At 37.1% G+C, this 230,960-nt stretch overlaps 16 protein-coding genes and 2 long non-coding RNA genes across 31 annotated transcripts; 11 read left to right on the top strand and 7 right to left on the bottom strand.

Annotated features, from left to right (window-relative positions):
* Window positions 1-2,623: 2,623 nt before the first annotated feature.
* rorc (RAR-related orphan receptor C) lies at window positions 2,624-24,901 on the bottom strand. Of its 4 annotated transcripts, XM_041986771.1 has the most exons (13): window positions 24,671-24,761; window positions 24,465-24,563; window positions 19,515-19,544; window positions 10,561-10,646; window positions 9,506-9,647; window positions 9,048-9,407; window positions 8,845-8,946; window positions 8,643-8,764; window positions 8,127-8,259; window positions 7,914-8,039; window positions 7,724-7,834; window positions 4,098-4,207; window positions 2,624-4,012 (listed from the first exon to the last, which is right to left on the bottom strand). In XM_041986771.1, the coding sequence occupies exons 2-13, from the start codon at window positions 24,514-24,516 to the stop codon at window positions 3,848-3,850; spliced, it is 1,539 nt and encodes a 512-aa protein (XP_041842705.1). In that variant the 5' UTR covers window positions 24,517-24,563; window positions 24,671-24,761; the 3' UTR covers window positions 2,624-3,847. The 4 variants fall into 4 exon arrangements, with proteins under 4 accessions (XP_041842705.1, XP_041842706.1, XP_041842707.1 ...); XM_041986772.1 differs by lacking the exon at window positions 24,465-24,563 and having other exon boundaries at window positions 24,671-24,901; XM_041986773.1 differs by having other exon boundaries at window positions 7,932-8,039; window positions 24,465-24,734.
* Window positions 24,902-26,351: 1,450 nt separating this feature from the next.
* On the bottom strand, window positions 26,352-32,705 carry them4 (thioesterase superfamily member 4). The gene is made up of 7 exons (XM_041988459.1): window positions 32,342-32,705; window positions 31,976-32,104; window positions 31,312-31,501; window positions 29,314-29,476; window positions 28,887-28,997; window positions 28,556-28,680; window positions 26,352-28,455 (listed from the first exon to the last, which is right to left on the bottom strand). Exons 2-7 carry the CDS (start codon window positions 32,102-32,104, stop codon window positions 28,412-28,414), a joined length of 762 nt encoding a protein of 253 aa, XP_041844393.1. The 5' UTR covers window positions 32,342-32,705; the 3' UTR covers window positions 26,352-28,411.
* Window positions 32,706-32,849: 144 nt separating this feature from the next.
* si:dkey-87o1.2 (uncharacterized protein LOC796684 homolog) lies at window positions 32,850-34,967 on the bottom strand. The gene is made up of 4 exons (XM_041988461.1): window positions 34,532-34,967; window positions 34,258-34,312; window positions 33,941-34,058; window positions 32,850-33,804 (listed from the first exon to the last, which is right to left on the bottom strand). The coding sequence occupies exons 1-4, from the start codon at window positions 34,826-34,828 to the stop codon at window positions 33,753-33,755; spliced, it is 522 nt and encodes a 173-aa protein (XP_041844395.1). The 5' UTR covers window positions 34,829-34,967; the 3' UTR covers window positions 32,850-33,752.
* Window positions 34,968-36,546: 1,579 nt separating this feature from the next.
* Window positions 36,547-39,183, top strand: LOC121642012. Its single transcript, XM_041988460.1, has 5 exons — window positions 36,547-36,616; window positions 36,783-37,214; window positions 37,555-37,609; window positions 37,776-37,890; window positions 37,991-39,183. Exons 2-5 carry the CDS (start codon window positions 36,921-36,923, stop codon window positions 38,268-38,270), a joined length of 744 nt encoding a protein of 247 aa, XP_041844394.1. The 5' UTR covers window positions 36,547-36,616; window positions 36,783-36,920; the 3' UTR covers window positions 38,271-39,183.
* Window positions 39,184-50,399: 11,216 nt separating this feature from the next.
* On the top strand, window positions 50,400-51,415 carry msmp2 (microseminoprotein, prostate associated 2). The gene is made up of 4 exons (XM_041987517.1): window positions 50,400-50,439; window positions 50,526-50,633; window positions 51,010-51,118; window positions 51,244-51,415. The coding sequence occupies exons 1-4, from the start codon at window positions 50,400-50,402 to the stop codon at window positions 51,413-51,415; spliced, it is 429 nt and encodes a 142-aa protein (XP_041843451.1).
* Window positions 51,416-52,249: 834 nt separating this feature from the next.
* nbn (nibrin) lies at window positions 52,250-64,561 on the top strand. 2 transcript variants are annotated; one of them, XM_041989090.1, is made up of 17 exons: window positions 52,250-52,387; window positions 53,448-53,569; window positions 54,591-54,712; window positions 54,833-54,992; window positions 55,078-55,181; window positions 55,267-55,384; window positions 56,870-57,060; window positions 57,174-57,268; window positions 57,364-57,496; window positions 57,569-57,777; window positions 58,840-59,008; window positions 59,895-60,552; window positions 60,701-60,790; window positions 61,159-61,299; window positions 61,628-61,741; window positions 61,818-61,867; window positions 62,547-64,561. In XM_041989090.1, exons 1-17 carry the CDS (start codon window positions 52,357-52,359, stop codon window positions 62,578-62,580), a joined length of 2,541 nt encoding a protein of 846 aa, XP_041845024.1. In that variant the 5' UTR covers window positions 52,250-52,356; the 3' UTR covers window positions 62,581-64,561. The 2 variants fall into 2 exon arrangements, with proteins under 2 accessions (XP_041845024.1, XP_041845023.1); XM_041989089.1 differs by having other exon boundaries at window positions 57,364-57,777.
* A 268-nt stretch (window positions 64,562-64,829) lies between these two features.
* Window positions 64,830-70,275, bottom strand: osgin2 (oxidative stress induced growth inhibitor family member 2). Of its 2 annotated transcripts, none has more exons than XM_041989092.1 (6): window positions 69,992-70,275; window positions 67,401-67,493; window positions 66,982-67,118; window positions 66,715-66,906; window positions 66,543-66,634; window positions 64,830-66,456 (listed from the first exon to the last, which is right to left on the bottom strand). In XM_041989092.1, exons 2-6 carry the CDS (start codon window positions 67,465-67,467, stop codon window positions 65,274-65,276), a joined length of 1,671 nt encoding a protein of 556 aa, XP_041845026.1. In that variant the 5' UTR covers window positions 67,468-67,493; window positions 69,992-70,275; the 3' UTR covers window positions 64,830-65,273. The 2 variants fall into 2 exon arrangements, with proteins under 2 accessions (XP_041845026.1, XP_041845025.1); XM_041989091.1 differs by having other exon boundaries at window positions 69,816-70,275.
* A 1,776-nt stretch (window positions 70,276-72,051) lies between these two features.
* Window positions 72,052-76,667, top strand: gtpbp10 (GTP-binding protein 10 (putative)). Its single transcript, XM_041989093.1, has 10 exons — window positions 72,052-72,180; window positions 72,974-73,167; window positions 73,252-73,343; window positions 73,455-73,599; window positions 73,687-73,760; window positions 73,842-73,894; window positions 73,989-74,096; window positions 74,219-74,296; window positions 74,447-74,570; window positions 75,999-76,667. Exons 1-10 carry the CDS (start codon window positions 72,148-72,150, stop codon window positions 76,208-76,210), a joined length of 1,113 nt encoding a protein of 370 aa, XP_041845027.1. The 5' UTR covers window positions 72,052-72,147; the 3' UTR covers window positions 76,211-76,667.
* A 1,856-nt stretch (window positions 76,668-78,523) lies between these two features.
* Window positions 78,524-142,580, bottom strand: adam22 (ADAM metallopeptidase domain 22). Of its 2 annotated transcripts, none has more exons than XM_041989088.1 (31): window positions 142,303-142,580; window positions 141,888-142,048; window positions 138,382-138,458; window positions 120,794-120,860; window positions 115,650-115,732; window positions 110,098-110,161; window positions 100,081-100,141; window positions 99,849-99,925; window positions 99,262-99,333; window positions 98,253-98,324; window positions 96,988-97,154; window positions 96,813-96,897; window positions 96,095-96,185; window positions 95,956-96,007; window positions 92,176-92,275; window positions 91,286-91,357; window positions 90,988-91,080; window positions 90,517-90,597; window positions 90,346-90,396; window positions 90,177-90,240; window positions 89,973-90,078; window positions 89,772-89,891; window positions 89,168-89,336; window positions 88,102-88,213; window positions 87,256-87,346; window positions 87,108-87,161; window positions 85,937-86,044; window positions 85,329-85,429; window positions 83,804-83,870; window positions 79,648-79,771; window positions 78,524-79,440 (listed from the first exon to the last, which is right to left on the bottom strand). In XM_041989088.1, exons 1-31 carry the CDS (start codon window positions 142,397-142,399, stop codon window positions 79,420-79,422), a joined length of 2,760 nt encoding a protein of 919 aa, XP_041845022.1. In that variant the 5' UTR covers window positions 142,400-142,580; the 3' UTR covers window positions 78,524-79,419. The 2 variants fall into 2 exon arrangements, with proteins under 2 accessions (XP_041845022.1, XP_041845021.1); XM_041989087.1 differs by having other exon boundaries at window positions 85,844-86,044.
* cldn12 (claudin 12) lies at window positions 100,615-104,612 on the top strand. The gene is made up of 3 exons (XM_041989094.1): window positions 100,615-100,814; window positions 102,334-102,601; window positions 102,687-104,612. Exons 2-3 carry the CDS (start codon window positions 102,383-102,385, stop codon window positions 103,551-103,553), a joined length of 1,086 nt encoding a protein of 361 aa, XP_041845028.1. The 5' UTR covers window positions 100,615-100,814; window positions 102,334-102,382; the 3' UTR covers window positions 103,554-104,612.
* A 1,992-nt stretch (window positions 142,581-144,572) lies between the features above and the next one.
* dbf4 (DBF4 zinc finger) lies at window positions 144,573-151,651 on the bottom strand. 3 transcript variants are annotated; one of them, XM_041987853.1, is made up of 14 exons: window positions 151,562-151,612; window positions 151,450-151,499; window positions 151,174-151,291; window positions 149,819-149,982; window positions 148,966-149,169; window positions 148,776-148,826; window positions 148,440-148,509; window positions 148,275-148,348; window positions 148,090-148,135; window positions 147,922-147,967; window positions 147,708-147,833; window positions 147,291-147,405; window positions 146,345-146,460; window positions 144,573-146,209 (listed from the first exon to the last, which is right to left on the bottom strand). In XM_041987853.1, exons 3-14 carry the CDS (start codon window positions 151,235-151,237, stop codon window positions 145,414-145,416), a joined length of 1,872 nt encoding a protein of 623 aa, XP_041843787.1. In that variant the 5' UTR covers window positions 151,238-151,291; window positions 151,450-151,499; window positions 151,562-151,612; the 3' UTR covers window positions 144,573-145,413. The 3 variants fall into 3 exon arrangements, with proteins under 3 accessions (XP_041843787.1, XP_041843788.1, XP_041843786.1); XM_041987854.1 differs by lacking the exon at window positions 151,450-151,499 and having other exon boundaries at window positions 151,562-151,651; XM_041987852.1 differs by having other exon boundaries at window positions 151,450-151,644.
* A 95-nt stretch (window positions 151,652-151,746) lies between these two features.
* Window positions 151,747-156,476, top strand: slc25a40 (solute carrier family 25 member 40). 5 transcript variants are annotated; one of them, XM_041987860.1, is made up of 10 exons: window positions 151,747-151,827; window positions 152,480-152,581; window positions 152,777-152,836; window positions 152,968-153,074; window positions 153,282-153,349; window positions 153,578-153,702; window positions 154,319-154,602; window positions 154,731-154,812; window positions 156,087-156,167; window positions 156,253-156,476. In XM_041987860.1, exons 2-10 carry the CDS (start codon window positions 152,485-152,487, stop codon window positions 156,384-156,386), a joined length of 1,038 nt encoding a protein of 345 aa, XP_041843794.1. In that variant the 5' UTR covers window positions 151,747-151,827; window positions 152,480-152,484; the 3' UTR covers window positions 156,387-156,476. The 5 variants fall into 5 exon arrangements, with proteins under 5 accessions (XP_041843794.1, XP_041843790.1, XP_041843792.1 ...); XM_041987856.1 differs by lacking the exon at window positions 151,747-151,827 and adding an exon at window positions 152,059-152,286 and having other exon boundaries at window positions 152,484-152,581; XM_041987858.1 differs by lacking the exon at window positions 151,747-151,827 and adding an exon at window positions 152,060-152,398.
* A 590-nt stretch (window positions 156,477-157,066) lies between these two features.
* Window positions 157,067-172,209, bottom strand: rundc3b (RUN domain containing 3b). Its single transcript, XM_041987855.1, has 11 exons — window positions 172,008-172,209; window positions 167,334-167,449; window positions 164,310-164,443; window positions 163,442-163,527; window positions 163,193-163,282; window positions 161,597-161,677; window positions 161,197-161,371; window positions 160,737-160,894; window positions 159,250-159,396; window positions 158,637-158,758; window positions 157,067-158,555 (listed from the first exon to the last, which is right to left on the bottom strand). Exons 1-11 carry the CDS (start codon window positions 172,100-172,102, stop codon window positions 158,410-158,412), a joined length of 1,350 nt encoding a protein of 449 aa, XP_041843789.1. The 5' UTR covers window positions 172,103-172,209; the 3' UTR covers window positions 157,067-158,409.
* A 3,341-nt stretch (window positions 172,210-175,550) lies between these two features.
* Window positions 175,551-176,750, top strand: LOC121641616. Of its 2 annotated transcripts, XR_006010740.1 has the most exons (4): window positions 175,551-175,613; window positions 175,878-175,941; window positions 176,391-176,481; window positions 176,592-176,750. It is a non-coding gene; the product is annotated as an uncharacterized LOC121641616 (long non-coding RNA). The 2 variants fall into 2 exon arrangements; XR_006010742.1 differs by lacking the exon at window positions 175,551-175,613 and having other exon boundaries at window positions 175,817-175,941.
* A 167-nt stretch (window positions 176,751-176,917) lies between these two features.
* Window positions 176,918-177,994, top strand: LOC121641412 (SUN domain-containing protein 3-like). Its single transcript, XM_041987522.1, has 5 exons — window positions 176,918-177,023; window positions 177,120-177,229; window positions 177,341-177,514; window positions 177,630-177,719; window positions 177,854-177,994. The coding sequence occupies exons 1-5, from the start codon at window positions 176,945-176,947 to the stop codon at window positions 177,992-177,994; spliced, it is 594 nt and encodes a 197-aa protein (XP_041843456.1). The 5' UTR covers window positions 176,918-176,944.
* Window positions 177,995-189,726: 11,732 nt separating this feature from the next.
* LOC121642295 lies at window positions 189,727-190,467 on the top strand. The gene is made up of 4 exons (XR_006010865.1): window positions 189,727-189,777; window positions 189,874-189,983; window positions 190,094-190,267; window positions 190,383-190,467. It is a non-coding gene; the product is annotated as an uncharacterized LOC121642295 (long non-coding RNA).
* Window positions 190,468-198,396: 7,929 nt separating this feature from the next.
* LOC121641413 (SUN domain-containing protein 3-like) lies at window positions 198,397-202,153 on the top strand. The gene is made up of 9 exons (XM_041987524.1): window positions 198,397-198,413; window positions 199,481-199,571; window positions 199,678-199,841; window positions 199,957-200,109; window positions 200,206-200,315; window positions 200,427-200,600; window positions 200,716-200,805; window positions 200,940-201,057; window positions 202,062-202,153. The coding sequence occupies exons 2-9, from the start codon at window positions 199,483-199,485 to the stop codon at window positions 202,151-202,153; spliced, it is 990 nt and encodes a 329-aa protein (XP_041843458.1). The 5' UTR covers window positions 198,397-198,413; window positions 199,481-199,482.
* Window positions 202,154-212,068: 9,915 nt separating this feature from the next.
* Window positions 212,069-213,856, top strand: LOC121641414 (SUN domain-containing protein 3-like). Its single transcript, XM_041987525.1, has 7 exons — window positions 212,069-212,344; window positions 212,455-212,618; window positions 212,734-212,886; window positions 212,983-213,092; window positions 213,203-213,376; window positions 213,492-213,581; window positions 213,716-213,856. The coding sequence occupies exons 1-7, from the start codon at window positions 212,256-212,258 to the stop codon at window positions 213,854-213,856; spliced, it is 921 nt and encodes a 306-aa protein (XP_041843459.1). The 5' UTR covers window positions 212,069-212,255.
* The last annotated feature ends 17,104 nt before the right edge of the window (window positions 213,857-230,960 follow it).

Consider the following 230,960-nt stretch of genomic DNA (forward strand, 5'->3'; position numbering starts at 1 on the left):
TGTGAGCATTACTAAAACATCCAGTAGAAATAACAGTCTAGAAACAATAACCCAAAATAGTACTACTACTTATGATTATGATTATACATCATGTAGTATTAATCAATACTAATTAAACTGTTTACTACATCTATAAAAATAAATATAAATTAATACAAACTTTATTTGACGGTTATACAGAAAATACAACATCTGCTAAGTTGAAGAACCCAGTGGACAATTCCTCGGACCCTCTACACAACACAGTGAGGAAAACAAAGGAGTGTATTCAGACAGAGGCTTCTTCAAGTACACTGCAAGATAGAAAGGTCATTCCTGCCAGCGTTCATCACTCTCTTGAACAAGACCTAACATAATATTTATTTAAAAAACAACAAAAACAGGATTAAAATGAAGTATTTTTCTTTTAATTTTATTTAGCTTCAGACTGCATTCAGCTGTGTTTTAGTACTTATATAAGTTTTGAGGTCTGAATGAGGGCAGTTTTTAAAAAGAGACCATTTCAAAGCAGCAGCTATTTGTTTCTTTTAACATCTCTCATTTTATGTAAAGAGTTTTTTCTGAAAATGTGTATTTTCCAAATTAATTTAAAATGTTCAAATCTTTATTTCAAAATCAAGAAAACAATCAAGGTTTCACTTGTTTAGTGGTAATGTTTCAGGAATGGGGCTGATTCCAGTGGTTGATTCTTGTGTATTGTGCTGAATTTCCTCCTGTTAAGTGGTGGCCCCTAACATTAAATGAAAGGTAAACTTCAGACTGTCTCCTCACTGGCATCTTCTGGAGTTGTGTTACTCCCTATTTCCCCTGGCCTGCCTTATGGATGTAACAGGTATCAAAGTACAAGCACAACAAAATAAAGAGCCTATAAACACAAATCGTATGATAAGTGACAAGGAAAAAAAAAGAAGAAGAAAAGAAAAAAAAGCTTAGTACAATGTTAAATAATATCATAAGTCAAGAACAGAGTAGTTTTCATGGATGAGATTTAATTGACCTAGCTGTATTGATGTGCAAAACGTAAGAGCTTTTTATTGATTCAAATAATGGCCAATTACTTTAACAGGTAGAATAACTATGATAGGACCAATTCAGTGTTCAGCATTCTGTTATAATTCTACAGTCTTGGCATTAAAAATGCCAAACCAACAGTTTATTAAAACAACAACGACCACAAATAGCTAAGGAGAAAAAGTCTTATTTCTGTTCAAATATCCTGTCTTGGGAAAAAAAGTTTACAAGTGTAAAGAAGTTAATGATCCAACCAGATTTCAAGATGTTTATGCCAACAGACTGCAAACTTCCTGCTACATACTGTCATCTGAGAGCAGTAAGATGAAACCCGTCGCCCAGTCTGAAATATCTCTAACATCATTACCAAACTGTCATGCTTATTTTCTCCCACTTTGAAAAGGATTCTTCAGATCCACAGGTGATAATAAACAGATCTCTATGCTTTTTCTTTGCTTTTTACTGCGGTTTATTTATTCATTTGTTTTTGCTTAGCTTTTTTGTTCATCTAGTATTTAGATTTAGCTGTTTTCTTTGACTCCACTCCCGAATGTTTATGCCACTCATCATTTTTGTAGGTAATTTTTCTTCAGCTTGTCAGAGATATTAAAAGCCTTAAATTCAGGGTTCGAATTACAGGGGAGCTAAGGGGAGCTCGACTCCCCTGAAAGGTAGAGGAGCAACAACAAAAAAAAAACAAACAAACAAAAAAAAAAACAGGTCAGACCAGAGGAAAAACTCCATTTTCAGTCACCAGCTGCAGCTGAATGAGTTTCCACTCTTTGCTCTCTGTAGGCCGCAGTTTTGCTGCCCTGCCCACAGCCTTTTCTCATCATGAAAGCATATCAACACCAAAAGTTTGGCTTGGTGCTGGTATGTGTTGGGGTCCAAAAGCTTTGCAAATGTGTTGACATTCCTCTGAGAGTTTAGGGAGTAAAAATGACAAAACAATTCTCAGGAAGTCTGATAAGCACTCTCCTTCTCATGCTCGAGTGGTCCAGATTTAAGAAAATTAAATTGAACATTTTCTTCCTCTCAGTCAGAATGTAACGCTGCTGAAAGCTGTTCCTCTGATCAAAGTTCAACACATGTAGTGAGGTCTCAATGAACTGTAAAAGTCCACAACAAAGATTAATTTAGATGATTGAAGACAGTTGTTTTTGTACTCTCTGCAGAAAAAGAAAAATCATATTGCAGAGTTAAAAAAAAAAAACAGCTTTGATTGAAAATGCAACCCCCCCCCCCCCATTTCTTTTTCACTCTTTGTGACTTCTTGTAAGAATATATTAATCTTGTCCAACTGACTTCCAGCCACTTCAGTTGCTTCTTATTTTTACTTGGATGACCACATTTTTGCCTGTGAAAACCTAATTACAACTTTCCACACAGTCGCTGTGACTAACATCTCTTATGTGTCAACTGCTGCAATTTTACCAAATTCACTTAAATATTTTAAATAAAATGATTAATCACCCCATCATAATTATACATTAACTGTTAAAGAAGACTATTTTATCTTAATATAACAGAGTACGTTTTCTAGCTTGTTTCAGTCTTGGAAAACTGTTATATTACCGCCTTTTTTTAACTTTTATTTTCTGTGAATAAAATAACACCCACATCTATTTGGTGTCACAGCCTCAGGAGTTTATTAAAAGAATTATATGGAATTAAGATCATTAAAATCATGTCTGTTCTAGGTAAACAGAGGACTACATCCAGACAGACAGTATTTAATGCTGAAACTTCTTAATGTTTCTTCAGTTTTACCCAGTTATAGTACATAAAGGGAAAACAAAAGTTAATTGAAAAAAAAAAACCAAAAAAAAATCAAAACAAAACAAAACAAAAAGTTAGCACACAAAGGAAGAGATTTCTAATGCATCACAAGGTGTTAACAGATTCTAATTTCTAAATTTAATGCAACATCCTTCCAAGGTTCAAACAATATATATAAGTGTGTGGGTTTATCTAAACTAAGAGGAAACAGGAACAGGAATTGCTTCCCTGTTGGATTTAATGGTCTATCTGTGACATCAGCCTGAGGAGAAACATTTCTCTAGAAATGCAGATAAAAAGAGGCAGGATGGCGGTAACTGACAGAGACTGTTTGTTGCCCAGGTGAGGAGGATGATGAAGACAAGGCTTTTTCAGCTTTGTGTTATGTGAATTAAAGCACTGCTGAAGCCAAAACCTTTTGAAGACAAACACAGCGTGGAAGCAGAAGGACGAAAAACAGCTTCAATGTGACGGTGCAGCGACATTGTACTAACTGAGTCATATTTTAAATATGGATTAATAACTAGGAGACAGCAGAGATTTGGATTATAAAATGTTTGCAAAGTAGGGTCAACACTATAACTATAATTTATATTGCTTATTTTGCCAGCATCATGCTTCTTTTAATAGGAGGGGATAATCTTGACAGATTATTTGGGCGGTATCACTTTAAATGTCCGTTGTCACTGAAGAGCATCCTGCCTCTTTGAATCTGTGGATAAACACACTGTGACACACAGTTGCTACAACTGGATAGAATAACAACAGTCTGAGAAAATAAAAATATTCCTGTACTCCGCTGAAAATAAACTCTCACAGAAAATTAACTGCATATTTTCCTGGAATAATCAAAATAATGTCAAACTATTCAAAATGATTTTAGAAATAATCTACAAAATGAGCTCTCTTGGAAGTCGTGTCATTTCCAATACTCGTGATTACTGTGCTTTTCGTATTTGTTTTAATTATTAGAAAAATAGATTCTGTCAGAAAGTAATGATGAAACTTTAAATAGTTTGTGTCTATGTGTGTGTTTGAGTTTGCAGCTGTCAGATCATCAGTGAGTGGTCCCAGGCAGCAGCTCTGCCTCAGATGCAAACAGCTCCTTGTAGAGTGGAGGAAACAGAGAGTGGGCAGTGAGTGGGTATCGCTGACTGAACCAGCGCAGCTTCTCCATGTGCAGGCTGCAAAGCGAACGCAACACCGCCATCCTCTGGTACAGCTGCGGGGAAAACAGAGACACATGTCTGTATTCTAGGACAAAGAGCTTGTGGATGAATTCATATTCCAGATCATTCCAAACCTACCTTATGCATCAGACTCTCCTGGTTGTGCTGGTGTAGAATGTGCGTAAGTCCAAGCTCCACACTTCTTTGCACTCGCTGAACTCTACCTCTGTCCTCTAGACATGGACGGTCTGCACAGAAAGATACGTTTTGAAAGTGGTTATTTTAAATTATATTTGTTATTATTATTTTAAATAAGTAGATGCCTTGGCTTGGTGCAGTGGTTTGCACTGTTGCCTCACAACTAAGAAGAAGCTGGATTTGAACCTGCTGTTCAGGTGTATGTTTATGGCCTTTTTAGCCCTGAGACTGACTGGTGACCTGTCTATGGTTTGCCATGCTTTTCACCCAAAGTCAGCAGGGATACATCATCCTCCTGAAACCTTCCACTGAAAAAACATAATGACTTCTGTGTTTCTTTCTTTTCACTGGCGTGTCTTTGAATTTTCATATTTTATTTATTTATTTATTTATAGACACGGTGAGAGGCAGATCTAAAGGAACATAAAATCCAGAGTTCACACCAAATAAAGTTTGTGTCTTCCACAGAATAACTAGTTCTACACTGACTGAACACCTGATCCGTACTCCAGGCTTATTGTCCCTCATTTTATCATTTTGACCAATCATTATTGTTACTGAGTTGCACATATAAGGCAACAAGAATTGAGAGTTTGACCTGGTCATTTAATCGGACCACTAGCCTGTCCCAATATATATGCACAGGCCGAAAAATGTCTGACACTTTAATACTTTAGACTGTGTGAAAACATATATATTAAAAAAATATTCTGTCACTCTTAACTTTATTTGTGAGAGATCATTATACATGTAAGTAAAGCTGAATTCACTGCACATGTGTTGTCTTTATGTTACTTGAATGCTGAGTTTGTCAAATTAAGTTTGTTATAAAATTATGGATTTTTTTTCTCAAGGATATTTTTATTAAAGTTTTGTCCCAAATAAATGAGAGTTATATAACGTTGATAGGGGGGTTTGTGAAATATACAGTCAACTAAAGTCGAGAACAATAAACCTGTCTGTGTACAGTAGGGAGGAAAACACACACACACACACACACACACACACACACACACACACACACACACACACACACACACACACACACACACACACACACACAAACACACACACACACAATAAAAAAAAAACGAGGAAAAAAAAAATGATCCAACCCACCCCGCCCACCCATTATCGAGCCAGACATGTACATGAAAGAATCAACAGAACAACTAGTCAAATGTACTTCATTCCTGGAGCAATATAAGCAACAGCTGGAAGTCGGGTTTTAATCTGGGAAGGTAAAAACGAAAGACAAACAATGCATACGCACACATATAAATCATGAACCCACACACCAGCCAAAAGGCACCAGAGAAAGGGCCGATTTATACACTTGGTATTGCTGATGTAAAGACAGAGTAAAATGTGGTTAAGGGATCTAGTCCCTAGCTAGTTTGAAGGTTATGGAGGTATTCCAGAAATGGTCCCCATACTTTTTGAACTTTTCTTTGGAACTGCAAATTGAGTAATGTATTTTTTCTAGGTCTAAACAATACATAACATTTCTCAGCCACTGAGTGTGGGTGGGCGGGGAAGTCCCCCCACCTCATCGGTATTTCACATCTGGCCAAGAAAGAGGCGAAAGATATAGTTCGGCATTTAGCTGAGGTCAGGCCCATATCAAGATCGGCTGTGGTGCTGAAAAGAGCAATCAGAGGGTTGGGTTCAATGTCTATGCCCACGATTAGGTATAAAGTTCAGAAGACTTCCCTCCAGTATTTCTCCAAGCTAGGACATGTCCAGAACATGTGAATAAGTGTAGCCTCCTCTCTCTTACATTTGTCACAAAGGGGATCAACGTCTGTGTAAAAACGAGCCAATTTTGATTTGGATATGTGGGCCCTGTGTATGACTTTGAATTGCAACAAGCAGTGTAGGGCTTCAGACTGGGTGAGATTCAAATTCTGCCCCCGTGCATTTTAAATGTTGTTAAGTGAGGTCTGCTTTATACCTAGCAGTATTTTGTAGGCAATGGAGATTAAATCCTTGTGTGATGGTTGTAGATTGAGAAGTGCATCAGCAATGCTCTTATCAGGCCTCTGAGGGAAGTTTGGCATCTGTCAGTGGAGGAAATGCCTTACCTGTAGATACCTGAAAAAGTGAGACTTTGGGAGACTAAACTTTTCAGACAGCTTTTCAAATGATGCAAGGCTAGTATCAGAAAAGAGATCACTGAAACGCTCAATACGCAGTCTCCCCATTCCTGAAATATTAAGTCCAGTAAGGAGGTTTAAAAAAAATGGTTGGCAGAAATGGGGCTAGAGAGGCAGAAGTCAAGGAGGCTAAAGTGTCTCCTGAACTGAACCCACACTCAACATGTGCCTGACAGCTGGATTGTCTATGAATTTATTTGGCAGGAGAGGGAGTGGAGATCCAAGAAATGCTGGAATGGAAAAGTTTTTAGCAAAACCCAACTCCATTGTCACCCAAAAAGGGCAGTGGGACCAAAGCAGTGGGGCTAGATTATAATAATTTGATCCAGGTGATAAAATTCGGACCACAGCCAAATTTTTCTAGAGTCACAAATAAATATGTCCATTTATTTGGTCTTCAGATGTGACGGACGGTAATATGTTCGACAATCTTCGGGCCAAAACTTGAGCCAAAATTTGTGTCAGCATTTAATAAAGAGATAGCCTATATGAAGAACACTCCAACGTATCCTTATCTTTTTTTGCAATGAGTGATACATGCTTCATAAAATGATGTTGGGAGCTTGCCCTGCTCGAATGAGTCAGATAGCACTGTGCTTAGCTGAGGCGAGAGTAGTGAGGAAAAAAATGCCTTAAAGAATTCCACGGGGAACCATGGATATAGAACAAACGTTGGCGCTCGATAGGATGAATTGAAGCCAACTCAAATTTGGTTTGAAGCTCCACTCGAGTTTTATACAAGTCAGGGTTTTTAACTTGAGCATATTGTTTATGTATTTCCTCAATTAAAATTATGGATTTTATGCGACCAGACCAAAAGTCTAGAACTGTTTAAGTCACAGCAAGTTGACACTAAGACTTAATAGGCTGCTTTTCTATTACAATTTCTAATGTGTTTAGTTGTTTGACATAAAAAATACAATACACTAATACTAATACATAAATAAAAGCAGTTTCACTGGAACCCCCCCCCCCCCCCAACATCAAAGCTGATTGACTCCTAAAGTTGAAACTAGACTATGAGCTCTTTATTGTCACTTAACCACCTCTAGGTGGCAGCAGAGCTAATTTTGCATGAATGAATCCAGTCTCTATAACACAAATTGTCAGGAAAATGTGATAAAGTTAACATTTCTACATGAAAATATTTCTTTCAGCTAAATCTGGGTATGATTGCGAGGAAACACTTAGCCAGATTTAGCCATAAATAAAAGAATATCAGCTTCTCTTAGGTAAAAATGTTAATTAAAATATAAGCCAACCCAGTACTGGGTGCAAACATAGATTTTTCCTATACTCCACATAACCAAGTATTGTGGCTTAATGTAAATGTCCTTCCACCTTTTGTTATTTTCCAAAACTGGAGAACAAATTGCAACATGAGTGAGGGTCATGTTAAGTTTATCTCACCTGCATTGATCAGCACTAAAGCACCGAAGAGAGCGATCTGCTGTTCAGTGAGCTTTAGAGCACACATACCATGAGCAAAGTCGAACACTGCTCCAATTAAATCACCACAGGCTGCAAAGAAAAGGTAGCACAGAGCACTGATAAGTCACCACAGGTACATACTCCGGTCATTCCCCAAACGGTTTCTGACCTTTTGTCTGCTTCTCACCCAAGGATTTGAAGACTTCTGGTCCAGCAAATTTCCCATCAAAGAACACAGTGTTGTTCTCTGTGTTAAAGAAGCGACTCATCCTAACCAGAACCACCTCCATTGAGCCTGCGAGAGAAGGATCAGAAGGGAGTAAGGGTAAATTTTTCAACATTTTGATGAGTAAAGATCTTGCTAGGAGTGAGTGGAATTCACCAGTCTTCAAGAGGGCAATCTGGTCGTTCTGGCTGAGCATACGAAAACCTGGGATGTGTTTCGCAAACTCTACTACATACTGCACAGCATCAGTCAGTTGGCTGGCACAGTGCTGCCACATCTCATCCACTGTCTGGAAAAGGAAGTGAGCAAATAATACAAGAATGCAAGTTTATTAGTTCCCTCATAAGTTCCTCTGCAACATAACACTTATAATAAACTGGAACATTACTCATCTTACACAAACAGATCTTCACTCTCCCAACAATTCAATCTAAAACTTAACTTTCTGTATTTTATCACTTAAATTTACCCAACACCTCCTCACCCTTTGATCACCACTGATCAAAGAAACAGGAGGAGGGGGAAAATGATGAAAGACATTTTCTCAGTTCTTTGTTTGATTCATCAAACGAAATAACTTCAAGCCATGTGAAATGGCATGTTTTGACACTGTCTGATTCATGCATGAGAAATAAAGAAGAGAGGAGGAAACAGAAATCTTGTTGGTAATACTTTGCTCTGGTAGGCTTGGATCTCCTCCCTGCTGAACAGTTTCCATCTGAGAGCTTGCAGCTCCTCTGGTCTGTACTGGCTGGTCTCCCTGTGGGAACGCACAATGCTGGCACACAGCTCATCTGAAACAAAAGCAAAGGAATTTGTGAATAGAATAAAATTGACCAAACATACATTTCAGCCAGTGGTGCTGATTGCTGACCCATGTTTCGCAGAGAATGAGGATAGAGACTGTAAGGATCTTCCAGAGGGTTTAAAGGATGGATCGTCATCAGATCATGAGATTGATGTCTGGGATCAAATCCTGATGGAACGAAAAAAGAAAAGAGCAGTAATAAAAGAACAAGGACAGCAGAATGTAGAAAAGTATGTATAGTGAAGTGTGCTCCAACATTAGTGCCTCACCTCTTACATCGGGGAATCTGCCATTGTCTCCTCTGCAATGGGATCTTGAAGAGGGAGAGACACCAGGACCACGGCAGATCATTCCTGACCCTTGTGAATCACTGGGAGAGCACAAAAGGTAAGGATGAACATCAGCTGCGTAGGAAAGCAGCTCAGTGTCTCCAGTGTAGGAGTAGGCTGTGGGCATGGGCTGGAGAAGTTGGGGGGAGCGGTCTTGACGGTTCTTGTTGGGACAGGACAACGCCACCTGAGTGTCTCCCTGAAGCTGCTGCTGTTGTTGCTGCTGCTGTCGTCTGTGCCTCTCCACCTCAGCAATCAGAGAGTCCCGCTGACGTTTAGACATCCGTCCAAACTTTACCGCTGAAGAGGGGAGGGAAAAAAAAAAAAAAACAGTAAAAAAATGCTTCAAATGAAGGATAAAGATGATTTGTCTGTGGCAAAGATGTGTTTTGTCTCACCATCTCTACTCATGCCCTGAGCCAGGCATTTCTGCAGACGACAGTGCTGGCAGCGGTTCCGGCTGGCCCGGTCTATCTGACAATTACTTTGCCTGGAGCAGGAATAGGACACGGTGGGAAGTTGGCTGCGCCGAAAAAATCCCTGATGTGTGGGTAAAAAGACCAAAACATAATTGAGATTTCTTTCTAATATGAATTACCAACTTTTTTTTTTTTTTTTTTACATAAAGACAAAATATACACAGAGCTTTTTTTTTTTATATTAATTAGAAAATGCATTTCAGCATACTGCATATCAGACATTTCTGTGCAGACTTTTCTTGTGATTTACCAACAATGCAGGTATAAAACAAACAGCTAATACTGACCTAGATAGCAGCCTGTCTCTCTGCAGATAAAAAGAGGATTTGAGTATTTTGGCTGAAAGTTAGATTGATAGTGATCATATCTGCTTGTTCAGCATGAAGCTGGAGCAACAGCCATCTATCTTATCTCATCATCTCAGCCTGACTCCCTAACAACCCTGTGTTAAACAACAATGACCATAAGATATAATATCATATTTACTGAACTTAAGAGGAGCTGGAACTCTTTTACTTTGTAAGTATCAATGCAAAGTCACCCTGAAATGTCTGTGTGTGTTCCTGAAGCCAAATGTTGTATGGACAAATACAGATAGGTTCAAGTATTTTATATCAACAACTAACAAATAGACATCAACCACTTGTAATCACCTCCAAATGGTTTATTTCCTAAATTTGCTGTGAAATAATTAAACAAACTATCTCGGATGTGTGAACTGCTTATTGGTAAGCTAGTACTTTTCAGCTTGTGAAAATCAAGGATATGATGCCAAGTATTTATTAAGCATCTCAAATTAATACTGAAAATCAGCACTTCAATCACATCTAGATTGCTTTGTTTCAAATCCACAACAGTAGTATGCAGACACAAGTACGTAAAAATGCCTTGCAGTCCCTATAATAGGGTCTGAACTGTTGGAAGGTGAAAAGAAGCTTGTATGTGTGTGAATGTGCAACAGATGTGCATCTCACCTTGCAACCCTCACATGTGATGACACCATAATGCACTCCAGAAGACTTATCACCACAAATCTTGCATGGGATAACTTCAATCTGGGCTAAACAGACAGAAATAAAAACAACAAGGAAGTAGTTATCTAGAAGTTTGACGGTTTGGTATTGCAATATGAGACAGACAAACAGACAGTTGAGATAGATAGATAGATAGATAGATAGATAGATAGATAGATAGATAGATAGATAGATAGATAGATAGATAGATAGATAGATAGATAGATAGATAGATAGATAGATAGATAGATAGATAGATAGATAGATAGATAGATAGATAGACAGATAGATAGATAGACAGACAGACAGACAGACAGACAGTTGAGATAGATAGATAGATAGATAGATAGATAGATAGATAGATAGATAGATAGATAGATAGACAGACAGACAGACAGACAGACAGACAGACAGACAGACAGACAGACAGACAGATAGATAGATAGATAGATAGATAGATAGATAGATAGATAGATAGATAGATAGATAGATAGATAGATAGATAGACAGACAGACAGACAGACATTTTGGAATGATTTCTTCATATCAGACAGGATATGCATGTCTGAATAAAATATGTCACTATGTATCTTAACACCCAGCATTTTCACCCAAAGTCGTAGACTTCAAAGCAATTCCCACAGTAAGAACTTCTTATTCTGTACTTCCCCTCACACATCTATCAGTTGTTGTGTGACCACCGTAAACCAAAGGTATTTTCCTCTGAAACACCTCTTGCTTTAATAATAAAGAAGAAAATAACATCAAATGCAATAATAGAAAAGTTGTCTGAGAATGTGGAATATTTGCAAATGGAGTTTGGGGGAGAATATGAAGGTGTCAACCTCAGAACCCTTTCAAGTGGTTGCCTGGCTTCTCTTTCATTCTGACTGTCCCTCTTTCATGTCATTTCTTTACTTTGAGATCCTTCTCTATCTCGCTCATAAAGGACACAACTGCCAGTAATGCACTCTCTTCCCTTCATCACTGCCAGTAATGGCCATCCCCCTCTCACCTCCCCCTGTACCCCTGATCGCTGTAAACTCTCACACCCCTCAGCCTTTTGCTTAGTGGCTACTTTTTGTCACAGATTCATGTTAGCAGCAATAATGTTGAGTAGCTGTCCTGGGGGAAGGTAGTTTACCAGTGTGTCTCAACTCATTTAACAAACAACGTAGAAGCATGCACCACTAAGACACAAATAACAGATAAATCTTTTATCAGGTCTAATCTTATGACTTCCTTCCACAACTGCACTGATGGTGTGATTGTCCCATGCAAGACAAGCTCTTATGAGTTGATGCTGTTTATATACAGTAATATTTGCATTTCCGTGCATAACTGTGTCAGATTTCTTTGCAAGTGTGTGTTAGTGTGTCAGTGTGTGCCCTCATTATCTAGTGCCACAGGGATCATGTGAAGGTTCCTGTAGAGGACAGCCAGTCTCAGATTAAGAAAAACCTAAGAACAAAGCAGAACTTGTACAGTGTGACAGAGGAAATAATTACCCCACAAATCAAAAGAATCCAGCTCAAACTAATAAAGATTACTGATTCACATAAAGTTAAGAGTTAGAATACTTCACCGACTACTACTGCAGTTAAATACAGTAACTGTGTTTCTGTCAGTGATGCAGGATACGTGGAGAAAACATCAGTGGTGGTCTCTCTTTTTTTTTCTTTACTATTTCAGTTTTGATTGTCAACCTCAAACAACAGGAAATCCACCATGACCCACAACCTTTCACTGCTCTTGCACGCAATCACAGACACAGAAAGATACAGAGTAATTACATAAACTGTTCCCCCACCAACTTTCCATGCTGGCTTAATTCGCTGCAGTTGAACATACTGCACGGATTAAAAAACTAAAACCTGCATTGCATGAAGAAGAATCCAGCTAAATCCTGATTTTTTTATAGGTGCCAAATAACAACAACAAAAACATAACCTGCAGTTCAAGTCCGGTGAGTGTAGGGATGTGAGTGGCTGTGAGGAGCAGTGATGAGTTTTTCAGTCTCACCTTGTTATCTCCAGCCACATGCTAAACCCAAAGCCCAGCATCTTCTGGTGTGTATGCACGCAAGCTTTTGAGAGATAGCACGAAAAAAACTCTACACCACCTTTATCGCTTCTATTTGTGTCTGTTTTTTGTAACCATAGAATGGATGATTGTGTCTCAGTATAGCATTTTACAAATATTATCTTATTTTGATTTAAAAAACTTAAACAATATAAAAGTGAAGCCTATGTTTCTTCGAGAAAAATAGCTCAAAAACAATATAGCAAATCTTTTTTTTTTTTTAATCCACAAGCACTTGTAAACTGAAGAGACTAACTACCTTTCCTTTGAAAGCCTCATGCATTCAAATATTTTCAGTATATATAGTTTTTTAGCTGCAGAACAGTCCATGTCCTCATTTGTTTAGTTTTTTATATCAGTATTTACAAATGGTGTGGATTGCAGACAGTGTTGCTTAACGTCTGCAAATGTGTGCAGAATGTGGTTAGTCAATAGCTATGTGTATGTTCAAAGCAGTATTCTAGCAATTTACCTTAACACAAAGAAGAAAATATTCCAATTATAGCATTTACATAAGCTGCATTAGCTTTCTTGGGTTTCCCTTAAACATGCATCTTTTTTTCTTTTCTAAATTTCCCTCAGCCTCCATGTTTCAGAACCCAACCCAGAGCCAATGTTGCCACATCTTGTGACAGAAACAAAGTGAAAAGAAGGAAAACAAGCCTAAAGCTGCTCATGACACGAAGACCTGGCAACATGGGAACATGCAGACTGCACTGTGAACTATCTATGTATATCGCACAATCCCATGAAAACTGTGGCAGGATGTTATGTAGCATGCATATAGTTTAATCTGATTATTTCTTACTCTAAATATTAATATCTGCAGGTGGTCTGAAAATGTTGCTTGCATTGCATATTTTTTTTTTCTAGGATTTCATAACCTTTCGCAAACTTTTGTCATCCCTGATAAAAACAATTTAAAACATTTTGCAACTAATCCAACATTAAGCTTATATTTTTAAAAAATTCAGCATTTGATATTTTTTAAAAAAAAAGTATTTCTTAAATAAAAAGAACAAAAACAATCCAATTTATTAAGTATGGTTTTGTAATTGGGAGAAAACAAGGCAGAGCCGAGAGGTCTGTATGCGGTGTTAGCTAAAGCTCGCCAGCAGCTCTGAAGCTTTCAACACAAAAGCAGCATCTAGCAACCAAACTTCCAACTCTAGTGGGAAAACCAGTGGAACATTTAACAAACAAATGAAGAAGCACTACAGATGCAGTCTATCATGCCTGGCAACTCATAAAAATATATATAAAAGTTTATTGGATAAAAAAAAATAACTTAAATAAATGTTTAGTTTTCAAATGTCTAAATATACTACAGATTTTATTTACTTTTATTTATTTAATTTGAACCTTTTATTATTTTGATTAATATATAAATATATTTATACATATATTTTCTATTATTTTATTACTGCATCATTTCATTTAATAAATTTCCATTTTTTCCTTTATGCTGTAAAATCTAATATTTAGTAATTTTGTATTTATAAGCCTGACTTTTCATTTTGTTCTTGTAGGAGCATAATTTTATTCCAAAAATGAATTTGCCTATTGGGCATCTTATTGTATGTGCAGTTACAACAAGATCACACGCAAATGATATTTATAGTATCAGTATATAGTATTTGTGGTTTCGTTTTTTAGATATTTTACATCATTTCATATTTACAATGTTTTAGCTGTTTAACGGGCAAGTGGGTTTGGTTTAGTTGTTGAATGCACATTAAACCAAAAGTGAGATCAATTAAACCAATAAAGTTTTTTTAGGCAAAACAAGTAGTTTGTATTTGATACACTGAAAAAAGCTGAAGTAGTTTAAAAATGAATGTTCTGTATTACATTAACAGGTGGTGTGAGTACAGTAGATGTTTAGTGATAAAAATGTCCTGATTTGTCAGTGAAAACAAAAGCGTTCCACCTCCCACACTTCCGCATGAAAAGTACCAAGACGCAGCTAATAGTCTTTCAGTCAGTTTATAGCAATATCAATAACTTATTTGCTCCAAATGACAAGTACTGCCATTCTTACAATAACAACAGAATGTTTGAGAGTAAATGCAACTGCTGAAATGTGTTTTACTGAAATCTGTACAATATTTTCTTTTCTTCTAATTCTAGTCAAGCGCGTACCGCTTTTCTTTCCATGATGTTTATAGATCTAGTAGTGCCACGGCATTATGGATGTGGTGTTGGTGTGCTGGTGATGGGACTCATTTTCAGAAATCTGGCACGTTTTTTAATTCAAATGATGGAGAATGAATCTATGAAAATCTTAAGGAATGTGCATTAAACAACAGGAACTGGTGCAAAAGAAAAAGTAAAGGTGCATAAAACCCATTTTTTTGTTTAAACATATTTACTTAAAACCCACAAGTTTTATTACCTTCAGGTCATGTTTATCAGGACAACGCAGATACTCCATAAATGTGTAGAAGGGTGCAGAGCGTGCACTTTATAACACTCTTGAACATGTTCAAAAGTTTAAAGGTGTCGATTCTCTGCTTGGACAGATAAAAATCAAACCAAATCTTGTCATAAAAGCTCTTATTTAACCTTATTCAGAAAAAGGCAAAACGCTGATGAAATCATTGAAAGTGTGTGTGTTTGTGAAGGAAACAATACAGTTACATACCAACCACCCTGAACTCAGTCTGTCTATAATCACCTTGTCAGCAGTCTGTTCTGTAAACTGACAGAAAACCTCAACTTTCCTTTGACGGAAGCTTACGTTTGTCACAAATGCAAGCAAGAGAGCAAAAAAAGTTTGTGTACACACACAATACCAATACACACAAACACACTCGCAAACAGAAGTTAATCTATCAACGCACAGACTGTGAAACATTACAAAATTTAATATTTTCATTAAAGATGGGATCATGCAATTCAAGATAATCGCATAACACTAAAGCAGATTAAATGAATATGTTTGTAATATTTGTTCTATTTTTTTGTAGTTCTTTAAATAATCTGTTAAATGCTTGATATTTTTTATTAAGGATATTGCTGATGGGACAATGCTTGAAATAATTAAAAAGTTTTTATGAACACTAATTTTTCTTATTTATCACAAGGTACGAAGGAAAGATGAGGATACTGCAAAAGTGATTTGTAAAAAATCTGCAACATGAACAATACAACATCTGTACTGCCATATCTGTACTTGCATTTTTCTAAAACTGTAAATAAAATATAAATATTTTACTAAACGTATTACCATATTTATCCTTACACTTATTTTTTACTTTGTCTGTTTTGTGCAAAACAGACCTTTGTTTTATTTATACTGCTGTTAGAATATTTGAAGATAGTTGAAAATTAATGTAACGTGTGCCTAAGAGGGAAAAATGCATTAATGTAAATAAAATAAATAAATAAAAAGGTAAAATCAGCATCATTACCAGACCAGTAATGGCATCAGGAGTTTCATATGAGGCGTCTTTTGAATAATTATTTGAGAGCTTAAGTATCATTATGTTTTGTATCAAACTGTGGTGGTCATTTATATAAATGTCAGAACTACAGTAACAATACAGAAAAAAAGACTTTGTCTCTAGAGACAAGGAAATTACAAAAGCTGATCTGAACACCTATTGGCGTCACATTTACTAAATTTGACTTTCAAGTGCTTTCTGAATTTTACGGTGCTTGAAAGAGGTAATGTTTTGACAGTAGCAGAGGGTATGAATCAGCTCAACTGCCGTATTTCATTTACCATATTTTGGGAGGGGAATGTGTCAGCTGCAAGTTTGATGTTGGCTTTGATCTAAAGCCAACCGCTTCTACTGCTTTGGAAGTGCTGTGCAAATTTCTGCACCCAAAGGAACAAGGAAATCCTTTCTGATAAAGAAACTGTATAAGATCTACGCAGGAATCCCCCGAATAAAGAAAAAAAAGTCATAGAAAATGTGTGTGGTTTTATGGTGGAACTTAATTTTTTCCACCTGTAGTAAAGAGACACAAAAATATTAGGTAGCATCTTCATCTGTTAGACCCTTCTCTCTTGTATCCACACCACAGCTGCACGGCAGACATGCAGCACATCTAGGCGCCATCTAAAAAGCAGCTGCAAAAATGTGTGTGTGTGTGTGTGTGTGTGTGTGTGTGTGTGTGTGTGCTTGCATGTTGTAACAGAAGTCCCTGTAAGCGGCATGCATATGTAAATTTATTATTTCCTCCAATTTGTCTGTTTTCTGTTTCTATCCAATCTATTCTCAATCTATTCTATTTAAACATGACATTTTCCTTCATTTTAATTGAACTGAGTAGCCCATGTCTTTTGCATCCTGTCTTTAATACGTACGTAGAGTCAGTCCATTCAAACTGATGCATTGTGGTGGTACAGCATCCTGTTTTCTGTTGGTTAGTATTAGATGGAAGCTTATGCAAAAAAGATTAGCAGCATGTCAAATGTCATGGTGTTCTCCACTCGCCTGGGTGCTGGGTTTATCATGGTTTTGTGATCATTTTGATAACAAGTATGAATAGACTGAATAGATTCATTGTAAAGCACTTCTGTTGTCTTGAAAAGCACCATATAAATCTAATCCCTTCTTATTAACTCAAATAAACAAAAGATACTGTGTTGTATTATGAACGAAATTTGTTCCCAATAGTGTATGTATTTTTACCCAACTCTCACTCTGTAAAATGAGCAGGTAACAGAAGCGTACTGTACATGTGGGAGTGACAAAGGGTAGAAATATCTGTGACAGATGTCTATGATTCAAATCTTAATTTCATCAAAGGGAAGTCAAAGTTAGTCATGTTACTGAAGTGTAAAAGTGAAACACATCAAACAATGTGAACATGGCCAACAGTCGGGCAATGCAGACCTCTGAAGAGACTTAGTTTCAAAACAAATAGGGGCATTTGTCTTCACACACTTGTATGTTTTGCAGGGGATCATTTGCAGAATGGCTAAAACATCTTTGCCTGCAATGCTTGGATTTAGCATAAAACATTTAAAAGAACTAAATTAGTGGTTGTGAATCGTAGCGCCGCTTAAACAAGGTTTCATCATTCAGCCCAGAGTGAAAAACTAAAGAAAAAGCTTAATCACACAGCGTGATCGAGTTGTTTGAAGCCACAGGTGTCTGAGTCCGCATGAAAGCAAAGTTATTTTAGGGATTTGATAAAAGCTCAAAAACATATAGTTCATTGCAATCAAATCATGTTAAGTTAGTGTCTTGATCGCAGCATCCTTACCTCCTCAGAGGCATCAGTTGCAATTGATTTAACTGATAAAATATCTGACTGCACTGCCCACACACTCACACACAAACCCAAAGAGCTTAATCCCTACCTCGCATCATCCTCTCTCCTCCACTTGTCTTAGATGTTTGTCCCACTTTCACAAACTCTCTTTTCCTCTCACTTTGTCTGAAAACAGTATAGCACTTCTATTTTTTTTTCTTTAAGACGGACTATCTTTTAATCTTGCTTCTTTTTTTCTTCGTCCTTTAGAGAGCTGTGTCAGGTGCTCACTGCAGTTTCAGCACTCATATTCAGACTTTTGAGTGACAGTCACCGCCTCACCTTCCTTGTTAGTGAGCGTGTGCGTATACGTGAGAAAAGAGAAAAAGCAGACAAAGAAAGGGGGGACTGTCCCCTGCCCTGACTTTTTTTTTCTCAAGGTACTTTTTCCTCAACTTTGTTGTTATTCCTCACCCCCTCACTCTATATTACACGTCAGAAAAAATTGCTTTATAGTGTCTGACACCTTTGAGACTCCATGAGAATTAAAATTGATTCAGTAAACAGGAACGACTGGGGATGTAGTAAAATCATGTAAGTTTCAGAAAGGTTTTGATCTTCCACTTGATGATTAATTGAATTTAGATATTTTTTTCTGTTTTTTTTTTTTTTTTTTCTATGGTCCTTATGAGATTATATACTTGGTTGTCAGTTCATTTTACTGTGTACTTTTTATCCTCTTTTTCAACAAGCATTTTATGAATCATTACCATGTAAAGGTAATACATTAATAAGCACCTTTTTAAAACTGGCAGCAGATGGATGCATTGTACTGTAAAAAATTACCTCCACTAATAAAATATATTTGATAGGCTCTATGGATCGCTGTTAGAATATCAAGTAGTGAAGAAAACACTGCAGAAAAAAAAAATATAAAAGAAAATAGACATTTTCAGCACTTGAATAAGTATATTTGGACGTAAACCACCACAGCGTCATTAATACCACCTTATGTTCCATCAAAGCTCCTGAACAACAACTACGCCACATAAGACAACCAAAATTACAAAATTCTACATTATCCATCCTCACTGTTTTTTTAACCTATATTTACCCGCATTCTAAAAAAAAGAATTATTACTGAGCCTCTGTGTTTATCATCACACCACCTAAAACGAAAATTGCGTTACATTCATTATCCCCACACATGATAACACAACCAGGTGAGCCAAAGTTGTGGCAGAAAGTGTTAAACCAAGAGTTAAAAAAAGACAAGATGTTATCGCTGTCATCTGCACTCAGATGCCAAAGAAGCTGTGTGTGTGTGTGCGTGTGTGTGAGACGGGGGGGCAGTGCAGGTGCAACACACAGAACCTAATGGCCCAACCCCTGCGACCCCACTGTACACCTGTGTTTGTGTGTGTGTGTTTGTGTTTGTGTTGCAGTACAGGTGCAATGTTGCATGTTCACAAACTATGAAGGTAACCGCAATGCATGCACAAATATCTAGCACAAACACAAGTAGAGTCAATACCACATCCAGATACATACATACACACGCAAACACGCATGAAGACAAACTTGCAGCTAGTGTGTATGTGTGTGTGTGTGTGCAGAAAACATACTCAAATGAGTCTTCTTGGACACGGTGCCTCCTGAAGGGAAAAGAAAACAAAAGGTAGTTAGTGCATTTAGCAAAACTTTACGCAACAAGCTGAATTAGCCACAATATTTATGAGCAGATAAAGAGAAAGAAATAAGAGTTGTAGTCAACAACTACTGGAGGTAAGCTGGCACGGCTGACTTTTAAATGCAAACGAAACATTTCACACTGGAACTCTTTTTTAATCTCATTATTTTGGTATCTCATAATACAATTCCTGCATATTAGCTACAACATGTACATTTAACGGTTCCAATTTTTATGTTATAACACCGTGAAAGCTTACAAGTTAAAAACACCCACAAACGTAAACCATTGATATTATATTGCATACATGGCCCAGATAGCAAACACATTTGAGCCTAACCTGTGCCACTTTTGACCCTTGTGGCTCAGATATGGCCTACATCTAGGCCAAACTTATTTTTCTTTTTTTGCAGTTTGCTGAGGGACTTAAATTAGAATTAAACTTAAGTGGTTAACTTTTTAATCAAAGCAGTCATAGGGAAAGGAAGTACACATCAGGACATAGTTTAAAAACCAATAATCTGGTCTTTACCAAGTCTTAAAATAAAGTAAATAAAACCACAGATTATTAATACCTGATATATTATTTCATGCCATTAACCTGAGCTGAAACTTGTAGTGTACAACAAAGTAAGCTCATATCTTGTAGAACCACCTTTAGCACTAACAACTTGAAGTAACTCTGCTTTTGTGTCCCTCTTGAATAAGCTATACTTGTCCAGCCTTTTCTAACAGTAACATTTAACGTGTTAACTGAGGCCCATAGAGTCTAAGAGCTGTAGCTCATGTTTTTTTTTTTTTTCTTTCTTTTGGTCTGAGCATTGAGGTGAACTTGTTGAAACATCCATTCCTGGAAAGATTATCAGCTGTTTTCAATCTTTTCCACTTGTGAATTACCTTTCTGGAAAATGATGGGCTGTAAATTGTTTGGAAATGGCCTCATAGCCTTATCAAATTGATGAGCATGTGTGTCTAAGATCATTGCTGATATCGGTGGTAATACACATCTGAATGCTCCATACAAGCAAACTGCCAAAATCTCACACTTAATAACTATAAACACTCAGAGAGCACAGACCTACCCCAAGCTTAAGTAGTAAGGGTCTACTTAGTTTTTTTACACAGTGTTTCTGTATTCTGGTTCAGTTTTTGTCAAATACATAAAAGTGTGCAAAGTGTGATATGCCATATGTTGTTGTTAATATGGTTGCGTTTATCTTATTTTGAGACCTGGTACAGGCCAAAAGTTTTTGTTTTTTTCATTCTTTGTATGTGTGTGTCTTCATTCATCACCCTTAGAATAAGATGTCTGTACTTTCTTTTTCAAATGACTGTAGTTTTAACAAAGAAATTTAATTGGAATGTGACAGAAAGTAATTCATTTATAAATATTTGCCTGTGATCATTTTGTATGTCCTAAATAGCAGGGGCTTTTTTGTGTTTTTTTTCCAGTGCACAAACTGAAGAGATAAGAAATCTTGGTGTTGGCTGCGAGGTTAGAGGATTCCTATTTACACCCGAGTGTGTGTGTGATATGTTTGTGTGTTTTATTCAGCAAATGTATACACTCAAGATAAATGTAGAGGAAGGTGGGTGTCTGTGAAGCAATAGGTCCTCTTTTTTTGTCTGCCTGTTTGACCACAATCACGAGAGAGTCTGAAGTGTAGTTGGTGTGAGAAATGATCGGTTCTGGGCCAACAGGTTTATTTCTGGAGTTGTTTGTATGTGTGTGTGTGTCTGAAAGAGAGAGAGAAAGAAAGATGTTTAAAGGCAAAGCAGATAAGTATCAATGGAAGGCGAAGTGCTAGCCGGTCTTTGTCTGGCGCCAGTTCAGGTCCTCTGTGGTTTCCTCTCTTTTCCATCCCTCATCAAATCAGTTTTGCTTCATAAGCAGAAAGTATGGAATGAAAGCAGAGCAGTGCACGGAAAATGTAACAAACAACTAACCAAGCAGGTGTTGTAAAGCGATTGCTTAATAATGGGTTAACAGCTCTAGTAAATAAGATTTAAGCAAACTTACAAGAATTCCACAACAGTCTCATTTTATCATTTAGATTGATGCATCTTTGAGTTTTTAATGTCTCAGTAGCCTTATTGAAGTATAGTATTTATGTTTAAGAACTACCCAGATATTGCTTGTAATATTTCAGTGAACACTGCCTCAAAGATAATAAAACCTTATGTCCAAATAAAGCTACCATGCTTAAAAATTCCTGTAATACTCTGAACAATTCATTAAATGTATTACTTATAATTTAAAGTCTTTTAAGTAATTAGCAGAATTAAATTATCAACTGTATTTGATGGCTGTGAGTTGGACACACAAACATCTGTGCCTCTACAAACTAAATATGACACAGCATGGACTCATTTATCAAGACACACCTTTCAAGTGGGGCTGTAAAGACACCACACACTCCTCAAAGAGGAGCCTGATTGCAGAGGCACAAACAACACAGCTCATCAGTCAAAATCTCACTAACATGTCTGCACTTTGACATCTAAGCGGGCTGCTGAAGTGACAGTTGCTGCGTTACATAACAGCACTGAAGACCTGCTGAGCCCAGAGAGTAGGAACAAAACTTTGTCTGAATATAAAAATATGTAGAACACATTAAATAATAGGAAATTCAAGATTGTTTATTACCACATCTTCATAGCATATTGTAGAGTAAATAATACCTTGAAGGCTGGAAATGTTATTAGGTTTAAATGAAAATTTATAAATATATGTGATTTATGATAATACAGTACAGTACAGAACAGCAATAAAATATGGAATAAATCCAGCTATATGCAAGTCCGATAAAAAAGATTTAGTTCAGATTAAAGTAGACTGTTGACCAACAAGTGGTATGAGCTTAAATCTTTAAAGCTAATTCAGCTTTCTGAGGTCAACAATGCAGCTCAGAAGTGATCTAAACACAAGCAAACTGCTAAGGAAAAAATAACAGTCTTTTTTCTTCAATGAGCAGCAAGTAGTTGGAATCACTGCACAACAGAATTCAAGGTTGGATATATTTTACTTGAAGGAAGCTGTTGGAACATGCTAGCCTATAAACATTACTTTGAAGTGAATTTGTGTATTTTAAAGTGATTTCGTTTATCCTGTGGAAAAAAAATATATTAACTGATAAATATTAACAGAGAAGAAACCAGATGCTTTGGCACTCATACAAATAGTGTCACTTTTACAACAAGCTCCATAATATAAAGTTTAACAGCAGCAGAATAATTGTAGAGTAAGATCAGATCTACATCCGATCCAGGAGAACGCCATACAGTTTTAATCAGTTTTTTTATCAGTTTCATGAAGTGAGCGGCACAAAAACGTGTGTGCTTGAGAAAAATGAGTTGACACCCACAACAGCCACTAAAACCAAAAAACTCAACACTCTAAGAAATGCCAGCTCATCATTAAGAAACTAAACATGAACAGAAACAACCACACTGAATCCCCATTTCAACCTGAACAAACCAGGCCCAGCACCTGATAAGTACGTTGTTTTTTCTAAATCCTTAAACCCCTTAACGTTCACTTTTAACATTTTGTTTCCCCTTAATTAGCTTTAATCTTGTTAAAATTGTCTTTTTCCACTTCTACTTGGGATCTGTCGTGCACACCGTATTAAGCTGTTCCAGTTTCATGTGTGCATCAAATTTCCAAAGAATTCTTGTGCCCTCCAACAACGTTAGAGGGCACAACAACAGCGCTGGACAGTAAGGTTTTGCCTCCAGTGCAAATGAGGATGCTGGAACTAAAGCCGAGTTGTCAGGCAAACATAATGCAGCAATAAAATTATCCATAGTTTTAAAGGCTTGAAATTACATTATATCTAAAGTGTATATGTGTAGAGAAACACTGTTTTCTTATATTCTTGTCTTTCTGCTCATGGTTACATAATAAAAAAATCACTAAATTAAATTAAATTTGTATACAAAGAACTGAAGAACCTCAGTGGTGACTTTAGAACTGAATATTCTGCATTTGTTTCTGATAAACTTTCCAGTGTAATTTATATAAAGTATTTCCAGATTGAATCTGTTGAGCAGCATTAAATGTTTTTAGGTGTTGCATGAATCTAAAAGGCTATAATGAAAAGCTTGCAAATAAACCAAAACTATTCCCTTTTCTTTGTGTTAGTGCAAATGTGAATAGTTTTTAAGTTCAAATAAAAATACAAAACTTTATATGGTGCTTTGTAACATTCCTCCTACTTCTATACAAGACAAATGTATATATTCTTGTTCCACCTTTCAAAGAAAAATAAAATGAGCCACTGTCTTTTCCCCACGGTGCACTTCACATGCATCGATGTGCTGTTCTACGTTGTTCAATCATTATCCAGTAAACAAGCTGTGACACTGTGCATCAAGAGAAGTAGGAAAGGTGTGCAGTTGGTTTCTGTGACAGAAGGACAAGCCATCTTATCTCTCGTGACAGCCAGTTTGATTTATAGCCAGGGAGACACTTTGAATAGAAAAGCAGTGGCTAGAAACAGAAGCAAAAATAAGAGCTAATCCCTGTGGATTATTCAGGCTTAGTGCCATTCTTACCCACTCACAGCACCTTACAACACTCCAAAGAAAGGGATGAGTAGGGTTACTGGGGTAAAGATGGATGAGAGGGGAGTGACTGATGGTGCAAGAAAGGCCAGCACAGTGAGATAATTGGGGAGTGGGTGGGAGTGGGTACCATGTGGTATGCTGGAAACTAAGAACATGGTTTTATTATTGTTATAAAAAAAAATTAAAAAAAGGACATAAAAACACTATTTATTACTACAAAGTCAGTGGTAAGCTCAACAAGGTGCATTTTTTCTAGCAGTGAACTTGCAACGGAACGGATCCAACACCTGCTACATGCTAGGATGGATCCTCTTACCTTTTTTGCTGGGAGCGTCAGCGGGGGTCAAGTCAGGCTCCACATATTCCATAACTCTCCTGTCAAAACACCGGATGGCCCTCCTACACTGTCTTCACTCTCACACAGACACACACACAAACCAAAAATGTCTGCCACCTAAGCTGGTATTGAACCCCACCTGCCTCTATTTGAACGATAAGGTGTTATGACAGAACTCATGCTACCTGTTGGCTCTTCTAGCGCCCGGGCCGGCGCAGGCATTTGAAAACGTGCACTGCCATCTCGCCTCCTTTGCAGTCTTACGGGTAGCAAAACTCAACCGTCATCATTTTTTTATCCTCTTTGTCAGCCTTACTTAGTCAACAGTATACCTCCTCTAGAGTGGATGTTGTGAAATAATTCACTTCCCCCCGTGGCAGCAGCGGCAGTGCAGAGTGCAGCTGGGCCGGCCGGTCGTAGCGAGACAACCCGCGCGCCCGCCGCTCTCACCCCGTCACCACCTCCCCCCTCCCTGCGCTCTCCGTGCGCCCTGACCGTCCAGGCTGGAGAGAGTTATGTCACCGGCTGTTACGTAATAACAGCGGATCGGGTTTTGCTTTGAAGTGCTCAGTTGAGAAATATAATCCCATGTTGCTGCTAAAAAATTTCCGCAACACTAATAGAGAAAATACAATGCAGACTAACTGACTTTCCAGTGGCTTCTTAACTGTAAATGAGAAATGAAACGTGCTCCATCAAAACCTCTTGCTGCTGTAGTTTTAGTGGTTTCCTAGAATAACTTGCAAGCACTCGTAGCTAGAGTGCAGGGATTCCTTTTTTATTGATATGCAATCCCTCATTCAAACCTAGAAAGGAAAATACAAAGAAAACGATGAATAATCGATGTCTTCTCAGTTTACATCATTGTGGTAAATGCTTCTCTAAGACATGGTGCCTACTGGATCCAGACACTAAGTAGCTCATACCAGTGTTGTAATAAATGAGCTTCCAATATTCATTCCTACTGTAGGTAAATTGTCAAGTGGTTCTTGTACCTGTATACAATGTTAAAACTATTCAATGTGTTTTCTTCTTTTAACTTCACCTGTTTATAACCACACCTTTACTACAAGATCGAACTCTTCTGTAGCACAGCATATTACAGTCTGTCAATACAATATAGTAGCTTAATACTTAATTAAACCCCAAAGGAAAATTATACTGGAACCACATGACTGATAATTTATTTTATATTAATTAATCAAGCAAAGATATGCAAATAGATACTATAAGATTAAAATACATCATAATGAGTCATTTTGTAAGGCTATTGCTACCTTATGTTATGGTACTTGTTAGAGTTGAGCTGAAGAAGCCTCTGTCTGAAGGCCCTCAGCTGTTTGATCTGCTGTTAGAGTTTGGAGCATCATTCTTTTAGTTCGGCAGCTTGTGCAACATTCTTTGAGCTATCAGCCAATTAAAGTCCCAGGATCTCATGTATGAGGGAAATAACAGACTTTTCTTTCATTCTAAGGAATAAAAAAAATTAAATACACTAATTAAAAAAAAAACTATTAGCTATATTAATGACTGCACAAGATCACAGTTGTGTCAAATTTTCAGAAAATTTTTACAAAAAAGAAGTAGATATTTAGCTGTATGTTGCTTTATAAACAAAATGTCCTTTCCTGGATTTAACTATACATCTAAGCTTTACCGTGTGTGGTGTCAGCTTTGGTGAGAATGCTAACCAATGGAAATAGTGTGACTATGTAAACTGAACTTGCAGAAATATAATAAATTCAATGGTGAACAGTAAATAAATTAGTCTGACACACAGATCAGTGAAAGGTTTTTATAAACAAAATGACTCTGCTGGAAGTAAATGTTTATTAATACTATCAGTGTCAGAAGACATTGTGAAATGTTACTCCCTTACATTAAATCATCACAGCCCTGAAATGCTGCAGTGGACAAAGCTTGCTGCAGGTGGTTTAACTGAAAGTGGAAGCCCCCACCCACTTCCTCAAATTTAACTTGACCACATGAGTCTTCCGGGGGGGGGGGGGATGTTGGTGTTCATTTGTCCTGCACTCTTCCACACACACCAAAGTTAAAAAAAAAAAAAAAAAAAACCTAGGTAGAATTTCTAACCGTATTTTACTGAGGTTAAAGATGTGAGGGGCCCTCAAAGGACCACCAGGCCTGTACTGTGTTAAACTCATATACTGAGAAACCACACAGACCAAAATGTGTGAGAACTGAAGTTAAAAGCAGTAAAATGGGTGTGGAGCTGATATGGCTGTGACCATTAATTGCTAAAGAAAAATTCACTCAGCAGCATCTGCTATTAAATAGAAGTTTGTCATCTTGACATAAAAACACAGAAATCAGTAATATTATACAATAGAGAGCTGAACATGACATAATTGAGTCAATTTAAATCACACATAGTTCATAGATGTAACAAACAAACAGCTGAAAAGAAGGAAATTTAATGTCAACACATACATTTTTATTTTTGTTCTTCAGTGTGGCAGAATAATCAGTTTCAATCAACATATGATTCTACCACATAAATTACAGTAAAGCTATTTCACATGTTTAGCATGAAGGTTTTGCTTTTAGTTGTTGGTGACTGAACAGTGTGTTTTTGCTAGATTAAAACAATTAAACACTTTTTTTTAATAGCAGACTTATAACAAACCACATTCTCTTTAATGAAACTTTAAAACAGTTTTAAATTTTGGTCTCTTTTTATAACTGTTCCACAGCCATTTTTTTCTTCTCTCTCTCTTTTTTCTTCTCTTTTGCTTGTTTAAGAGCATTGTACTAACATGTAGCTTTTAAAAAAGAATGGAAAGAAATCAGGTTTACATCGTGAGAATTCGTTTTAAGCATCGTGGTCTACAGCAGATGTCAGAGCAGCACAGATCTCTGTGACATGTTACTTATTACTGCACAATGTGGCGTGCTACAGTCATTTCTTATGAACAAATGTTCAAAGTGCTGAAGTGAACAAACAGCTGCTATCACAATTATTTAGGGTTTGAAGTTGTTTTTCCACTGCAAGTCATGATATACCCATGGCAATAAGAGCTACACTTCACATTAAAATGTAACCACATTCAACAAATGGTGGAGGAACAGTCAACAACCCACACCTGAAAATCAAAACTAAAATGCGTAATATGTGTAATACAGGAAGCACGACACTCGAGCTCATTAGCTGGCATGCAACAAAAATAAAATTTTGCCATCCAAAGTTTTTTTTTTTGTACTTATTACTGGCTCTTATAAAACAATATTACTATCTCTCAATTACACCTAACAATACTTAATCTGCTGTTGCATACTGATGGATTTAGACCATCATATTTATTTATCGAATAAATAATTAAATAGTTATTATTTTATTAATTAATAAACAATAAAAAAAAAAATTTATGATTGAAGATATTCATGTAATTCAAGATTTGATCTTTAAAACCACACACCTGATAAGTCTAACATTAAGTCTACAGTACAGTTTCTGTTGCGTTTATAGTCACATCCTTACATTTTGAATGTAATACCTTAATGTGAAGCTTAAGATGAAGAAATACAATATATAAACGTTCAGGATATATTGAGCAAAAGCTCCTGTCTTTAAGGCCCTGGTGTAATATAATACCATTAGTATTATGAAAGTTTTAATAAATAATCCTTGAGGATTTTGTTCAGTAAATAAAGTTTAGATAAGTACTGTTGTACTATGTGTTAGTAACAGTAAGCAGAGGTAGTCAAGTCAACCTTCTTAAAACTGTTAGTTATGATATACAAACATAAAATCAAAATGTTAGCGTTGTCAAAATTAGTCAACCTTCTTCAAGATAACTTGAAAAATATGTACACAATCCAGACTAATGAGACTCCCCCACACACGATCCTTATGGCCTCTGCATGTTGATGGCATTTATGGTAGAAGGCAGGCTGCCATGTCTGCGTCACCCTCGCAGTAGATGGCTGATATTTATCGATACAAACAGTGCTGCCGGAAATAAGCAGAAGAGAAGGTAGTTTGACACAGATGTGAATGACTGCAACTTTCTAAACTGACAAGCTAAAAAGAAAAAAGGAATGAAAGTTACCGGTTGCCTCTGTGTGCACTTTGGAACCATCAGTGCTGGTCACTTTACAGGACATAAACAACTTTCTGCCTTCCCTCTTGTCCAGAAAGGATTCAATCAACACAGTGCTTCCCAGTGGGATGGGGCTTGGGACAGGAACAAATGTTCATTAGGCCTAACTGACAAAAAGGATGCATTCAGACAGCAATGAATGTTGACTCAAGGTCCAAAGCAGATGTCTACTGGTCCTTAGTTAACCAAAATATATGTGCCAGAGCAAGTAGATAAAAATACAGTAGTTTTTAATACAACCTGAATACTGTTTCTTCATTTGAACATATCATTCTTGTACCTGCGGTAGTTGATGTTGAGATTGGCGGTCATAACCGGCGCACAAAGCAGAGAGCTGTGTGTTCCTGTCACAGTGTCAATCATGGTGGCTATTGCCCCCCCGTGGACATGTCTGGAAACACATTAGACAGTAATTACAAAGTTCAAACCAGAGTTGAAGACTTACAATGGCTTCATTGTGAGAGTTTTTTTTTTTTTTTCTAAATCTGTCAACTTATTTTTGGCACTTCAGCTTTTCTGATATATTTTCAGGGACTGAGGTAATCCGAACTGGGACACATCAGAGCAAGACATAGTTATACTTAATGTGGAAATACATTTAATATTATTGCATTATTTTAAATATGGATTACTGATGTTGTCAAGAAGAAAAACATCCAGCACTGACATTTGTACATAAGCATGAACAATAGAGAAATTTATCTCACCCTGGAGGCCCCTCCAGCAGATGTCCAGCTTGGAAAATGCACACACACTTTTGTTCGTCTTTGTTGATAAAAAGAACATACTCGAATGCTGCTCCAGCTTCCCTGATGTTCCGGGTGAAAAGACGAGCTTTTGCCTGGATTATTTTACTAAGATACACTCCACCTGATGGGAAAAATGCATAAAAGAGTGAATATTCGGTGGCTAATAATGCTACCAAGTACCCAAAACAAGCAGAGAGTTGATCCTGCAGGTGCTGATAGTAAATGCAGAATATTACTTTTTTTTGATTTTAGAATCTATGGGTCTTAATGAGTAGTAAATACTTTGAGCCACTCAGTTCTAGTAAAGATTCTTCAAGTACAAACCACAATTGGATTAAAAAACTAAGTCAGTTTTTCTCTTTGTAACGCCATCAAATGGGATAGCCTAAATAATCGTATACGAAAAATACATGTTTTTTTCATCTTGTTTTCATATAGGCCTACAGTTAATTCCATGTATTTATCCACATATATATTCATATACAGACAAATTTAGGTAATGTTAGCCATTTACAGAATCATATTCTAATAAATATTGAGTAATTATTTTGGGCATTAAGTGCAGAGGTTCAGTTTTAATTTAATGGCAAATTGGAATAAGAGTTTATGTATCCGCTTTTTTAAAGCCTTCTTTATCAAGTGCTCAAATGTAACCTGAAAATTAACATAACCAGAACTGAAATGTTTATTCTTATATGCATTGTTCAGAATCCTTTTTACATTCAACATTTACCTGAAGCTATAGCCCTTCCTAGAGAATAGTTTTCCTCCTTTGTTGCTTTGTTGGGCCTTTACTGGAGCAGCTTCTCTTTTCTGGCAACATCGTGAATAAACATTAAAGAACCAATGCCTCCACATTTTTATTTTTATTTATTTTTACAGATTACTTGTTTTCTTTCTGTGATTCTGGTACAGCATGCAGCTTGATCTCAGCTTCATTTGACCAAATGCTGCTACTCCAGAAGTGATCTGGCTTTTTAACACGTCTTGAATCAAAATTGAATTTGAACTCTCCTTTAAGCTGATGAATCTTGTGAATCATCAGTAATTTCCCTGATTAAGTCTTCTGTTCATAGCAGACTTGGATATGTATACCTTCTCCAGTGTCCTGCACTTGACTAGATGTTAAGAGGTTTTTGTTTACCATGGAAAGGATCCTGTGAACATCAGTTACTTTTGTCTTTAACAGACAATGCCTTTTTATGTTGCAGAGTTCATCTGTGTGTCTTTTTGTCTAAGATATTGTCTAATGAGATGTATTTTTGTTGTCTTCACATGTTCTGTTTCACCTGCTTTGAGAGCTTTTCTAACAATGCTGCTGGTTCATACAAATACCTTTCTAAAGCAAATGTCACACTGAAAATCAACTGGATAACTACCAGTTTAATTGATGACATGATAAAATATCAAAGGAAAAGCCTGCACCTGTCCAAGACACAGCTTCACAATCAGCATTCAAATAATTTTCTTAGTCAGTGAAATACACAGGTCCCACAGATTTAAGAACTGCCTTTCTTTGTATGTAAATACCTTCAAATTAAAGCCAAGACTCTGCACTATAAACACCAGATTCACAATTTAAGAGCAACTTGGTATCTTAAAGAAAATTGCGTATTTTTCCACATAGGCATAACTGTATTTTACTACTTTTCATGAACTGTGCATCTTCTTGCAACAAAAGTGGGCTAAATACAGAGAGCATGTAAGTTTGATCCATTCACCTTTAACTCTTAGCCGCTTGAACCTGATCCACAATACGTCTGTGTTATCCACTTGCAGGGCTAATATAGTAAGTTTACATGAGCTTTTTGGCAATCAAAAGTCCCCATGTAGCTATTTTGCATGAAGTAAAACAAGTGATAACGTCCAACTTATGCCCAGAACATTAAACATAAGACTGGCCCTATGATAACTGTGCCACAATCAAAAGACAAACATCATACTCTAACTCTGTACCAGTTGCATACTTGAGAGACCGATTATAGCTTGGGATTCTTCTCCACTGGTTTCCCTTGCCCTCTCCTCCCTCCGCCTCTGCTTTACATTGGCTGTTATAATACTCATACAACCGCATCATTTCTTCTCCCCATGAAGAGTTAGGCAGGCTGAAGTCCCGGGGCTTGGGGGAAAAAAATGATGGCAGTGCCTACCAAGCAGGGAAACACATGACAGCCATTAGTTTAGTGGTGAGATCATGTCTTACATGACACAGAACACAGTTATGTATGATGCAACATTAATTTTCTGAAACTTATACCAATAACTGGTTTCTGAGAGGAAGTGACTTTGAACATATGTACTTGCAAAGTGTGGATGTGTAATTTTCATGTATATATGTGTACTAAATCTTTTGTGCATTATCACACTTCTTGTGAATGAGAATTTCTTTCTTTCTTTTTCTCTCTTTTTAATCAGAGGCTAATAAAAACCATAATCATGATCCATTTGGCAAGTTTCTTTTCAAATCTTTTTAATTGCTTGTATTTTAGTCAGCTGCGAGTAAAGTACTGCTACATCAGAGAAACTCCTGGGACCAGTGAGTCAAACGACACAAAGCCATTTCAAAAGATGCCAGTCATTTCAAGCATTTTCGTCACAACAATGAATTATGGCCACCTACCACCATGGTCCTGTCAAACGTGGTCCTGAATGAAACGCTGGCACAGGGGTGACTTAGTTGTGTTTTCATCCGTGGGAGTGAGCAGAAGTTTTGAAGGCCCCTGAATATTCGACCAAGGCTCCTTGCCATCTGTAAACAGTTTAAAAGCTGGTTTTGAGAGAGATGCCTATGTCCTCTATGGTGTAAGTGCCGTTAAAAGGGATATGAAGTAGATGTAAAACGCTTGGTTAGCTAGCACCGTAACAAACTACTGTGCAAAAACTGAGCAGCTAGAAATATTCCTTTAACATGTTTCTTTAAAGGCGTCTCGGAAAAGAAAAACAAAAAACCGAAATACGCTTTAGCGTCTCACTGTGACTATTTTACCGGTGACTTTCATGTGTCATAATCTTCGGCAGTGATTCTCGGTTTCCGGCACGAGGGATTCAGTATTTCGTCACTCACATGTCACATGATTAACAACTTGCATCAGGATTGGCTAGGAAGGAGAAACATTTCCGGTAACAACCAAGTTCTCATAGCAACTGGTAAAATATTTTTTCTGCCGCCAAAAGTGTCGCCGAACTGGGAGTATGAGTGTAGTACAAGACTGTCCTCTTCCTAGCAATATTATACAATATATGTAAATTTAATGAGCAATAACAAATATTCATGTAAACAAACATTTTTTTTACTTTCAAATATTCACACAATTCATCAGCAACTATTACAAATTCAATTATTTTATTGATCCCTGCACAATTTTTGTAGCCTAGTTATAACGAGTGGATTTTCTTAAAATTCTTAACAACACAAAAGTTTTGGCAGACAATTTAGCAAATGGGCAGCACTATGGCTACAAAATAAATAAATTATTCCCAAAGAAGCTTGAACGTTTTAAATACTTTTAACATAGGACCTACTCATATACTGTGTATATAGATACATATGTATATGTTTTTTTTTTTCTCAGAATGTAAAAGTTTGAAGTACATAAAGTATTGCTAAGCACACCTGAAAGTAACAGGTTTTTGGCATTATGGACTACATTGGCAAACTTGATGCCACTCTGCACTAGGGGGAGTTAAAGGACCATTCAACTCAACTGTTATTTGATTCAAGCATAGGTGAATCAAACGAATGCAAGTATCAAAGATTCATACACATTACAAAAATGTAACTATATTGGTTATGTGCAGTCATATGATTAGTTCTTTTATTTCCTCTAAATCCTCTAAATTATAGAATATTTTCATAAAGCTTAAAAAAACAAAAACAAAACAACAACAACAAAAAAACATGTCTAATCAGTGTAATATTCCACACATAGGACCTCAGATATTAATCTGATGATGTGGTACTTTTAGGTGTCCTGGATTTACAGGTTTCATCAAGGGTCAAAGCACCCAAAATGCCTTCACTCATTCCTTTTCACAGGCACTTTTGTTCATGTAGTTTTACATTCTCTACATATATCCGTAATAATGCCCCTTAACAGCCATATTTATTTATCTGTGAGCACTATAAATAGAAATACTTGCCAAAGCTTTTACAGAGAAAAAAACCAGATTAGCTCCACCAACCCATACAACTGCAGAATATATGACACATGAAGCACATTTTTTCATTCTACATCAGTAACACTTGTCCCATGCATGCATGGTTCATAATGCATGCTTCATAATCAACTTGATTGTTACATACCATTAAAAAATAATAATAACACCAGAGCCATAACCTCATTAGATATGTCACAAAAACTATAATATAGTTGACGTGTGCCTCTCCTTGAAAAAGTTCACTCTTTGGCAGCTGGCTTCTCTACTTCCTCGGCCACTCCACACAACTTCCTGCAAAATTAAGCAAAGCAGATAAGGAATTTTTGGATTTACCAAGAAGATTCTTGGTGTAAAAATGCTTCTTTGGTTGTTATTATCTGACCATACACACTGTATATTTCATGTAAGTGTATGTTTCACATCTTACCGTGCTTCTTTATTGGTCATATCTGCATCAGCACAGAGAACTTTGTCTCTGTCCAAAATCTGTTTTTTCAAATTATCAATGTCCCCTTGAGCTTTAACTTTAGCCTCTTCGTGATCAGCTGAGAAAATAAAGAGAAACAAGAGTGAAAATGGAGCATTCATACATCTATTATAAATGGGTCACGTTTACATATTTTAAATTTGTTTATTAAAAAAAAACAGGGACATTGTTTGTCAGTCTCACTTTTGCACCAGGTGTGAATTGACCCATGTTACTGTATAAAGGCAAGCCACTGGAAATGTATCCATCTGACTTACCTTTGAGTTTAGTAATTGAGTCTTCCATTTCTATTTTCCTCTTGTCACTATTAACCTAACAGGGTAAAGGGTATTTTGCAACAAGTTAAATAAAAGCTTGAAGAAAAGAAAATGCAGATTCGATAATCCTTTGGATGTAACTGAACATTACATGAAAATATTGTTTATATTGTGACACATATTGATCTTAACCAGGTTAAAACACCCAATGCGTCTTGTCAAAAGTATAGCCATCATAGCAGGGTAGAAATTTGCGCTGGTGCGCGCGCCTTACCTTCTCAGCGTTACAGGAATCCAGACTTTTTTCCATACTTTCTTTTGACTTTTGAACCTCTGCCTTTTTCACTTTTAGCTCCTCCAATTTTGAGTTGGCGACATCCACCGATGTCTTCAGCTCATGGATTTTGGTTTTCACCTCCACGATGATGTCCTCTTTCCTCTTGACATCCGCTGAGTTCTCGACAATTCGGGTTCTCATCGTACGCAGGTGCAGCTCCTGACGCACGGCCTGGAAAGCCAACCCGGCCATGACCACCACGCTCAGTGAGACTAAAGCAATTGCTGCCTTCATTTTGGTTAACAGTGGATGAATGAGTTGGGGTGGCGAAGACCGCTGAGGATCACTTGATCATCCCGATGAATTTGCCCGATTTTGAGTTCCGTTGCCACTAGACTGCTAGCCCAACCTGTTTTACCTGTTTAACTAGATGGGCGGCACAAGCCACCTGCTTCCTGGTGACTCTTTCTTTGGCTCCGGTTTGACAGACACTTAAAAAAAAAAAAAAACCTGCATCACAATCATGTTGCTTCTTTTGGATTCTTTTAACTAGATTTCTTTAACTAGCTACTGTTACAATTTACCATTTATATTTTAAAAAAAGATTAAATACAATCTTGAATTGCTGAAACAATTCAGATTGAAGAATATCTAATTAAGCTTATAAAAACTACTCCATTTTGTAACTTGTTTGCATTTTTCAACATTAGAATAAATGACTTCCAGGACACCCTGATTTTTTTCCCCATTATCCATTTCTCCAATAAAGTTCAGAAGAGTTCATGAAAAGATTTGTTAGCTTTGGTGTGCTGTAAGATAAGGTAAATTAATGTATGTCTTTCATAACAACAACTCCTTGCCTAATGCAGTTGTGTTACTTTTGCTTTTGAGACATAAGTGTGAAATGCCAACTTCTTTCTAGCTTCTCTTTATAACGGCTGTGGTCGATTCCAGGCTTCTCCTGACTACAAAAATGACTACACTCCAAGACACTGAACCCCACGTTGCCTCCAGATGTGTCTATTGGGGTATGAGTATATATGATAGAGCAAAGCACACAACCATAGAAGTGGTTGTGACATGTGGTGTAAATTGCTTTGAGTGGTCAACATGACTAAAAAAAACACAATTTAAGTACTGTCTATATACCATTCATTTGCCATATTCGTATAACATACTGATTATTTGGGAATCTAGACCAGGATCATTTAGACCAGGTCCAGATCGAAAACTGCTAAAGACTTTTCAAATCTGGACTGAAATATTCTACACAGTATCTAGACTGTTTGACTGTCAGACAATAACAGCTGCAATAATCAGATTCTTAAAAACACACTGTCTGGTTCGTGAAACCTTTATTCTATTTGTGAAAATGCCTTTTATGACTTTTTGTTGGCAGCAGTTACCAACTCCGGTCCTCGAGATCAACCATCCTGCAGGTTTTTGTGTTTCCGTGCTGCAACACACCTGACTCAAATCAATGGCTCATTAACAGGCTGATGCAAATGTCGACAACAAGTTATTGAAGAACCTTTTCATTTGAATCAGGTATTTTGTACCAGGAAAACACTACATCTTCCAGGAGGAGGACCGCTATTGGTGACCACTGAGACCATATTAGACCAGGTCCTGAACAAAAGCTACAATAGACTCTTTAAATCTGTTCTGAAAAGAGAGACAACTTAAACACTTAAAACATATAGATTTTTGTTTTCTTTTAAACAGTTATCTGACCCATTAAAAATTAGCTATTTTTCTATTAAGCTATTTTTTTATGTCTTGTAAATACAACAATTAATAAATGTCCAGTAGATGGAACATAAAAGCAGTCTAGAAAACTCTTCATGATGAAACCAGCCTTGTGAAACTGCTTTGATCAAATGAAAAGGTTCTTCAATGACTTGTCAACATTTGCATCAGCCTGTTAATGAGCCACTGATTTGAGTCAGGTGTGTTGCAGCAGGGAAACACAAAAACCTGCAGGATGGTTGATCTCGAGGATCTTTAGTAGTTTTTGATCTGGACTTGGTCCAATGTGGTCTAGATTCCCAATCAGTTATATACACATATAGCAAATGAATGGTACATATGCAGTACTTATCCGTACAGTACGAATCGGAAGCTACTTTTTCCTCCATTGAAATATGCAGGAGATGGATGTTTGTTTGTTTGCTGACCCAGTATGAATTACAGAATGTGCCAAAACGCAAGTAAGTGGTGGATTTACCAGTTTTCCAACTTAACACAGGGAGGTGTAACCAAGGTGGCGCAGGGAGCAACATTCCAGGTAAGGAGGAACTGGTTGACTGCGCAGTGACACTGCAGGAAGCGCTGCTCCTCTCTGACACTTTACGCCGTAAAAGAAAGATCAACGCTACTTCACAGGATGAAGACTCATCTCATTATTCCTTTGGCATTACTTACTTCTCTTGCTTTGCTGGGGGTGATAAAAATACGAAAAAAGGAGAATGAGAAGGTGGAGAAGCATTACGTATTACAGAATATCAAACTGCGGGTGAACGACGATGCTCTGGACGAGTATCGTAATTCTATTGCTGAGGACCAAAACCTGCTGGAAAAGACTAAAAGTGAGCATAACACAATACAAGAGGAATTGGACAAACTCAAGCTCAATGAAGACAGAGTTAAAAATGAAGCGGACCTATGCCAGGAGAGCAAGGTGGGGAAACGGTGATGTCGTACGGTGGAGCAACTTTTAAAAGGCTCATTTAAACAATTTTAATAATTTCAAAAAACGAATCTAAACTAATTCATTTCATTAATATTTGTTCTATAACGAAAGACGATTGTGTCAATTTAGCTTTTACATATATTATCCATTCATTTAAGATTCTATACGATAAAGACCTATTCAAATAACCAATTAGGCCGAGGCTGATATTCACTTCTTTGCCTGAGTTTCATGTCCGGAGTTTCAAACAGCCTAAAAGAAGCTCCCACCCCCCCTTCCCCCATAAACTTAGATGTACATTGTTGAGATTCTCTCTTTTTGTGTGCAGAAATCTGAGGCAGATAAGCTGGCTGTAATAACAATGGACTTAAATAACCTTAAAGGTGAGTGATCCTTTATGGCAAAGTGGTGATGCATATAATAATTGATGAAAAACGCTTTTAGATACTTTTGTTAAGCTCGAGCTTATTTTCTAAATGCATTTTTACATTTCAATTTGATGAAAAATCTATTCTCTGCTCAGAATGAATTATGTTATAACACTTACAGCTGAAACTGAGAAAGAAATGACTCTCTGGAACACTGAAATAGCTGCACTGAAAGAACAAGCAGCAGGACGCAGTTCAGTGTGTGACTTTTTAAAAGGAGGAATGCCATTTGCAAGGTATGGTTACTTTTTCACCAAACATAAATTTGTGGGATAAATTGTCACATCTGCAATCTAACTAACTCATTGCATTCTCTTTTGCAAAACTTTGTCAAAGACATATTTGTGGCAATAAAGAGCCTAATAGGGCTAAAGAAGAAGGGGTAGAGGTCCCTAAAAAAGAGGAGGCAAAGGCAGACGCCCCTAAACAGGATCCACCAAAGGAAGACGCCCCTAAACAGGAACCGCCAAAGGCAGATGCCCCTAAACAGGATCCACCAAAGGCAGACGCCCCTAAACAGGAACCGCTAAAAAACAGAGGCCAAAAAGAAGAGGAGGTAAAGGTGGAGGTTCATGAAAATAAGAAGCCAAAGACAAAGGAAGAGGCCCAAAGATGAGATTATGCATGTTTTTAATCTCCAACACTTCCACACTTCCAGGAACAATAAAAGCAGACTCCAGTATGAATGTGACTATCCTAGTTTTTATATTATTTCATGAACACATGGAAAACAAGTAAATGGTTATGCATATCTAAGAGTATATGTTGAATAAGTGTAACATCTGCTTGCTATACACAGCCATCCTTATTATGTACAAACACAAAGTGGTGTCTTTAATCAGTCTAAAAACCTGTGTACTGATTGAGCACACAAGCTAATACACTGGTCAGTGTCTTCAGCTGACTAGTGTATTACCTTGTGTGTCACTATAGGTTAACATTTTCATCTGTTTACTTTTCAAATTACAGAGCATGATCAACTGTCATTGCCAGAGTCAAATTTCTGTTTCATTTTCACTGCCACCATAGTTCTTATTCAGTAATAGTATTTAACAGCTAATCAAGAGATCTTGTTAAACTGTACACGTAATGGTTTTGTAATTTTACTAAAACATTTCAGGTATTTTTAAAAAAAAATTTTTTATAACAGGGATATCTTCCAAGGACAGAAAATGGAAACTTAGCCATTTGTTTAACTCTGGTAATTTACAATAATGTGTATTAATGTACAATGTTCCTGTAAAACACACAAATATCCAGGCTTCTGCCATATTTGTAAACAACTATCAGGATTGTGATCCTCAGGTATATATCAACACTTACTGTGACATGTAGGGGTTTCTAGGAAAAGACTGTGTGATCACATATCTTTATTTGACTCAGTGGAAAAGAATGGAAATATCTCTTGGTCTAACTTTTTGTTTTGTGTGCATGCTCAGTCACTTATTAAGTAACAAACTGGCAAATAATTTTTTCTGCAAGCACGATTTAAGGTTACTCTGATTTGTTTGTGATGGCAGATTGGCAATGGGAAAAATGTAGGAACTAAATTAGTGAGGAACACTGGTCCTCGAGGGCTGCAGTACTGCAGTTTTCCCTTGTGTTTCTGCTCTAACACACCTGATTCAAATCAAATGGAACCAACAGCCTATCCAGTTCTGCACTACTTGCAAGAAGAAGGCCACGGTTCTCCACCACTGGACCAAATAGAGTTTTGTATAACCAGTGGGTAAACTCGGGGACATCATGTAGTCATTCATAAGAAATTAGCTGTCCAGATTCTCCTCTTCCATTTGCTCAGTCACTCCTTCAGCTGCAACAATGCTTGTTTGTTATAATCAGTTATATTTTTCAACAAACTAAAGCAGTTGCTGACACTTTTACTTCTCTGTACGTTTATACATTTTATATATTTCAGTCTGTTTCTCTGCTTTTGTGAAACAGCTGCATAAATGTGCCTTACCATGCACAGCTGGCTCTAAACTTGGGTAATATGTAAGTAATGTTGTGCTTGATTTTATGCAAATTAATGGATAAAAACCATTTAGCAAAACACATTTCTTACATTAACTGGCATTGTTGAAAATCTTGAAATAAAATTTTGTCTTGAAAGTGCAAAGTCGGTGCAACAATTTGCTTTATTGTGTATAAAAAGATTAACTTCAGAGCATTTAGAATACCTCAATGCAAAACAAAAAAAGAAATGGCCTATTAATGAAAAGCTATGAAGACACCCATATATTTTCTATACTTGCTCACCAATAAAGGGTTCAAGTTCACCCTGGACTTCAGTTTTCTTACATATGTTTAAACTGGCACATTTAAGAAACAAACTTTATTTTCTCGAGATAACGAATTTATTCAAATGCAGGGTTGCAAAGGAGCTCTAGCTGCTCCTGGTCCATCACAGAACTAACACATAGAGAAAAACATTCAGAGTCACAGTCACACCTATTGAGAATTTAGAGACTCAAATCAACTTAACATGCATGTCTTTTGACACTAATAAATTATATTGGCTTTTATTAGAAAAGTGTGTTTGTGGTCTACTGGGAGCAGTGCTGATGTCACACGAAATCTGTGACCCATCAGAATCTGTGGCCACAGTATACATTTCTCTGCATGTGCGTCTAGACGAGCGAAGTCTTGAAAACAAATGTATTGAAGTCTGAGTTCATTATAATGCAGATACAGTAAAGTCACACATTCTGATAGCTATCAGAAATGGTGACCTCTGTGATCCTGGCTATGAAAGGGTCAGAGCTGTTCTCTACTGGGTCGTCAAGCTGATGTCAGATTGAGGAACATCCATCACTGATCAATGCCTCAGATTTTACTTTTATCAAGTCTGACAAAGGCTGAAATAGCTATGTGTGTGACAATTAAGCTTTACCATCAATCATTAAGAATTACACATATACACCCTCCCCAGATTTCCCTCTCCAGCTGCCATGGGGTCAATTTTGAATAATAAAATCATGTAGCACAGTAACAACTAGGCCTACTTTTGAGCCCACCTTAATCATCTCATTATCTCAATAAAACAAAGTTTGTTTTTTTGATTCATTCTGGATTCATTCATTCTGACATGAGTTGCATCATGTTAGTGGTCGCCATGGCTATATAGATAGTAAACAGTGTGATTTATTTGTATTTCTGATGCAGAGCTCTCACATGTCAGCGTATTTGGGTATTTATATAATGAAAAGTGTGGTACAAGGTTAAAATTCACTACATAAGTGCAAACTATGGTTTACAATTATTTTTAAAACCAACAGATATTTCATGCAGCTCCATTGTGCCTTTTAAATAGCCTATATAGAACAAATACATTAAATTAAATTTACAATTAGGTGTTACAAATCTTTAACTTGACTTTGACTTGATAGATGTGACAAATGGGCAGGGCCGTAATTAGGTTTTTGAGGGGCCTAAGATTAAAATTATAATTACTCTGTTTTGGTGGATACATCTTTTATTTCAATGCTATTAGAAGCTTTTGGACATACAAGAGATGTTTTTTAAGTTTAATTTAAGGACATAAAGGTTGAGGGAGTTGGGGTTGGGGGGTTGGGGAGGGGGGTTCTTTTCACAAGCTCAATCTCTGTATCTCATTGAAAAACATCATGGAGTAAAGAAAAGATGTTAGAAAGGAATAACCTTAACTTAAAAAAGAATGAAAGAAGACTAGACTAAAAGTGAATGGCTTCAGGGAAAACCGATGTCTGCAGATAAATGGTTTCTGACTTGAAAGAGGTCTATCAGCTAAGTCAGGATTCCGACCACAAAATATCTTATTGCTGACAACACTCAGCTCTACATACCTGCCTCAGGGGACGCTGGTCCCATACAAAGCTTAGATGTTTGCCTTGGTCAAATCAAGGCTTGGATGTTCCAGATATTTCTTCAGATATACAAAGATAAATTGAAATAAGTATCTTTGGAAAATAAAGATGTATCTCCAAAGATTAGTGCTAATCTTCAGTCAGCAATGTTAAAAACAATGGATCAAGTTTTGTTTATTTCTTTTTATTATGTACCTCACTTTGGGCTGCCTTACGTATAAAATGTGCTATATAAATGAATTTCCCTTCCCTAGAGCACTGTAATGAAAATTACAGCAAGTGGTAGTGTGGATCTGAAAACTACAGTTGTTCAACAAATATTATACAAGAATAGTTTTAGATCTTTTGTCAAACACAAAGCTTCACTGCAATGGCTGTCTGTTCTTTTTAGAATTTATTTTGAAATTGTTTTATTTGTTTTTAAGACACTGAATGGTCTTGCCCCATCCTATCTGAGCTGTTGCATGTCTACTCCCCCCTGCCGATCACTCAGGTCAGCTAACCAGCTGCACTTGGATTTGCCAAAGATGCGGCATTGTGCTCAGAGTGGACAGAGCTTTTGCAGTGGCAGCTCCTTGGTTAAAGAACTTGCTACCACTGCCTGTCAGACAGGCCTCCTCCCTGTCCATTTTTAAATCTCTACTTAAAACCTATTTCTTCTCTTTGGCTTTAACCCTGCTTGAGTGGTGATTTTATTATATGAATATATGATATTATATATTTTTGTCTAATTTTTAGCATTTGATTTTTATTTATTTTTATATATTTAGTATTATTTTACATTGTTTTATTGTGTTCTTAAATGTGTTTTATGTCTTTTAAATGTTTTACTGTTCAGCACCTTGGTCAGTATTTACTGTTTTTAAAATGCTTCATATATACATACATAATCAGTATGGAAGGAATTATCTTCATTTATTCATGAAGATAATGAAATGTGACATACTAAAAAAATCATATGAAAGCCTTATAGCTTATCTCCTTATTATTCACATAGTTCAAACAGCTGTTATCATAGCTGCTACTCATATACTTTTAGGTCATTTCACCACTGGAGCCAAAAAAAAAAAAAAAGAAAAGAAAAGCAAGAAAAGCCTTTCTAAGAGTTAAACATGGGCAGGAAGTAAAGCTCAATATAAAGCACCAAGAAAAAAAAACATGTTTAAAATAAGACAGATGTATAAATAAAGCACAAAATATTAAAAAGAGTGACTATACATACATACATACGTACATTCATACATATATATATATATATATATATATATATATATATATATATATATATATATATATATATATATATATATATATATATATATATATTAAACAAAGAAATAGAGAACACAACATGTGATAACATCACTGAACATGTATCCTGGTTGCTAAGGTAATGATTAATGCCTGCAAACAGACAGATAGCTAAAGAAACAATGATTAACACATCGCCCAGAATAGCTACTCATCTTTTGCATGCTAACATTTTAATAAAGGGAGCGTTTGTGTTTATATTTGCCTGATATTAGACAGCATGGAAATTTGGTGTCTGTTGAGAGAAACAATTTTTTTATATTTTAAGAAGGAAAAAGGTAAAATGTCAAAAGATTCTCCATAATTGCTTTCCTGTTGCAGCTGCTCTTCTAATTTACGTCTTCTTCTGTAATACAAAATGCTTCTTGGCCTTTAGTTTCAGTCATTCTTTTATGGCTTCAGTTGTGTTTTTTTCTTCTGTTAGATAACGCCTCCACTTCTGAGGCAGAAAACATAGGTATTGAATAATCATTGTTAACCTTGTCTGCCTCTCTTTTTCTTAGTGACCCTGCCTCAGGGCTTATTCGTGTCTGTGTCTGTGTGCGTGTGCACGAACGAGGGAGTGAGTGAGTAAGAGAAACAGAGAGAAGAATCAGAGTACTGGCTAATCATACAGCTGAAAGCCTCTGTCTGTCACTCCCAGTTAACCTTGCTGGGTTTTACTGTTAAAGCTGCTTGTTAATTTCTGTTATGGCTCATTCAAAACATAATAATTTCTGCTTGAATTTAAGTTTTGAATCTAATTTTAGGTAAACTAAGTTACCCTTATATCTTTGTGTAGTTGCATTTCTAGTTTTGTTGTTGTTGTTGTGTTTTTTTTTAAGCTAGATCTTCTTTTGCAGTCACAAAATAGAAAAGGCTCAGTCTCTTTGTGAATTGTCTTCCTCATCTCCACCAGCATGTTATCCTGTGATAGATTACAGTTGAAAAAAAATTATCTGTGTGTACTTATAGACAGTATGTCAAAATATCTGTAATTAAAATGTCAACCACATAGTGATTCATTTTAAATACATTGTCTTGGCACCCGAAATTTATCTGTTCAGCTTAGCTTGAGCCAGTTTCCTCTTTGAGCCTTGAATGACAGTGTTAAGTGAAAGTATTTAGTAGCTGTGAAGCAGATTGAACCAGAGGAAAAGGACCAAGGTTTTACAAAAGGTTACAATATAAATATTGTTTGTCATTGAAAGGATCTGAGTTATTTTGTCAATTCCTGTCACCCTGTTATTTCTCGCTTTGACTCACACTGCCCTCCATCTGCTGCAGATTAAAACACTCCCCTCGGGCTCACAATTAGGCAATCAGGGGGCTATCATTCCGCCCCAATAGGCTTGCAAGGTCATAGCAGGGGAGGATACACGACAGAAACAGCCTGTGCTAATGTTCTTAAACTGTAAAGTGGAATTTGATGTTAATGCATAGTGTTGCATGTCTTCTCCCACTAATTATGTTGTTTAATGTTTGAAATTGCAAATGATTCCACATTAGTTATTATTTCTGTTGGTTTAAGTAAGTGAGTGATTGTGACTCAGATTATTATTAGCTGTATATTTGCAAGCTCCCATTATGAATCTTTTCAGCTGCATCAACTCTTCTACAACTGCACCAGCTCTGCTTCTGCTGCCTTCAAATAAAAAATAAAACAAACAAAAAATATGGCCAATCCATGTGTCAAAAGTGCAGTATTCTTTATTGATCACCATGTCCGGCAGATAATGTGGATTCAACACATGTGAGAGTCCCACATTACCACTAAACTCAATCTGACATCCTGTGAGCACACTGACAGCGAAGGTCACAGCCACTGCTCAGATGTCACAAAATCTAGACTGATGCATATAACAAATGAACAGAAATCTGGAGATTTAAAATTTAAAAATGCCATACTATGACCTTTTCTGTGATAGATGTTCAAAATGCTTTTTAACCACGTTCTTGCTTTGGCTCAATAGAACTGTGTACTTCAATTTAGAGGTACTTTAGGAACGAACAAACTAAAATGGTAGCTCTGAGTCAAGTATGGAAAAAAAATGCAGCACAAGTAATAGGACAAATAAAGCCCTTGATTAAAAATCTTACTCTTTAACCTTCATCTTTTGTAGGTACCCGGTCATGGTTGTAGCTAAATTTCCTCCTTTTTTATGGTACTTCCATAACGTTTCAATCAAATCGTGCAAGCTTGTTAAAGTTGTGGCTTTCTCTCTTCTTTCGTAGCTGGACAGCAAAGATGGTGGACTCATCTGGACTTGACCCACTTGTGAACAGTTTGATTGACATTTACGGACTTTATTAGGAGCACGTTCCCTGCTTTCTTCACAGACACAGACTATAAGCCAAATCTTAGAAAAGATTAAAAAAACAAGGAAAATTATGTCTAAATAATTTATATTTTTGTTTGGTTATACAGTCATTTGGTGCAAGCATTCCCATTAAACATTGTGTTTAGTAGGAATTACACATGCCTTTGGAAATTTATTGTTTTTATAAGCTTTATTTATGAAGTAGGTAAGGGACTATATGAAGTAAAGTGACTGCCATGTTTGATGTTTGTCCTCTCTACAGGCAGTAACTAAAGCTATTTGGCTCTTCATATGCAGTTGTGTGTGTATCAGTGTGTGTGTGTGTGAGGGTTCACAGTGGGATGAGCATCACATGTATTGATCAGACTAATGTGGGGAGGAAAGGCTGCAGGCCATACAGGCCTCAGCAGCTGATCAATATAACTCTAATTACATGCGTGTGAGTGTGTATGTTATTGAAAAAGTGAATACCACTATCAAAAGAAAAAAAAAAAAAAACTATAGGGTTGTGTATATAAATGTTGTTCCACTGAGTGAAAGCTCACAGGATCACACAGCCCTTAGTCACTGTTTCTTTTTATACTGCACACTGTCAACATAAATTCTTTTTTCTTTTCTTTTTTTAGCTAACCTTTTTAGTGACTGAACAAGATAATGCCATGCGTGGATAAAGGGAAAAAGTAAGTATCTTTTTTGTGTCTTTATACGTTATATTGGGGACATTGTCAGCTTTGTGAATTCTGAACAAACACACTCCGATGTTAAGCGTCAGCAGGATCTCTGAGTCTCTCTATCAGTAACTCACTGCTCAGAAGGCTGCTACCTTGTCATTTTGCATGATGAACAGGTTATTCAAGTCTTTAAAGTCAACCAACTTAACTGAGTGAAATGTTTTTATCACAACCCCTATCCTTTATGTTCTTAATGGATTGTGTCTCTCATTTGCCACAGGTCTTTCCAGTCTGCGTGGCTCTCTCTGATTTGCCAGAAGCTGTGTGATATGTTTGATATTCGGTTGTTCTTGTGTTTTATCATGTCAACTAAATATCAGACATATTCCTACAGAATCTGGTACTGACTTCTGATCGTTGCTCTAAAAAGAAGCTTTTGGTTTCAGGTGAATGATTGTGGATCATAAACCTTGCAATTGCACTTCACACAAGTATCTACATCATTGACAGATCAGCTCGTTACTGTTGGAAATAAATGCAAACATTATCAGTTAGAGGCTTTTGTTAATGTTTCAAATTCTCTTCCTGTTTTCATTGAAACACACACAAACGGACCTTGTATTTCAAGTTTCAGTGTTTACCTGTAATTCTGTCTCTCTCTCTCTCAAACACATACACGCCTATACAGTCATTTAACTAACAAATAAGACACAGGAGTCTTCTATTGACAGTGATCTAATTGCACGTTGACATCCTGCTTCATGGGCAAATAGGTGTGCTGCGTCTACAAGCATAAAAAAACCATAAAAGCTAAACCTGAAAGTTGCCTTCTACCCACTAAAGTAGGGACACATCAGACGTTTTAGGCTGCTGCTTTTTTCACATTTTACAGTTTAAAGTGTCAATTTTTGCTCTGAATATATATATATATATATATATATATATATATATATATATATATATGTATCTATGTTTGTGTGTGTGTCTGTGTGATTTGTATGTGATTTTTTTATCTGTGCATAACGTAAATAAAGTCTGATGGCTTATTAATATCCTCCAGAGTGATTCATTACTGTCTGTGCTTATTCCATCAGATACAGCAAGCGATTTGCTTTAGTTATTATTTATATGCTTTAATCAGTTGATTTTACATAGTGATGAGATGCTTGTTGACTTTTAGCTATAATAAAAGTTTTTCCCTCCCATTCAATAAATCCTTCAAAGGACATTCATTACATAATAACCCATTTTTAAAGGAAGTAACATCCTGATGTGCCTGTGGGAGAATCATTTGGGAAATTGTGATCTTTCGTGTGAGGAACAGCATGCTTTTTAATCAAATTAGTTGCTTTATTACCCACGTCAAGTTATGACATTTCTATTCGCTTTTGTTTACAGCATTTATATAGATTTCAGACAATCAATGATTTGAAACCAAATCATTGATCTTCCACGCTGCAAAAGTCTGAGACCATCTGAGGCTGCTTTTTTAAATAATTAAAAACAATATATTGAAGAATATGTGAGTTGGATGAGCTTGTGTGTGTGTGTATGTGTGTGTGTGTGTGCGTGCATTTATGTAGCTTATCTGTGGGCGGTTTTTCAAAGACTATGTGACACATTAAGCCAAGCTGTTGAATTTCAGAATTTACTAGCCAATTAAATACACTGTGTCATTGCAACATTTTTTCTGTATGACTAGCCCACTCTGGACTAGGCAAAGATCTTTTTTTTTCTTTTTAAGACTTCTTTGTGTGTGTGTGTGCTTTAGTGGGTTCATCAAGTTTAGAGCAAACAGGGAAGTACAGTAGGTAGAAGGAGGGGTATAATATGCAGCAAAGGACAACAGGTTAGGACTCAAACCAGGGCTGACTGATTCATTCATTCAGTCATTGTGCCTTCACTCATAGACCTGCCACAGTGAATAGCTTTGGACAAGGATCTGATCCAAAGATCAGATACCAAAATATTTATTACTTTAATTTTATCTTGTGTGTATATATATATATATATATATATATATATATATATATATATATATATATATATATATATATATTTTAGCCCATGTAGCCTTTATTTTTATTAGCCTGTATTAAAATACTACAGGTATCCACAAATATGTATGATTATATTTTGTTATGAAAGCTGTAGATATGGTCATTCAAATTTTAGTACATTACTGAAGATGGTGAGCTAATGGGAAATGATAATGATAATGCTTCAAAATAAATTTCACTGTTGTATATTATAAGCACTATATGTCCTATTGTAAACACATGAACACAGGCCTCTTCTAAAATCTAGCTGGCCGACCCTGTGCAACCACAAGAACAGACAATGACAATCTAACAAGTATTCAAACCTCAGATGCCCAGTGGACATGAATGCAGCATGAAATTAATTTCTATATGTCTACATCATCACAACCATGTTTTTTTTATCATAATGAGGCATTTATGGAATACTACCTCACCATCTGGTTATGTGGGTGATAATATTTGTCTGTCCAGACTGTTTTATTTTACAATTTCTGAAGAGGGAGTAAAAGTCACTGACTTACTCCTTTACAGTGCATTTATAAACTAAGTTTAGGGATTAAAAATGTACTGTTGTGATAATAATTATGTGCATGCAAAATCTATACAGAAGTCTCATCATAATGGTGAATATATTAACATTATTTATAAAAAGAAAATTAGTATTTATTAGTCAGCAAAATGCTTGTTTCAAAGTTTTCATTTGTATAGTCATGTTTAAATGATGAAATCCTAAGTTAGTAGGATTTCTCACAGAAAGACTAACAGAAATTAGAGTGTACAACTTCTCATATACAATATCTGCCAAGTATATGTATGCCACATTACAACTTCCCTGTGTAATTTTAAAATTTGCATCCTCATAAACTCCATTGGTTAATCTTCCTTAACCTGGCTCATCCAATGTGCAGTAAATAACTTCACGATACTCTGAATAATCAAATCTAGCCATTGTTCTTTTTCTGGATTTCTGGATTTTACTTTGATGAAAAAGTCCTGTCATCTATTGTTGCATTTGGAGACAAGGTCCAGGTTTAAAACAAATTATCTGGATTTATTGAACTTCAAATAAAACTCAAACCAATTCCTTGTTGTTACTGCAAATGCATTATTTCTGTGGTGAGCTAAAGTGTGTGTCTGAGGCCAGGTCAAGGTTCAAGTAAGGTTTCAAGCGATTAACAATGCTTGAAAGTGGCAAATAAATCTGTGTGTGGTTTCTGTGTATATCAAAATGCATATGGGCGTATGTTATTAGAAGACTTTGGATGATTTGTTCAAACAAATCCATGTGAATAAATAAATAAATAAATAGAAGAAATAAACCACAGGAGCACAAATAATATCACTTCAGCCAAGAGTCTGATGTCATGTCACATCCTCTCTCCCTTAAACAAACCGTGACACAAGAGATTTTCCTTTTATAAGAAAATTAAACTAAGGGCCACTGAATAATTTAAAACCACGCTTACACTCATATTGTTTGATGGGTGATTCATTAACTAAATGGTGTGAAACAGAAAGAAATGCATCAGTAAACTTGAGAATTAACTCACTGAGAAAAACTGTTATCAGATTCAAAGTGTTTGTTGTCATTTGCCCAGTGAGGAAACAAGTTTCTCTAAACAATAAAATTCTTACTTTGCCATCCACACTGAATGCCATAAAGGATTATAAAATAGAAGAAAACAACTTAAAAACTAGATAGCAAATAAAGATAAAAATAAGATAATAAAAACTCTGAGTAAATAATCTGCACAGTGTGCTACATAAACCGTTGTTCCACATTCAACAATGAATGATTAGCTGTGCAAAAAAACTGTCATAAGGTAGACTGTAAGATGCATGTGCAATAGCTATTATAAGTAATAAGACCCATAAAAAGTAGACAATATTGCAGTTACTGTGGCTGACAATATAAAGTCAGTGTGCAGGGTGCAGACCGTTGTTATGGAGATCTATCAGCTGTGAAGGAGTCTAATGGTTGAGGAAAAAAAAGAGTTTCTGACTCTGGTTGTCCTGCATTTCAGACTCCTGTATCTCCTGCCTGAGGGGAGGAGAGTGAACACTCATTGTTCATTGGGATCTTTTTGAGAACTATAGAGTGATTTCAGCAATAACGACACAAACCACACCTTTTTCTGATTTAATTTTGAGCAGGGCAGGCAATCAAAGTTAGTATTTATACATCTGTACAGACATGCATCTCCTGAGTTTAATGACAGAATAATGTCTGTTTTTTTTCTGTAGGAGGTGTCCCTGCGTGATCTACTGATAGGGTCAAATGGCATCCATTGAGAAAAATGTTATGTGAAAGAGTGCACTCTATACTCTGGGGCACTATCTGTGAGGCAGAGGGAATGACGAACATTGCAATAATAACGCTCGTGTATTTCTGTGCCTGTGTATTGCATGTTTGTGTGCAGATATTCAAAGGTAATTGATGACTCGGGGTTGATAAATCGTGCAGTATAAATATCTGAGACAACAGAGAGGGTACATCAGTTCAAGAGTCGCACCAAGGAAGAAGTGGAGAGAGCCAATAGGCACAAAAAAGGATTATAAAAACAACAAAAGGGTGAATGCAACGAAGAGGAGCTGACAGAGAACTCACAGAATTAGGTAAGACTGGCATCTTGACATTTGTAATCTGAATTTTCTGTGTTGTGTTTTTCTTTAATATTACCATTTGCCATGTTTTTCTTCAGAAATGGCAACCACAGCAGGACTACTTTTGGCTTCACTCTTGCTCTTGAGAACCAGCCTGCCATGTTTTTCTGTATATAACAGTGGTGAATGCTTCTTCAATACTAAAGGTACCAACTGTGTGTGTGTCTCTGAAGACACATTTATACATGTACTTTACAGAACACGATGTTTGCTGTGAGCTTATATTTAAAGGAATTAAGAGGTGTTACAAAATGGATGCATGATGTATTTTCTTTTAGATTTGTTTTTGTTGTTGTTCTGCAGATTCAGACTTTATTTTAATTATTCTGTGTTTTGCATGAATCAAAAGTGATGCAGATTTTGTGACATATTAAATAGAATGATATCACCAAATGAGGACTTTTTTCTGCATGATAAGAAACCACATTGTGATTATAGCATATGTTTTCTTTTAACCAATTTGTAAGATAAATTTCTGCACTTCTTATATAACAGAGCTGAGTACTTTATGGTCATTTTCAGGGAGTTGTGAACACCTGGGGCAGATCTATGGGATTGGAGAGAGCTGGATGACCAGTGACTGCTACCAGTGTGTCTGCATGGAGCCTTTTGGAGTGGGATGCTGTGATCAGTGAGCTTTTTTTCACATCCACTGGAAAAAAAAGGGGGGGGACAAACCCAACCAAAAAATGTATATAACTTTCTAAGGTTACATGTTTCATTCACAGTGTGATTTAACTCTTGTCTTCCTTTCAGTGGATATAAACCTGTGGACTACCCAGACTGGTGTGAGATCATTCGCAGACCTGACTCTTGCACTAGTGTTGCAGTGATGAGAATGAATCATAAACTGCCCTGCCTCTGGGGACAAGGCCGGCTCAGAACAGCAGGACAGCCATGGAAATCTGACAATGATCCTTTATTTTAAGTTCAACAGTTCTAATAAATGATAGCAGTAGACACAAAGTGAAACTAATTTTTATTTAACAAATAAAATGGAAATTGTAAAAGGCAAAATTTTACAACAGAGAACTACACATCAGTATCATCTACCAGGATATTACATTTTAACAGGTGTTGATGTTAGTTGTTTAACTGTAAGTCTAAATGCTGATATGCTTTTATTTCAAATAAAAAAATGTTATCATACTTAGTCATTATTGGCATTTAGCCATGTAACAAATATTTGTACTGTATTAACCTGTTACTGTTCTAAATAGTACTTTTCGTGCTCTGTGTAGAATGAATGTTAATCTTAGTTTGGGCATGTCTAATAATAAAAGTTCCTGTCTCTTTAATTGAAAATCTGAGCTTTTACACTGGAAGAAAACATAATCTATTTAATCTGTATAAACTCTGAGCAACTGGATCAAGTTAAATATAAAGTAAGTATCTATGTAATGATCATCAGATTTGTCAGATACCAGTGCGTTTGCATCACTATGTGTGAATGCAGATATACGTTTAGATTTATTTGTTCACATATTTTACAATAGCTTTGACTGAGTGTGAGAGCACTGGACGATCTGGAATTTTTTTTCCCACTTCTGCATTATTGTATCTAATCATATATATATATATATATATATAAACTTGACTCTTTGTGAATGGCACTACATTACACAAAAATAAACAGACAAAAAGTTTAAAAATAAATAAAAATATTTAAATAATAATAAACAAATAAAATATTTAAAATTATTTTTTATATCTTCTCTACGTTTTACGTTTATTTTTTAACAAAGCGGCGCATAGTTATGACGTCATTCATTGGCGCGCTGAGTGTCTACTGAGATGTGTTGTTTCGTGAAAAATATTCCTCTTTTCTGACTTGTCTATTTAAATTGCAAACCTACAAAGGGCGAAGTAATGTGGATATTGACACCACTGCAGTCTGGAGGTAACGTTCACAGTCATCACTGACGGTCTTAGTTAGTGTACTGCTAGCTTGTTAAAGTTTACTCCGTGTTGAAAGTTAGCTAAAACACAACAAAACACATTCTACACAAGTTAATGATGTGTTTCCTACAATGTCGTTTTACTGAAAAATTAATGAAATTCCGTTAAAGATATTGTTTGAGAAGAGGCTGTTTGGGTGTGGTTTAATATTAACTTACCACCAAAAGTAAGGGAACTTTTTCAGGCACGAGATGGAGCCAGTTGGGATCCCATATCTAGAATCTGCGACCTCCATCCTCCAGGACAACTTTCTCCCCCACAGAGCCTGGATACCTTTACAATTTGGGAGAGGATAAAATCCCTTGTCGTGATTTCAGTCCTTATCCCAACTGAAAACTTGTGGGATCAACTTGGTCATGCTATATAATGTTAGAGTGACCAACACAACCATGCTGGTTGACCATCAACCACTCCTGGTTGAGGAATGGGATGCCATCCCACAGTAAAATGTGACCAGGCTGGTAACCAGCATGAGGAGGAGGTGTAAAACTGTTGTGCCAGTGTTTTACTACTGAGGTCCCTGACAATGTAAAATGAATAAAGTGTACAAATGGTCAGTAAGTATGATTATTATTGTTATTATTAATATTCATTTCTGTGGGAAAGTGTAATTATCCAGTCCACAAAGGAACTCAAAACAAGAGAGAATACTAATGGGATAATATTGAATGGGATTTTGGGACATTTTGGGGGGGAACTATACACACATTTAGCTGTTGCTCATTCCAAAAAAGCAAAATACTTACAAGTTATAGGTTGTTATAAAGGTGACAAATCAGGCTTTCCAACTATGTGTAATACAACAACAACTGGTATTATGAAAGGGGTCAAATACTCAATCAACCAAGTTAATTTTATGTTAATTTTAGTTAATTATAGCGGTGCTATAATTAACTAAAGGAAACGGGTATATAGAAAAAAAGAAAAAAAAAACTAAAATTAGGTTTGCTGTTTTGGATATTGCATGAGGGACCTGAAATTCCTCACTCTGTCCCTCACAGGTGAGACCCACTACCTCCTCCCTGGAAGGGACTATGTGGTGGGGCGCAAGAACTGTGACATCCTTCTTCCCAATGACCAATCCATCAGTAGGGCTCATGCTAAGCTCACAGTTGCTGACCAGGTGAGAGAAAGAAGACAAAATAAGAAGAGTATAGCAAGAATAAACAGAGGATACAGTGCTTAATTAGTTTAGATGCTGTACTTTTCCATAGAGGTAAGAAATTTGTAGAAATCACTGTAAGTACAAAGACTACATGCTGATTAGCTAGAACTGGACTGAAGACTAAAAATAACTGAAGAGTCAATCACATTCAGTAAAGCTGCACATCCATATTCACTGCATATGTAAAACAGTGCATGCTAGTAGTCCTTAGATTTATGGAGAGAAAAACATTGCTACTTCATGTTTCAGTAACAAATATTCACCATTCTCAAAATTCTCTTTGATGCAAAATGATGCATCTTTGCATCAAAGAGAATGATATATCCTGCATCATTACAGTATCTGTAACTATAATGCAGTCAATAACTCACTATGAAAATCATGGCAACAAGCCAACTATTCACCCAAATTATTATCTAGAATAACAAACAGAAAATGCAAACAGTAACTTGAGCTTGACAATAATTTAACGTTACATTTTGTTTGCATGTAGAGAAATATATTTACTTGTGTGATGCCACTTTGACACAGAAGGTGGTGCTATTGCACCAATCTCAAACTGGTATTGTTACAAGGATTCCCAGAGTTCCAATATAAATGTGATTTATTTTTGTACAAAAAGGAGCATGCACTTACAAGAAATCTCAAGTGGAGCTTAGGGGGCAATTCCCTCAGCACAGCTATAATAATGTGAGTGTCATCTTAATATATCACATGATCATACGTCATGTTGGATACAGTCGCCGTCTTTTGTTTTGCAGTTGTTTTTATTGGATGTCACATGTTTGTCCTACAGGCAAAGCTCTAGTTCTCTCCGGTAGTCTTTCTTTTTTTTTTTTTTTTTCGCAAATACTACATCTCACTTTTTAAACAAAACCCTGTCATTTCTACTTTGCGTGGCTAAATTTAACAGAAATATTTAGGATGGTTTATTTAACTGATGGATTTCATTGTTTGCTCTCACATATTTTGCTTTTAGAACCTGACTCTTAACGACACCTCCAAGTACGGCACATTTGTCAACAACCAGCGTCTAACAGCACCTGTGAACCTGAAGTCAGGAGATGATGTTACATTTGGTGTTTTTCATAGCAAATTCAGGCACGTAACGAAAAGATTTGATTATTTACGCATGCTGAAAATGGAAATAAACATACAGTTTACTCTTTCATTTTGAAGTTATCTCATGAAGTAACATCTTTCTGTGTTTTTATACCACAGTGTGTTTCATCAGAAGCCCGTTGTGTGTTCATCATGTTTGGACAGCACGGGGAAGGGGGCACTCTCTCAGGCCCTGGTAGCTTTAGGTGGAAAGCTTGTTAATGCCTGGACTAAGGAATGCACCCACCTGGCCATGCCCAGTGTTAAAGTCACCGTAAAGGTTTGATTTCTGTCATATTACTGTTAGCATAGGTGATGTGTTTCTCCTTAATCACGAGCTGATAGGCCATCTCTCTTTCTTTCAGACAATTTCTGCTCTGCTGTGTTGTTGTCCCATCGTAAAGCCAGAGTTCTTCTCAGAACTCAACAACGCCTATCAGCAAAAGCTACCGCCTCCTAAAGCTGAGAGGTACAATGCAAGGCATCTTTGTTGATCCTTACACTGACTGGCTGCACAGAACTGAATATTATCTCCTCTATGCTTTGTGTTCAAGTTTTGTCCCTGAGATCGATGAGCCCAGCTTGAATAAAGATGAGGTTAACCTTGGAGCGATGCCAGTTCGCAAACAGCTTTTCACTGGAAAGACCTTCATTTTCCTCAGCACCAAACAGGTTTGCCACATCTTCTTTTGTAAAAAAACAATGCATTAATTTCATACCTTACCAAAAACTACAAACAACTACCTTTCTTTTTTATAAAAACAAAGATTATTCATTAAATATGCAGGTTGTGTTTATTCTCTCCAATCAAGTGCAGCAAATCATGAGAGACTTTGATATTAGCACTCCTCATAGCTGATGTCATTGTACCTTTGCCCTGCATCTATTTTGGAAAGTTTGAAAAAGTAATTCTCCTCATCTTTTGAGGTTCATGACTATCAGTTGCCAGGTAGTCAGTTGTCTGGGAGAGCTGTGCCACTGGGAGAGTCACTGCTGCTGCAGAGAGCTTTGTTTTTACAAGAACTGTAATCACTGATTACTGACTTTAAATAAAGCTTACAGCTGAAAGTGAGAACACACATGTAAAAAATCAACTTAAAGAGAAACTGTAGACTTTATCCTGCCAGCTCCATACCTCTAAACGTGATTGATTAGTTTGAATTCTTTTCTTAAAAACAGCAGGTAATTCTCTATAGACCGCATGGTGAGCGCGTGGGTGTGTTGGGGATGTTTACTACTTACCAGCATATTGCCTCTGTTTATAATGGATACTTACAAACACACGTTTTTGAAATGGACACAAAAACAGTCATCAATCATAAGTCTGGGGTTTTGTCCACCTTCCTTCTTATACTGTGAAATTTCTGTTGTGTCCTATTTTAATCTTATGCTGCCTCTTGTCTGCTTTCCCCAAATGCCACTGCAGAGTATTCTCAGTAATGAGAACGTGTCTCACATGAACAGTCTCCCAATATTTAGTACACATGTGAATGGACAACTGTGTCCAGACCTGATTCTGTGGACACGCATGTGTGAAAATGGCTTTACTTTATTGTGGAATAAACAGTAAACAGTGATGCCTAATTCCGTAACAACCAAGAAGACTTAAAATATCAACATAAAACATTATGCTAATGAACTAACATTATGCTACAGTTTCCGCCTCAAAGGAAAAAGTAAATGAATACAGTGAAGTCCATTTTCTAATAGAGCAAAGAACACACTTGATTTGACAAAAATTAACTCACAATTTCTCTTGTAGGCAATGAACATTTTCATAAATTTAAATATTTTTTCAATATTGTTAGTATCCGTCTGTACTTGGTTGAATCCCACAGCTGTGAGTCACATGAAAATGAAAAGCCTCATCCTCCAGAGGACTCACCCACTATGAAACCTCATCAGGCAAAACCCATCTTTTTTCTTTTTCAGCCTTAGTTTAAAAAGTGAATTTAGTTTGGAGACAATTGAAAACAAACGTGTTGTATACAAACTGATAAAAATTAAAACCCAAAATAATTGTTTTGCTGGAAAAGAGTCCTAAAACTCACCATTTTCTTTAGGAAAGCAAACCTGCTTGCTTCAGTGTTTTTTGGCTTAGTACTTGCAGGGATGTTACATGTGGAGTTATAAACAGCTCTCCTGTGTTGTTTGCAGTTAAAACGCCTGAGTGGAGCGGTGAGTTTTGGAGGTGGCAGGAGTCAGCTGCTGGAGGAGGGCTCCCTGCCCTGTGACCTACTGGAGTCTCCACACAGCTGTGTGGTCGATGTTCTAACAGGCAGTTCCCAAACTCTGCTTCCTCCCTCCTCTGTAGAGTGGGCAGACTCTGTGAAAAGCATCCTGCAAAGGTTCCAACTTGTTCTTCTGCTGAGAAGCACTTTTTTGTAGTTTACTTGTTGAATTGATCAAATGATCTGTCATCACTTAAAGACTGCCATTTCTCCTTTGACTTCTGATACAGAAAAGGCCTTCGAGTGATCACAGAGTCTGAAATTGGTTTGGCTGCCATCTATGCATCCTGTGACAAGTACTGCAATCCATCCTGTGTAAACTCAGGTGTGCAACCACACAAAAAAGCATTAATGGAATTATTTCTTTATTTCTCTGTTTTCATGTAATTTTGCTCTTGGGTTTTCATTTGTTTGTTTTAGATTCTGACCAAAAATTAAAACCCAGAATCCCAAGTGCTTCGCTGTCACAGAGCGTGGCTGTGGATGAGACTGTGTTACCTGCAGCTTCTCAGAACATTACAGCTTATGCAGTCAACACAGAGCCATCACAAAGGTATAGACAAGCACCCACTAACCCTCACCTCCCTGTGAATAAATTCAGGACTTTGCAATCTTCTGTTGTCAGGATGGAGGTTTGCGAGGCGAGTGGAGTGGTAGCAGTCGGGGAAACCCCTGAGAAGAAGCAAAACCACAACTACAGACAGTCTCATGGATCCAAACTTACAGATCAAAGTACGACCACCCCGAGCGTTGTGGCCGATACAATGAGCTCATCTTTCAATATTGCAGACAGCAAAGACTCACAGAGGAAGAAAACTGACTCCAAAGCAACAGGTAACTAAATAACTGAGTTAAGGGATCCATGCTGGTCTGACAGTGCTAAAACATTTTTCCAGTTTAAAATGAATGTGCATCTGACTGGATTATTTTCCAGCATAAGATCAAATCTAACTGTGAATACAGGATTTATACAGTTTCCTGACAGAAAAAACTTGCAGTTTGCTTTAAAGGTTATTTTCTGCATTCTTAATAGATTGTCTTGAAATTTGTTTAACGAGTTTGTAGGTTAATGTTGTCAGAATTTTATAATAATAATATACGTGTACCTGATCTTTAAAACTTCTAGCTTACAACCATCTCAGTCTAATATCAACTGAGTCAAACCTGAAAGTAAAACCACACAGCTTATAGAGCTTTCTCTTTCTTTAAAAATGCATACCAGTATGGACTGAGTGTATTCTTTAGTCTGTTTATTTTGTTGAGTACAACCATAACCTTATCTGGCATTATATAAAATAACTGGGTGCACTGTCGTACATGTACAGCCACAGACTGCACACAGCTGCAACAAAACACAAGTTCAGGAGCAGAGGCTGTATGCACCATTGTACTTATTAAAAAGTTATATTAAGGTTTAAATTATATATTTGAACTTAAGATGGAGTTAAATCCATCTTGACACTGTTCCTGTTTATCACTCTATTTCCATTTTAAAGTTGGATTGGGTTTCAGGAATTTTGGGACAGCTTAATGCATAAAGCAGCAAGATGCTCCACACCCATCTGTTAGATTAATTAACCCTAGCCATGTCTTCATCATTTGTTCAATTTTAGCTTTAAAGTCTGATAAAGTTGATGGAAATGACAGGAAAAAAAAAAGAAAACCAAACAACTTCAGCCTCTTTTTTTTCTTTTAAATGTTGTTTTTGATCTTTGCATAAGATTTAAAGTGCATGATGAGATGAAACAATCTGATCCACACAGGTTATTTTATAGCAATCATTGGTAACCAATATTCTGTAGAACATGTATGAGATGTTTTCTATCCTGCTGCATGCAATACTTTTTCTTGAATTGTTACAAATATCCTTTAAAATTAATATTTGTGTGGTTTCAGGTGGAGGAGGTACTTATGTTAGATCCCAGCCATCTACACCCAAGACCAATGGTGGCACAAAGACATCCCTTTATAAACAATCTCCTCAGAAAGCTAAAATCTCTGCACAAACTTCCCCGCAAAAACAATCAACTCTGACCAATTTCTTTCAGCCTGTCCACAAGAAAAGGTAAGATTCTGGTTGTTTACCATTGTTTTCATACCAGGATGCTGATAAATAAAAATAGCCTAAAGCAGCAACAACTTAAACAGACTTGGTCTTACGTTTTATTAACTTGAGGAAAATAAAGCATTTAGAAAACGAGAACCAGGGGTTTTCTGTGAGGAGTGAACCACTGCTCTTCATATTACAGCATTATGGCAGGGGCTGTCATCCACATACATCTTATCTGATTTAATCATTCATTTATTCATGATGAAAAAAAACCCAGATGTTATAATTTACGTGTTTAAGAAAAAAATCATTCTAAAACCTGAGAGCTTTCTGGGAAATTTTAGTCTGTCTAATTTAATGTTTGATTTCTTAGCCTCCAAAAAAATCTTGAAATATGAATTAAAAACTATTTGAAAAGTTGCTTCTTTTGTTTTTATGTAATTACTGATTTTGTATTGTTTTCTTTTTCATTTTCTATTACAGTTGTTTGTGCCTTTTTTTCAATAATAAAGTAATTTAAAATAATAAATAATAATAATAATAAATAAATAAAAAAATAACACTCTTGCTGCATCAGTCTTGAAAGATAAAAGGTCCAAACATAGCATCCGATCTGAATGGGTTAATACCAGCGTTGATGCACCACAGTATAGTTATATCATTTAGTTTACAGCTAAAAAACAGTGTTTTGTACATTTTTAAAACATACTAATGATTTTGTAACATGCTAAAAAGATATATAGCATGTGATAGGAATATGTTTGGTTTTGTCATACTGTGTAGTTTCTGCATTTACTTAGGAATATTTTGTGCTACTGGAATACATCTAATATAGTATTATTTAATTAAAATATGTCTTGATAAGTGTGTGTACTCACCCAGCTCTCTGCTTTTCATTCAGACCTTTGGAGGATCAGCTTTCAGCTGTCATGTCCGAACCCAAGCGACCAACACCAGAATCATCCATCACTGTTCAGGCATCGAACACAGAAACCAAACCCAAAGAAGTGCCTCCGCTTTCTCTCCGCGGCCCTCAAACTGTGTCCCAGACTCCACTCGAGTCTCCGGCTGATTTGTTTGTAGGACGATCAGAGGCCCCTTCAGAGGAACCACAGAGTAGAAAGAGGAAGGAGATAGAAGAAGAGATAAAGATAGAAGAACTGGAGTATATTATGTCTGAGGATATGCACGACTTTGATGAGAAACCTTCAAGTAACCAAGGCCAGCAAGAGGAGCTAACGATGCACAGTTCAAGTAAACAAAAACAAGACTTGCATAGTATCGTCTCTTCATCCTCAAGCAAGAGGCAGCGGGTCTACCAAGAAGAAAAAGTGATTAGCCAAGAAAGGCCGAAACTGGCCTTGAAAAAGGAATCAAGTTTCAGCAAGAATCTCAGCACGCAATCAGGACCACCTGTTGTCTCTGTTAAGACGAAGCAGCTTCATCCAGCAGACTTCATGACAACAAATAACGAGTCAAACAAACCTCCTGAGATGCCTTTTGCCAGTACAAGTAAGAACATGAAGGCTGTTGAAGATGACCAGGCATCTTTCATTGAGGTGAGGAAAGGAGGTTTATTTTTAACAATCGAGTATGCTTTAATTTATACTTCAGTGTGTCGCTTGGATAAAAACAAAGGCTTGTATAAGATTTAGATCTAACGTAGCTTCCCCATCATAGCTGTCTTCACTTCTTCATCTCTCACAGGATGTGGAGCTACTGGAAGTAGATCTTTGCCAGGAAAAAGACGAGACAAAGACCTCTGTGAAACCAGTTGTGGTCAAGCAGGAGGTTCAGGTAAATGAAAAAGTCACTGTTGTCTCATTTTACTTCATTTCTAGCTATATTGATTTTATAAATCAAAAAGCTCAGGGCAGACTAGATGCTATGAATACATTGATTATTTTAGACAGACTGGCACCGTTTGTCAAACGGAAAAGCCAGTTTCAGAGAATCAGCTAAAGTTTCACTTTTATCTTTCACGTTAGAACTTTGGCGCAAGAACACATGTACACCCTGTTTACCGAAAAGGTTTAAATGTTATTTAGAATGATAATAAAAAAAAGTTTTTATTAAACATTAAAGCATATTTAATTAAAATGTCCCAACTATTTTGTTTTAAAAATCTAAAGTCAGTTGTTTGTTTTTTGTTGGGTTTTTTTCAGGAGTCAGTAATTGACGAAGGCCTCCCTAATAAGCTGGTGTTGGTGGAGTTTAGATCTCTCACAGTTTCAGCTCCTCATAAAATCAAACCAAAACAAGTGCAGGAGAACAGACACGTCAAGAACTTCAAATGTTTCCGCAAGGTCAGACGGCCGACAGTGTAAACACTTGGTTCTCATGCAAATGCAAACAAATATCATACTCTACCTTTTAACTGATACTGATTTCCAATCAAGTTTTTTAAAAGAAATATGCCTCATTCATTAATAAAGTTTAGAAGAAAAAAAAAACATTCTGAGCCACTTAGGGGCATGATCAAGACCTAAAAACAGGATTCTAAGGCCATCAGTACCCACACATGGATATGGATATTTTTACTCCAAAGCAGTAAATTTCTATTATTTGTGTGATAAATGACCAATTTTTTTTGTGACAAGTTCAGCTTATAATTTCTCTGTTCATGCATGACAGAAACGCGTTCCAGGTGCAGAAGGTTTCCCACCCGTCATCAGAGGATCTGATCTGCTGGTTCACAACAGGGGCAAAAACTCAGATATGGATGAATGGTTGCAAAATGCTGCTGAGGTTCTGTCACACCTCCTATTTCTTGAATATTCTTTCAAAGTCATTGATCTGTGAGTCTAACTTATATATGTTTCAGGAGGAGCGTCAAAACAGGCGGGACGAGTCAATAGGAGATGACCTGTTTAGGTGAGAAGCTGGACGTCATTTAGCAGTAGAGATTTCAAGCTGTTTCCAGCTGTCAAGAGTATTGCCTGTTGTCCTTATGAATCGTTCTTCTAATAAAAGGCTGAGCATCTGTACTGTAGATATATTTTGAAAACTGCGATTTTGTCTTTTCGTCCTTGTCTGTTGGATGCTTACAACATCATTAACTGAGAATTGAGGATAAGCGACCACTGTAATTTCAGCCTAACCATTCAGAATAAATTCATTCTTTCGTCACAGTGGTTGCTAGAGCAACAGAGGTGATGTAAGCTGGCGCTGCTGTGTTTTCTTTGACTAAGCAGAAAAGAGACGGTCTGAGATCAATTTTGCGTGTGTCAGGGCTGAGCTGTTTGATCACTAAGTCATGCTCAGCCAGTCATGGGGAACAGACTCTGCTTCTAAGAAAACAGTCCAGTATTTCTTTTCTCTTTTTTTGGTGGGGGGGAGGGAACTTTCCAGACACGGTTTATAGGAAGCTTGTTTGCTTTAAGCTGTTCAAACATTGTCTGTGTTTTACAGTGCTTCATTTGGGCTGATTTTATTGATTCAAAATGCCTCTGATGACACTGAGGAGTGATCCACGAGGAATGTTAAAAGCCCAACCTGACGTAGACAGATGTTTGACATGCACTCTTTTCTTTGTGTGTGTGTGTGTCGTTAGGTACAACCCTACCAAACAAACCAAGAGAAGATGAAATGCCTTCATCTTGACATCCTCCAGAGTGAATTCATCTCACAGGACGTATGTGAAACCCTGTTTGAAAGGACTAGAAATAACCCGTTACATTTCTCTGATTTGTGCATTTCGGCTATAATGCTTTGATTTGCTGTTCTTCCTATAAATATATTCCTACTCTTCTCTAACGGAGCCACTGACAGCTTGCAATGTAACAGAACAATCTTGTGTTCAGAGATTTTTCTCAAAGATTTTATTTGTTGTTAATAAAAAATATACCATACAAAACATTATAAACTTTTCAGTTGTACAAGAGAGTTTTAAAACTCTACATGGTCAAAGCAGCTATTCATTTAGGTTGAAGTCAACACCCAGTATGTTCCCTGTTTTCAGTAGAATTACAGACCAATGTGGGATTCAAGCATCACTATTTCTTCTATCAATCTTCAGTGAGTCAACCCTTCAGGCACTTTTCCTGTTCAGATAAGAAGTAATCATGCCAAATATCTCTTGGCCTTTTTATACTATATATATAAACAGATAGTTGAAGCTCACCCGCCCCTTCATATTCACAGAAGGTGCCGTGTCCAAGTTCAGAGTTAACAAGTTAGCATTCAGCGTCAGTTGTGCAGTAAAATAAAATAGCTTTTTTCATGGGCTACAGGGTGGCCAAGGGAGTCAGGAGACTGGCTTTAAATGCCTTTTTTCCCTAATTTGCAATGGAATTATTCAGCTTAAGATTTAACTACTTGCTTACTAAAATCCATTCATATCTTTACTAAAATGCTGAGGACAAATGAAAATCATGCTATTGAAGCAGTATTTCTCAACAGGATTCCACACCTTGTTTTTTTTTTCTTTTTTTCTTTAAGTAAATTAAACATAATTAAAAAGTCCCACTTTTGAGTCATGCCATCCCCCTTTACAGTTCACCAATCTAATGCATCTCATATCTCTCCTTGTAGGACTTTTAGCATGCTTCCAGGCAATGGTTCATGCCTGCAGACATATGTTTAATATTCTAACTTTATATGATGACCAAAATCTAAACAGTAATGAATAAAAGTATTTTGTTAGTGGAAAAAAGTCAGGACTACACAACATGTTATTTAATAATGCATATCCACATCTCTGGCTCATATAATGTTGAAGCTGGCAAAATAAGATAGAAATGTCAAATCACAATAAACATAACATGAGCTGTGTGTGAGCGGCACACAGAAAATAATGAGTGTAGCATCACTGAGTTAAAGATACTGATTATAAAGCTGAAGGGAGGAAAAGTGGAACGGGAAAATGGATTGTGATGTCAGCTTTGCCACCTTCCCAAGTTGTGGCTGTTTACGGTTCAGTTGTTTTAAACATGGCAGATAACAGAGATACATGAGTAGAACTGGGCATGAAGACACACAAAGAGTTCTGCGAGTCAGACTTGCAAAATCACCTGTGAATGTTTGGCCGATTTGATGCATCTAAAAAAACAAAAACAAGATTACATATGCTTCACTTTGTTAGTAAAAACTTATTACATGACTGCAACGAAAGTTCAGCATAAATAGATGTTAGATGATAAAATTTTGTTATGTTACTAAGATCTATGTTGATTTAAAACAAAGGAAAAAAGAAAAGACTGCATGGTTCATTGAAATGGTATTTTGTTTTGGTTTTCAATTCATTTCATTGTTTTGGTTTTTCATTTTTTCATGTATTTAAAACCTCATTGTCGAGTCTGTTTATGTGGGTTTAGATTTATCTGAGCTGGCACTGATTCTGTCTAAAATTAGTGCTCATTGTTAACATCTAGATTGTTCGTTTCTTTTTCTGTGCAATGAGTAATTGGTAATTATTTGCAAAGACAAAAGTTTAAGAGTTGTGCACATGTTTATTGTTTTAATGTATTTTCTATAAATCCCATTGCATTCAGACTCTGCTTTGGTCACTGCACATCTTTATATTGTCTGCATTTATTATTATAGTATAAATAAATTTAAAGCATTGATTATTGAGTTAAAGCTTTTGTTTCAGATCGCTTAGTTTACATCAAACCATTGCTGATCGCCAGCTTATCTAAAGATTTTCTCACTGCAAGAAAATAAACTACCTTTAATGTCCATAGCTTTTGCCTTGATATTTGAATCCAAATGGTAAAATTGACAATTAATTGGAAGAAAACAATCAGATTAGCAGTTGATTATATTTGCAAAGAAAGCCTTTTAGTAGCCGTCATCGCTTACACGTCTGCAGCTTTTGAGTTGTGTGGTTAGAAATGTTTTTATGTTCTTTTTTTTTGGGTTGTTGCATCTATAAAACTAAGCTGAAGAAGGCCTAAAGCTACTTAATATTGTTAGTAGATGGATTGAAGACACACGGTGAATGAATAAATAACCCTGATGAAAATAAGGTCCAGTTCTGTAATGAGGTTAGAGATTGACTGTAAAATATTGGCACATGGAAGCTTGGACATATGGAGACTTCATATGAAGCCAGACATTACTCTTTAAAAGCTGTCGTTTGTTTCATTAGAAACTAATTAGTGTACATCCATTGTCTTTTTGGTCTCAAAAACCTGCAAGATGTCTTATTAAGATGACAAAACACTGCATTCAGATGAAAGTATATTAGAACTTGTTTTCTTATTTTTCCCCACTGTGGTGAAAAGGGTTTAAATCTGTGCCCTAAGGCCAGACTGTTGTTCTTTTTTTCTTGGTGTTTTCAAATGAAGATGTTCCCTCCATTGCTGATGAGCTTTTCTCTCTTCTTGAGTCTCTTCAGCAGACAGGAGGCGATGCCTAGAGCGCCACCCTTCAAAAAACGAACAAAGTTGTCTCCCACGAGTGGGCCCATGGCAAATAACCCTGGCTCCTTGGTGCACTCAAAAGTGTAGGGGTTGATGTCTATGGGGTTTTGCTTGCAGGAGATGGGTCTTGTTGGATCCTGACCCAGGTACTGGCCCTGACCCTTCAAGAAAAACAGGTTCGGGTTGGTTCCGATCAACACCAGGGCCATGGAAATCTTGAATGCCTTTAGGGAGTTGTTACCCTGCAGCAAGCACTTCATGTCAGACTGGAAGGACACAACGCAGTGTTCAGGGAAACTGGTGTAGTCGGGAAAGAGGCTGACACTGGCACCTCCAGCCATGTTACCTGCTGCAAGCTGGGGTTTAGGGCACATCTTGGCACACACTGAAGAGGCAATGCTAACTGCCTGGGGTCTGTTAGGAGCAGGAGGGGGAGAAACATTTGTGTAGGTCTGAGAGCACATCATGTTGTAGACTTTGTGGTATTCTGGGTACAAGGTCTTGGGCAACTGCTTAAAGATGAGGTCTTGGTTGTCTACGCTCTTGCGAAAAACATGTAGCACTCTAATGTTGCTGTCACAAGCGCACAGAACTGCATCAGCAGCGCTTAAACCAGCACCTACAATTAGAACCGGATCAGAGTTCATATCCAGTTTTCTCTGGCTTACAGCCAAGCCCAGGTCTGAGATGCTTTGGAATACAAAAGGTAGATCCTCCCCCTCTACCCCTAATCGAACCGGCGAATCAGACGCACCAGTGGCCAGGACTACATTTTCAGCAAACAGAGAGAAGGGGACATGAGTGTCATTCTGCACCCGCTGATATCCCCTCACTTCCCAGACAGCCCCACCTCCTCCACTGTTTACACACTCCTCTCCATTTCCCTCAAAGCCCTTATTCCCACCATCTTCCACCCCTCCATCTCTGCCATCAGTGTGCCCATTTTCCAGACCTTCTACCTCTTGCCCCCGGCAGAGTTTCTGGACAGAGGTCACGTAGGTGTTGTCAACAAAATTCTTTTGGAGACCTTTTAGCTTCACATAGTTACGGTAATAAGATGAGATCTCCTCTGGAGTGGCTCTGTCACTGGTCACATCCCTAGAGAAAAAACACAGATGATGGAAAAACAATCATACAAAATTAAAATGAGCCTTGAGGCTCCTCCTCTGTCAGCCTATCTTTACCTGCGTTTCCCATTGGTCAAGTCTCTGTAGTTAACACCAGGAAGCTCCATCCAGATGCCAAGACTAATAGTCAGCATGGAGCCCTCCATCACCTGAGGACATGGGAGAAGAAAATGTCATAGAACAAATTGGTTGACAAAAAATATGTTGCAAAGTAAACAGTGCAGCTTACATGCCAAGCACCGCCAGGTGTTGCCCTTCCCAGAACCAGATGTGGGATGTGTTGCTGTTTGTCTCTCCTCCACTGAACAACAGGAGGGAACTCGTAGCCAAAGTCAGCATTGGGATGCAGCAGTGTGTCAAAAAGCACAGCCACAGGGTTCCTCGACCTCCCCTCTAGACCTTCACTCAGGTATTCCAAATCCTGCAAAAAGCAGTCTCTGTTGCTGCACACCTGAGTGTCATGTTTGGATAAGCAAGGTCTTGTAGGTTCATTTACCTGCTCAGTGATGGGGAGATGCTTGGTCTCCTGCAGTTTCCTGTACAGTATTGGGTTTGGGTGAACGGTCGCTGTGTCTAAGTAAGGTTTGTATCCACTTAGCAGGTAGGAGAGACAAATACCTGATGGCCCATTACCTAAAAAGAAATCCAGGTGTGGAAAAGAACAGATTAGGTTCAAGGGGATTCACGGAATCTTTATTATCCCATGGGGGAAATTTTCTGTGCAGCAAGCAGTAAAAACAATCAGTGCACAGAAAAGAGAGTTATCTGTTCAGCAATCTGTGCTTAACATCACAATGTGGGCATTATATGATAGCTGTTACATTTAACAGTGTGTATTTAAATTAATTAATTATAGCCAGGTTGGAGGAACATCGTGGAACCATTAAATAGCAACAATCAGGGTTTTAAGTTTACCTATGATGACCACGGGAAGAGTAGGTGGGTGTGCTTGTGGCAGAGTCGTCTCTTCCAGAAGAGGCATGGCTGCAGCCTGGGCCAAAGCCAGCACTAAGGAGGAAAACAATGGGAATGTGAAGAAAATTCCAGACTTTTCTGTAGCTGTCTATTCAAAATCCAGCTAAAAGCAAAATCTCATTTGTGCTTTGTCCCTCCACTGTCTCCATGTTTCTGGGTCAGATTATTTGAACAGGTTCAAACCGGCCTACTGTCTTTGTGTCTGCCAGTGTTGTTGTCTCATGTTAGCTTAGCTCCTGTCTCCATCCACCATCATCAGCTGACTCAGAAACATACACACTGAGGGAGAAAAAAAAACCTTTATTCATCCTGTTATTGTGCTTCCACACACAGCCATGACCCTCCCTGTCTGTCTGGGGCTCCAGACACGTGGAAACACCCCGCCACAACACGGCATGCCCCTGTGTTTTCTCACTGTTGTCCTGCTGACGTCCACTCACCCTGTCCCATGACACTCGCCCGCGGCGAGGCTAGCCGCTGTTAACCCCAGTGCCGCTTCCCTAACAAAAGGGAGTTCTAATGAGATTTATGTAGGCTTGGACTTGTTGTGAAATGTTGCCGTAGAGCATGTGTAGAGTGCGTTTTGTGTGTTACGTGACATTGCCATTGTGTGCCCGCCGGGCAGCAAATCCCCCCTGATCACTCCTCCGAGTGGGCCCTAATCCCACTGGGCCTGTTTATGTCTTTGCCGCCCCTTTCAATGGCAGCACGGTGAGAATGTGTTTCTGGCTTGCTGACAGACTAAACCATTAGAGCTCCTGCTCCTCTCATACCCACAACCACTGCCCCAACACACATACATACAGACTCCCGCCAAAACAATGTCCGTTGGCTGAAGTACACCATGCCCAGTTGCCCCACTTTTTAAAACCAAAACACTGCCCACCTTTGTCTTACATCCCAAACTCTGGCTCATTTCATTTAAAACTTATGTCTATCTGCTATAAACAGTATGATTAACTTCAAATGCCCCCTCAACCCCAACCCTCCCTTCTCTTGTCTGACCTGTGAGCCCACCAGTTGTCTGTATTGTTGGCTTGTTTACCTTTTTCAGTCAAAGCAATGGGATTCCACACATTGCTTGCCCTGTTTGGAGTGCATCATGCCCCTTGTTGGCAGACTGATACTGGTGTTTGCATGCTAGTTGTCGAGTTTGAAAGCCCCCACAGTGGTTGTAAAAGATTTATTAATCTTTTTGTTGATTTTTGTTTTGCACTTCTTTGACTGGAGGCTAGTAGGCTTCCTGTAGATTTCCAGTTTTATTTATTCAGCTTTTTCCAACCAATAACATAAAACATAATAATAAAATGAAATCTGATTATACAGCTGCTGTAACACCAGGATGTTGACCATGACTTTGATTATTTGAGTTTACTTGCTAAAGGAGCTTTTAACTGCTTACTATGCTCTCTTTTTCAAACTGAATTAAATTATTGCATCACACAGTAGTATATGGGCTACACTCCATTTGTTTTAGAGACTGTTAATAGCCCTTTTGGACTTGCAAAGTAAAGCCCTATAGCTTTTATCTTTCAGCCTGAGTAGGTTTGTTACAGCTGAATCAAATGCAACATGATGCAACAACGATTCTGTGTGCATCATGTACCATTTCCACATCCCACAATACTTTTGTCATTTTTTTTATATTATAAAGACAAAGTTTTTAACTTAATGAAGATATTCTTTGTACTTCATGCATCGCAGCTACCTTCAAAATCCTCTTGGAAAAAGGCCTAACTGAAACTGGCCTTTCCTAATACGAATTTTAAATGCAATCAAAGTTTAAAAGTAAGACAATCAACACACATTTGTCTACATCCACTGCTATTGGGCCCGAATCCAAGACGTGAATTGGCTTTTTTTTTTTTCTTTTTTTTTTCATGGTAGTAATACTTTTAACACTGAGCATAAGTTGTTGGCTTTCTGCGTAAAAACAAATGAAATGGACATTTAAATTCTTATGATTTGTTTAGACTGTAGAATTATAATGTTTTCCGTATAATTTTGGTTTTATGAGAGGTGCATGTTATCCTGGTAGGCCTATTACATCCTCATCTTTGCAACTTAGATCATTTGCAAAGAGCGGCTTTCAGGTCAGTTACAAAATTAGTTTCAATCCAGGAGTGTGTGGAAATCGCCGCACCTTGTGCTATGAAGTGAATGGTGCAGAGCTTCCCCATCATACCCAGCATCCTCCCAGACCCTTACTGGATTCATAATTTCTACTCATGAATGGGCACAGTTTACGTCCAAGGAGCACATGCGACAGCCGCTACGTTACCACCATTGCATAATTTAGGTCAAACTCGAATTCACGGACATCCGCAATACTCAGCCAGGAACAGGAGCGCTTACCGTTTGTGATTTTTGTCGGTCTCCCAGTCGCGTTCTGCTATCACGACCCACGGCAGTGTTTCTAACCGTATAAATAGGCAGACACCGGTGGGAGGACCTATCCAACTGTCTGGGGTCTTGAATGAGATAATAAGCCAACCTCTCTCTGTGATCCTTACACATGCATACACACTCACCTCGGTGAGGTTAAATCCAAGCAAACTCGGGTTTTCAGGTCTGATCAGCCTGTAAGTTTCGACTAATGGGTATATCTTCTCTATGTCTTGATAGCAGAGTGTAAAAGAGATAAACCGGGTCCTGCGTCTGTTTTTGTCGTCACATGAGCATCTCACGTGCACCGGTAGGCGTGAGCGCGTTCACGGAAAGAGATGAGAGCATCTCAGCATCCTCACAGCGCCACCGACACCGTACTAAGTAGGCTTAAAGAGGACAAGCACCTTCATTTCTAAGATATGCACAGATGTAGGTTGTTCACAGACATGTTTAAAAAGAAAAAAACCTGGTTCTGCAATGCATAAAACTAAATAATAAAAATAAAAGAAGAAGAAAATAGGAACACCACAAGTTTTGGCATTTGGTAGTTTATTCCACTATTATGCAACCACAAATGATAACTTATTGTATTGAGACTGGCTTGTTTGTTGGGATGGTAGTATATGTCGTTCCTGAGAGGAAGCTGTGGCCCAAAAGGAGTATACTCCACTATTATGTTGTCATATTAAGACATCCCTCTGTAGCACCAGTGACATGAATTTGATTAAGGCAGCCGTGGTTAGCCAGTAAAGTTAATGGAGTAAAGAGGGGGTTGTGTTTTTTTTTTTTTTTTTTTCTTCTTTTTTGTTTGGGTTAAGGTGCTGCTGTGTTTTAAACTATCTGGTTTTACCAATGCACACTGATAGACCTGCTTGAGGACCATTGCAGTTGTGAAGCTGAGAGACGGACTGGACTGTACCAGGAATTATAACCATGGGTTCATCTTGCAGGAATGATACAGTTTGTTGTGCTGGGTCCAATCCTTGTAAGATTGGTCATTGTACTGAATGTTTTTCAGTAGTGGAAAATCTTTCTCAATGTCAAATTGAGGACTCCAAATTGTTTGGAAATGGCCTCATAAGTCTCCCCAGACCGATGAGCAGCAACAATTGTTTTTAAGGTCACTGCTGATGAATTTCTTCCTTAGCATTGTGCTGAATCCTGTATCCACCAGACCAGCAAATTAACAAAACTTTTGTCTTTATAGACCACCTTTACTGATGAATAGTGTGATAAAATGCAGTTAATAAGCAGCGTCCTCCTGCTACCCATTAGAATACATACAGTTTTCCACAAGTGCCCCTTCATGTTGGCTTAGGTTTAGCTCCTACTTACTTTTATATGACTGTAACAACTTCAAAATCTCTATCCAAACACTTTGCATATAAGACTTTATTAGGTTCTTTTGCCTTGCATTGCATGTCTTATTATTTTTCAGTTGTTTTAACAATATGCCATTACTGATTTAATCTTAAAGAAAATTGTCTTCTGAAGTCAAGTAAGCATAATTGAATTTATATTGCATTCTTAGGTTATTAAATTGAACAATAATGTCGTCAGACCACAGCTGACACAGGTTAGGAATGTTTTTCTGCAGTCAGACTTGTTAATAATTGGTTTCCTCTGAGCTGCTTTTTCCATAAATGCCACTACAAAGCAATTAATGTTTTTCCTCCTGCCATGAATACTTACTCTTTGCTGCATTTCCTTTTTCTCTTGGTCAATTGGCCAGATATTTCTATCCATAATAAAGTAATAACCTTGTGCTTTCTTAGCCAGGTTAAGGAGCGGCATGGTGGGAATAAAATTGCACAGTGCACAAGAAAAAAGTGTTTTCCTGGGACTGGCCAGAACTCTGTTGTAGAGCCAGAAAAAAGGGGTTAATTTTATGGTGTTGACGGAACCGACAGTAGTAGTAATAACTGTACAGTAATTGTTTTATAACATGTCTTTACAAGTACATTAAAGACTGAGCAATATAAAACACAGTTTCTTTTTCTTAAGCCAGGCAGTACTATGACAACACAAAAGTAAAACAAAAGTCCAATTTATATTTAGGACCTGTAAGTAACTGATAAAGCCTGGCGGCTCTTATACCCTGTTCTCTGAAAAAGTCAAGGATTAAACAACACTCATGTTTTGCCTGGGAGAGCGGCGCTGGTCCCATTCGCCCATGACAGCTGCCCTTCACCTCATTGTCCAATGAACAGAGAGAACATACCACTTCCGGGCCGTCATGCTAAAGCATGGCTGCTAGCATCTAGCTTAAACAATAAAGTGGTCATAAACGCCACTGAAAATGGTCCACATCAGTAGGATTTCTTTTCGGAAGGTAAGTACCCCAGTAGACCTGCACTATGAAGAGAAATTATTGTGCAGTATGGTATAACAAGATTTGACATTAGCTTGAAGGCTAGCTGTCAGTGTACCGCTAAGCTAGCTTCATATCTAAAAGCATACTGACAATCGAGTTGATGTAGCTATTGTGGTTTCGAGAAAAGGACTCCTGATGGTCTGTGTACACGGGGGAAATTATTAGGACCATTAACATTACTAGTTTGTTCAGATTCCAGTTCGTTATTAACGAGTTTACAGCACAATCACTCAGAAAGTAGACCAGACATCCTGAAGAAAAGTCTACAAACAGTATACCAAACAAACATGATGGCGTTAATCATTGCATTTGTGTGGATACCACCAACACATTATGGAATAACTGGCAATCAGATGGCAGACAAGACAGCAACGCAGGCAACTAATGAACAGATAATATATTTGATTACAGAATCAAAATATCAGAACAATAAATGTGGAATTAACTTATAACATTTCAGTATGATGGTGTAGTTTCTGGCGACAGTTTGTGGACTTACAGGTTTTAGTCCATCCCTTAGTAAAACGGCTATATGAGCGTGTAATGATAAGTAGTTTATAAAATCATGACAGGTGTAGGAACTTTTATCAAACACCAGGTAAGCATCCCCCTCTTTGCTTATTGCCATCCAGTACTGTCTTTAAATTTACATTTGCATGCCTAAAAGGGCTCAGCGGTGTCCTACCAAACAGTACTTGAATGCATTTCTTGGATGTTATCCAAGTCAAATGTGCTTTGGCCTGTTTTACAGTATGGAAACTTTGTGGACAACCTCCGCCTGTTTGTCCGGGGAGGCAGCGGTGGCATGGGTTTGCCCCGTCTTGGGGGACAAGGAGGGAATGGGGGAGATGTCTGGGTGGTGGCGACAAAGAACATGAATTTGAAGAAGATCAAGGACAAATACCCACACAAACGTTTCATTGGTGGAACAGGAAGCAACAGCAGGTTGGTGTCCTTAAACGCAACTTTGACTTTAAACATTTATTGAAGTCCACTAGTCAGTATTTTTTTTTTTATTCTCTTCAACAGTGTGCGAGCTCTGAAGGGAGAGAAAGGGGAGGACAAGCAGGTCTTTGCTCCTGTTGGTATCACAGTCACCACTGATGATGGCAGAATACTTGGTTTGTGGGGGGGAAAAAACACAAAAAAACACTAATTTGGCATTGTGTATTATGTTAATGTTTTCCCTTGTGTCACTGGAAACCATATTTTCTCAATCCTTATTGTCTAAGGTGAGCTGAATGTTGAGGGTGATCGTGTGATGGTGGCAAAAGGAGGATCTGGAGGTTCTTTCTACTCCGATTTCCAGCCCAGGACAGGCCAGGCTAAACACATCAGGCTGGACCTGAAACTTATCGCCGACCTGGGCCTTGTGGGGTGAGGGCAGAAAACCTCACAAACAAGCTGATTTCAACATCTAAATTCACTTGAGTGTTTGATTGTTTTATTCTGATTTCACATCAGGTTCCCAAATGCAGGAAAGTCATCTCTCCTAACAGCCCTGTCTAATGCCACACCACAGATTGCCAGCTATGCATGTAAGAATGTAAAAATGCACATGAGTTTGATAACACTGATCATTTTCCTCTATTTCTTAAGTCTTGCTTTGAATTTTACAGTCACAACTATGAGGCCTGAGATTGGCAAACTGATGTATCCAGACTACAAACAGGTTAAATGGTTAAATCCATATTAGTGTCTATTGCACTGTATATTGCTTTTTAGCAGGGTCTCTTTGTTAACTTTTTTTTTTCTTCTCTTGGTAGATTTCTGTTGCTGATCTCCCAGGGTTAATTGAGGGAGCTCACCTTAACAAAGGCATGGGCCACAAGTTCCTAAAGCATGTAGAGAGGACTAAGCAGCTGTTATTTGTGGTGTGTAGAAGCAGAAAACTCAGATGTGACACTTCATTATGTCTGTGTATGATCAGTGTAATCAGCTCAGAAACAACCTTTGATAAATGAGTTCAGTTTGATTGTGTTTTGTTTAACTGTAGGTGGACGTTTGTGGTTTCCAGCTGGCAAGTAAAACACCGTTTAGGTCGGCCTTTGAAGCTGTGCAACTTCTTACTAAGGTCAGTATGATGCTGCAGAATATTTCTGTTGAGCTGTTTTATTAGAAATGTCACATTCTTTATAAATGTTGAGGCATTCAGTGTCATGCTTGACTTTTTCTCCTCACCATTCCTTTTACCTCCTCATTGATCCTCCTCACCTTCATGAAGGAGTTGGAGCTATATAAAGAGGAGCTGGTGACAAAGCCCGCATTACTAGTGGCGAATAAGATGGACCTGCCTGATGCTGAGGACAAACTAGCAGAGTTGAAAGAACAACTTCAAAACCCACAAGGTGAATTGGGTGTTTTTGACTCTTGTGCATTAGGTAATTATTTTTTACAGATATAACATGTAAGAAAAACTCTGTCTAAACATCTCTGATGTCACAAAGTTAACCTCACACTGAGACCAGTGTGCTGGGGGATAGACATAGACAAATAGACAGCAAGTAAAGATGATGGGTTAGCCAAACCCCTAGTATGAGATATGAAATGAGACCGTGCTTTGAAATATTTATCCTCCGATCCCTGTACTGTACACCAAATTTTTCTAAAACCAATCCCAACATTACTTCTCTAATCCAGTGAACATAAGCACAAAGGTTTTTTTTCCCTTCCAAGTCAACAATATCAAGTGGTGAGCATGTAGTGATGTATAGGCAACTGCTGTTGATAGTGATGTTACGTCAGACACAAAAGCCCTAAAGACTGTATCAAGTAAAGGGGGCGTGTCCAAATGAAGCCTGAAGTCCGTATTATTTTCCTGAACATCATGTGACCAAAGACCAATGAGGCCCCGTTTTCCCTGATCCACGCGAGTGTCTCGTGTGATTCAGGCTGCTGAAAAAGCCTCCGAATATGCAAGAAATCCTCTGCGTAATTCCAGGTGACAGTGAGGTGATACAAGACATGCAGCACTGACGGAAGCAAAATATTTGGGACTATTTCTATGATACATTCTAATAAGATAAGATTTAAATTTAATCTGCTGAATAGATAGATAGATAGATAGATAGATAGATAGATAGATAGAAATATATTACTTTATTCATATATTTTAATATATTTATAGATTTACAATACAGTTGCATCATTGTGTTTACATGTCTACCTACATATTGACAGGTGGACTGCTGGACATCAAATGACCAGTAGATGTCAGTACTACCAAATAAGCTATTAAATGGGGCCTTGACTAATGACACTAGAAAGACTCAACACATTCACGGGCTTCATTAAACCATCACTAGCTGTTGATGTAAATTTAATCACAGTCTGATTTTGAGATTGTTGTATCGGCCAGCCCCAGTGTCAGATCATACTTAATGTGCTGGCTGATTTTAAAATCAGTATTAAGAAAAAAATCATGCCATCTTCTAGTCAAGTTTTACATTGCAGCCAGGTGGAAGTCTCTCATTTGATTTCAGAAAATGGCCTTTTCCTGTCGTAAAATAAACAAAACAGCCCAATATACTTAGTGTTTAGGTATTTAGGTTGTATTTGTAGTTTCCTGTTTGTAAGATGTGGATGTGTGATACAGACTTAAAGTCAGACAGTAGTTACCCTTGTAGATATTATGATAAAGACAGGAATAAGAGCCCAAAAGGAGTCAAGAAAACAAAGAATTGTAACCTTTTGTGTTGTATATAGTATTTTAACTAGACAGTAACACTGTAGACTTGTGTGTCTTGACATTGTTTCTGCTGCTTTACCCACCGCAGAGTTTTTTGACTTGCTGCCTGATGACATGATACCAAAGAACCAAATGACCTTCAGACATATAGTTCCTGTTTCCGTCATCACCGGATTTGGTATCGACCATCTGAAGAGCTGCATCCGACGGTCTCTTGATGAAGACACCATCATGGAATCCAGTGCCGTCCATCAAGAAAAGCTGCAGGCACTGAGTTACCACATGCACAAGCGTTTGTGAGACACTCAAGTGGGACCAGCGGAGTATGGTGACAGATGACGTTTTACTTTCTGCTAAAAATGCTGTGAAGTAGTTGAACTGTGAGGGTGTAGATGTCTTTCCTCAGAGGACCATCTGTGACACTGTGGCAACAGAAACCTTCAGAGCCAGCCAGTCTGCAGAGAACGACCCGGATTTACTTGCTGTAGTCACAGTTGCTACATGTTGAACGTTGCTCTGCTCATTCAACATGATCAGGTTTTTAGCTACTGACGCAAGGTCCATCTTTCTTTAGAGCAGTAAAATGTTCATAAAGCTGCTCACTAAGATTATATTTATGTTTATTTGTATGTCAGGGATGCTACAGTGCAGTCTGATAACCTAACATAGGGTTCCACCCTGCATCAATAGTCTTTGTAACCAGGGTTTGTATAACAGGCTCATGTATTTGTGAAGTTAATAGAAATGTCATCATAGACAGATGTTGATGAAAGTTTTATTTTATATTAAATATATTACAATACTGAAAGATTCAGAGGAAAAAAATATGTGAGTTGATTTTTGCATCAATAGTCTGTACAGCACACAGGCAAAAAAAAAGAAAAAAAAGACAACTGCAGTGTTTAAATCGGTACATAAAATTCCTGGAGTCTGGCAGAATGGGAGCACATGGCGGAGACTCTACGGCTGGTGTGCTCGTACACGGATACATTCAAGTTTCTGACCAAAGACTGAGTCGAACAGCTCATTTGTGGAGATATTTGCCAGAGTGGTCCTGTCAGGATCGGTCAAAACAGCAATGTGCTCAGGCAGATACAGCAGACTTTTTTTTTTTTTTGGGGGGGGGGGGGGGTTGGCAGCTCCACAATCTTCATGAACTCATCCCATGTACAATGTCCAGGACACCAGGATGAAAGCCTCGCTGGATCACAGCGATATGTTAAAACATAGCTGCAAAATGATGCTTAAATCAGCCTGGAGGAGCCCAGGAGAGCAACTGGAGCAAAACGTAGGCCCAGAGCACAGACAAAAGCTCTGGTTGAAGGCAAATAATGAGCCTGTACAGATCTCATTTAAAACACGTGTTCAAACCTTAGGTCATAAAGATCAACACAAGCTAAACAAATGTGTTTACAAAAAAACAAAACACACCTAACATGTCTCCATTCAAACTCAACACACATAATTACAATAATGCACTTAATTACTGTTTAGAATAGTTGCTGTACATAATGCTGAGAAAAAGTGAGCGATACAAAGGTACTTAAAAAAAGAAAAAAAAGGTACTAATATTATTAGTCTGATATTATGAGAGGTCATCTTGCCTATACATGTCTAATGCATACATTACAAATGTAAAAGTGTCCACATTGGAACAGAAACAACAGTAAAATGACAAACTTGAGGCTTTAAGACAACGGAATCTACACAAGGTAGAGCAATGAGTTATAAATGTACCGAGAGCTTGCTGTTGGGAAGTGGGATTCATCACCAAGACATCCACCTTAATGAGCTGCACAGGTGTGACCGAAGTACAACGTCGCTCTGATCATTTTCAAACACTGCGACTTGCCATAAATTCATACCGCGTGTGCAGTAGTCTGTTACACAAACCTGTTCAGACAGAAGAAATAGTATGAAGGGAAAAGTCTTTCAGTGACATGCTCATTTCCCGTTATTGTCTCACAAATAGCCTAACAGAGTTGTAACTTAAATTTGTTATAGAATTGTCATGCTGTTGGTCTTCACAAGCTCAAACAGCAAGCACTGTACAGCATAGTTAATCATTTACAAGGCTAAATATCTCAATCATCACAGCTAAATCCAAAATGCACATTTAAATGACAATTTCCAGATTCTCTTAGTTCAGTTTACCACATCCACCTCTTCATTTCAGACTTAGGTGAACTGAATGAGCTGCCGCTGTGAAAATGGCAGCACTCTGGTCTCAAACATCCCAAAGTAAAATCAGTGGAAACACGTCTGCTTAATGTCATAGGGGAATTTCCAAAAAACACAAGTGACAAGTGGCACATCTATAGTAACACCAAACACATCTCAGTCCATTCACTTCACTCAGAAATGGCATGTAAACTATTTAAACTTAGCTAAATGAATGCTCATTAAAAACTGTCTCAGAAAAACTTTAACGTGCCGCAGCCAACATTTCTGGGTGTCTGTCTCACAGAGATGCATAAAAATATTGCTAATGTTGAACAAAAAAAACATTCTGCTGTGCATGGAGAAAGCTATAGAGGTCTAAGTCACTGAAGAGGAAAGCCAGAGAGGAAGAAACAATATGAAAAACAAACAAACAAAAAAAATAAAATAATAAAAACCCATAAAAAAATTGACTGCAGGATCTTTACATTTATCTACAGACATCCGCCTCTGTCTACAGCACAGTTCAGCAGAATAGAGAGCTAAGTTTCTCTCTGTGATTTCATCTTTCAAAAACATACTATGTGTGTATTTTACTATACATATTTATACACACACCAGCAAACTGAGGGGAGGGTGAGATTGGGTCAGGTTGGGTCCAAAATATGGGTTATTTTTATATAAGGGTTACTTTTAGTGGAGAAAAGCTTTACACCAACAGAAGGTATAAAAATCACTGCCCCCTCGCATGCTTTCCCTTCAAATCGGAGCAGTACTCCTTTCTTCTTTGTCAGTAGGAGGAGGCTGCTGATAAACAGGGTTGTCTCATGCATACAGTGTAGGACTTTCTACAGTGATTCATGTGCGTAAAAAAGGACCTGACAAAAATCCATCAGTGCAGAGTGATGCAATGGCTTGCTCCTGGCACCGCTGCTCCTTTTAAAGAGGAGGTTGAATGCCTTGGGGCAATGGAGTTGGGAGTGCTGAGAAAAAAATGTGTATGTGTGTGTGTGTGTGTGGGAGGAGGGGTGGGGGTGTCAGAGTGTTGGGGTATCCTGTCCCATTTGTGAGGCTTGAACAGACAGGAACAGCTCGGTCTGAGTTCAAGCTGCTCTGGAGTAAATGCAGAGCTTTCTTTGCATCGTCTTGTAGAGATGCCATCTGGCAAGACAGCCTCGAAAACACTCGTACACACCGATTCAAACAGACCTGTCTACTTCCTGTCCAGCGGGGGCTCTCTCTCTATCTCTTTAGAAGCTTAGAGTCAATTTTGTTGCATTTTTGTGTTTTTCGTTCATAGTAAAGGAGACAGCTGTAGCTCTTGTAGGGCAGACTGGGCAAGGCTGTTCTTATATTGATGTCTCCCACAGCTGGAAAGAGAAGAAAGGAGGGGGGAAAAGAGGAAAGAGAGATATTTTTAAAGTTTCTTTCAGTGCACTTTTGGTCAGCCCCTTGACTCTCTGTAAAAGTCTCAGACATTAGAGACCGGCATGCCTCTTATTGTGTAATAGAGTACATGCAATCACAGCCACATTAGTTGTTGGTGCTAAAATCCAGTGTTTTTAACTGATACTTGCCCTTGCGCTCTGCCTGTTGGCTTTTCTCTGGTCGTCGGGGAGTGGGGGCATAGGGTATGGGTACCTTCTGCTGGATGCAATTGATCCTGTTGAGGAAGTGGGAGACTTGGCAGGGGATAGTGTCCTGAGGAGAAGGGGAAGGTGACATTGTTAAACTATTGCTTTTTTTTGTATGTTTTTAGTCTGTGTAAGGATGAGTTGGCCAAAGACACAGATTTATGAATAAATGAGGTTAGATAAGAACATTGTGCTAATGTTAGATCTGTGACTTTGGCCAACATCCTCCTTGAGCTGCTCCAGTTCTTTGGGTTTCAACTTCCTGAATAGAGAAGTTGCTCCTAAAAGTTGCTCACAAAGAGCTAAATAAAAGAAAAGAAAAAATAACCAATACTTGACTTTTAAGAGCAACCCCAGTACACAGTAGTTCCCAGCTACGATGTAGGCATGGTCATAGTTTCTCCAACTGCCACAGCATTTTCAGCAAGCACCAACACACAGGTAGCAAAAAGTAACAGAAATGTACCTTTAGCCATGTTAAAAGTAGCATGCTGCTAAAGGAAACCTCTGCTGTCAGCTCTCTGATGGGTTGATCAGCCTGTGTGTTTAGATGCTGGAAGCAGTGAGTAAAATAAAGTGACTGGGACAGCAGACCAGACCGAAGCTGGGAAAGAACAGCATACAGTGGTGCTTAAAGGTTCTGTGTAAAGTTTCTGTATAAACGTGACCTGAATCATCATCAGATTTTTTTTCCAACCGTTCTTTAGAAAAAAAAAGTCAAACAAATGTGAGAAAAATATCTTTGTAAGCTATTTATTAAGGAGAGTTATCCAACATTTCATATCACTGGGTGGCAAAACTATGTGAACCTCTAGTTTCAGTTAATTTGAGAGTGAACATGATGCTGATTGCATCAGAAAAGGTTCAAAACCATCTCTCTTGTGCAATACACGAGTTATACAAGACTGGACTGCTGAAGTGTGGGAAAACATAAACACATGAACAAGTGACAAACTAGAACCTAGATCCTTTTCGGTATAAAAGAAAAGCTTTGTTTGGAGACAGAAAAACATAATCTGTAACTGGGCAGTATAGCTTATTATCCTTATTACCCTAAAGCAATTACTACTGAATTACACAATAAAAATATAAAGGAAAATGTCTGGACATTGGCAGCAAACAATCTAAAGAGAGAGTGGGTCATACAGCAAGACAACCTAAACCCCTTGTTTAACTTAAGAATGGTTTATAGGAATAGTTTTTAAATCTCCACGTTCCTGAGGGAATCCTAAATCTGATGCTTCTCTGTATGGAAGAAATCGGAGCTGAGAGCTCATCAACTTTGTGCACAAAGGTTCACACATTAAACAATGAAAGCAAAGGTTCATACTTTCCATTCACAGTAATATCAGGTAGTTTATTTGGTTCTTTTTATCTACTTATTGGACTTTTGAATCTGATGATGTTTTGGGTCAAATTCATGCAGAAATAAAGGAAATCTTCTAAGGGAACACAAACCTTTTAGGCACCACTGTACTCAGGATCACAAGGAGAGCCTATCCCATATGCAGCAGCTTGTACATATACACCATCTGTAGTGTGGCAAAGAACGTCCTGGACTGGCCAAAGTACTGGAGAGAGTGGAGTGCAGTTTCCAAAGTCATTTTTCTCCACAATAAATTCATATATTGATTTCCATTTTTAAAATAAATTATATCAAAAGATTTTTTTAAAAAAATTCTTAATCTTTTTATTAAACTATTTCTGCTCGTAGCTCCATGGACGGCACATACTGGTCTGTCAGAGCGGTACACTTTGGTTTAAAATGAAACATCTTAACAAACAGAACTCTGCAAGGTGGTGTTTGAACTCAGATTTATTCTGCAACTTGTTGATTGGTTATGCAGAAGTTCTGCACTGTCATGTGAATTAATCATAGCAGTGGCCTTCTACAGTTACACGAGGAGCACTTCCTGCTGATTTAATTAACAAAAATAATAATAAAAGGCATTTATACATTCTTTGTAACCAGGCTCCCTGATGTACAGCTCCATGTCTCTCCATTCTTTTGCTCCATTTCTATGCTTGAGTAAATGTAACACAGGAAGGGTAAGGGGCACGCTCCTGGGCACAGTGAAGGTCTATAGACTCCAGTGCAAATGTATTGTTCAGTCTGTGGACTTCCTTGTTGCCAAGGGAAGCTTGTGTTTTTGATGATCTATAGACCTTGGACACCAGAATTGGCTAACTCTATTTCACAGCAGCACAGTAATGATGTCAGAGCAGCACAAAAAATAACTGACACAGCAATGACATCACACTGATGCGCATAAGGTTACTGGGGAGCGAGGCGGGATCGACACGCAAACACTTACTGACTGAACAACACTGAACATGCAGAAGTAACAAGACACTGAGGGGGAAGAGGGAGCAAAGAAGGGGGGGGTCAGGAAAATTTGCAGTAAAAATGACTGCACTCTGGTTTTAACACCGACACAGGCAGTAAAATCTGTCATTTGGTTTCCATCAATGCAAAGAAGCCGAAAATAAAAACCTGAAAATGAAAAAGCAGCTGTTTAAATAAAAGATTTGTGTCTTTACTGACACTGGTATATAACTCATAAAAAATTATTTCCTTAACCCTAGTCTGAACTAATTTCTAACTCATTTTAAAGACTCCAAGTAGTAACATGCCAGCTTTCTATAACATTGTCTCTGAAAAATTTAAAGCTTCAGTGTAAAAAGACTGGATGTTTAATATTACTTTTCAAACCACAAATCAAACCAAAAATGAGGGAGATTTACACAAGTGTGTAGGATATGGGACATGGTCTGAGGGTAATACCTAAGAAAAGGTCCACGAGTGTTTTTATTCACATCTTCTACCCATTTAGTTACATCATAATACTCTGTTTTGGAGCGAGGGGTTAAATACCTGTGGGAGGGGAAGGGGAGGTGGGGGTTCATGGACACAACACAAGGAGGGGAGAAGAGAGAAAAGGAAAGAAAGGAATGAAAATTCCAGAAATAAGCAAGTGAGGGGAGAGAGGAAGAGGAAATATTTTAGGAAAGCAGAGCAGAGCAAAGATATTCTGAACAAGATGCAATTGAGAAAATGGTGAAGATGGCAGACAGACCTGCGTGTGGTTTCAGATGAAAACAGCACCACAAACAAACAACTGTGTTGTGTGTTACAGGCTCAGTTGCACATCGGTCGCATCATTCCAAGCAGTCAGCTTTCATCACTCAGTAACATGCTTATAGTGAGAACAGATGCATAACAAACTACCTCATGGGCAAAAAAAGACCTTTAAAGAAACACACAAACAAACAGGGCAGGCTGGGAGGCAGCCGGTGCACACTGCTTATTGTTCATTCGCAGTCAACAGGCATGAATGCAAATTCTTTATTTATTCACAGGCTCAGAAGACAGTTTAAAGTATTAAAAGGTACAGTTCAGCCTCACAAGTCAGAAAAGAGCTTTAAGTTCACAATGAAAATAGAGAACAAAGTCGCCATATTCCGACCTGTGAGGCTCAGTGTGTGTATTTGTATCTGGTGGAACTTTAAAGTGAAGCTTTTCTTAAGTTTATTTCAGCTACACCTCGTCTTTAAAGGATAAAGACAATATTTTTTTATTTAAATCATACTCATCTTTTTATATAGTGTCAACAAATTTAATGAAAAGAACAAAACCATTCAAACCTGTTCATATATTTATGTATCCAAAACCTGATTTCAGATTTCTCTCAGTACCAGACTCACTGGATTATGAACACTAATAAACATCCTGTATGTACTAATCCAGAAAACAAAATAGTTCTATAGTATTTGCTTCTTATTGCTTGATATTTCCAAAGACCTACAGTACCTACATCTTTTATAGGATCATTTTATCTTTATTAAATAAACCAAACATATTGTTAACCTTTTCATTGACAAATATTTTTAGTAGGGACCAAGAGAGACAGAAAGTTAGCGGAAAAGTTAGCACTGAGAGGCTGGCTAATGCTTTGTTTTGGTCTTTTCATGGGATTTGTTGACATAAAAAAATGTCAAATAAAGAATAAAATGAGGTGTATCCTTTAAAAAATCCTGAAAAGTTTGTTGTTGGCTATTTGAAAATATTGTGTGCAACATGATCCCACGAGGAACTTACTCTGTGGAGTTAGACCGTGCACGGAACTTCTTCCCTTTCAGCTTCTTCCGATTACCACTCAGATTTCCTGGAGTTAAAAAAGAGATCAACACACTTCAGATAAACACATTTCCTTAACAAACATATTAAATGGGTAGATAAATGAAGAAAAGCCTGTGCTCTGACACAACATTGCAGAATCTATAAAAAGCTTTGAATCCAAGACAAATGTTAAAATCTGACTTCCTACCTGTGAAATGTGCTATGTACTTAAACATCCCACCTGGATATTTTCAAAGTGGTTTGAGCAATCTCACTTTTAAATGCATCACATGTAACCATGCAATCTCAGTTTAAACCATGAGAATAAGACGTGCTATCACTTGCTCCATTAGAAATGCCGTTTATCTTATAAAATATCTGTGGGGCACATGCATATTTTGCACCTCAGACCCTTGCTCATACAAGTTTTAATAAAGAGTTAGAGCAGGGGTGCCCAAAGTAGGGCCCGTGGGCCAAATTTGGCCCGCCAGCTCATTACATCTGGCCCACCACCGAGATATCAAAACTATTTGAGTATGTCAGACTTGAAAGATTGGCTCACATCTCAATGACATACTCACCTTGTCAGTCACTGTTAGCAATTTGATTTGGTGTACATGCAGTGTTTTTCTTTTTGTTGATGACATTTTGCACTATATTTGGTTACAATTTACTGTCTGCAATTTTTGTTTGTTGTCCTTCTAACTATGCCTTTATTGTTATTTTGCCATTTTGGTGTTTGTAGTGTGTTATTTGCAGTGAGGACAAGAATGCATTTGCATGCTTTAACAATAATTAAAAGAACCACGATTTACATTTATTTGTGTTTCACCCCTAAAATCGCTGTGTTTGGCTCACTGGTACATTTTCGCTTTGGCCCATGGATGCAAAAGGTTTGGGCACCCCTAAGTTAGAGTATCTTCCTTAATCTATTGGGGGAGATTGTACTATAATTACCTCTTCTTGGTTTACACTTAGCAGTGTATATAGTGTTTTCAGTGTTATTTTCTTGGCTGTTTTGGTAGACTATGAACCTTACACTTTCAGCAGCCCCACCTGGAGCTTGCTAATCCATAGGGGGGGGTATAAATATCAGTGTGTGCTCTACTGTTAACACTTCTGACCTGATGAAGATCGAATGTTATCAATAAATAGTTTCTATGTGGAATAAAGTGTGTGAGCCTGTCCTTGTTTTATCTTTGGTTAGCCATTTTGTTTCCCCAGTATTTCAAAACAGATGGCAAAATGATGTTTTAAAATTAATAATCACCTTTTGTTTGGATTATTTCGGGACCTAAAAAGGTTTCACACAACGATTTATGGACGTTAGTTATATTGTAGATAAAATGGATTGTATTGACGAGTACATGAAGTGAATTGTTTCTCTTCTTTCCCACAGGTGTGCTGTCTTTTTTCTGTCCCTGTTTTTGGGGAAAAATATTTAAAATTCTGTGTTGATGAAGGACAACTATTTCCTTTTATATGCTGTATGAGTGTGTGTTACCTTGCCATGAGTTGCTTCTAGGTCTCCCATTTTCGCAAATATCTGAGATATGTTTGGCATCTGGGATTCTCTCACTCCAGGAGTGGGATAGGCCGTTAGATCTACACACGCATACACATACATGTACAAGACAGATTAAAATTAACTGACGACCTACATCCTTCTAAGAAACTGGACAATTTTTGTTTTGAGTGGAAGACTGATGATGTAAGAGACAATAACAATGCCATGACAACCGTATAAGCAGTGACACTATCATGATAGCTGAATATAACATGATGTCAAGAATTGAGTATATGTGGCATCAATTCTTCATTGCCCAAATGTTCACACGTTTGGCAGCAGTTTCAGAAAATATTCAGTGAAAGACACTGAATGAAAGCTTTGACAATCGCAGAGCAAGATGTGAACACATGTTGAGTGAGATTTACATCAGCGATTTAGCGAACGCAACACACTCATGCTTATATCATACACAGGATTGCAAATGAATGAGTGATGATGAGATGGCACACCTGAAGCCAAACACTGAGATGTTCTGAGAAATGGATGGGATGGAGGGAGTGAAGGACAGGGTGCAAATCTGCAGGTGCGACAGGCAGGCTGACCTCTTCTTGGAGCTGCAGCCGGAGTTTGTGCTGACGCCTGGAGGCATGTCACTGTAAAATGAATCTGCATCCCCAGGTTTGGTGACATAGTCACCTGGGGGAATTTGTCTGGAAATACAGAGGAATGCTTTAGATGTTGTAGAAATGAATACCACTGCAGGAAAAGCCCCCCGGCAAATAGATTTGATTTATGATTTGGAGAAAATATTGTTTGTTTGCATCATGAGATGTGTGTTCTCTTTTTTATTTAGTACACTCAACACTACACATCTGCCTGTATTGGATTAAAAAAATAGGTAATAATTCTGTCTGTTTGTTGTCTTTCGAGTACATTTTGACTCACCCAGATGCAAACAGTGTCATGGCTGAGTTTCTAACCAGTTACCAGTCTGTCTAATGTTGTCATTTTATGAGTATGTGTGTCATTACAGCATAACCTGAGTCATGTGATAAATACAGTGACTAGAAGTACCATGAAAACTGCGTTAGCACTTTAAGCATTTGTGGACAGGTTTCAGTGTGACAAAATTTTACAGATGTGTAGTAGACATTGGAATGAAGGCAAAATTCAATCTGGTTTAAGACTTCTTTGTTTTTCCATCCGGTGTGACCCCACCACAAGATGATTTCCAGTTCATCATCATTATAATAAGATTTTGTGACATCAACACAATATCAGCCTCTAAAATAAACCAGGGTTCCTCAGTCCTGGTCCTTGAGGAAGTTTCTGTGCTGCAACACATCTGACTTAGACTTAGATCGATGGGTAATTAGCAGACTTGTTGAAGCAGAGAGACTTCTAAAGCCTGCAGGACACCGGCCCCTGGAGGACCAGGATTGAGGATCTCTGCTATACACTAAACAGCCTAACATTATTCTTCTACTTTAATGAAATCTCAAAGCATAACAAGACACTGTATATCTACCTCTGAGAGCACTCGTAGCAGACTTTTGGAAATTTAAATTTTATCAAAATTATGATTAAGTCTGTTGCTTTTTAAATCTCTTTGAGTGTTCTCTCAACTATAAATTTGAATTTCAACAACAAACCCTAAAGCAAGGAATAACACAAACATAATATTGCAAGAGAACTTACTTTCAACACAAAAACAAGCTACAGTTTTATCATGGATTTAAAAATATGCTGCAAAAAGAATTAAACTGAGCCAACCGGCAGAATCTTCTGTGAACCTCTGACTCGACGTAGCGTCTTTTCTTGTAGCTTCTGCAAAAAGGAACAGAATTTTTTATCAAAGTTCATCAATAATTGATTTAATTTTTACTATCAGGAATCCAGTTATTCCTGCATGTGCACTCACTTATAGCACCAGGCTGTAACTGCCAGAATTAGGGCGAGGAAGAGGATAGAACCAGCAAAGGCTCCAATAATGATGTTGGTGCTGGTGATACCTGAGACAGAGGAAGAGAGGAGAGTGGGGAACCAAATGTGTGTTAATTGGATCTGTTTCTCTTGTGTCCTGAGTAATCCAGACACATGAGGGGGGGATGCACAGACTACAAAACACTGCAGCAGAACACAAAAACACAGCACGTGTAGCAGGAAAAGTCTGAAAGGAGGACAAGGGGGAATAAATTGAGAACCACATAATTACCCTAATTTTTCAGCACTAATATGAGGGAAACATGTTGAGCTTCCCATTCAAGATAACTATAAACACCTTTTTTTCCATTTAATGAGGGCAATGATTTACCAACTGTGTTGAACTGAAGCTGGTGTGAAAAAGGAGGAGAGCCAGGAAATGACATTAGACAGGACAAATACAATGAAAAAGGAACTCAAATCTGACCTCAAGTCACTCCGTCAAAGACATCAGCCTGTCAACAAAGAATGAGTGTGAAAATAATGACAAACAAAAAGAATGACATGCATGGTTCAGTGAATACAAATGCAGCTGGTTTAATGAACAGACACGAGCCCAACATATAAGCATAAATATACAAAAATGCAACAAATTACAAAGAAATATTTGTGGACTGATGTGAGGAAGCAAGGGATATAAGTTGAAATACTGAAAAAAAGTAAGCAAGCTGGACAGAGTGAAGTGATACATGCATGGAGTACGATCCTAAATGTTGACAAGAGGAAGAAAAAGAAAACAAAGAGAGGTGTGAATAAAGCTAACAGGTAGTACTTAAATCTTTACCTGAGATGGGGGCAATGGGTCCCAGCACAGGATGACTGAATGGAGACGTGGAGCTACAGTCCTCTCCTGTCCAGCCCAGGTAACACACACACTTCAGCTCATTACTGCACACCTACAGAATGAGAACGAATGAGACTTAACAAACAATTTCCCATGGTTGTTCATTTTGAAGGCATAAACAAAAGCTCTTTATTCCTGTGACAAACACGTATAGAGGACAAGTCAAAAGTTTGGACTCACTTAACTATTAAATCTAAAAGGTAAGTGTGGAGATTCAAAGCAATGAGGTAAAGTAGAGCAAGGTAAGGCAGTCTTACAGTAGGACTGCACTGTTCCTTTCTGTGTCACCACTTTTGTCCTGTGTTGTTTGACCCTATTGCAACTAGCTGATTTAACATTCTCCTTACTGTCACGCTTAAGACTATCTTTATTTCAGACTCCCTACCAAAAGCAAAGAATCAGCTAATCCTCTCATCATTCGTGTAATCAATTGATTGGAAAGATGTGTTTCAATCTGGCCAACATAATTTAAAGTTGTTATTATTATGATTGTTATATTTAAAATTTTAACACCGTTTTCTTGTTGCTGTGTCGTCTTTTCAGCAATTTTTCTTTGCAGAATATTTAAATTTGCTCCTTAAATGACGGTGGAACACAATGTGTGTCTTTTACTAAAATTTTTTGTCAGGACTGAGGTCAGGACTCCTTGAGGGCTTTCTAAATAAGCATGCTGCTAAATTTAGCCTGAAACTGAAAATCAAGTTTTTAAAGTAAACGGGGACTCGGCTAGGATCTTTTGGACTCTGTGGTGTGTGATTGTCAGAGTTTTGTTATAGTGTGCATGTAGTTTAACATGAGGTGTTTAAACCTTTTACTGAACAACTGAAAAGGGTTATCGTACCTTAGACAGGCATAAATAATTATGTGAAAGATTTTTGAGCTTCCCTCAAGTGTATTCTAGGCTTTGAAAAACTGGGGAGGCCTGTAGCACTATTCCACTAATCTATTTAATGACTAAGTTTGTAAGGTCTGCGCTGATGTCCCCTCGGTGCTCAGTGCCCTGTACCCCGTGTCCAGAACAGATGGTCTTGTCAGTTGTCCCGGGACAGGTGCTAAAGTTAAACTGTTGAATTGGGAGACACTTGTGATTGAAGCAGATGCTGTCCGTTCCACAGGCTGTCCCATCCTCGACATATCCCAGGTCGGTGTCGCCATCGATCAGCACATGAGCTCCACTGAAAAGTGAACCAGTAAACATGGCTGAATCACTTACAAAGGAGAAACACAGTGTTGTATTACAGTAAATATGCTCTGTTTAATTTCATTTATATATTATGTTGTTACAAAGAAATTTGTGCTACTAAGACTCTAGTGTTAGCCATGGCTTGGTTTAGATTAGGGGCATTATAAAAAAAAAATCAGACCACTATCAGTGAGGAAATTTAGGTTTTTGGGAGATGATTTTTTTTCTTCTTTTTTTTTTCGATAATAAATTTCAGTGTCAAGTCTTTACATTTATGTTTTACTGAAGTATAGAATAAACTATTCCAGAGTATTTTTAATGTTGGAAATACAAAACCAAAGAATAAAAAGAGGACAGAAACAGAAATGTAGCACCAGTCTGTTTTCTGTTAGCTTTGGGTTAATATTTCGTTTTTAGTGTTGTGTACCTGCAGTCCAGAGAAGCACTGTGTTGGGCCACTGAGAAAGATGTCAGTCCTCCTTGCAGTTCTCCCAGACGTGGTGCAGGTGAGATGTTGGAGCACAGCAAGTAGCCACAATGAACATCCCTAAAACAGGAAGTTGTTGTTTCACCTGGAGTGCACAACCCAGAACAGCACATGTGTAGGTCACAGAAAAAGCCAGCTTACTGTTTGTTGCACTGGATCCAGGTGTCCTTGTCCTTCCCACAGTTGCCTTTTTCTGTTCCCTCAATGTTGAGCTTTTCATAGCAAAATTTGTCAGCTGCTGTTGCCTCTGAGGAAGATGCAATACAAGCAATTTTAAATATAACACCTACTATTACTGTTTAATTGTGCATCTTCTATGCAGATGTGACATAATAATACACTTACTCTCTCCCCAAATGTATTTGCATTGCCTGTCCTTGGTTTTACACCTTCCATTGAAGCAGCGACCCTACAGAGAGAAGTACAGTAAATCTTAATCAAACGTGAACAAAAATACCCAAAGCTTACACAAAAGCTTTCACTTAAGACCTAATAAAACTGTAAAACTTCTTACTTGGTCTTTTTCACAAGTGTAACCATCCATTTTGTGGACATTTGGTGGACACTGAAAGATAGAGAGAAAGAATTAGCATCGTCCCTTAAATCTACGGTGATGTGAATTTGCACACAACCGGAGTTTGGAGCTACACCTCCAAAGAACAGTGCAAGAAAAGCTCACACTCACCTGACTGGAATTGCCCGGGCACTTTTCCGGGATGTCACAGTCATTCACAGCATCTCTGCACACAACTCCCATGTACTCCACCTGCAGCAACATACAGTGCAGATCAAACACATTGCAGGAGGTTTTTGGCTTGAACTGAAGCAGCGAGTCAGGGGTGAAAAACCTGCACTGGAAGGGCTGAGACAACACCGCATTTGAAACCTTACATAACCATATGTTTTCTATGCCTGCCTACTCATTTACATCTCAAGTGTAGCACAGTTAGTTAAAGATCCCTAAGGGCTAAGAGCAGCCATTATTTTAGAAATCCTCTTTAAGTTGCCACAAAAATAAAAGAGGTTTAAAGTTAAAAACACATTAGATAAGCTTTTCGGGGACTCAGTTAGCCACTGCTATTGGCCAACCCTGTGTGTGTGCGTGTGTGTGTGTGTGTGTGTGTGTGTGTGCGTGTGTAGATTTCCTTTTCTGTACCTGACAGTTATTGCAGCAGAGTCCGTTGCTACAATTGGAGCCTTTAGTCAGGGTGCAGTTCTTACAGCAGTTCGCCCCTTTTTTGTTACACTCCTAAAACATGAACAAAAACTGCCTTCAGTTGTCTTTGTTTTATTCATTTTAGAGTTTATTTCAAAAGAGGCCTCTTTGGTTGATCTCTATGATCATGTTTCCACTGACAGACTCATCACTTTTATTTATTGTGGCTATCCCAGTAAATTCGTTCATGTTAATCTCTACTGGCATTGATCAATTTGGATTCACTGCTTTAACTCACCTCTTGACTGCCACAGTCACACTCCTCTCCATGCTCCACGAAGCCATTGCCACACTCTGGAGGGTCCAGCAGCTGAGCAGAAAAAGGACAAAATAAATATAATGCTAATACAACCAAAGCATATGTGACGTGTAAAATGTGTAAAACTCTTTATTCAACTTAAAACGGTAAGAGAGAATTTAGTTTTTAGAAAATATTTACTTGTATGAAAAGAGCATACTGGGACATCGATAGGCAGTGTTGCTGTACTTCTGTAAGTATTTGGGAAACAGAGACCAACTACTAAACAGTTCAGGGCCTCCTTTGTTTGTCCATTTCATAATGTGGGTGAAAGGTCTGGACTGCAGGCAGACCGGTTTAAAAGAACTGTGCTTTCATAATACATCAGTCAGTCGTAAATAAGTCTGAGCTGAAATGTGTGTATGGATCCGGTGATGAACTTTGTTATTTGGTAACAGTCTTCATGCAGGGATTTTCATTGTAAAGTTGTATTTTAAGGCTTAATTATTACACTCATTCAATAATGTCCCTATTGATTCATTGAATGTCTAAATCATACTACGAAATCCGTAAAATTGATCTAATCTATGTTGGGAAGCATTGTAGTGCAGCTGTTGAATTATTTTTCTGCGACTCCTCCCAGTCTTTAGTCTTTCTAAACGGCTCAGGCTCTCAGTTTTATTAGACCTTTCTTTTTCCAGCAAATAAAAAAATCTCAGTTTGAACACTGGATATGTTGCCTTTGTTCTGAAACCCTATAGAACATAGGGTTTCAATCATTCGCAAACATTCTGTTTTCATCTCGCATAGCATTCCAACGTTTTGGCAAATGTTACCTGGCAAATCTACCTGTATATGCACATACAATATTTGTGTGTCGAATGATGTACCTTCAGAGGTTTGTTGAACAGACATGCTCCGCCACCGCTGCTCAGAAAATTGTGGTACTCCTCCACATTGCAATCAGAGAACTTCTTGGGTAGGTAGAAACTGTTAAATACACACCACAAGATATTATGCTGTTAACAACAAAAGAAATACAATAAACAGCCTCAGACATAAACGTGAATGTGAGGAGCTGACTCCCCCCCACCCCCTCAAAAAAAACAAAAAACAAAAAAAAAAAAACACTATAAAAAAGTTGTTTTATGCATCTTAACTCATACAAATGCTCTTTGTTGCAAAATTAAACAGGTTAGTTTTTACTATCCTATAATCATTCATTTGTACAAGCATGGAAATATCCAACCTGTGTTACACAATCAATTTTAATAATAAAATCAAGTTGTTTTTTTTCCCCGAAAGTCAGCAAACACTCAACATATTTAAGGTTTTAACACTGGTTAACCATACTCACAGTTTAGAGAAGATTCCTATAATTAAATACCGGGCAGATGTACAGCACAGTGATTGTGGTGAGAATCATATGTGTAATGCATTCTAAGACGCTTTTTGTTTTTGTCACTTTGACCAGCAAATGATCATTTTGAAGCAGTTATTGCATTATCGATTAACATCGTGCTCCTAAAAGACCCAAAATGCTCAACAGAAACCACACACTGCTGGCAATTAATAACTATTATTGCTCTTCACTTTGAATAAAATTTTAAAGTCCACTACATGACACATTCAGTTGGAGTCCAAAGAACACCTGAAAATGTTGAAAATCAGTCTGTTATAATCACATGTCCACTGCTCTGTCTGATCCTCGAAATGACCTCAACCCAGCACTGAGCAGTATCATTATCTTCTGTCAGACTTCATCACCATAATTGTTTAAGAGCATGTTTGAGTGTCTCTGATGCCTTTGCTCATCAGGACTGATCGAGGAGACAATGCAATAACAAAGACTCAAGAGAGAGTCAAGGGCCGCAACAGGCTGATTCATAAGTTATGCGACTAAATGAAGCCACGCTGAAAATGGTTTTATGATCAGCCAGCGGTTATGCCTGATGAAGGATGAAGTATTCTACAATATTTCAGACACATTTCCTAAACTAGTCGTGTTTAAAGTTGTCAGGCATATGGGAATTTTCATCTTTGATTTCTACATTTGTGCCAAAGCTAAATGTTATCAACATTTTGTAGTCTTAATCTCTTTTTAAATATAATTAGGAGAAAAACAAAGATGAAACATGCTTAAGTGACTCATGTGTGAAAAGAGGTACAACTGTACCTGAAATGCATCATTATTCAGCTATGAAAAATGCTGTTTATGTCAGAATAAACAACATGTTGGAATCAAACTATGTATTATATTATTTTATAAGAATTACCTTTAAAAAATACAATGCAAGCTCAATAAAGTGTACAAGCATCTCCAGAAAAAAAATCACCATTTACACACAATAAGCTTATCACCCCTCTAGTGGATATTAGGAGGCAGAGAAGCATCGAAATCACACTGAACTCTATACTGTATGTCTCCGTAGATCAGGTCATGGTAATGTTGAGAGTTTAAAGAAGCAACAGTTGGACTTCTTCAAAACATTTTACCTCTCATGAAAGAACTACACACTCAGACTCTCTGACAAAAATCGCTTCGCACTAAGGCTTTAACATTCAAACAGTGTTTTATTTGCAGTTCAGTGCCGTGCACAGGCTGGTATACACCGTCGCTCAGTCCACCTCCATCTAAAGGATAAGGGAGCGTGAACTGAGAACAGCAACAGCAATATTCTAGACAGAGAAGAGAGGTGGTTTCAGAAATGAGTAAGTCATCTTTGTTAAACTCATGGCCCCCTCATCTACAGTAACAGCTGAATTTTCTTTCCAGCATCATCATGTGACAACATCTCAAAAGATGGCTGTGTGGGTTAACAAGCTAACAATAACCCCAATAATGATCGTTTCATGGGATGCTCAGGTTCAAATGTTACCTTAGTGACTCTCTAGCGTGATACTGGTGAAACATATTCAAAAACTAAAAAGTAAGTCTGGTTGTCTTAAATATCACACTGAACTACAGTCAGCCATCACTGCAACATTGTAAAGCAACTTTTAACACATTAATGTGTCCATGACAGCGTGTATTTTAGGATATCTGAGTTCATTAAATCAGAACGTTTTAGTTTTCAATGGTATACACTTCAAAACACATATTTTGACCTGATTTGTTCGGGGGAGCATCTGTTCTTTCATGAGACGATATCTTAAACTAAAGCAAAAACACAAAATAATAATAATAATAATAAAAAACATGAACATGTAAATCATTTAAAATCCTAACTCGACCATTGTGTATTTAGAACAAGCTGATACAAGGTGTAGTTAGGATTTACAGATCTGAAAGAAATGTAGGTTAACTATAGAAAGCTGCCACATGTGCACTCTGTAGGAGTACACATGCCGAATATATGCATAAATTATGTACAGAAACACACATAGCAGCTACACCCTGTAAAAACAATGTTAATGTTAAGTAGATCAGGCATGCAGGTGCTGAGGGACACAACAAACGTCCATCAGAGAACATGACTGAGATCATTGAATACAAATGTCTGAAATACCATTTATTTATCTAATAGAAACTGTGGCTTGGTCCGATCACAGACGACAGGTTGAAAGGAGGACCTGTCCTCTGTAATGTGACCTCATTATCTAACAACAGGTGTCTTATGGTATCCGAGTAGAGCAGGATCTGGATGTGGCACGTTAGGGAAAGTACTGTTGTAAGCCTGAGATGAAGTAAGGGATAGGATGAGAATGACATTGCAGACTGTATCAATCGGTAGATATGGACAAAAAGAAGTTATGAAAAGTTCAAACTTTTAAAGAAGAGAGCAACGAGGGAGCATTTCAATAATTAGAAAAACAAAACAAAGTTGTCTCTAAAGAAATAATAGACGTTATGTAAATGTGAAACTGTACAACAACGAGATCATGAAAAATACAGCCAGTGTATTACAAAACAGGACATCAAACTGTATTTATTCATATCGTCTTAATTAAAAGAGAAGCTGGGGCCACAGTATCTGAGGTGCTGCTGGATGACATGGAAAAGGTTGTGATGACTGTCGACCCCCTCTGAGGCAGCCAGTTGCTTCAATACCAGCACAAGCAACGCTGTAGCAAGCTTCTGCTCACCTGCTGTCCCATTCGGGATAGAGGGGGAATGCAAGAAGTATTTAAGAGAAGGGGTATACATTCACAAACACGCGGCAAAAAGACTTGAACTGACAAATACACACACACATCCATTTGTCCACAATACCAAGCAAGCTTGTAGAGCATAGAGATACATTTTAGGACAATGTCATGATTTCTGATACATACACAGGCTGATTTAATAACTATTCTCAAATCTTAGTAAGCAAGATATTATAAAAGACATTACTTCTAAAAGACTTCAAGTTATATAAACAAGCAAATGTCATAAATATACCAAGACTGACACCTAGTGGTAAGTTATAAATCTACAATAACACTCCAGCATTTGTCTGCTTTTTGTCCAGATAAAAAGATCAATATTAGCATAAATTTAGAAGTCAGGATAAAACTAGCTATTAACTACACTCATAAGTGAGTAACACTGAATCCGAGCAGACAGAGTTATCAGAATTACTTAGAAAGCTATGAAAATGCAGAAAAACTGAGTCACCATCATCTGTGAAAGGTGAGCTGACTGGTTGTGAGACGAGAGGAAGAAATGAACATTTAGTATAACTTACCCAACGTCATCCATGATGCAGCCTGCCCATTGGTCATCACATTTGCATTCACCTGGAAAAAAAAACATAATTGTAAAAAAATGAGGCTTTAAGATTAGTTTAAGATTAATAAAAGTGCTAATCACGTTTGTCAGCTTACCGTTGAGGATCCTCTTCTTGTCAGAGAAAATGCCGATGTTCTGTCCTAGAGACTGAGCGAGGGTGATGGCCATCTCATTTGTTTTACCGTACTGACAGGAACAAAACAGAGAGAGGACAGAGTAAAGGGGAGAGTAAGCAGAATATCACATCAGTTTGAATAAAACAAAAGTGTAACAGGGAAAGGAAGTTATGAAAACATTGTTCCTTAACACTGAAAATATTTTATTTAATTGAACTAAAAGGCTAAAAACCTGGAACTAAAGCATATACCTTGATAGGATAGGATGGAAATGACCAAAACATCAACAGCTTATCTTCCATCTCTAATGATGTTTTTATACCAGTAGAAGAGGAAAAATATGTTCTCTCATGTCTGCCTTCATTCTTGGGTGTATTATTCCTTCTGCTCCACCTTCTGTTACTTTCACCTTTCACACACTGTCACACTCATCTGCTTTGCTTTAATTATTTTCCATCAGATGTCTGTAAACTCAACCATTACCAGCCTTTAGGCTTCATAGTTGTTGTCCCTTTTTCCTACTTTTATTCAGGACAAAACTCTGACATGTTTCATTACCACAATCATTTATCAGTTAGGTACAACAATAAATATAGGTCTTTACTGTCTGGTTTTATCTCCTCACTGAAATAAAAACCATTATGGAGGGTAAATTTTGCAGCTTTTTGAGTCATTTTTTTTGTGGTTCAAGTCTCACCTCATTGACTCCCCCTCCTTTAGTGAGCGAGCAAACTCCACCCATATAGGAGGCTCCACCCCAGCTGCTATGAAAGCGATTACCTCTGAAAAAGGGGGGGAAACAAGTTATGTGTTTAACAAAAGACATCGCCCTGATAACGCATCAGTTTCCCTTTTTTAATCACCAGACTTACGAGAAGAGGTGAACTGAGTCACATTTCTCCTTGATGAAGTCTTTTCTGTACTTCATGAACTCCTTGAGTGTCACCATAGGGTCGTCATCAATGTTAAACTTGTTGTCAGCTGACCAGGTTTCCATGGCAACAAGCACAATTCGGGTATTAAGCTGTTCCCTGAAAATCTGGGTAATGAAAATTAACTTAAAGTTAACTTCTGAAAGTCGTGAAGCTTCAGCATCAAAGTTCTTGTATGATTGAAAGCCCCAAAGAAAATGCATGTTCTGATCATTATTACAAGCGACAAGCATGCTTCATACTCATTAGCGTCTCCAGCTGCTCATTATGACAGAAGTCACACAGTCTGTGTGATCCTGCCACCAGGCAGCAGCACATCACAAGAGACCAGACAGTCAACAAAGGTAACTGTCTGAAGGACAAAGCAAGCAAAGGCAGATAATAATGTTTGCGTCCTGGGGCCTCAATGGATTTCCATTTTATGAAAGAAAACACTGAGGAAGTAGAAATAGTACATTCAAACAAAATACCAAAGGTTTGATATGAGCATGATTCATATTCCTTCAGTGTCTGTAAATCCATCAGTGTGGAAATATTAAAGCCTTCCAACACCAGCTGATAAGGAGCGAACAATCAAAACATCAAACAGCAAGCCTGCACCAGACATGTGCTGCTCCCCATCTTTATGAACATTGTGCCGGTCATGTACATAAACCTACACATGCTTTAAATATCTGTTTCATTACATTAAAAAAAAAAGATTAATTTTCAGGTCCCAAATAATGGTTTGTCAGTAGCAGAGGAAACATTGCATGTTTCTTAAATATTTTCTTCATAATTGTAGATGCTGTAACTTCTAAGCATATAATGTGTAGCTCGTAATGGAAATCAATGTGTCCATCCCGAACAGAGTCTGCTACATATGATCATCTTCAAGGGCACAACAAAAAGCGTGACCTTTACCAATCTATCGCCTTACAGATGTGACCCTGCAGCCGGTCAGATTTCAGTTACACAGCATACACACATGGCCACAAACAAACTTTAAAATATCTGCATCCATACTGTTGGAAGGCTACTGTTGCTTTAATCCACTGAAATCTGAAAATTTACACAGCAGCTGTCTGGTTAACAGCTGCTCTGCTGGATTTAAAAAGAAAAAGTAGGATTGGTTAAATAAGAAGTCAGAGCAATGTTTGCTCACTTCCAATACCTGGGAGTGTTTGTGGCAAGCTTTCCAAGAAGAGGATCAATACAGTTCTTACCATGTCAGCCATATTGACCACTGTCTTAGCATTGTTATTTGTGAGCCCAACGGAAAGACGATGCTTCTTATACTGGAGAAAGAGAGAGACAGAGAGAGAGAAACAAACAGAGGTCAAACACATGAAAGAAGGAATTATAATCTGTATTCAACTGATTAAAATTAACCAACATTTGCACATTTGTTAATACTAAACATTGTCTTTACTGAACAGAAAACAGAATCAGTTCCATTCCAGTACATGTTAATCAGGTACTGTTGGATGAAAACTGTTTGATGTCTGATTTGGGTTTGTAAAATTTTAGCCACCTTCTTGACACTCAAAAGAATAATAATAAGAAGAGTAACTGGATAATATTTAATGATGGGCAAAGTTAAAATGCAGCACTGCAGATTTCTGAGGAGCAACAACTTGCTCAGAGAACTGGATTTATGCAGTGGAATGAAGGGCCAGTTAACACAGCTGTTTTGGATTACACATGTATTTACTGTTGTTATTAAACATTATGGATCCATGTTGTAAATTGTTATCAGTGAACTGTTTAGGTTCAGTGACTGCATATTAACCTGAAACCCTGCTTTTGTACACAGCCATGAACTGAGAATCAGTGCTTGCTGCACTACTCACAAGTTTTGTTTTGTTTTTTTCTTTAAAAATTTCAACCAGATGGGATTAATGGACACAAAAACACAGGTCTGCAGCCATGGATTGAATCTCGCTCTTCCCTGCTGGTGTCCACAAGTTGTACTGATACCTTAGCTGAGTACAAAGTAGGACATACCCTCCAAGATAATAACTCAACAACGCTGATATTTTAGTCCAAATGTGGCAAGTGATCAAAAAATGATCTGTTTTATAATGTAAGTTTATTTCTGATTTGTTCAGACTTTCACAGTATCAATCAAAAGTCAACAAGATAGAGGCATATGTGACATGAACACACATTTTCCTTAGTTTGACAGCATAAAAAAACTTCATCCATATAATATGTTGAGTAGTTAAAACTTACCATTAAATGATCATTGATCACCATTAACTCAATGTATTTGGTCTCATCTTCTACACCTGACATATGTGGAGCCTGAGAGAAAACAACATTTTATCATTTTCAGTTAATGTAGAGATTTTTTTTTTTTTTTTTTATGTTTTCTCCAGCAAAGACTTCATATCAAGGAGAAACTCAAAACAGCAAAATAAACACAAAGGTCAACTCATGCCTCCTGCATGAAACTGAACAAATACAAAAGTTTGCCAAATAAAAAAAAAACTTAAAGAAGTTTGGAGAGCTGAAAAAAGCTGACTAACTCTCTGAAAACATGAGGCTTGAGAAAGCTCCTAATCATAGGATGAATATTTCATGAGAAATTGGGAAATAGATGGTTTGAGAGCTGCTGTGTGGGAGGAGAGCTAGAAAACACTCTCCTTGGCCTTGTAAATTACCTTAAACATATGTGTATGTGAGGAAAACTGTGATCAGGTTTTAACATATAGCATCAACAGCATGACTATGAGTACATCAGCATTTTTACTAGGATGATTTTCTGAAAAATAGTCAATAAGATAGAGGAATATGTAACACCTACAACACATGCACACCTGTCTCTTTTTTCTCCAGTGAACAACTTTTGACCCTGGAAATGGAGGGCTGGGGAAAGGCGGCTCTGGTAGATCACCTATTAAAGAAACACATGAAATACTAGCAATATTCAGAAACAGAAACACATTCTGTGTTTGGCAGGAACTAAAAAACACAAAACAGAGCAGTCAATTTGCTTCTACAAATGTAAACTGTTTTTTAAATTCTTCAAGTATGCAGCTATGATCTCACCACCAAGAAGATCACTTAGTCCTTCTTGTCCAGCAGATTTGTATATCATATGAATGTCTCCCTGAAATATAAAAAGAATTAAATCATTGAGTCCATCAGTAACATCAAAGCCATGTTTCTAACAGCACACACACATTTCAAAGCTGTGTTTGCATTAGTCTTCCTCAGAAATTACAAGACAGCAACAGAAAGCACAGAAGGCCTGAAGAACTTTTTATATTTTGTTATAATAAATTATAAACACAGTAGCATCTTAATTTCATGAGTGGGGCAGCTGGTGAATTAAATGTGTTGTATATTTTGCACTCATTTTTTCTTACATTGTACAATTAAATATTTTAGTTATCTTTTGATATAGCCTTTCCTTTTTATCATGTTTAATCTAGAGTACATTTATTATTTTCAGACTGTTTGATCTATTCTGTGATCTTCACGACCATTTACTGTGTCAAAGTCCTGAAAGGTAGAGACTAACATCAGAAGTGAAAGAGTTAAGAACCTGCAGACCGCGCTGGGGGAGGAGCCTAACGTGCTCGCATCCTGTTTATGCTCCGACCTACTGTAAAAGTGGTTCCTTAGTTTTTGTTCGAGTATGTACGGGAGCTCTAAAGTGAAATGCCACCGCCTTCGCTGTAAATGCTGATGGGCATTTGTAAATTAAAGGCATCTGACTCAATACTGTTAACGGTTAATTATTTTGGACTTCACTTTAAACGATCGGGATGATGCGACGGGTAGGCTACTTTTATGCTAACATTTTAGCCTTCTGCTAGCTGAATAATTAGCGGAAATAAATCGGAACGTAACATTTTAGTGAGTTTTTTTCCCCTCCTTTTAAGCTATCGATTATAATTACATAAGCAATAACACATAAAAATGTGGCGTTAAAATATGATCCACTCAGTGGGTTACAAACCAAACCTACAAAGTTTCCTAGCAGCTAGAAGCTAATGAAAAAGCCGATAAAGCTGGCGCGGCTACTTGGCACACCCGTTTACAGTAATAGCTGTTATTACTCAGTTATGGTTCATAACACCACAAACCTGACTGGACTATACGGTATTAGTCCTGTTTGTGTGGTTACCTTACTGTTAGCATTGTCAGCACTTCTGGTTGCAATACTAACTCAGTGACTCAGTATGAATCAAGACCATTTCAGGATTAGAGTAAAACATGTGAGGTACTCTTAAGTGAAGCAACCGTCGATCAATACATTTTGCCATACATATAAGGTAATTAAATGGTCATACAAAGTACAAAATTAGTTGGAAATGTGTTGCTTATGTTTTAATACTTTTTAAAAAGACGGTAATTACGCTAAATTACATTACTACACATTACTGTGCGTCTTGATTTGATAAAAATGTCAAAATAATCTTAATTTAAGCATGATATATTAGATTATTATTATTAACCTGTCAAAAGCTATTATTAGATATTGTTAACAGTTCTGTGGCTTTTCAGAGGCTTCCATAGCTTACAAAAGATTAAAAAAAACCTTATGCTCTGTTTCCAAAACAACAAAAAAAGCAAACAAAAAACAAAAACAGCTGTTTCCAGCAATAACTGTCATTTACCACATTAACAATGTCTAGACTGTATTTCTGGTTAATTTCATGTTATATTAATGGAAAAAAAATGCTGCTTTTTATTTAAAAAAAACACAACATTTCTAAGTGACCCCAAACGTTTGAGCAGTAGTGTGTGTATATATATATATATATACACACACACACACACTGTAATTGACTGGTAAGCTGTAAAAGTAGTCAAACAAATATTGCTTTTTAGTTTCAGTTTGTTCGAATTAAAACAGCTGTTTTAATATAAAAGCAATGACAAGCTGTATTGTGATGGCCAGTGTGATGGCTGTGATGTTGCATGCTGTCACGTAAAGTCTGAGCTTCTGATTCAGTTACTTATTGTTCGGCTGTAAAGCGTTAGTAATACACTGCCGTATAAACACTTCTACTGTGCAGCCTCAGCCACCAAGTCATTCCCACTTTGTTTGCAAATGAAATGAGAGTGTTGTCTCTCAGGGACAGCAGATATTGGGTCAACTACACAGTGGTGAATAGAAATGTAGGGGGGTTGCCCATAGCTAGGTCAGCCTGTGGCACACTTAGCTTACTTCAGCAGTAATGGGGCCAATCAGATAGACTTCTATAACCACGTTCTTTCCCAGGAGTTGTGTTGCATTGCTTCACATTGGACTAAGCAGCCACTGCTTTCTGTCTTCCTTTATTTTTCCAGGAACAGGAACTTTCCTAGCAGCCTCAGTTCCTGCCCTCACCAACCAGCCATGTCGTGCCGGGACATCCACGCCACCAACGCTTTTGCCTTCTTTATTGCCTTTGTGTCTGTCGGTGGGATCGCCGTAGCAGCACTAGTCCCACAGTGGCGTGTAACGAGACTCGTCACCTTCAATCGCAATGCCAAGAATATCAGTGTGTATGATGGTTTATGGTCTAAATGTGTGAAACAGGATGGATATTCAGGATGCTACTTTTATGATTCTGAGGTATTACTCTTAAATATTTGCTTTTCTCCTCCATGTTTTCTCATATTTGTGTGCCTGAAAAGAAACAATTTTCTGTCATTTCCAGTGGTACTCTAAAGTGGACCAGCTGGACCTGCGGCTCCTGCAGTTCTGCCTTCCTGCAGGCCTCCTGCTCAGCTCTTTGGCCTTATTGCTGTGCATGGCTGGGATGTGTAAAACCTGCTGCTGCTCAGATAAGCCTGAACCAGACATTAAAACAGTCCGATTTTTGGTTAACAGTGCAGGCTGTCACCTGATTGCTGGGATGTTCCTCTTCCTGGGCGGAGCAATTGCCATTGCACCCTCAGTCTGGTTCCTTTTCCGTACCAAGGAGATGAACACCAGATATGAAAATATTTTCTCTGATGGTTTTGCTGTGTATATATCCATTGGATGCTCTGGAGGACTGATGCTGGCCGCCCTGCTGATGTTCATGTGGTACTGTATGTGTAAGCGGTTGCCTTCACCTTTCTGGTTGCCCCTACCCTCAATGTCTAACTCCCAGTCCACCCAGCCTCTCACTGCCAATGGATACCCTCCCTCCCCAGTTTATGGTCCGCAGCCATTCCCACCACAAACATATCCTCCTACGGTGATCGATGCCCAGCCTTATGTACCTTCGCAGGGCTACACACAGAGTTTGGTTGCCCCTGTTGCACCTCAGGTGTATATGACTCAAGTTTCTGCTCCAGATGGGTATGCATCAGAGGTTGGCGGCACCCAGGCCTACAGCTATGCACCCTCACAGAGCTATGCTCCCTCACAGAGCTATGCTCCCTCACAGAGCTATGCTCCCTCACAAAGTTATGCTCCCTCACAAAGTTATGCTCCTTCTCAGGGATATGCATCCAGCTATGCAGGCCACCGCTACTCCACCCGCTCACGGATGTCAGCCATAGAGATTGACATTCCTGTAGTAACCCAACCACAATGAGAGAGGAGAGGCTCTTAACCTCAGCACACTGAAGGCCTGTGATACTCTATAAGGTAAACTACAGAAAACTAATAGAGCAAGATAGATCAAAGGTAACAAATAATATGAGAGCTATTTACCCTCTCCAGGGTGGAAGCTTTAAAAAAAATTCTGTCAGGCAGTTAAGTGCTGATAGTAGAAGATGAGATCCAGTTAAAACACCCCTGGAGAACTAAGTGAAGGATAAGATGGTATTTAAAATAAAGACTACTAATTTACTGTGTTCAGATTAACATTGTGTAAAGGGAAGAAACAAAGAAAAAAAACTACCATGTTTCACTATTTTACCAGCAGATTAGGACCACTAAATAAGAGTTTGTTACTTGCTGAAAGGCCATGATGGCCATCTTACCAGCTACAAGCAGTTACTAACATTTTTATTTTAATTTTCTTTGAGGTATTTTGAATCCTCACTCTTGACTTTAGATTAAAAATATTTAGTTTTCTGTTACATTCACTGTTTGACACACTACCTTCATAATGACGTGATCATATGGAGATAAGCCGCTATCACTACTAAAAAACTAGCTCTGACTAACATTAACTTTATATTCTGTGGTCCTTGCTGGACATCTGCTGACTATTTTGTACTTTTTCTGTATGTTTAATGTAATTCATTAATGTCACTGTGATCTGTGAAGAGCAGCTGTTTTTATGCACTAATATTGCAAACACTGCCAATTACTCTGCTTTTAATCTTTTATTCAATGATTTTGGTAACTTTAGAGTTACCAAATGTACCGCATGTAGAGATGCAGTTATGATCACTCTGTGGGAATTCACTGAAATGATCAAATGTAGTGTCAAAAACACAGGGATGTGGGTTATAATGGGGCATTTTATCCCCACTCCACACAGTATACCAGCCAAATTTAAGTTTGTTGCCTTTTGTGTTTTTGCATATTGAACACTGGTAAACGCCATAATCCATTACACTTTTAATTATTGTTGAAGTCAGTGAAATGGTTAAAATGTTTTTCTATCCTGTCATCTTTTTGTTTTAAATAAAACATAAATAACAATGAATACATGCGCCTTCTTATACTACATGCTGGTCCAAGAATGGCAAAGTGAATAATCACAGAATAATGGATGTCACATCATTTCTCCTTCTTAGAAACTTAGCATTGTTGTCGCTAGATGTGGAGAAGACATTGACATGGTTTTCAGGGATGCTTTCAGCTGGTTATATCTCCCGTCAATAATTTGAGCTCATTAGTTTTAGAGAATTCACTTTGGTCACGTGTTGAGACTTCCTTTGTAATCTCTTCTTGATGCCTTGATTCAATGAGTATATAAGTTGTTTATATGTTACCAGGTATCTGTGGAGCCATTAGTTATCTTTAGTCTTGATGAGTAGCAAACCTGTTAGGCCAGTATTAACTAATATATTCAATGTGCTTTTTACTCTGCAAAGACTTTAGTGGATTTAATGTTTAAAGTGAACTGTTTAAAGACAATAGGAAATAGATATTACAACCCTCTAAGGCTAATATAGTATTATGAAAATCCAAGAAGGCAACTCTAAGCAACTTGTTTTGCATCACCAACATTGAATTCCACAAAGATATATTTGATTTAAAAGATTTGGGCTAAAAAGCCAACGGCAATAGCCTGTCTCCCCTAACAGGACAGTGTGCCCCATTACACTACAAAAGCAGCTCAGGAGTAATTCCATGCGTTTGCACATTTAAACTCCCTTTATCTGAATCCAGTCAAGCAGCAGCTGGATGTGCTGAAGCAAACCTGAATTATAGAGATCCTATCTTGCAATCCACATGACAAAAAGGATCTGCTTCCACATGCTGGTGCAAAAAAACAGAAGATGTCCTCTATTTAGTGTCGATACCCTGATGGGACGGTCGGGATGAGAACTTGGTTATTGTGTAATGTAGAAAAAAAAGAGAGAAGCTGGAACTAAGATTTAATTATTGCCAGATAATAACAGTGAGGAAAGATTATTTAACCTTATAAACCAAATATGCTTTGACACTGATGTTAGCATCATCAAACCATCAGCAAAAAACACATTTGCCCTGAACTTCTATCAGCTCTTTGGGGAAATATCTATCTTTACACAGTCTCTGGATAATCTAGTGTCACATCTCGTCTTTGATGTAGTCCAAGTTTGTGAGTTTACAGCCACCAGTCTAAACTTCAGCAGACATAACTGCAACTGACTCCTTTGATGCACCACTGCTGAGATTAATGGTTGATGATTAACTAGACGGTAACTGAAATAAACATAGCAGTTTTTTTTTTTTATTGTTTGCAACATGTACATGAAGCACCGGCTGTCGGTATTCGAGCAGTTCACTAAACCGTCTTTGTTCCTCAGATCATCACTCCCAGCCAGTAATCTTTGTTTAAAAAAATATACACACAGCATATAGGCTCGGCAGGGAGTGTGTAAGTGGTGGAGATTAGGGGGTCTGCACAGATGGCTTTCATATGTTGTGCTATGAGTGGGGGGCGGGATCTGGGTTGCCATGGGAGACGGTACCTCAGACACAGACTATGAATGGTCTGAATATAAATGAATATAAAGCAGGTAGCGGTAACACGCTTTTCATTCTCACTCTCTCTTTGCATATGTGTGAATGAACTGCATCATGTTTAGTTACATGGATTTCGCTTCAGGCAACAGGGAGACCCCCTCTTTTTTCTATCCCCTCAGCTTCAGCGTCACTCCCAGCTCGTGTTCATATGAAATATCTTCCACTTGGCACCTAATGCTAACACCCCCACCCTAAAACCTGCCACCACCCCCATCAAAACCCCTGTCTCTTCATCTATCAACTCCCTACCCCCTCATGTTATTCCAAACAAGACTCCTCTCATCTTGCTCCTAAAGGTCATATCATTCAGATCAAGATTGAAGCAATAATAAACCAAAACAACAGTTTATGTCGCAAACTGGGCATTTAAGAAGCGTTTAAAATAAATGCTAAGATGCCTGCGGTCTAAAATCCAAAAATTATCCATTAAAAACAGTCTAAATGGTGGAATATGTGAAAATCTATTGCATAGATTAATATTAGCTAAGTAGTATTTTAAGTAGACAATGTTAGCAGTGAAACTATATTAAAAAAGCTGTAATGCTAAATAAATTAAACTTTCCAAAATCATTATAACTTATAGTCAATAGCACAAATGCATCAAAACTTTATGCAAATATTTGTTATAGAAACATAAATGTTAAGTTAGCGACATCAGCAACACACAAATCTTTTGATCGGCGTCTTAGACCTGCAACCAAGACTAGACTTGATGTGACATTGCTTGACAAACTTACACAAATATGGATCAGGATGTAGTGACCTCTAGTGGTGCAAGTGGCAAATTGCAAATAACTGAATACCCTCCACCTACAACCAAATTACAATGGCCTAAGAAAACAGCAAAGATCAAAATCACATCCAGTTTGACATGTTTAGTAACATGGATATGGATATACAACACAAACACAATCATACTTATATTGCCTGATTCCACACAATATACTATATAAATATTACTTAGTATTAGATTACAATACAAAGTAACTTTAATCAAGAGTTAAACATATTTCTATTTTTCCACAAACCAGTTAAAAAGTAATGTAATATAAAATCACTACTTTGTTTTTCTTTCTTTTAATAAATTCTGCAGTGCAACATAAAACAAAACAGTATGCTTTGTGTCAGTCTTCACTGGAAGTCCATGGAAAAAAGTGTTTGGGTGCAACAACAGCTGCTCTGAGATCTAGGTGGGGCTGGCAAGGTGTCAAGATTAAATAAATAAATAAACCCAGGAGAGCTAAACATATGGTGTTTTCTGCCTACGCAGGTCAACATCGCATGTCCCCCTACAAGTTGCCTGCTTGACTACACTACCACAGACACTAACACACTCAAGATGTGGAAGCTTTTTCTGCCATGTAGCAGCTGGAGACTTCACATTCCTAGTTTGCTGGTTTGCATTTTATCGGTCTGGATTGAGCAATAATATAGACAACTTGTATGCCGTAAAACAAACGTAAAAGACATAAAAAAAAAACGTTTGGTTGCCTGAGTTGAAGAAAGGAGCTTGTTCAGGAGAGTTTTTGTTATTGTCCTGCATAACTTTTTCTGTCTTGTTGGAAGGAAAGCAGATGGATTCACCATATGGTCGATAGGAGCCACGCTGACTCCAGTCACAGCCTCCGTCCAAGGGATTTCTTTAAATATACTTCTTTTTTTTAAATGATAAGAACACACAGTTCATAATGCACAACAAAGGAAAAAAAAAACTCAGCATTTTTATTCTGGTACATACTGATAATAGAAGATATGCAGTTTAATATAAAAAGAACAATGGAGCAAACAAAATAATAATGTAAAGAAAAAAAAAGTCTTATTTCACACAATGGACAAATAGAGCACTTATTTTAAAGGAGAGATGTGAGCAGGTGAGGTCTATTTGCAAACCGAGCAGCTTGTGACAGAGACACACAAAATGAGGATGAACTTGAGAAAAAGATGCACTAAGAAGAATTCGGGGGGGGGGGGGGGGGGGGGGGGGCAGACAAATACAGATCTTTGTTTTCTTTTGAAATCAGGTTTTTAACAACTAACTAACAAACACAAGTATTAGGAATTGCAATGATCACCTAAGTGGAAACACTAAAGTGTAATAAAAAACGGTGGGGGGGGGGACATAACTAAAATTAAAGGTGCTATTTATGGAAGCGTAGCGCTGTCACCCAAAAAAAAAAAAAAAAAAAAAAAAAGACCGTATCATGTTATAACGTGACAGCTGTAAAAACGTGAAACGTACCACGTTATAACGTGATAAGGTCCCAGTTGTTTTTATTTGGGTGACAGCTCTACGTTTGTGTAGTCATTAAAACAGGCCCAAGATGAATAAAAATCATTTTTTTTTCATCTTTTAAAATAGTATATATAGTCAAGTGTGTCAATACTAATACTAATTTTAAAAAAAGGAAGTAAAAGAAAATCCCGCCAATAGATCTGCTAGTATGTAAATTCAGTGAACCACTAAGATTCACACACTTCTGTCATGTTACAGTACCAGCTCAGTTTCCTGTCTCCCCATTTTCACTGAATCAGTATACACACACACACACACACACACCCACACACACACACACACACACAGACACTTAAAATGAACTATTAAGGAGACTCTTACAACTTTTATGAATTTTACATCACAGTTTAAGTGTGAATGGCCAAAAAAGGCAACCAGGGCACTTTATCTCTGTGGAAGATTCCTGCAGTAATACCAAGTTAAGATCTCTGTCTTCCTCTCATTCCTTGAATAATTCAGTCTCTCCAGAAAATGCTGAAGAGAAATGATGGAGGTAGAGAAGAGGCCAGAAATTGAGGAACCGAACACAGACTCTTTACTTCAATCCTCCATTTTTCATATTCAGGGAGCTGTATTGCTTCCACTAACTTTGCATTTACTCTCCATTTCCTTGATATCCAACTGTGAGATCACAACTTTAATAAATGAATTAGCTTCTCTTGTCTCACAGCTTCACTGCTCACATAAGAGACAATCTAATTCTATTTATTTTCAGAAAGATTGAGTGTATTTTGCTTTTTAATTCAGCTCCTCCTCCCACAGTGCACCACTGTGTGCTAACTAACAACACTCATGAGTGCAGATTCACACATCCACCGAAGAACTTTCACACACACAGAAACACTCCACCAATCTCTGACCACTCTTATCAAGACTGCCTTCGTCCCTTGCAGATTAAAAGGAGACACACACTTCTTCTGAAGGTTTTAATCAGACACAGAAGCACACACACAGCATCAGTTTGTTCTCTCTCTTTTGCTAAAAAACTACTTTAAACAATCTCAAATGTTTCCTTTCATTCTCATCATAATGCTCTGATTGTTGTGATCTAATTGGCTGTTTGTTTTTCTGCCATCTGCTGGATTTGTAATCCTGCACGTCTGTCCAGCAACTGATTTGGGAACTGTAACTGATTCTGGGTTGTCTTATGCTCCCCCTCAGGACAGTGTCTGATCCTGCAATACCAGGAAAAACATTCTCATGTATCACCAGCTCCACAACAGGGTCACAGCTCACTGATGACCAGCAAGTGGTGCTTGTGACTCAAGTGATACTTTGGCAAATTTCAGGAAGTACACAGAATAATTGTGTTGACAAAACCAAAAACGACAGTAACCAGCCACTACATTGCTATCCACTGTTGGTAGTGGGGTAGCTGAAAAGAGCTAAAAAAAAAAAAGGCCTAAAAATTTAAAATTCAAGAGTAACTAAAGATTTACTGATAAAAAAGATGGCTGTTAAAAAAGGAATCTGAGCACATGTGATAGGGGTGTGGGAACACACCAGGCATAAAAGCAGCACTGTGACAAATCATTTGACCATGAACATCTCAGCAGCAGCTGGGTTTGAAAAGATGGAGGACAAAATGATAACTTCCACTGCACGAGCCTTGTTCAGCTCCTTGAAGGAACACAGGGATTTACAGAGTACTTACGTTGCTGCTGCCTGTTCCTTCAGGTTCAATCATGTAGGTGTGATTGCCATCGAAAAACATCCCACTGAAAAAAAGAGAGAGGTAGGGACAGATGGAGCACACATTAATAGGAGCTGGTTTATTAATCAGAAGCCAAATGCTTTTTAAGACAATTTAGACAAGATTAGACAATTTGAAAGAATAATAATTGTGAGATTTTCCATTAAGGGGCAGCTTTGGAGAGACGCTTCATGATCTTCATTGCTGAATTTGTCATGCAGAAAAACAGATTTTTGTTATTTTAGTCATATTATTCTGTTTAACAAAAGACATTGAAATTTTACTTATATCATAAATATTAGGAAAAAAATGCAGAATATTTGAGTGTTCACATCTAAGCTGAAGGAAGAGATTAATAAATACATGTCTTTAATAGGCAGAATCCTATTTTTCAGGGACAAAAGTAAAATTGGGGAAGTGTTTGCATTTAAAATTGGTTGCAATTGCAAAACAAAACAGATCCATTACAGACTTGCAGAAACAGTGGCTGAAGCAAAAATCAATAGTTTGGTACAAGCAGAGTAAAAATAGAACACACTGCTGAGCTCTGCTACGTTCTTGTCTGAAGAGAAGAGTGGTTGATGATCACAAGATCCAATTCATAATATAGAAAAGCAGCTCACAACATCCATCTATGTGAAGAACAATGTTCAGGAGGCAAACGTGCCATTACCCAAGTTCACTGTCAGGAGACTTTACAGAGTTTAAGCTTCACCACAATGTGCAAGTCACTCAACCCCCAGAAACAAAATTAGACTGACGAGGGTAAAGGAATACCTTAAGAATCAGATCAGTTGTGAACAAGCTTTTTTTTGTGTGTGTAAAAAATGACATTAAGACAAACTTTTTTGAGAAAAAAGGGAGGGTTTCCAATGACCCATGATCCAAAGCATAAAACATGTCAATTAAAACACTGATGGTGTGACAGCATGGTGCTGGAGAAAACCTTTAAATAAACAAGTAACTGAACAGGTACTTCTTCCCACAGTGTTAGGCAGGTACTAATTTCCCACTTTCCTAATTAACCAGGTACTCTTCCACACTATTTTCTTTTACCTGAGGTTTTCCTCCCGCGTGTTTTTAATTGGATCACAGATAACAGGCAAATTCTCTCAAGTTAACTAATTTATTGATTACAATTGATATGAGAAATGTTCCATACAGTCTGGGTTCTGTTACCTGTCCCCTGGACTAATACAGAGCTCTGGTCTAATGCCCGCTACAGACAGACCTCCTCTAACTTTCTCCTGAACCTATTTTAAGGTGTAGCTCCACCAAAAGCTGCTATTCTAATATCACCATTGCGGAGCAGATCGTCTGCGTCTTCTGACTGCCGCCTGCTTCGTCTGGTGCTGGTTTCCTGTTCTTCTGTAAAAATGATATTAGAAGCACACAGAAGCAGGAACAGATTTCCTGTTGGAGATTTCAACTCTTGCCTTAGAAATTTCCTTTAAACACATGTCACATGTTCATCTTCTTGCAGACACAAGCATTGTTCAACACTACGTGTCACTTTCACTTTTTCTTTAACACACAATAAGTATAATAGTGTGTTAAAAACAGGAAGAATACCATGTGTTTTGTCTAAAAGGCTATAAGCTCTAAGATCATCCTGCGGCATTCTTCCTGTTTTTAACACACTATTATACTAATGATCAAGTTCCTGTTAAACATTAGCTGTTAACAAGTGTACAAAACTATTTTAAGTAAGTAATACATCTTTATGAGAAAAGAGTAACTAATAAGTATTAAGTAAAAAAAGTAATAAGTAAAAAACACTTCTATGATAATAATTGGTTAATAAAAGAATAAATGAAAATAAATTTATTAACAATGGATGGTTATGGCCAAATTTCTACCAAATATTTTACCATAAAAAACCTTCATAACACACACAAGCATTAATTTGAATTACGTTAAGTGCAAAATGAAAAACAGGCTAAACAACATCCCCAAGATGCCTTAGGATTCCTCTGAATGAGCTGGCAAATGTGGCCAAGGAGAAGAAAGCCTGGGCTTCCCTGATTAGGCAGCTGCCCTCGCTAATGAATGAATGGATGGATGAATGGATGGATGGATGGATGGATGGATGGATGGATGGATGGATGGATGGATGGATGGATGGATAAACAACATGCATTTAAAAAAAAAACTCTAGACACAAGTCTATTAGAAAGAAACCACAACAAACACACAGAAATCTGTGTGTCTTTGAGCTTGTGGCTGAAGGTCTTCTTGTCCTGCAAACATGTCTGTGTGCATGTGCACCTAACAGACATCATCCATTAACTAACTTTAACTGAGGCTTTTACGAGATTGTTCAGGTCAAACTGTGAAGTCAGGAGGGTAAATACTACAGGAGCATACAATCCATTTTTCTCCTCCAGCTCTCTCACTCTGCTGTTTATCAATATGACCGGCCTTCAGTTCTGAGGCGTCACCTTCACCACTTCATCCTGGTCCAACCTTTACAGCAGAGAGAAACATGGGCTGAAGTGTATTTAGCTATACTGGTATGGAAGCAGGATGTTACATGGGGAACTGATTATATTGTCATTTTAAAAATCAAGGGGCTGTTTAGTTTCATATACAGCCTTCATAATATTTTATTTTAAAAAGGCTTCTAAACTTTGAAAGCCTACAGAACATAATTCAGCTTTTAGTGTGATTGTGTCTTTAAGTTAAGACTAAGAATAGTTTTGGTTAAGTCTTTTGTGACATTTACAACCTACAGTCTTGTCAGATGTAAACTCTTCTTTCAATTCTGGTTGTTGTGGTAATTCATTAAAAATCAAGTAAGTGTTTACCTTTCTAGTGTGCAAATGTTCTGTTTTAGTTCTTTTTTTTCTTTTTTTTTTTATCCCATAAAAAATTATTAACTTTCACAGCACAGATCAGCCCATCACTGGTCCAGGAACCAATTTTATTTTACTTTTTTCAGTCAGATTTCAGTCAGATAATATGTAATTTGCTTGTTATTATCCTACATTTCAGAAAATAAAAAATGCTAAATGTAATTTACTCGGCATAAATAATTAGTTGGGAAACACTCAAAGTAAATCTTTAGTTTATACTACTTTCCAGTAAGAAGGTGTAGAATTTTAAACTATACTGAAAAGGCTATTGCTAATGATGCACATTTTTTTTTAATTCTTACCAATATTTTAAAGGTTTTAGAGAGGTTTGTTCTTCTATTATCTGTTTTATGATTAAATATTCTGATTCACTGTGTGATTGAGATACTTTCTATAAAAAAAAAAAAAACAAGAAACTGGACTTTATCCATTATACAGATTTCTGTTCCGTATGCAGATTACTGCAAGCTGTTGTTAGCAAATGCAAAACATCCAGAAACCTTGTCAGTGTCTTAATTTAAGTAACCATCTCTAATAGACTTATGTAGTTAACTGAATTTCTGTCAAAAATGTAGCATCTGAATGATTTTCTAATTGTGAACCTGAATCAATGCTGAACTTGCATCATCCCATATGATGGATGTGACAGCGAGCCCTATTCCTCCACATACAGCTAAAAGCCTATTGAATTGCAGGGTGAAGTTTGTGCGTGTTTTTGTCAGTGTGTGTGAGTGAAAGCGAGAGAGAGAGAGAGAGAAAGGAGAGAGGAGGAGAGAGAGCAGGATGTATATGATGAAAATCTGACTCAGCATAAGGCAAACACTTCCCTCTAATGTGTAACCCTGACACACCACTTTGCACTCCATGACTTCCTCACAATGTCTCTTTCTCTCTCACACACACTCTCATTTAACTCTTAGAGCTAAAGTGAATCAGGTTCAAGGCTGGCTTTTAAAATAATTTCTTTTATTGAATATATATAAAAACAGTCTGATATTTACAAAGCAACCAGAAGTTTTGACACATTTAAATGTTTACTGAGAAGGAGGAACTGGACATTGTGAATTAATTGAATAACTTTGGGGTGTTACTGGACTCAATGTTTTCTTTTAAAGGCCATGTAAAAAAGAAAAAAAAGGGCTAAATTTTACTTTAAAGAAATAAGACCATTTTTGACAGCCGGTGCTGCTAAGACGTGCTTAAATATGATTTTTTTTCCTACTTTGAGTACTGCATTGGCAGCTGGTCATTTACAGGAAGGACAATTCTTAAAATAATAAAATCATCAAAGAAAACAAAAAAGCTCTAAAAATTTATTGACAAGGAACCATTAACATTTCATTATTGAAACATTAGAGCAAAACATAACATTCTTCATTTTCAGAACTTTATAAATCTGAAATCAGCTTGTTTTATATACAAGGTTCTCCATGGGCTTGTTCCTTCTCCTTTAATTTTACTTTTTTAAACAGAGGTCTGATAGTGGTACCAGGGCCACCCATGAAAGGGGGCCGTGTGGTTCCGTGTAAACAAACTGCTTTTGGACTGTTGTCAGTAAAAGGAAGTACATTCTAGAAAAGTCTACTTCTGTTATAAGAAAGTCCACATATTCCATCTGTAAAACCCATCAAAAATGGTTAAGAGAACATTAAACCTGTGATCATTTTTAATTCGTGTGTTATCTATATATATTTGTTGTTTATGTTTATTAGTATTTTATTGTTTTATCTCTTTTTCTATCTTCTTACCTGCTTTGGGGCCGCAGATGGAAATTAGCATTCTTAGATATAATGCGACACGTTTACATCATACCGTTTTGGAATTGATGTTTATTAACCTGTACTGTTGCAATAAAATGAACAAATAAAATAAAAATAAATTCATATTTATATTAATTGAATTATGATGTATGCACTATTAAATACATGCAGAAAAATTCACTGCCACATTCATAAAGCATGCATACTAAAGGCCTGAACTCGCCTAATTTGCAGGTATGAAGAAAACTTCACCCACTGACGATACGTAGCTGAAATGACATGTCAGCACTAATTATTTGTTTTTTTTGGCCTGACATTTTGATGAAGAAAGGGGTAATTAGCAGGAGCCAGCTTTGATACAGAGTATTGGATCAGATGTGAATCATGTTTTCAGAGACAACTGAAACTAATAATTAGATTAAATAATGTGCACTGTCAAGAATGAACATTGTGAATATGTTAATATGTTAAATACACTATGCTGTAAAGAAATGGCTCTTACCCTTTACTGTATAATGTTAAATACACATATAACTTTGACAAAAAAAGAACACTGTGCATGTACTCCTCCAAAAGGCCTTGCTTTTGGTCTGCCTCTCCAACAGAGCACTAATGAAACGTTAAAAATCCCAGTGTAAGGAGGAGGACCAGAAGAAAAGAACAGGAGAAGAGAAAAAAGATCAAAGAAGAAAAGGAGGAGAGGATGTCTGTGTGAATAACCTGTGTAACACAAAATGCAGACAGGCAGGGAGCGCTGGCTAAAACTAATTACATTGACCTAATGAATAAATGGCAGCAGCACCTGGACCTGAACACACTGATGCATCAGCAGTGGCTTAGGCAAAAAACACTCACATGCACACATTCAAAAAGTTGCATCCACAAAATTTGTACTTACTACAATCCATGACAGGTTGAGAGAGCCACAAAGGACCGAGGGATGTCTCTGACCTTCCCCTGATAGTAGCAGTGCTCCCCTCCCTGTGTGCAAAACAAAAACATGGTCACCTCCTTCAATCACAGTGAAATATCCCACTTGTTCATTTCCATATTCCATCAGGAAATGAGTGCAGAACAATTAATCACTCAGACCTTATTTGCTAATACATATAAGTGCAAGTATGATGTGATGTAGATATGTTTGTTTAGTACTTCGCACTTCAAGTTTTTACATCACACCATCTGTGTGCCAACACTGTCCTCTGCATTAAGAACCTGCACCATCAGTCACTAGCAATATTTTTCCATCTCAATCAGCTTCTAATTCTCTCCATCTTCTCCATCTCCATCTATCTATATGTCTGAACTCGGTGTACGCCTCTTTCTCTCCCTGCTGGCGTAAACATATATTTATTGTCTGCAGAGACATGCATGTCTAAGTATCTAAGTGCTCTGCTGGCTATCTCTTCCTGGTCCATTTCTTGCTGCCTAACAGCCATTAGGCAGGAAGCAGGTCTCCTTGGGGAAACTCAGCTATTATCAGAGGATAAAATTCTGCTCTATAGTTTGATGTTGTGGACAGCAGTGTAAATCAGGGTCCACTTGTACAGCCAGCTCTCTCAGCGAACCTCCACCATATCTCATTGGTTTGTGTGCTGTTGTTATTACAACATCCTAGCATGCTGCATCCTGGATTTAGAGGTAATATTGTCCTGCTACAACAGCCTTTAGTGAGGATGTTAATTCATTGTTCAGTGTAGCATCAAAACTTTCTTCTAGGCAATTATTTCACATTCACAGTTCTGTGTTATTTACAGGGAATAAACTAATAATATTTTTCCTATATTTTTTATTTTTCAGCTACAACAAAAATACAGGTCATTATTAGTAAATCACAGTCTAGCAAGCTATTCTTCTGGATCACATCCAAAGGAGACCACGAGTAAATAGAGAATTCACACATTTCAGTTAGTCTGCATCTTGCTTCCCAGTCTTTTGTTGAAATATTATAACAATGATGTATAATAATTTTTACTAAGACCACATCCATATGGCATTGAAGCTAACTGGGATTATTACAGACTGTTGGAAGTCTCATCAGTGATTTTTGGTGTGGAATTTCTGCAGCATGCATTTAAACCACATGTTGCCTCTGGTCCAGGTGCTGCTCTGGAGTATTCCCAGTAGTGAACATGTCTCCAGTATATGTATGACAGAGCAGTATGAAGATAGAGATTATTTATTTCTAGTCATATGTCATGGATATGGAAATATTAGGAAATAATACTCTGTCAGTTTAAATTAATGTTAAGTTTTGTTGAGCATTAAGTCACTAAATTTTATTAAAAATATCTTCACTCTTAATAGGTTTTACATTTTTTTATTTAGATTGTAGCAACATCTCAACCATTTGTTGAAAAAATTATATTCTATATACCATTGTTCAAATTAACTAAAAGAATGCACACAAAAAAACCATTTTGATCTCTTTTTTCTTAGTGAAAACATCAAAGCTTTCAAAGGCCATCTTTATCTAAGGAAATAAAATTTACATGCAGTTTATAGCTGGTGTTTAGAAAATAAATGTATTCAAACAAAAATAATTTAAAAGCTTACAGGAAATCAAATGAGAGCACATTAGCATGTGAGAATCTCATCTGCATAAATTTTTTTTATTGAATTATCGAAGCGAAGTTGCATCAGTCATGCTGGGGATAATTTAGTTTTTCTTTGTTCTTGCTTTTTATAATTATTTGCAACTTCCCTCTTCCACAGTCCCAATTATGTCACACCTATCTACCGTTGTTGAATCCAATTAATGTAAAACGAGGAAAACAAGCTGTGAGTTAACCTCGTGTCACCTACAGCTGCTTCTCTAAATGCCTGTTTTCACAATATCAAATCCAAGGTGGCTAGAACCAACACATTACATTAAGACAGTTAACAGCAGTGCTCTCTTGAAAATAGAGAGAAAAATACTGGCAATATCCAGTGAACGATGTGTAAGCAATGTGTAGGAAAAGATGTGAACGGGAACCTAAATCTACAGATAAAGAGAGTGCTTGGCTGACAGGAGACAGAGGGGGCTATTTATAAGTGGCGATGTGCTCCACTATCCCAACGACTCTCCCTTTCCTGCCGCACTGAACCTTCTGCTCCACTTCTCATCAAAGAAACAATCAAAACCCAAGTGCTACGGGTGCATCTTTAACATGTGTGTGTTGCTAAATTGGTCAGTGATCTTAGACCTACAGAAGAGTAATTAATCATCAGTTCTAGACAACACAATGTGCAATGAAAAGTTTGAGGTTGGACACTTGCTAAACAAGTAGGACGTTCTGACCTCTGAATGTCAGTAAAAAAAAGTTTAGCATGTAAATGATGAGACAAAATAAGGCAGTTAACCAGAAAATTACTCAGAGAAGTGTTCTGCATGCACAGCATGCACACATGATGTAAAGTTTTAACCATGTAACAAGCTGTGGTCCATCCGTGGGTCCGTCATTATAAAGTGATGCTTTACAGATACTGATTAAAGCCACACAACAAAATTTCATTTTCAAGTCTAGTTAAGATTATAAAGTTTCCATTATCAAAAAAACAGGGGGATTCTTTGTATTAGTTTAAAAAGGCTTATGTGAGCAACCTGAAGTTAAAATACAATTCAAATGCAAAAATATTAAGTAGTTTGAAAAGTAGAAAAATATGCTGTCAATAAAAGCTACTGTTTGAGTATTTTTCTCTGTATAAACGTCAATCAGATTCATTGAGGGACTGCAACCAGTGTGTACTGTCAGCAGTGAGGGATTGAACCAATTTAACAACCAAAGCTACTTAAATGGATACTAAAAAGTAGAAAGTATACATGAAGGGATTATCCTTCAGACTTTGTCATTTTGTCACCAGTATAATACACAGAGAAATACACAGTGGAGGAGGATATGAAGAACATTTTTCAACCAACCAATAGAGACTTTCATACTGCACCAATCCTTTTATCAGGTAACTGGGTTAGGGCGCAGCACATCTCCAAAGTTTCCATATAAAGACCAACACACTGACTTTATAAAGGCACAATAAAAGTACTCATATAGCAAACTAAACCATTATTTTGTTCAAAAATATACATTCACTGAGGAAGGTTTACATATAGATTTATTGTTTCATATGATTATAAAAGGAATAGCACCCCGTCCTCTGAGTTACTGCAGTAAACTCAAGGACAGTAGCTCTTGGACAACCTTATAGTCCCATTCACATGGAGCAAAAGTGGAGCGTCAGCTTTCTCAGTGAAAACAGCAAACCTTTAACTTTACCTATTAATAACACAACCCCTGTATTAATGACCTATATGCTGTTTTTACAGGCTTTACTAAACATGTTCATTGTTTCTTTGTTGTTAGTTCTCTAGACTATAATGTTCAATTTGACTGTTAGATTGCAATAACTTATTCCCGTTTTCAGATGTGTTTACTTTTACTTTTTTTTCTGTATCTTCTTTATATGTGATTTTATGTTAGTTAGCTCTCCTGTCTAACTTCAAAGTCTTTCAGCAAGAAATAAAGGTTGTAATAAAGGGAAAAATTAGCATTTACTTAGATTTTTCTAAAGTGTTCATTATTATCATTAAAAGTTAATACAGTGTGTAAATACACAATGGTAGAGAACATTTACATCAGTGTAAACATCCTGATTTGTTAAGCATTGAATTAATAAATTAGATTGTTTTATAAATAAGTTTTTTTTATGTATAATTATGCCACCATAGCGTCCACCTCATGATGCACAAAGCAAGTTCCACTCTGTCGGTAAGTTCAGCAGTGGGTCATGTGCTGAGGTTTGCTCTTCATTAACTAGACTTTAGAGACATTAAGTAGACTCAAACGGTAGACAAAAAAGCTACTGCTACCACGACTAACAGGAAGGTATTACCTCTGTCAAAGCATGTACTACCCAAGCAGAAGAGATCATGACCCAGATCTATCAGAGCGGCAGCTGTGTTACAGTGGCAGTGGCTGGAAATGTGACCTTTACAATGAAAACAGTAACACATAGGTCCTGCCTCATATTAACCTTCATGAAAGCAGACATTAATAAACACAAAGAGGCATGTGTTTCTTTCATTTGCAAAAATACTGACCATAGAAAACCACAGAGGGAGTGTGCTTCTGGGTATTCATCTACAAAGTCAATTAATTCAGACTGCCATACTTACAAGTGACCACACTGTACAATATGTGGTGTCTTAATTTGGATCATTTCTTGTTAAGTGTCTAATATCACACTAATCTGCTGCTTAGCTGAGAAAATCCTGACCATTATAATCCCTAGTCTTATGTGATGTAACACAATGCCTAGGCGGGTGTCCTGTAACCGATCTGTCTAGATTTTAGAGGATTATCACAGCTATCTTAATCTGGTGTTACAGTAGTTGAAGGTTCAGGCTACGGCCACAGATCCACTTAGGTTTCGTGAAATCCACAATCCATCTACCCATCTGTAAGACTATACAGCTGGATGGGGTGTGGTTTCTTACTGTGTAAAAACTAACAAATTGATTAACCAATAAAAGGCTCGGGGAGAAGGAACAACCTGCCAACTCTTCAGGAAATTGAAGCAGCACAAGTAACAGCTCAGAGCAAATCTTCATTTGGAGCCTGTACAGCCACTCTGCTGTTAGAGGAGTCGGGTAAAAATTTGCCAACATTAGACATCTGTCTCCAGCCTCAACATCATAATCTGTGCCATTTTATTCACCTGACAATGGTGTGTGATATTTTTCTTTCCATCCACAATGTGATTAATCTCATTGTGTAAATTAGTTGGGTGAAGCTGGTGGACTTCAACAAACATGTCCCATGTCATGTGATGCATCACTGCATTGTGCATTAGCTCATTTGTAGCTTTATGCTGGGCGTGTTTGACACAGCAGACATATACTGTATGCTACTGACGAAATGCAAATATTTGACTGAGACTTAGTATCATCTGATAATCAACCTTAAATGACTCAGATCTATAATGGAGATCAAATTTGGCTGGAATCTGTGTAGCAGTGAAAGTGTGAGTGAGTATGATGGGGGATGAGTTGTAAAATCTTACACTGGTGATGACAGCCTTCCCATTTTCTGACAAATGTCTTTCCACGTACCCCGAGGACAAGAGATCACTGGGAATTGAGAAGGAAGAAAAAAAAGACTTTGTTAGAAAATGTGATTTTTATTCAAGTGACTCAGTTATGTAAGCATGCTCACATTTCATGGAATGACTGTATTCTGTCTCAGCAAGACAGAGCCCCAGATCACCAGCCTGGCTAATTATGACCAGCTTACAGGGACAAGGCTATTTCTAGCAGACAAACACACATAAACACAATTATAAAAAAAAATCCAGCCTTGGAGGAAATGTCGTTTGTGTGTGTCTCTATCAGAGAGATGAGGGACAAGTGAAGGTCAAGAAGTGGTAAAGGAAGTAAGAAAGCAGAATGAGAAAGAGGCAGAAAATAAATTAAGAGTGTAAAGGAGAGGTGGAGTGGCATAAATAAGTGGAAATCGGTCCGTGTGTGCTTTCTCAGCAGAGCTGGACCTAAGAATCCCAACGGTGATCCACACTGCAGGTCCATTCTGAGACAGAGATGTATGAGCTTTTCTCCACACACACACACACACAAATGTAGCTGAATGGGAGTTTGTTCAATTTTACCAATTTCAAGATTTAATAGCATGAAAGTTTTGAGCCTCTGATTTTAAAATCGGTGACCTGAACAGATACAGACACACACATACACAAACGCAAATACATTGACACACAAAGTGTAGTAGTTTTGTTTGTTTGTTTGTTTATTAATAAGCTAAATTGCAGGACGTCCATAAATGGTCAGAGTACGAAAACTGCCACTAAAAGATCTTCCTGGCAGCCTGCCACAACCAACCTGAGGTATCTACTCCATCTTCCTGTCAACAACCAGACATCCATGAGACACAAGGAGGTGGGACAGATGTTCACCTCCTTCAGGTTGGGATGTGAAAGGAGAGATAGATAAATAATATGCTACAGTTCCTACCTTATAATTATACATTCCAGTTAAAACTGTGTTTCAGGTGCTGAATCAACCTTTTGCTCATTTTGTGGATGAGTTCAGTTTTCCAGTGTATGAAGTGTTACTTTGCTTGTCGTTGTTAATATCAACTAAATCCTGCTGATTCAGTTTAGATCCATTTATCCATCAGTGATATCTGCTTATTTCAATTAGGGTCAACCTGCTGCTATCAGGCAAGTACACCCTGGACACCCCCACCAGTCCATCACAGAGACATATTCAAGACCACATTCCTAAGGAGGAGTTTAGACTAACATGCCAATTAACCTAACGTGCATGTTTATAGACTGAGGGAGGAAACCGGAGTACCTTGACAGAGCTGTCTCATGCATGGAGAGAACAAGCAAACTCTACACAGATGGGCCCCAACTAAAGCTTGAACCAGGACCCTTCTTTAACAACAAATCCTCAGCAGTGACAAGTTGTTTGATTTGTCCCACTGACTGTCAGGTGTGTATAAGAAAAGGAACAGAGTTGTAACTAATTCTAGTACAGGTAGATAAATAATGGAATTTAAACATGAGGAAAATGTCCATTTAGAACAAGCCTAAATACAACTTTATATGAGAAGCCCAAAAAAAAAAGCCCAAAGTAACTAATTCTAGGGAGACTTGGCAACATTGTATTTAGGCTGTACAAAACAATGTACAAAAACAGCTACAATAACAGCACAAACAGGCCTGATAGGAAAAACTTCCCAAGAGCTTCTTGTAAACGTCTCTTGAGCTTTTATCCACTCGAGCTGATTACTACATAGCAGACAGTTTGGTCATCAAGGTCCAGCAGACCAACCGCTGACATACAGCATATTACATTTTTAGAGCTCCATGAGATGACAAACAGGAAACAGACCAAGTATGTAAGCCAAATCTAAAGCTGAATTGGTGAACACAAACATCCAGAACATCACTTCAAATTTACAAAGAAAGAGCAGTTCAATGTGATGAATCATGTTCTCTTTCCCTCCTTTTCCATCATGATGTAATATTATTAGAACATGCCAAAAATACAATCAAAATAGTATTTTGATATTATTTAACAAAATTTACATTAAATCTTTCACAGGACAAAACAAATAAATGTAACTGTCGACCTCATGTAATTGAGATTATTCAGTTCTTTCATTTTTTGTCACAACTAGACTTTGTTTTTAACATATCTTTCAAATTTTTAAATGACGGTTTTCTGTAAAATTACTGTTGATTTATTCCAATGCAATTAATACTTAATTACACTAATTTCTTCTGAATAAAAGCAAGATATTATGTAGAATAATAAGCATGCTGTAGTTGCACTTAGCCATAGCTTAATGTATGAAGTTACATTTATCTATGGCCTAAAGCAACAGTGAGAACTCTGAAATCTACAGGTTCCAAATAGCCCCTGAATTAAAAAACACTAATTCTCAGCATGAGAAAATAACATTAGGACCAAATGTCTCCTGCCTTTTGAGACAGAAAATTATTGACTGAGCTAAGTCAGGGTGACCCAGTACAAACCTGGATTATGCCGAGAAATGAGGAGTGATGTACCACAGATAACACCAAGTCCAAAAGTAGGTCTAAGAGTGTGTAATGCGTAAAAAGTGAAACAGTCTTATTTAATATTACCAAGAGATAGATCAATTCAAGTGAGCCACACAGTCTAATTAAAAAAAATTATGTTTGCATTAGCCAGAAACAAGAGAGAGGGAGAGAAATAGGGGCATTAACAAAGCGTGTGTGTGTGTGTTTATACAAGATTAAAGTTATAAAACACCATAAGATGATGTGATCTTGCTTCTTGCCTCTTCTTGCCTGTGACATCTCTGTGTGATTCATCGCTGAAAATAAACCTGATGACTTGGGACAAAATCCAAAAGTTGAATTTGTCTTCTTGAAGATAGAAAGTTCAATGAACATGCTGAGGGCAGAATTAAGAAAAAGTTCAACCACTATACAAACATAAAAGTTAAAATATGTATAAATCTGTCTCCCACAAGAAGACAGTTATACCAATGGCTCTGTAGCTCAAATTGTTATCGTATAGCGCTAAACTGCACTTTAAATAAACCAAAAACTATTTAATTTGGCATCTTTAAAGTCTTTGTAATATAGTTTCCTGAGATATGACCTTGAATGTGTTGTATAGAGTACTGTACAATATGACCTAAAGAAACACATCTTCACCTTATCTGTACATATACTCAGTTTCTGTAATGCAGGGCACATTTATTTGTATAGCAGATTTCATGTACAAGACCATTCAAAGTGCTTTACATAAAACAAAAGCATTACAGAGGGGTGCAGAGAGCAATAACTAGTGTGTGAAAAACAAACTATAAAAGAAATGAATTAAATTAAGTAAAAATGGAAAGAAAAAGATGTCTGCTTGTTCATAGATCATACAGCTTGGCCTCTGAATAATGTCATCATCTGCTATTTGTTCTGTATAAAAAGTCCCAGATAATTAGCACTTCTGGACACACCAAAATAATTATCAGACAATATAAAGTACGGGAATAATAAAAATGAGTCTTCTTAGTTTCCACATATTATTATGCTCTCACTAATACTGTATCGATGTAATGTTTCACACCCTAACAGAGCAAATAGTAAAGAACAGCTGGAGACCAGCACTACTCTAACAACACATTCATCCAACTTTCCAAAGCTATAATCTAGGATAATTGATATTTCAAGCTACAATTTGTGTGTTTGTATCCCTTTTGAAAATGTTTAATTCTCATTCTGAGCATCTAAAGTGTTTTTTTTTGTTTGTTTGTTTTGTTTTTATTTTAGAACTGCAGGTCTGAAATTAATTAGTGAAAAACCTACAATCACCTCTCAACAGTTCTGAGTTTAAAAAAAATATATACTGGTTAATGTCTAAAAGTGGGTTTGATTTAAGATTTACAGGTTTAAATACTACAGTGTATCCTTAAATCAGGAGTGTGACATATAGTTGTTGTTGTTTGACATAACTTGACGGTAAATTAGCTCAGTATGTTAAAAGGAGCATATGGCCAAAATCTCAAGTTTGATTCCAGAGTATGCTAGTTGTATTTTTACTACCAATCCTAGTGAACAACTTCAAACACATCAAGAAATCTAGTGAACTTTCACGTTTGAACCAAATTCAGACAAGTTTTAGCCTAACCTGTTGATGGATCATGTGGACGTTTTTTTAACCAAAACTGCATAAACACTAGAGACACGAGGAAGCAGTCTTTTACAGAAGTGACATGTTATTTTGCTAGATCAAATAATACATTACTTTAATATACCTCCAAAAGTAAGAATATGTTTTTACTCTAACTTTTGTATGGATTAAACAGACAAGAAGTGGTGTGTTAATTAGAGTTTTTAGAGTAGCTAACGGGGGGATTCTGCTATAATTGGACAAAATAAGACCTTTTTTTTTCTTAAACCGCTGCTTCATATTAACCATTAAGTTTTATTAAATCTTAAAAAGAAGGCAAATTTGTGTTTACTATATTTGCAAGTAAAATTTGGAAAATGCTGCTTATAGACCTGTTGTGTCTAATCTGCTTGCATTTTTACTGACCAGCTATTTTTTCTATATGAACATTACCCAATATTATGTCTCTGACCAAGATGATACAAAAATTTTAATAAAAAATATATACCATGCAATTTTGTTTTTAAAAGCATTGAAAAATACTTAGATGTTTAGAACAAAACAGGCAAACCATATTGCACACACCTCAGATCACACATGAGTCGAACCACAGTGCAAATTAAACACACCATGACTCTGAAGACATTTTATCAACTTGAAACACCACCAAGACATTCACAAGCTCCTGTGATGAAGATGTTTGGTGTGTGCATGAGTTCTTGGTTCACAGGCATGTGTTGTTAGCCTTTGTTCTGCTGGGGTGTGTATTTAAGATTCAGAGCTTGTGATCTTTATCCGGACTCACACTGAGCCAAGAGGGGTGGGGGCACGAGAGCAGAGCACCGAGGCAGCACGACAGACACACAAGGCTTCTAATGGAGGGCGCTGATAACAGATTTCAGCTTTAATTGTTGTGGGATTTAAATAATTTATTTGACAGACAAAGACGCCAATCCAGCCATGACCCCATCCCCCACACTCACATGCACAAATTTACATCCTTCCTCTTTCCGTTAACATGACTACACACATGTATAAATGCATGACAGAAGGTGGCATCTTTGTAGCTGCACTTTGATATGAAAAAGCAAAAATGTGACAAAGTTATGTATTTATTTATTGGATGTGTTCTATTGCTCTGTGGGAACAAATGGTGCACAATTTCATTTAAAATGCTCATCAAAAGTAAGCTGTTTTTAAAATGATCTGACACCATAAAATACCAGGTTTATAGTGGATGAATGCTCCTTCTCAACCTGGAGGTATTTGTACAATACAGATGTGTGGCTGCAATGAACAGAACAAACAGCTTTTGCTCATTTTCTGCCTCATTCAGTCTTCGTTAAAGTCTCACTCATTGCTTTTTCTAAATACCCTACTTATCTTCCACTGTACTGAAAAATAGTTGTCTTGGCCCTGTTGCCACAGCAACATCTGTTTGAAAGTAGGCATCCAGCTGTCAGTCAGGCCTGGAGGAGATTTCAAAGATAGATCTGCTGATACTCCACTCTCAGCTTACTGTGTGCTATAGCAAACCGAGGACTTCCATTTACATGTTATTGACTTCTCTCAGTTTCTCTACACTTTTGTTTCAGCCAACCCAAACACACGAAACCGATGAATAAAAGTGACAAGTAAAGAAAATTCTGCTCTAAAACACTTTAATCAACTTAACTGACTTAAACATTGAGTGCTTTGAGCCCATTTGGCTGAAAGTCCCATCAAACTTCATCCTTCCTTGCTGTGAGTTGCTCTGGTCAAAGAAAGCCACTGTGGCAGCCCAGTTTGATTTCCTGAGGTGAATCAGGCACACACACATATCAGATCACCGTGTGGTCTAAAATTCTTCTCACGATCTTTGTCGCCAAGCACCGCTGTGCCACTTGGATGAAAAAGAGCACAAAAAGGACTAGCCTGGCAGGACAAATGTTTCTGCGTGTGTAGTGAACTGGCAGTAGTGTTGGGGTGTCCGGCTTTTCACTGCTTTCCCACGGTCGCTTCGAGGGGTTCTCTTTATAAATTCAACATCCCAAAACACAAAAACATGAGCCGACACTAAAGCAGTTAAACAAATTTTATCAGATGCATTCCCAACTTTATACACATCTGTAGACAGACACCATGGTTGTTAAATAGACTTCTGTCACTTCCATATATGGATTTGCCATTTAACCTGGTAATAAAAGGGCACTGCCACACAAAGGACTGAGCATGTGCTGTGTCAGGCGTCGGTAATGAGCATGGGGGAGTGCTGAGAAAGGAAAGAGAGACGAGACCTCATAAGAGCACCGGATAAAGCATGAGGTTGATGCAGTAAGATGGAAAAGTGGATAAGAGAAGTAGAAATGTGAAAAGGAGTGAAGGAGGGGGGTTGGGGGACTGCGCTTGCTCTTGGGGGAAAGCTGCAGCTGCGTTCACCTGCCCACCAGCCCCCATCCCTTCCTCACCCACCCTCCCACTGAGGCATCATTAAAGGTCTCCAGGCTATAATTCATTCACTGTCCAATCACTATGAGATGTACAATCCCACCAGCAGACACACTGGGATTCCTGTTCTGGTTGCAGTGGGAATACTGCAGCTCCCAAACAGCAAATACTGATGCTAGCAAAACCAAAAGCATAAGAATCAAACACAAAGCTCTCATTCTCATTCTTTGCAGTGCCAGACTCATCGTGAAGTCCATAGCATGCAAAAAACAAGCCAAACAGAGCTAACTCCTGAATTATGCAGTGATAGGGATGTTGTGGGCACTGAGGAGAACATGCAGGTCTGTCTGTGACAAATTGTGGATGGTTAGTGAACTCCACGCCAAGGCAAAAAGGGATAATGGGGACAAAGAGGCAAACTTCAGAGTTGTACACTTTGGGATCAAGCTATCTTGTCTGGATTTGATTAAAAAACATTAACATTTCATGTCCTTGCATGTATCCATATACATGTGGTTGTTGGTAATCTTGCTTCCCATCCCTCCCTACATCTATTCATTCATCTATGCAGGCATTGAGTAACATGAGAGTTTGTAAATTTTGTTAAAAAGTTAATCTCTCAACAGTAAACCACACTTTAAAATAATTTTTATTCAGCATGACAGAAGAAAGGGGCTAAACTATGAGAGACAATGGTCTTTGGAGAGGCATTAGTATGTTTTCATGCTGAGAGAACAACAGACTTCTTCCTGCTTAGGTCTTCAGCAAGAGTCGGCTCTAGGATCTCTCTTTGTCTCCACTAATCCTCCACACTGAGTGAGACAGCGCGACAGAGGAGAAGGGGAATAAAAGGGTAGAAGAGACAGAGAAGGGTATTAATAAAGGAAATATAAGGAGATGAAGAGGAAGATTATAAAACAACATAAGTGGCTACACTTGAAGCCATCAACACAAACCCTACTGTTAAAGAGGTGGTTCATGATTTTAGCCAGCTAGTGGCAAGGCTCTGTTGGGATATTACTTTTTGTTTTAAAAATTGACAACTTTTTAAACACAAATAGACAGATGTGAGGTCCTCTGTAAAGCTATAAATGCAGAGCTGATGCTATGCATTGACTGAGTGCTAAGTAACTAAAAGTTATCTCAAGCTGGGAAGGTCATAACAAACCTGTAGCCCATACTCAGTTTTACAAATTGTACAAATTTGTACATGTACAAATTGTGCCGCATCAGAGCAAATACTAATAATGAGGACAACAAATTCAAGAGATACTTACATTTCAAACTGTTCCATATTTTGAAGATTGCCTCCATCTTACAGTGGCAAGCTAAAACAGGAAGCTGTGAGTTTGCAGGAGTTGCTGTGAAGCCCAACATATAGGCATGTCTCAGGCCTAACGCTGCTCCCCTTCATAAGCATGACACACACTGTAAACATGTAAACTGCTATATACACATTCCTTGATGTGATGAAGAGCCTCTTAGCAAACATTTGTGAGTGACGCATTTGCTTGCAGACACACATATAATTCCCTGTGCAACAGCTAAAGTTATAAAGCCTAAGTGTGTGCATGTGCGTGTGAGTGTGATATGAAGACACAGATCTGAGAGAGTAACCCTGCCTGAGGCCATCGAGGAAAAGATAAAATTAGGAGAGGAAAGGAGAGAAGAGGAGAGGAGAGGAGAGGAGAGGAGACTCTTTCATGGTACTCTCTTTAAGTACCTACCTCTATCATGCACACACTTCTCTCCATATCTCCTGCACTTACTCAACCCACCCACAAAGATTCAAGGATGTATGAAGGACTTCCTCTCATTTTTCTCCATGCTCTTTTCTTTCTCTCCATCCTTAACTATTCCCTCTTTCCTTTTTTTTCCCTCTTTTCCTCTCTCACACGTGAGCCCCTCTCTGTGTTTTTCTCATTACGTTTGCAGTAAATCAGAACATGCCTCTCTGCAATAAAGGACAGACCTGGAACTAGAAGAGGAGATGAAGGCGGGAAAGGAGGAAAGGAGTAGAGATGGGTTGTAGCAATGTCAGGATGCAGGTTTCAAAATATGGCTGGATGATAAATTATCTCAGCGTGGGGCATGAGAGAGCAGTAAATCACACACATGCCGAGATGTGAGGCGCATCCACATGTACAGACAAGCGACAAACACATAAATATGGGCACACATGCACACTGTAGGCATGCACAGCCATAACAGCATCAGCACCTTTTACAGTCTAACGCCTGCTCACATTGGCAATCTTGTAAAGTCCTTTAAAAGTCTCGAAGACCAGCTGACATGCATTTTGATGCATATTTGTTCTGCAAATGAACAAAAGATTATTGGGTAAAATATGATATTTAGAAGTCCTGGGTGCCAGTAGTAAAATCCCACAGACTGTCTTGACATTTAGAGCACTGCCAAACTCAAATGGTAAAAATTTCTTCCAGATGAATCATCAACGCAAAAAGAGCGTTATATAATGTTTGTTTGATTTGAAAAATACATTAACATAAATATATAATACACAATAGTACATAAATTTCATAATATTTAAAGTTATCTACCAAAACCAGCTGATAGAATTACCTTTCAGCGTTACACAGAAAACTCCTGGCAGCACATTATTAAATATACTATATTTGTAATTATGATTTTAGTTTTAAAAAATTGATATAAAAGTGTAGAAAGTAGAAGCTAATATTTCACCCTTATTTACCAGGAGGTTAAACCTGCAGAAAGAGTTGCATCAACATTAAGCTTGGTGGTTTCTACCTCAAGTATAATGGTCTAATAAAAGTGCCATGTCATTTTTCACCACCAAACAAACAATCCATTGATGCAAGATATCATGGGTGTATCTTTGTTTTTTGTTTTTTTTTACACAGCAACAAAATGCAAAGGGAAAACGGGAAAAAACAACTCTGAGAACAGAAAGAGGTTTATTTTGAGTCATTAAAATTAGAGTTTGCAATAGCTCTGCTTTCAAACTCTAGGGCTCATGAGTTTCATTGTATTTAAGCTATCTATTACAATTATTTATTTATTTATTCAATCATTTTCCATGCCTCCATTATCTAATTCAAGGTTGGCTGGAGCCCATCCCAGCTGCTACAAGGCCTGAAGCGGAAGACAGATGATGGAACTGACCTTCAGTGTGAAGTTACCCAGAAAACCTCATAAAAACATACAAATAAATATGATTACATCTTCAGCTTTGTTAAAAGCACTGTACACCAAAATTAAATTTTTGCCAATCTGAGGATGACCTTGTCATTTTCTTTACATTAACACATCTGTGCTCTCATAGCTATTTTGATAACCCACTGACCAATTTAATGTATAAAGATGATGTAAAAAATGTGATAAGCAACACTGACATCTCAAACCATGTCAGTCTCCTACAGAAAAGGGTCCAACCTGCAGTTTGGAGTTGGTACTCAATTATATGTGTATATACTAAGTACCCACCATGATTTTGAACCAGAAATCACAGCTTTATTGTCTGAGGCCCTACGACACAAAAGGCTTCAACAAGAAAATGAGCATACTTCAATGAAACCCACAAGCAAACATGAATTTTATTTACTTTCAGATAAAAGTAGGCATATTGCCACACTGCTGTCTGAACACTGCTGTTTGAGATACAAATAAATTGTCGATAAACTGTTGTTGACGCTGGACTGAACCAATATTGATGCTATAAACCATGTTAGCATCTCCTTCATCCTCTAACTAAGCTGTAGTTTCTTCAACACAAAATAATGAGTTACGTTCTCTGTGTATTTTTTCATGTGTTTGCAGGTAAGGTGTGGCCACTCTGAGAAGATGGAAAAAGATTTTAGAAAGTAAAAAAAAAATCTAGCCAGTTCAAAACCTAATAAAATTCTTATTGTTAAACCAAAATCAAAAGGTAATTTATTCCTAATGTTCAATAGTCACACAGACGGTATCCATCTATACAACATTTTAGTTATGTACAATTGTAGTTGCCTCATAATTGATGAAGACAGCAGCAAAGTGTAATGACATGACAAACGGTTTTAAGGCTAAACATCTCTACTTTCTGCACTTTAGAGATTATTAAAAACTTCCCAGTAGATTTAACAATCCTAATGTGACTTAAAATTAAAGCATAGACACAAAAAAGTAATTTGCCTTTCTTCATTTGACAGATTCAATTAATTTTCCTCTTCCCTTAAGTATTGATCCTCTCTCTCTCTCCAACTGTGCCTTGTGCCTCTCGATCCATTCTTGTTATCTCTAATTAAGACAACATTTTAGGTGCCTCAACTGCACCTGAGACCCAACGAGATGACACACAGTGACTCGACAGCAGAAGCTTTTCAGGGCTTACATCTTCTTGATGAATTCTTGATGCACACACACACTACCCAGATGAACCAACACATATTTACACATTCATCTAGCCACTGAACCGTGGGATGTTTGGTTAGCATCTCACTTTGCGTAGGCATCTAAAAGGACCCTGTTATTATATTAGAGTGCTATAACCATACAAGCCCCTCCCAAACAACAATGTGCACACACACACACATAGCTTTCAGATGAATAATGCATTTAGCATTGCCTGTAATTGACTCACACATTAGCATAAAGAATTTGTCTGCATGCAGGGAAAGCTGACACAACACAGTTGTAAAAATAACAACACACTTAATGTCTGCCAGGGTCAACATTGCATATGAGGAAAGAGAGGAGCCCTTTTCTCTTACTCCTGCTGCAGCTTATTTCATAACATTCGAGAGATTATAAAACTCTAAAGTCCCAGTTGGACCTGCCCACCTGCTCTTCTCTCTGTCTACACTCACACATTGTCATACATATAAGACACATAAGAACACACACTCACTGACATGATTATCATCTTAGCTTTCCATCTAGTTTTCCTCATGCACTCAAAAGCCCTCTGTTAAATCTGTTAATCATCCCATATTCAGTTACTATTAAGTAATGAATATGAGCTTCTAAATTGGAGGAAAGCTCTATTGTAGTTTGTCAAATAAACATATGAAGTTTTGATTTTCAGTCTCTTGTTTTATTGTTTTGTAATTAGCAAGAAAGATCCATAAGAAGAGATTGAGTCAGCCATTGGGGAATATTTAATTTAGCTGAAACTTCTATTCAAAGCAATATACAAGTGAGGAAACAACACCCAAGCTTTAATGCATTAAGAAACCGTGGTCTATATATGACAGAGTATATGTTGAACAGACACAGCAGTGCAAATGAGACTTGATTACCCATGTTTGGGTGTTCTCAGAAGGAGTTTGTGGAAGAGATGAGTCTTTTAGAGTTTCTTAGAAGAACTCAGTGATTGAGAAGGAGAAAAGGTCTATATGGTTGAGGTTGGAGATGATCCCTTCCATCTTTGTTGGTTAGGTAGTTGAACAGTCAGTTTTAAAGTTATTGTTTTGGCTGGACTGATTGGCTGTGAGGACTAATATGTCATTCTTAGACAGGTTTAGCTGAAGTCAGCATTCCTTCAACAATGTGGATATGTCACAGACAGACTGAGATTTGTGCTGAAACTACAGTATGGGGTCATCTGGCAGGAGTGATGGGTACGTAGGTATGGCTCAGTATCATCTGCAAAGAAATTATAAGATAAGCCATGAGTGTGGATGTCAGGGCCAAAGGAGGTGGTGCTTTTTGGACATATTTGAGGTCCCAATACTGAGCCTTGGGATGCCCCCAGAAGAATGGCGATAGATTAATACTGTTTTTCCGTGTGATGCCACTTTCAAAGAGCCCAGCTAGGATTCAAAACAAAATTGTACCCTCTTGAGATCCCTGTCTCAAAATGCATGGATAATAAGATGTGATTTATTATGTCACTGTGCTGCTGCTATAGCTGCCTTTAGAGTCTCTGTCACATACAGTAAAGGTGTCTCAGTGGACAGCCACTGAGACACCTTTACTCTAAGGCCAGTCTGATCTGGATCTGGGAGGATGTTCAGCAAGAAGAAGTCTGACTTGTTTGTAAAGAGTTCTTTCAAGAACCTTAAACAAGAAAAGAAGTAGCAAAACTGGTAGACAGTTCTCAACACTGATGCTCAGCTTGTTCAGAGTAAGCTAAAATTTGGTAATTTCACCTTTTTACCTCCAAAAGCACCTGGATTTCTGTCTCTGTATGTTTTGGATCTCGCTCCTTCTGTACTGTCAAGCAATGTCTATCCAGCAATGCTGTATTTGAAATAATCTGACAGTAAGGATGATTTTGTTTAAAATGGAAAGTATCCAGACACCATACAACACTCATCCTCAATAATCTGGATCATATAATTATGTAATTACTGTGACAAACCATGTCAAAGCCACATTGCTGTCTGTTCAGCTGATTTAGGTGTTGTGAAAATGCTAACTTGTTTTATTAAAATCTTATCACTGCACCAAATATAATGCTGTTTAATCTAATAAGTACCACTGTACATATACACAGGTCAAACATTTTCCATTCTTCACACACAACGAACAAGGCACCAAAGCCATGATACACAAACATGAGCTTTTTTTTTTTTTTTTTAATGTTACAGCAACATCTATTATTCAAGCTAGAGCAGGTGGGAGGGGTGGGATAAAGGGGTGGGTGTTGGGCCATCAAGGGTGGTGACGTGTGTGTGTGTGTGTGTACGTGTGCTGGAGGTGTGGATGATTTTAAAAAAGAGGCGACCCCCTCCCAAGCATGAGCCCATTTTCAGTTCACTCTTGTTCCATGAATGGCAAATTGCTTTCAGTGGCTGAGGTAGAGGAGTTGAGGAAGACAAAGAGCGTGAGGGAGCATAAAGACCCCATGACCTCTCAACTCCTTCACTTCATCCTTTTAGACGTTCACTCTTCAGATGGGTGGATTGTATCAGTACAACTTGTTACTAATGAAAGCAACTACAGTATAACATTATATACCTAATTAATGCCAAAACATGAGAAATAAATCTATTGTCAAAACACAACGTCTTGGTACAAATATTGTGATGGAAGGGTAACTTCTCAACTTTATTGGCCAGTGTACAGTGGGATAGGTATAATAATCCTGAAAAGAATGAAGATCAATATTGGGTGGATGTGTCAATAGGAGTGGAGAAAGTAACCAGCTCTGAAAACACATTATGTGATCATATATGTGGAAAAAGAGAAAAGTAAAACATCAACCACTGTTTCCCAATTAGAGCCTGCTGTCATGTAATGCTCAAAAGTCTCCATACTTTCAATACCACGATGGATGGAAAGCACCAATCCAATGACCATTATGCATAAGATTGATAGTTCAAGACTTATCCTGCTCACTTTTCAGTAATTGCACTGATTTTACTTACCACCCATTTGCAGATCCTTACTTTAAGATAATGCTACCATCATGAATAATTATGATTAGGTGTTAAAAGCACATAGCTACGGTCCGAATTCATGTTCAGGTCTACATAGTACAACATACAAGGTTAGAGTTCTAAAAGCTATTCTTGTCTATGGCTCACACATTTTATTGTTTATGGCTTATAATTCCACTTATGTCATGTGAACCCTGCCGAACAGGACAAAGCAGCCTTTGCAAGGCTGCACAATATTAAGATGCACCCATGCAATATCCAATGTCATTGTTGAATATTGTGATGATGGTGGTATAATTATACGTTAAAAAAAAAAAAATTAAATTAAATCGTCCTCGTCTCTTCTTTTATTTAGGGCTGCATTACACTCCTGCACCCATGCATGCTAGTTAGTTGTAGACTATGCACAGAAGCAGAAGTTTCTCTAACTGGAATGCAGCTCTCATTTATACACCGACGCTTGTCCCATTTCAAGTAAAATGTTATAGATTTTTTTTTTTTTTTTTTTTTTTAAGACTAGAGTGGTACTCAGCTCAAAAAACAGCTGTAATTAGTGGAAACATAATTATCTTCTCAGGTATTTGGTGAGCAAAAAGTCAGGGGACCACCAGTGAAAGGAACCTACATTAGTAAACCATGAATGTCTGCACAAAGAGTTTCTGGCCATCTATCCAATATTATTGTAAGCTGAACCAAAATAACTGACTGGCACATCTTAACAACTGAAAGCAAGAAAACTATATATATAACAGTCTGCCATATGACTTCCTAACAAAACGCCTACACATGCATTATTCACAGTGTAAGGGTAATCACTACCTCTAGGAAGGAGGGAAAAATTATGATAAAAATACATAATGTAGCACCTGAGAACTTGCTCAAAAAGAAAACTGCAAAACACATCTCTCTCATTTGCCAATGGCCAATCGAACACACAAAAATGCAGCTACAGAGCCAGTCATTGACCACTGGAGAATCAGTTTTAGTTACTGGGAGCCAAAAAGCAGTGTTGGCTCATTGAGCTAAAACGCCTCCCACTAATGCACCCACACAACTCCATCAGCTGGGATCATTCTGTCTGGAATAAAAACTATCTGTAAACAAATTCACTGTAACTGGGATCAGTTCACCTTGGAGTGTAGAAGAGGAGGACAGACAGGAGAGAGGAGAGACGAGCAGCAGGAAGACAAATGTCAGGTTCAGACACAAAAACACCCCACAAAAGTAAGAACACATAACTGCACTTAAAAAATAAATTAAATCAGTCGCTTCACTTAGTAACAAGCAAATTAATCAAGTTTATCCCAAAAGTACAAAATGAAATGTAAAAATCCACAAACGTACACCACCATTAAAAACCAGAATACTGAATGAGATTTACTGGAAAAAGTTCATCAAAGCACATAGTTCAAAACTTTCAAAACAGATGCAGTGCCAATTAAATGATCATAAATATAAATATAAAAATGAGCATAAATAAATCACAGAACTAACAACATGGTATTCTATATTACCAAATAAATTGTGTAAAACATTGAGAGCTCACGACGTGGCTCAACAATGTAGAGCGGTCGTCTTGTAACCCGAGGATTGCCGGTTCGATCCTCGGCCAAGTCGAGTTCATGTTGAGGTGTCCTTGGACAAGACACCGAACCCCTACTTGCTCCTGATAGGTCGTGGTTGAGCACCTTGCATGGCAGCTTCTGCCATCAGTGTGTGAATGTGTGTGTGAATGGGTGAATGTGATGTATAATGTAAAGCGCTTTGGGTATCATCCCAGGTACAGTAAAGCGCTATATAAATATGGACCAATTTACCATTTACAAACATAAATCAGATTAACTGCCACCTGAAAAGCTTTACTCACAAAGGGTTGTTTAGGAATCAGTTATCTAAATCATTATTTCCATTCTATTAGTTAATTGATAGTAACAAATCACTTCTGTTCTAAACACCATATCTGGATTTTTAGGGGGAGAGAATCTGATAAAAGTCGCACAGCAAAATGTTAAACTACATTAATCTCTGTCTTTTATTCTTAATGAGAGTTGTCTGGCTGTCTGGCTGTTTGCTTGGAGGCTAATTCACTCTTATGTATTCACGGCTCACTGCCAGCCTCATTTAAAAATGTGCTTAAGATCACTACTGTGCACTTACTTACGTTTGATTCACAGAAAATGCTGAGCTTAAAAAGAAACAGTATAAAAAAGAAATATGCTGAAACATTCTTTCAGGTTTCCTTTTTCTAATTTACGCACTTTTAATATTTATCTAAAATCATTATAAACTAATGGCACCTGTCTTGACATATCCCTAAAATACTGACCATAATGATTATTCCAGGTATACTGCTCATATAAATTAGATTGTGCAAATTCACCCCAGACTTCAACACAGATGATTCCCAAAATGCAATATCACTACAGGACCATTAATCACGGCTTGGAAAGAGATTTTTAGAAGTGATGTTCTGCTCAAATCATATTTAAGTTAAGAAAATCATAAATATGTTTATTATTATTATTTGTATTTGTGTTTTCTTTCAGTTCAAACATTTCTCCAGCACACCCAGTTGGGATGATGTAGCAGTAACCACCCAGTGTGTCACAGATGAATAATCACTTCACCTTTATTAGTTCAGCCAAGCACTGATGCACGTCTGTGCATGTGCTACAGCTTCTGCACACATGTATATGTACGTGTGAAACATTCATATCCAGGACTAGACAATGCATCATGTTGTGAGGGGCAGGCTTTACAAAACCCCATACTCCTGACCAGGAAACTCCTGTGATGTAACATTTTACTCAGCAGAGGAGTGATTTCTACTGTGATAAGCAAGCAGAGTGTCACTGTACGTGTGTGCCCAGTTCACACATTCCAGTTTTACTGGTTTAAGTGAGACAGGAAAGAGGGACAGAAAGAAACAGTAGACAAAAAGAGGTCTATCTGAAAAAAAAGTAAAAAAGGTGGAGGCAAAGAGAGAATAAGAGTGAGAGAGACAGAGGAACTATGGAGCGAGAGCAGCTCACTTTCCATCAGCACAGATGTGATCAATATCAGTGTCTGACAGGGCAGCATTTCAGCCTTTACCATAAATCACTTCCTATTATGATGGAACCTCTAAATCACACACACACTCAAATACACAATAAATGACCTGCCGCAGACATACAAATACACTTCAGCATAGGCACATATACAGCGCGGTCATTCACCATACAACAGCCTGCTATGGCACACACTGACAGCAGTTATTTATGCGCTCTATGCATTTCCAAAAACAGGCAATAAAAGGCACTACGGGGAGCAGGAAAATATGGCTTCAGTCCTGTTTCACAACAATGACTAACTCAACCAAAAGGCTAAGCAAAGTATTAGTTTCATGTGAAATATTGAGCTTTAGGGATTCAAGCTGAATGCAAACATTAAGTGAATTTCAACTTAAAGACTGTATGTGTGCCAGTTATAATGACGTATGACTCCTGTTGTTGTTTTTTAAAAAAGCCAACATTAAAGTCATCATAATTTCAGGGAAAATTGAGCTACTTTCACTCACAAATAATACTGTAGCTATCAGCTAGCCATGACAATATGCAAGAGAAAATAAAACATTAACCCACAAAGATAGAGATATCAATAGATGGAGACAGCCAGGTAGCCAGCTACAAACATTAACACACAAACAGATTGATACTCACTGATTCAGTTCCACATCCAAAATGAACTGGCTTCCAAAAGCATCAACTTGAAAGCTTGCCTGGGCCACGTGGTCCACCTAAAAATTCACAGAACACAAGTTATTTACTCTTACTGGAAGTATCCACCCATCCATTTTCTATAACACATTATTCTAGTGCAGCGCTGTGAGGGGACTGCAGCCTATCCCACCAATAACCACGCGAGATCCTAGTCTCGAGATCTGTCTGAAAGTAGTCAGAATCATATTCATGGCTTAGTTCATTTGCATTCCCATAGGTCACTTTTCATTTACAGTGATAAATGGCTACATGTTCATTTTCAGCATAAATCAGTTTAAGAATGAGACTTTCTATTAAGTCATCAAGGTTAGTTTTCCTTATCTGAAGGTGAATCTCTGCAAAGGATACGAGTGTGACACTTGAGTTGTCCGTCAAAAAGTTACAACAGTGAAGTTCATTAAATTATTACTATAGTTTATTATTCTCAGAAATGTCCAAACTGAAGCTGAATCAGTTACTTTTTTGAGTTATCAGGTTCTCTGTCAGCCATTACGTATGCACCCAAACACAGAAATAATAATTTTCTTTCTGCTCTATTCACGGATGGAGCAGGGTCTGATTTATTCAAAGTGTTGGCCACATATGGTATGGGCTTCAATACACAACCTTTGGGGTCAATGAGAACTTCCAACTATAATTCCAGCAGGTCCAGGACACTCTGACCTTAAACACAACTCACCCCTCCCCCTTCAGCTCGGCCCACGGGCTACCTTTATTATAGATCGGAGTCTGAATAATAGGGGAGGAGGGGTGTTTTTTCTTTCTTTTTTTCCCTCTCCATTTCAGGAAGTGCCCCTCTGCTCACCCAAGGATGACCTCAGTCCAACAATGTCCCCAGTGACCACAGACTATTGTTTGCTGAAGTGTGCCTCTGCTTGGTCAATGCATATATGAGTAGAAAAGAGAGTGCATGAGTGTCAGTGTGAGCCTGTACAAATGGCAATCCAACACTTGTGATGAAATCTAATCTGGCAGATTGGATCCATGATGGGAGGAGGTACCAGTAATAGTGCTTAATGAAAGCACATCCCATCTGGACAGAGCCGGGCCAATACTAAGAAATCACCACTGACTCTTCTTCATTGATTTCTGACTTTTGCGGACCTAACTTTCCACTCATGACTGTCTGAGTATGACTGTAAGTGCAATCAATCCTCTGTGCAGAGAGGCAGGCAGGGACGCATGCCAAACAACACACTCATACTCAGAATGACTCCACTTTAAGTGTTTGCTTTTCCACCAAAACAACATGCATAGCTCACTGAACTTCCCACTGCTCATTCACTTGTGTTTGAATTTGAGACTGAAAATAGGCGATGCGACACAAGCCTATAAATACCTTCCTGCGTGTCACACATTTTAAGAACTATTTGACAGATTTGTTTTTAGGCCATTAATCTAAAAACAGCCAATAACTGATCAAACTTTGTCCAAGTGACATCACAAGTTTCAGCTCTCTGGAGAACAGACGACTTGGAACACATATCAAATCAAAGTCGCCATCGCATCTCTCCTACCCCGCCTATCCTTGATTGCTTCTTCACTTGCTATGTACATTTTATAGCTCTTTTTGAACCCTGAGGTTGTAATAACTGCCTCAATGCAGATCTTTTAAAGCTATGAGATGGCATAAAACAATTTGGTAAGGAGTGAAACAGACAAGAGCTGCAATGCTACTGAGAGTGCTGCAATAAATCATGACTTCATGTATACAATTACAATAATATATCATAAGTAAAAATATATCTTCTTTTATGATTTGTTTTCAGCCCATTAAAGGATATACAAGTATACATATAAGCATTTCTCCTGACTAGAAACTCTAGAATTGTATGCTAATCTTAATAACCAGAAGACAAAAGCGTGGTTCATGAAAATAAAGGGCTTAGGTAATTTTCAACATCATCTGAACACAAATCTGAGAAGGAAAGTGCTTTGTTGTTCTGTAGAAATAAGTCTCCTGCTTTTAAAACAGAGTTCAAAGCAAGTCTGTGTAAGAAACCTGGAATGAAATTTGTATCAGCATCAAAAAAAGTATACCGAAATAATCCGTGATGGCAGATGGCTCCTGTTAGCTTGTTTACCCATAGGGCTGCATCTGTGTCTTAGGTGTGGGAACCACAAAGGGTTAAAACCTCCCTGCCTGCTACCATCTGTAGCTCTCTCCACTGTCTGAACCCTGAATAAGCTAACCTACACAAGCCAAATTAAAAACGCATGACCAGTTTGAACCATGTTAATTGACTCATCTCTTGAACTGCACCCAGCAAACATGTTGCCTCACCAAACTGACTCAGTAAACAGTTCTACTGATTTCATGATTGCACTGTATCGCTCATCAAAGGCACAATCGCGTGTCTCCAGTGGGATTATTACCAAGAGCTTTCTACATTGCATTGCTATATGACCGATTTTGTGGTTGATCATGCCCAAAATACAGCTCATCCCATGCTTAGCCAACTTTACTATATCCAGCTAGACACTGGCATCCAAACAACCAGAGTCCAGCACATAGTAACATTAAGTCAGTTAAAGTGAGGATCTACATTTACAACCTTTACAAATTTATCACTGACTTTGGCTAATCTGACCCTTTTCAGAACACATAGCCTCCAGATAATTTGTGTAAATATTCAAACATTGAGTTAGCAAAGCCTGAGGATTGTGTTTTACTGGGGAAAAGTGTATGAGTTAAATAATTTTTTGAATACAAAAATACGTATGCTTAAATAATGACACCTTAAATTGATTATTACTGTTGATTATGTCATTTTATTTTACTGTTAAAAATTGTTTTCAGTGCCCTCTGGTGGAGAAACTATGCTGATTCTGTTTCTAACAAAACAAGTGTATCATTAATTTCTTTTTTTTTCACTGTAATTTCTTTAAGTTATCAAACACCAATAATAGTTGGTATGTAGTGGTATGTATATAAGCTAAAAATCGCTGACAATGAACAAAGCAAATCAATAAGGCTTCTAGCTTCTAGCTTCTGGACACTCATTCAGGAAAGTGGTTTATAAAAAATGCTGAGTGAAAGTGATCATCACATTATTGATTGTCCTGATTTGACCACTATACCTTGTAAATCTGTATCAGTGCACTCAGTGAAAACTGCAACTACAAAATGTCCTTTAAGATGCACATCATAAAAGACTTACATCCAGAACAACTTGTTTATATTTTCTAATTTGGTTGAGAAAGCAGTAATGACCCATATAGCACCTGCACCCGGTGTAATTAGTGCGACCTGCTTCTATCTAAATGTTTCAGTGTTCTGTTTTGCTTTTCATTTACTATTTTTAATTCACTCTCTGAACATAAGCAGGGGAGGAGATAGTCTAGATGAAAGATGCGCAAGCTGTTAACAGAGATACATCTTTCCAGCTCATCCTCCATGCAGACACTCCTCTTTCCATCCTGGCATGGAAACGCCGTGCACCTACCTGCGTGGAGTCGAGGCTGGCCTTAACTCTGGTGCTGAGCTCATCATGTGTGATCTGGCTGAGATTGTGCCTGCTGTAGAGCAGGCGAAGAGGCACCGTGTCCTCCTTCCCCACAAACCTGCCCGCATCACGGAGAGCCTTCAGGCTCGACAAGGCGTCTCCTGAAAGTAAAAACACCGATTTGATTAGCCGCGTGCGGAAACACATTCACTGAAAACATTGCCATCTGAAATGTCGATCGCTTCCATTTCCTTTGATAACATGAAACATCTAGCTATAGGCTGCATGCATATTTTAGATGTTGCTCATAAAGCAACAGAGGCTGGTAAAATAAATCAACACAGGCCTATTGGTGAGGAGTTAATGCTGTATTAGCGCAAAATAATACACGTAAATCCAAAACAGTATTGGTTACCATTCTGGGGATCAGGGCTGCTCTGGTGACCGACGTGCATCAGTGCATAGACGCACAAAAGGGAAATCCACCATCGCGAGCTCATTATCGGCATCATCACCTTTCTCTCTCTGGCTGGATATTTAGAAACAATGCGGTATTCCAGGAGGGGGATGTCGTGGTCCTGCCTTTGCTAGGGAAGCATCAAGCTTGGGCAGATCGTCTGGTTAGCGCGATCCCGGTGTTGAGGGGCCATCGGGATCCTTACGAGTCTGAACGCCGAGCGCGTCTGAGCGCACCGAGACTGGATCGGCGGCAAGGAGGAGGCGCGGGGAGGAGAGAGACAGGGAGGGAGGGAGGGAGGGAGGAGTGGGGACACCTCCTAAAAACACATCAATGTTCAGTAGCTCGATGCAGAAACGCCTAATGCATAAAGATGAGCGGAGGAAGGATGGAGAAAAACTGCGGGCCTTACGCCGACTGGACCGACAGAAAAGCTCATCCAGATTAAATTACTGCAGGAGCGCCATTCCTGCACACTTCTGTCTGTATTTATTATGAGTCACTCCATCATCTCTCAAAACGCCAAATCTCTACCAAATAAAATGAAGGAAAAAAATGACAAGCTGTAGAGATTAACAAAGTGCTGTGGCTTCTTTAATACACTAAACAAAAATATTGACGCAACTAACGCAACATTTTTGTTTTTGCTCCCCTTTTCATGGGCTAAACTTAAAGATCCGAGACTTTTCTATTGACACAAAAAGCATATTTTTCCTCATTTGTTTACAAATCTGTCGAAATCCGTTTAAGCGTTAGTAAACTTTGTTCTTTTGAGCAGCATGGATAGTTGGCCTGACTTCCACTGAGTCTTTTGTGTTGTGCCACCATAAGTTTATTAACTCAAAGTATAAAACCTTCAAATTTTGTTGGACCAACTAAAAATTTGAGTTTCTGATGCAATTTAATATATTTAAGGTTAGTTTAATTCAAAATAATATTATGGTGAACATTTTTTTTTTCTGTTTTAGTGTCATGCTTTATAAAACGACAACAGTGATCAGTTCCAACATCAAAACCACTGAGCTTGATATTACTGAATATCTTGTTACAATGTAATATAAAACACTTTAGGTCATTGTGTGGATTTTTATCTCACATACCACCAAAACTTTGGTGAAGTACACACCCTATTTCCCTAAGAAGGCAAATAGTGCTGAGCTACAGCTTAAGAAACATAGCAATGAGTTGTTCCAGCTCCTACACTTTGAGATCCCACATCCATGCTCAAATGGGTCAGAGCAGTTGAAATGTGGATTGAATGTTTTGTCCAATCATTGCATGTGAGCTTTCAGCAGTGCTTTACCCTTTTATATGCACCTCAGAGAAAATCAAAGCACTTGGTTTTCTTAATGCCAGTGGCACAGACTGTATCCATTTGAGATCTAAAGCAGGGGGGTAAAACATAAAGTCCAACATGAAGCGCCTGTTTTAGTTTACAGCATCTTGCTTGGTTGTGTGTACAAGCTGAAATCATAACACTGGTGTACTGTATGAAAACACACATATACATACATACTTTAAATATATTACATTTTAAATGCCCAAATTTCTGCACATTTTAGACACTACATTTTCATTTATTTAGAAAATAAAGATTAAAAGAGTGGATTTTACACCCAATTCAATAAGGGTGAGGAACACTTGCAATGGTGTTCACTTACTTGAAATATTATTTAGAGCACCAAATGTATCTTGCAAGGTCTTAAGACAAACCTTACAAAAACTAGAGCTAGTAATGGCATATACATGAGCTTACCTTGGGCAGGTATATGTGCGAGGAAGGTGCAGTTACAGAGCAGCATTTCAATGTCTGGATTCAGAGTGAGTTATCTTTTTAATTAGCTATATTTCTGGGATTTTACCACATAACATATATACCAACGCTGATTTTCTTCATTTCTGTGGCACAGACAGTCCCATGTGGTCCTGCAAATCCATTAGAGTAGTGGGGGTGAACAATGGTACAGCACTTATGCACTAAATGAAGGGAAAAGCTGAGCTAATGCACCAGAAAACAAAATGAGAGTGCAGGTCATAAAAAACATGCTTAGGCAGATACATGAGGTCAAATACCACACATCCAGCCTCCAGGTCACTTTCCTACTTAGTGTTTCATAGACAGACATTTATTTTTGCAATACGTACCAGCTGCATAATATCTTTTTCTTTTTTTTTTTTCTTTTTTTTTAATACTGATGCAATCCTATAGCTTCTAAGATCTCAGCCATTAGATCTAGTTAATATCCTTTATTCAACGTAAGTCAAGCAGAAAGGAGAAGATAAAAGATGACTAGATAAGCTGCAGATGGATCTTTATGCCTTCAGATTGAAAAAATAAAAATTCAAGTTCACATGAATCAGATTTCACTGTTGGGGAAGTGTTCCCTTTCAAAGAAATTGTTCAATTTCTAGTCCACTTTAATATAAAGTTCAGTTAAAATCAAAATATCGAATCAACATATATGTGCACAGTGTACAAAATGTCCATGTCAACATAGATTTAATTTCCACTGTTGACATGCAATATGTAGCATCTTAAATTTTCATTTTATACTGTTATGAAGAAATTGTTAAATCACAAAAGCATTTGCCATTCATCAGACGTGCTTTCAATCAAACAAAAGATGTCTTTTCACTTATTTAACCCATTCAGACCTAAAACTGTATGTGCATGTCCAACTTTCAAAGCTAGTAAGGTTTGAGTGCTTTCACACATGTGCAGATCATACTTTTCAACATATTTACAGATTGTCAGCGTTGATAAATGTAACAGCAAAATTAAAAATTTAGAATATTATTTTAATCATTTTAGAAGCTGGGAAATAACGTTTAAAAAACCAAAGGCAATTTCATCTTACTTTGCAGGAACTATTGGCTTTTAGGAGGCTGTTCTGAAAACACTGCTTAGGTTCTCATTTCATTATTAAAGTGTGCTTTGGGTTTGAATGAGTTAAATATATCACACACACACACACACACACACACACACACACATACACATTTATAAATAATAACTCTGCATAATGGTTCAGAAAGTCCAGTTTATCCATTTAGCTCATGTGTTCTCTCTCAGTCTGCAAATCCATGAAACTCAGCATCCATGTCGTCGCTGGACTGGAAAAGTTCCCACAGTTTCAGTGTGGCGTCTGGGACACTTTGCTTTACATGCTCCATGTTTCTGTCTACTTTCCGTCTTTTGTGCTTATAAACTCTGATTTTCCTCCAGATTTTCCTGTCTGGAGAGAAGCTTTGTGAAGGAAGACTTGCTTCTTCTTTTTCAGGCAGCTTCTCAGAAAATGCATTTCTCTCTTGGACAGCATCAAACAGTAATGCACTCTTACTGCTCCCTTCATGTAAATGTGTTGTACAACTGATGTTTTTTGCAGATTCTTCACTCTGTATGTTTGTGCTGTAAGAGGTTGAGCAGTTTGTGTCTTGAAAAGCCACCTGGCGTACCAGTTTGAGCTGGGTGCCTTTGGGGGGAAATGTGGGCAGAAATTCACCTCGGGAAGGTGCCGTTTCTGACTTCAACCGATGAAGCTGAGCATGCTCAGCATTTTGTGTGGAAGAAGTCAAAAAATTTTGCTTGTGTGTTTGTTTACAAACACGAGGCTTATGCTTAAATCTATCCAAGTAAGTAAAACAGTTCCTCCAGTCTCCCTTTACTTGAATCAGTGGATCAGTATTGAAAATTGATCCAATTTTTATTTTTTGTCCTAAATATGATCCCTCAGATCCATCTGTAGCAGTCTTGTGATCCTCTACTTGAACAGTCTGTGAGCAATCAAGCTTCCCTGTGCAGCTTGGGTCAGTTTTCTTACATGGTCCAGGAGCAACAAGAACAGAGGAAACACTGCATTTTGGTCTAGTGGGAAAGAAAGAAAAATCAGTGGAATGAACAGCTGTAAAAACAGACAGAACATTTGCTAAGTGGAAGTAGCTTTAAATAAATTATTTGTCTTGCTTAATGTTTAGATTATAGTCTGAAAGGAAAAATTACCTATTGACTTCAGTATTGATGGTGATGAAATTACAGTGCAGGGTTGAAATCAGTCTGTCCACCACATCGTATTCACCAGTCTTAGAGAAAGCCTTGTGACGTTCACTCTGCAGATGCTGAACAAAAATTACTTAGTTAAATAATTGATAACTACAGCTGTCTTGTGAAGGCCACCGAGTGCACAATTATCTCTACGGCACAAGCACCTAAACACACAAAATATTTTTTACCCCTCCGGTCACATTAACTGTTCACTATTAAAGACCATTTATTTAATCTAAAAGGGAAGAAGAGACTGACAGTGAGCTCTGTCTTCTTGATTAGACTAACCACAACAGCACATTTCCTCAAACTGTCGGGTCACAATTATAGATAAGCTTACTATCACTTAAACTACATTATAGATTCAACTACACTCTCGTAGTTATAGGCTTGTCCTATGGGAGGTGGTGACCAACTACAATTTTAAAATTAAGTATTACTGTTAATGGGGGAGAATTGAACCAACTCTTTATTTTATGGGTGTAGCAGTGTAAAAACATTTAAAAAAACATCCATTTTTCACTATATATAATATATAATATATAATATATATATATATATATATTTTACTTTAAATGTGTTAATATTTAATATAAATAAGTAAATACAACAGATCATGTGGACAAAGAGGACTCGCATAGGACTAAAGAAAAACTGATTTTTTTCTTTACTGAATTAATACACGCACATTTCTTGAGTTGCTCTTGTATGTCTTACAAGAAATAAAAGAGAGGCTAAATTCAGGTTATAAATACAGTCTAAAAGATTTTTTTTTTTTTAAAGAAAATGCTTCCTCTGTATAATAATTAAAAAAAATGAAGTTCAGTGACTTAAAAACAGCAGAATTTATAGCAAGCAGGATGTTTTTGCATGGCAGTTTTACATTAACAAGTTGAACACTTACCATTGTGAGTTTGTCATACTTGATCATGCAGCATTCGCAGTAACCGCCTCGTTTCTTGTCTCTGTTCTTCTTTCGACCCTGAGCTTTCTCCTCACTGGCTGAAGCTTTTGCACCTCTGTTACCAGATGAGGTTCATGAGAAACTTTTCACTCAGTTTAGACTTTGAATGGTCTAAACAATGCCATCTCAATTTGTAAAGGTTAAGCACAAATTTTAATCGGACTGAATATTAATGTGGTTAAAGTGAAGAAATTAAATTGGCTAGTGCAGAATTACGTTTTTATTTAAAGATACTCAAAGTTAAAGGGACATGAGCTATTTAAAAAGCATCAAGTTAAAGCACACAGTGATCGCTGACGACCAGTTAAAGCAAAGTATATTACACTTAAAGACAAAATGAGTGATGAAGCACAATACCTATGTCCCAGTTGTTTAGCTCCAGGATGACCTTTGTCCTCAAGATAGAATGGACTACAAGGAGCAATGGTACTCAGGTTGAACTCAGGCATGTTTGGCATTGTGAGGTAAAGTGGACGGTAATGCCTGGCAAGAGACAAGACCGTTTATTTGTCAACACTTTTAAGACCGTACATGAATGAATGTCAGGTTCTTTTGATTTACTGTCTCTTACCGGCTTGAATCCTCAACCTTGACGAACGGTTTGCTGATCCGCCCTCCTGCAACAAACACCACATGTTGATACAGGAATATTCGGCATTCAACATTCTAACTTAAATTTAAGTTTGGTTAATAAGACAGCAGAAAATAAATTAGAATTAGTCATGGAAAAGATTTTTACCTTTGCTTTTCTGAAAACCTTGTTTTGCTGCAGAATCAGTTTTCACCTGTTAAAATGATCGAAATAAAACGTTTTTTTTTTTTGTTTGTTTTTATCTCAAAAGCAAATTTGAACAATTAAACATAAAATCAGTTTAAGATAACGTCCCAAAAACATATTTTAAAATGTTTGACTAGTACACTTACCTTTGTTTTGGCAGCAGCAGTCGTTGAAACCTTGCTGCTGGAAATCTTTTTCTTTTGAACATATGCTATTACATCTGCAGTGGGTATTAAAATAATGTTAATGAAGAGTAAATTACAATATCATACTAAGACAATGGAGAAATAATAAATTACTATGAAACCTACCATCTATGTAGAGAATTTTAACACCCCATTCCAGCGCATTTGACAGGATTCTGTCCACTTGTATCCTCCCCTTGCAAAATAAAATATGAGTATTAGCATACAAATCAAGGTTATTAAATCTCCTTGGGCCTGGTACACACAAAAAATTTTTTAATCTTATGAGATTTTTTATCTGGTCGAGACCTCACACGTGAAGATAAAAAAATCAGTTTTGATCGTATTGTGTGTGGTGTGCTCCAAAAATGTTATCACAGAACAACACACACATGACGATGCTGTCACGCAACTCAGTGTACCAGGCTTTAGTAAACTATCATTGGTGTTGATGTAACAAACCTGCTCTTTCACTACTCTTTCCACCAATGACTTTCCTCGGCTTGTGACAAACTGTAAAAACAGCAAGAAAAAAAAATGTATTACATTCATAACAAAAAAGAAAAAAAAAAAAACTAATCTCAACGAAGTGACAAAAACCTTTAAAAACCGTATGTGCATTGTGGTTGATGAAACGCAGATCTGAACTTACTGCATCTGCTTGGCCCTGGGACTTGTGTTTCCTGTTGTCCACATGGTTACCAGCAGAGTGCGAGTTTGAGCAAGGACGTGGTGAACTTTGTCCAGAATCTGGGCTGGGGACAGGAGAGTCCTGTCTGAGGCGATGCACATACTTCGCCTCCCGCTTGTTTGAAACCAGATACCTAATTTCCTTACTGAAGAACTTCTCAACAGTCTACGTGACAGAACAGGGGAAAACAAATTAAACATGAGAAAAGCTACATATGCATACAAGTAGTCAAAAACTAAGTGAAATGTGTCCCAATTAATTTTAGCTCACTAAAAACTATCAAGTAACAGAACATAGCATTTCATATGTCTTCAGATTTGTAATCTTGTTTGTGGTTTCTTATATTACATAGATTCTAAATTAAAGGCTGACAGAGATGATTTTATTATTACTGTTTCCAAACAATGTTTAGTTTCCCACCACAAATAACCATATTCTCAACTTCACACAACCCTGTGAGACGGTACTGTATTGCTAGAAGTTATGTTTTGTTGTTTGTTCACTTATGTTAAACTGCAACAAAAAGCAAATGTGTTAATACTAAAAGTTACAGTGTTAAAATGATTTTCGACAATCATCACATAATATTGAATTTTCAAGAACTTAATTATATTGTATAATATAAAGCTGCCTAATACAGAACAGAAAACAAAAAATTAAATCAGCAGGACTGACAGTGGCAATATTGCACAGAAAAAAGTGACTTTTAAATTAACTTTAATAAGTCTTATATATCTAAAGCTGGAAGAAAATAAACCACAGACACTAAGTTTCCAAAATTTCTTTAAATGTGGTCCAGTGTGATTTGCCTTACCCCTCCCAGCTCTTTGATGTCACTCTCCAGCGTCTCAGCTGATTTATTTGAAGGCAAGTCCAAATAAAATACTTTCCCAGCAAAAGGTCTGACTAGAGATGACAAAAGTGATCTTTGCTTTATCTGGCTCGCAGTTGCTTTTTCACCCGTATTTACACTTTTTCCTAAAAAGAGAATTATTACAGTTTGAGAAAGGTTAAAAGAAGGTGACAGACAAGTCCATTACAATGTCATTGCTTAAGTATTTCAGCAGTTAGGCCAATTAACTAACCCATCATGAATTAACTGTTAAACTGGTTAAATTAATTTACTATGTATAAAGACCATTTCCAGACTTTCAAATTAATTTTCCTGCATTTTTGTTGGCCTGGGTACTATTTTGTAATTTTTGTAATTTGATAAGCAAATATTGATAGCTATGAAAATATTTGCAATCTGATCCCCAAAATAAACGTGACTGATTGACCAGTCTCTTAATTTCTAAAAGGATCTCTACTCAAGTTTTAGAAAAATTTATTATCATTTGGAGACTTATTATTTAACAAGTCTCAAAGGAAAAGCCTGCACTAAAATCAGAGAAAGGAAGGTTGTTGCCAACGGATACAACTGAGTGTATGTGAGTAGGAGATTAGGCTCCTCTGTGAAGAGTGAAATAATCTTAGAGGTTAAATAAAAACACAGCTTTCTATAGCTAAACTGTGATTTGTGTTTGTATTTTTCTAAAATGTGGCAACAAAATATCAGAAATCATAATAAGCTGTCATAGACACTTTTCGTGGAGAATAAAACATACTCTCAATTTCATTTACGAGACAAAATCGTCTTTATTCGATCACAAGCCCACTGTCAACCAGCGCTGCAATATGTCTATGGCTAAAATCTCAAACTGAGACTAAAACAAGCAGTTGACACTAGAAGTTGGTGGTGTTGATGAACAACAGCTGTTAACAATAACATTTCCAGTTGGAAAGAGATTATTTACCATGGAATCAATATTATTTTGCACTTCAAATAAGCATATTGGACAAAATCTAACTAAAAATGTCTGATTCTGTTTAGATGTCTGTCTCAAAAATCTAAGCACTGGATAGAGCCAGATTTAAAATAACTTTAAGATTATGTTAATGCATTATACAAGAGTAGAAGATTTCTTCACAATCTTTATAGTTACTTTATAAAACTCTGCATATTGTCATAGACAAAAATAATAGGTTTTGGTTAATAAAATACTTTATCTCAGTGGCGTAGGTATATTTAAGCAATTCACTAAAAACCTTTTAGAGTGTTAGGAGAAGCAATTATAAAACATGAATAATGTTAACGTTGGTAAAAACGACAGCCAGCAACATCGGTACCTTGCAAGTTTGGTCCCGAATGCTTCTGATGGCGTTTTGGTTTCATTTTATTCTCTTCAATCATGAGGAAGCGTCTTTCATGCCCTCTTGTCTACCCCATAAGACTATCGTCAGCTCTCTGTGTATAAACAAAGAAAGTTATTTATAAACAAGGCAAAAAATGTAACAAAAACTAAATTAATTGGCTATATCTGCCTATTGTAACTTTAACTGAGGTTAAACGATGTGTTTGCTGTTTAAATCGTGTTTAGCCGTCTTTATGTAAACTTTACTTACGTTTACTATCTTTTTCTGTGAGGATATTCGGCAGTTCCACCAGTTAGCCTCTGCGATAATATAATTTGTGAATCTAACCTAAACACCTTTACTGTATTTGCAAGTTTGTTACCTGAACGTCTCCTGAACAACTTTGAAAGACGCCGTTGTAAACTTTTAGAACGTTGTTTCTTTCTACGTTTCCGTTCCCGCTTTAAATCGGCTGGAGGAGAAAATGCGGGTTGCCATGTTTGACAGTTTCCGGTCACGTAATCAATTTTTTTGCTATCGCATTCAGGAACAATAAATTATCAAGTTCCACAAACTGTTTATTTTTAAATAGACATAGTCTTTCTATTCAGCGTGTTTGACTTTGTTCTCTCCTCCGTACCTTCTAAAGTAAGGGTGTTATTATCTAACGGAAAACCTTCTGAATTTGGCAACACAGAATTGAGTAAACGTACAACGTGATGTGATTCTTTTCAACTGTAAAAAATAACTCGATATATTAATTTATATATACATAAAATTAACACATTAATTCGTTGTTAAAATAGATTTGTGTATTGTATGCATTTTTATTTAACCACAATTAAAAAGAAAATAAAAAAAACAAGAATATGCTCAGGCGAAACTACTTCATTATGTCATCATGCAACGTTTGAGGTGTAAACAGGCAAGCTAGTTTGGGTTACGACCATAGACACGACCTCTTGCACATGGACACGTGTTTGGCCAATGTTTCCCTATTAAAGCCGTTAGGGCAGCCTGTGCTACCGATCTGAGAGGAAACTAAAACCCCTCAGGGGGATGACTGTGTTCAAGAAAGACGTCGTCGATGCTGTGGAGTTTTAGGAGGTAGGAAGTTAGCTACGCTAATCAGCTAACCAAGGTTAGCCAAAGAGCCTATGGATCATTCAATGCTTAGCATGGTATACTAACAGCACAGTAACCAGATCACGAATCATCGGTAAAAGCAAGTTGGTGTATAGATTGTATTAGTATACTAAATTGTGTATTATGTCATGGTTTAAATATATGTTTTGTAAAGACAGTATGAGTGGCCAAAGCTCTGCTCCTGACAGTGATGGCATAACCCCCATCCAGCAGATGGCGGCGTCCTGTTCCGGAGCCATCATCACATCTCTGTTAGGTGAGATAGCCAAAATGAAACTCAACATCTGTCATGACTGATGACTTTACTTAACGCTCAGTCCGCAGTGTATTGCCTACTCCTTGATACTACCGGTTGAAAGCTATTGCTAAGAAGTAGTTGTAGATTAAAGGAAACTGATTTGTAAAGCAAGACCATATTTTACACAGATGCTAATGCTGTTATTCTTTTCAGTCACACCTTTGGATGTTGTGAAGATCAGACTGCAAGCACAGAGAAGTCCCTTCCCTAAAGGTGTATAATAAAAATAAGAATAAAAATATACATTATCTTCACACATTATCTTCACACAGTTTTAAGCTTAGTATGGTGCTATAACATATGTGTTTTTTTTATTTGTTTGTTTTCTCCTCTATACTTTTAAGGCAAATGTTTTGTCTTCTGCAATGGACTTATGGACCACATATGTGTCTGTGAAAATGGTAACTCAAAGGCCTGGTACAAAGCACCTGGTCACTTCAGTGGCACCCTGGTAAGATTTCACACATGCTTTAATCATCCACTTGGTTAACGTTTAAAGTTAAACAGATAAATTCCATGTCACATTTGAAGTCATATCAGTGGCTCATACAACCTATTCCAATATGTATAAACTAAACTACAAAGGCATATTATAACATTAAACCACGAACTGGCAAACATTTCTCCCACACTGACTCCTCATTCTACACATCTACAGGATGCCTTCATCAAGATAGTGCGCCGCGAAGGAATCAAAGCATTATGGAGCGGCCTGCCTCCAACACTGTGTGTACTCTTCCATGTCTCTTTTTCTCTTTATTATATCATTGTGCAATATGTTACCTACCCTCAATTTAAAGACAAGTTATGGAGCAAATATCATTGATTTCATTGCTGGTTAATATCATTGACCAGCTCTTTTATGCTGTGACTAATGCACTTGTTTAAGGATGTTTGTGGGCCTTTTTTGTTTAACTTTTGCCTACCTTAACTCCATCTGTGTTGTCTTCATAGTGTGATGGCAGTTCCAGCCACAGTGATCTATTTCACATGTTATGACCAACTGTGTGCAGCATTGAGGGTGAGGATGGGAGATCATGCTCAGGAGGCCCCCCTCCTAGCAGGAGCTACTGCTAGAGGTGAGCTGACCGCTGCCTCATCAGAGACTCGGCTGCTCATATTGTTTGAAGCTCTAACATAAGTTTTTCTTCATTATTTGCATACAGTAGATTGGAATGGATCTACTTAACAAAAATGCTCTGAGGGAAAAAAAAAAGGTATATTTTGAGTCATCACTGTCAGTGGGAGTTTATTTCAGCAGTTAACATCTAGCATTACTTTATTAAAGATCTGGATTTAATTTTCTGATTTATTTCCAATATCAAGCACCCATACCTTTTGTCCTATGGCCTTGGCTTTATTAAACTTTAAACACCAGATTTCATTAAGCAGATTTGAGACACATTTTGGCCTTTAGTCACTATCTCTCATTCCCCTTTTATTAATTTCCTGGTAGCAATTTTTAATACAAAGCCTGTTAATTATAATTTAATTAAGATATTCTTTTTTCTTTTTAATTAAACATTGCCATTAATCTAAAAAATGCTTTTAATTATTATTTTTTGCCACTAATGCTGTTGTTTTACATTCTTTTTTGTTGCTGTATTCTGATTTTTTTCCTCCCCAACATCATGTCCAGCACGAGGATGTGTTTTTTTAACCTGTCATTTCTGTACCACCTCCTCTTTGTTTCAGTGGGTTCAGCGACTGTGATCAGCCCTCTGGAGCTGATCCGCACTAAGCTTCAGTCTCAGAAACAGTCATATCGGGAGCTTACTGACTGCATCCGTTCTGCAGTAGAAACTGAAGGCTGGCTGTCCCTCTGGAGGGGTTTGGGGCCCACGTTGCTCCGAGACGTGCCCTTCTCTGCCATGTACTGGTACAACTATGAGAGGGGCAAAAGCTGGCTGTGTGAATGGTATAACATCACAGAGCCCACATTTACCATTACCTTCATATCTGGAGCAGGGTCAGGATCAGTAAGTTTCCTGTAGCACATTAATCAATATGAAGATTTTGATTAATCTGCTAAGATAATTTTATGTAAAGTATTTTAAAGCAGAAGTATACAACAATAATCTATTTGTTTATATTTTGTATCTTTCAGATTGCATCCATTGTGACGTTACCCTTTGACGTTGTTAAAACGAGAAGGCAGGTGGAGCTCGGGGAACTACAAGCAAAAAATTGTAATTATCACATAATTCACAGATGATTTAAAATGAATAGATGTGTGTAAACAGGTTTCACTTACATACTGTAAGTATTACAACTCATTGTTTCAGGGAATTTAATTAAAAATATCCATAGATTCTTTTTCCTCCTATCAAACAGGCCTTTGTGGCCGAGATTAGCTGGCGGGGAGTTCCTGGTACTCAAGAGGTTTATTCACACATTTAGAGGCCTTGTGACTGTCATGTGACATTCATCAAGGACACGAGTCAAGGCCTGAATAAACTGGAATGAAACTGCTGGAAGCATTGTGTTGTAGGCTTTATCTTCAGCTGAGTAATGGCTGCCTCAGCTGGGCACAGACAACTATCTTCACCCCTCCTTCAAACCGCCTTTCCTTTCATCATCTCTTTTTGTTTTTGTTTTCGTATGCAGCCTGCTGAAACAGTCCTTCTGTGTTGAGCACTTTGTAGTGATTGTTTTGTTTCCCCAATGTGGAGGTCTGAGCAGTGAAGAATCACATGTAAAATCAGGCTTATTTAAGCTCTTCACTCCTTGTAAATACAATGTAGCCTCATATAGCCTTAAAACAATCAGGAGACAAAATATACTGCAAATGAGATACTGTCAGTGTGGCATGAGAGTTTTGCTCCATGAATCTTCAAGGCAATCAAACACTGAGCATCATATGTCCAAGGAGTAAAACATCATTACCTGTAGGCTCATTTAAAAGGAAAACGTGTAACATCAAAGAGCATACACCAAGTCCAATATGAACGACTAATGAAATTATTACAATCTTCCACTTTGCCAATGCTTCACATCTCCATCAAGTTTAGTGGAAATTGGCCCTGGATTTTTCTGCATTACAGACAGAACAGAGAAAAAAAGCAGCAAAAGCGAATAAAGTCTCTGCTGGAATGCGTTGATGAAGAACTTGATCTTTTCTTATTCTGTTGCTTAGCTCCTGTTGCCTCAGAAGTTAATTCTTGGAGTTTGTTGATCCCCACACATCACAATGTATTTAGAACGAACACCATAACACTGTGTTCACTGATGGATGTTGGACTGTACAATTTAAGCTATTCATTTAATAGGTTACAAACTAGAAGTGCTAATAAACTGTATTTCTGCAACTATGAACACTTTATTTTTTCCACCTGGGATATTAATCCCATGTTCAACATTAAAACTAACACAGTATAAGTATACAAAGGTTGCAAGCTACTATTCGATACTGCAGCAACCACCAGTGGTTCACTTTACATTTAAGTGGTGTGTGTCTTGTTAGTGTCTTGCCAGGTGTCATCCTCCACTTTCAGTGTGATGAGCAGGATTGTGGCACAGGACGGCTTTCGTGGACTGTTTGCAGGTCGGTGTTTATCTGATATTTCATTAATCATCGAAGTTTCTGTGTAAAATTACATAATCTGTATGTCTGTGCATGTCTCTGCCAGGTTTCCTCCCCAGGCTGATCAAAGTGGCCCCCGCCTGTGCCATCATGATCAGCACATACGAGTTTGGAAAGGCTTTTTTCCGAAAACATAATCAGGAAAGAACACTTGGGCTGCTGCAGAGCAGCAACGCATGATGGATCTCTCTCCAAAAACACATCAGAACTACTGACAGACCACACCTGGAGGGAAAAAAAAGTTATTTAGCCAAATTCAAAAATGAAGGCGAAATAGGAGTGAAATAACAAATAATTTGAGCCTTTTCTGCACTGAAATATATGATCAAATTTTATATTAAAACCTTTTTATTTTAATGTTTATGATTTAGTTATAAATTCTTTTATGATCATTGCTATAGCTTCTGTGCGCACAACTGATAAAATCTAGTTTTTCATCTAAATAATGTTAAGATTACATGTTAGACATATTTGACAGCCAGCAGATAGCAGCTACACTCGGGGTCATATATGAATTTCTGACATGTGGCTGTCTTTCTGGGATCATGTGCACTGTGCCTGAAATCGTTTAGGTGGAAATGTGAAATTACTTTATGCCTTTGTGTCTCAAGAGTCAGTGTATCCACCTGAAACAAAAGATTCCCACATTTGAGCAGTTGTGTTCAAAGACTGAGTAACCTAACAATGCAATGATAAAGAAAACTTTGTATAGTAACAGCAGAGTGTTACAAACCAATGCATGTTGACTTTATGAGAATACTTTTCAAGCTTTATTTGCACAGTAATTACTGTTGACAAGAAACTTAAATGCCCCAAATCTTCTGTGTTATACCAAGAGGAGTTTATTTAAAATAAAATGATAAAAAGGCAAATAAATCCTATAAAACAAACACTCTTTGTCTGTCCAAATGACTGCTGGAGAAAGATGAAGTTCAGTGCTGATGTACACCGCTAGTCACCAGAAATGGAAATTATTTAAGACTGATATTAAACAATAGTTTTTTCACTTTTAAAATACCTGCGGCATGTAATTAAATGTGGATTATTACGGTGTAAAGTTGGGAGTGTGTAACAATAACAAAGATGCCCCCAAGCAATTTAATAATTAAGAGTTTTTATTATTATCAAATTGCTTTGCTAAATTAAATTAGCAGCAGGTCCTTCTAAGAATATCTGTTATTGCCATAAAAGGCGCATAGAAGGAGTAACTGTATAGAGGATGACTAAGAGCCTGTTTATGTAGCAGATCCAAGGGCATCACTCAGCCCACATAGAATGATGGATTTGGGTTGTTGTTTTTTCTTTCTTATTTTTTCCAACACTAATGGTCAGTAAGAAGCAGAAAACAGCTATCTGTAATTGTAGATGCCATTTTGTTAGAAATTTTGTGAGAATGATGCATCTGAGTGTCATAATTAATGACCAGTCATCCTTCTCTTACCATCACTTTGCACTTCACATCATAAGAAAAATCCAGCCAAGTCATGTCTTTCCTTGTCTACTGCAAAGCTCAGGTCTCCAGCATGTACAGAAAAACCCCAGCAGATGGTCCATGACATGATTGTGTTACACTCTGTTTTAGTGAGATCTAGCTATTAAAAAAAATACTGCATTTTAATAATTAAAGGGAACCCAGAGTTGCAGGGTGTTTTTTTCTTTTTAACCTGAGAACAAAACCATGTAATATTGCACAATGCACAATTTCCACAAACTGGAAAAGACAAACGCATCATAAATGAAAGAAAACGTGTTAAAATCAATAGCAGCTGCAGCAGAACAGAAGAAAACAACAGTATCTTGTAACAGCAGAAACAGTTAACAGTGATGTGTTAATCTGCAATAACTGATCCGATCTACAGTCAGTACTTTAATGTAACCTTTCAAAATATTTGCAACACGTAGGTGACGTAAGAATTCATACATCAAATGTATATTATTTCCTACCATTTCCAAGATAGGAAAGAAATGATGCCACACAGATAAAAACAAAGAATTTATACACATGTTGGCATTACATCAAAAACACGTCTGATGGAGCTGGTCAAACAACATGCACCAGATTCTCAGCTTGCAAGCACAACTCCCATCTCTTTAAGCTCTGGGCTTCACATTCAAAACACAAAAGAAAATCAGCATCACCTACATTGAGAAAGTTCCTGGGTTGTCTGATCCTGGTGGAAAGCTAATTATAGCTCCTTATTTTCTAAGAAGGAGTGACACCTGAACTACTGATCTCTGTTGCAGGACTGGCCAAACACTCGCTTGACTTCAGGCTGGCCAGAGACTTGTAGCTGGCTACTGAGGTCAGGGAGCCACAGAGACCCCTTAATGATGGAGTTTCCTCCTTACCTGAAAGAAACAATACATCTGATTAATGTCTGAGTCAGGGGTGGAGGTCTTGTTGGTTCTTACAAGCAGGAGGAGACGTGCCTTGATGAAGCCACTGTGTGCTGGTTGGCCTGGCTTCCAGAGCCAGTGTGTGTGATGGTCCAAGAGAACTCTGGGACAGGCTCATGTCTGCAGACAGCTGCTCCAGGCTCTGGAAACTCTTCCTGCATCAAGAGGAAAGAGAAACAGTAAGAACCACCCACACCCATGCATAGTTGACACAAGAGAGGAACATATATTGGCAACAACTTTTAATGGATTATATTTTAATGTTCAGTTGAAGGATTTAATCAGCAGATGTAGCTACAAGGTTTTCGCTTTACTCTGCATCACTATCTTGTTGCAGAGAGGCTCATACACACAAGCGCACACACATGTTTTTATCACTTACAAATTAGCAGACACATTTGTACTTACTGAAGCAGATTCAAGAGGGAACTAATTAATTGTGACTGAGAAATTAAACCTTATATCATGGAAAGTGCAGTTAAAAATGTTGCAGAATCAGTGTGTGAACAAGTCTTATGAGCAGCAAGTGACAGAACAAGTTAATGACTGAATCAAAGCAAATTTGCCTCAGAGCAAATATGCTCATAAACTGTGTTTAAAACCTTAAAACAAATAAAAAAAAGAAAATAATAATAATAAAACATACCCCTCCCACTGTCCTGTGTTCTTCCTGTACAGCAGCGTATCCAAGGCAACGGCATTGGCATCCAAGGTATCAGGAGACGGCCACTGATTGGTCAGATGAGCTGTTAACTCTTGCCTGGACCGTAAATCATTGTTCTTCAGCACAGTCCTGAAAATTTGATGTAGTCAGAGGTGACTTTATTTATTGGCTCATATCAGACTATGTCTCAAAAAGCATTTGTTTAACAAAGATAAATCGTATTTTTCCTCTTATAACGGTAATCATAACTGATGATAATAATAATACATGTAACATTCTTCTTTTGTACTATCTACAATCCATTCTATGGGGAGCATTAATATATCTCCTTAGAAAACCACCAACACATCAACACCAGCTTTAATGACCTCAATGCACCTTGTCTACTGCTTCAAACTAGATCTTTTTTTCCCTAAATATTCCAACTCCGACTTTCATCCTAATGGTTTCTCCCATCATATTCCTGATTAGTGTCCTTCTCTATAAGGGCTGCATCTAATGACTATTCTGATGGTTGATTAGTCATCGACTATTAAAATGACTAGTTGACTAATTGGATGATGCATCTCATAATTATTAAATGGCTCTTATTTCACTTGCAGCCCTATTCTCTATAGGGCTGCAACGATTAGTCGACGTCAACAATAGTCGACAAAAAAATTGTTGATAATGAATTTACCCGTCGACTCTTGTCGGCAAAAAAAAAAAAAAACTACAAAGTGAGACATTGTCTTCTTTTCTATCTCTGCTGAGAGTTGCACATGTCCGCCAGGGGAAAAATATGGCAGCCGACCAGGGAACAAAACGGCAGCAGAGGACGTCAAAAGTCTGAGATAACTTCACGTTAAACTTACAAAATAAATTAAATACATGTGAGATTTGTAAAGCGGACCTTGTGTACCACGGAAGTACGTCTGCAATGCTTGAACATTTAAAGAGGAGGCACGTCGGACTTCAATAACCTCATGCAAGATTTCAAAGCTGAAAGTGAAATAGGAGCCATTTCATAATTATGAGATACATAATACGATTAGTCGGTTAGTTGTTTTAATGGTCGGTGATTAATCGACTATCGGAATAGTCATTAGTGGCAGCCTTACTCCTCTAAGCTTCTAATTCTCTTTACATTCTCTTTAACTTTGTTTTTAACTATATTTGCATTCAAACCATCCACTAAGTCACCAGAGTGGTGTAAGACTGCCACCTGATTTCTGGAGATCATGATGCAAATTCATCCTGACACATTGAGAGCTCTTTTTGAGAAGAAGTTTCACAGTGATTGGATACTGATGTGAAATCAAAACATGGACTCAGCTTCTCTTGTTGGCTAAAAGAAGCACTAAGTGGGATTGATTGAAGAACACACAAATAACAAAGGAGTTGGATCTGCTGCATAGCTCCTCATCTAATCGTTAGCAGCCTCACAAACACACAGAGACAGACACACACAGTCAGCAGAGGGGGCTCACAGTTGGTCCTGCAGTTCCAGTATGATGTACTCAAGCTGCTCTTTCTCCAACGTGTGGGAGAGGTGTGTGTCTGCTAGGCTCTGTTGAAGAGCTTTGTTGTGAGACACGGCCTCCGACAGCTGGGCTTCTCGTAGACGGACCAGCTCTTCCAGGTAACCCTGAGGCAAAACAAACACACAGACAAATACTCGCGTCTGTTTAATGTCATGAAGGAGAGGCCAAATTAATGCATGACCGTCTTTTTTTTTTTTTTTTATTATTTACTTAAAGGAAACAAAAGGCCACAGAAAGATTTTTTTAGAAGCTGAGTGTATAAAAAAAGAAAAAGTACCCTTTACAGGACTTCTTTTTTCTTGGCATTTCATAAACCAAGCCCCTAATTTTCTGCAGACTGCGAAGAAAATGTCACACTGACATATACCTTTTTATCCCAAAATAACACAGTATGTTAACCACACACCTTCTGCTCCAGAGCCATGCGATACTTCTGCTCAAAGCGTTTGCACTTGCTGACCAAGTTGCTCTGCTCTGTGAAGATTGATGCAGCGGTGGCTGTTTTGTCGGGGGTGCTGTTCTCACTGCCACTGCTTCCTAGAGTCCTCATCTCCTCCTCATCACTGCTGATGCTGTCTGCGCTGCACAGAAAACCACAGTGCACATCATATTCAAATGCATCCTATACAGCTGTAGTAGGCACTAGACACATTTCTGACCCTATGGTGGCCTTGAGGTCCAAAAAATGTTGGATGTTGCACTTAAAGTCTTATATTACTAAATTAGTTTTATTATAATTGCAACCATATGTTTAGAAAGTACCCAAATGAAGACCTGTGTAATGCAAACCATTTGATTTCACATACCTCTGTGTGAACTTCAGGTAAGGTGTGTAATCAATCACAGCAGGGCAGCTGCCATCCAGACCCTCCCCTTTCAGACAAAAACTAAAAGAAAAGTAGAAAATGAAAGCATATTCTCTTCAGCCATGTGCTTCTTGTAAATACAACTTTAATGATTACTGTGACAACACTCAGAGAGCTGTTTGGTGTCTTACACGTCCATGCATCCATCACCTGAGATGTTATTGAAATCAGCTTAAGGCAGAGCTGCTGTATCTTAATGCAGTAGGATTTACTACAAAAATCAAAACCTTCATATCACTGGTATCACTTGTATTTACAGTGAAGTAATCATCTAATCTTGAACATAAAGGTGATAACTGGATTTTAGGAATAGAAATGAGCTGAAAACTGTTTCCACATTGGGAGAAGAGGGGGTGGTGGAAGACTACAGATATTTGGATGTTGACCTGGAAAGCAATATAAAGGCTGCAGGTGGTCTACACAAAGGGGAAGCTTATGCCCTTTACTGTTTGTAGCAAGATGTTGCATATCTTCTGTTAAGTCTGTGGTGACAAGTGCAATCTGCTATTCAGCCATCTGTTGAGGCAGCAGCATCAGAACCAGTGACTCAATGAAACTGAACACACTGATAAGGGAGGCTGACTCTGTGCTGGGGACTGATCTGCAGCTCCTGAAGCTGATAATGCAAAGAAAAATATTTCACTGCACAAGCTGCTAAACAAACATTTCTTCAGTCAGAGGTTTCTTCAACTCTACTGCCACAATTCCTTGTAAAGGAAACAATTCTGCCCATGAATATTTTTCCTGTTGGTCATTGTAAAACAGGCACATTAAATTTAGTTTAATTCAATAGTTTAAAGCAATATAATATCATTTAAGTGTTTTAATTCTTCTGCAGAATCAGATGATAGTTGATTCTTATCACAACCTTATGCAAAAATTGCAAAATCTGACTGTATTTAAAAACAAAACAAAAAAAAAAACAAAAAAAAAAACACATCAATCATTGAGTGTTTTAAAAAACATTGCTGAAACAAATGCATCCACACCTTGTGTTATAATAAGCACATTGCAGTAACTATTTGTAGCAAGAGTTTTTGATCTTTGACAAGTAATTATTTTCCTTTTATGGGTCTAGTTAAAATTTCCTTCACAAGATGCAGCTAATGCAGTGGGCCTCTCATAAATAATGAAAAACATGGTCATGTGACAATGACAAAAGAAAGACAAAAAAAAGCAGGTTCACTGCTTTAACAAAGAGGATCACTGATCCAACAAAAGCTAGAATCTGACTGACTGAGACCTGGTTATTAGTGACTAAATGCTTGTCTGGTGTTGCAGACGCTGTAATTACTGTGAAAGTCTTTTGCAATGTTGGTTATTTCTGGTTTTATGTCCACTTGTGAAATATTAATGTAATGTTTTTCTAATTTGGTCAAGAGGAAAATCTGAGTGTGTTCTTTCATCCAATGCAGCTCTATAATGATTGCAGTCTTCTTAAATTTAATTTATACTCTTCTGAAGACTATATATAAAGACAACAAGGGACAGAAAGTGTGATTTAACTGATCAGAAACAGCAGATTAAAACCAGAACCTGAAGTCAATAGTGTTTAGTCCAATGAGTGTGTCTGCCAGCGGCCCAGCCTCTTCTCCCAGAATGATTGCTCCTTCTTCATAAAACCTCCTAAAATCACCACACACAGAATATTGACATTAATCAGTTTCAGAATGGAGAGATGCAGCTGCAAGATGTGCAATAACTGGATGGTTGAGTTCATTTGCTGTTGGGGGAGCTGGCTGCACCAAAAGCAGCATTATCCTTTTATGAGAGCTACACAAAGACCTGGTGGTTTTGAAGTCCCTCAGTGCGAATGAGATGTACTCTGACAGACGTTTCTCCATCAGGACGACTCTGATCCATGCTCTGCCCTGCACAGAAGGAACAGTTTCATCTAAGTAAATGACCAGTGGCACTTCTTAATATTCCATATGTGCAACCCCAAGTTTAAGAAAACCAGAAAGCTGTGTAAATAAAAACAATGCAATAATTTGCTAAAATAAAATGAACTCACATTTTATTTCAAATAGGAAAAAAAACATATCAGATATTGAAACTGAATTTTTTTTTACCATGGACAATATTAGCCTATTTTGAATTTGATGGTAGCAACACATCTTTAAAAAGTTGGAAGAGGGTTATGTTTACCATTGTGTAGCCTCCCCTCTTCTTTTACTAATATAGAAAGCTTATAAAATATATTTAAAAGGGTTTTTTAGGCTTCATTTGAAAAAAAAAATCTGAGTCAACATTCAGACTAAAACCCTAACACTAAATTCTGAAAACACATCAACATAAATCCAGAACTGGTTTAATAAGTTAGAGCCAACATAAGCTCGGTAGGCTCGGTTTCAAAGACTGTTTATAGAAAGTTAACTCCAGTTGTTTAGTGCATGAGATAAAGCTTTTTGTTTCTGTTGTCTTGAGATGTTTCCTTTGTTCTTTTTCAAAGAGAAAGTAATGCAAGATGAGCTGTTTTATTTATATAAATGGCTGATTATGTATCTGGCAGGTTTTGGCTTGATTACACACACATTTTTGAAGTCATGCTGTGTTACATGCTGATTTTGATCCAAACCCCTTCCTGCTTCTGTCTTGTTCTTCCTTCTGTATAGGGAAATTAAATAAGAGCCAAAGAAGATTGTAGCCACACCTTTGCTCTCGATGGTCGCACATTTTCCATGCTCTCAATGCTTCGAATGCAATTATGAGGTACTTTACTGCAGGCAGCTTTTATGTAATCCCAGAAACTTCGAGGGCTCTCGTAGCCGAACCAGGTTGTCTGACCTGGGAGAAAAAAAAGAAAAAACGCAAATTTGTACGAGTATGAATACACATAAATTCTTTGTGTTTGAGAGTAAATAATGTGAATTATATAATAAAATTACAAGATGAATGAAATTGGAATGATTTGGTGAAAAAGAGGTTACATTCAAATTTACTTACTTCAGGTAAAAACTCATATGCATAGTAAAACAATCATTCTGTTACTTTGAATATTTTAACCTTTACATATTGTTTATATTTTGAGCCTTCATAGTCCGGGTCAAGTTTGACCTGGGCTAAAATGTCCTTCATAGTAAGTGTCTATACCAAATTTTAAACTACAGATCTTTAGAATGTCTAAACGGCTTTTGTCATATAGATAAAAGCATGATTAATTCTTAATAAATGTTTCAGAGAGCAGGAAGAGTTTATTTTTTTAGGTTTTACAACCCCTGTTTTTGGAGAAAAACATCTATGATACAGTATCATGTCCTGTTTTACATAAAACAAAAACATGAAAGTTATAAAAACTTAGATATATTTTACTTTATTTAATAATGACATGGACTTTCTGGAACTGTTAGAATTTATAATATCATCAGGTTTAGCCATTGCAATCATTAAACTATCTTCACTGCTATATCATAAGCAATCATAATTATCTTTTGTTTAAATTTCCCTGGCTCTACTGGTCTTTATTTTACAGTTAGTGTACAGAAAAAGGGGTCAGAGAGAGGGTTAGGCGTGCAGCAAAGGGCCTTTGGGTGCGGCAGAGCACCTCGTCAAAGAGCTGCAGCCTCCATACAGGTGGCAACAGTTTAACCAGTTAAGCTAAACACCACCCCATGATTATCAATATTAATTATCATTTATCACTCAAACATAAAACATTAAATAATAAAATGCTTATTATAAACAAATTTCTGCTATTCTCCCAGTCATTTGAAAGACAGAAGTTACATCTCCTTCTCTTCTGTCTCCTTGTGTTGGCCTCTTATGTGAAGACCCACAAATAACGTGTTTTTTTGTTGTTGTTGTTGTTTTTATTTGCTTCCCTACTCTTGACACATCCTTTTCCAAATCACTACCAACCTCCTCTTGAAGGATCAGACAATGGGCATTATGTCTTGCTGCCATGATGTCCATCACTGAAATGACAGCTCAGTACCTTTACTAAGTCCTCTACCACCACCTCCCTACCCAAATTTATTAATTAGTACTTTATTTTATTACATTGCAGGTGGTTGCAGGTGCGGATATTGTGTCTGTGTCACGGCACTGTTTGAGCTTTGCATGACTTCTGTTCCCTTTCTCCACCATATATGATCAGTCCCCCCATGCCCCTTGAAAAACCTGTGTGTTTCTGTGTAAACCAAGGCAAATGTAGTGGGAACGCGGCCAGTTGTTCTGACAGCATCCAGGCCCCTTTAAACTCTGTCACCACTGTACCATAAAAATGAATAACTAAATAAGATTTTAAAAATAAAAAAACACAGAGACATAGCCTGTACATAGTTCCAGTATTCCCTAAAACCACCATTTTCCTTGATTTGTCCCACACTAGTAGATATGAAATCCATTTAAACAGATACGGGTCACATTTGACCTAAAACAGCCTCAGTGTGCAACATTTGTCGCACCTATACAAAAGTATAGAATTTTAAAATATTCATTTATGTGAATTTTGTGTCACTTGAGGGAAAAGCCATCAAATTTCAGATAAAAAGGATAATTTTGGGGGTAATTTCACTGCTGTCAAATGTTAAAACAGGTCAAATTTGACCCAAACAGTATGTAAGGGTTAAGCTTTACTCTCAAATGCTGAGTTATTGTTGGTTGTCTAGTTCAGTGCACATGGCATAACCAGGACCATATAGTAGAAATCATCATGGCCTGTGTTATTTGGTTTCAGTGTTCATTTAAGTTCTATCTTTTTTTCATCTTGAGTTGTCTTTCACGTCTTGTTTCATGCGTCGTCATGATTACTTCCGAGTTTTATTTTCTGCTAGGTTTACTGTTTTTTTTTTTTATCCTGATGTGTCAGTGGTTTTTGTTACTTTATGAATAAAGCTTTCGTTAAGTTTATCCACTCACCTCTCATCTGTAGCCCTACACTTCATCATGGACCCTACTTCCTCACTTCAGCAGTGGATTGTACAGAAATATTGACAACCTGAGTAGGATGTTTCAGCTATAATGCCTGGCATTAAACAGGTAGTAGAAAATAAATAAAAAGTAATTACATTACTTTGATGATAAAGAGAAAAATATTACTTTTTACAGTTCTTTAAGGATGAGCAATAATCTGCAAACTTTAACTTTCTTTTCTTTTCTATTCTACAACTTTAACTTTCACTAATAACCTTGTGAAATGCTGTTTATCCTGTATTTTAAATTCACATGAAGCAAATTCTGTTATGAATAAATAGGTCAGATAAATCATACACTTATCTTTATAGTCTTTATTGTGATGGGAAAAAAATGGGCTCAGCCTTCAAAACTGTAGATTCCAAATACACATATTCACAAGACTCTGCAACACTTAATACTTATATTAACAGTACAAAAGCTTATTTCTCCCTGAAACTGAATCTAAATTCAAATTCAATCTTTCCGAAGTCAAAGCATCTTGATAACACGGTTATATGTAAGGCACATGTGACCACAACATCCTCTCTTCATTTCTGGCCTGTGATCATTATCACATATCATCACACTTCTTGTCTTTCTCGCAGTTTCCAGTAACGCTTCCAAAAAACATCGCACAGAATAAAAGTGTCTATGTGATGTCTCTAAAAAAGACATCACATAGACATCATATAATCTCTAATTGTTATGGTCATATGTGTATGATTACCGGGATGTCAGAGGAGTATTTTTGCTGCATGTTGATGAGGGAGGGCTTTCATACCTTTCAGTCGATGACTGAGGATGTGCTCAAGAATAGAAACAAAATTAATGAACTCTGGAGATGAGTCATCTATTGCCTCAAAACAAGAGCGGTCCAGCAAAGTCTTGACTGAAAACCTGAAAAAGAAAAAAAGATACACACCCATTGAACACACAATAAATATTACAATTGATTATTAGAATTTTAAAGAGCAACTTCACCCATTTCACAACGGTCAATGTCATCAAGATTTTCTTTGATTTGGTTTGGAGACAATTTACTTCAAGATTAAGCTACCAACTGCATTTGAAAGAAATAAACATTAAATGAAGTAAGATTAGTTTCAATCAGTGCTGCAAGTTCTTGAACATTATTCACAAAAAAAGGCTCTGATCAAATAATAACTCCAAACATATAATACTCTGGAAACACTGGAAGTTTCTCGCACTTGGTCAGTTTAGCAATTTTTCCATTTAAGCCTTTTTAGGCTCTCTTTTTATTAGAAGATTTTGGCTGTTTCCAAAGGGATTTAGGTCACGACTGATGGCTAAGCAGCTTTAAACAGTCTTTCTCTTCCCATTTAACTTTCCTTCTGTGCTGTTCAATGTGTACTTTGGGTCACTGTCCAACAGAAAAACCTTCATTCTCAAAGTACTAGTCGCACATTCTGCTCTAAAATCTACATTCTTTACTGACTTAATCTATCCTTTGGTAAAAGTACAGACGCAGTAAAGCAGTCTCCAAGGAATATTGAGCATTTATCTTCTTCTTTTATTTCAGTGTATGAAAACTTTTGTTTGTTTAAAATAAATTATTAATTTTACAGTTTGGCTTATCTGCATCACTAACACAGCTTCTGATGCTTTATGTTTACATTCACAGTGATAAATCAATGAGTATACAAATAAAAAATATATGTACAATTAAGAGCTAAATTGTCTGTCAGCATTCTTCAATCATAATACACATTTGAGCACAACAGACTTTGATTGATGGCATGTGATGAGACTAGCTATAATTTGTAGCCCATTATGACAGCTGTGCACAAACTAACTTTATAATCTGATTTCAACTAATTACAAAGGAAGGAAAGTTGATGCACAAGATCTACAATGTATAGATGTGTGTGTGTATGGGTGTGTATGTGTGTGTGCGTGTAGTTTTGTGTGTGATTCCTGCCAAACTGCGTGTAGCACTTAATAACTAAATAATCTAACTTCATATCTGAGCCTGCTTTACTTGCTCCTCCTCGTTGCTTAGCAGCAGGGTGACCACTGAGTGCACACCTTCCTATGAAAGATGATGGATTTCAGGTATCTCAACTTCAATACACCATGAAAACCAACCTTCCTCACACATTTATTATGATGCAGTTTCCTCAGTGTGTGGAAAATACTTCATGTATCCTTTAAGTTTTGTTTATATTTTATATATATTTACACTAAACTAATTTACTTGATTTTCTATTGTAAGAGAACCTGAGCTTGACTTAAGAGTGATGTCACTCTAAAGACTGTTTAACATAAACAGGTCAAACCAACTGATTCATCTTTCCACTGACTTCACACTCCACTAGTGCAATGTATTCATGTGTATTTCCCGACACTGTTTCTAAGGTCAAAAACGTGAGACTGCCATTCTAGTGGTTATAGTTGTGAATACCCTGTTGCTAGGCAACTGACAACACTTACTATCAGTATGTTTGTTTTCCCAAAAATAGTTAATGAATTGTATTCTCTATTTTAGCACCATGTTTTATGAATGAAAGGGAATTATTGATTTGAGCTGTGTCATGAGCTTAACCAGAAAATGTACATTTAAAAAAATGAGGCAGGACATGCTCAGGTATAGCTAATACAATAAATGATAGCTTAAGTTATTTGATGCAACATAGCTATACGTATTATCAGCGTTTTTTAAAAACTTAAAAGTGTTCAGATACCAATACACTTGTCTTTAGATGTGAGCTGTTGTGAGCTGATAGTTTTCCAAGAGTCTTTTCCAAATCTTTTCAGTCTTCTGATGTAAGGCTGGCATAACAGTTTCCAAAAAGGGAAAACATGAACTCCCTTTGTAATTCATGCCTAACTAGCCCATTTCAGCTTATTACTGTTTCTATTTCTTTATTCATTTATTTCTTTATTCTTTTTTATTTAGATGCCTCAATACACTGACTTGCCCACTGGTCACTTGTGGAAGAGCACTGTGGTAACACTTGTATGCATCAAATCCAAAAAGCATCCATTAGTGCATCAAATTTAGCATAGTCAGCAAACACCCACTATAGCTCTGCCTGGTGTCAGCTCGAGAGAAGGTCCAATCACTCAGATTAAGTGAAAACACCTGTGCAGGAGTGCAGTGAATTTACATGTTGGGAATCTCTAATGGACACTATGTTGTGTATGTATTTTTTAAAGCTGTTGACTCATTTAAAGACAAACTAAGAAAGTAACCTTCCACACTGCATGGTAAGAGTGAGATAGCAGAATGTAGTCAAAAGTGTTTGACTGGAGGTGACCAGAGCCTCCACCATGCTGCTAAACAGCTTTAAGTTGACTTTGGTTAAATTTGTCTGATCTGAGATAATAAAACATCAAGTTGTCACCCTTTTGAGTTCCATACACAGCACCTTTAAGCCATGATTTATAATAAAGACAAAATAATACTTAAACTACTCCATTGTACTTGGCAGGTAAAGCATTTGAGAGACAGCATACGACTCTGTGTGATGTCTGATGAGGTATGAAGCTGGTGTCTTCAGTCACAGCTGCTATGTGAGAATTATATTTACCTTCTTTATTTATTTTAAGCCTTAACAGATCTCAGATGCTGTTGTGGCTATACAAAAAAGAAAAAAACATAAACCAATTTGTCATGTAGTATGCTGTTAGGTGGAACAGAAAAGACAATCTAGAGGAAATTAGATGAGAAAACAATAGTTGTATGTGCAACAGCAGACGTAGACCTGAAAGCTGCTTCATCAGTAATCCTGAATGTGTTGCCGACAGGAAATTCACACTGAGCAGTTATACATGATCAGTTTCTTTGTATTGCTTCACAAACATCACCATAAACCCATAAATATATAGTTTGATTAAAAAAAGCCAACACATACTTGCATAACAGAAAATTTAAAAGGGCAATAACCTTTAAAGTCTTACTGCGTCACCAGTGACGCAAAATGACACTTGTCATTAATTATTTTAGTACTTAAAGAGTTAAATAACCATAAGTCTGCTTATTAATTACTTGCATGTACAAAATCATAAAAACTAGAATGAAAGATCAAATATAGACCCTAATGATCAGTCTTAAAATCCAAAGCTATTATATTTACTAACACTGAATAGATGGAAAACCATCCTAACAACCTTACAGCCACCTCATGAGAAAGAAAGGAACTATAACAGGAGGCAATACCTTCCTTCTTCAGTATTTTGTTCAGTAAACAATCACTTTCAAACCCCCTTTTTCTCCAAAATACCCAGTTGTCTCTCTTGTCTTTTCCCTTTTCTGCTTATGTCAATCAGTGAGCTAACGGCTTGTGTGGAGGCAGGAGTATCTGGCAAAAGATCAGTCTGGTCAGCATACTGCACCTTGCTTTCCTCCTAACACTATCAAGTGACATCGTTGGAGGAAAGTGCACAGCAGCACTAATCGTAGAAATGTTTTTCATTTGCAAGTTATGTGTTCCTAAAAACAGACAGAGCAAGCACAAGCTAGTGCAGGTGGTATATTAACTGTATTTTCTGAACTGCTGGTGCCAAAACAATGAAGACATTTCTGTATCATTTCCTTTTTCTATGGTTTGTTTACTCTACTGTTTCAAATACACCACAGGGACTGCCGGTCAGTGACTGACATCTGCCCGCAGCACTCAGAGGATCACAAACAATGCTCAGAGCAGTGTTTTGCACTCCAGATGACAAAGACCACACCATACAAGCATGTGACATTTGCATGCACACATCACTCATATATTCTCCATATTTAGCAACTAAACATTTATAAATGCACTGAAACATGAACTGAAGGCACCAAGTTCACACTATTATTTTAGGGAATATTTACTAGACAGTATAGAACACCCCATTTTAGCAGTTTATGCATTTTTAGAAGTAAAACGACTTTCTGCTATTAAATGATATTGATATTACAGTTAATGGGGTGAAGTGGGGAAAAAAAGAACAAACTGCATTGTAACATAAATCAAAAAAAGAGTACAAAGTGTTTTTGGCAGGTAACAGTTTTTGTATTGGGAACTAAAGTGGGGAGGGCGGGGAAATACTTGCTTAATCCTCCACTGACAGAGTGAAGGGAATTAAAACTGAAATGTACATGAATGTTTAATAAAGCCTTAAGGATGCTGTTGGTGGTTTCTGTGATTCAGAAAGAATAGGCTACTGTAAAGAATATATAAACCATGGAGACTTTAACCTGAGAACCTCCAGCTCTGTTAATCTTTAAATTGAAGCTCATCCAACACATACACTTCTTTTAGCTGTTAAGTCTGATTTCTGATAAAAGATGGAGCGGAGACTGTATAGGCTACTCCTGGTTTTTGAAAAACTAACCTACAACACATGCGAAGCAAAATGTATAAATTTAAAAAAAAATCTGGCGTCATGAATTGAGCAGCAAACGCAGATTCATCCTCCTTTGCATTAAACCCAGAACAGCATGAGACATTCCCACCTGCACACTGTGAGCAGGTTCTTCCTCTCCACCGCGGCGCTCCTGCCCGCGCCACGCTTGCGGATGAGATGCTGCCCCACACTGAGCGACGCCATCCCCGGATCGTGTCCGTGGCGATGTGCTGACCCGCTCCTTCGGCACAAGAGATGGACCTGGCTCTGTTCGTCACCACGAATGAACGCAAGATAGATGCTTTACGCGAGAATGAGCGTGAGGAGGAAGAGGACAGAAACGTACGGCTTCCTGTCAGGACGTTCAAAATAAGAACGCTTATATTATAATATAATATAATATAATATAATATAATATAATATAATATAATATAATATAATATAATATAATAGTGAGAATAGAGAATATGTTTTCCAAAGTTGCGACTGTGACTTTACACACTTTCACCAGTGGATTCTATACTTGGAGATAAGCCACTGACATCTCTTCACTGTTTCTGCATCTTTTCATAGTTTTGCACTATTAGTTGAAAGACCCAAGCTCTCTTTAAACTGACCCCCTCTGGAGTCTAACTGGACACCCCATGTGCACCTCAGAGGATTGACAGGTCCCCTACAGGAGGTTTGAAAAGTCTTTCCAGACAGGGTTTGATCGGCAGTGTCACTGCACTGAAGTAAATTTTAAAATGGTTTGTTTGTTACTCACCTTTTAGAATTTTGACTGCACATCTGAGGGTATTTTGTCTCAGTGCAAGTGCAACTTTCAATGTTATGTAAGACTGTTAATCTAATGTTAGCCTGAAGCTACGGTGTTACCGAAAAATAAATACTGAAATATAAACGTGGCTCAATAAACAAACTGATATTCCAATAAACTATACAACATTTAAAAATATTTTTTCTATTGTGAAGCCTTTAAAATGTGACATACACTTGTGACATTTACATTTCTACTGTAATTTTCACCTGCCTTAATTTACTTTGTATTAATATTCCTATTTATTTACTTTTCCATATCATTTTACTTTAATTTTATTTATTTAGTGCTTTTTAAAATGTCTCTCCTGCTTTATTTTTATGCTTGTAATTATTTTCTTTATTATTTTCCCTTTACATTTTCTTAGCCCCAAAAGTATTTATTACTGTATTTTATGTTAAATGTTTTGCATTTTATCTATTTATTTATTTATTCACACTTTTTGTTTAAATCACCCTCACATTTACATCCTCATTATTTCCAACCTTGCTCCTTTCTTCCTCTATTTATTTCTCCAAGCATGTTTTTTCTTTATGCTTCCTGTTTAGATTTCTGTATGCATTTCTGCCTCATCATGTAAATGAGGAAGGCGGTCTTTCAATGCGGCAGATCCTTGCCTATAGGTCAAACATTAACAATATTCATTTTTTATTTTGACAGTTGTGGTCCTCCATAGCCACACAAGTCAACGTGGCCATTCAATATGTGAAAGTGCAAATGGCCAAACGGTGATCAATCAACAACAAACATGTCAACAACCCTGGTCTTGACCAGGTAATGGTCAAGTAATGGTGGGTAATGAACAAAGTCCACACTGTGGTGTATGTCTCAAAATATTAGTATCTGACAGTATGAAGCCAAAAAAGCTACAATGCTACTTTAGAACGTAATGGTCAAGTAATCTGAAACTTATCCCTGGCTATCTTTACTCATAGGACTGTTACAACAGCAGTATACCTGTCTCATAGTTTGATGTAGGACCTCCATTTTTAGTCACAATCAAAGATATCATTACAGTTCTTTCACGCTGATCATCTTCCATCCAGGTTCAATGTCTTTGATGTAAATTCTTTTTATGCCCAATCGTGACACCTTCAACTGTCACAAATAAATCTGTTGGTTAACGTATACTTCCTTTGTCTCTCTGTCAGCTTTGTTTGAGAGTTTCTTTGGCATTAAAGTCAAAATTTGTTTACATTTTCCAGACACAATAAAGACTGTCAGTAAAATCATTGAAAATAATTTTCATATGTTTCACAAAGAGTCAAACATGTTAACAAGTTACAGATTAAAGTCTTTGTTACAGTTTAGAAAACTTCCTCTTGAAAATGCAGCTATTATTTATTTAAACTTTTATTTTAACTAAAAAGGGTGTAAGATTTACATAAAGCTATTTACTATTTAATTCTAAATACATTTAATGAATACATTAAGTTGTTATCAACAGTGAAAGACCCTGTGAGGACTAAGACAACTAGTCTGACATCAGTGTGACGACTTGACTAAAACTGCAACACTATCATCCATGAACAGGGATGATCGCCCATCTGATCAACAGTTTCTATAACCTGATTCATAAAAGTGAATAAAAAGGTCTCATATTTGTGTTATATTCTTCACTTTGTCATTTTATGAAGGCATGTCCAAAACTCCGTACACCCGTGCTAAAAATCATCATTCTGTAAAAAGACCTTTTCAAAACACAAAAATCTCATGGGCTTTACCCATTCATCCATCCACCCATTTTCTATACCACTCACTACTTACATGTTGTTGTAATTCTGATGTTAGTGTTAGTGTACAAAAATGGGATGACATTTAGTGGTGCATCTAGACAAATGTAATCAGTGTGACAAGAAAAAGTTGACTACACAATGTAACTGTAGCTCTTTTAAATGAACGATGGGAACCGATTCACAGCTGTGAGCCGTTCTTTTTATAAACAAATTTTTGACACTGCCTTCATCAAATCAAACTTTATTTGTAAAGCTCTTTTCATGCCATAGGCAACACAAAGTTCTTTACATGATTAAAAACAAGAATTAAAACACAAAATGAAATCTTTCACACACTCACACGCACACATGTATACACACACACGCCAAGCCCAATCTCCCCCACCTCCCTTCCAGCTAAAAATGACTGAATGAATAAATAAATAAATGAATAAATAAGTAAATAAGAAGTAGTACAGTTAAGTAAAATACTGTGAGTTCTATCCAAAACATTTACTAGAATTTGCACTGACTGCTCAGGTTTATCCTTTTTTATCTATATTTTTCCTATAATTTTTTATCTTGTATATTAGATTTCATATAGGTACATATTTTGATTGTTTGAATGGCTCTTTGAAAGGAATGGCTCCTCAAGATCCGGCTCCCTTCAAAGAGCCATAAATCCCATCTATAATGTAAACGATTCTCAGAGTTTACCTTAGGCTAAAGTTGACCAAACAGCTGTAAACCAAGTACCAGGAATTAAGCCTTCTGTACCTTTACTTAGGAGACCAACGGGACAGGTCTCTCATAGGAACCCCTTGCAAACCCAAAGTGAAACATTGCAGCGATTGTAGCCCCCTAGTGGTGAACTTACAAGCGGGTGCGTTGTACGTAAGTCACTGGCCTGCTTTCATGAGAAAGATGTAAGGATTTCGTTCATAGCTATAAAGGTTAGCTCACATTTACCTGGTAAATATGTTTGGGTCATGTTTATCTATTTTATTTTATTTTATTTTTTTATTTACTTACTTATTTACTTGCTTGTTTATTTTTGGTTATTTCTTTTGCCATTCTGCAGTTTGTGAAAATATTTCATTGATTATTTAAATGATTTATTTTTGACTCCAGGTTAATATTGTACAAATTTTGAAATGAGGACATTTCCTTTGAAGAGGAGGAGGTATGTAACATGATTTATTTTTCTTCAATTTCTGTAAAATTAATTTGATAAATATGCGTTACGTTAATTTACATGTTGAAGTGTACGTGCGCAGCTATTATTGTGCCGCGAGTGTGCATGAGTAAGCGCACTAGTCGTCTGTGCGCATACACGTGCACATGCATGTACTAATGGGCGTAACGTTCGACTTGTTCTTTGATGATGTAACAAGGCAGAGGATTCTAAACCTGACATTCTGTTTTTGACATTCTGCTAAAAACTCAGAAACTTTGGGAAAAACGTTTCTCTGTTCAGCATCGATTTCAGGATTATTTCAAGTTATAACAAAGTAAGTCATTTTCACAGTTATTTATACAGTAGCAATAAGAGTTTAAATAGTTTTTTTTATACATTTCCTATCAGAAACAACTTAAAATCTGTTTGTAGATTTTCTTAAAAGCACTGTTTTTTTATTTTTGCCAATATACTTTTGTTTATGTTCGTGCAAATCCCTCCAGCTTTGCACGAACATAAACTTAAAATTGCACTTGTTTTCAAGCGCAGTTTTAAGTTAGGCTGCTTGTTTGACTAAATGTAAAATCATATTGTAATGTTTTATCGTATAGTGATGACAAAAATCAAAATAGTTTAGACACAGAACTTAAAAAACTGTCTTATTGTATAAGAATTTATCTGCTGAGTTGTTTTTGATATTAGGTTAAAGATGAGGAAAAAAGCAATTAATTTATTTACTTTGTGTCACTAACCATTTCTCCATTTTTCCCTTTTGAATTACAGTCATGTCACGAAGAAGCTCTAGACTGGCATCCCTTGGATACTATGATAGTAATGGTATACCAACCATAAATTACAAAGAGACACCTTGGAGGTACGTTAAAGTAGTAATATGCATAATCTTTTTTCCAGCACTGTTATTTGGTTTTCTATGTAACAGCTTTAAAACTTGTAACTAACCTAAGTTGTATTTGTCACATTCAGATCACGTAAAAGGCGAAGAGTTCGTCCTCAAGTCCCGGAGGAGATGATATCTCCTGTAGAAGACGAGTTCCCCGTCTGCAACACTTTTGATGCAGAAGAAGAGTGCAGTAAAATAAAACTGCTACTTTCTATGTTATATGTATTTTTAATAATCTTCAGTGTTGGTAAGTAATCACCTCTCTTTAAAGTTATTCAGCAACCACTATTTGATAGTTTTGTATCATGTTTATTTTTTTAAATTATGTCACTAACCTTATCATTTTATATTTCCTCCACTAGGACTTGCATTTCTGATTAGTGCAATGAGCATATATCGCCCCGAACAGTATATTGAACAACCATGTTTTCAAATCATGTACAAGGAGAATTTTAAGTTAAAGTGGAAAGAACCAAAAGCAGAATTTCTGCCAAATGTTGCTCTGGCATCACTAGGTAAGTCATCATTATCAAACACAACGTGGAACTTTATATATATCACACAGCAATAATTTGTTACTAACTAACTTTATTTGTATGTTTTGCGTGCAGGAGCAAACGTTGTATCTGGCAGGACCTCAGCATCATACAATTGGAAGAGGCCATTTTTCTGCAAACTTTTTCGAACATGCAAATTAGTTTCTCCAGGAGTTGTCATACAGGTATGTACTACATTCAGAAAACATAATGATCAGTGATTATTCAACTAAATCTAACAGTATTTTTTTATACATTAGACCTACCAACTAACCATAATTTCTTTTTCTGTTCAGGGATCATCAGAGCTGCTTCCTGGAAACTGCTGGTCCTTTGCTGGTCAGCAAGGACACATTACTATTAACCTGTCTCACAAAGTTCCCATCAGCCATGTGACTCTGGGTCACATATTGAAGTCGGTGTCTCCATCTGGCACCACACCAAGTGCACCTAAGGAGTTTTCTGTCTATGTAAGTCACCAGTTTCTTCATTACTTTAATACCAGAATCCTGCCTAACCCTTTTTTAACTTAACAGATACACAGAAAACAAAGTGTTAACCAGAAGTATATCTTTTATCTTCCAGGGAAAGAAAACAGTAGAAGATGAGGGAACTCTTCTTGGAACCTTTACATATGATAATAATGGAGACCAGTTCCAAACTTTTAAAACAGAGGTAATTATAAAGCTATGCTATCATGCATGTGAGCATGTGCATACATAAAATGTATCCAATCTATTGCTTTATTTTCCGCTTCTATTTACACATCACACTGACACTAACACTCATTTGTCTTTTTTGTCCCACAGGACCATAGCGAGGACATGTTTAGTTCAGTAAAGTTAAAGGTGAACAGCAACTGGGGCAAGCCGGAGTACACCTGTCTGTACAATGTCAGAGTACACGGGATGATAAGTAGCCCATACAGTAACCAGAAAATGCTAGAGTAGAATAAAACACACAAAAAAATATCAATTTAACAAAACAAAACACAACAAAACCTAAAAGATCAACGAGCGACGGGTTTAAATACACAAAGGACAACTAACAAGAAACAGGCTAAGTGAGTTAGCTGAAACAAAGCAGGTGCATTAATGACAGGAAGAAGGAAGCAAAACAGAAAACACAAGGAAAACCTACAAAATAAGACAAGAAAAACAGAAAACAGAACAATCAATCAATCAAAACCAGAGACCCTGGCAGGTAGCATCCAAATGCAGGACTGAGATGAGAGACCAGCACAAGGAGGATAATCTCTCAGACATGGAAGAGGATTCAAGCCCAGAATGTAAAAAACATAACAGAACTCTAAGAAAAACAAAGCAAAACACAGAGATCATAAAAACAAACAAAACAAACAAACAGGAAAACCAGAGTGGCTAAAACAGAGGAGGAAAGCACAAAAAGTAAAAAACAAACAAAAGCAGACAATGAAAAAAAACACCTAAAAGAACAGAGAATAGACCATAAAATGAAAATAAAACAACAACAACAACAACAACAAACAAGAAGATTTTTGTGATACATGGAGAAATGATCCAAATGCAGGACTGAGAGGAGAGACCAGCACAAGGAGGATAATCTCTCGGACATGGAAGAGGATTCAAGCCCAGAATGTAAAAAACAGACAACTACACCACTACACACTACACAGCACACACACACACACACACACATATATATATATATATATAAGCTGTGATTAATCTAACCAATAATTTTAATCATTTGACAGCCCTGTGTATGTATCTAGTGTGCTATGACATTGTTTGTGTGTCTATAACAACGTTCAATGGCAATAACAATGTCATTATGACATTATTATTGCTATTAACTTGTGCTTATCCTTTTCTCTCTCAGCAGGTGTCCCTGGCTTACCTTTACATGTATATTGTGTGTTATGACAGTATAACTTGTGCTTTTTTCCCTCGCCAGGTATCCTGACTCAGCCTCATGGTGCTTGTTTTGTCTCTCTGTCCTGTCCTCTCCATCCCCAACCGGCCGAGGCAGATGGCCGCCCTCCCTGAGCCTGGTTCTGCTGGAGGTTTATTTTTCTTTCGAAAGAAAGTTTTGTTTCCTCTCCACTGTCGCCCACGTGCATGCTCAGGATGGGGGATTGTATCGAAGATAAGATTCGATGCAATCTGTTGGTTTCCTTGGGTCCAATTACTAATTGGCTCATATGAATTAAAACTTGGACTAAATAAAATATTTAATTACTAAGTTTAATGGTTGTCTCTGAAATCTTTTTTGTTTATTCCTTTTTTCTCTTATTAATATTATGATCCCCTGCCACTTACCTGATAGAATATGAAACAGACTCCACAACAACAAACTCCTTACTTATGCAGCTCTGCTCTGTTTACAATATTTCTTTTACTCTCGGTTAGAGTAACAAAAAAACTTCATGTAGTGTCCACTAGATGTCCCTGTAATCAGTAGATTGAAACTATTCTTACACGTTATGACCACAGACTGAAAGAAACCAGATTTAAATCTTGAACTGCTTTATTTATTTAGCTGATTAACTGAGACAGAACCAAAATGTGATCACATAAACTTTACTCTTTTCCAGACTAGTCTGAGCTTATTAAACCCACATACGTTTTTTTTTGTTTTTTGTTTTTTTTTTTTTTGTTTTTTTCTTCTTAGTTTTGGCTGATAATACATATATTTTACAGTTTTAAGAACATTTAGGCTTTATCTAAATCAGCATTTACGGTACATTTTTTAAAAATGACTTGTGAGTAGGGTGATCTTTACTGAGCAGTGATCACAAGCTGCTAAGACCCGGGACTCGAACCACTACTAACTGTGCTGAGGAACAGCAAATATAGAGCCTCACTCGCCAATATCTTTTTACAAATCTTCTTAAATTTGTTTTAAAGTTGGATTAGAGAAGTTGTTTTTATGAAAATCTTCCATCAGATTCATGAACATGTTCATAGACTGTGGAATTGGTCGTATCTTTCCTCTTAGATTGGTGAATACAAATCTATCCTTAGCTAAAAGGATGGACCAGCCGGCCCTGCTTTGCATAGGTAAACACCTCAATAGTACCTGTATAAGGTTGTGACTTACTGGTGTGCAAACAGACACAGCAATGAGACAGACAAGGAAAAATAAATAACAGAATGACAAAATGATGAATAATTATAAAAAATAATGATAAAGATGTGCAGTGAAGCATGAATTTCCTAAATTTTAAAGAGTTGACTTGATCGTAAATAATCACATGGTGAGCTTCAAATCACATAAAAACAGCTTCATACACAAACAGATTATTAATTACTCCTGAACTTGGACAGCGGTCTGCAGTCTGGTCCCATGAGCGCATCAACATGCGCATCCTCATGGTGCGGTGGTAAAGGGGGAAGTGTTACACTGAGGAATAAAATTTCATCACATAGCCTACTGTACCTTCTACACTTTGTAAAGCAAATTTCCAGCTGTTGTGGCATCATTTTAAGATGCTGGTCACCTACGGAGCAAGTTGTCCATCTGATGAATCCTCCAGGTGAGTCTGATACAGGGGCGGACTACAAGGAAAGCAGGACTGAAGAAGATCCGGGACTTGACCCGGATTACTGATGGATTTTTTTAGCATGTGCTTTTATAAAAACAATGATATAGCATCTCAGCTGTCAAATTCTTTTCACCTTAAAGCAGACAAAAAACACTGGGTTACACTTGTAAATTAATATGGTTTAATGAAGCAAAATAACATAAAATCAACAATCTCAACGACTATCAACAAATCACTCAGTCAGCTGCTGATTGAAGGCACCTCAGATCACTGGTCCAGGGAATACACCACATCCACTAATAGCAGAAAATATAAAACAAGAGGGCTAAGTTTGATTATATAATTAATATATAGAAGAAAAAAATGCATCTTATTCTCTTACATGTGATCCTGGATGGCACCTCTGCTGTCTTTTCCTGCTCTGTTCTTCTTTCTTACACTGATTTCATCTCCTGTTTCTTTGGTTTCTGCACACATTTTTCGACCAATTTCCAGCTCTGCAATTTCATTTCCAATGATGCAGCTGTACTGGGTAGCATCTAACCTTTTTTTTAAAATACTGATAGTAAACAAAACACACACCTCAATCACAGTCATTTACAGTATATTTGTTTTGAACTACATAATTGATGATCTGAGGCTATTATGTTTTTGTATAATCAGGGCAGACGCTTTACAGTTTTGTCCTGTTGAGTGCGATATGATGATATAATAAATATATTGTTGGGTTGTTGTACTGTGAAAATAAATCCTCTATGGGACATTACATTAAGATGAGTTTGAGCCTGTTTTATACAAATACAATCATCCTCAAATTCATTCATACACTTCCATTAAAGGTAAAATTGTCAATAATCACTCAAATAACCAGAAACTAAAAAAAGTAATAAGTAATAATAAATAATAATAATAAGTAATAATCAATCAAGAGAGAGAGAGAGGTTCAGGTTCATAAGCCCCTTTTTGCAAGTCCAAGTCAAGTCACACATCACTTTTAAATGCATACATACATACATACATACATACATACATACATACATACATACATACATACATACATACATACATACATGCATACATACATACATACATACAAAACAACTTAAAACACAAATGAAGAAGTGCAAGGAGGACTACAGGAAGAAGTTGGAAAGTAAGCTTCAGAAAAACAATGTGAGGGATGTGTGGTCAGGAATGAAGAAGATCACTGGCTTCGGGATAAAGGAGGATCAGACTGATGGAGGTCTGGACAGAGCGAATGAACTGAACATGTTCTTCAATAGGTTTAGCTCACCTCCTGCTTCAACCCCAACTAGCCACACACCCTCCATGAGCCCACAGCTTTCCTGTCACACCTCCACTCTGTCACCCTGCAGCTCAGTCAAGGACCTGGACACAACCTCATCTCCCTCCACATCAGGACTTCCTGAAACCTCCTCTGCCTCCACCTCCACTCTGTCTGTCTCCTGTAACCAAGTCATGCAACAACTGGTGAAACTGAACCAGAACAAGGCTGCAGGTCCAGATGGTGTCAGTCCCAGAGTTCTCAAGACCTGCTCAAAACAGCTATGTCCGATTCTCCAGCACCTGTTCAACACCAGCCTGAGCCAGAGAAGAATCCCGGTGCTGTGGAAAACATCCTGCCTTGTTCCAGTGCCTAAAAAACCACAACCAGCTGAACCAAAAGACTACAGACCAGTCGCCCTGACATCTCACGTCATGAAAGTCCTGGAGAGACTCTTACTGGCTCACCTCAGCAAGCAGGTGAACACCTTTCAGGACCCATTACAGTTTGCATACCGTAATGGGCTTGGGGTTGAAGATGCCATCATATACCTGCTTCAGAGAGCCCACTCTCATCTGGACCAGTCAGGCAGCACTTTGAGGGTCATGTTCTTTGATTTCTCAAGTGCTTTTAATACGATTCAGCCTGCTCTGCTGTGTGAGAAGCTGCAGAAATTCCAGGTGGATCCCTCCACAACCACCTGGATTTACGACTACCTCACAAACAGACCACAGTTTGTGAGACTGAAAGGTTGTGTGTCTGAGATGGTGGTCAGCTGCACTGGAACACCACAAGGGACTGTACTTTCACCATTTCTATTCACGCTGTACACCTCAGACTTCCAGTACAACTCTGAGTTCTGTCATCTGCAGAAATACTCTGATGACTCAGCAGTTGTTGGGTGTATCAGTGATGGACAAGAAGCAGAGTACAGAGAACTGGTCGGTCAGTTTGTGAAATGGTGCGGTGACAATCATCTCATCTTGAATACCAAGAAAACAAAGGAGATGATTGTTGACTTCAGGAGGAACAAGAACACACATAGAAGTGTTTCCATCATGGGAGAGGAGGTGGAGGTGGTGGAGGAATACAAGTACCTTGGAGTTCAGCTGGACAACAGACTTGAGTGGAAAAGCAACACTGAGTACATTTACAAGAAAGGTCAGAGCAGACTCTACTTCTTAAGGAAGCTGAGATCTTTTAACGTCTGCACCAAAATGTTGCAAATGTTCTACAGGTCTGTTGTTGAAAGTGCAATCAGCTTTGCAGCAATCTGCTGGGGCAGCGGCATCAGAACCAGAGACTTGAAAAGAATTAACAAACTGATCAAGAAAGCTGGTTCTGTGCTTGGAGTAACTCTGGAGCCGCTGGAGTTGATCATCAAAAAAAGAATTCTGTACAAGCTGACGAAGATAATGGAAGATCCTTCACACCCTCTACACAACGCCGTGACGAAACAACAGAGTGTGTTCAGTGGGAGGCTTGTTCAAGTCCGATGCAAGACAGAGAGATACAGAAGATCCTTCCTTCCAGCAGCTATCAGGCTGAAGAACAAAGCCCTTAATTAATTAATGTGATTGTTTAAAAAAAAAAAAAAAATACTACTACTACAATATTGAATTTCCCTTTGGGATTAATAAAGTATTTTTCATTCATTCATTTCATTCATTCATACATACATACATATACATACATGCATACATACATACATACATACATACATACATACATACATACATACATACATACATACATACATACATACATATACATACATGCATACATACATACATGCATACATACATACATACATACATACATACATACATACATACATACATACATACATACATACATACATACATACATACATACATATACATACATGCATACATACATACATGCATACATACATACATACATACATACATACATACATACATACATACATACATACATACATAGTCCTGATCATGGAAATATTGGCACTAGAGTAAGTTTAGTAAGACATTAGCACAGAATCACAAACTCAAACCTGTGTAAAAATATCACCACAAAGTTCTATAAAACTCAGATAAGTTGACTCGTCAGATACTGCACTCACTCTGCAGTATATTCTTACCATATTAGTACAAATGCAGCTTTAAACTGTCCCGCTGAGCTTTTCTGTTTAGTTAAGTTGATTTTCCAGATTTCTAACTATGCAGATTTTCTTTTATTGCCAAGGATTCTCAAAATTGAGTTGTAAACAATACTTGTGTGTTTATACAGTAGCTACAGTTACATTGTGTGTAACTTTCCCGTATTGGGAACTAAAGTGGGGAGGGCGGGGATATACTTGCTTAATCCTCAACTGACAGAGTGAAGGGAATTAAAACTGAAATGTACATGAATGTTTAATAAAGGCGTAAGGATGCTGTTGGTGGTTTCTGTGATTCAGAAAGAATAGGCTACTGTAAAGAATATATAAACCATGGAGACTTTAACCTGAGAACCTCCAGCTCTGTTAATCTTTAAATTGAAGCTCATCCAACACATACACTTCTTTTAGCTGTTAAGTCTGATTTCTGATCAAAGATGGAGCGAAGACTGTATAGGCTACTCCTGCTTTTTGAAAAACTAACCAAGATAGATGCTCTACGCGAGAATGAGCGTGAGGGGGAAGCGGACAGAAGCATACGGCTTCCTGTCAGGACGTTCAAAATAAGAACGCTCATAATATAATATAATATAATATAATGAAATGAAATGAATGAAATGAAAAATACTTTATTAATCCCAAAGGGAAATTCAATAATAATATAATATAATATAATATAATAGTGAGAATAGAGAATATGTTTTCCAAAGTTGCGACTGTGACTTTACACACTTCACCAGTGGATTGTATACTTGGAGATAAGCCACTGACATCTCTTCACTGTTTCTGCATCTTTTCATAGTTTTGCACTATTAGTTGAAAGACCCAAGCTCTCTTTAAACTGACCCCCTCTGGAGTCTAACTGGACACCCCATGTGCACCTCAGAGGATTGACAGGTCCCCTACAGGAGGTTTGAAAAGTCTTTCCAGACAGGGTTTGATCGGCAGTGTCACTGCACTGAAGTAAAATTTAAAATGGTTTGTTTGTTACTCACCTTTTAGAATTTTGACTGCACATCTGAGGGTATTTTGTCTCAGTGCAAGTGCAACTTCCAATGTTATGTAAGACTGTTAATCTAATGTTAGCCTGAAGCTACGGTGTTACTGAAAAATAAATACTGAAATATAAACATGGCTCAATAAACAAATTGATATTCCAATAAACTATACAACATTTAAAAATATTTTTTCTATTGTGAAACCTTTAAAATGTGACATACACTTGTGACATTTACATTTCTACTGTAATTTTCACCTGCCTTAATTTACTTTGTATTAATATTCCTATTTATTTACTTTTCCATATCATTTTACTTTAATTTTATTTATTTAGTGCTTTTTAAAATGTCTCTCCTGCTTTATTTTTATGCTTGTAATTATTTTCTATATTATTTTCTCTTTACATTTTCTTAGCCCCAAAAGTATTTATTACTGTATTTTATGTTAAATGTTTTGCATTTTATCTATTTATTTATTTATTTATTTATTCATTTATTTATTTATTTATTTATTTATTTATTTATTTATTCACACTTTTTGTTTAAATCACCCTCACATTTATGTCCTCATTATTTCCAACCTTGCTTTTTTCTTCCTCTATTTATTTCTCCAAGCATGTTTTTTCTTTATGCTTCCTGTTTAGATTTCTGTATGCATTTCTGCCTCATCATGTAAATGAGGAAGGCGGTCTTTCAATGCGGCAGATCCTTGCCTATTGGTCAAACATTAACAATATTCATTTTTTATTTTGACAGTTGTGGTCCTCCATAGCCACACAAGTCAACGTGGCCATTCAATATGTGAAAGTGCAAATGGCCAAACGGTGCTCAATCAACAACAAACATGTTAACAACCCTGGTCTTGACCAGGTAATGGTCAAGTAATGGTGGGTAATGAAGAAAGTCCTCACTGTAGTGTATGTCTCAAAATATTAGTATCTGACAGTATGAAGCCAAAAAAGCTACAACGCTACTTTAGAACGTATCACCTACACACAAAAAACGTCTGTTGATTACTTTAGAGATAAACAACTCAACTGTTATAAATAGTATTTGTTTTACCAAAGCATCACCCATCTCATCAAAGGATTAACTCACCTTATATGAAGTATTATGCAGTTTCTGGGTCTAAACTGCACAATAAAAACTATAGCGGAGGAACTATTACTTCTCTCTGACATTGATATGGTTTTAACTAAACTGTAATTAATGAAGTAGCAGCCAATAAACTTAAAACAATTTATCTGCCAAACAATACTAATTCTGTAGCAAATTTCTTTGTACAGTTTGTCAGTGTGGGGGTGCACGTGGTACTGTGATTGGGAGGGTTTGACTTTATTGTTTCTATGAAAAGGGGGTTTGTGTGAGTGTGTGAGAGGAATACAATAATTTCCATTTTTAGTATAATTTTCTAACTATCTGAAACTTATCCCTGGCTATCTTTACTCATAGGACTGTTACAACAGCAGTATACCTGTCTCATAGTTTGATGCAGGACCTCCATTTTTAGTCACAATCAAAGATATCATTACAGTTCTTTCACGCTGATCATCTTCCATCCAGGTTCAATGTCTTTGATGTAAATTCTTTTTATGCCCAATCGTGACACCTTCAACTTTCACAAATAAATCTGTTGGTTAACGTATACTTCCTTTGTCTCTCTTTCAGCTTTGTTTGAGAGTTTCTTTGGCATTAAAGTCAAAATTTGTTTACATTTTCCAGACACAATAAAGACTGTCAGTAAAATCATTAAAAATAATTTTCATATGTTTCACAAAGAGTCAAACATATTAACAAGTTACAGATTAAAGTCTTTGTTACAGTTTAGAAAACTTCCTCTTGAAAATGCAGCTATTATTTATTTAAACTTTTATTTTAACTAAAAAGGGTGTAAGATTTACATAAAGCTATTTACTATTTAATTCTAAATACATTTAATGAATACATTAAGTTGTTATCAACAGTGAACGACCCTGTGAGGACTAAGACAACTAGTCTGACATCAGTGTGACGACTTGACTAAAACTGCAACACTATCATCCATGAACAGGGATGATCGCCCATCTGATCAACAGTTTCTATAACCTGATTCATAAAAGTGAATAAAAAGGTCTCATATTTGTGTTATATTCTTCACTTTGTCATTTTATGAAGGCATGTCCAAAACTCCGTACACCCGTGCTAAAAATCATCATTCTGTAAAAAGACCTTTTCAAAACACAAAAATCTCATGGGCTTTACCCATTCATCCATCCACCCATTTTCTATACCACTCACTACTTACATGTTGTTGTAATCTGATGTTAGTGTTAGTGTACAAAAAGGGATGACATTTAGTGGTGCATCTAGACAAATGTAATCAGTGTGACAAGAAAAAGTTGACTACACAATGTAACTGTAGCTCTTTTAAATGAACGATGGGAACCGATTCACAGCTGTGAGCCGTTCTTTTTATAAACAAATTTTTGACACTGCCTTCATCAAATCAAACTTTATTTGTAAAGCTCTTTTCATGCCATAGGCAACACAAAGTTCTTTACATGATTAAAAACAAGAATTAAAACACAAAATGAAATCTTTCACACACTCACACGCACACATGTATACACACACACGCCAAGCCCAATCTCCCCCACCTCCCTTCCAGCTAAAAATGACTGAATGAATAAATAAATAAATAAATAAATAAGAAGTAGTACAGTTGAGTAAAGTACTGTGAGTTCTATCCAAAACATTTACTAGAATTTGCACTGACTGCTCAGGTTTATTCTTTTTTATCTATATATCATATAGGTACATATTTTGATTGTTTGAATGGCTCTTTGAAAGGAATGGCTCCTCAAGATCCGGCTCCCTTCAAAGAGCCATAAATCCCATCTTTAATGTAAACGATTCTCAGAGTTTACCTTAGGCTAAAGTTGACCAAACAGCTGTAAACCAAGTACCAGGGATTAAGCCTTCTGTACCTTTACTTAGGAGACCAATGGGACAGGTCTCTCATAGGAACCCCTTGCAAACCCAAAGTGAAACATTGCAGCGATTGTAGCCCCCTAGTGGTGAACTTACAGGCGGGTGCGTTGTACGTAAGTCATTGGCCTGCTTTCATGAGAAAGATGTAAGGATTTCGTTCATAGCTATAAAGGTTATCTCACATTTACCTGGTAAATATGTTTGGGTCATGTTTATCTATTTTATTTTTTTATTTTTTTATTTACTTACTTATTTACTTGCTTGTTTATTTTTGGTTATTTCTTTTGCCATTCTGCAGTTTGTGAAAATGTTTCATTGATTATTTAAATGATTTATTTTTGACTCCAGGTTAATATTGTACAAATTTTGAAATGAGGACATTTCCTTTGAAGAGGAGGAGGTATGTAACATGATTTATTTTTCCCCAATTTCTGTAAAATTAATTTGATAAATATGCGTTACGTTAATTTACATGTTGAAGTGTACGTGCGCAGCTATTATTGTGCCGCGAGTGTGCATGAGTAAGCGCAGTAGTCGTTTGTGCGCATACACGTGCACATGCATGTATTAATGGGCGTAACGTTCGACTTGTTCTTTGATGATGTAACAAGGCAGAGGATTCTAAACCTGACATTCTGTTTTTGACATTCTGCTAAAAACTCAGAAATTTTGGGAAAAACGTTTCTCTGTTCAGCATCGATTTCAGGATTATTTCAAGTTATAGCAAAGTAAGTCATTTTCACAGTTATTTATACAGTAGCAATAAGAGTTTAAATTGTTTTTTTTTATATATACATTTCCTATCAGAAACAACTTAAAATCTGTTTGTAGACTTTCTTAAAAACACTGTTTTTTATTTTTGCCAATATAATTTTGTTTATGTTCGTGCAAATCCCTCCAGCTTTGCACGAACATAAACTTAAAATTGCACTTGTTTTCAAGCGCAGTTTTAAGTTAGGCTGCTTGTTTGACTAAATGTAAAATCATATTGTAATGTTTTATCGTATAGTGATGACAAAAATCAAAATAGTTTAGACACAGAACTTAAAAAACTGTCTTATTGTATAAGAATTTATCTGCTGAGTTGTTTTTGATATTAGGTTAAAGATGAGGAAAAAAGCAATTAATTTATTTACTTTGTGTCACTAACCATTTCTCCATTTTTCTCTTTTGAATTACAGTCATGTCACGAAGAAGCTCTAGACTGGCATCCCTTGGATATTATGATAGTAATGGTATACCAACCATAAATTACAAAGAGACACCTTGGAGGTACGTTAAAGTAGTAATATGCATAATCTTTTTTCCAGCACTGTTATTTGGTTTTCTATGTAACAGCTTTAAAACTTGTAACTAACCTAAGTTGTATTTGTCACATTCAGATCACGTAAAAGGCGAAGAGTTCGTCCTCAAGTCCCGGAGGAGATGATATCTCCTGTAGAAGACGAGTTCCCCGTCTGCAACACTTTTGATGCAGAAGAAGAGTGCAGTAAAATAAAACTGCTACTTTCTATGTTATATGTATTTTTAATAATCTTCAGTGTTGGTAAGTAATCACCTCTCTTTAAAGTTATTCAGCAACCACTATTTGATAGTTTTGTATCATGTTTATTTTTTTAAATTATGTCACTAACCTTATCATTTTATATTTCCTCCACTAGGACTTGCATTTCTGATTAGTGCAATGAGCATATATCGCCCCGAACAGTATATTGAACAACCATGTTTTCAAATCATGCACAAGGAGAATTTTAAGTTAAACTGGAAAGAACCAAAAGCAGAATTTCTGCCAAATGTTGCTCTGGCATCACTAGGTAAGTCATCATTATCAAACACAACGTGGAACTTTATATATATCACACAGCAATAATCTGTTACTAACTAACTTTATTTGTATGTTTTGCGTGCAGGAGCAAACGTTGTATCTGGCAGGACCTCAGCATCATACAATTGGAAGAGGCCATTTTTCTGCAAACTTTTTCGAACATGCAAATTAGTTTCTCCAGGAGTTGTCATACAGGTATGTACTACATTCAGAAAACATAATGATCAGTGATTATTCAACTAAATCTAACAGTATTTTTTATACATTAGACTTACCAACTAACCATAATTTCTTTTTCTGTTCAGGGATCATCAGAACTGCTTCCTGGAAACTGCTGGTCCTTTGCTGGTCAGCAAGGACACATTACTATTAACCTGTCTCACAAAGTTCCCATCAGCCATGTGACACTCGGTCACATATTGAAGTCGGTGTCTCCATCTGGCACCACACCAAGTGCACCTAAGGAGTTTTCTGTCTATGTAAGTCACCAGTTTCTTCATTACTTTAATACCAGAATCCTGCCTAACCCTTTTGTAACTTAACAGATACACAGAAAACAAAGTGTTAACCAGAAATATATCTTTTATCTTCCAGGGAAAGAAAACAGTAGAAGATGAGGGAACTCTTCTTGGAACCTTTACATATGATAATGATGGAGACCAGTTCCAAACTTTTAAAACAGAGGTAATTATAAAGCTATGCTATCATGCACGTGAGCATGTGCATACATAAAATGTATCCAATCTATTCCTTTATTTTCCTCTTCTATTTACACATCACACTGACACTAACACTCATTTGTCTTTTTTGTCCCACAGGACCATAGTGAGGACATGTTTAGTTCAGTAAAGTTAAAGGTGAACAGCAACTGGGGCAAGCCGGAGTACACCTGTCTGTACAATGTCAGAGTACACGGGATGATAAGTAGCCCATACAGTAACCAGAAAATGCTAGAGTAGAATAAAACACACAAAAAAATATTAATTTAACAAAACAAAACAAAACAAAAACCTAAAAGATCAACGAGCAACGGGTTTAAATACACAAAGGACAACTAACAAGAAACAGGCTAAGTGAGTTAGCTGAAACAAAGCAGGTGCATTAATGACAGGAAGAAGGACGCAAAACAGAAAACACAAGGAAAACCTACAAAATAAGACAAGAAAAACAGAAAACAGAACAATCAATCAATCAAAACCAGAGACCCTGGCAGGTAGGATCCAAATGCAGGACTGAGATGAGAGACCAGCACAAGGAGGATAATCTCTCAGACATGGAAGAGGATTCAAGCCCAGAATGTAAAAAACATAACAGAACTCTAAGAAAAACAAAGCAAAACACAAAGATCATAAAAACAAACAAACAAACAAAACAAAACAAACAAACAGAAAAACAAACAGAGTGGCTAAAACAGAGGAGGAAAGCACAAAAAGTAAAAAAACAAACAAACAAAAGCAGACAATGGAAAAAAACACCTAAAAGACCAGAGAATAGACCATAAAATGAAAATAAAAAAACAACAACAACAACAACAAACAAGAAGATTTTTGTGATACATGGAGAAAGGATCCAAATGCAGGACTGAGAGGAGAGACCAGCACAAGGAGGATAATCTCTCGGACATGGAAGAGGATTCAAGCCCAGAATGTAAAAAACAGACAACTACACCACTACACACTACACAGCACACACACACACACACACACATATATATATATATATATAAGCTGTGATTAATCTAACCAATAATTTTAATCATTTGACAGCCCTGTGTATGTATCTAGTGTGCTATGACATTGTTTGTGTGTCTATAACAATGTGCAATGGCAATAACAATGTCATTATGACATTATTATTGCTATTAACTTGTGCTTATCCTTTTCTCTCTCAGCAGGTGTCCCTGGCTTACCTTTACATGTATATTGTGTGTTATGACAGTATAACTTGTGCTTTTTTCCCTCGCCAGGTATCCTGACTCAGCCTCATGGTGCTTGTTTTGTCTCTCTGTCCTGTCCTCTCCATCCCCAACCGGCCGAGGCAGATGGCCGCCCTCCCTGAGCCTGGTTCTGCTGGAGGTTTATTTTTCTTTCGAAAGAAAGTTTTGTTTCCTCTCCACTGTCGCCCACGTGCATGCTCAGGATGGGGGATTGTATCGAAGATAAGATTCGATGCAATCCGTTGGTTTCCTTGGGTCCAATTACTAATTGGCTCATATAAATTAAAACTTGGGCTAAATAAAATATTTAATTACTAAGTTTAATGGTTGTCTCTGAAATCTTTTTTGTTTATTCCTTTTTTCTCTTATTAATATTATGATCCCCTGCCACTTACCTGATAGAATATGAAACAGACTCCACAACAACAAATTCCTTACTTATGCAGCTCTGCTCTGTTTACAATATTTCTTTTACTCTCGATTAGAGTAACAAAAAAAATTCATGTAGTGTCCACTAGATGTCACTGTAATCAGTAGATTGAAACTATTTTGACACGTTATGACCACAGACTGAAAGAAACCAGATTTAAATCTTGAACTGCTTTATTTATTTAGCTGATTAACTGAGACAGAAGTAAAATGTGATCACATAAATTTTAGTCTTTTCCAGACTAGTCTGAGCTTATTAAACCCACATACGTTTTTTTTGTTGTTGTTGTTGTTGTTGTTTTTTTCTTCTTAGTTTTGGCTAATAATACATATATTTTACAGTTTTAAGAACATTTAGGCTTTATCTAAATCAGCATTTACGGTACATTTTTTAAAAATGACTTGTGAGTAGGGTGATCTTTACTGAGCAGTGATCACAAGCTGCTAAGACCCGGGACTCGAACCACTGCTGACTGTGCTGAGGAACAGCAAATATAGAGCCTCATTCGCCAATATTTTTTCACAAATCTTCTGAAACTTGTTTTAAAGTTGGATTAGAGAAGTTGTTTTTATGAAAATCTTCCATCAGATTCATGAACATGTTCATAGACTGTGGAATTGGTCGTATCTTTCCTCTTAGATTGGTGAATACAAATCTATCCTTAGCTAAAAGGATGGACCAGCCGGCCCTGCTTTGCATAGGTAAACACCTCAATAGTACCTGTATAAGGTTGTGACTTACTGGTGTGCAAACAGACACAGCAATGAGACAGACAAGGAAAAATAAATAACAGAATGACAAAATGATGAATAATTATAAAAAATAATGATAAAGATGTGCAGTGAAGCATGAATTTCCTAAATTTTAAAGCGTTGACTTGATCGTAAATAATCACATGGTGAGCTTCAAATCATATAAAAATAGCTTTATACACAAACAGATTATTAATTACTCCTGAACTTGGACAGCGGTCTGCAGTCTGGTCCCATGAGCGCATCAACACGCGCATCCTCATGGTGCGGTGGTAAAGGGGGAAGTGGTACACTGAGGAATAAAATTTCATCACATAGCCTACTGTACCTTCTACACTTTGTAAAGCAAATTTCCAGCTGTTGTGGCATCATTTTAAGATGCTGGTCACCTACGGAGCAAGTTGTCCATCTGATGAATCCTCCAGGTGAGTCTGATACAGGGGCGGACTACAAGGAAAGCAGGACTGAAGAAGATCCGGGACTTGACCCAGATTACTGATGGATTTTTTTAGCATGTGCTTTTTTAAAAACAATGATACAGCATCTCAGCTGTCAAATTCTTTTCACCTTAAAGCAGACAAAAAACACTGGGTTACACTTGTAAATTAATTTGGTTTAATGAAGCAAAATAACATAAAATCAACAATCTCAACGACTATCAACAAATCACTCAGTCAGCTGCTGATTGAAGGCACCTCAGATCACTGGTCCAGGGAATACACCACATCCACTAATAGCAGAAAAGATAAAACAAGAGGGCTAAGTTTGATTATATAATTAATATATAGAAGAAAAAAATGCATCTTATTCTCTTACATGTGATCCTGGATGGCACCTCTGCTGTCTTTTCCTGCTCTGTTCTTCTTTCTTACACTGATTTCATCTCATGTTTCTTTGGTTTCTGCACACATTTTTCGACCAATTTCCAGCTCTGTAATTTCATTTCCAATGATGCAGCTGTACTGGGTAGCATCTAACCTTTTTTTAAAACACTGATAGTAAACAAAACACACACCTCAATCACCGTCATGTACAGTATATTTGTCTTGAACTACATAATTGATGATCTGAGGCTATTATCTTTTTGTATAATCAGGGCAGACGCTTTACAGTTTTGTCCTGTTGAGTGCGATATGATGATATAATAAATATATTGTTGGGTTGTTGTACTGTGAAAATAAATCCTCTATGGGACATTACATTAAGATGAGTTTGAGCCTGTTTTATACAAATACAATCATCCTCAAATTCATTCATACACTTCCATTAAAGGTAAAATTGTCAATCATCACTCAAATAACCAGAAACTAAAAAAAGTAATAAGTAATAATGAATAATAATAATAAGTAATAATCGGTCGAGAGAGAGAGAGAGAGGTTCAGGTTCACAAGTCCCTTTTTGCAAGTCCAAGTTAAGTCACACGTCACTTTTAAATGTAATGAGTAATGTGCCTTGCTATTCCTGCCATCTGGTCTGCGTAGAAGATGTATTATAATATCCAAGGAATTAAAAATTCCTACTCACCCTTTATCTACCAGCATTTAGTAACAGCACTGATCTGTAACTTAAACAAATACTCTGCCCCTCTCCTCTGGATGATTTCTTTACTGAATTTGGAAAACCTGGAGTAAATATGTTCTTAACATCCAAAAAAAACCATCTGTACCTACAGAGAAACTTTCTAAACTAATACTGCAGTTCATAGCATTTTACCTGTATGCAGAGGAGGGCCAGTATGCTACACTTTAATGCAGGATTACCACCTGCCCTGTATGTTGTAGATGTTTTCCTGCAGCAACACACCTGATGTCTGATACTGCACTCACTCTGCAGTATATTCTTACCATTTTAGTACAAATGCAGCTTTAAACTGTCCCGCTGAGCTTTTCAGTTTAGTTAAGTTGATTTTCCAGATTTCTAACTATGCAGATTTTCTTTTATTGCCAACGATTCTCAAAATTGAGTTGTAAACAATACTTGTGTGTTTATACAGTAGCTACAGTTACATTGTGTGTAACTTTCCCGTATTGGGAACTAAAGTGGGGAGGGCGGGGAAATACTTGCTTATTCCTCCACTGACAGAGTGAAGGGAATTAAAACTGAAATGTGCATGAATGTTTAATAAAGGCGTAAGGATGCTGTTGGTGGTTTCTGTGATTCAGAAAGAATAGGCTACTGAAAAGAATATATAAACCATGGAGACTTTAACCTGAGAACCTCCAGCTCTGTTAATCTTTAAATTGAAGCTCATCCAACACATACACTTCTTTTAGCTGTTAAGTCTGATTTCTGATAAAAGATGGAGCGAAGACTGTATAGGCTACTCCTGCTTTTTGAAAAACTAACCAAGATAGATGCTCTACGCGAGAATGAGCGTGAGGGGGAAGCGGACAGAAGCATACGGCTTCCTGTCAGGACGTTCAAAATAAGAACGCTCATAATATAATATAATATAATATAATATAATATAATATAATATAATATAATATAATATAATATAATATAATATAATATAATATAATATAATATAATATAATATAATAGTGAGAATAGAGAATATGTTTTCCAAAGTTGCGACTGTGACTTTACACACTTTCACCAGTGGATTCTATACTTGGAGATAAGCCACTGACATCTCTTCACTGTTTCTGCATCTTTTCATAGTTTTGCACTATTAGTTGAAAGACCCAAGCTCTCTTTAAACTGACCCCCTCTGGAGTCTAACTGGACACCCCATGTGCACCTCAGAGGATTGACAGGTCCCCTACAGGAGGTTTGAAAAGTCTTTCCAGACAGGGTTTGATCGGCAGTGTCACTGCACTGAAGTAAATTTTAAAATGGTTTGTTTGTTACTCACCTTTTAGAATTTTGACTGCACATCTGAGGGTATTTTGTCTCAGTGCAAGTGCAACTTCCAATGTTATGTAAGACTGTTGATCTAATGTTAGCCTGAAGCTACGGTGTTACTGAAAAATAAATACTGAAATATAAACATGGCTCAATAAACAAACTGATATTCCAAAAAACTATACAATATTTAAAAATATTATTTCTATTGTGAAACCTTTAAAATGTGACATACACTTATGACATTTACATTTCTTTTGTAATTTTCACCTGCTTTAATTTACTTTGTATTAATATTCCTATTTATTTACTTTTCCATATCATTTTACTTTCATTTTATTTATTTAGTGCTTTTTAAAATGTCTCTCCTGCTTTATTTTTATGCTTGTAATTATTTTCTATATTATTTTCTCTTTACATTTTCTTAGCCCCAAAAGTATTTATTACTGTATTTTATGTTAAATGTTTTGCATTTTATCTATTTATTTATTTATTCACACTTTTTGTTTAAATCACCCTCACATTTACATCCTCATTATTTCCAACCTTGCTCGTTTCTTCCTCTATTTATTTCTCCAAGCATGTTTTTTCTTTATGCTTCTTGTTTAGATTTCTGTATGCATTTCTGCCTCATCATGTAAATGAGGAAGGCGGTCTTTCAATGCGGCAGATCCTTGCCTATAGGTCAAACATTAACAATATTCATTTTTTATTTTGACAGTTGTGGTCCTCCATAGCCACACAAGTCAACGTGGCCATTCAATATGTGAAAGTGCAAATGGCCAAACGGTGATCAATCAACAACAAACATGTCAACAACCCTGGTCTTGACCAGGTAATGGTCAAGTAATGGTGGGTAATGAAGAAAGTCCTCACTGTGGTGTATGTCTCAAAATATTAGTATCTGACAGTATGAAGCCAAAAAAGCTACAATGCTACTTTAGAACGTAATGGTCAAGTAATCTGAAACTTATCCCTGGCTATCTTTACTCATAGGACTGTTACAACAGCAGTATACCTGTCTCATAGTTTGATGCAGGACCTCCATTTTTAGTCACAATCAAAGATATCATTACAGTTCTTTCACGCTGATCATCTTCCATCCAGGTTCAATGTCTTTGATGTAAATTCTTTTTATGCCCAATCGTGACACCTTCAACTGTCACAAATAAATCTGTTGGTTAACGTATACTTCCTTTGTCTCTCTGTCAGCTTTGTTTGAGAGTTTCTTTGGCATTAAAGTCAAAATTTGTTTACATTTTCCAGACACAATAAAGACTGTCAGTAAAATCATTGAAAATAATTTTCATATGTTTCACAAAGAGTCAAACATGTTAACAAGTTACAGATTAAAGTCTTTGTTACAGTTTAGAAAACTTCCTCTTGAAAATGCAGCTATTATTTATTTAAACTTTTATTTTAACTAAAAAGGGTGTAAGATTTACATAAAGCTATTTACTATTTAATTCTAAATACATTTAATGAATACATTAAGTTGTTATCAACAGTGAACGACCCTGTGAGGACTAAGACAACTAGTCTGACATCAGTGTGACGACTTGACTAAAACTGCAACACTATCATCCATGAACAGGGATGATCGCCCATCTGATCAACAGTTTCTATAACCTGATTCATAAAAGTGAATAAAAAGGTCTCATATTTGTGTTATATTCTTCACTTTGTCATTTTATGAAGGCATGTCCAAAACTCCGTACACCCGTGCTAAAAATCATCATTCTGTAAAAAGACCTTTTCAAAACACAAAAATCTCATGGGCTTTACCCATTCATCCATCCACCCATTTTCTATACCACTCACTACTTACATGTTGTTGTATTCTGATGTTAGTGTTAGTGTACAAAAAGGGATGACATTTAGTGGTGCATCTAGACAAATGTAATCAGTGTGACAAGAAAAAGTTGACTACACAATGTAACTGTAGCTCTTTTAAATGAACGATGGGAACCGATTCACAGCTGTGAGCCGTTCTTTTTATAAACAAATTTTTGACACTGCCTTCATCAAATCAAACTTTATTTGTAAAGCTCTTTTCATGCCATAGGCAACACAAAGTTCTTTACATGATTAAAAACCAGAATTAAAACACAAAATGAAATCTTTCACACACTCACACGCACACATGTATACACACACACGCCAAGCCCAATCTCCCCCACCTCCCTTCCAGCTAAAAATGACTGAATGAATAAATAAATAAATAAATAAATAAGAAGTAGTACAGTTAAGTAAAATACTGTGAGTTCTATCCAAAACATTTACTAGAATTTGCACTGACTGCTCAGGTTTATCCTTTTTTATCTATATTTTTCCTATAATTTTTTATCTTGTATATTAGATTTCATATAGGTACATATTTTGATTGTTTGAATGGCTCTTTGAAAGGAATGGCTCCTCAAGATCCGGCTCCCTTCAAAGAGCCATAAATCCCATCTATAATGTAAACGATTCTCAGAGTTTACCTTAGGCTAAAGTTGACCAAACAGCTGTAAACCAAGTACCAGGGATTAAGCCTTCTGTACCTTTACTTTGGAGACCAACGGGACAGGTCTCTCATAGGAACCCCTTGCAAACCCAAAGTGAAACATTGCAGCGATTGTAGCCCCCTAGTGGTGAACTTACAAGCGGGTGCGTTGTACGTAAGTCACTGGCCTGCTTTCTTGAGAAAGATGTAAGGATTTCGTTCATAGCTATAAAGGTTAGCTCACATTTACCTGGTAAATATGTTTGGGTCATGTTTATCTATTTTATTTTATTTTATTTTTTTATTTACTTACTTATTTACTTGCTTGTTTATTTTTGGTTATTTCTTTTGCCATTCTGCAGTTTGTGAAAATGTTTCATTGATTATTTAAATGATTTATTTTTGACTCCAGGTTAATATTGTACAAATTTTGAAATGAGGACATTTCCTTTGAAGAGGAGGAGGTATGTAACATGATTTATTTTTCCCCAATTTCTGTAAAATTAATTTGATAAATATGCGTTACGTTAATTTACATGTTGAAGTGTACGTGCGCAGCTATTATTGTGCCGCGAGTGTGCATGAGTAAGCGCACTAGTCGTCTGTGCGCATACACGTGCACATGCATGTATTAATGGGCGTAACGTTCGATTTGTTCTTTGATGATGTAACAAGGCAGAGGATTCTAAACCTGACATTCTGTTTTTGACATTCTGCTAAAAACTCAGAAACTTTGGGAAAAACGTTTCTCTGTTCAGCATCGATTTCAGGATTATTTCAAGTTATAACAAAGTAAGTCATTTTCACAGTTATTTATACAGTAGCAATAAGAGTTTAAATTGTTTTTTTTATACATTTCCTATCAGAAACAACTTAAAATCTGTTTGTAGATTTTCTTAAAAACACTGTTTTTTTATTTTTGCCAATATACTTTTGTTTATGTTCGTGCAAATCCCTCCAGCTTTGCACGAACATAAACTTAAAATTGCACTTTTTTTCAAGCGCAGTTTTAAGTTAGGCTGCTTGTTTGACTAAATGTAAAATCATATTGTAATGTTTTATCGTATAGTGATGACAAAAATCAAAATAGTTTAGACACAGAACTAAAAAAAACTGTCTTATTGTATAAGAATTTATCTGCTGAGTTGTTTTTGATATTAGGTTAAAGATGAGGAAAAAAGCAATTAATTTATTTACTTTGTGTCACTAACCATTTCTCCATTTTTCCCTTTTGAATTACAGTCATGTCACGAAGAAGCTCTAGACTGGCATCCCTTGGATACTATGATAGTAATGGTATACCAACCATTAATTACAAAGAGACACCTTGGAGGTACGTTAAAGTAGTAATATGCATATTTTTCCAGCACTGTTATTTGGTTTTCTATGTAACAGCTTTAAAACTTGTAACTAACCTAATTTCTATTTGTCACATTCAGATCACGTAAAAGGCGAAGAGTTCGTCCTCAAGTCCCGGAGGAGATGATATCTCCTGTAGAAGACGAGTTCCCCGTCTGCAACACTTTTGATGCAGAAGAAGAGTGCAGTAAAATAAAACTGCTACTTTCTATGTTATATGTATTTTTAATAATCTTCAGTGTTGGTAAGTAATCACCTCTCTCTCAAGTTATTCAGCAACCACTATTTGATAGTTTTGTATCATGTTTATTTTTTTAAATTATGTCACTAACCTTATCATTTTATATTTCCTCCACTAGGACTTGCATTTCTGATTAGTGCAATGAGCATATATCGCCCAGAACAGTATATTGAACAACCATGTTTTCAAATCATGTACAAGGAGAATTTTAAGTTAAAGTGGAAAGAACCAAAAGCAGAATTTCTGCCAAATGTTGCTCTGGCATCACTAGGTAAGTCATCATTATCAAACACAACGTGGAACTTTATATATATCACACAGCAATAATTTGTTACTAACTAACTTTATTTGTATGTTTTGCGTGCAGGAGCAAACGTTGTATCTGGCAGGACCTCAGCATCATACAATTGGAAGAGGCCATTTTTCTGCAAACTTTTTCGAACATGCAAATTAGTTTCTCCAGGAGTTGTCATACAGGTATGTACTACATTCAGAAAACATAATGATCAGTGATTATTCAACTAAATCTAACAGTATTTTTTTATACATTAGACCTACCAACTAACCATAATTTCTTTTTCTGTTCAGGGATCATCAGAGCTGCTTCCTGGAAACTGCTGGTCCTTTGCTGGTCAGCAAGGACACATTACTATTAACCTGTCTCACAAAGTTCCCATCAGCCATGTGACTCTGGGTCACATATTGAAGTCGGTGTCTCCATCTGGCACCACACCAAGTGCACCTAAGGAGTTTTCTGTCTATGTAAGTCACCAGTTTTTTCATTACTTTAATACCAGAATCCTGCCTAACCCTTTTTTAACTTAACAGATACACAGAAAACAAAGTGTTAACCAGAAGTATATCTTTTATCTTCCAGGGAAAGAAAACAGTAGAAGATGAGGGAACTCTTCTTGGAACCTTTACATATGATAATAATGGAGACCAGTTCCAAACTTTTAAAACAGAGGTAATTATAAAGCTATGCTATCATGCATGTGAGCATGTGCATACATAAAATGTATCTAATCTATTGCTTTATTTTCCGCTTCTATTTACACATCACACTGACACTAACACTCATTTGTCTTTTTTGTCCCACAGGACCATAGCGAGGACATGTTTAGTTCAGTAAAGTTAAAGGTGAACAGCAACTGGGGCAAGCCGGAGTACACCTGTCTGTACAATGTCAGAGTACACGGGATGATAAGTAGCCCATACAGTAACCAGAAAATGCTAGAATAAAACACACAAAAAAATATCAATTTAACAAAACAAAACACAACAAAACCTAAAAGATCAACGAGCGACGGGTTTAAATACACAAAGGACAACTAATAAGAAACAGGCTAAGTGAGTTAGCTGAAACAAAGCAGGTGCATTAATGACAGGAAGAAGGAAGCAAAACAGAAAACACAAGGAAAACCTACAAAATAAGACAAGAAAAACAGAAAACAGAACAATCAATCAATCAAAACCAGAGACCCTGGCAGGTAGCATCCAAATGCAGGACTGAGATGAGAGACCAGCACAAGGAGGATAATCTCTCAGACATGGAAGAGGATTCAAGCCCAGAATGTAAAAAACATAACAGAACTCTAAGAAAAACAAAGCAAAACACAGAGATCATAAAAACAAACAAAACAAACAAACAGGAAAACCAGAGTGGCTAAAACAGAGGAGGAAAGCACAAAAAGTAAAAAACAAACAAAAGCAGACAATGAAAAAAAACACCTAAAAGAACAGAGAATAGACCATAAAATGAAAATAAAACAACAACAACAACAACAAACAAGAAGATTTTTGTGATACATGGAGAAATGATCTAAATGCAGGACTGAGAGGAGAGACCAGCACAAGGAGGATAATCTCTCGGACATGGAAGAGGATTCAAGCCCAGAATGTAAAAAACAGACAACTACACCACTACACACTACACAGCACACACACACACACACACACACACACATATATATAAGCTGTGATTAATCTAACCAATAATTTTAATCATTTGACAGCCCTGTGTATGTATCTAGTGTGCTATGACATTGTTTGTGTGTCTATAACAACGTGCAATGGCAATAACAATGTCATTATGACATTATTATTGCTATTAACTTGTGCTTATCCTTTTCTCTCTCAGCAGGTGTCCCTGGCTTACCTTTACATGTATACATGTATATTGTGTGTTATGACAGTATAACTTGTGCTTTTTTCCCTCGCCAGGTATCCTGACTCAGCCTCATGGTGCTTGTTTTGTCTCTCTGTCCTGTCCTCTCCATCCCCAACCGGCCGAGGCAGATGGCCGCCCTCCCTGAGCCTGGTTCTGCTGGAGGTTTATTTTTCTTTCGAAAGAAAGTTTTGTTTCCTCTCCACTGTCGCCCACGTGCATGCTCAGGATGGGGGATTGTATCGAAGATAAGATTCGATGCAATCCGTTGGTTTCCTTGGGTCCAATTACTAATTGGCTCATATAAATTAAAACTTGGACTAAATAAAATATTTAATTACTAAGTTTAATGGTTGTCTCTGAAATCTTTTTTGTTTATTCCTTTTTTCTCTTATTAATATTATGATCCCCTGCCACTTACCTGATAGAATATGAAACAGACTCCACAACAACAAATTCCTTACTTATGCAGCTCTGCTCTGTTTACAATATTTCTTTTACTCTCGGTTAGAGTAACAAAAAAACTTCATGTAGTGTCCACTAGATGTCCCTGTAATCAGTAGATTGAAACTATTCTTACACGTTATGACCACAGACTGAAAGAAACCAGATTTAAATCTTGAACTGCTTTATTTATTTAGCTGATTAACTGAGACAGAACCAAAATGTGATCACATAAACTTTAGTCTTTTCCAGACTAGTCTGAGCTTATTAAACTCACATACGTTTTTTTTTTTGTTTTGTTTTGTTTTGTTTTTTTCTTCTTAGTTTTGGCTGATAATACATATATTTTACAGTTTTAAGAACATTTAGGCTTTATCTAAATCAGCATTTACGGTACATTTTTTAAAAATGACTTGTGAGTAGGGTGATCGTTACTGAGCAGTGATCACAAGCTGCTAAGACCCGGGACTCGAACCACTACTAACTGTGCTGAGGAACAGCAAATATAGAGCCTCACTCGCCAATATCTTTTTACAAATCTTCTTAAATTTGTTTTAAAGTTGGATTAGAGAAGTTGTTTTTATGAAAATCTTCCATCAGATTCATGAACATGTTCATAGACTGTGGAATTGGTCGTATCTTTCCTCTTAGATTGGTGAATACAAATCTATCCTTAGCTAAAAGGATGGACCAGCCGGCCCTGCTTTGCATAGGTAAACACCTCAATAGTACCTGTATAAGGTTGTGACTTACTGGTGTGCAAACAGACACAGCAATGAGACAGACAAGGAAAAATAAATAACAGAATGACAAAATGATGAATAATTATAAAAAATAATGATAAAGATGTGCAGTGAAGCATGAATTTCCTAAATTTTAAAGCGTTGACTTGATCGTAAATAATCACATGGTGAGCTTCAAATCACATAAAAACAGCTTCATACACAAACAGATTATTAATTACTCCTGAACTTGGACAGCGGTCTGCAGTCTGGTCCCATGAGCGCATCAACATGCGCATCCTCATGGTGCGGTGGTAAAGGGGGAAGTGTTACACTGAGGAATAAAATTTCATCACATAGCCTACTGTACCTTCTACACTTTGTAAAGCAAATTTCCAGCTGTTGTGGCATCATTTTAAGATGCTGGTCACCTACGGAGCAAGTTGTCCATCTGATGAATCCTCCAGGTGAGTCTGATACAGGGGCGGACTACAAGGAAAGCAGGACTGAAGAAGATCCGGGACTTGACCCGGATTACTGATGGATTTTTTTAGCATGTGCTTTTATAAAAACAATGATATAGCATCTCAGCTGTCAAATTCTTTTCACCTTAAAGCAGACAAAAAACACTGGGTTACACTTGTAAATTAATATGGTTTAATGAAGCAAAATAACATAAAATCAACAATCTCAACGACTATCAACAAATCACTCAGTCAGCTGCTGATTGAAGGCACCTCAGATCACTGGTCCAGGGAATACACCACATCCACTAATAGCAGAAAATATAAAACAAGAGGGCTAAGTTTGATTATATAATTAATATATAGAAGAAAAAAATGCATCTTATTCTCTTACATGTGATCCTGGATGGCACCTCTGCTGTCTTTTCCTGCTCTGTTCTTCTTTCTTACACTGATTTCATCTCCTGTTTCTTTGGTTTCTGCACACATTTTTCGACCAATTTCCAGCTCTGCAATTTCATTTCCAATGATGCAGCTGTACTGGGTAGCATCTAACCTTTTTTTTAAAATACTGATAGTAAACAAAACACACACCTCAATCACCGTCATGTACAGTATATTTGTTTTGAACTACATAATTGATGATCTGAGGCTATTATGTTTTTGTATAATCAGGGCAGACGCTTTACAGTTTTGTCCTGTTGAGTGCGATATGATGATATAATAAATATATTGTTGGGTTGTTGTACTGTGAAAATAAATCCTCTATGGGACATTACATTAAGATGAGTTTGAGCCTGTTTTATACAAATACAATCATCCTCAAATTCATTCATACACTTCCATTAAAGGTAAAATTGTCAATAATCACTCAAATAACCAGAAACTAAAAAAAGTAATAAGTAATAATAAATAATAATAATAAGTAATAATCAATCAAGAGAGAGAGAGAGGTTCAGGTTCATAAGCCCCTTTTTGCAAGTCCAAGTCAAGTCACACATCACTTTTAAATGCATACATACATACATACATACATACATACATACATACATACATACATACATACATACATACATACATACATACATACATACATACATACATGCATACATACATACATACATACAAAACAACTTAAAACACAAATGAAGAAGTGCAAGGAGGACTACAGGAAGAAGTTGGAAAGTAAGCTTCAGAAAAACAATGTGAGGGATGTGTGGTCAGGAATGAAGAAGATCACTGGCTTCGGGATAAAGGAGGATCAGACTGATGGAGGTCTGGACAGAGCGAATGAACTGAACATGTTCTTCAATAGGTTTAGCTCACCTCCTGCTTCAACCCCAACTAGCCACACACCCTCCATGAGCCCACAGCTTTCCTGTCACACCTCCACTCTGTCACCCTGCAGCTCAGTCAAGGACCTGGACACAACCTCATCTCCCTCCACATCAGGACTTCCTGAAACCTCCTCTGCCTCCACCTCCACTCTGTCTGTCTCCTGTAACCAAGTCATGCAACAACTGGTGAAACTGAACCAGAACAAGGCTGCAGGTCCAGATGGTGTCAGTCCCAGAGTTCTCAAGACCTGCTCAAAACAGCTATGTCCGATTCTCCAGCACCTGTTCAACACCAGCCTGAGCCAGAGAAGAATCCCGGTGCTGTGGAAAACATCCTGCCTTGTTCCAGTGCCTAAAAAACCACAACCAGCTGAACCAAAAGACTACAGACCAGTCGCCCTGACATCTCACGTCATGAAAGTCCTGGAGAGACTCTTACTGGCTCACCTCAGCAAGCAGGTGAACACCTTTCAGGACCCATTACAGTTTGCATACCGTAATGGGCTTGGGGTTGAAGATGCCATCATATACCTGCTTCAGAGAGCCCACTCTCATCTGGACCAGTCAGGCAGCACTTTGAGGGTCATGTTCTTTGATTTCTCAAGTGCTTTTAATACGATTCAGCCTGCTCTGCTGTGTGAGAAGCTGCAGAAATTCCAGGTGGATCCCTCCACAACCACCTGGATTTACGACTACCTCACAAACAGACCACAGTTTGTGAGACTGAAAGGTTGTGTGTCTGAGATGGTGGTCAGCTGCACTGGAACACCACAAGGGACTGTACTTTCACCATTTCTATTCACGCTGTACACCTCAGACTTCCAGTACAACTCTGAGTTCTGTCATCTGCAGAAATACTCTGATGACTCAGCAGTTGTTGGGTGTATCAGTGATGGACAAGAAGCAGAGTACAGAGAACTGGTCGGTCAGTTTGTGAAATGGTGCGGTGACAATCATCTCATCTTGAATACCAAGAAAACAAAGGAGATGATTGTTGACTTCAGGAGGAACAAGAACACACATAGAAGTGTTTCCATCATGGGAGAGGAGGTGGAGGTGGTGGAGGAATACAAGTACCTTGGAGTTCAGCTGGACAACAGACTTGAGTGGAAAAGCAACACTGAGTACATTTACAAGAAAGGTCAGAGCAGACTCTACTTCTTAAGGAAGCTGAGATCTTTTAACGTCTGCACCAAAATGTTGCAAATGTTCTACAGGTCTGTTGTTGAAAGTGCAATCAGCTTTGCAGCAATCTGCTGGGGCAGCGGCATCAGAACCAGAGACTTGAAAAGAATTAACAAACTGATCAAGAAAGCTGGTTCTGTGCTTGGAGTAACTCTGGAGCCGCTGGAGTTGATCATCAAAAAAAGAATTCTGTACAAGCTGACGAAGATAATGGAAGATCCTTCACACCCTCTACACAACGCCGTGACGAAACAACAGAGTGTGTTCAGTGGGAGGCTTGTTCAAGTCCGATGCAAGACAGAGAGATACAGAAGATCCTTCCTTCCAGCAGCTATCAGGCTGAAGAACAAAGCCCTTAATTAATTAATGTGATTGTTTAAAAAAAAAAAAAAAAATACTACTACTACAATATTGAATTTCCCTTTGGGATTAATAAAGTATTTTTCATTCATTCATTTCATTCATTCATACATACATACATATACATACATGCATACATACATGCATACATACATACATACATACATACATACATACATACATACATACATACATACATACATATACATACATGCATACATACATACATGCATACATACATACATACATACATACATACATACATACATACATACATACATACATACATACATACATACATACATAGTCCTGATCATGGAAATATTGGCACTAGAGTAAGTTTAGTAAGACATTAGCACAGAATCACAAACTCAAACCTGTGTAAAAATATCACCACAAAGTTCTATAAAACTCAGATAAGTTGACTCGTCAGATACTGCACTCACTCTGCAGTATATTCTTACCATATTAGTACAAATGCAGCTTTAAACTGTCCCGCTGAGCTTTTCTGTTTAGTTAAGTTGATTTTCCAGATTTCTAACTATGCAGATTTTCTTTTATTGCCAAGGATTCTCAAAATTGAGTTGTAAACAATACTTGTGTGTTTATACAGTAGCTACAGTTACATTGTGTGTAACTTTCCCGTATTGGGAACTAAAGTGGGGAGGGCGGGGATATACTTGCTTAATCCTCAACTGACAGAGTGAAGGGAATTAAAACTGAAATGTGCATGAATGTTTAATAAAGGCGTAAGGATGCTGTTGGTGGTTTCTGTGATTCAGAAAGAATAGGCTACTGTAAAGAATATATAAACCATGGAGACTTTAACCTGAGAACCTCCAGCTCTGTTAATCTTTAAATTGAAGCTCATCCAACACATACACTTCTTTTAGCTGTTAAGTCTGATTTCTGATCAAAGATGGAGCGAAGACTGTATAGGCTACTCCTGCTTTTTGAAAAACTAACCAAGATAGATGCTCTACGCGAGAATGAGCGTGAGGGGGAAGCGGACAGAAGCATACGGCTTCCTGTCAGGACGTTCAAAATAAGAACGCTCATAATATAATATAATATAATATAATATAATATAATATAATATAATATAATATAATATAATATAATATAATATAATATAATATAACATAACATAACATAACATAACATAATATAATATAATATAATATAATATAATGAAATGAAATGAATGAAATGAAAAATACTTTATTAATCCCAAAGGGAAATTCAATAATAATATAATATAATATAATATAATAGTGAGAATAGAGAATATGTTTTCCAAAGTTGCGACTGTGACTTTACACACTTCACCAGTGGATTGTATACTTGGAGATAAGCCACTGACATCTCTTCACTGTTTCTGCATCTTTTCATAGTTTTGCACTATTAGTTGAAAGACCCAAGCTCTCTTTAAACTGACCCCCTCTGGAGTCTAACTGGACACCCCATGTGCGCCTCAGAGGATTGACAGGTCCCCTACAGGAGGTTTGAAAAGTCTTTCCAGACAGGGTTTGATCGGCAGTGTCACTGCACTGAAGTAAAATTTAAAATGGTTTGTTTGTTACTCACCTTTTAGAATTTTGACTGCACATCTGAGGGTATTTTGTCTCAGTGCAAGTGCAACTTCCAATGTTATGTAAGACTGTTAATCTAATGTTAGCCTGAAGCTACGGTGTTACTGAAAAATAAATACTGAAATATAAACATGGCTCAATAAACAAATTGATATTCCAATAAACTATACAACATTTAAAAATATTTTTTCTATTGTGAAACCTTTAAAATGTGACATACACTTGTGACATTTACATTTCTACTGTAATTTTCACCTGCCTTAATTTACTTTGTATTAATATTCCTATTTATTTACTTTTCCATATCATTTTACTTTAATTTTATTTATTTAGTGCTTTTTAAAATGTCTCTCCTGCTTTATTTTTATGCTTGTAATTATTTTCTATATTATTTTCTCTTTACATTTTCTTAGCCCCAAAAGTATTTATTACTGTATTTTATGTTAAATGTTTTGCATTTTATCTATTTATTTATTTATTTATTTATTCATTTATTTATTTATTTATTTATTTATTTATTTATTTATTCACACTTTTTGTTTAAATCACCCTCACATTTATGTCCTCATTATTTCCAACCTTGCTTTTTTCTTCCTCTATTTATTTCTCCAAGCATGTTTTTTCTTTATGCTTCCTGTTTAGATTTCTGTATGCATTTCTGCCTCATCATGTAAATGAGGAAGGCGGTCTTTCAATGCGGCAGATCCTTGCCTATTGGTCAAACATTAACAATATTCATTTTTTATTTTGACAGTTGTGGTCCTCCATAGCCACACAAGTCAACGTGGCCATTCAATATGTGAAAGTGCAAATGGCCAAACGGTGCTCAATCAACAACAAACATGTTAACAACCCTGGTCTTGACCAGGTAATGGTCAAGTAATGGTGGGTAATGAAGAAAGTCCTCACTGTGGTGTATGTCTCAAAATATTAGTATCTGACAGTATGAAGCCAAAAAAGCTACAACGCTACTTTAGAACGTATCACCTACACACAAAAAACGTCTGTTGATTACTTTAGAGATAAACAACTCAACTGTTATAAATAGTATTTGTTTTACCAAAGCATCACCCATCTCATCAAAGGATTAACTCACCTTATATGAAGTATTATGCAGTTTCTGGGTCTAAACTGCACAATAAAAACTATAGCGGAGGAACTATTACTTCTCTCTGACATTGATATGGTTTTAACTAAACTGTAATTAATGAAGTAGCAGCCAATAAACTTAAAACAATTTATCTGACAAACAATACTAATTCTGTAGCAAATTTCTTTGTACAGTTTGTCAGTGTGGGGGTGCACGTGGTACTGTGATTGGGAGGGTTTGACTTTATTGTTTCTATGAAAAGGGGGTTTGTGTGAGTGTGTGAGAGGAATACAATAATTTCCATTTTTAGTATAATTTTCTAACTATCTGAAACTTATCCCTGGCTATCTTTACTCATAGGACTGTTACAACAGCAGTATACCTGTCTCATAGTTTGATGCAGGACCTCCATTTTTAGTCACAATCAAAGATATCATTACAGTTCTTTCACGCTGATCATCTTCCATCCAGGTTCAATGTCTTTGATGTAAATTCTTTTTATGCCCAATCGTGACACCTTCAACTTTCACAAATAAATCTGTTGGTTAACGTATACTTCCTTTGTCTCTCTTTCAGCTTTGTTTGAGAGTTTCTTTGGCATTAAAGTCAAAATTTGTTTACATTTTCCAGACACAATAAAGACTGTCAGTAAAATCATTAAAAATAATTTTCATATGTTTCACAAAGAGTCAAACATATTAACAAGTTACAGATTAAAGTCTTTGTTACAGTTTAGAAAACTTCCTCTTGAAAATGCAGCTATTATTTATTTAAACTTTTATTTTAACTAAAAAGGGTGTAAGATTTACATAAAGCTATTTACTATTTAATTCTAAATACATTTAATGAATACATTAAGTTGTTATCAACAGTGAACGACCCTGTGAGGACTAAGACAACTAGTCTGACATCAGTGTGACGACTTGACTAAAACTGCAACACTATCATCCATGAACAGGGATGATCGCCCATCTGATCAACAGTTTCTATAACCTGATTCATAAAAGTGAATAAAAAGGTCTCATATTTGTGTTATATTCTTCACTTTGTCATTTTATGAAGGCATGTCCAAAACTCCGTACACCCGTGCTAAAAATCATCATTCTGTAAAAAGACCTTTTCAAAACACAAAAATCTCATGGGCTTTACCCATTCATCCATCCACCCATTTTCTATACCACTCACTACTTACATGTTGTTGTATTCTGATGTTAGTGTTAGTGTACAAAAAGGGATGACATTTAGTGGTGCATCTAGACAAATGTAATCAGTGTGACAAGAAAAAGTTGACTACACAATGTAACTGTAGCTCTTTTAAATGAACGATGGGAACCGATTCACAGCTGTGAGCCGTTCTTTTTATAAACAAATTTTTGACACTGCCTTCATCAAATCAAACTTTATTTGTAAAGCTCTTTTCATGCCATAGGCAACACAAAGTTCTTTACATGATTAAAAACCAGAATTAAAACACAAAATGAAATCTTTCACACACTCACACGCACACATGTATACACACACACGCCAAGCCCAATCTCCCCCACCTCCCTTCCAGCTAAAAATGACTGAATGAATAAATAAATAAATAAATAAATAAGAAGTAGTACAGTTGAGTAAAGTACTGTGAGTTCTATCCAAAACATTTACTAGAATTTGCACTGACTGCTCAGGTTTATTCTTTTTTATCTATATATCATATAGGTACATATTTTGATTGTTTGAATGGCTCTTTGAAAGGAATGGCTCCTCAAGATCCGGCTCCCTTCAAAGAGCCATAAATCCCATCTTTAATGTAAACGATTCTCAGAGTTTACCTTAGGCTAAAGTTGACCAAACAGCTGTAAACCAAGTACCAGGGATTAAGCCTTCTGTACCTTTACTTAGGAGACCAACGGGACAGGTCTCTCATAGGAACCCCTTGCAAACCCAAAGTGAAACATTGCAGCGATTGTAGCCCCCTAGTGGTGAACTTACAGGCGGGTGCGTTGTACGTAAGTCATTGGCCTGCTTTCATGAGAAAGATGTAAGGATTTCGTTCATAGCTATAAAGGTTATCTCACATTTACCTGGTAAATATGTTTGGGTCATGTTTATCTATTTTATTTTTTTATTTTTTTATTTACTTACTTATTTACTTGCTTGTTTATTTTTGGTTATTTCTTTTGCCATTCTGCAGTTTGTGAAAATGTTTCATTGATTATTTAAATGATTTATTTTTGACTCCAGGTTAATATTGTACAAATTTTGAAATGAGGACATTTCCTTTGAAGAGGAGGAGGTATGTAACATGATTTATTTTTCCCCAATTTCTGTAAAATTAATTTGATAAATATGCGTTACGTTAATTTACATGTTGAAGTGTACGTGCGCAGCTATTATTGTGCCGCGAGTGTGCATGAGTAAGCGCAGTAGTCGTTTGTGCGCATACACGTGCACATGCATGTACTAATGGGCGTAACGTTCGATTTGTTCTTTGATGATGTAACAAGGCAGAGGATTCTAAACCTGACATTCTGTTTTTGACATTCTGCTAAAAACTCAGAAATTTTGGGAAAAACGTTTCTCTGTTCAGCATCGATTTCAGGATTATTTCAAGTTATAGCAAAGTAAGTCATTTTCACAGTTATTTATACAGTAGCAATAAGAGTTTAAATTGTTTTTTTTATACATTTCCTATCAGAAACAACTTAAAATCTGTTTGTAGACTTTCTTAAAAACACTGTTTTTTATTTTTGCCAATATAATTTTGTTTATGTTCGTGCAAATCCCTCCAGCTTTGCACGAACATAAACTTAAAATTGCACTTGTTTTCAAGCGCAGTTTTAAGTTAGGCTGCTTGTTTGACTAAATGTAAAATCATATTGTAATGTTTTATCGTATAGTGATGACAAAAATCAAAATAGTTTAGACACAGAACTTAAAAAACTGTCTTATTGTATAAGAATTTATCTGCTGAGTTGTTTTTGATATTAGGTTAAAGATGAGGAAAAAAGCAATTAATTTATTTACTTTGTGTCACTAACCATTTCTCCATTTTTCTCTTTTGAATTACAGTCATGTCACGAAGAAGCTCTAGACTGGCATCCCTTGGATATTATGATAGTAATGGTATACCAACCATAAATTACAAAGAGACACCTTGGAGGTACGTTAAAGTAGTAATATGCATAATCTTTTTTCCAGCACTGTTATTTGGTTTTCTATGTAACAGCTTTAAAACTTGTAACTAACCTAAGTTGTATTTGTCACATTCAGATCACGTAAAAGGCGAAGAGTTCGTCCTCAAGTCCCGGAGGAGATGATATCTCCTGTAGAAGACGAGTTCCCCGTCTGCAACACTTTTGATGCAGAAGAAGAGTGCAGTAAAATAAAACTGCTACTTTCTATGTTATATGTATTTTTAATAATCTTCAGTGTTGGTAAGTAATCACCTCTCTTTAAAGTTATTCAGCAACCACTATTTGATAGTTTTGTATCATGTTTATTTTTTTAAATTATGTCACTAACCTTATCATTTTATATTTCCTCCACTAGGACTTGCATTTCTGATTAGTGCAATGAGCATATATCGCCCCGAACAGTATATTGAACAACCGTGTTTTCAAATCATGCACAAGGAGAATTTTAAGTTAAAGTGGAAAGAACCAAAAGCAGAATTTCTGCCAAATGTTGCTCTGGCATCACTAGGTAAGTCATCATTATCAAACACAACGTGGAACTTTATATATATCACACAGCAATAATTTGTTACTAACTAACTTTATTTGTATGTTTTGCGTGCAGGAGCAAACGTTGTATCTGGCAGGACCTCAGCATCATACAATTGGAAGAGGCCATTTTTCTGCAAACTTTTTCGAACATGCAAATTAGTTTCTCCAGGAGTTGTCATACAGGTATGTACTACATTCAGAAAACATAATGATCAGTGATTATTCAACTAAATCTAACAGTATTTTTTATACATTAGACTTACCAACTAACCATAATTTCTTTTTCTGTTCAGGGATCATCAGAACTGCTTCCTGGAAACTGCTGGTCCTTTGCTGGTCAGCAAGGACACATTACTATTAACCTGTCTCACAAAGTTCCCATCAGCCATGTGACACTCGGTCACATATTGAAGTCGGTGTCTCCATCTGGCACCACACCAAGTGCACCTAAGGAGTTTTCTGTCTATGTAAGTCACCAGTTTCTTCATTACTTTAATACCAGAATCCTGCCTAACCCTTTTGTAACTTAACAGATACACAGAAAACAAAGTGTTAACCAGAAATATATCTTTTATCTTCCAGGGAAAGAAAACAGTAGAAGATGAGGGAACTCTTCTTGGAACCTTTACATATGATAATGATGGAGACCAGTTCCAAACTTTTAAAACAGAGGTAATTATAAAGCTATGCTATCATGCACGTGAGCATGTGCATACATAAAATGTATCCAATCTATTCCTTTATTTTCCTCTTCTATTTACACATCACACTGACACTAACACTCATTTGTCTTTTTTGTCCCACAGGACCATAGTGAGGACATGTTTAGTTCAGTAAAGTTAAAGGTGAACAGCAACTGGGGCAAGCCGGAGTACACCTGTCTGTACAATGTCAGAGTACACGGGATGATAAGTAGCCCATACAGTAACCAGAAAATGCTAGAGTAGAATAAAACACACAAAAAAATATTAATTTAACAAAACAAAACAAAACAAAAACCTAAAAGATCAACGAGCAACGGGTTTAAATACACAAAGGACAACTAACAAGAAACAGGCTAAGTGAGTTAGCTGAAACAAAGCAGGTGCATTAATGACAGGAAGAAGGACGCAAAACAGAAAACACAAGGAAAACCTACAAAATAAGACAAGAAAAACAGAAAACAGAACAATCAATCAATCAAAACCAGAGACCCTGGCAGGTAGGATCCAAATGCAGGACTGAGATGAGAGACCAGCACAAGGAGGATAATCTCTCAGACATGGAAGAGGATTCAAGCCCAGAATGTAAAAAACATAACAGAACTCTAAGAAAAACAAAGCAAAACACAAAGATCATAAAAACAAACAAACAAACAAAACAAAACAAACAAACAGAAAAACAGAGTGGCTAAAACAGAGGAGGAAAGCACAAAAAGTAAAAAAACAAACAAACAAAAGCAGACAATGGAAAAAAACACCTAAAAGACCAGAGAATAGACCATAAAATGAAAATAAAAAAACAACAACAACAACAACAAACAAGAAGATTTTTGTGATACATGGAGAAAGGATCCAAATGCAGGACTGACAGGAGAGACCAGCACAAGGAGGATAATCTCTCGGACATGGAAGAGGATTCAAGCCCAGAATGTAAAAAACAGACAACTACACCACTACACACTACACAGCACACACACACACACACACATATATATATATATATATATAAGCTGTGATTAATCTAACCAATAATTTTAATCATTTGACAGCCCTGTGTATGTATCTAGTGTGCTATGACATTGTTTGTGTATCTATAACAACGTTCAATGGCAATAACAATGTCATTATGACATTATTATTGCTATTAACTTGTGCTTATCCTTTTCTCTCTCAGCAGGTGTCCCTGGCTTACCTTTACATGTATATTGTGTGTTATGACAGTATAACTTGTGCTTTTTTCCCTCGCCAGGTATCCTGACTCAGCCTCATGGTGCTTGTTTTGTCTCTCTGTCCTGTCCTCTCCATCCCCAACCGGCCGAGGCAGATGGCCGCCCTCCCTGAGCCTGGTTCTGCTGGAGGTTTATTTTTCTTTCGAAAGAAAGTTTTGTTTCCTCTCCACTGTCGCCCACGTGCATGCTCAGGATGGGGGATTGTATCGAAGATAAGATTCGATGCAATCCGTTGGTTTCCTTGGGTCCAATTACTAATTGGCTCATATAAATTAAAACTTGGGCTAAATAAAATATTTAATTACTAAGTTTAATGGTTGTCTCTGAAATCTTTTTTGTTTATTCCTTTTTTCTCTTATTAATATTATGATCCCCTGCCACTTACCTGATAGAATATGAAACAGACTCCACAACAACAAATTCCTTACTTATGCAGCTCTGCTCTGTTTACAATATTTCTTTTACTCTCGATTAGAGTAACAAAAAAAATTCATGTAGTGTCCAATAGATGTCACTGTAATCAGTAGATTGAAACTATTTTGACACGTTATGACCACAGACTGAAAGAAACCAGATTTAAATCTTGAACTGCTTTATTTATTTAGCTGATTAACTGAGACAGAAGTAAAATGTGATCACATAAATTTTAGTCTTTTCCAGACTAGTCTGAGCTTATTAAACCCACATACGTTTTTTTTGTTGTTGTTGTTGTTGTTGTTTTTTTCTTCTTAGTTTTGGCTAATAATACATATATTTTACAGTTTTAAGAACATTTAGGCTTTATCTAAATCAGCATTTACGGTACATTTTTTAAAAATGACTTGTGAGTAGGGTGATCTTTACTGAGCAGTGATCACAAGCTGCTAAGACCCGGGACTCGAACCACTGCTGACTGTGCTGAGGAACAGCAAATATAGAGCCTCATTCGCCAATATTTTTTCACAAATCTTCTGAAACTTGTTTTAAAGTTGGATTAGAGAAGTTGTTTTTATGAAAATCTTCCATCAGATTCATGAACATGTTCATAGACTGTGGAATTGGTCGTATCTTTCCTCTTAGATTGGTGAATACAAATCTATCCTTAGCTAAAAGGATGGACCAGCCGGCCCTGCTTTGCATAGGTAAACACCTCAATAGTACCTGTATAAGGTTGTGACTTACTGGTGTGCAAACAGACACAGCAATGAGACAGACAAGGAAAAATAAATAACAGAATGACAAAATGATGAATAATTATAAAAAATAATGATAAAGATGTGCAGTGAAGCATGAATTTCCTAAATTTTAAAGCGTTGACTTGATCGTAAATAATCACATGGTGAGCTTCAAATCATATAAAAATAGCTTTATACACAAACAGATTATTAATTACTCCTGAACTTGGACAGCGGTCTGCAGTCTGGTCCCATGAGCGCATCAACACGCGCATCCTCATGGTGCGGTGGTAAAGGGGGAAGTGGTACACTGAGGAATAAAATTTCATCACATAGCCTACTGTACCTTCTACACTTTGTAAAGCAAATTTCCAGCTGTTGTGGCATCATTTTAAGATGCTGGTCACCTACGGAGCAAGTTGTCCATCTGATGAATCCTCCAGGTGAGTCTGATACAGGGGCGGACTACAAGGAAAGCAGGACTGAAGAAGATCCGGGACTTGACCCAGATTACTGATGGATTGTTTTAGCATGTGCTTTTTTAAAAACAATGATACAGCATCTCAGCTGTCAAATTCTTTTCACCTTAAAGCAGACAAAAAACACTGGGTTACACTTGTAAATTAATTTGGTTTAATGAAGCAAAATAACATAAAATCAACAATCTCAACGACTATCAACAAATCACTCAGTCAGCTGCTGATTGAAGGCACCTCAGATCACTGGTCCAGGGAATACACCACATCCACTAATAGCAGAAAAGATAAAACAAGAGGGCTAAGTTTGATTATATAATTAATATATAGAAGAAAAAAATGCATCTTATTCTCTTACATGTGATCCTGGATGGCACCTCTGCTGTCTTTTCCTGCTCTGTTCTTCTTTCTTACACTGATTTCATCTCATGTTTCTTTGGTTTCTGCACACATTTTTCGACCAATTTCCAGCTCTGTAATTTCATTTCCAATGATGCAGCTGTACTGGGTAGCATCTAACCTTTTTTTAAAACACTGATAGTAAACAAAACACACACCTCAATCACCGTCATGTACAGTATATTTGTCTTGAACTACATAATTGATGATCTGAGGCTATTATGTTTTTGTATAATCAGGGCACACGCTTTACAGTTTTGTCCTGTTGAGTGCGATATGATGATATAATAAATATATTGTTGGGTTGTTGTACTGTGAAAATAAATCCTCTATGGGACATTACATTAAGATGAGTTTGAGCCTGTTTTATACAAATACAATCATCCTCAAATTCATTCATACACTTCCATTAAAGGTAAAATTGTCAATCATCACTCAAATAACCAGAAACTAAAAAAAGTAATAAGTAATAATGAATAATAATAATAAGTAATAATCGGTCGAGAGAGAGAGAGAGAGGTTCAGGTTCACAAGTCCCTTTTTGCAAGTCCAAGTTAAGTCACACGTCACTTTTAAATGTAATGAGTAATGTGCCTTGCTATTCCTGCCATCTGGTCTGCGTAGAAGATGTATCATAATATCCAAGGAATTAAAAATTCCTACTCACCCTTTATCTACCAGCATTTAGTAACAGCACTGATCTGTAACTTAAACAAATACTCTGCCCCTCTCCTCTGGATGATTTCTTTACTGAATTTGGAAAACCTGGAGTAAATATGTTCTTAACATCCAAAAAAAAACATCTGTACCTACAGAGAAACTTTCTAAACTAATACTGCAGTTCATAGCATTTTACCTGTATGCAGAGGAGGGCCAGTATGCTACACTTTAATGCAGGATTACCACCTGCCCTGTATGTTGTAGATGTTTTCCTGCAGCAACACACCTGATGTCAGATACTGCACTCACTCTGCAGTATATTCTTACCATTTTAGTACAAATGCAGCTTTAAACTGTCCCGCTGAGCTTTTCAGTTTAGTTAAGTTGATTTTCCAGATTTCTAACTATGCAGATTTTCTTTTATTGCCAACGATTCTCAAAATTGAGTTGTAAACAATACTTGTGTGTTTATACAGTAGCTACAGTTACATTGTGTGTAACTTTCCCGTATTGGGAACTAAAGTGGGGAGGGCGGGGAAATACTTGCTTATTCCTCCACTGACAGAGTGAAGGGAATTAAAACTGAAATGTGCATGAATGTTTAATAAAGGCGTAAGGATGCTGTTGGTGGTTTCTGTGATTCAGAAAGAATAGGCTACTGAAAAGAATATATAAACCATGGAGACTTTAACCTGAGAACCTCCAGCTCTGTTAATCTTTAAATTGAAGCTCATCCAACACATACACTTCTTTTAGCTGTTAAGTCTGATTTCTGATAAAAGATGGAGCGAAGACTGTATAGGCTACTCCTGCTTTTTGAAAAACTAACCAAGATAGATGCTCTACGCGAGAATGAGCGTGAGGGGGAAGCGGACAGAAGCATACGGCTTCCTGTCAGGACGTTCAAAATAAGAACGCTCATAATATAATATAATATAATATAATATAATATAATATAATATAATATAATATAATATAATATAATATAATATAATATAATAGTGAGAATAGAGAATATGTTTTCCAAAGTTGCGACTGTGACTTTACACACTTTCACCAGTGGATTCTATACTTGGAGATAAGCCACTGACATCTCTTCACTGTTTCTGCATCTTTTCATAGTTTTGCACTATTAGTTGAAAGACCCAAGCTCTCTTTAAACTGACCCCCTCTGGAGTCTAACTGGACACCCCATGTGCACCTCAGAGGATTGACAGGTCCCCTACAGGAGGTTTGAAAAGTCTTTCCAGACAGGGTTTGATCGGCAGTGTCACTGCACTGAAGTAAATTTTAAAATGGTTTGTTTGTTACTCACCTTTTAGAATTTTGACTGCACATCTGAGGGTATTTTGTCTCAGTGCAAGTGCAACTTCCAATGTTATGTAAGACTGTTGATCTAATGTTAGCCTGAAGCTACGGTGTTACTGAAAAATAAATACTGAAATATAAACATGGCTCAATAAACAAACTGATATTCCAAAAAACTATACAACAATATTTAAAAATATTTTTTCTATTGTGAAACCTTTAAAATGTGACATACACTTGTGACATTTACATTTCTTTTGTAATTTTCACCTGCTTTAATTTACTTTGTATTAATATTCCTATTTATTTACTTTTCCATATCATTTTACTTTAATTTTATTTATTTAGTGCTTTTTAAAATGTCTCTCCTGCTTTATTTTTATGCTTGTAATTATTTTCTATATTATTTTCTCTTTACATTTTCTTAGCCCCAAAAGTATTTATTACTGTATTTTATGTTAAATGTTTTGCATTTTATCTATTTATTTATTTATTCACACTTTTTGTTTAAATCACCCTCACATTTACATCCTCATTATTTCCAACCTTGCTCGTTTCTTCCTCTATTTATTTCTCCAAGCATGTTTTTTCTTTATGCTTCTTGTTTAGATTTCTGTATGCATTTCTGCCTCATCATGTAAATGAGGAAGGCGGTCTTTCAATGCGGCAGATCCTTGCCTATAGGTCAAACATTAACAATATTCATTTTTTATTTTGACAGTTGTGGTCCTCCATAGCCACACAAGTCAACGTGGCCATTCAATATGTGAAAGTGCAAATGGCCAAACGGTGATCAATCAACAACAAACATGTCAACAACCCTGGTCTTGACCAGGTAATGGTCAAGTAATGGTGGGTAATGAACAAAGTCCACACTGTGGTGTATGTCTCAAAATATTAGTATCTGACAGTATGAAGCCAAAAAAGCTACAATGCTACTTTAGAACGTAATGGTCAAGTAATCTGAAACTTATCCCTGGCTATCTTTACTCATAGGACTGTTACAACAGCAGTATACCTGTCTCATAGTTTGATGCAGGACCTCCATTTTTAGTCACAATCAAAGATATTATTACAGTTCTTTCACGCTGATCATCTTCCATCCAGGTTCAATGTCTTTGATGTAAATTCTTTTTATACCCAATCGTGACACCTTCAACTGTCACAAATAAATCTGTTGGTTAACGTATACTTCCTTTGTCTCTCTTTCAGCTTTGTTTGAGAGTTTCTTTCACATTAAAGTCAAAATTTGTTTACATTTTCCAGACACAATAAAGACTGTCAGTAAAATCATTGAAAATAATTTTCATATGTTTCACAAAGAGTCAAACATGTTAACAAGTTACAGATTAAAGTCTTTGTTACAGTTTAGAAAACTTCCTCTTGAAAATGCAGCTATTATTTATTTAAACTTTAATTTTAACTAAAAAGGGTGTAAGATTTACATAAAGCTATTTACTATTTAATTCTAAATACATTTAATGAATACATTAAGTTGTTATCAACAGTGAAAGACCCTGTGAGGACTAAGACAACTAGTCTGACATCAGTGTGACGACTTGACTAAAACTGCAACACTATCATCCATGAACAGGGATGATCGCCCATCTGATCAACAGTTTCTATAACCTGATTCATAAAAGTGAATAAAAAGGTCTCATATTTGTGTTATATTCTTCACTTTGTCATTTTATGAAGGCATGTCCAAAACTCCGTACACCCGTGCTAAAAATCATCATTCTGTAAAAAGACCTTTTCAAAACACAAAAATCTCATGGGCTTTACCCATTCATCCATCCACCCATTTTCTATACCACTCACTACTTACATGTTGTTGTAATCTGATGTTAGTGTTAGTGTACAAAATGGGATGACATTTAGTGGTGCATCTAGACAAATGTAATCAGTTTGACAAGAAAAAGTTGACTACACAATGTAACTGTAGCTCTTTTAAATGAACGATGGGAACCGATTCACAGCTGTGAGCCGTTCGTTTTATAAACAAATTTTTTACACTGCTTTCATCAAATCAAACTTTATTTGTAAAGCTCTTTTCATGCCATAGGCAACACAAAGTTCTTTACATGATTAAAAACCAGAATTAAAGCACACAATGAAATCTTTCACACACTCACACGCACACATGTATACACACACACGCCAAGCCCAATCTCCCCCACCTCCCTTCCAGCTAAAAATGACTGAATGAATAAATAAATAAATAAATAAGTAAAAAAGAAGTAGTACAGTTGAGTAAAATACTGTGAGTTCTATCCAAAACATTTACTAGAATTTGCACTGACTGCTCAGGTTTATCCTTTTTTATCTATATTTTTCCTATAATTTTTTATCTTGTATATTAGATTTCATATAGGTACATATTTTGATTGTTTGAATGGCTCTTTGAAAGAGACGGCTCCGCAAGATCCGGCTCCCTTCAAAAAGCCATAAATCCCATCTTTAATGTAAACGATTCTCAGAGTTTACCTTAGGCTAAACTTGACTAAACAGCTGTAAACCAAGTACCAGGGATTAAGCCTTCTGTACCTTTACTTTGGAGACCAATGGGACAGGTCTCTCATAGGAACCCCTTGCAAACCCAAAGTGAAACATTGCAGCGATTGTAGCCCCCTAGTGGTGAACTTACAAGCGGGTGCGTTGTACGTAAGTCACTGGCCTGCTTTCATGAGAAAGACGTAAGGACTTTGTTCATGGCTATAAAGGTTATCTCACATTTACCTGGTGGATATGTTTGCGTCATGTTTATTTTTTTATTTTTTTCATTTACCTCCTTACTTACTTATTTACTTACTTGTTTATTTTTGGTTATTTCTTTTGCCATTCTGCAGTTTGTGAAAATGTTTCATTGATTATTTAAATTATTTATTTTTGACTCCAGGTTAATATTGTACAAATTTTGAAATGAGGACATTTCCTTTGAAGAGGAGGAGGTATGTAACATGATTTATTTTTCCCCAATTTCTGTAAAATTAATTTGATAAATATGCGTTACGTTAATTTACATGTTGAAGTGTACGTGCGCAGCTATTATTGTGCCGCGAGTGTGCATGAGTAAGCGCACTAGTCGTCTGTGCGCATACACGTGCACATGCATGTACTAATGGGCGTAACGTTCGACTTGTTCTTTGATGATGTAACAAGGCAGAGGATTCTAAACCTGACATTCTGTTTTTGACATTCTGCTAAAAACTCAGAAACTTTGGGAAAAACGTTTCTCTGTTCAGCATCGATTTCAGGATTATTTCAAGTTATAACAAAGTAAGTCATTTTCACAGTTATTTATACAGTAGCAATAAGAGTTTAAATAGTTTTTTTTATACATTTCCTATCAGAAACAACTTAAAATCTGTTTGTAGATTTTCTTAAAAAACATTGTTTTTTATTTTTGCCAATATACTTTTGTTTATGTTCGTGCAAATCCCTCCAGCTTTGCACGAACATAAACTTAAAATTGCACTTGTTTTCAAGCGCAGTTTTAAGTTAGGCTGCTTGTTTGACTAAATGTAAAATCATATTGTAATGTTTTGTTATCGTATAGTGATGACAAAAATCAAAATAGTTTAGACACAGAACTTAAAAAACTGTCTTACTGTATAAGAATTTATCTGCTGAGTTGTTTTTGATATTAGGTTAAAGATGAGGAAAAAAGCAATTAATTTATTTACTTTGTGTCACTAACCATTTCTCCATTTTTCTCTTTTGAATTACAGTCATGTCACGAAGAAGCTCTAGACTGGCATCCCTTGGATACTATGATAGTAATGGTATACCAACCATTAATTACAAAGAGACACCTTGGAGGTACGTTAAAGTAGTAATATGCATATTTTTCCAGCACTGTTATTTGGTTTTCTATGTAACAGCTTTAAAACTTGTAACTAACCTAAGTTGTATTTGTCACATTCAGATCACGTAAAAGGCGAAGAGTTCGTCCTCAAGTCCCGGAGGAGATGATATCTCCTGTAGAAGACGAGTTCCCCGTCTGCAACACTTTTGATGCAGAAGAAGAGTGCAGTAAAATAAAACTGCTACTTTCTATGTTATATGTATTTTTAATAATCTTCAGTGTTGGTAAGTAATCACCTCTCTCTAAAGTTATTCAGCAACCACTATTTGATAGTTTGTATCATGTTTATTTTTTTAAATTATGTCACTAATCTTATCATTTTATATTTCCTCCACTAGGACTTGCATTTCTGATTAGTGCAATGAGCATATATCGCCCCGAACAGTATATTGAACAACCATGTTTTCAAATCATGCACAAGGAGAATTTTAAGTTAAACTGGAAAGAACCAAAAGCAGAATTTCTGCCAAATGTTGCTCTGGCATCACTAGGTAAGTCATCATTATCAAACACAACGTGGAACTTTATATATATCACACAGCAATAATTTGTTACTAACTAACTTTATTTGTATGTTTTGCGTGCAGGAGCAAACGTTGTATCTGGCAGGACCTCAGCATCATACAATTGGAAGAGGCCATTTTTCTGCAAACTTTTTCGAACATGCAAACTAGTTTCTCCAGGAGTTGTCATACAGGTATGTACTACATTCAGAAAACATAATGATCAGTGATTATTCAACTAAATCTAACAGTATTTTTTTATACATTAGACTTACCAACTAACCATAATTTCTTTTTCTGTTCAGGGATCATCAGAGCTGCTTCCTGGAAACTGCTGGTCTTTTGCTGGTCAGCAAGGACACATTACTATTAACCTGTCTCACAAAGTTCCCATCAGCCATGTGACTCTGGGTCACATATTGAAGTCGGTGTCTCCATCTGGCACCACACCAAGTGCACCTAAGGAGTTTTGTGTCTATGTAAGTCACCAGTTTTTTCATTACTTTAATACCAGAATCCTGCCTAACCCTTTTTTAACTGAACAGATACACAGAAAACAAAGTGTTAACCAGAAGTATATCTTTTATCTTCCAGGGAAAGAAAACAGTAGAAGATGAGGGAACTCTTCTTGGAACCTTTACATATGATAATGATGGAGACCAGTTCCAAACTTTTAAAACAGAGGTAATTATAAAGCTATGCTATCATGCATGTGAGCATGTGCATACATAAAATGTATCTAATCTATTGCTTTATTTTCCTCTTCTATTTACACATCACACTGACACTAACACTCATTTGTCTTTTTTGTCCCACAGGACCATAGCAAGGACATGTTTAGTTTAGTAAAGTTAAAGGTGAACAGCAACTGGGGCAAGCCGGAGTACACCTGTCTGTACAATGTCAGAGTACACGGGATGATAAGTAGCCCATACAGTAACCAGAAAATGCTAGAGTAGAATAAAACACACAAAAAAATATCAATTTAACAAAACAAAACAAAACAAAAACCTAAAAGATCAACGAGCAACGGGTTTAAATACACAAAGGACAACTAACAAGAAACAGGCTAAGTGAGTTAGCTGAAACAAAGCAGGTGCATTAATGACAGGAAGAAGGACGCAAAACAGAAAACACAAGGAAAACCTACAAAATAAGACAAGAAAAACAGAAAACAGAACAATCAATCAATCAAAACCAGAGACCCTGGCAGGTAGGATCCAAATGCAGGACTGAGATGAGAGACCAGCACAAGGAGGATAATCTCTCAGACATGGAAGAGGATTCAAGCCCAGAATCTAAAAAACATAACAGAACTCTAAGAAAAACAAAGCAAAGCACAAAGATCATAAAAACAAACAAACAAAACAAAACAAACAAACAGAAAAACAAACAGAGTGGCTAAAACAGAGGAGGAAAGCACAAAAAGTAAAAAAACAAACAAACAAAAGCAGACAATGGAAAAAAACACCTAAAAGAACAGAGAATAGACCATAAAATGAAAATAAAAAAACAACAACAACAACAAACAAGAAGATTTTTGTGATACATGGAGAAAGGATCCAAATGCAGGACTGAGAGGAGAGACCAGCACAAGGAGGATAATCTCTCAGACATGGAAGAGGATTCAAGCCCAGAATGTAAAAAACAGGCAACTACACCATTACACACTACACAGCACACACACACACACACACACACACACACACACACACACACACACACACACACACACACACACACACATATATATAAGCTGTGATTAATCTAACCAATAATTTTAATCATTTGACAGCCCTGTGTATGTATCTAGTGTGCTATGACATTGTTTGTGTGTCTATAACACCGTGCAATGGCAATAACAATGTCATTATGACATTATTATTGCTATTAACTTGTGCTTATCCTTTTCTCTCTCAGCAGGTGTCCCTGGCTTACCTTTACATGTATACATGTATATTGTGTGTTATGACAGTATAACTTGTGCTTTTTTCCCTCGCCAGGTATCCTGACTCAGCCTCATGGTGCTTGTTTTGTCTCTCTGTCCTGTCCTCTCCATCCCCAACCGGCCGAGGCAGATGGCCGCCCTCCCTGAGCCTGGTTCTGCTGGAGGTTTATTTTTCTTTCGAAAGAAAGTTTTGTTTCCTCTCCACTGTCGCCCACGTGCATGCTCAGGATGGGGGATTGTATCGAAGATAAGATTCGATGCAATCCGTTGGTTTCCTTGGGTCCAATTACTAATTGGCTCATATAAATTAAAACTTGGACTAAATAAAATATTTAATTACTAAGTTTAATGGTTGTCTCTGAAATCTTTTTTGTTTATTCCTTTTTTCTCTTATTAATATTATGATCCCCTGCCACTTACCTGATAGAATATGAAACAGACTCCACAACAACAAATTCCTTACTTATGCAGCTCTGCTCTGTTTACAATATTTCTTTTACTCTCGGTTAGAGTAACAAAAAAACTTCATGTAGTGTCCACTAGATGTCCCTGTAATCAGTAGATTGAAACTATTCTTACACGTTATGATCACAGACTGAAAGAAACCAGATTTAAATCTTGAACTGCTTTATTTATTTAGCTGATTAACTGAGACAGAACCAAAATGTGATCACATAAATTTTAGTCTTTTCCAGACTCGTCTGAGCTTATTAAACCCACATACGTTTTTTTTTTTGTTTTGTTTTGTTTTGTTTTTTTCTTCTTAGTTTTGGCTGATAATACATATATTTTACAGTTTTAAGAACATTTAGGCTTTATCTAAATCAGCATTTACGGTACATTTTTTAAAAATGACTTGTGAGTAGGGTGATCTTTACTGAGCAGTGATCACAAGCTGCTAAGACCCGGGACTCGAACCACTGCTGACTGTGCTGAGGAACAGCAAATATAGAGCCTCATTCGCCAATATCTTTTTACAAATCTTCTTAAATTTGTTTTAAAGTTGGATTAGAGAAGTTGTTTTTATGAAAATCTTCCATCAGATTCATGAACATGTTCACAGACTGTGGAATTGATCGTATCTTTCCTCTTAGATTGGTGAATACAAATCTGTCTGTGAGGGACCGAGGCCAAGGATGACGAGAGCACAGGAGGTTTTTTAAAGAAAAAGTCTTTTGACATTTAATTTTACCAAAAAACAACAAAAATACAAATTCCTAAAGTTCTGGGCCCATAAAAGAGGTCAACTAAACAGAACATCAACATAAGGAACTGAAAACTAACTGACCTAACAAACTGACACACAAGGGAAACTATATACACTGGCTGATCAGACCATTTTGACACAAGAGGGAAATACATAACATAACCATCTTCAGCTAACTTAATAAACTCAACTAATTCACAACAGAACTTAAACAATTTAGATCCACAACTCATTAGGGAAACAGAAATCTAAATAATCATACTTTTACATAAAGAACAAATAAAGTAATACTAAACAATAGAAAATCTAAACCCCTCTCCCACTATCTTGTTGCAAGATGGATGAGTCCAATTAGGCTGTAGCCTCGTCAATGGAGATCCACCTCAGCTGGGACTTAGCAGGCTTGGGCCTCCCACACACCAACTTCCCCAGGAACTAGTAACTCAAAGAAAATGCATATTAACTGAAAATAAGCCAAATTAACAAGGTGACAAGAATGAGTCAACTAAAAGTGTGCACCGAATCAGTTAACCCCCCCCCCCCCGCCAAACTTGCTAAGAAAAATCTGAAATAAAAAGGAAAAGGTAAATATTACAAATAAAATGATTTAACTGAAAAGAAAAAAAGGTTACCAGACCAGGCTCAGTGTGTGGCTGCCTAGGCGGCCATCACACTGTCCTTAGCTAAAAGGATGGACCAGCCGGCCCTGCTTTGCATAGGTAAACACCTCAATAGTACCTGTATAAGGTTGTGACTTACTGGTGTGCAAACAGACACAGCAATGAGACAGACAAGGAAAAATAAATAACAGAATGACAAAATGATGAATAATTATAAAAAATAATAGAATAGAATAGAATGAATAGAATAGAATGCCTTTTATTGTCATTATACACATGTACAACGAGATTAAGCCATCCCCAGTGTCAGTGCAGAGAGAGCAGTATAGAAATAAATAATAAATAAAAGATCTAAGGTATAAAATATTTACAGAAATAAAACAGATGTGCACACTCTAGTTATTTGCAGATATAAGTATGATGTCTATGTCTGAAAAAATAAAATATATTGCACGTTCAAAGTATTATTGCACGGATCATGATATGTTGTACATGTCATGTGACAGAATGTATTGCACATATGTTGTTAGTGTCCAGCGTATTTCAGATTTGAAGTCCTACAGGAGTTCAGGGCAGTTATTGCTTTTGGAAAGAAACTGTTTTTGAGTCTGTTTGTTTTAGTCCTGATGCACCTGTAGCGCCTCCCAGAGGGCAGCAGGGCAAACAGATCAGAGCCAGGGTGGGAGCTGTCATTTATGATGTTTCTGGCTCTGCTGAGGCAGCGGGAGGTGTAAATGTCCGTCAGGGAGGGGAGAGGGCAGCCAATGATCTTCTGTGCTGTCTTTACCACTCTCTGTAGCCTCTCCTTGTCTGCTACAGTGCAGCTGCCGTACCATACTGTGATGCAGTATGTCAGCAGGCTCTCAATGGATGAGCGGTAGAAGGTCAGCAGCAGGTTGGAGTTCAGTTGGTGCCTCCTGAGGACTCTCAGGAAGTGTAGCCGCTGCTGAGCCTTCTTGGTGATTGACGTGATGTTCTCTGACCAGGAGATGTCGGCCGAGATGATGACGCCAAGAAACCTGATGGTGTGGACCCTCTCCACACACTCGCCATTTATGTAGAGGGGGGCTGGGTCTGTGCTGAACCTCCTGAAGTCGATGATGATCTCCCTGGTTTTCTTGGTGTTGAGAGCGAGGTTGTTCTCAGAACACCAAATGATAAAGATGTGCAGTGAAGCATGAATTTCCTAAATTTTAAAGAGTTGACTTGATCGTAAATAATCACATGGTGAGCTTCAAATCATACAGATTATTAATTACTCCTGAACTTGGACAGCGGTCTGCAGTCTGGTCCCATGAGCGCATCAACATGCGCATCCTCATGGTGCGGTGGTAAAGGGGGAAGTGGTACACTGAGGAATAAAATTTCATCACATAGCCTACTGTACCTTCTACACTTTGTAAAGCAAATTTCCAGCTGTTGTGGCATCATTTTAAGATGCTGGTCACCTACGGAGCAAGTTGTCCATCTGATGAATCCTCCAGGTGAGTCTGATACAGGGGCGGACTACAAGGAAAGCAGGACTGAAGAAGATCTGGGACTTGATCCAGATTACTGATGGATTGTTTTAGCATGTGCTTTTTTAAAAACAATGATACAGCATCTCAGCTGTCAAATTCTTTTCACCTTAAAGCAGACAAAAAACACTGGGTTACACTTGTAAATTAATATGGTTTAATGAAGCAAAATAACATGAACTCAACAATCTCAACGACTATCAACAAATCACTCAGTCAGCTGCTGATTGAAGGCACCTCAGATCACTGGTCCAGGGAATACACCACATCCACTAATAGCAGAAAATATAAAACAAGAGGGCTAAGTTTGATTATATAATTAATATATAGAAGAAAAAAATGCATCTTATTCTCTTACATGTGATCCTGGATGGCACCTCTGCTGTCTTATCCTGCTCTGTTCTTCTTTCTTACCCTGATTTCATCTCATGTTTCTTTGGTTTCTGCACACATTTTTCGACCAATTTCCAGCTCTGTAATTTCATTTCCAATGATGCAGCTGTACTGGGTAGCATCTAACTTTTTTTAAAAATACTGATAGTAAACAGAACACACACCTCAATCACAGTCATTTACAGTATATTTGTCTTGAACTACATAATTGATGATCTGAGGCTATTATGTTTGTGTATAATCAGGGCAGACGCTTTACAGTTTTGTCCTGTTGAGTGCGATATGATGATATAATAAATATATTGTTGGGTTGAAGTACTGTGAAAATAAATCCTCTATGGGACATTACATTAAGATGAGTTTGAGCCTGTTTTATACAAATACAATCATCCTCAAATTCATTCATTCATGTTTCTGGTCTGCTTAGAAGATGTATTATAATATCCAAGGAATTAAAAATTCCTACTCACCCTTTATCTACCAGCATTTAGTAACAGCACTGATCTGTAACTTAAATAAATACTCTGCCCCTCTCCTCTGGATGATTTCTTGACTGAATTTGGAAAACCTGGAGTAAATATGTTCTTAACATCCAAAAAAAAAAAAACATCTGTACCTACAGAGAAACTTTCTAAACCAATACTGCAGTTCATAGCATTTTATCTGTATGCAGAGGAGGGCCAGTATGCTACACTTTAGTGCAGGATTACCACCTGCCCTGCAGGTTTTACATGTTTTCCTGCAGCAACACACCTGATGTCAGATACTGCACTCACTCTGCAGTATATTCTTACCATATTAGTACAAATGCAGCTTTAAACTGTCCCGCTGAGCTTTTCAGTTTAGTTAAGTTGATTTTCCAGATTTCTAACTATGCAGATTTTCTTTTATTGCCAACGATTCTCAAAATTGAGTTGTAAACAATACTTGTGTGTTTATACAGTAGCTACAGTTACATTGTGTGTAACTTTCCCGTATTGGGAACTAAAGTGGGGAGGGCGGGGAAATACTTGCTTATTCCTCCACTGACAGAGTGAAGGGAATTAAAACTGAAATGTACATGAATGTTTAATAAAGGCGTAAGGATGCTGTTGGTGGTTTCTGTGATTCAGAAAGAATAGGCTACTGAAAAGAATATATAAACCATGGAGACTTTAACCTGAGAACCTCCAGCTCTGTTAATCTTTAAATTGAAGCTCATCCAACACATACACTTCTTTTAGCTGTTAAGTCTGATTTCTGATAAAAGATGGAGAGAAGACTGTATAGGCTACTCCTGCTTTTTGATAAACTAACCAAGATAGATGCTCTACACGAGAATGAGCGTGAGGGGGAAGCGGACAGAAGCATACGGCTTCCTGTCAGGACGTTCAAAATAAGAACGCTCATAATATAATATAATATAATATAATATAATATAATATAATATAATATAATATAATATAATATAATATAACATAACATAACATAACATAACATAACATAACATAACATAACATAATATAATATAATATAATAGTGAGAATAGAGAATATGTTTTCCAAAGTTGCGACTGTGACTTTACACACTTTCACCAGTGGATTCTATACTTGGAGATAAGCCACTGACATCTCTTCACTGTTACTGCATCTTTTCATAGTTTTGCACTATTAGTTGAAAGACCCAAGCTCTCTTTAAACTGACCCCCTCTGGAGTCTAACTGGACACCCCATGTGCACCTCAGAGGATTGACAGGTCCCCTACAGGAGGTTTGAAAAGTCTTTCCAGACAGGGTTTGATCGGCAGTGTCACTGCACTGAAGTAAATTTTAAAATGGTTTGTTTTTTAGAATTTTGACTTCACATCTGAGGGTATTTTGTCCCAGTGCAAGTGCAACTTCCAGTGTTATGTAAGACTGTTAATCTAATGTTAGCCTGAAGCTACGGTGTTACTGAAAAATAAATACTGAAATATAAACATGGCTCAATAAACAAACTGATATTCCAATAAACTATACAACATTTAAAAATATTTTTTCTATTGTGAAACCTTTAAAATGTGACATACACATGTGACATTTACATTTCTA

This window comes from Melanotaenia boesemani, chromosome 6, assembly GCF_017639745.1.
Source record: "Melanotaenia boesemani isolate fMelBoe1 chromosome 6, fMelBoe1.pri, whole genome shotgun sequence".
Classification (NCBI taxonomy): Eukaryota; Metazoa; Chordata; class Actinopteri; order Atheriniformes; family Melanotaeniidae; genus Melanotaenia; species Melanotaenia boesemani.

Excerpts from the sequence above, each read along its gene's own strand:
- rorc (XM_041986771.1), bottom strand. The coding sequence starts at position 24,516 with ATGGAATATGTGGAGCCTGACTTGACCCCCGCTGACGCTCCCAGCAAA. Across the intron at positions 8,260-8,642 it reads TCCAAGCCTACCAGAGCAAA|ACAGTGGATGAGATGTGGCA; the intron begins GTATTACCAACA and ends TTCCTTTTCCAG. Across the intron at positions 4,013-4,097 it reads AGGAGAGTCTGATGCATAAG|CTGTACCAGAGGATGGCGGT; the intron begins GTAGGTTTGGAA and ends TTTTCCCCGCAG.
- them4 (XM_041988459.1), bottom strand. The coding sequence starts at position 32,104 with ATGGCAAGGAGCCTTGGTCGAATATTCAGGGGCCTTCAAAACTTCTGC. Across the intron at positions 28,998-29,313 it reads CTGCTGGAGGGGCCTCCAGG|ACATGTCCACGGGGGGGCAA; the intron begins GTGAGATAAATT and ends ATGTGTTTCCAG. Across the intron at positions 28,456-28,555 it reads AGTGCACACAGAGGCAACCG|CACTGTTTGTATCGATAAAT; the intron begins GTAACTTTCATT and ends TATTTCCGGCAG.
- si:dkey-87o1.2 (XM_041988461.1), bottom strand. The coding sequence starts at position 34,828 with ATGAAGGCAGCAATTGCTTTAGTCTCACTGAGCGTGGTGGTCATGGCC. Across the intron at positions 34,059-34,257 it reads CTCAATTACTAAACTCAAAG|CTGATCACGAAGAGGCTAAA; the intron begins GTAAGTCAGATG and ends TTATTTTCTCAG. Across the intron at positions 33,805-33,940 it reads ATGACCAATAAAGAAGCACG|GAAGTTGTGTGGAGTGGCCG; the intron begins GTAAGATGTGAA and ends TTAATTTTGCAG.
- LOC121642012 (XM_041988460.1), top strand. The coding sequence starts at position 36,921 with ATGAAGACTCATCTCATTATTCCTTTGGCATTACTTACTTCTCTTGCT. Across the intron at positions 37,610-37,775 it reads GGACTTAAATAACCTTAAAG|CTGAAACTGAGAAAGAAATG; the intron begins GTGAGTGATCCT and ends TAACACTTACAG. Across the intron at positions 37,891-37,990 it reads GGAGGAATGCCATTTGCAAG|ACATATTTGTGGCAATAAAG; the intron begins GTATGGTTACTT and ends ACTTTGTCAAAG.
- msmp2 (XM_041987517.1), top strand. The coding sequence starts at position 50,400 with ATGCAACGAAGAGGAGCTGACAGAGAACTCACAGAATTAG. Across the intron at positions 50,440-50,525 it reads CAGAGAACTCACAGAATTAG|AAATGGCAACCACAGCAGGA; the intron begins GTAAGACTGGCA and ends GTTTTTCTTCAG. Across the intron at positions 51,119-51,243 it reads GGAGTGGGATGCTGTGATCA|TGGATATAAACCTGTGGACT; the intron begins GTGAGCTTTTTT and ends TCTTCCTTTCAG.
- nbn (XM_041989089.1), top strand. The coding sequence starts at position 52,357 with ATGTGGATATTGACACCACTGCAGTCTGGAG. Across the intron at positions 55,385-56,869 it reads TTTTCCTCAGCACCAAACAG|TTAAAACGCCTGAGTGGAGC; the intron begins GTTTGCCACATC and ends TGTTGTTTGCAG. Across the intron at positions 60,553-60,700 it reads ACCAGGCATCTTTCATTGAG|GATGTGGAGCTACTGGAAGT; the intron begins GTGAGGAAAGGA and ends CATCTCTCACAG.
- osgin2 (XM_041989092.1), bottom strand. The coding sequence starts at position 67,467 with ATGCCTCTTCTGGAAGAGACGACTCTGCCACAAGCACACCCACCTACT. Across the intron at positions 67,119-67,400 it reads TCTTCCCGTGGTCATCATAG|GTAATGGGCCATCAGGTATT; the intron begins GTAAACTTAAAA and ends ATTTCTTTTTAG. Across the intron at positions 66,457-66,542 it reads TTGACCAATGGGAAACGCAG|GGATGTGACCAGTGACAGAG; the intron begins GTAAAGATAGGC and ends TTTTTTCTCTAG.
- gtpbp10 (XM_041989093.1), top strand. The coding sequence starts at position 72,148 with ATGGTCCACATCAGTAGGATTTCTTTTCGGAAG. Across the intron at positions 73,600-73,686 it reads GCCGACCTGGGCCTTGTGGG|GTTCCCAAATGCAGGAAAGT; the intron begins GTGAGGGCAGAA and ends ATTTCACATCAG. Across the intron at positions 74,297-74,446 it reads CTGTGCAACTTCTTACTAAG|GAGTTGGAGCTATATAAAGA; the intron begins GTCAGTATGATG and ends ACCTTCATGAAG.
- cldn12 (XM_041989094.1), top strand. The coding sequence starts at position 102,383 with ATGTCGTGCCGGGACATCCACGCCACCAACGCTTTTGCCTTCTTTATT. Across the intron at positions 102,602-102,686 it reads GCTACTTTTATGATTCTGAG|TGGTACTCTAAAGTGGACCA; the intron begins GTATTACTCTTA and ends TGTCATTTCCAG.
- adam22 (XM_041989087.1), bottom strand. The coding sequence starts at position 142,399 with ATGATGCCGATAATGAGCTCGCGATGGTGGATTTCCCTTTTGTGCGTC. Across the intron at positions 115,733-120,793 it reads GGAAGGCTGTCATCACCAGT|GGAGGGGAGCACTGCTACTA; the intron begins GTAAGATTTTAC and ends TTTTGCACACAG. Across the intron at positions 89,892-89,972 it reads TGGATCCAGTGCAACAAACA|GGATGTTCATTGTGGCTACT; the intron begins GTAAGCTGGCTT and ends TTCCTGTTTTAG.
- dbf4 (XM_041987854.1), bottom strand. The coding sequence starts at position 151,237 with ATGATTGAAGAGAATAAAATGAAACCAAAACGCCATCAGAAGCATTCG. Across the intron at positions 148,136-148,274 it reads CTGCTGCTGCCAAAACAAAG|GTGAAAACTGATTCTGCAGC; the intron begins GTAAGTGTACTA and ends TCATTTTAACAG. Across the intron at positions 147,406-147,707 it reads GCTAAACAACTGGGACATAG|AGGTGCAAAAGCTTCAGCCA; the intron begins GTATTGTGCTTC and ends ATCTGGTAACAG.
- slc25a40 (XM_041987856.1), top strand. The coding sequence starts at position 152,267 with ATGCTGTGGAGTTTTAGGAG. Across the intron at positions 152,582-152,776 it reads CATCATCACATCTCTGTTAG|TCACACCTTTGGATGTTGTG; the intron begins GTGAGATAGCCA and ends TATTCTTTTCAG. Across the intron at positions 153,075-153,281 it reads GTCACTTCAGTGGCACCCTG|GATGCCTTCATCAAGATAGT; the intron begins GTAAGATTTCAC and ends ACACATCTACAG.
- rundc3b (XM_041987855.1), bottom strand. The coding sequence starts at position 172,102 with ATGGCGTCGCTCAGTGTGGGGCAGCATCTCATCCGCAAGCGTGGCGCG. Across the intron at positions 167,450-172,007 it reads AACCTGCTCACAGTGTGCAG|GTTTTCAGTCAAGACTTTGC; the intron begins GTGGGAATGTCT and ends TTTCTTTTTCAG. Across the intron at positions 158,556-158,636 it reads CACACAGTGGCTTCATCAAG|GTAAGGAGGAAACTCCATCA; the intron begins GCACGTCTCCTC and ends TGTTTCTTTCAG.
- LOC121641412 (XM_041987522.1), top strand. The coding sequence starts at position 176,945 with ATGTACAAGGAGAATTTTAAGTTAAAGTGGAAAGAACCAAAAGCAGAA. Across the intron at positions 177,024-177,119 it reads TGTTGCTCTGGCATCACTAG|GAGCAAACGTTGTATCTGGC; the intron begins GTAAGTCATCAT and ends TTTTGCGTGCAG. Across the intron at positions 177,720-177,853 it reads TCCAAACTTTTAAAACAGAG|GACCATAGCGAGGACATGTT; the intron begins GTAATTATAAAG and ends TTTGTCCCACAG.
- LOC121641413 (XM_041987524.1), top strand. The coding sequence starts at position 199,483 with ATGTCACGAAGAAGCTCTAGACTGGCATCCCTTGGATACTATGATAGT. Across the intron at positions 199,842-199,956 it reads TTTAATAATCTTCAGTGTTG|GACTTGCATTTCTGATTAGT; the intron begins GTAAGTAATCAC and ends TTCCTCCACTAG. Across the intron at positions 200,316-200,426 it reads CTCCAGGAGTTGTCATACAG|GGATCATCAGAGCTGCTTCC; the intron begins GTATGTACTACA and ends TTTTCTGTTCAG.
- LOC121641414 (XM_041987525.1), top strand. The coding sequence starts at position 212,256 with ATGTCACGAAGAAGCTCTAGACTGGCATCCCTTGGATATTATGATAGT. Across the intron at positions 212,345-212,454 it reads TACAAAGAGACACCTTGGAG|ATCACGTAAAAGGCGAAGAG; the intron begins GTACGTTAAAGT and ends TGTCACATTCAG. Across the intron at positions 213,093-213,202 it reads CTCCAGGAGTTGTCATACAG|GGATCATCAGAACTGCTTCC; the intron begins GTATGTACTACA and ends TTTTCTGTTCAG.